This window comes from Equus caballus, chromosome 1 (assembly GCF_041296265.1).
Source record: "Equus caballus isolate H_3958 breed thoroughbred chromosome 1, TB-T2T, whole genome shotgun sequence".
Lineage (NCBI taxonomy): Eukaryota > Metazoa > Chordata > Mammalia > Perissodactyla > Equidae > Equus > Equus caballus.
This window is the reverse complement of record NC_091684.1, coordinates 100,532,634-100,820,991: the sequence shown is the minus strand read 5'-3', so window position 1 is coordinate 100,820,991 and position 288,358 is coordinate 100,532,634. Positions and strand designations below refer to the sequence as shown.

At 45.9% G+C, this 288,358-nt stretch overlaps 6 protein-coding genes, 2 long non-coding RNA genes and 2 pseudogenes across 23 annotated transcripts; 3 read left to right on the top strand and 7 right to left on the bottom strand.

The window, feature by feature from the left end:
• OR2L5IP (olfactory receptor family 2 subfamily L member 5I, pseudogene) lies at window positions 7,820-8,733 on the bottom strand (annotated as a pseudogene).
• On the bottom strand, window positions 33,897-34,799 carry OR2AJ21P (olfactory receptor family 2 subfamily AJ member 21, pseudogene; annotated as a pseudogene).
• SFTPD (surfactant protein D) lies at window positions 105,306-116,747 on the top strand. The gene is made up of 8 exons (XM_001496642.5): window positions 105,306-105,603; window positions 107,940-108,141; window positions 112,722-112,838; window positions 113,110-113,226; window positions 113,536-113,652; window positions 114,038-114,154; window positions 114,769-114,852; window positions 116,258-116,747. The coding sequence occupies exons 2-8, from the start codon at window positions 107,943-107,945 to the stop codon at window positions 116,632-116,634; spliced, it is 1,128 nt and encodes a 375-aa protein (XP_001496692.2). The 5' UTR covers window positions 105,306-105,603; window positions 107,940-107,942; the 3' UTR covers window positions 116,635-116,747.
• A 756-nt stretch (window positions 116,748-117,503) lies between these two features.
• LOC138923925 (uncharacterized) lies at window positions 117,504-120,316 on the top strand. The gene is made up of 2 exons (XR_011438293.1): window positions 117,504-118,088; window positions 118,363-120,316. It is a non-coding gene; the product is annotated as an uncharacterized lncRNA (long non-coding RNA).
• Window positions 120,317-128,834: 8,518 nt separating this feature from the next.
• Window positions 128,835-132,830, bottom strand: MBL1 (mannose binding lectin 1). 2 transcript variants are annotated; one of them, XM_001496624.5, is made up of 5 exons: window positions 132,498-132,830; window positions 131,413-131,605; window positions 130,879-130,995; window positions 129,946-130,020; window positions 128,835-129,291 (listed from the first exon to the last, which is right to left on the bottom strand). In XM_001496624.5, exons 2-5 carry the CDS (start codon window positions 131,594-131,596, stop codon window positions 128,918-128,920), a joined length of 750 nt encoding a protein of 249 aa, XP_001496674.1. In that variant the 5' UTR covers window positions 131,597-131,605; window positions 132,498-132,830; the 3' UTR covers window positions 128,835-128,917. The 2 variants fall into 2 exon arrangements, with proteins under 2 accessions (XP_001496674.1, XP_070122141.1); XM_070266040.1 differs by having other exon boundaries at window positions 132,716-132,823.
• A 5,620-nt stretch (window positions 132,831-138,450) lies between these two features.
• SFTPA1 (surfactant protein A1) lies at window positions 138,451-142,954 on the bottom strand. 5 transcript variants are annotated; one of them, XM_014733441.2, is made up of 6 exons: window positions 142,665-142,819; window positions 142,118-142,210; window positions 141,630-141,824; window positions 141,231-141,350; window positions 140,436-140,513; window positions 138,451-139,942 (listed from the first exon to the last, which is right to left on the bottom strand). In XM_014733441.2, the coding sequence occupies exons 3-6, from the start codon at window positions 141,799-141,801 to the stop codon at window positions 139,566-139,568; spliced, it is 747 nt and encodes a 248-aa protein (XP_014588927.1). In that variant the 5' UTR covers window positions 141,802-141,824; window positions 142,118-142,210; window positions 142,665-142,819; the 3' UTR covers window positions 138,451-139,565.
• A 12,715-nt stretch (window positions 142,955-155,669) lies between these two features.
• Window positions 155,670-163,110, bottom strand: LOC138923921 (uncharacterized). Of its 2 annotated transcripts, XR_011438285.1 has the most exons (4): window positions 162,579-163,110; window positions 161,440-162,151; window positions 156,952-157,030; window positions 155,670-156,752 (listed from the first exon to the last, which is right to left on the bottom strand). It is a non-coding gene; the product is annotated as an uncharacterized lncRNA (long non-coding RNA). The 2 variants fall into 2 exon arrangements; XR_011438286.1 differs by lacking the exons at window positions 161,440-162,151; window positions 162,579-163,110 and adding an exon at window positions 160,006-160,490.
• Window positions 163,111-168,845: 5,735 nt separating this feature from the next.
• On the bottom strand, window positions 168,846-197,135 carry MAT1A (methionine adenosyltransferase 1A). 3 transcript variants are annotated; one of them, XM_070266015.1, is made up of 11 exons: window positions 197,024-197,135; window positions 185,930-186,281; window positions 185,523-185,843; window positions 182,269-182,346; window positions 181,368-181,490; window positions 178,805-178,917; window positions 178,307-178,450; window positions 174,129-174,347; window positions 172,835-173,017; window positions 172,411-172,544; window positions 168,846-171,754 (listed from the first exon to the last, which is right to left on the bottom strand). In XM_070266015.1, exons 3-11 carry the CDS (start codon window positions 185,614-185,616, stop codon window positions 171,652-171,654), a joined length of 1,191 nt encoding a protein of 396 aa, XP_070122116.1. In that variant the 5' UTR covers window positions 185,617-185,843; window positions 185,930-186,281; window positions 197,024-197,135; the 3' UTR covers window positions 168,846-171,651. The 3 variants fall into 3 exon arrangements, with proteins under 3 accessions (XP_070122116.1, XP_001501512.1, XP_070122124.1); XM_001501462.5 differs by lacking the exon at window positions 197,024-197,135 and having other exon boundaries at window positions 185,930-189,795; XM_070266023.1 differs by lacking the exons at window positions 185,930-186,281; window positions 197,024-197,135 and having other exon boundaries at window positions 182,269-183,889; window positions 185,523-185,821.
• A 20,708-nt stretch (window positions 197,136-217,843) lies between these two features.
• Window positions 217,844-240,179, bottom strand: DYDC1 (DPY30 domain containing 1). 8 transcript variants are annotated; one of them, XR_011438282.1, is made up of 8 exons: window positions 240,025-240,179; window positions 237,137-237,299; window positions 236,594-236,695; window positions 224,008-224,100; window positions 220,846-220,902; window positions 220,263-220,367; window positions 218,859-219,060; window positions 217,844-217,925 (listed from the first exon to the last, which is right to left on the bottom strand). XR_011438282.1 is itself a non-coding variant. In XM_001501456.5 (7 exons), exons 2-7 carry the CDS (start codon window positions 237,281-237,283, stop codon window positions 217,896-217,898), a joined length of 534 nt encoding a protein of 177 aa, XP_001501506.1. In that variant the 5' UTR covers window positions 237,284-237,299; window positions 239,907-240,166; the 3' UTR covers window positions 217,844-217,895. The 8 variants fall into 8 exon arrangements, 4 of the variants coding, with proteins under 4 accessions (XP_001501506.1, XP_023504750.1, XP_023504755.1 ...); XR_288915.4 differs by having other exon boundaries at window positions 239,907-240,171; XR_011438279.1 differs by having other exon boundaries at window positions 237,137-237,296; window positions 239,907-240,138.
• A 200-nt stretch (window positions 240,180-240,379) lies between these two features.
• DYDC2 (DPY30 domain containing 2) lies at window positions 240,380-254,545 on the top strand. The gene is given in 6 exon segments (XM_070266006.1): window positions 240,380-240,839; window positions 249,834-250,474; window positions 250,624-250,780; window positions 251,123-251,237; window positions 253,359-253,366; window positions 254,180-254,545. Coding segments are annotated over 4 exon segments (495 nt in total). The 5' UTR covers window positions 240,380-240,839; window positions 249,834-250,474; window positions 250,624-250,633; the 3' UTR covers window positions 254,405-254,545.
• Window positions 254,546-288,358: the final 33,813 nt, after the last annotated feature.

Genomic DNA, 288,358 nt, shown 5'->3' with positions numbered 1-288,358 from the left:
ATTGTGAGGTCTTATCTCAGTTGTCCTGCATCTAAGGCTGGGATGCACATTGTGGCATGGATCACCCACGCAAATCCCCGCTCATCCAGGAAAAGCTTTGTACCTTCAAGATTGCTCCCAGCCAAGAAGTGCCATGGCTAGATGTAGTTTTTTCCTCAACAGAAGTATATGTCTGCCTCTTCCAACCCTGTCAGTGTCGTCCCTCATGGTGGGGGTTATTTTTATCCATTTTCCACAGCTGTCTTAGAAGAAATTGCTCCACAGGTAGTGGTAGATTTGTTGTGTCCATGGGATGAGGTGAGTTCAGAATCCTCCTACATGGCCATCTTCCCAGAATTCCTACTAAAATTTTTATTTCAGTTTTCATGTGTTCCTATCTAGTATATAGATAATACAATTTTTTTATATGTTGAACTATGTGACCTTCCTGGACTCACTAATTAGTACTTGGAGCATTCTTTCAGACTGGTGGAACTTTATAGAGACCATCATGCTATCTGCAAATGGGGACAATGTTATTTCTTTTCTGATCTATATCCCTTTTATTTATTTATTTATTTATTTTGCCTTTTGTACTGGAAAAACTCTAGAACTGTGGGGAATAAGAATTATGAGAACAGACTCCTTGCCTTGTTCTCATTCCTAGGGAGAAAACATTCTGTCTTGGGGTAAAGCAAGATAGATACAAATATTATATCAGTTTTAAGTTTTTATAAATATTGTTTGGTCAAATTTTAGGACATTCCTCTTAGCTTCTACTTTTCAGAAGTCTTTTATTATGAATAGGTGTTAAACTTTGTCAAATCCCTTTTCTGCATAACATGATGTGAACATGTAAAGCTTTTTTTTCATTTTAGCTTTTGAAAATGATAGATAACATTATCTGACTTTCAAATATGAACCAGCTTCGCATGCTTAAATAAGGGTTATGGGGTATAATTATTTGTGTATTTCACCGAACTCTATTTGCTAATATTTTGGTAGGAACTTTTGTGTCTAAATTCACGAGGGCTGTAACCTTCTTTCAGTTTCAGGGGTTCTTGCCCTGCTTATTTGTCGCTCTGTTGTTCAGTGTGCACACATGTAAGGCTGTGATGCTTTCTTGGTGCATTGCACCTTTTATTATTATGTAACACTCCTCTCTGTATCTAGTAAAATTATTTTTGCCCCAAAGTCTACTTTATCTGATATTAATATAGCCACTCAATTTTTTATTAATATTGCATTGTGTATATTTTTCAGATAATTACACTTTCAACCTCTGTATATCATCATTTTTGAATTGAGTTTATTGTAGATGTATATAGTTGGGTTACTTTTTCTTTTCAAATCCACTCTAACAGGCTGTGTGATTTAATTGTTGTGTTTAAACTATTAACTTCAATGCAAGTATTGATAAATTGGGGCATATGTCTGCCATTTTTGTTTGTTGCCTCTGTTTTTTTCTGCTTTCCTGTAGGTTAAATGAACTTATTTTTGAATTCCACTTTAAATTATCTGTAGCGTGTTTGGGTGTATCTTGTTTTATGGATGTTTAGTGGTTTCTCTAGGCATTACATTAGACAAACAAAACTTATCATTGTCTACATGTTAACATTTATAAGTTTGAGTAAAGTGTAGAAAATATACCTCCCTTTAAGTTTCTTTGGCTGTTCTTGTTTATAATGTGTCTTAAGTACGTCCTCTATATACTTTGAGAACTGCATCAGATATGTTATAATTTCTTTTCAACTGTTAAATATAATTTAGAAAACAAGAAATCTTTTCCCCTCATATTTCAAGTTTCCCTCTTTTGTTGCTTTCTTTCTGTTTTAAGAACTATCTTTAGTTATTTGTTTAGGTAAGCCAGCTGGTGATACATTCTCTTAGTTTTTTTCTTAATTCAAGAATGTCTTTATTTCCCCTTTATTGTTTAAGAATGTGTTCTCTGAATATAAAATTCTAGATTGATAATTCTTTTCTACCTACACTAGACAAAGTTGTGCTACACTAGACAAAGTTGTGCTACTTCCTTCTGATTTCCATAGTTTATAGTAAGAAATTCACTGTGATTTGATTTTTTTCTCTCTATATAGTGTCTTTTTTGTTTTTACTTTCTTCAAAATTTTTTCTTTGTCTTTAGTTTTCAGAAATTTGATTATGATGTGTTGTACTGTGGATTTCTCTGGGCTTTTCCTGTTTGGTGATTCCTCAGCTTATTGAATCTTTAGTTGTGTTTTTTTACCAAATTTGAGAAATTCTCAGCCATTCTTTCTTTGATTACTATTTTACTGTTTCAGCCTTTTCTATTTGTACCCTGTTTTGAGGAAGACACTAATAACATTAATATTAGATCTTTTGTTATTGTACTGGAGGTTCTTGAGTCCATATTCATTTGTTTTAAGTTTATTTTCTTCTCTTTTTTAGGTTGGGCAATCTCTATTGTTCTATCTTCATTTTCACTGGTTCTTTCCTTTATCCTTTCCATTTTACTACTTAGCCCTTCCAATATTTATTTTTTTAAATATTGGTGTTATATTTTTTCAGTTCTAAAATTTTTATTTGGTTCTTCTTTCTATGCTTTATTTCTTTACTTAGAAATAAAATTGAAATTAAAAATATATCTTGAGAAAAACAAAAACGGAAACACAACATACCAAAATGTGTGGGTTGCAGCAAAAGCTGTAGCAAAAGGAAAGTTTAAAACTTACAACAACATAAAAAAAAAAAATCCTCAAATAAACAACCTAACATTACACCTCAAGGAACTAGAAAGAGAAGAACAAACTAAGCTCAAAGTTAGCAAAAGGAAAGAAATAACAAAGATTAGAGCAGAAATTAACAAAATAGAAAACAGACAATCAAAAATATGAAGAAAATTAAGAATAGGTTTTTTGAAATAATAAACAAGAATGACAAAAATTTAGCTAGATTAATAAAGAAAAAAAGAGAGGACACGAATAAATAAATTATAAATTAAGAGGGTACATTACAAATTTTACCACAGAAATAGAAAAGACCATAAGAAACTACTATGAAAAGTTCTATGTCAACAAATTGGGCAACATAGAAGAAATTAATAAATTCCTTAGAAATATAAACCTGTCAAGGATAGAATCATAAAGAAATAGGTCTTAACAGACCAATAATGAGTAAGGAGATAGAAGTTGTGCTCTGTTCAGTAACAGAAGTACCGAGTGAGCGGCTACATGCCCTAGCAAACCCAGGTAACACAGTGCTTCTGAAATACCCTTATAGTCTCCAAGAGTGCAGTGGAAAGAGGTTGGGATTGAGAGCTGCATACCTCACCAGGGGACACCACCAAACCAAGCATGGTGTGGGGTCATGGCATTTGGTTTATTCTAAAATGAGAAAAAAGAGTATAGAACTTAAATGAAATCCTGAGCTTTTTAATTTTTTTTAAATTTCTGTATCCAGTTTAGTTGAATTATTCTTAACATCATACAAGTCTTAAATGAATAATAACATTTACTTATTTTGAAAAGGAAACCCCATTCTATGTCCCCAAAATGCAAGATTCTGGTGATAAATATTTTCATAATTTTAGGGGGAAATATCCATGAAAAATTAAAAGAAAAACATTTTCATACAAATGTAGTAGGATATGGATGTGTTTCAGCCTTGATATGTTGTGAGATATCTTTTGTTAATAAATCAAGAGTCAACATGGGAAAGATTTTATTTTTCCCAAAAAATATCATCCAAATTGTATGTAATTACACTCAAAATCGAAAATTTTTTTGGTGAAAATTTTGCAAGCAAATTCTAATAACATATGAAAATGTAATGGGCTAAGAATAACCAAGACATGCTTTGAGGTGCAAATATTTGGAAGGTAGAACGAACACTCAGTAAGGAAGATCTGGGCATGCGAAGAAAAAAATAGCAAGCCATTGATGGTTAACAGTTAATGACCCATGCATTTATCAAATCACCATGTGTACATCTTAAATATATCCAATTTTTATCTGTCAATTAAACCTCAATAAAGCTGGGGGAAAAGATAAATCTAAGTATGACCAACGACCTAGAACTTACACTCCTGGGTCACTTTCAACTGAAATTCTTCCATATAGTCTTCAAAAGACACGTTCAAAAACATTCACAGCAACAGCATTTGTAATGATTAAACCCTCCAATATTCACATATGCCCATTAACAAAAATGCGTAAGTAAATAGAGGATAGTTACCAAATGGAATACTCAGTAGCAAAGTGAATTAATGAACCTCAAAAGCACACATAACTGGAATGAATTTAACAGACATAAGGTGAAGGAAAAGAAGCCAGACACAAAAATTTAAATGACAAAATGAATGTTATCAGAAGTTGTAAAAGGAGTACTTTTGGGGTGATAGATAATGAAAGGGAACACATGGGTAGCTTGTGAGGTACTAGTCATGTCTACTTCCCAGTTAAGTTGCCAGCTGCAGCAGTTTCAATCTGTGAAAATCTATCAAGTGTTTGTATATCATATTTCAATAATAGATTTTTTAAGAAGAGGAAAAAAAAACAGTTAATGGTCCGTGAAGTGATAGTAAAAAAGATGATGACAATCTCATGGTTACTTGTTTCATTAGTAGGAATATTGACATCTATGAAAGCAGAGAGGAAAGATACAACTGTCTTATGTAAATGATCCCTGATCTCAAACTTTAAGAACAGTGAGAAATATGAATTATCCCGTCAAAGAACTTTCCATGAAGAAGGTGGATTATATACTGAAGGTACCGCCAAGTGTATGCCTGATACAGATGTGACTTTTCAAGAACTGCAGCCAATTTATCATGAAGAGCAAATAAGGTTTTAGGTAGGGAGTTGTGCTCTATGATCCTGCAGATGTAGGGATGATCCAGCTGAAGGAGATAATTTCTTACAGTACTAGAAAAAAGTAACATCACCAATATGTATTTTAGTTAGGTAACTCCAAGAGCAATTTCAAGCCAGTCTGGATTTAAAAAGAGAGGAAAGAAACCAAGATTTGTGTTGGAAGAGTACAGGCAGAGTAACACAGTCATCTCCAGATTCTCCTAGCTTCATAAAATGAATGAGAACAGCTGGAATGAGGAAGACGCCATTCCAGAACATGTGAAAGACGCAGGACCTTGAGATGCCAAAGAGAGTGAGAAACATTTCTGCATTGTTGCCACTACTTTAAGTCCATTAATGAATTGTAGAGATGACCTTTCTACACAGCTCAGGGTCACATTAAATCACCAAGCCGTGGAGGCACCAGCGCTTGTGCAATACTTTCACAAACCTCATGGTAGGCTCTCTCTCTCTCTGCTTCCTCTCACTTGTGTCTATCCAAATAGGGTCATAGGAAGTCTTTGTGGCCTAATTGGGGAATGAAAGCCAAATGGTTTCTACTTTTTCCATCTCTTATGTCTATTTCCCCAGATACTGTACCTAAAACAAACTTTTCAGATATTCTTATATATATCTCACTCACAATGACTCATGTAAATAGATAAATGAGGCGCTGTAGAATTCCTGGTTAGGCTTAAAGTATAGAATTCATTTATCATTATTTTTTATCTGAACTCTCTTTCGACATGCATAACGGAGCAAACACTTCAATATCTGTGATAGAACCAAAATGTTCAATTCCCTGCCTGACTTACAGCTGTGGCCAAGACATAATGCCCACAATTTGCATTAGGTCCTCTATTTGCAGGCTTTAATTTGGGAGTGAGTCACTCAAAAAACCAGGGCAAGTGCACAACCTCTAAGGGAACATGGCTGCAGGAGGAACAAATTCACGAGGTTTCTGGAAGAGCCCATCACGTGGTTCTGAGGCTGGAAATGGCATCCAAAAGGGGCAACAGTGGTATCATCACAGGGTCCATTCTCAGGCTGATATAGAACATTCCTTATGTTTGCACAGTCTTCAGACATGACTCACCTCCATTTCTGGAGATTCTATAGTTCCTTCGATCATTTTTAGTATGTTATCAGTTTAAACTGGATAGAATTTATTATTTATTTCCAGTTAAGAACCTTAGCTGATAGTAATATATTCCAAATCTCATTTAATTCAATTGGAAAATCTTGCTGGAAAATACTCTAGTAAAGAGAAGATAAGGACCTGAAGTAAGAAAGTGATTACAGGGATTGAAGAAGAGAGATCCTAAAAATGTTCAATTAGAAAACACTGTGAAAATGTTGATTGATTGATTGATTGCAACGAAAGAACAAAACATTCATGTCAGCTTGCAACTGTCATATTGGCTCACCATTTTGTGTGAAACATGTCTTTGTGTCCCCTACAATGTATGAAATGCTTAGTAAGTATTTGGTCACTGATCTTCAGCAGTAATTGTCTTTTATGTCATATTTTTGTCCTTAATAATAATTTTCAAATTTCTCCAAATTTTAGTGTCATATAGTTAAGCGAGATGAAGTAAATCTTTCATCAGCAAGCAACTATTATCTTTTCCCACATTATTACAACTTTATAATTCAGTTCCCTGTGATGAGACAAATCCACTTAATTTAAATTTGGAGAGTAGCAACTTATAAGCAATTGCCATTCTATAAGTCAAGCTGTTGATAAGTTAGTACTCTAGTAAACACTAAATGCTTAATTAACATGAGTATAAACATATCCAAATTCATATAACCTCTTCAAATCTCTCCCACTGTTGATGAAACATAAATTGTTGTAATCATTATGTAAAACAGCATGGAGTTTCCTCTAAAAATTAAAAATAGAACTACCATACGATACAGCAATCTCACTTCTGGGTATATGTGCAAAGAAAATAAAATCACTATTTCACAGAGGTATCTGCACTCCCACATTCATTGCAGCATTATATACAGCAGCCAAATAGTCAAGGCATGAAAACAACCTAAGTTTCCATTGATGGATGACTGTAGAAGAAAACGTGGTAAATATACACACAATGGAATGTTATCCAGCCTTAGAAAAGAAGGAAATCGTGTCACTGACAACATGGATAAACCTGGAGGACGTTATGCTAAGTGATATTAGCCAGACACAGAAAGACAATTACTGCATGATCTCATTTATATATGGAATACAAAAAAGTGAGACTCTTAGAAGCAGAGTGTAGAATGGCGTTTCCCAGGAGCTGGGGGAGGGGGAAAATGGGAAAATTTTAGTAAAAAGTTACAAAATTTTGCATATGCAGGAGGTCTAATGTACAATAGGGAGGCTATAGTTAAGAGAATTGTATTATATACTTAAACTTTGCTAAGAAAGTTGGTCTTACCTGTTTTTACCAAAAAAAAAGCAACCATGTGAGATGATGGATATGTTAATTAGCTTAATTGTGGTGATGATTTCAAAATGCATTATTATATCAAATCATCACACCATGCATCTTAAAAATATACAAACTTATTTGTCAATTATGCCTCAATAAAGCTTGAAAAGAGTGTAAATTATTATACAAATAAAAAGTTATTATTTTGTTTCCAATTAGATTAGGTCCATCCTAACCACTTATTGGGAGATAAAAAAGTATTATAGAACTGGTATGCTGAATGGTATAATCAGTTTATGCATTTTTCATTTTCATTTATATGTGTTAACAAAAACTTTTTGCCCCTGAGTTAGTGGAAAGTACATTCCCTTTATACTGATGGAAAAAAGGATCACGAAGAAAAAAAAATATATTGCCCTACAATATACAATTATTATGTGAACCCTCCACTTTTTAAATCTACTAGATTAATTTTAGTTCCTTCACTCTAATCATGGAATATTATTTTTTTTTCATGAAGGGACATAGATGAATTGATGTGTAACTGAGGCTTGGGGACTGTTAGATAGTTGGTTACATTTTCACAGAAAGGATTCTATGATTCATTCTTCTCAGAGCCCCCATCACCTCCTTGTTTCTCAGGCTGTAGATAATAGGGTTGAGCATCGGAGTCAGGATGGTGTAGAAGACAGCCAGAAATTTGTCCTCTGTTGGGAGATTGGAGTGACCTCGGGCATAGATAAGTGTAAGCAAAAGGTGCAGAGTAGAAAGTGACCACAGTGAGGTGGGTGCTACAGGTCGAATAGGCCTTCTTCCTCCCTTCTGCTGAGTGCATGCGGTGGACAGCAAGGAGAACCCGGCCATAGGAGTATGCAATGCCAATGAAAGGCAACATGAGGAAGAGGGTGGTGCTCACAAACACTGTGTACTCATAGACCCGGGTGTCTATGCAGGCCAGAATCAGCATGGCTGGGGCATCACAGAAGTGATCGATTACCCTGGAATGGCAGTAAGGGATATGGAGGGCATACGCAGTGTGGGCACAGGAGTTGATAGAACCCATTACCCAAGATCCTGCTATCATGAGCACGCACGCTCTTTTGCTCATATGGATGGGATAGTGGAGAGGAAAGCAGATAGCTACGTAACGGTCATAGGCCATAGAGGCCAATAGTAAGTCTTTTGCCCCTGCTAACGTCAAGAAGAAGAAGCCCACACCCAATGAAGGAGATAGACTTGTTTCCGAGCAAAAAGTTGGAAGCCATTTTGGGGACAATGGTGGAGATGTAGTTCAGGTCCATGAGGGAGAGCTGACTGAGTAGGAAATACATGGGAGTGTGGAGATGGGTGTCCAGGAGGATGAGGAGGATCATGGACAGGTTGCCAAACAGAGCCATTAGGAAAATGAGAACAATGAGAATGAAGAGGAGCAGGCCAACTCTTGATGATGGAAACAACCCCAATAAGATGAAATCAGTGGACGTCTGATTGGAATTTTCCATGGGGCACTCATTTAGTTTTTCCTAAAGACAGACACAACATCGTTAGTATAGCGCAATAAGCGATTTTTAATCCATTATTTTAGTCACACTGTGATTATTCATTAGACATTACAACTCTTAAATGAAGAATAAAATTACCTGTTCTGAAAAAAATCCCAGTTTTTGCCTCATAGATAAAATTTTGATGAGGCGTCTATGGCCAAAATATTTTCTAGAAATCTGTGAATTTGTAAGAATAATATACATCTCTAATGACTTTGTTAGGATATAAATATTTTATTTCCGTACATAATTTCAGGTATCATCAAAGTCAGGCCTTATACCTGAAATGTATGCACAGAAAGTCAACATAAATGCATAAATTATAGACTCACGTTTGAACACATTTTCATGACTCTTTTGGGATGATTTGTTCTTCTATATTTAAGCCCTAATACCTCTGAAACTGCAGAAGCCCATCAGCTCATATTACAGATCTATATCCCCTTTCTGAGGTGTCCTCAAAAAACTTGCCAAATCAAGCTTTTTAGATGTCAAGTATAATTACATCCTTCCTCTTTTCAGCAATCTGCGATGAATTCTTATTGCCAAGTCCCATTTATGCAAAGTCACTCTCCAGTGCCTCCTCACCCAACTTCCCAATGCTTTAGTTAAAGGTAATCCTTTTCCTGAGAATGTATACAGTGATTTCATTGTGGTTTCCATGACTGCCCAGAGAAGCTCTCCCGAAAGAAGACATTTATTCTGTGCATCTGCTTGTCAGCTTCAAGAAACAACATTATCATGGCACACTTTCTTACTCATTCTTTTTTTTCTTTTTGTTTTCACTTGTTTAAAACTCTTTCCATTTCTAGCTAATTGTGGGTGTATAAGCACGTAAATTTATCACCTCTCTGTTGTAAACCGCAACTAACATGGTAACAAAAAATTAATGTTATAATTAATTAATGTTAATTAATGTTATAATTTAAAGAAAGTGGGGAAGAGATCAAAGAGGGGAATCAGGGATAAAAGAGGAATTTTGAGAAGCAGTGAGTCACTTAAATGGAGAAGGGAAACGACATCCTGAGAACCTCCTTAGTGGGGCTGAGTAGGGGAATCTCCCGAAGAGGGAGCACCGTCAGCGAGCAAGCTTAGCGTGTTATGCCCAAAGAGGCTTGAAGCATTTCAGTCTTGTAATATTGCTCTAAGACGAATGGTCATCAGACTTTTGGAGAAGTCTCAAATGAAAGAGGGACGTACATACACACGCATACATACACCACACACACTGAGTTAAAAATGATTGGGAAAAGTACAAGAAAACTTTATTAAAAAATTATATCCAAGGGCCGGCCCAGTGGCACAGCAGTTAAGTTTGCATTTTCCGCTTCTCCGTGGCCCGGGGTTTGCCGGTTCAGATCCTGGGTCCGGACATGGCACCATTTGGCATGCCATGCTGTGATAGGCGTCCCACGTATAAAGTAGAGAAAGATGGGCATGGATGTTAGCTCAGGGCCAGTCTTCCCCAGCAAAAAGAGGAGGATTGGCAGCAGTTAGCTCAGGGCTAATCTTTGTCAAAAAAAAAAAAATTCAGAGAAATATGAGAAGTTGTTAAAACCTCAGTACAAATACCATGTGTAATATAAAAGAAACCACCACATTCCGCTTTGGTGGCCTGGGGTTCACCAGTTTGGATCCCTATTGTGGACCTGCTCATTGCTTGTCAGGCCATGCTGTGGCAGGCATCCCACATATAAAGTAGAGATGGGCACTGATGTTAGCTCAGGGCCAGTCTTCCTCAGCAAAAAGAAGGCAGATGTTAGTTCAAGGCTAATCTTCCTCAAAAAAATAAATAAATAAAAAGAAAGTGCCAGATAAGAATAAAGGACTTCTGGAAATTAGGAATATAGTAATTAATATAATAGATTAAATGAAAGCTTAAAAAGATAAATTGGAGAAAATGGACCAGAAAGAAAACAACAATCAAACAAAAGTTTGAGATTCAGAAAAGATAGAATTAGGTAACTGATGTAAGTTGACCCAACATATAGGCATTCCTAAAAGTGCATATGAGACAATTACAGAGTAAATATCGTGAAAAAACGTTTTCTTAGAACTATTCTATATAAGCTACAATATTCAAATAGCTGACAAAGAACACAGAAATGTAGATGAGAAATAACGTATTAAAGGATCTTTTGGTAAATTCTAAATATTTTCTTGAAAACAATTTCCTGACAGTTCTCAATATCACCTATAAAGATAAAATCCTAAACTGTTCTTGAGAGACATAATAGTAATGTAATCAGAAGAAACATGCAGTAACAGCCAAGAACATAGTATCAGGATTTGTAATAATGGTAGAATTTTTTTAAAGATTTTATTTTTTACTTTTTCTCCCCAAAGCCCCCCAGTACATAGTTGTATATTCTTTGTTGTGGGTCCTTCTAGTTGTGGCATGTGGGACGCTGCCTCAGCGTGGTTTAATGAGCAGTGCCATGTCCGCACCCAGGATTCGAACCAAAGAAACACTGGGCCGCCTGCAGCGGAGCGCGCGAACTTAACCACTCGGCCACGGGGCCAGCCCCAATAATGGTAGATTTTATTATGTTCAATCAATAAGTTCTAGAAAATGCCAGCAAGCCACGTCCCCAGACATAGAGTGGGAGGTAACTATGTTGAGAGCTTGGGAAGAGGGGAACAGGATGAAGATGGTGATGTAGGAGGGGGCAGCCCCTCTTCTATGGTGGCCTGAGTCACAAATCGTGGTCTAGTAATTGGGATTTGGGAATCAAGCTTTAGAAGGTAAGCGTATTGTTTAAAATATCAGGGAAACATAGGGAAAAATTGTAAAATAATTTGAAGTATTTGCCTGTGTCAGGAGGAGTGGATTATGAGACCAACATTTTACCCTGTGGGTTGTTAATGCCATTATTTAAATAAAATATTAAAGTGATGTAGAATTATTTCACAGTTAACAATTTGCATGCACTCAAATTATTGCATATATGAATCTCCAAATAAATTGTAAGAAACTTACAGCCGGGTCTTGGGGACACTTGTGGAACAATTGATTTTTAATTGTTGTCTGGCTGTTGACAACTTGCTGAGGAAAAATGAGGACAGCAATTTTTTAAAATAAATTGGCATTTGGATTCAACATGAGACCAGCATACTAGACTAATACAGGATATAATTTACATTGTTTCAATTATTTGCAAGATTTAAAATGTAATTATTTGTAATTACCAGTGAAATTAACATTGTGAGTACTCCCATTTTATATAGGGCCGAGTCAGACGAAGATTCCATGAGGTAGTTAACATTATCCATTTAATCTTGAGGATAAAGCGCACAGAACAGAAATAATGAATGGCAAATCAGATGTGTTCTTCGATGCCATGCCACGTGACTGTCAACACAGCATCATTTTGACCTTCTATGTTCCTCTGTCCTTATGAGCTAATAACCTGTCCTATAACATCATTTAAAGAAGTATTCGGTCTGAAAGGGAAGCAGCCTCAGCTACTGAATATCTGTTTCAAGGTCTAAAGTAAAGAGATCATTTTTCCTTCTGTAAAAATAAATTAGATTATTTTCCCTTTTATTTTGCTTTTGTCTAATGAAATAGCAATAACTAATTCATTTACAGATCATTTATAAAGATTTTTCACCTGTCTTGATTTTTTTAAATTCCACTAAAACTTATGCATTCCTTGTGAGTTGGAGAAACAAGCATTGAGCCCAGACGAGGTCCGTATGTGGAAGAGAGACAGAAATATCAACTCTTATTGAACACCTCTACTGGGTGAAAGCTGACATGTCACAATTCTTGAGACTACTAGCTCTTGAGGTTCGTATAATCACTGACACTTTATAGACGATGATAAAAGATTCAGAGATTTTAAGTTACTTCCCCTGGTTCTCCTGCTAGTTTAAATGCTAGTTGGACAGATGTAGATATTTGCATATTAACATTTTATTTAAAGAGATATCCTGTCTACCCTTCAAAAATGTTGAGGCAATTCTAAAATGAGTGGTTATCTTTTTAACTGCTCAAAACTAAATAATTAAAATAAGAAAAATTAATGCTATTAAAATGGAAATTCACTGTAGATGAAGGAGGATTGAGAATGTGTATGAAAAATTCCTTTATGCCCAAATAAATTGGTTTAGTGTTTAAATTTTGCTCATTTCAACAACTTCCTCTGTTCTCTCTTTTTGCTGTGGTCACCGTATTCTCCTTGTTACCTGCAACAATCCAATTCTAGCGAGAATGCACATGTCATTCTCAGAGCTTCTAAATGAACTCACACTCATGTCCAGCCTCCAATCCCAAAGGATCTCTCCCTGGAAGACTTTGATTACAAAGAAGCGCCCATATCATCTCCTCTGTAAATCAGGTTGAAAATGTATATATTCAGGATACATTCGGTTCACTCCCGCATCATGAGGAAGACCCTCCAACTGCTGCCAGAGTTTCAAAGTGAATTGCAAATTCCGATCACGTAAATTCAATAGATATTATTTTCCTTGCATAGATGTCTTTTTCCTATGCTTCTATTCAGTTGAAAATAAAAACTGAAAAAAATGCCTCACTTTAGTGATCACATATTTACAGAAGAAATAGATTGTTCAAATATAGTCTCATTATTATAAGGATGAAAAACTGATTCTTATAGATTTGGACTGAATTATTTAAGACTATACTATAAGTGATATGGAGTGATATAGCATACATAAGACCATATCATAAGATCACTACAAGAGAGCTGGTGGTGGATCTGATGGTGTGACCTCTAGAAACTAGACAATGCAGAGTTTTTCTCTGAAGTGGAGATCTTTTTCTATACCATCTTGCTTTTGATCAGAATTAATTTCAAAGAAAGATCTTTCTGGTCATTAAATAAGTCTGGTCACATTTGTTCTGATTATTTGCATAATGAGGCAAAAATGTGGATTTACCAAAGAAAGCTTAAGTTGGCTTTGCTGGGACTTTTATAAGGAATCACTGACTAGACTTTCAAAAGCATCTAATTGTGAGAAAAACCTCTCCATCAGGTTTTACACATATTTGAGTCACTTCCTCTCTTCTCAAGATCTCTGAAATAGTCTAAAGTGTGGAACTTTCCCCAAAGGGAACTTCCTTATTCACCTGTAAGTGAGGAATTCTATAAAATAGGTACCACATCAGTTTCTGAGGAGAACTTTGAACCCATTGGCTCCACAAAATCTACCTTCATTCTTTAAAAGTTTTGGTCATATTTGTATCTGCATATCCATAGATAATACTCATTTTGCATTGTCATCAGTTATCTAGAATTTACAGCATTGCAAAATGACTTTCGGAGATTCTGAATCAGATAACCCAGAAGAATGTCCTCTGGGGTCTAGACAAGCTTAGTTCTCCACAGTATCATTTTCTGGAATCCTATATGAGATTCCACAACCCTTCAAGGGTTTCCACAATAGATTCTAATAAGAAGGGACAGAAATTATATAATTTATATTACTTTAGTTACTTGGGAATTAATATTCTTATTGATTATTTAAGCAATGTGTATTTTAATTGTTTAGAAGGATATAGAGCTTGAGAACCATAATTATTTTAGTTATAAAGAGATCTGGAAAGCAGTATTTGTACACGCACATGTAGGGGAGGAAGACATTTCCTCTTCCCAAATGGGGGTTCGTTTGGCCGGAGAACGAATTAAATTCACATGAGACAGAATAGCAAGAGAAAATTAAACAAAGCTTTATGAGGAACCATGGCCCGGGGCCTTTCTTCCCGAAGGAAGAAAGGGCACCGAAGAAGTGGGGTGCACAGAGTGGTTATATACCCCCAAACAGGGTGTTTCACATGTGATTGAAATGTCCCTCCCACAATAGTCACGAGGCCGCTCTGTCTGCACAGAACTTGATGGAAACGACAGATAGGTCTGCTGTCCCAGTGAGCGCCGCAATTGGTTCTCAGCCTAAAGAAAGATGCTTAATCTTTAAGGAGATGCCAACGTTGGGAGGGGGAGGGAAGTCAGTTACAGGAGGTTACCAGAGAAGCACAATAAAATGCAGATTTTATGTCCTTGCCTTTGGTATTGATTAAGAGTTTTTAGAGAGAGAAAGTCATCTCCTTTCTTCTTCCTGGTACAGAGAGGGAGGCACCTTTTACAGATAGAGATTTACCTTACAAATGTAAATGTGTCCTAAGGAAGGGAGAGTTCCATTCCTCAGAGCCTCCTTCCCTGTCCCAGTTTATCAAAAGCAATCAGCCTCAAATAATCCTGATGCCAAAGAGACATAGCTTGGGGTGGCCAATTCCAGGTCCCCACACACATATTTGTATTCCTCCAAATTATATACCTTCATGAAATTCCTCAATAGTGGATCAGCATTAATAGATAGATGAATCGGAAATTAAGTAAACAGATATTATGAGAGACAAATAGAAAGTGATTGCTAGTGTGTATACTGTGAGCTGGGATTCAGATTGAAGACAGGTGTAATTCTGTTTTATTGCACAAGCGCACTGTGGATAGTTTGCTGTCAAAACTTGATCTAATTCTAGTTCTGTCACTTCCTAGAAGTGTAAACCTGGATTAGTGATTTCACTCTCTGAGCTTGTATCTTGTAAATCAGCAAATCAAAACCACAATGAAATATGATCTCACACCTCTTAGAAAGGCTACTATCAGAAAGACAAAAGACAAGCCTTGGCAAGGATGTGGAGGAAAGGGAACCCTTGTGCACTTTTGGTGGGAATGTAAATTGGTAAAGCCACTACAGAAAACAGTAAGTAAGTTTCTCAAAAACTTAAAAATAGGTCCAACATATGGCCCAGCAGCCCTATTTCTAGGTACATGGCCAAAGGAAATGGAATGTGTGTCCTGAAGAGATACCTGCACTTGTATGATCATTGCAGTCTTATTCACGACAGCTAAAATAAGGAAATAACCTAAGTGCCCGTCAGTGAATAAATGGATAAAGAACATGTGGAATATGTATATTCCACTGGAATGTTATGCAGTCTTAAAAAAAGGAAATTATGCCATTTGCAATAACATAGATGAACCTGGAAAACATTATGCTAAATAAAATTAGCTAGACAAAGACAAACACTGCTTGATCAAACTTGTGTATGTAATCTAAATATTCAAACTTACAGAAGCAGAGAGCAGAATGGCGGTTGTCAGTAGCCGAAAGGAGGAAATAATGGAGAGATTTGGGTCAAAGTCTACAAAGCTTCCATTATGCAAGATGAATAAATTTTAGAGATCTAATATACAGGAATATGAATATAGTGAACAATACTGAATTGTATACTTGAAATTGCTAGGAGTATAAATCTTAAGTGATCTCACCAGCAAAAAAAACAATGGTAACTGTGTAAGTTGATGGATATGTTAATTAGCTTGATTGTGGTGATTATTTCACAATGCGTAAGTATATCAAAACATCAAGTTGTACACCTTAAATATATACAATTTTTATTTGTCAATTGTATCTCAATAAAGCCGGAAAAAAACAAGAGTTATTGCAAGATTGTATGAGGTAATGTATACTGGATTCTTAGAATGTGCCTTTGCTGAAGTCGTCACTGAACGGCAGCTGTGGCATTTACCATCTTTGTCATCACAACTGACAACAACATCAAGAAATTTACCATCACATCCTTCTCGCCCACACACTTGTCCTGCCTAGATTTCTCAGCAATATAGTTCCCAATTGTTTCTACGTACCATTCCCACTTGATTTTCACAAATTACCCTAGATTACTAATACAGATTTTGTTATTATTTCATTGACAGTTTAGTGATATAAGCAGGAATTTACAAAATAAAATGTGGAAGTTAAACACAGAACACAGTACGATAAGGCACAATTTGTGTTAAAAAAACAAAACAATCACACGGCTTAACAACAAAAAAACAAACAACCTGATCAAAAAATGGGCAGAGGACATGAACAGACATTTCTCCAAAGAAGATATGAATATGGCCAATAGACACATGAAAAGATGTTCATCATCGCTAATCATCAGGAAAATGCAAATCAAAACTACACTAAGATATCACCTTACACCTTGTTAGATTGGCAAAAACATCCAAAACCAAGAATGACAAATGTTGGAGAGGTTGTGGAGAAAAAGGAACCCTCATACACTGATGGTGGGAATGCAAAGTGGTACAGCCACTATGGAAAACAGTATGGAGATTTCTCAAAAAGTTAAAAATAGAAATACCCTATGACCCAGCCATCCCATTACTGGGTATCTATCCTAAGAACCTGAAATCAGAAATCCCAAGAGTCCCTTGCACCCCTATGTTCATCGCAGCATTATTTACAATAGCCAAGATGTGGAACCAACCTACATGCCCAGAAACTGATGATTGGATAAAGAAGATATGGTATATATACACAATGGAATACTACTCAGCCATAAAAAAAGACAAAATTGGCCCATTCGCAGCAATGTGGATGGACCTCGAGGGTATTATGTTAAGCGAAATAAGTCAGTCAGAGAAAGACGAACTCTATATGACTCCACTCATAGGTGGAAGTTAATATATTGACAAGGAGATCTGATCAGTGGTTACCAGGGAAAAGGGGGGGTGGGGGGAGGGCACAAAGGGGGAAGTGGTGTACCCACAACATGACTAACAATAATGTACAACTGAACTCTCACAAGGTTGTAATCTATCATAACATTAATTAAAAAAAAAAACAACTGGATAGCCGTAACACATCTACTCTTATGAACACCTGAATTATTTCCAGAAAATGCCCCTTAAATTTAGAAAATACATTATTTCCCCAGATACAGGTAAATTTAGTGATTACTGTTTTACTTTTATTATAAGTTCCATTTTCTATTTTGTATAAAATCTAGACAAGAAATAATTTAATTAGACATAGATTTATAGAAGTTAAAACCGTGCATAAACAATAATAAGTTTCATGTTTACCCTCGGAACCATATAACCACTGTGCTCATTGGCAGAAAAAACCCACAAACATATAAGAAATAGGAAATTCTACCCTCTACAATCATTATTGAGGATTTGTACTCTTATAAGTTAGGTTTGTTTATAGAACTTCACGTGAGCCCACCAAAGTCTACCCCAACATGTCTCCACTCTGCATCTTACAAAGACCCCGGCTCCCTTCCCTCTAGAGAGCACATTTATGAACTAGCTCCAAAACCACTTTCTGCCGTAAAAAGTGCAGCCATTCCTATACAAATTCCATTAAAATCTTCTAATGGGAGGCTTGACAAACTCTTACATAGATTATGTTATTCATTTTCTAAACTGATCACCCTAAATCTGGAGTGATTTTAATCCAGACAGTAAGACACACTGCCGAAAGGATTAATGCGGCAGAATCAGCAGCTTGTGATCCCCTCACAGGCTTGGGTGAAAACGGCTCTGCTCCTGGAGAACAGAAGTCCTGTTCTGTGCGCCATGGTAAAGCGCTCTCCACTTCGCTGCTCTCTTCCCCATCTTCAGACACAATGCCCCTTCCCTTCCTCAATAAATGTGATTTATCTTCCAAATTAAATTGGTTTCTAAAAATGTCTTTGTCCAATTATGGACAAATAAATTCTCCTTACATTTGAAGTTCCATTTGCATTCATATAAAATTTTAGTCTATATTGTCACACAGAAACATTATTATTTTTAAAGTGAGCATGTTGTGTCTTTTAGTATAGACCTTAGTCTTATGCACCTTAAATCCAGGAAAGAAGTTCATAGATAATATCAGCCATTGACTATATTACCAATTTTACTATGTTTATTATTTCACAATAGATTATTAACAGTAAAACAGATTCTTTCCACAATTATATAATGAGTTATCCTTTAAGATCAAGGAGAGCTTCATGTGTTTAAAAAGCGTACAAGTGTTTAAGTCCATTTACTTTTAATTGTGTGTATATATATATGAACACACACATGTATATGTTTTCAACTCACTCTAATCAAATTAACTTTTCTTTTTGAAATTTCCTAGTAAATGAGATGCCTGAATGTATCAATTGCTTATGCTAGTACTTTATAAAAAGCAGTTCTAATTTAATTCTAATAAAACTTCTCTTAAGTACTTGCTGCAGAGTCTTAACTCTTATGTAATAAATAAAACTAAAAATATAATTAGAACTTGTACCTCTTATTATCTCCCCGTTTTACAACATCACCGGATTGGACAGCTGACGGCTGTGCTGCGGTCGTCACAGGAACAAAGGCATTCTTCGGAGCAGGCGTCCTTGAATATTTTCAAAGATTCGTCTCTCATCCCTGCTCTTCACATTTTAAACAACTCCATGAGGGCTCAGCGGCAACCGTGACTCCAGGCCACCGTCGTGTGTTAGTAAGTGTAACGCTTGCTTTTTGTGTGTGGGTTCTCTGGGGAACGTCTGCAGAGACTTGAATAATGTAGATTAAGTCAGTAACTGCTCAGGATGGCCTTAGGCCAAGGTTGGGGAAGGAGTGCTAATTTCTTTAGATGTTTTCACAGATGGTTAAAGCTAATCCATCGGGTAAAGAAACAAATGTATTTATTCAGATTCTTCCAATTTTATTATGTCTCTAAAGTTGTGGAGTCTAATGTTTTACATACTTTTATTCAGTAAGTGAATAAGAATAATGTGTAAGTATAATTTATTTGGCAGTTTGGAATATGTTGGCTAAAAACTTCTTAAAATATCACACACTTGGGCTGGCCCCGTGGCCGAGTGGTTAAGTTCACGCGCTCCGCTGCAGGCGGCCCAGTGTTTCGTTGGTTCGAATCCTGGGCGCGGAAATGGCACTGCTCGTCAGACCATGCTGAGGCAGCGTCCCACATGCCACAACTAGAAGGACCCACAACGAAGAATATACAACTATGTACTGGGGGGCTTTGGGGAGAAAAAGGGAAAAAAATAAAATCTTAAAAAAAAATATCACACACTTTAGGTGTAATCTTTAATTTGTTTTAGATATCATTTATTTTCAAATTGCTCCCATTATGTTGGGAATTACCATTAAATTATAAAGCTTTTTAAAAATTTTAAAATAGATAAAAAGATAGTGTTGCTTTCTTTGATGGGACATTATTCAGACAACATTCAGTAATGCCTATTTTATTGCAGATAATGCCCTAACTGTCCTTAGATTTCCTATGTTGTCCAGTATTTGCATTAAGATATGTTTCTTTCGAGAAAGGGTACTACTAATCTAGTTTAAAGCTTTTTTCCCCTAACTTTTTGTGTGTAAAATATATATAGCAAAATTTACCATTTTAACAATTTTTGTTGGTAGGATTCAGTGACATCAAATGCACTCACAGTTTTGTGCAACTATAACCACCATCCATCTCCAGGATAATTTTATCATCCCAGACTGAAGCTTCTCAGACTATAAGCAACAAATCATTCTTCTCCCCTCCCCATAGTCCTGCTAAATACAACTTTTTCTGTCTCAATGAATTACTTATTCTTTGTACCTCATAAAAGTGTAGTAATACAATATTTGTCCTTTTGCGTCTGTCTTATTTCACTGAGAAAAATGTTTTCAAGGTTTATCCATGTTATGCCATGTATCAGAATTTTATTTATTTTTAAGGTCAAATTATATGCCATTGCATGTATATATCACATTTTGTTCACGCATTCATCCTCTTATTGGCATTTAGATTGTTTCCATCTTCTGGTTATTGTGAATTATGCTATGAATGCTGGTGTACAGATATATATCAAGTTCCTGCTTTCAGTTATTTTTTGTATGTATTTGGAAGCGTAAGTGCTGGATCATATGGGAGTTCTAAGTTAGACTTCCAGAGGAATTATACTGTTTCTCCCAGCAGCTCATCATTTTACAGCCTCATCAGGAATGCACAAAGATTTCAATTTCTCCATACCCTTTCCAACACATTTCTTTTTCTTTTCATTTCCTTTCTTTTTTTTTTCTTAATAATAGCTTTCTTAATGGGGATGAAGGTTTATTTCACTGTGGTTTTGATTTACATTTCCTTAATAACTAGTGATGCCAACCGTATCATCATGTGCTAATCGGCTATTTGTGTATCTTCCTTGCAGTAATGTGTATTCAAATCCTTTACCATTGTTTTAATTTAGTTTTTGTTATTGTTATTGAGTTTTAGGAGTTATTTATACATTCTAGATATTTATCCTTTATAACATATATTTTCTACATTGTGGGTTGTTTCTTCATTTTATTGAAAGTGTTCTTTGACGCACAAAAGTTTTTTTTTTTTATTTTTTTTTTTACTGAGGAAGGTTTGCTCTGAGCTAACATCTGTTGTCAAGCTTCCTCTAATTCTGCTTGAGGAAGAGTGGCCATGGGCTAATATCTGTGCTAATCTTCCTTTATTTTATATGTGGGATACTGCCACAGCACGGATGATGAATGGTATAGGTGTGCACCCAGGACCCTAACCTACAAATCCAGGCTGCGGAAGGGGAGTGCACAAACTTAACCACTACACTGTGGGGCCAGCCCCTGCTTTTCTTTTTAATGTTGATGAAGTCCATTTTTTTAATTTTTTTTGGTTGCTTATGCTTTTCATGTGATATCCAAGAATTAGTTGCTAAACTCAGCGTAAAGAAGAATTTCCTTTATGTTTCTTCCAGGAATTATATAGTTTTAACTTTTATTTTTAGGTTGTTAATCCATTTTGAGTTAGTTTTTGTAAATTGTATAGGTAATGGTTCTACTTTATTCTTTTGCATCTGTATATTCAGTTTTCTTAGCACCATTTGTTGACTATACTGTATTCGTTGAACGGTCTTGACACCCTTGTTGAAAATCATTTGATTATCCATGTGAGAGTTTGTTTCCGGCTTCTATACCTTTTTCAGTTGTTGTCTGTCTTTTTGTAAGTACCATGCTGTTTTGATTACTATAGGTTTATAGTTTTTTTTTTTTTTTTTTTGAGGAAGATCAGCCCTGAGCTAACATCTGCTGCAAATCCTCCTCTTTTTTTGCTGAGGAAGACTGGCCCTGAGCTAACATCCATGCCCATCTTCCTCTATTTCACACATGGGATGCCCGCCACAGCATGGCTTGATGAGCGCTGCTATGTCTGTACCTGGGATCCAAACCCCAGGCCACTGGAGCAGAACGTGGGAACTTAACCACTGCACCACCGGGCTGGCCCCTTATAGTTGGTTTTTGAATCAGGAAGTGTGAGTGTTCCACTTTGTTCTTTTTAAAGATTGTTTTGGTGCTTAAAGTTCCCTTAAGATTCAATATTAATTTTAAAACATTTTTCTATTTCTGCAAAAAAAGTCTTTGGGATTTTGATAGGAATTGTTTTGACTGTAGATAATTTTGGATGTTATTGTCACCTTAAAAATAGTATATTCCAATCCACAAACTTGAAATGTAAAGGACATTTGTTTATGTCTTCTTTAATTCTTTTCAGCAATGTTTTGTAGATTTCAGTGTAAGCCTTTCACCTTCTTGGTTGAGATTTTGTGTGTGTGTGTGAGGAAGAGTGGCCCTGAGCTCACATCTGTTCCAATTGTCCTCTATTTCGTGTGGGATGTTGCCGCAGCAGGGCTTGATGAGTGTTGCTAGGTCCGCGGCCAAGAATCAAACCTGCAAACCCCAGGCCGCTGAAGTGGAGCATGCGAACTTAACCACTACACCACCAGGCTGGCTCCTCTTGGTTGAGATTTTCATCAGTATTTTATTCTTTTTGATGTTGTTGTAGGTGGAATTGTTTTCTTAATTTTCTTTTCACAATATTCATGGTTGGGTAAAGTAACACAAGTGAGTTTTGATGTTTATTTCATATCCTGCAAATTTGCTTATCCTGTTTGTTAGCTCTAACAGTTTTGTTTGTGCATATGCGTATGTGTGTCTGTGTAGTCTTTAGGAATTCCTATGTATAAGATAATGGCATCAATAAACAGAGATAATTTTACTTCTTCCTTTTCAACTTTGATACCTTTTAATTCTTTGGGCTATTCTACTTCTAAGTGTTTAGCTGAAGAAAATGAAAACAATAACATGAAAAGATACATGCACTCCTATGCTTATTACAGCATTATTCACAATAGCAAAGATCTGGAAATAACCTAAGTGTCCATTGATTGACGAACAGATAAAGAAACTATGGTATATATCTACAATGGAATATTATTCAGCCATAAAAAGACTGAATTCTTGCCATTTGTGACAACAAATATAGAATTGAGGGCAGTATGCTAAGCAAAATAAGTCAGACAGAGAAAGACAAATACTGCATGATCTCTCATATATGGAATATATATGTATATATAAACAAGCTCATAGACACAGAGAAGAGATTAGCGGTTGACAGAAGCAGAGGTTGTGGGTTGGGAGAAACAGAAAAAAACTATATTGTAGTAATACAAAAAGATCAGTGAGAACAAAATCAAAGATTAAAACTCAATCTTGGTGCTGGCCCGGTGGCTTAGTGGTTAAGTTCGCACCTTCCGCTTCGGCGGCCCAGGGTTCACCGGTTCTGATCCTGGTGTGGACATGGCACCTCTTGGCAAGCCATGCTGTGGTAGGCATCCCACATATAAAGGAGAGGAAGATGGGCACGGATGTTAGCTCAGGGCCGGTCTTTCTCAGAAAAAAGAGGAGGACGGGCAGTAGTTAGCTCAGGGCTAATCTTCTTTAAAAAAAAAATCAACCTCAAGTGTATAGAAATTTAGAATATGAAAATGTGAGTAGCCAATTTAGAACAGAAAGGGTGAATTATTCAGTAACTTGTATTAAAGTGCTTATTACCTCATTTGGAAGAAAACAAATTAAATTCTTACTTACACAATAAGTTGCAGATATAGTAGAGATCAAAATAAATTTTTAAAAAGAGTAAAGAACGAAAACAATAGCAGTGAACTGTTTATGTATATTTTTAAAAAATTTCTGTCTAGTCTAAATTTTTCATTAAATCATACATCATTAAATGAATAATCACATTTACCCAATCCTAAAATCATACTTCTCACACAGTCCTTACAGATAATGAGCCGTGTAAGAAGAAAACTGAGGAGCCACAGGCCCCCTGTTTCAGCAGAAAGTCTGGAGAACATTGAGACTCTTTGTATCTGATCCCTCTCTTGTGACGTCCTAGTAAAAGTTCTGACAGCTACGCTAGGACCTAAATAGTCACTCGCCTGTCGACTCTCAGCTGTGGCCAGTGTGTACATCTGTAATCTGCACGAGGTTATCTGATCTCAAACTTGAACTTTGGATTGGGTCACTCAAAGGAGCAGTAAATGTGCAAATCCACTAAGGAAAAGGCATAAGAATAATAAATGAGAATTTATTGCGAGAACAATAAATTCACCAAGTTCCAGAGAAGTTCATCATATGGGTCTGGGGCTGTGAACAGTGCCCAGGAGATGCAACAATGATGTCTTCACACGAGTCATTCTCAGGCAGGTCTTGGGAATTGCTTGTGGTTGTGCAGTCTCCAGACCTCACTGGCTAGCACTTCTGAAGATCCCGAAAGTCTCTCTCTTTTTTGAATAAAATACTTTCTGCTTAAATTGGGTTGAATTTATTTCTGTTAAAAAATAAATTTACTTTGGTTAAGAACTTTAGCTAATCATATTCCAAATCACATTTTAATTCAGCTGGAAAATCTTACTAGAAAAGATTAAACGCTTAGCAAGCATTTTGTCATTGATGTTAAGCAGTAAATGTCTTCTTTTTGCTCCAAATTTGAGACATTTTTGTATTATGTGGTAAACATTTCAAGAGCAAGCAACATATTTTAAAAATGTTATTATATTATACATTTATTTTTCATTTTGTTTTTAGTGTAACTGTGATTTTTTTCAGGAAATCCCCAGTTCTCTAAATAAGTAATGAAAGTTTCCTGTTTTGAAAAAGAAATCTCATTCCATTACCAAAAGTCGCAAGACAAGGTGGTAAGCATTTACATCCAAAATCTTTTGTAGAAGATCCATGGAATAATAAAAGGGAAATATCTATACCTACTTGAATGGAATATGGGTGATTGCCTGCCCTTAATAAATTCACATATCAAACACAGCGAATATTTTTATTAAATATACACATAATTCTTGTCTGTACTGAGCACAAACTGAATATCACTTCAAATGAATAAAGGTCTGGCTCATTACATGAATAAATTCACTGATAGACAGAAGATGATTTTTTTCTACAGTCAAGGGCTACTTAACGATGTTTCAGCCAATGATGGCCTGCGTGTGTGATGGTGGTCCCACAAGACTGCACCAGATAACTGAGGCGTGCAGTAGGCTGTACTGTTGGGTTTGTGGAAGTGCACTCTATGACGTTCACACAACGGAAAAATAGCCTAATCATGCATTTCTCAGAATCCTTGCCATTAAGTGCTGCGTGACTTTATTTAAAATTATATTCTTTACTTATCGTTTAAGACATATATGAATAACTGTAACCTTTGTTCTAATGTTGAGAATGTAGATTTTCTTCCTGATGTCACTCTGTCCAATATAGCTAAATAAATCTTCCTGAAAGTCAGTTATCAGGGAGTGACATGGGGTCAGAAAAATATGTTTATTGCTTAATACTGTCAAGTGCAAATTAATAGTGTTGATTTCCAAATTGCTCCGTTATTGTCATTTTCTGCCTTCCAGCTCATGGCTCGCTCTCTAGTAAAGGGCAGACCATCCCCAGATCTCCTGTACGCTGTGTGCGCTGCAGCCCCAGTTACTCTGCTCAGGACCCGCAAGTGTGAGAGTGAAATTCCAAAATGTTTTGAGGCTCTTTCCCTTGCTCATCTTTCTCTATCACCAAATAATATGTTACACTTAACGCTTGTGTTAGTAGAGGTAAAATATTTATCACCCCTTGCTCTGAAATACAACTAAAATAATAGCAACAGAATAAAGATGTTGGCTATCATAAGGTAAAAAAATACATAAAGGAAGAAATAGATGGAAGATTTCAGCACGTTTTAGATGACGAGATTGGAATGGAGAAACAGTTACTCACTTAATAGGGAAAAGGTCTCAACCTCCTAAGAAACAGTCGGGGTGGGAAGCAATTTTATTCCAAATGAAAATCTATGAGTGTGCACACTTTGACATCACGTCACGCCTCATCAGTGGGCTGCCAGCCATTCTGGTTTGCCCAAAATGAAGAGGTTTTTGGGACAAGGGGCTTTCAGTTTTAACGTCAGGAAACTCCTGGACAAGCTTGGGTCAGCTATTACTCTATGACTCATCTAAAATTCTAAAGCCGTAGATTACTGGATTTTTGAGGAAGTCACCATGAAAAGGGAGGAAATTAAAATATACACATAGCAAAAATTGAGAAGAACAAGAGAAAATACACACAGAAAGAATCTTTAAATAAAAATTAACATCTTCAGAGATCTATCATATATTAAATCCACAAAAATAAGAAGTGTTCTTGAAACAAACAAAAAAATGATATAATGAGCTAATACAAATGACCCTTTCAAAAGTCAAGTGCTAAAAAGATACCTCACTTTACGAGAGGCAATAAATGAGAAATAAGGTTGACTCACATTTTAGCCGCACAAAACTTCCTTTAAAGCAGCGATTTAAACATGAGTTCTCTATTCATACTAGGCAGTAGATGATAGAAAATGTATTTGAGTTATTTTATACCCAAATAAAATTGTTTCAGAGCTTAAAGCTTAACATTTCACGTCTTCTCCTTAGAGACGTGCTTCCTCAGGTCTCCCAGTTTTACCGTATTCTCACTGGTTCCCTGCAGGAACCCAAGAGTTCACATCCAGTCCCTGATAGACAGTAGAAGTGAGGCCTCACAATAGCGTCTCCAGATAAACGATGTCTCAGGGACTCCACGTGAAGTGTAAATCATATGCTGCTTTCAGTCAATAAGTGTCCCTGTCTAGAAGGGTGTTTAACAAAGAACACCCATGTGATCTCCGTGGGTCAGGACACCCAAGTGATCTCCATGGGTCAGGACACCCATGTGATCTCCGTGGGTCAGGACACCCATGTGATCTCCGTGGGTCAGGACACCCAAGTGATCTCTGTGGGTCAGGACACCCATGTGATCTCCGTGGGTCAGGACACCCAAGTGATCTCCGTGGGTCAGGACACCCAAGTGATCTCCGTGGGTCAGGACACCCATGTGATCTCCGTGGGTCAGGACACCCACGTGATCTCCGTAAGTCGGGTTGTGGATGTCCGTAGTCCATCCTCCAGTTGCTTCGCAAGTTGGAAAGTGACTCACATATTACATCTCTGTAACAACTTTCCTGGGTAAGTTCATTTTTCTGTCTTTATCTCCAGAAGTTTGGAAGTGATATATTGAAAAGATTTGACTCAATTTTAGAGTTCATTTATTTACTGTTGTTACAGATGTTTAAAATGTACTCTCATTGTTATACAGATAAAAAGCTAGTACTCAAAGATTTACAGTCATTTATTCAAGACCAGACAGTGACCCATGCGTGGCTGGGTCTAGAATCTGTGTTTTCTGACTCACTGTTCGCAGTTCTATCTCCAAGTCAGACTATTTTGAAATTCTACTTCCCTTCTTTTCTGCAGTGACTTTTCAGACCAGCAATAATCATGACCAGAAATTAGCCTATTATGGCAAAGATAAATTTTCTTCAAAAATCATTCATGTTTTAAGAAATCCTTCAGGGACTCTAACCAGGCAAAGCTCACTTACACTAAATATCCTACTTCCCTTATAGTGTCTAGTTCTGCATCTGTGGATGCAATCCTGTGTGAGGTCCCTCTTTCCACTAAAGCTCCACTTAGCCAATCCCAAGATGGGAGAAGCACAGGGAGCTTAACACCATAATACTGTGTATTCCTTAAATGATTCAAGCATCTCATTTAATATTTAAACAAATTATATTTTCAATAACTAGAGGACAACATGATAATTTCTATTTGTGAATATGTTACCATAAAATTCCATAGATCAGAATAAATTAGAATCAAAGTTATACACGCGCATGTGCACACACACACATAGCATGTTATATACACACGTGCACACACAGAGTGTGTTATACATGTGTGCACACAGACCATGTTATATACACAGAACAGAATGTGTTATACACACGCATGTGCACAGAGAGCAGAGCATGTTATACACACATGTGCATGCACAGAATGTGTTATACACACGTGTGCACACACAGAGCATGTTATACACACAGAGAAGAGCATGTTATACACACATGCGCACACACACAGAGCACAGCGTGTTATACACACACATGTGCACACACACAGAGCATGCACTAGAATGAATGCTTCCCTTGTGTCATATCGCAGGGTGGGTTGATGCTGCTACATTTCATAAGTGAATTTTACAGAATTTGACGTCAAACCTTAAATTTATCTCTATTACTGCCACTTATTAGGAATGTGACATTATTTTGATGAATTTAATTCTGTGAGATTGTAGTTTGCAGATTGAAGAGGTGTAAAATATAAAGGAGCAATACATGGTGGGTGCTAACACATCCGACATAGAAGTTGTCAGGTAATGTGATGGTTCTGAATGGGGGTGAATCTGTCCTCTCCCCAGGGGACACTGGGCAGTGTCTGGAGATAGTTTTGATTGTCCTACTGAGTGGTGCTACTGGCTTCCAGCAAATTCTGCTAAATATTCTCCAGTGCACAGGACAGTCACTCACAGAACTGAGATCTGGCCAGAATGTCAATTTTGCCGATATTGAGGAAATCTAAATTAATGGTATCTTTGATCTTCTTCTTTCTATCTTTATCTTCTTCATTTGCATACTCATCATCTGCTAAGATTATACAATGATGAAGTTTTTTCCAATTTTTTTCTTTATATTCCTATTTGAATCTCACAAGAGCAATGCCAGGTTGTGAATTATCATTATGCTGATTTTACTAAAGGTTTAGTGAGCACACAAGGCAAAAGGGCAAGTAAGAGTCAGACACTAAGAAAAAGCCCGAGGGACCATGTCACCCCTTCACCCTCACTAGTAAAACCACACACAGGAAAGAACACACCCCAGGATCTTAATTGAGGACTTGACTCCAGGTTATCTTGATTCCCTGCATAGTCTGTGCATCCCACGTGACTTCAGTTCTCCCGTGAGTGGGCCCTGGACAAGCCCATTTCAGTAGATCTCGGCCTGACCCTGATCTATCTTCCAATTCAGGCATCAAGTCCATACATTAGCTTGGAAGATAAACACCAGGTCGTTGCCTGTGCTTGTCCCCCAGGCACTCGGCCTAACACTGATGTATGAAAGCAGTCAGCACGCCTCCTCTAGTCTAATTCTGAACTCTACTTGCCTTCTAACTGACCAGCTGAATTGCAGCTTCGTTACTTTCCAGATAGTCAACCACACTGGCAAGAGGATAACTTAAAAGGGAAGTAAAATGTGTATCATCATGTGAGTTGCCCAACGTGTGAACATCTCCACTGTGTAGAGTGTCAGTTCCATGGGAAAATGCCACGTCACAAACGTGGTCGCCTCTGCCGTCACCTTCCACTGTGTCAGGGATTCTGCAGCGGCCTCCAGCCACTGTGTACCGTAGTTGAAAAGTCTCCTTTTCCCCTAATCTTGCAGTTCTCTTTCCCTGTGTTGTCCAATGTGTTAAATCCCATTTATTTTTTGTTCTCTCCTTAAATTACACCTTATTACATAAATTTCTTTGGTCAACTCAGGATGAATAAAGTCCTCTGCCATTTGTGGTTCTATTTTTGTTCACCTATACCGTTATTTCAGTATCCATCACCCATTATCCTCACGTTTCAAGTGTCTGTATCTTGTGAACGGGCAGCCTTGAGCACAGGACTGTGCCTGATTCCCCAGAGTTCAGGTAAGAAACTCATGTATAACATTAACCGCTTTCCACTTTTCACCTTCCTTCTAGGGTAGATTATTTGTGATCACAAAAGTTCTTCCCAAAATTGAAGATGACGTATGTTTTAGTCATATACGGAAATCTGTCTTAAAAAAGTTCACAAGTAACCATCTAGTCCTTTGATTTTTATTTTATTTTTTAAAATATGCATGTAGTAATGGACATGGCACCGCTTGGCAAGCCATCCTGTGGTAGGCGTCCCACGTATAAAGTAGAGGAAGATGGGCATGGATGTTAGCTCAGGGCCAGTCTTCCTTAGCAAAAAGAGGAGGATTGATGGCAGATGTTAGCTGAGGGATAATCTTTCTTAAAAAAAAAATGCATGTAGTAATTTTATGCACACTAGAGCCCAATATAATTTTGTTTTTGAAGTCCTCTAGTTAATGAGATGTGGACTTCTCAGTCACTTATTCCAGGGCTTAACAAAGAGCAACTCTTTACTAATTGTCATCAAAGTGTCCCCAAGGCATTTGCATGCTCCTCAATAAAAACACAAGTTAGAATCAGCAGCTCCCTGTCTTTTCAGCTTCTGGGCAGTGCCGTGCGCATCACCTGAGCAAACTTCCAGGAGCGCTTTCTGTAGAAGAGAACGGAACTCGCCCCTCGATGCTGTGCTTGACATTTCAGATGTGTCTGTGCAGACGCATCTGCAACCGTGACTCTAAATTCCTCTACTTGGAGGTTAATTCTAACACTTGTTGTTTTGTTTGTGTTCATTCGGGAATGCCCCCTGAAACCAGGTCAATGGAGAGGGAGTGACTACATGCAGGATAGCCTCAGTCCAGCCAGGAGGGAGGGTCACGAAAACTTCCCACGTGGTTTCAGACTTTCCCTCTGCCAGTTCTTTGGGGAAAAAGCCAATGATTATTATTTATTTGGATTCCAAAAAATCATTTTATTGAAGTTTTATGTATTTCTATATTTTATATACTAATATCCAGTAAGTACATAGTTATAATGTGCCCACACATACTAATTAATTTGCTAGTTTTTATTAAATTGACCAACACATCTAATAAACTAAAATAAATTGATATGCATTTAGAGACATAATTTAACACATACAGAAAATTATATACACATACATATTTATATACTTAATTTTATTAAAGGTATTAAATCATTTTATATGTAAAATTTATTTGGCTGAAATTTTAATCTTTTAATTTTTTCATATTTCACACAATTTGGATAATATACTTTTTAACATTTGAGTAAAAAGATTATACATTTGTAAGGGTTTTTTTCCCCCATCCTGTTGGCAATGCCACGTTATTTATAATAATAAAATAATGTGGATTTCCACAGGTGAAGTATTATTCACTCTGGTTTGTGATATTTTGAAAATTTGCATTAACACAACTTTTACGCGAGACAATAGCTACTTCTTCTCAGAGTTTACATGTCTCCAATAATATAATTAATGGTAAAAGTGGATCCAGTACAAAAATTAAAAAAAAAAAATGTTTAAAATTTCTTGGCAAAGAAAATTATCCCAGTGTCAAAGTTCATTACATTTGCAATCCCAAGTACTGGGACAAAGCATTCTTTTGTGGCAGTTAAGCACTTGGTTTTCCACATAAAAAGTCAACTTTGAAGATGCAGAGCAAATGTTTATTTTGTTTCTTTGGAGGACAAAAAAAGTCTGTGATGAAAGAGCTGTCAAGAAACTTTATTTGACTGATGGAGAGAAGTTAGAAAAAAATTTTAGAAGAAAAGTAAGACAGTTTTAGACTCTGCTTCACAATGACTCCTGAGGGTCCAAACAAAGGTATGAGGAACTACCGTAAGCACCATCCCCTGGAAGGATGTGAGTGTGCAAAACCCAGGAAGCCTGTGGTGTGGCTTCAGAATCCTCCTCGGGGGACCACAGTGAGCAAGACGTGAGGTGGCTGCAGGAGAGTGGGCAGGTCAGACGGCTGTGTGCCCCAGCTACCAGCACAGCCTGGAGCAGGCACAGGGCACAGCAAGGCCTGGGCTGCAGCTCGAGCAGCCAGTGCGTGGAGGATGAGGCGGAGCTTGGAGGGCACTTGGTGCCAGAGAAGGGCAGGGGGAGCCAAGCGAGCAAGTGGGAGGGGATGGCAAGACCCTCCTGCACATCCCCCCCTGCCCCCCCCCCCCCTTGGCCTGTGCTGGGAGATCTGACTACAAGTCACGTGAGGACAAGACAGGGATGCGTCACAGTCAGACTCACGTTCACGGTTAGGATAAATGCACCTCAGGAAGCAGGTGAGAACCGGGGGAAGGGCTCAGAGCGGAACTCAGTTCCCTAAGAGCAGTTATAATCACGAGACCCTCCGCACAGGCTCCTCTTGAATCTTTACTGAGTCCCAAGATAAAAGGGGGAGAAAGGAAAGCAGAGGACTCTTGATTTAGTGGAGTATGACCTTGGACTGACCAAATGTAAGTCTAGTCGTGCTTCAGCGCCTTAAAGTGACAATTTATTGTTTTAATTTTTTCTTTGGTGAATAAAAACAGGATTTCATAAGGTTAGGAGAATTCAATTATAGAAAACTAAACTGGTATTTCAGTATGTGAGTGTGGTGAAATACAGAGAGTAAAATATAAATGAAATCAGAATGAAATTAGGTTGACGGATGCTGTATATAAAGCTATCAAAAACCCTTAGTTGGATAATTTCAAAGATACTGATAAAAAGTCAGTAAAAGCAACTTGAAATATTAGCCAACTGTGATTTCCTTAGACCAAGAGGGTCTTCAATTAAAATGCAGTAAAAAAATTATTGAAGGAATATCTTTAAATATGTCATGTTCCTTTATATTATCATCAGTAAGGTCCAGTGCTAAGAATATATAAATATCCTAGACACCCCATAGATTTGTTCACTCAAAGGGAATAAGTATTTGATAAAGGCAAATATACAGATATATTTTAAATTGAGTGTAATATAAAGAGCTAATTTGAAGGATGTCAGAAGCAATGTGCCTATTACTCACAGGTCACGTCTATCATATCACCTTGTATTGTAAGTCAATATTTTAGGTAGCATAAAATATTAATTATATTGAGTATAAACGTCTTGGAATGGGTGTACATCATTATCAGCAGAAGCAGCACCATATAATCTCATTATTATTGAATCAGTTAAAATTTCTTTCTTTGGTAAATAATTAAAAACTCAGTTCAAATTTGTGTAGTAATCACAGATTGATGTTTCTCTTCCAGATGTAGTATATGGTTTTATTCAGTGGACTGATAATATAAATATCCCTTATTTTTTTCTCTACTTTTACCAGTTTTAGTTTTATTCTAAGCATGGAGACTATGGCAGGAAAAATACGAAAAAAGTCACCAGGCTTCACCTCTGCGATTCACACTGTCTCCAATACGCTATTCAGGCAGCTGTCAGATGGTATAGTTATCAGAATCCTTCCCCAGATAATACCTGACCAAATTGGGTAATATTTTGTTGAATGCATGTTCCTGAAATAATCATGAAAAATAAAACTACTGTTATGCAGCAAATGGTTGGTTCCTACCCCTGGAACTGAGCTCTGGAGCAGTTGAATTACAATTTCCAAATCTCAGTGACTCACAATGTGGGGATATCTGTCGTTGACATCACCTATTAGGTATGAGTCAAGCGCTACTCAGCTCCATGTCTTCATTCCTGTTTCCTGCGTTGCAGACTCACTGGATTCTGCTGAGTCACTGCTGTCTCACTGTCACAGCAAAGGAGAAAGAACAGTAATGGGAGTAGGCAATGGCTCTGAAATCTTCTGTTTGCATGTGGAGTCTTTTACTTTAATTCACACTCCACTTGCCAGTGCAAGTCATACAGTAAGGCTTGCATTAAAAAAAAAGGTGGGAGAGGTGGTTCAAGATGGTGGCTCAGGAAGATCCTGCTCAACCCCTCACACAGAAAAACAAAACCTACAGCTACATATGAAACAACTCCCTCTAAAAAGACCTAAAAACTAGATTAAAAAACTCCTCCACAACAAAGGGTAAAAGGGCCACACCCAGCTGGATAGGAGAGGCAGAGCCCATCCTCAGCACAGCAGCCCAAAATTGGGATGGATCTCAAAATCCAGAGCATCTTCCTGAGGAGCAGGGGGTTTGTGCTCCACATCAGGCACCTGGAACATTGGGACCTGCGCTGGAGAGAGGAACTGTCAAAACATGAGGCTTTGAAAACCACTGGGGCTTATGTCTAGGAGACCCAAAGGGCTGTAGGAAACACATTCTACTACTTAAAGGCTCATCTTAGAGAGATGGAGACTTTGATTTTCTTCTCAGGAGAAACTAATAATGGATTTCTTCTCGCTATTGAATATAGGAAATACAACACACACTTCAAGAATTTTCTACTATTTGTATGTGGAAAGATTTTTTGGAACACATTTATAATTTCCGCCCAAACATCTTTACTCTGAAAGCTGTAGATAATAGGGTTGAGTGTGAGTGTGAGAATGGTATAAAGTCTAGCCAGGTATTTCCCCTGGCCTGGAGGGTGGTATGACTTAGGTGTCATGTAAGTGAAAATAAATGGTCCATAGTACATTTTGACCACAACCATATGGAAAAAACAAGTGAAAAATGACTTTTTCTGTGCCTCAGATGTTTTCATTTGGAGAAGTAAGGAGAACTTGGACATAAGAAGCAAATATTAGGGAGAAAGGGATGAGCAGGAAAACGATGCCGCTTACAAAAACTCTTTGTTGATAGTGTGTTGTGTCCATACAGGAAAATTTCAATATTGCAGGGACTTCACTGAGAAAGTGATCAATAGCTCTTGAGCCACAGAAAAGAGGGTGGAGTGTGTAAGCTGTATGAACTACGGAGCTGACAGTCTTAACAAGCCAGGACCCTCTAGCCATGAGAATGCTGACATAGTCACTCATAAGAACGGGATAGTGGAGTGGGTGACAGATGGTTACATAGCAATCATGGAACGTTGCTGCCAGGAGAAGGCACTCACCATCAAGAGGGTGAGGGATAGACACATCTGGAAGCCAAAACCTGCAAAACAAATAGCTCTGCTACCTGACAGAAAGTTAGAGATCCTTTGAGGAACAATATTGGAAATCTACAGGATATCCATACAAGAGAGATGGCTGAGCAGGCAATACATTGGAGTATGGAGTCATGAGTCCTTGTGGATAAGGAGAATCATGACTGTATTTTCTGTTACAATCATAATAAAAATAATGAATATAAAGGAGAAGAAAAGCAGACTTCGGGGAAAGAAGAGAAAAGTTCCAACAGAATGAAGTCACAGGTGAAAGTGTGATTCTCATGTCTTATCTTGTATTTTCCTGTGTTACCTAAAAAATAAAAATGTAAGGAAATAAGAGCTAATTAGGAAAGGAAGAAAACACAGTGTAAATCTGAAACTCATTTGCACCTCTCCGCAAAATAAAAGAGAGCTAGTGATGCATAGTTTGCCATCAGTCAAGGAACTCTCAACCAGCTTTTGAAAAGGAGTGTTTTAAAAGACGAGTATTTATTTGTTTGAACTTGGTGATGACATTCATAATATTGAGTGGACACTTAGCTCTCTGTATAGTCACAAACTCTTAATTCCATACTCTTTACGCAAGTCCAGTCTTTTCCCAAATATCACCTTCTCCTCCACGTCTACCCCTGAAGACCCTATTTATAATCACAATGTTCCCACCAGCAGCCCCACTTTCCTGATCCTCCTTACTGTGGTCATTTTACTTTTTTTCAAATCACTTTTCACCTTTCAGCTGATTAAATAATAAACATATGAGCTATATTTTTTCTTTATTGTCATCTCACCCTCCGGAAATTAACCTTCACAATGGTAAATCTTTGTTTTGTTCGCTGCAAAAAGTCAAATACTGAGAACAGTGCCCGGCACATAGCAGCTGCTCAATGACATTGGTGAAATACGTGGATAAATGAGTGGGCCATGGAACTCAATTTTTCATGCAATTTTTATTTAGATAATGCTTAAAGAAAATGGAATGCATTGTTTCTAAGTCTTTCTAATGATAATAATAATGCAATGCTGTAACAAAAACTGGCTTAATCTATGTTGGTAATTGGAAAGATCACATATTTTAAGTCTGAAAAAATAAAAATTTTGTTCAGTCAAAATCAATAGTCATTATATATTCTTATATATTTTGAATTATATTTTGAGTTGAATTATATTTTATTAATTCCTTATTGAGAGATCATAAGTGTTAATGATATTGTTTTTACATGGATAGTGGTTAACTGTTAGCTTTATAATTTTTTGTGCAAATTCAGTATGTATGACCTATTCCTCAATATAAATAGAAGCCAAGAGGTTTTTGGATATAAGATTTTTTCAAGGAAAATTTTCGTGTGTAAAATTGAGATTTTGCGTCTTTCTATATGTGCAAAATATTTATCACTAGAAAGAGGCAATCCATGAGTTCAGTCAGATCAGTGAAAAAGTAACTTTTGTTTATTACTATTTTCTACATAGACTGTTTTTAGCTTAGGATAGACTTTTTATTTTAAGGTAATATAGACTGTGGTCATGGAAAAAGAAACAGAATAACATTGGCATGAATCATGTGGGCCATTTCATATTGAGAAAATTTAACGCGAGAAAAGAATAGACAGTAATTGTTTTCTAGGCATATCCGAATGTATTCAAACAATAACTACTTCTGATTAAAATGCACGTGCTAGATTTACACTCATATCAACAAAGGCTTCGTTCATGAATAAGTTATGTGGGTCCCTAAATTAATTTCACCAGGAATCCAACTGGTTTGTGTAAGGAGCCAAATTGTTTGATTTTGTCTATGAAACTACTTCAGATGTAGTAGCTTATTCCAATTAGTGAACCAAACTCTTTTTAGCTGGTTATTATTCAAATGGTCCATTGAGTTCACCCCTGCTTTGAAATCATTTTCTAGCTATAAAGTCATATTCCAAATGTTTCTCTCCTGAAAAAAATAGTCTGATTGTATCATTTACTCAGCGATTGCACTACACTCAATTCATTTTTATCATGATGTATTTATCAAAAATTTCAAAATGTAATATATATCCATTAATTTTTGCAGATCTAGACTGAAAAATATTATTTCACATCAGTTCCAGATCTCTCATTGCACAAATAAATAATACAGAATATTTTTTTAAATTTAGGTTTAACTAGAGGCCTACTGTTTACTAATACTGGTAAGACTACACATTAATAGGTTAAACAATTATTGATATGCTCCTACATTATGTCTTTACATTAAGCTTTAACTGTAAGACAAATAAAAGAGAAAAAACATCAAATCAATTCTTCCTGAAAAATATTTAGTTTAAAAAAATGTTTGTATGAAAGTCCTGTGGAATATTATTTGATTCATGCAGTTATATTTTACATTATATGATAAGACCATTTTTATTTTTTGAACATTTATAAAATACTTGGAATATCAATGACCCGCTTGATAAAATAATTATAAATTCTATTAGAAAATTTTTAAGTATCAGACTTACTGGGTTGGTTACCAACTGATACACAATAATTGAATTTTACTGATAATTCACTGAAATGCAATGGAATTTCACAGGGGAGGCAGAGGTCAAACACTGAATTGCCCTAAATATAGAAGAAATAATGTCATTACTTATTTAAAGGAATTGAAATGGAATGTGGATATAATTGATGTATGATAGACGTTAACTAGTCTAGAAATTCGTATACTATTGACTCAAATAGTTATATTAAGAAAATAGCAATATGCATTAAAACTTCCCTAATGATTTGAAAAGACACAAACAAGAAAATTTAATGCAAATACGCTATCCCAAATATTTTATTTTTTGTCCCATCTGTATACAAAACACTAATCAGACTTGAAATTATATCTGAAATAAATTTCTATCAAATCAGGATTATAACAGTACCTGCCTCATAAGGTTTCTTTGAAGATTAAATGAGACACAAATAACACACATACACATAAACCCACATGCGTACATGCACAGGCACGCACACACACACTCATATAACAGAGCCTGGCGCATAGTACTCAGAAACAGTGATTATTATTGTTTTTAAACTTATTACTGTTTCTACTTTTGCTTTATCAATATATCTTTTATTACTGTGCTATTATTATTTCTTCATGATTTAAATATGCATTTAAGCTATTCTATACTAGAGAGAGAGAGAAAGAGATAATGGGAGAGAAAAAAAGATTCACAATGTGACAGAACACAACTGAGTAAAGTGCATTTAATGAAGTGCATTGGAAGTATAATCGTACTCACTTCCTAGTGAAATAAAATTGGTCCATGAGGCTCTCTGGGGAGTAATCAACTCAGTGTGTTGAATGAGAATGTGTGAGTGGGCTTGTCACCTATGTGCACACACACAGATGTGTGTGAGAGAGCAAAGCACTGCTCCTTATTCTGAAAGAAATCAGCTGAGCTGCTCACAGTTTCATTTTCTGCTAGCCTTTTGATGTTTTCATTAACCACTTTTCGCCCTTCTGACTTTTCAGGGCACTACCTCATATGCAGAAAATTATTGCAGGGTGATCTTACGTCTAGCCTTTGTTGCTTCCACTGTAATTTAAGGCAATCCTGTGATTAGTATCTAACAGTGACATCAAATTCTTTATGTCCGACACTGAACTGTCCAAATGAGTTCCCCCAAACAGGGAATGGCACCACCATGTGCAATTGCCCAAGGTAGAAATCGGAAAATCACCCAGACTCTCTTTATGCCTACTCTTTTCCATCCACAAATCACCATCTCCTGTCTATTCTATCTGTGTCAGTGCCCCTCGTGGATTATTTCCTCTCCGGGGCTGCATACCTTGTGCAGCCACGGCAGCTGTAAAGCATCTATTCTATCCTTCACTTTCAGCTGAGCAGACCTGTATTGGCTCAGCACCACCCACATAAAATCACACACTTCTCAGCCCTCCTTGAAGCTGGTGGAGTGTGGACAATTAAAACAAAAGCGTGGTGGACTGGAGGCACACACTTCTCATTCCTTCATCCTGCTGGCTAGCATCTCTGTGACGGTGGGTGGCCCTGCACTCTTCCTGGAGAAAGCAGACAGAGAGCCATCTCCCGGGATTGTGGAGCAGAAAGCTGTGAGCCGCAGTGTAATGTCTTATTGATCATGACAATGTGGAATTATTAATGAGAAATAGCTCGCTGAAATCATTCAAAACTGATCTGGGATGGGAAAAAGCAGGAAGTTTCCCTGTGATAACTGTTTCCCATCCTTGACATTCTTATTGAATTGTAAATTTTTAGGGTCGTGGACCTAGTATAACTCCAGTATGTTTTATTCAAAATGGTTAGCACTTGATCTTATGAGATGGAAATTCAAAGTTTATAATATTGTAATGATAATTCAAGTAATTCTCTGCCTCCAATTTCTCCCCATGTAAATGCACTTTTTGCTCTATTCTGGATCACCCTTCCTGGAACACAGTTTTGAGCATGCAAATACTCTGCTGGGTTACATTCCATGTATATTCCAGTACAATTACTTTTTTTAAAAAAAATCATAAATTTCTCTATCTTTACTTTCCATTTCCAGTGAAACTGAAGAATCTGTGTTTACAAGACCTTGTCTTCCTTGTGTGTTTGCTCCAACCTATGTTCCTTCTTCCTCATAAACAGTCTTCTCCATTATTTCCTAGGGCTTCGAGGTCTCCCAACATCTAAAATTTCAGTTAAAGTTCTCCCTCTATGGAGAATCTTTTTGTTTTGTACCTGTTTTCCTTTCTTCTCTTTCTTGCTCACAACTGGACAGCTCTGTCAGGACTGTGTTTGACCTACAGCTTCGCTGTCTGTGTTTAGAGTTGCTCTTTGCACTTTGAACATAACCTATGTGTCTCTTCGTGACCTGGACCTGATGTCCAGCCAAGGTCCTTTTCTCTCACCCTATTAAACTTTACCAGTATTACACACCCAGGAAAGGACAATCTTGCTTGGTCCTTTTATCTTTAGGACACTTGGCTCACCGGCACCTCAGATGCTACAAGCATCCTCCTCCTCGATGGTGTCTGGCCATTGCTCACACCACTCAGGGGTCTACTTCAGTGTCACTTTCTCCACAGCGACTGTGAGGTGGGGGGTGATGCCTCAACCAGTCAAATCAAGATATTTGCTTCAAATTAGCTGCAGATTTTCAGGGAGAAGGGGAACAAACAGTTTGGGAGAAGCATGGAGAAATTAGGAGGACACCTACTGCCTTGAAGTCGTGCACAGTGTGGCTTCTCAGAGAGAAAACAGCCACCCTTGGATAAGATGACATGAGGAGCCGTGTCTCCAGGGGAACCCAGAGAAGGCAGTGAAGGGAACACATGGTGGTAGCTTGTGTAGAAGGAAATGGGGGCGCTGAGGCAGACCAGCGTTCTCCAGGTGCAGCACAACGTCCTGCTGCGACAGAGAGGAGGGAGATGGTCCGATCACCATTAGCTGAGCAACGTGAGATTGAGCTTTTGTGGAAGGAAAAAAACCTGCCTTCTCTGACCCCTCCCCCATCATCCCCTTTGTACGTAGCATATTTTGTTTCCACTTTTCAGGACCTGAGAGTACAGTGCTGTTAAGTGTTCTGTGTATGGCGTGTCTCTTACACTGGATAGAAGCTCCAGGGCAGACCACTCGGTGGACCCGACCTGCCGCCAGTGTTGAGAGTCTTCTGGGTGTTTTGCGGAGTCAACTGACAAACCTAATTATTCCACAGACTGTGTATTACAGAGAGGAAGATTTAAAAAGACAGAATTGCTTTATCTTAATGATTCTGCTTATTTTCATTTTTGATAGATTCATGAGTCAATTAAATGATCACCAAAAATTTTGAGTATATAAGGGAATATAGCAAAGACATTCAGCTAATTTGCTTGTTTTTTTATGACAGTTAAGGCTTTTTAAGCATTGTTAAAGATCAGGAGACATTGTAAGTGGTTTGCCTTTATTAGCGTCCTAGAGCCGCTATTTTCTGTGATCATCCAAGACCTGTACGGGGCTCACAGAGATTAGTCAGCATTCCCAAGGTCACCTGGATTCATCAAAGCTTCAAGTCTGGAGTTCTGATTATAGAACTCACATTCTAAGTAAACACCATTTTCCCCATAAGTTTTTACCTATTTCACCCAACATCAGGACTCCATTTGGCACCATCATGCTCTTTAGGAAGAAAAAGGATGGCTATTTCTCATGGGTGTGTGTATTGTGGGGGAAAAGGGTGTCCAGTCCCACCTTTAAAACTGACCTGAATTCTACTTGAGGGTTTCACTTGCTGCTTTAAAGCTAAACATCGTGGAAGTTCACTTCTTCTTTGTCAGATGCATTTTGGACTTGTCAAAACTTTGTCATCTGCACCGCCTCACATCTCTAACATGCCGTCTGTACCCCTAGGAACGGTATGAAACCTCCATTGTAGCCTGAGTATCACTTTCCTGAAGGACCACAAGACCTTCTAACTCATTTCTTTCACTTCACTGCTTCTTGCTGTCCATTACTTCCATCTCCCCTATTGTGGAAGACTGACAGAACTTTAAACCTGTTTAAAAATAAATAGATAATTTAGTAACTGTAGGGTGTTGGGCAAGTTCTTACCTTAGTTTTTGCTATCATTTTATCCATTTTTAAGTATACTGTCAATACAGTGGCATTGAGTATTTCCACATTGCTGTGCAATCATCACCCATATTAATCCCCACACCTCTTTTTATCTTCTCAATCTGAAACTCTACACCCATTAAACAATAACTCCTCATTCTTCCTTCCCCTCAGCCCCTGACAACCACTATTCTATTTTCTGTCTCTATAATTTACTCTAGAAACCTCAGATAAGTGGAATCATACAGTATTTGGGTTTTTTTGTGATCAGCTTATTTCATTTAACATAATGTCCTCAACATTCATCCATGCTGTCACACGTGTCAGAATTTCCTTCCATCTTAAGGCTGAATAGTATTCCTTTGTATGCATATACTACTTTTAATTTATTAATTCATTCCATCTACCGACATTTGTGTTGCTTTCACTCCAGTTGCACATTTAAGTCTCAATTTAATGGGGTTTTGGTAACAGATGCTTATTTTTTAATTTTGATAAGGTAAACAGATATAGCATAAAAACATAGCAATTTGAGGCTAATTTTTGCTTACATTATGCAGGAGAGGCTCACATGTTTTTAGAGAAAAATTATAACTTACATGAATTTCCAGTCTCTAAAATACTTTTTCTTATTTGAAGTTTCTACTTGTAGGTTAAGTATTTTATCAACTATGAAATCATTAGCTTTCATTTTTTAATAGAGATAAGAGATATATCTATCTATTTTCTTTTTAGGTAAAATAAGTGTATAAAAACTATTAGTCATCATGAATAAAACTGACTAGTCAGCAGGCTAATAGTGCTTAGATTATTACATGGAAAGATCAATTAAATGTGTCAATTAAATAAAATATAAAAAATATTTCCCTAATATTTAACTATTTGTTTAATTATAATTCCTATCTATATTGTCATATTACACAAGTGAGATTATTTTCCACTAAGTTTAATGTTTGTACACCTATGCAAAGATGATTCTAAAGGATAATTTCTAGCAAAATTGACCAAGGATACAAAAGGTGGTGGAAATTTAAAATGAGGAATTACCTCGTCTTGCAGATAAAATATCTACAATGACATTAAATGGATGAAAGCTCAACAGTCTCTAGTGGAGGAAAAGGAAAATTTAATACTCTGAAGATTCTGTCAGTACAATGATGATGCTCCAGCAATGGAGTTAGGGACTGAGTGAGCATTTTGCACTGCTTTATCCACCTTGATAGGTGTTCAAGTATGGAGTGGATAGGAAATGTGGGGGCAAAGGGAATGACCACGGGAGAGGTCGGCTCCTCCTGCCAGGTAACCTCATTGAGCCACGTCACGTCCTTGAGAGTGGATTTGCGTCCCCTTCTTTGCAGCTGTGGTTGTATTTGTTCAACAAGCTAGGACACTTTCAGCTCTAGCAGACCCGAGAGGAAAATTCCTTAAAGATTTATATCCTCTTGGAACTGAAGAATGAATTAATTTATCTCTGTAGTTGGGTGATGAATTGAGGATTTTTATTTTCTCTGTTTTACCCAGTAAAGATTGTGTTTCTATGACTTCGAGGGGAAACACTGTCATTGCACAAAGTGCCTTTTCACAGTTAATGAAAGTCTGTATTATATTTCGTATTATAGTGTTACCTTGGGGGAAATAGTCTAAGGAGGTCATTATTTTTTCAGTGTACAGCTCAGTAAAGTTAAACTAAATGCACTAATAATTCCAAATTAAGTTATGTTTCCATCTGCAGACTCAGTCCTTCCATTTCCTAGACCTGAGAATATAAGTCCTGTTGTTTGGAAAGTAAAAATAACTTTCCTGACTTAAGAAATGCCAAAAAAAATCTAATTTTGGTAGGTTTCAATAAATTTTGATATGTTGTATATGTTTAACTCTCATTATCAAGGACATAGCTTTTATATAGTTAAACACAGTGATTTAATTCACCTTCTAAGAATATTGACTATGCATGATACAAAGCAAGTGCAAATATAAATGACAAATTACGTGAATAATTTCCTCCTGCCCACTTACATTGTATCTGGCAATGACACTTACAGCAGGTTGCATTTCTGTGCCAAGCACTTTGCAGTTTCCTGTAGCACAGGGGCACACAGAAGACATCCAGCAAGAGTGACCCGATTAATAAAACTATGGTTTCCTTCAAGTATAAAGTTACAAGGTAGTTTGGAATTTTCCCACAAGGAGCATGCTGGCATGAGGAGTTCAAAACATCTGCTGGTGGGCCCACCTTTAGTTTTAAAGAAATTGTTGATGTGTCCGTGATAAAAGCATCAATCCTGAACTGGGAACTTGGAACTCTATCCAGAAGGGCTTAAGGCACATGGGATGGGAAGCACAAAATTCCCATGTCAGTGGGAGTAGTGAGGAGAGGGGCGGTGCTCCATTATAAAAGAGTGCCCTCTAGTGTCAGCTCAAGCTCTGTAGCCAAGAGCTCTCAAAAGATCTGAGGACTTTGAATTCCCTAGTGTGTCCTTATCTGTGCTGTGGACTGAATTGCATTCCCCAATATTCCTATATCGGGCACCCTAACCCAAAATGAGAAGGGTTTTGAGATAGAGCCTTTCTAGAACTTATGAAGGCTAAATTATGTCATATGGGTAGGGCCTTGATCTATAGGATGAATGCGCTTACAAGGAGAAGAGAGGCCAGAGCTCACAGTCTTGCTCTTCACAGGCGCTGAGGAAACACCACGTGAGGACACAGAGAGAAGCAGCCTTCTGCAAACCAGGAAGAGAGGCCTCACTGGGAACCAAGCTGGCTAGCTCCTTGATTTTAGACTTTCCAGCCTCTGGAACTGTGAGAAAATGAACATCTGTTGTTTAATCCACATTGTCTATGGTATTTTTTAATAGAATCCCAAGGTGACAAATCCACTCTGGTCCACGACCCAAGTTTCTGTGGAGAAGGATTGGTATGCAGTGAGTATGCGTAATTACTGTGGCATTGAGGAACCTTTCTTCCAGGTGATCTGGCCTCTTTTTCACGGGATGAACTCTGGGAATTGAAATTGACTCAAAACACCAAATAAGGAGATGGATTGTGATTGTTTTTCCTGATGGTCCCTGGCATCAGTTTTCCTTTCCCCACGTTTTTATCTTTGTTGGTTCTACAAATGAAGCAATACCCCTGGTGGTAGCACTTATACCTCACTCTAAGGGTGCCGAGGTCCATGCCCATTTTGTAAATTGCGTTCACCTTCCCTCTGAAGTGTTTGTGGCACCACACGGTCCATGTTATTCCTGGATCCTTTCCTTCCCTCTCACAAAAGTGGCTCTGGTTACACAACAGTATCCATCCATAGACCGTGGCCCAAATGGACCTATGAACCAGTCAACGATGCTTTTAGTCTTCTCCAGAGTGCATTCCATAACACTCTGGGCTCCCCTGGGGACCACAATCAGACTGGTCATCCATAACACACCGGTGCCAAGGTGTCCTCTGCTCTTTGCTTTTTGATCCTTTATTCAACTATCGGCCATGGTTGGCCCCACATTGTTATCTTGCCTATCGTATGTCCTTGTGATTGTTAGTTTTATACCTCATTTATAGTACCCAGTTATTTTTTTATTCACATGATGCTGGTTTTTTTTTTTTTTACCAGTTTTATTGAGATATAATTGACATATAATACTGGGTAAGTTTAAGGTATAAAATGTGATAATTTGATAGATGTATATATTTCAAAATGTTTGCCACGATAAAGTTAGTTAACACCTCCTTCCTCTCACATAGTTACCATATCTGTTGTTGTTAGTGCAACTATCAAGTATGCAAGAGAGAAATTTTAACCATGGTCATCATGCTGTACCTTAGATAGATGAAACATATTTCAATCAGTTAATCTTCAGGGCTGCTAAGGTTGTTTGAGAATAATATCTATGAAAAGCTAAAGAGCAAATTTTTTAAAAACAGAAATTAACTCTGTTAACCAACCTGTTTGTTGCTGTGGTTTTTGTTTATGTATATTATGTATATTGTTAAATTTCCTTAAGGGTTTAGGAGCTTACTACAAAATAATTGGCTCACTTACTTTCTTATTTTTCTTTTCAAGGAGTTCATTCACAAATGTTATTGTAGATTTTCTCCATTTATGAGGAATATAATATACCACTCTCACATGGAAAAGTGCAATGAAGAATTGCATCCATAACTACGAAGACCAAAGAGAAAACTAACACTAAGCATGTTTTCAAATATCCAGGTAATGGGGCCACAACTATTTGAGATTAAAACTTGAATGAATACATTGCCTCAATTTTCCTTGACACTTAATTTACATTAACATAGACCAAAAGTAGACAGCAAATTAATTACATTAGAATGTTAATCTTTGCATCACTTCATGAAATTAAATATTTTACATTAATTTTTCAGCAAAATGGAAAAGTTTAACTCAACAAAAAAGGTTTTTTCTTTTAAATAATCTTTATTTCATGGAACTGTTTGAAATTTACAGAAAAATTGAGAAAAGAGTATAAAGACTTCCCATGTACACTGCACCCACTTTCCTTTATTATTCCCATCTTATATTACTTGGTAGGTTTGTTACAATTGATTGACCAATGTCAATATTTTGTTATTAACTAAAGTCCATACTTTATTCATATTTCCTTAGTTTTTAATAGACGTCCTTTTTCTGCTCCAGGATCCCATCCAGGGTACCTCGTTATTTTGAGTTGTAATGTCTCCATAGTGTCCTCTTGGCTGTGACTATTTCTCAAATTTTCCCTGTTTTTGATGACCTTGACATTGTCAAGGAGTATTAATAAAGTATTTTGTAGTACGTTCTTTTATTATAATTTGCCTGATGTTTTTCTCATTGTTGGGCTGTTTTTGGGGCTTTGGGGAGGAAGGTCACATGGGAAATGTCATTCTCATTACATGCTATCAAGGACATCAACATGATTTATCACTACGGATGCTGACCTTGACCATAGGACGGTGCAGTTTTTTGTTAGGTTTTCCCACTGTAAAGTTACTCTCTTTTCCCCTCTTTTTTCACACTGTATTCTTTGGAATAAAGTCACTATGTACAGGCCAAGTTTAAGGAGTGAGGAGTCGCACTCCTCCACGCTGAGGGTGAAGTACGCCTACAGTATTGGAATTCTTCAGCACGAGAAACGTTTTCCTTCTCCCCTCCCATTTATTTGTTTATTAAATCATATGTATATCTAGTATGAACTCTGATGGGAGCTCTTTTAACTGACTCCTGTGTCCCTTTGACCTACGCCAAACAAGGTGGGGTTTGGGGAGAACTGCCTTAATTCCTGGGACTATGAGGTGCTCCAAGTTTATCTGAATATTTCCAGCCACAATCATAGAATCAGCTATTTCTTCTAGGAACTCTGGTTCCTTTCACTAAAGAATGGTGTTCGAAACCAAGGTCTAGACACTGGGTGTGCTTGTTACCACTGTGGGGTGTCGTGGCTTCTAGGCCCTCTCAACTGACAGAGCAAGGAGATAAATGTGTGTACGTAAACTTTCCGACACATGTTTTCATATGTAGCAATGTGTCCACATTTTATGCTAAACATGAGTCTGTAATGATTAGATAACTATCCAGCTCTAACCCACCTGCATCTGTTACCCTGGCTTCTCTGCAAACCTCCAGTCTAGCATCGTGAAACGTGGCTCCCGACACCCACCATTCGTTCACCTTACTGTTCAATCCCATTACTCATTTACAGCAGGTTCAGAATGCTCAGCCTGTGACTCTGTGGGAAACAACTTTATCGCTAGAGCGCAGGACATACAGGCAGCTCCTTTTCAATCCCATTACTCATTTACAGCAGTGTCAGAATGCCCAGCCTATGACACTGTGGGAAACAACTTTATCGCTAGAGTGCAGTACATACAGGCAGGTCCTGTTGCCTTTAGCCTTAGAGACTCCACTCATTTCCAAAGTTACTCAGGTCAGCATCTTACCCTCCATCTCATTCAATGAAGTAACTTCATAAATTTGTAATTCAGTTAGATTATCTTGTCTCAGTCTGCATGTCTTCTTGCATATACCGACATCTTAAATGACTTTTTCAAAAGTTACACACATTAAGGTGCACTCTTTGATCTTTAAAGTTTTGTGGGTTTTTGATAAGTGCATAATGTCATGTTACCATTATCATAAGAGAAGTTCACCACCTTAAAAATTCTCTTATTCCTCACATAATCAACCCATTCCTCCTCCCACTTCACCCCTGGCAATCCCTGATATTTCTAAGTTCTCTATAGATTTCTCCTTTCCCGAATGTCATAAAATTGGAATGATGCAAGATCTAGACTTCTCACAGTGGCTTATTTCGCTTCACAATATGCACTTAAGCTTTGTTTGTGTCTTTAGAGATAATCTATCTTTCCTGTGTGAGTTTTGGGCGGATGGTCAAGGATTTTGTCTGTTCCATCGAAGGCATCGATTTCTGACCTTGCGGCGCTACCTACTGTGCCTTCCTCACCCTTCTAATGTCACGGGACCGGAAGGAGTAACCCCTTTGAACTTTTTACATTGATAATTTGTGACTTGTCTGTTTTTTCCTTCTTGGTTAGTAGGCTAATGGTTTATAATTTTTATAGATCTTTTCAAAAAACCAGTTTGGATTTTGTAGATCATTTTCAATTGCTTTTACACTTTCAATGTCATTGACTCTCCTCTATTTTTTTATTTTCTCCTCCTTGTTTTACACTTATTTTTAAGAATATAATACATTCTTATTAACTACAACCCCACGCTATACATTAGATACCCAGAGATTATTTATCTTATAAATGCAATTTTGTATCACTTGATCAATATCTCCTTATTTCCCCCACTTTCAGACGCTGGTAATCACCACTCTGCTCTCTGTTTGCATGCGTTTGGCATTTTTGGATTCCGCATATAAGAGATATCATACAGTATTTGTCTCACTTATTTTACTTTTCCTAATACACTTAAAGCTCATCTGTGTGGTTGCAAATGACAAGATTTCCTTCTTATCATAGATGAATAATACTCTACTGTGTGTACATGTGTATATACAATGTAAATGCACATATGCAATCATATCTTTCTTATCAATGTTGACAAACACACTTAGGCTGTATCCATATCTTCGCAATTGGGAATCCTGCTGCCTTGAAGACGGGGGTGCAGATGTCCCTGTGAGATCCTTTTTTCACTTCTGTCAGATATTTACCCAGAAGTGGGACTTCTGGATCATATGGCAGTTCTTCAGTTTTTTGAGGAAACTCATGCTGTTTTTCACAGTGGCTACGCCATTTTGCATTCCCATTGACAGTTCACAAAATTCTCTTTTCTCCCTATCTTCACCAACGTTACCGAGCAATGGGCTCATTTTGCTTATTGTGAAACTAGCCAAAAAGTCGGGAGGCAAGTCAATGGAACAGAAAGGGGGCAAGTCAACGGAACAGAAAGGGGGCAAGTCAACGGAACAGAAAGGGGGAAAGTCAATGGAACAGAAAGGGGGCAAGTCAACGGAACAGAAAGGGGGAAAGTCAATGGAACAGAAAGGGGGAAAGTCAATGGAACAGAAAGGGTTTACTCAATTTTGCCAGCACGGATGGAAGATGGTGGACTAACGTCCTCAAAGCCCATCTTCCCAGGATGAAGACTACAGACAGTTGTATGTGGGGAGGATGTGTAGGCACACATAAACCAGTTTTAGAACATGGTTTCTTCAGACATCTGGTCTCTGGGTGGACCTTCAAGATCAGGTCTCAGTTCCTGATCATCTTCTGTTTTTCCTGCCTTGCGATTGGTGTTCCTGTTTTCCCAGAGACTGGACATGCCTCAGAGACTGGTCAAGGCCCTATACTCTGATCTAACTTAAGGATAATAAGAACAAAGGTTAATTCTTATGTGTAACATTCAGATTATTGTTTAACTCATTCTGTTTATGGGAGTGGCACCAACAATCCCCCACCGTCAGTTGTGGTCTAGCCTAATCATATGCTGGTATTGGGAACCGGGTTGTCATTTTCTATCTGGTTACTTCCTGCTGGTTGAAGATGACGTAAGAGGACCATGGAATGGGAAAGAGTCAGCTGTATCTTAAAAAGGGCTGGAGGGCCACCAGGACTCCAAAGAGGAAGTTGTCGAGTCACTGACACAGACATTTTGGAGGTTAATTTAGAAATACACTTAATTCTTAATTTAATTATGAGGAATAATTGTAAACTGATGAGTAGGAAAGTTAGTCCTCTTTTAACTAAGCTTTAGTAAAGATTTAACTCCATTAGGTACCCAAGAAAATAGGTCAGTAAGCTAGTCTCCTGATCCTGGCAAGAATCAGGTTTGATGGTTTAGCATCTGCGGGAGCCAAGTCGCCTGTTCTCTGATTTTATTAATACTGGTTTCCACCTGTGAGGAGGTTTTGATGTATGAACAGCAGGAAGTATTGGCAGTTATATAGATGCCCTCTTGTTCAGCTAAGACATACTCTAAGGCAATTCTATTGTCTAACAGCACCTTTGCCAGAGAGTCAAGAAATGTCTGTAAGTTATCGAGACACCTAGCAGTTTCATTAGCTACGATCATAAGGGTGAGAGACAGATTCCTAAGAACATGTCAGTGGGCAGCAATCCTCACCAAGGGAGCAAGCTATGACCAAAGAAATATGCATCCCCATCTGGTACCCCTCTGAGGAGGTCTCACATTATTCGATATCATAACTTTAAAGAACTGGTCCAATATTTTATTTCATTTGCCACATGAAGAGTAAAAAGAGTTATTAAGGTATCCAGTGTTCACTGTCCTGAATCTGTGACATTCCACAGGCAATTGTCTGCTCATGACACCCCTCAGTGCTACATATATATCCCCAGGGACTGCAGTACATATAGCAGTTTGTTTCGCTAATGCAAATGGTCATTATTTCTCCCCAAGCATTGCCCACGAAATCTATTGAATCATATGTTATAGGTGTAATGACAGGTTGCTAACTGCAAAAGGGCAAGGTTTTTCCTGGTATTGGGGTCACGATGTGTTTTGTTTTGCCTTCATCTAGTCTCAAAGGGAGAGAAAAGCATGGAGGAGTATGTGTCATCTCAGAGGAGAAGCGAGCGATTCTAACACTGTACACAATCCTTGGTTTCTCGGTAGAATCGTGTCTCCAGAAGCCAGGAAAGATGGGGGCCAAAGATCATACACAGAGCATACTAATGGGTACCTGTGGTCATTTACCGAGTGAGGTCTGGAGTGACGAACCCAGCAACTAGTCACCTTGGTATCGGAGGCTAAGGTTTGAGTTATTCTAACAAGCGTATTATCTTGCCATGCCAAACTCATCATTTAGAAAAAGGAGTAGATGCATAAGATAAACATTCTTTTTAAAGACATATTTTAAATTTTCTAAGGGTTCCATTTTCCAGTCAGTGTCAGTGATGGAAGGGTTGCTTTCCTGTGATGTGGGTGCTGGCTTAACCCAGAAATGATGTGCCCACAGTTTGACTCTGGCCAACTTAACAGCAGTGTGCATAGTCAGCAGCACCACATAAGGTCCGGTCCACTTGGCAGATGCTTGGTCCTCGAGTCCTTGTTTCCTCCACATCTTCAGAAGCACCTGGTCGCTGGGTTTGAAGGAGGGGATGGTTATATCTGGAGTGTGCTTCAACTTGGAAGAAGCATTCTTATGTACTCTGGTTAGAACAGAATTAAGTGACTTTAAATATAATTTCATTGGCACTTCTTGAAAACAGTGGGGAGAACAGAGGGCATGGTGGATGCTAGGAATGGTCGACCATATAAAATTTCACAGAGGCTTAACCTAAGCGCATTTCTGGGAGCCACTTGGACCTAGAACAAGGCAAGAGGTAGTACTTTGTCCCATGTCAAGTGCGTTTCCTGGCACATTTTGGCTATGTCCTCTTAATAGGTCCTCTTTAGGGTGTGGTTCATTTTCTGTTTCTCCAAGCAGCACGTCAGTTCTATTGTGTCTTGAGAACCTGGGATGCCTGTTGTGTAACCTTAGATGTGAAAGCCAGCTCACTGTCACTCTGCAGGGTATTCAGTAGTCCAAACCAGGGAATAATGTCTTCTAATAGAGCCCAGACTGCAGCTGAGGCTTCTTCCATCTGGGATGGGAAGGCCTCAACCAATTCTGAAAAGGCCTCTACAAAGACAAGGAGGTATTTAAAATTCCCAGATAGACGTAGCATCCGAGTAAAGTCCAGTCGCCAGTCTCCATGCGGCCATGGGCCCCGGTTTTGGACTCCCACAGGGGCTGGTGCTGGTCCTGGTTTCAGGTTATTCTGAGCAGAGATGGCAGCCCTTTACTACTTGTTCAACGGTCTTTTGCAAATGTGCCCCCATCGGACATTTTTTTAGTCCATTGTACAGTGGCATTTCACCCACAATGAGTGCTTTCATGCACACACTTAAGAATGGGGTATAGTAATTTTTCAAGGATTAAAATCCATGCCTGTTGGTTATATTTCCATCTCAAAGGATGTTCCTGTGAAAATCTCCATTCTTCTGCTCGCTCCACGTCTTTGGGGGAATAAATAGGTCTGATATGTCAATTTGGGGGAGTAGAGAATGGAGAAAAGTCATAATATTTTCTCTGGCTGCCTGGTCTGTAGCTCAGTCTGCCGATCTGTTTCTTCCTGCCCGAGGGGCTTCCCTCTTTTGATGGCCAGGATAGTGCGTAACAGCTGCTTCAGAAGGGCAGTGGACTGCTTCAAGTAACTGTAAAATTTCTGAAGTGAACTTAACATCCTTATTATCTGCAGTGAGGACTCTCCTCTGCTTCCAGATGGCACTGTGGGCATGAACGGTGGTGAAGGCAGAATGGGAATCTGTATAGAAATTCATCCATTTTCCCTTTGATAACAAGGGCAATTGTTAAGGCAATTAGCTGGTTGCCTGATTAAGGCAATTAGTTCTGCTTTTTGAGCGGAAGTGTCAGGTGGCAAGGTCTGAGCCTCCACGGTTTTTTGTAATGTCACAATGGCATAGCCTGCCTTCTGTTTATCTTGATCCATAAATCTGCTTCCATCGATGAAGTGTTCTGTGTCAAGGTCTGCTAGGGGTTTGTCACTAAAATCAGGGCAGCTGGCATAAACCCTGTCAACCACCTGTAGACAGTCACATTCCAGTTGTCATGCTGTTTCATTAGGTGTCAGGGATGCTGAATTTAAAGCAGTGGTCACCTGTAACCTCACATGTGGATTGTCTAGGAGGATGGCTTGATATTTTCCCACCCTACCAGCTGTCAACCAGTGCCCGTCCTTTTGCTCTAGCAAAGTGAGGACCTGGTGTGGCACATACACAGTAGTGGGTTGGACAAGGGTGAGCACTGCCGTGGCTGTCGCTGCCCAGAGGCAGGATGGCTACCTCCTAATGCTCTGTCCCATCAGTCTGGGGTGTTTTGCAAGCGTTGTGTTGGTACTCCTCGGCCGATGCCTTGCCTCTCATGCACATAGAGGCTAAATGGCTTTGCAAGGTCAGGGAGGCCTAAAGCAGGGGCTGATATTAGTTGGGTCTTTATAGTTTTAAAGGCCAAATGTCGTTCCTTAGTCCAGTCCAATGTCTCTGAATCCAACCCTTTTATAGCCACATACAGATGTTTGACAATTAGGCCATTATTTGGAATCCAAATACAGCAGAAACCTGCCATGCCCAGAAATAGCGGAAATTGCCACCTGGCCTTTGGGTGGGGTAAGACAAGCTACAGCCTTCTTCCGATCTGGCAATAACTATCTTTGTCCCTTAGAAATGGCAAAACCCAAATATGTCACCTTCTGTGTACGTATTTGGGCCTTTTTTTTTTTTTTTTTAGAAAATTTGTATCCAGAGTCAGCCAAATAATTAAGAGTTTTTGGTGCTCCTCTTGGCATCTTCCTGCTTGGTCTTCTGTTCCTGGCTGCTGTACACCTTAAAGGCCATATCAGCCAACCTGGAAGCATTCATTCACAGGGCTCCATCTGATGCTGCAATTTCCTCTTGACACCGGGGCGCTCTGCCCTGTGAAAGTCGTGTTCACCACTTGGAGGGTTTCAGGAGCCTCCAGACCTCTGTGTCCCACTGGCATGCTTGATAAATTCTCTCTAGGAGCTCAGAGATCCTCATCAGCTTCTGTTGTATTCCTTGTACCTTGTTTTGACTTTTTTACTTTGGGATCCCATTTTTAAGGCCTGCCAAAATACACCTTTTGTGAAGACTGAGCCTAACTGCCTGCTATGCCATTTGGGTCCCAGGCAAGCTCAGCAGTGGGTACAGCAGTGTTAGCGTCTGGTGCACCATTTGGATCCACCAGATGGGGCCTTTGAGCTTCCCCTTGAGCCTGTCAATAACCATTCATTTTTCTACCCCTGTCAAGAGCATGTCCAAGAGAATGTGTACGTCTACCCAGGATGGATGATCAGTCATAAAAACTGAAGAAAACAACTCAGTCATCTGGGAGGGGTCCTCTAGATAAACTGGATTATCGTTTTTCCAGTGAAACTGTTCAGAAGTGGAAAAGGGAGTATACATCCAAATAAAACCAACTAGGTAGTCCTGTCCATTCACACCAACAGGGAACTGCCACAGGGAAATTGTCCAGCTCCAGAGGTGCCTGCCTGGCCAAACTGTGTACCTTACATCATACAGGAAGGCAAAGTCAACAGGTGACCATTTCCCACATCCACCATTTCCAAAGCAGGGGGAGGTAGGGGAGGGAAGGTGGGAGGTGCTGCCCGCAGCCCCTGCCCTCCGATGGGTTGGTGAAGTGTCTGTAATATTGCAATGTCATCCTGCTTATTGTCACCCCCAGCCCTCTGCACAGAAGAGCCTTTTCCATGTGACCCACTCCTCATTACCAGCACTAGCTCTTTTCCTTCTCTCTTGTCATCCTGATGAAGTAACATAAAGGCCTGAACATACAGCATTTCATCATCTTTTCTCTCCTTCTTACAGAATAATTCCAACTGTAAAACGGTATAGTAATTCAAAGACCTATTTGGGGGTCACTTCTCCCAAGATCCCAGAGAATATTGCAGCCATGCAGTGTTAAAATTAAAAAATATATATTTCTCTTCGACATGTGCTCGTAGTTGTAATTGGCCAACTTAGACAAAAATGGCCCAAAGGACTTTTCTTGGGAATAGATGTAGCCCCTCCATCTCAGAGTTTCCCCGACACATGGACACTTAGACACTCAGACAGGATCCCAAAATCAGAGATAGGATCCCAAACAGAACAGACAGGTGGACCCAACAGATTCTGGGTAGTCCTACAACTACGCCTCTTGTTAATAACTGCCCAACGTAGATGGGGATATCCCTCTGGGATTTCTCCTGCAAGAGACAAGGAGTCTGCAGCAGGCCTGGCTGAGGCAAATTACCCTACATCAGGTGCAGATCCGCTATTCCCACTTCCCGTTTCCATTCCGTCAAAGAAGCGAAGAAGACAGCTAGAGCTTGAAACGGGTGTGGAGGGGCCATGCCCCAGAAGAGAAGTTCCCAGGAAGCTGCTGGGATTTCCCTGGGGTGCTCTCCAAGATCTGCTGGCCACAAGTAGAAAGTGAGTCCTGGTAGAGTCGCCAGAAATTGTTACTGAGCAATGGGCTTGTTCTGCTTGCCGAGAACCTAGCCAAAAAGTCAGGAGGCAAGTCGGTGGAATAGAAGGGGCTTATTCACTTTTTCCAGCAAAGAGCGAAGATGGCAGACCATCGTCCTCAAAGCCCACCTTCCCAGAACAAAGACTTTTTTAAATACATATTTTAAGATTGTTTTTCTATTTCAGTAAAATTGCTCTCAGAATTTTGATATGGATTTCATTGAAACTATAGGAGCCTTAGGTAGCAATATTCATTTTAGAAATATTCATTCTTCTGACCCATGTAAGTGCATTACCTTTCCATTTGATTTTGCTTTCTCAATTTCTTTCCTCAAGGTATTGTTTTCAGTATACGGATCTTCTGTCTCCTTGATTAAATTTATTCCTAGACATTTTATTTTCCATGGGATTGTGAATGGGGTTTTCTTTATATTTCAGATGTTTCATCAGATATATAACTGATTTTTGTGAGCTGATTTTATGTTCTGTCACCTGACTGAATTTGTGGATTATTTCCAACAATTTTTTGCTGAGTCTTTATGGCTTCTTCATAAAATCATACCATCTGCAAAGAACAACAATTTTACTTCTTCCTTTCCAAACTGAATGCCTTTTATTTCTTTGTCTGGGTTAAATGCTTTAGCTAGGACTTCAGCACTATGTTGAACAAGAGCAGAGAGAGTGGGCAACCTTGTCTTGTCCCTGATCTTAGAGGAAAAGCTTTAAAATTTTTACCATTGAGTATAATGTTAGCTGTAGGTTTGTTGTATATGGCTTGATGAGGTGCTTTTCTTCTATATCCAAATTATTGAGGGTTTTTTTAATCATGAAAGGATGTGATATATTATTAAATGCCTTATTTCCATCTATCAAGATGATTATACAATTTTTATCCTTCATTAAATTAATATGAACTAAGACATTTGTTGATTTGAATAGGTTGGCCTATCCTTCATTCCCAGTTAGAAATCACACTTGATCATAACATATGATCCTTTTAATGTGCTGTTGAATTTGGTTTGCCAATATTTTGTTGAAAATTTTTACATCTATATGCACTGGGATAGTGGTCTGTAGTTTTCTTTTCCTGTAGTGTCCTTATCTAAATTAACTATCAGGGTAATATTGGCTTGGTAACGTGAATTTGAGTGTTGATTTCAGTTTGAATTCATTATAGTCGGAGAACATGGTCTGTATGGTTTCAATTCTTTGAGATTTGTTGAATATTTTTTATAGCCCAAGATATTGTCCTTCTTGGTATATGTTCCCTGGGCACTTGGAGAGAATGTGTATTCTGCTGTCATGGGTGGAGGGGTCTATAAATGTTGATTAAATACTGTTGGTTGAGTTTTTCTTTTTTCTTGCTGATATTTATCTAGTTGGTCTATGGATTATTGAGAGAGGGGAATTAAAGTCTGCAACTGTAATTGTGGATGCGTCTTTCTCTTTAAAGTTCAATTAGTTTTAGCTTCACATATTTTGCAACATTGTTGTTTGGTGCCTTTAGAGCAGCTCTGCATTCTTGGTGGGTGACTCATTATTAAACAATATTGTGGTGCTCTGTCTGTATTTAATTTTCTGAGGCAGAGGAAATGCTCTAGTGAATTAGGGCTAGAGAGATGTTACCTCCTCCCAATGTGTTTGTGAAGAAAATGAATAGAAATCTGAAGAGTTTGGACATAAATAGGAAATTGTAAAGATAGTAGAAACATGACTTTAGCTTGGTGTGTGCTTAAAAAGCAGGGGGCTACATTTCTTGAGCAAGTGAGTCCAGGAAGGTGCGTTTTCATCCTCACTTCGAGTTTTGAAAGCAGCCTTTGGATCTGGCTTCAGTCTCCAGCTATTCACGATCGATTCAAAGATCAAGTCCACAATACCCTGGAGGCTTTGCCTATGAGTTTCCCTGGGAGCACTGCAGACATACAGAAATTGGCAGGAAGGGACAATAGGAACCACAAGCAATCACTCAGGAAAGTGGATGAAGCTCTCTCTTTCAGTCCTTTTCACATTTCAATATGTATGGGCATTCATAGCTACCAGTCATCTTTCCTCCTGTTTTACAGAGAAAGTGCAAATTATCTCTGAGCTCCTTAGCTGTCTTCCTTTATCCAGGTCTCCTCACAGCCCTTCAGGAGGTCCCTTTGAAGAGTACATCCCAGAGGTACAGGATGTGTGTAACTTACGATTGTTACAATAAAAATATCATTGAAAACGTAATGTGCCTTCAAGGAAGTGATTGGGTCCCTTCACCTTCTGTCTCATCTTTCCTGCAGTCCTTCACAGATGGGCTGTACCTCCTTTTCCTGTGACAAAGAGGAAAGGAGGTCAGGGTGCCCAGAATGAGTACCTAGCCTCGATCTGCAAAGATACCAGATTGGAATCACTAACATGGACAAGCAATGGAGTTGACCTTTGACTCGGGGTGGCTGATGTGCAAGGCTTCCTCAAGGCTGTAGACATTGAGCACACGTGCCAGCATCCTCCCAGCACACTCTTTATGACCAGGCCATATTCAGCAGAGCTCATATCAACTCCTAGTGCGGATAATATTACGAGGGCCATAAAATCGACCCCTAGACTCTCATCTCTCTCTTTATCTCTAAATCTACCCGTCTCTCTCTCTCTCTCTCAAACATACACACACACACACACACACACACACACACGCAGACCGACTCACACAGTCCTACTAATATGGGCACAGATCCACCTCAAGAGAACGCGAAAACAGACCCAAAGCACTTGGAAGCATAGGGTGAATGGCAGAAGCTATTTCTTTGATTTTTTCATTCTGTTCCCAAAGGGCTCCCTAGTCCGCTCTGAGGTGAGAGATTCTGGGCACAGGAGTTTCATGCCCGTATTTCCAACTCCTAAGTGATTAGACTCTGCCTGTATTGAAACAATTCTGACCTTGGCCGACTGAATGTCCATACACAAACACCTCTCTCTCGCTCTCTCTCTCTCTCTCTCGCTACATCTGCACACACCTCCAGAGGTCTACAGAGTGTCCCTCTCTGTAGGCAGATCTCGTCTTGAAAAGCCCTCCCCAGCTCTCCTCCGCCAGCTTCCCCTCTCTCCATAGCTCTCCACAGACCGATCTACCCTTCCTGTCTGCAGACCCAGGGAAAGACTGTGTTTCCCTGGCTGCACGCGGTGGAATGCAGCTTCTGAAACACGAGCCGGGCCACGGTGGCGCCAGGACAAACGGGACTTGAGCTTTGGCAAGACAGCCCCGTGCAGGATGGCCCTGTTAAGAAGGGGGAGGAAGGCTGTCTCAGGGCGCCCGGAAGCCGTCCCTGGCCTTGTGGGCGGGACTTCCGCTGACCCTTTCGCTAGAGCCGAGAGGCCGGTTTCAGCCCTCTTAGCGTGCAAGGCTGCCCACCCCGAGGAGCCTCAGAGCCCGGGGCTGGGCATCGGAGCCCGCAGTGTCAAGCGATGGCCTGTGCGGAGACGGTCCTGGGCGCTGTCAAGAGGCCCTGGCTGTCGTGCCCGCAGACGGCGGCTGCCGCTCAGGGAAACCACCTGCAGACGAGGCGTCCTGGTGGCAGCGGTGGAGGCGTGGCAGCTGGTGCGGCGGCGGGAGGAGACATCTAGGCGCAGGCTCCAGGGCCCTTTCTCTGCAGAGACATCCGCGCCCAAGCGGAAGAGCCGCCAGGAACCCACAACATGGAGGCATCGCCCTCGAAGCTGCCGTGCCTCATAACTTGAATCTGGGACCCAAATAGCTTTTCGACATCCGCCTGCAACTTGCAGGCTGCCTCTAGCGCTCTTGGCGTCCAAGCATGGGCGCCTCCTAGTGAGCACCTTCATTCCGGGCCAAGAGTTTAAGAAACAAAAATAAATGCATCAATGCATCAATGAATAAATCAAGAAGTAAATAAATAATCTGGAGACACCCTAGCAGGGAGATTGACCCTTTGGCCTCTGGAAGCAGGGCTTAGCTTTTCGACCGTGTAGGGGATTCTAATCTTTTGAGGAAGGCTACTCGGTTACAGCGTCATCCCCCAAAACGTCCTTGCGCCCTTGTGGACTCTCCCTGCCCACATGACACCTTCTGCCTATGGCAGCTCTCGAACAGCATCCGGCTGAAAACCTCGGGGCGACCCCACCTACAGACTGGGAAGGATCCCGTGCTTGCAGAGAGCACTCCTTTGATGGAAACGAAGGGTGTTTCTTCTCTGTCAAGCGGGTGGTCTTTCTGCTACCCACACGTACTCACGCATGCACGAAAACACAAAAGCACACCCCTACCCAGCACGATTTTCAAGTAACTGAAGGCATTTAGTGTCTGTTCGAGGTAGTCCCGTCTTCGCTTGATTCTCTATCAGCTTCTCGTCTTCATCTTAGCACACAGGGTTGAGTTTCACAGGCTCGGGTGACAAAAGCAGACACCAGAGTTGGTTGGTGGCTGGGGAGTTGGTTGGTTGGTTGGGTCCACATTGGGCTTTCTTACAAATTCTCTGGATCTATAGAACACTCCATCCGGAAACAGCAGAAGACACATTCTTCTGAAGTGCACACCGAACATTCTCAAGGATAGAACATCAGCTGGGAAACAAGGCAAGCCTCGAGAAATTGAAGAAGATTGAAATAAGAACAAGCATCTTTTCTGGTCCCAAGGCTAGGAAGATAGAAATTAATTACAGGAAAACAGCTGAGAAGGGGACACAGTTGTGGAGACTAAACGGCATGCTATCAAACAACCAATGGATCATTCCAGAAATTGAAGGAGAAACCCAAAAAATCTGTAGACAAATGAAAAGGAAAACATATCATACCAACTCATCTGGGATGCAGCAAAAGCAGTACTAAGAGGGGAACTCATCACAATACTGGCTCACCTTAGCAAAAAAGAAAAATCCCAAATAAGCTATCTCAAACTACACCTTAAGTGAATTCAACAAAGAAGAACAAACAAAGCCAAAGTCAGCAGGAGGAGAGAAATAATAAAAATTAGAGCGAAAGGACATGCAAGTGAAACACAAAAGGCAATTGAAAACATCGACGAAACAAAGAACGAGTTCTTTGAGAAGATAAACACAATGGACAGACCCCCTAGCTAGACGCACAAAGAAAGAGCAGGAAACCTCAGAAAAATAAAATTAGAAATGAAAGAGCAGAAAGAAGAAGGGATACCACAGAGATACAAAGCACTAGAAGCGAACACTACGAAAAGCTATATGCCAACAATGTGGACAGTCTACAAGAAAAGGACAAATTCATAGACTCTTGCAACCTCCCGGAGCTGGATCCAGAAGAAAGAGATGATCAGAATAGACCAATCACAAGGAACCAGATTCAGACAGTAAGCCAAAGCATACCACCACCCCCCGCCCACCCCCGTCCCCGCAAAGGTAGGAGCCCAGGACCAGACGGCTTCCCTGGAGAATTCTACCCAACTTTCAGGGAGGATTTAATGCCTAGCCCTCTCAAGCTATTCCAAAGAACTAGGGAAGGCGTAATGCTTCCCGACACATTTGATGAGGGCAACCTCACTCTGACACCAAAGCCTGACGAGGACAACACGAAAAAGGAAAAGTGCAGGCCAATATGGCTGATGAGCAGAGATGTAAAAATTCTCAACAAAATATTGGCAACCCGAATACAGCAATACATCCGAAAGGTCATACATCCTGGATCAGTGGGATTTATGCCAGGGATGCAGGGATGGCTCACCATCTGCAAACCAATCAGTGTGGTACACAACCTTAAAGAAATGAGGGATAAAAGCCACATGATCACCTCAGTAGACGCAGGGGAAGCATTTCACAAGACCCAACAGCCATTTAGGATAAAAAGCTAAAAAAAACACAAACTCTTAACAGAATGGGGATAGAGGAAAATCATACTCCGTAGGGAAAAACTGAAAAGCCATCCCCCTGAGAACAGGGAGACAACAAGGATGCCCACTCTCACCACTCTTATCCAACATGGAAATGGAGGTTTTGGCCAGGGCGATTAGGCAAGGGAAAGGAATCAAAGGAATGCAAATAGGGAGTGAAGAAGTGAAATTCTCGCTCTTTGCACATCACATGATTTTATATTTCGAAAACCCTAAGGAATCCATCGGGAAACTGTTAGAGACCCTTTACAACTACAGTAACGTTACGGGGTACAAAATCGACTTACAAAAATCAGTTGCATTTCTAGACTCTAATGATGAACTTACAGGAAGAGAAGTCAAGGATACCATTCCACTCACAGTAGCAACCAAAAGAATAAAATGTCTAGGAATAAATTTAACCAAGGAGGTGAAGGACTTAGACAATGAAAACTATGAGACATTATTGAAAGAAATTGGTGACGACATAAAGGAATGCAAAGAGATTCCATGCACATGGGCTGGAAGAATAAGCCTAGTGAAAATGTCCACAACATGCAAAACAATCTACAGATCCGATGCGGTCCCAGTCAGAATCCCAAAGACATTCTGCATCCAAGTGGAACAAAGAATCCTAAAATTCATATGGGGCCACCAAAGACCCCAAATTGCTAAAGCAACCCTGAGCAAAACAGAACAAAGCTGGAGGCATCCCAATCCCTGACTTCCAAGTGGACTGCAAAGCCCTGGTGATCAAAACGGCACGGTACTGGTACAAAAAGAGGCACACAGATCAAGGGAAGAGAACTGAAAGCCCAGAAATAAAACCACACAGCTACGGGCAGCTAATCTTTGACAGAGACGCCGAGAACGTACAACGGAGAAAAAATCATCTCCTCAGTAAATGGTCTTGGGAGATCTGGACAAGCACTTGCCCAAGAAGGGAAGTAGACCGTTATCTCCCGCCACACCCCCAAATAAACGCAAAGTGGATCAAAGACTTGAAGAGAAGTCCAGAAAACATCGAACTCCTGGAAGAGACTATCGGTAGCACACTCTTTGACGTGGAACTGCAAAGGATCTTCCCAAGTAGCGTGTCTTCTCAGACAAGGGAAACAAAAGAAAAACTAAACAAGTGGGACTTCATCAGACTGAAGAACTTCTGCAAGGCAAAAGAAACTGGCATCAAATCCCAAAGACAACCCACCAACTGGGAGAAAATATTGGCAAATCCCATGTCCGACAAGGGGTTCGCGACAACATGGCTGTGCCGGGAGGGCATTCGGCTAATCGAAATAAGCCAGACTGAGAAAGACAAACACGATACGATTCCACTGGTGTGTGGAGTGGAAACAACCAATGGAGAAAGAGAATAGTTTGGTTACCAGGGGAAGAGGGGTGGGCAAGGGGGAGAAGGGGAGCACCCCTATGGTGATGGACAAGAAAGAATGGACAACTGAAATTTCACAATGATGTAAACTATTATGAACTCAATAAAAAAAACGTTGCGTGGAACTTAGACTCAATTGAAATGCCTGACTGCTAACGTTTTCCCCAATCCCTCATTTCCACCACAACCGTGACATGCGCCTTCAAGGCTCTTGGTTTTTCTCTCCCGTCTTACGTACTGCAAATTGGCACTTTTGGTTTCTAGTTTGTTTAAGTCTTCTAGGGAAGAAACGTCTGTCTTCCACGATGCGAGGTGAGATTCCCATTGGAATTCCCATGTTCTTCGAATTGTCACCCCGCCCTTCCCCCCAAGGGGCTCAGCAGTGCTGTCCTTTCCAGACCACTTGAGTCCCCTGACGAAACCTGACAATAGCCATCAACGGAAGGAGGGACCATCTAGTGAGACTCGGTTTCCCTTCCTTCAAACCAGGAAGGTGTGCTGTCTCAGCCCCACCTTTGAGGTTTTGTCAGCGGACCTTGCGGGAGCACACATTCTATCTGCATGAGGCGGGTGGGCTTCCGCCCGGCCTTCAGTGCAGTTGGGCATGATGCGTGGGTAGATCCCAGATAACGATTCACTTCTCGAATTTTGAGTCGCATTTCTTCACCCGAAAGGAAAAGGAAACACTTGGAGGGTGGCACGAAACGTGTTCCAGGAGACGCTAGGGCAAAGGCGCCAAGTAGGCGAGCAGAGCAAGGCTCTCCACATCGAAATTCCCGGTCATCCCGGAGCACGGGAAACCCAGAGTAATGGAACGCAACCGAGAGCAACGGATTTCTCCGTGGGAAAAGTCGGGAGCCTGAAGTCCAAGTCATGCCGGGAAAACCATTAGGACACTTGGGAAAGTCCCTGGGAGCCTCGGAGCTGGCCCTTAACGGTCAACTTCCACTTGTTGGGTGAGCTTCCTTCCGGGTCATCAATATTTAATGAAGGGCTAGCGGAGGAAGCTATTTAAAGCAATCGGGGCGGGCCATCCTGGGCCTTGAGAAGTCCTGTGTTTCCGGGTCCCGCTCAGTTGGCCAGACGTCTCTGTGGAAGCCAAGTGACTCTCCCCAGATGGATTCGCCCCGCACATCGAGCGGTAAGTTCGCATCTGCATCTCGGCTCTGGGGTCCGATCCCCCAAGTGCCTCGATGCTTTTCCAGGGTGAAGGAAGCTAGGCACGACCAGCCTGGACGCAGGGACCGATGGTGCAGGGCTGAGTTCCAGGGACCACTTGCAGGGCCGGGGGCGGGGGGGGGGGTTGGGAGAGAAGCTGGGACCTTGCTTCCTTGCAGTGAAAATGCCAATCGGTGGCCGTGATTCCCATCCATGCCTCCGCCACCGAAAGTCTTCAGGGTGGCTCTCTGGTGGCAGAGAACGGCACATGAATTACCGAGTATTCCAGGCTTCGTTGAGCAATACGGCTTCCATTCCCATGGACCCCAAGTTGGGTGCTTTGGGAAGGGGGGACTGCTGTTTGCTTAAAGTCTAAAGGAGGGCCCTTTTACGTCCAAGAATATCTGTTGTTTCCGTGGCCTCCCGATTTTCTCTGCGTGTAATTCGATGGAGTATTTGTGAGCTGTTGGTTGAGCCTTTAGATCGTTGACCATCATCCTTTCTAAAAGGCCTGTGGAGACCTCCCTGGTTTCCAACCCACATGGCCTTACGTGCGTCCTTTCGTTCCAAACGGACAGGAATCCCCCCCGACTAGGCCGTTTTTCACACAGCAGAAAGAGAAGGGCTAGGCTTGCACCGCCGGTCTGCATCGGTACGGAAGCCTTCCTAGTCCGTTTTCCCTCTTGTCTCCCACAGGCCCGCATCAGAGAGGATCCCGACGCAGGAGGATTGTTTTGAAGGCGAGTCAGAGGGACGCTCTGCGAGCAGCGTTTCAACAGAACCCTTACCCTGGGATCGCCACCAGAGAACGCCTGGCCCAAGAGATTGACATTCCGGAATGCAGAGTCCAGGTGGGCTTGAGTCTCTCTGTCATTCTCTCCCAGGGTCAAGGGACACACACGATCGGGGCTAAGCCCTCTGCAGGTCAGTCTCTTCGGGCAGCTAGCCTGCTTAGAAGCTTATGGCCTGTAGGTCGTCCCATGGGAAGAATGCCAGAAAACAGCAAACGGGTCTGTGCCTTTGAGCAGCGGTGGAAAACTTGGTTGGTTTGGGGGATTCACTGACGGGGAAGGGACTATCCTGGGTCATTCACCAGAGAGCCCAAAGTTCAGTCCTATGTGGCCCCTCGAGGGCTTTGAAGCCGGGGGGTCAACACGGTCACGAGAGGTTCCGCTTGCTCGCTGCTGTCTGTAGCACAGAATGGGCAGGAGTATGTAGCGTGGAGGACTCTGCTTAAGAGTCCATGGGCGTCTCTAGTTTCGAAAGCCGGTTTTGACGGTGGATTTGGTGCTCCTAAGCGTCTCCAATGGGGGAGGCGCAAGAGACGCTTTAAAGCCCCATCCCGTACTGAAGGGTGTTTCAGTGCGACGGTCGACAGAAAAAGAAAGGTAAGCCGCAGCTCTCCCGTGACCCCAGAGGCAGCTGGAAAGAACACAGTTCCTCTGGGAGAAGGCAGATTCACATCCCCGCCCAACAGGTTAAGGCGGCTGACTGGAGGGAGGCTCTGACATCAGGGTCTTTGCCTTTGCCGCAGCCTCGTAGAAGCCACGGGCTACGGGCTACGCGGACTTGCATTTGAGGGCAGAGCTGGGGAGAAGGCGCATTTCTTTCACTTGACGTCCCCCTCTGGGGGTCCGAGACAGCGCTGACTGAAATCCTCGTCCTGAAGGTGTTAGGAAAGAGCCTAACCTTGCCTGTGGGGACAAGAGAGACATGAAAATGCGGGAGTCAGGCAGGGACCACAGCAAAGATGAGGTGCAAAGGACAGGAGAGAGCAAGCGGGAGAAGAGAGGGAGGGGGGAGAGCAGGTGACAGAGGCAGAGAGACAGAGGAGGGAAGGGGAGATGGACGGGCGGAGAGAGTCAGAGACAGAGACAGAAAGACCGAGAGAGAAAGGGGCCTGGTTCCAGGAAAGAAGCAGGTGGGGAGAGAGCGCCTGTGAGTGAGCCGCCCTGCCTTGGGCAGGGCAAGCCTTGTCCCCTCGATCTGGGGCGTTTCCTTTGGAGAGCAGGTCGGGGAGCAGGGAAGCAAGGATTCTTTCCCCGGGTGGCAGATGGGGCGTTTTCCCACCTTTCGTGCTCTCCTTTGGAGACACAAGCCTTGTCCTTTGGGTCCTAGAGTGCCTGCGAATTGTCAACCTGTCCAGCGTGGGCGGACAGAGATTCCTGGGCTTGCATTTCTTTGTTTGTTTGCTTGCTTGTTTGTTTGTCGTCTTCTGAATCGCTGCCACAGCTCTTTGAAATTGTGTTGACGAGAGTTGGGTAACAAGGGCTCCTTCTCCTGGCACTCAGGTTTGGTTTCAAAACCAACGCAGAAGACATCTAAGGCAGAGCCGGTCGGGCTCGGCGAGCTCCGTGGGAGAAGGGCAATCGCCTGGAGAGGAGCAGCCCCAAGCTCGGGCCGCAGGTGAGTCCTCAGCATCCCAGGGGCAATTCCTGCGAGGATGTCCTGGTCAAGGCAACCTCCCTGCCTAGGAGTGCTAGACGTTTGGCAGAGAGCGCTTGGGAGAAGAACCCATGATCTCTTGTTCTGGCCCCCTCCGTGTTGCCCATAGCGACCCCGGGCCCCTGTTGGGCCGGGGGGCTGTTTCTTGGCCAGCAATGGTTTTGACTGCTGGTCCTGAAACAGCTAGGAGGTGCAGAATCCCCTTCTTCCATCCGCTCGGGGGGGTGGGGGGGCGGGGGGGGCGGGGTTTGACCCAGGGCCAACCCAGCATTGGTCCGGGAGTATCTCAGAGGACTCGCTGGGCGGAGAGGGGGTGAGGGAAAAGTACACAGGTAGAGACGCCTCCACACAGACACACACACACACACACACACACACGCGCGCGCGCGCGCGATTCTGTTTCCCTTCGAATGTGCCATCAGCCTCCAATCTCTCTCTTCTTCCTTTGTCCTCCTCCACAACGCCTCCCAAAAGAAGGCGGAAGAAAGCGGACACACATCACTCCGTGGCAAACCGGGATCCTCCTTGAGAGCTTCCAGAAGGACCGATTTCCTGGCATCGCTACCAGGGAAGAACTGGCCACACAAACGGGCATCCCAGAGGCGAGAATTCAGGTGAGGTCTCCGGGGGTCGCACCCGGCTGGTGCCACGTGGAAAGGGTCTCGATCCCTGCCATGGTGCCGGACCAACGTGGGCTGTGTGGGATTCTCCCCATGACCCAGGGCCAAGACACGGTGTGGAAAGCCCTGGGCCTTGCAAGCGAGGCTCTGCCCAGAGAAAGACCTCCCAAGTCAACCAGGCGGCAGGGCCCAGGCTTGGATTTCGAGGAAAGGAGAGGGCAAAAGAGGTCATGGGCGGCCCGTGACGGGCCCGCCACTCTAGCCAATGTGGGAGCCCCTGCTAGCCAGGTGTCGACAGTTGCCCTGAATTGGCAGCTAGTTTGCAAGGACCAGGTGAAAGGGATAGATGGAATCCCCCTCAGATTAGGCCTCAGGGACATGCCCCTGTCGCTGACAGATCAGCGACAGGGAGAGCCGGAGGCCCTCACGTCTTCTGTGTCTGTGTGTCTCTCTCTCTGGCCCAGGTGTGGTTTCAGAACCGAAGAGCTCGGCACCCAGACCAGAGTGGAAGCGGCCCGGTGAATGCCTTGGCGGAAGGCCCCAGTCCCAGGGCTCCCCTGACTGCCCTCCAGGACCAAGCCAACCTGTCCTCTGTCCCCAGCAGCTCTCCGCATCTGCCTCCCTGGAACCCTCCTGGGCTCTTGCCATCGCCCGCGACAGCCGCTCCTCCACTCTGCCCGGTGTTCTTCGTTCCTTGGGTTCCCTCTGGGGCCTGTGTGGGCCGGCCACCGGAGCCCCTGGTGGTCATGACAGCCCAGCCTGTGCTGGGAAAGGAGAACGTTCACCCTCCTTGGACACTTCTGTGTCCCTGCTCAACCGGGCCGCCTCTGGCAGGCGGTCTCTCAGCGATGCAGCCTCCTCTCCGGCCCACGCCCGGAGGAAAATGCCAGGAGCACGACGGGCACGCTGGCGGGAGGGGGCTGCCCTTCCCACACTCCCCTCAGCCTCACCCTGACCGTCCTCAGCAACAGTGGCAGCACCTGGGTGGGCCAGGAGCCTTCCCCGCTATGCAGCCTTGGGGCGAGTGGCCTCAGGTCCTCCCGGCCCCAGAGGAGCCTCAGGGAAGGGCGGTTCAGCAGTCTGCGCACCCTGACACACACGTGTGGCCATGGGAGGAGCCATCAGCCGGAGAGCCCTCTGCTCAGCCGGGCCCACAGCAGCAGCACTCTGCGCAAACCCCCAGCCTCCTAGATGAGCTGCTCGCAGTCACAGAGCTGCAGGAAAAGGCACAGCCGTTCCTGAACGGGCATCCGCCGGCAGAGGAGCCTCCGGGAACACTGGAAGGTCCCCTCAGCGAGGAGGAATTTCAGGCTCTGCTCGACATGCTGCAAAGCTCACCAGGGCCTCAGATTTAGGGGCAGGAAGGCCTCCTTTCCCAGACCCGCATCCAAGCCTCCTCTGCTGGGGGGCCGAGCCAGCGTGTCGGGGAGGAGGAGGGACGAGGAACACGCATCGTGCTCTGGGGTGAGGCCAAGGCAGAAAGAAGTGTCCTTCCCTCGAGAACCCAAAGGGAGTGCTCCCCTCTGTGCCGTGGTGGCACTCGACTGCCTCAGGGACTGTTGCCGAGATCCACAGGGCCACCGGAGGCTCCATGGGCACCAGACAGGGCACAGCCTCCCTGAAGTCTGAAGGAGCAAAAGCTCTGTCGGGAAAAACGGCACCTCCTCCCTGCCGTCATCCTCTCCTCGGCCATCAGGGACATCCCAGGATGGGAACCCAGTCGAGGCAAGGAGAAGAGTCTAACAAGGACTCATGCACACGTGTTGGCCTTCCAGCAAGACGGCAAGCCCAATATGACCTCGGCATGGCACGTGCTCAGAAAAGGAGAGGGGCTACATTTCTTGAACAAGTGAGTCCAGGAAAATGCGTTTCCATCCTCGCTCCGAGTCTGGAAAGCGGCCCTTGGATCCGACTTCGCTCGCCAGCTATTGACGATGGATTCAAACATCAAGCCCAGAAGACCCTGGAGGCTTTGCCTAGGAGTTTCCTTGGGAGCACCGTAGACGGACAGAAAGTGGCAGGAAAGGGACAGTAGGAACCCCAAGCCATCACTCCGGAAAGTGCATGAGTCTCCCTCTTTCCTTCCTTGTGACATTTGTGTATGTGTGGGCGTTCAGAGCTACCGATCGTCTTCCCTAGTGTTTGACACAGAAAGGCCACCTTCTCCCTGAGCCCCCTGGCGGTCTTCTTTCAGCCGGGTCTCGTCCCGTGCCATCAGGTGCCCCCTTTCAAGAACACATCCTGGGTTTATAGGCTGTATGGAGCGTCCGTTGGGTACAATAAAGATATCTTGGAAAACTCAATGCGCCTTCTTGGTGGTGTTTGGGTCCCTTCGCCTTCTGTCGCATCTTCCCTGCACTTCTTCAGAGATGCGGCATGGCTCCTTTGCCTGTGACAAGGAGGGAAGGTGGTCGGGGTGCCCAGCTAGAGTTCATAGCCTCGATCTACAAAGACACCAGATTCCAATCCGTAAGTTGATCCCGCCACGAACCACTCTCCCTTTGACTCGGGGTGCCTGATGTGCAAGGCTTCCTCAAGGCTGTAGACATTGAGCACACGTGCCAGCATCCTCCCAGCACACTCTTTACGACCAGGCCATATTCAGCAGAGCTCATATCAACTCCTAGTGCGGATAATATTACGAGGGCCATAAAATCGACCCCTAGACTCTCATCTCTCTCTTTATCTCTAAATCTACCCGTCTCTCTCTCTCTCTCTCAAACATACACACACACACACACACACACACACACACGCAGACCGACTCACACAGTCCTACTAATATGGGCACAGATCCACCTCAAGAGAACGCGAAAACAGACCCAAAGCACTTGGAAGCATAGGGTGAATGGCAGAAGCTATTTCCTTGATTTTTTCATTCTGTTCCCAAAGGGCTCCCTAGTCCGCTCTGAGGTGAGAGATTCTGGGCACAGGAGTTTCATGCCCGTATTTCCAACTCCTAAGTGATTAGACTCTGCCTGTATTGAAACAATTCTGACCTTGGCCGACTGAATGTCCATACACAAACACCTCTCTCTCGCTCTCTCTCTCTCTCTCTCTCGCTACATCTGCACCCACCTCCAGAGGTCTACAGAGTGTCCCTCTCTGTAGGTAGATCTCGTCTTGAAAAGCCCTCCCCAGCTCTCCTCCGCCAGCTTCCCCTCTCTCCATAGCTCTCCACAGACCGATCTACCCTTCCTGTCTGCAGACCCAGGGAAAGACTGTGTTTCCCTGGCTGCACGCGGTGGAATGCAGCTTCTGAAACACGAGCCGGGCCACGGTGGCGCCAGGACAAACGGGACTTGAGCTTTGGCAAGACAGCCCCGTGCAGGATGGCCCTGTTAAGAAGGGGGAGGAAGGCTGTCTCAGGGCGCCCGGAAGCCGTCCCTGGCCTTGTGGGCGGGACTTCCGCTGACCCTTTCGCTAGAGCCGAGAGGCCGGTTTCAGCCCTCTTAGCGTGCAAGGCTGCCCACCCCGAGGAGCCTCAGAGCCCGGGGCTGGGCATCGGAGCCCGCAGTGTCAAGCGATGGCCTGTGCGAAGACGGTCCTGGGCGCTGTCAAGAGGCCCTGGCTGCCGTGCCCGCAGACGGCGGCTGCCGCTCAGGGAAACCACCTGCAGACGAGGCGTCCTGGTGGCAGCGGTGGAGGCGTGGCAGCTGGTGCGGCGGCGGGAGGAGACATCTAGGCGCAGGCTCCAGGGCCCTTTCTCTGCAGAGACATCCGCGCCCAAGCGGAAGAGCCGCCAGGAACCCACAACATGGAGGCATCGCCCTCGAAGCTGCCGTGCCTCATAACTTGAATCTGGGACCCAAATAGCTTTTCGACATCCGCCTGCAACTTGCAGGCTGCCTCTAGCGCTCTTGGCGTCCAAGCATGGGCGCCTCCTAGTGAGCACCTTCATTCCGGGCCAAGAGTTTAAGAAACAAAAATAAATGCATCAATGCATCAATGAATAAATCAAGAAGTAAATAAATAATCTGGAGACACCCTAGCAGGGAGATTGACCCTTTGGCCTCTGGAAGCAGGGCTTAGCTTTTCGACCGTGTAGGGGATTCTAATCTTTTGAGGAAGGCTACTCGGTTACAGCGTCATCCCCCAAAACGTCCTTGCGCCCTTGTGGACTCTCCCTGCCCACATGACACCTTCTGCCTATGGCAGCTCTCGAACAGCATCCGGCTGAAAACCTCGGGGCGACCCCACCTACAGACTGGGAAGGATCCCGTGCTTGCAGAGAGCACTCCTTTGATGGAAACGAAGGGTGTTTCTTCTCTGTCAAGCGGGTGGTCTTTCTGCTACCCACACGTACTCACGCATGCACGAAAACACAAAAGCACACCCCTACCCAGCACGATTTTCAAGTAACTGAAGGCATTTAGTGTCTGTTCGAGGTAGTCCCGTCTTCGCTTGATTCTCTATCAGCTTCTCGTCTTCATCTTAGCACACAGGGTTGAGTTTCACAGGCTCGGGTGACAAAAGCAGACACCAGAGTTGGTTGGTGGCTGGGGAGTTGGTTGGTTGGTTGGGTCCACATTGGGCTTTCTTACAAATTCTCTGGATCTATAGAACACTCCATCCGGAAACAGCAGAAGACACATTCTTCTGAAGTGCACACCGAACATTCTCAAGGATAGAACATCAGCTGGGAAACAAGGCAAGCCTCGAGAAATTGAAGAAGATTGAAATAAGAACAAGCATCTTTTCTGGTCCCAAGGCTAGGAAGATAGAAATTAATTACAGGAAAACAGCTGAGAAGGGGACACAGTTGTGGAGACTAAACGGCATGCTATCAAACAACCAATGGATCATTCCAGAAATTGAAGGAGAAACCCAAAAAATCTGTAGACAAATGAAAAGGAAAACATATCATACCAACTCATCTGGGATGCAGCAAAAGCAGTACTAAGAGGGGAACTCATCACAATACTGGCTCACCTTAGCAAAAAAGAAAAATCCCAAATAAGCTATCTCAAACTACACCTTAAGTGAATTCAACAAAGAAGAACAAACAAAGCCAAAGTCAGCAGGAGGAGAGAAATAATAAAAATTAGAGCGAAAGGACATGCAAGTGAAACACAAAAGGCAATTGAAAACATCGACGAAACAAAGAACGAGTTCTTTGAGAAGATAAACACAATGGACAGACCCCCTAGCTAGACGCACAAAGAAAGAGCAGGAAACCTCAGAAAAATAAAATTAGAAATGAAAGAGCAGAAAGAAGAAGGGATACCACAGAGATACAAAGCACTAGAAGCGAACACTACGAAAAGCTATATGCCAACAATGTGGACAGTCTACAAGAAAAGGACAAATTCATAGACTCTTGCAACCTCCCGGAGCTGGATCCAGAAGAAAGAGATGATCAGAATAGACCAATCACAAGGAACCAGATTCAGACAGTAAGCCAAAGCATACCACCACCCCCCGCCCACCCCCGTCCCCGCAAAGGTAGGAGCCCAGGACCAGACGGCTTCCCTGGAGAATTCTACCCAACTTTCAGGGAGGATTTAATGCCTAGCCCTCTCAAGCTATTCCAAAGAACTAGGGAAGGCGTAATGCTTCCCGACACATTTGATGAGGGCAACCTCACTCTGACACCAAAGCCTGACGAGGACAACACGAAAAAGGAAAAGTGCAGGCCAATATGGCTGATGAGCAGAGATGTAAAAATTCTCAACAAAATATTGGCAACCCGAATACAGCAATACATCCGAAAGGTCATACATCCTGGATCAGTGGGATTTATGCCAGGGATGCAGGGATGGCTCACCATCTGCAAACCAATCAGTGTGGTACACAACCTTAAAGAAATGAGGGATAAAAGCCACATGATCACCTCAGTAGACGCAGGGGAAGCATTTCACAAGACCCAACAGCCATTTAGGATAAAAAGCTAAAAAAAACACAAACTCTTAACAGAATGGGGATAGAGGAAAATCATACTCCGTAGGGAAAAACTGAAAAGCCATCCCCCTGAGAACAGGGAGACAACAAGGATGCCCACTCTCACCACTCTTATCCAACATGGAAATGGAGGTTTTGGCCAGGGCGATTAGGCAAGGGAAAGGAATCAAAGGAATGCAAATAGGGAGTGAAGAAGTGAAATTCTCGCTCTTTGCACATCACATGATTTTATATTTCGAAAACCCTAAGGAATCCATCGGGAAACTGTTAGAGACCCTTTACAACTACAGTAACGTTACGGGGTACAAAATCGACTTACAAAAATCAGTTGCATTTCTAGACTCTAATGATGAACTTACAGGAAGAGAAGTCAAGGATACCATTCCACTCACAGTAGCAACCAAAAGAATAAAATGTCTAGGAATAAATTTAACCAAGGAGGTGAAGGACTTAGACAATGAAAACTATGAGACATTATTGAAAGAAATTGGTGACGACATAAAGGAATGCAAAGAGATTCCATGCACATGGGCTGGAAGAATAAGCCTAGTGAAAATGTCCACAACATGCAAAACAATCTACAGATCCGATGCGGTCCCAGTCAGAATCCCAAAGACATTCTGCATCCAAGTGGAACAAAGAATCCTAAAATTCATATGGGGCCACCAAAGACCCCAAATTGCTAAAGCAACCCTGAGCAAAACAGAACAAAGCTGGAGGCATCCCAATCCCTGACTTCCAAGTGGACTGCAAAGCCCTGGTGATCAAAACGGCACGGTACTGGTACAAAAAGAGGCACACAGATCAAGGGAAGAGAACTGAAAGCCCAGAAATAAAACCACACAGCTACGGGCAGCTAATCTTTGACAGAGACGCCGAGAACGTACAACGGAGAAAAAATCATCTCCTCAGTAAATGGTCTTGGGAGATCTGGACAAGCACTTGCCCAAGAAGGGAAGTAGACCGTTATCTCCCGCCACACCCCCAAATAAACGCAAAGTGGATCAAAGACTTGAAGAGAAGTCCAGAAAACATCGAACTCCTGGAAGAGACTATCGGTAGCACACTCTTTGACGTGGAACTGCAAAGGATCTTCCCAAGTAGCGTGTCTTCTCAGACAAGGGAAACAAAAGAAAAACTAAACAAGTGGGACTTCATCAGACTGAAGAACTTCTGCAAGGCAAAAGAAACTGGCATCAAATCCCAAAGACAACCCACCAACTGGGAGAAAATATTGGCAAATCCCATGTCCGACAAGGGGTTCGCGACAACATGGCTGTGCCGGGAGGGCATTCGGCTAATCGAAATAAGCCAGACTGAGAAAGACAAACACGATACGATTCCACTGGTGTGTGGAGTGGAAACAACCAATGGAGAAAGAGAATAGTTTGGTTACCAGGGGAAGAGGGGTGGGCAAGGGGGAGAAGGGGAGCACCCCTATGGTGATGGACAAGAAAGAATGGACAACTGAAATTTCACAATGATGTAAACTATTATGAACTCAATAAAAAAAACGTTGCGTGGAACTTAGACTCAATTGAAATGCCTGACTGCTAACGTTTTCCCCAATCCCTCATTTCCACCACAACCGTGACATGCGCCTTCAAGGCTCTTGGTTTTTCTCTCCCGTCTTACGTACTGCAAATTGGCACTTTTGGTTTCTAGTTTGTTTAAGTCTTCTAGGGAAGAAACGTCTGTCTTCCACGATGCGAGGTGAGATTCCCATTGGAATTCCCATGTTCTTCGAATTGTCACCCCGCCCTTCCCCCCAAGGGGCTCAGCAGTGCTGTCCTTTCCAGACCACTTGAGTCCCCTGACGAAACCTGACAATAGCCATCAACGGAAGGAGGGACCATCTAGTGAGACTCGGTTTCCCTTCCTTCAAACCAGGAAGGTGTGCTGTCTCAGCCCCACCTTTGAGGTTTTGTCAGCGGACCTTGCGGGAGCACACATTCTATCTGCATGAGGCGGGTGGGCTTCCGCCCGGCCTTCAGTGCAGTTGGGCATGATGCGTGGGTAGATCCCAGATAACGATTCACTTCTCGAATTTTGAGTCGCATTTCTTCACCCGAAAGGAAAAGGAAACACTTGGAGGGTGGCACGAAACGTGTTCCAGGAGACGCTAGGGCAAAGGCGCCAAGTAGGCGAGCAGAGCAAGGCTCTCCACATCGAAATTCCCGGTCATCCCGGAGCACGGGAAACCCAGAGTAATGGAACGCAACCGAGAGCAACGGATTTCTCCGTGGGAAAAGTCGGGAGCCTGAAGTCCAAGTCATGCCGGGAAAACCATTAGGACACTTGGGAAAGTCCCTGGGAGCCTCGGAGCTGGCCCTTAACGGTCAACTTCCACTTGTTGGGTGAGCTTCCTTCCGGGTCATCAATATTTAATGAAGGGCTAGCGGAGGAAGCTATTTAAAGCAATCGGGGCGGGCCATCCTGGGCCTTGAGAAGTCCTGTGTTTCCGGGTCCCGCTCAGTTGGCCAGACGTCTCTGTGGAAGCCAAGTGACTCTCCCCAGATGGATTCGCCCCGCACATCGAGCGGTAAGTTCGCATCTGCATCTCGGCTCTGGGGTCCGATCCCCCAAGTGCCTCGATGCTTTTCCAGGGTGAAGGAAGCTAGGCACGACCAGCCTGGACGCAGGGACCGATGGTGCAGGGCTGAGTTCCAGGGACCACTTGCAGGGCCGGGGGCGGGGGGGGGGGTTGGGAGAGAAGCTGGGACCTTGCTTCCTTGCAGTGAAAATGCCAATCGGTGGCCGTGATTCCCATCCATGCCTCCGCCACCGAAAGTCTTCAGGGTGGCTCTCTGGTGGCAGAGAACGGCACATGAATTACCGAGTATTCCAGGCTTCGTTGAGCAATACGGCTTCCATTCCCATGGACCCCAAGTTGGGTGCTTTGGGAAGGGGGGACTGCTGTTTGCTTAAAGTCTAAAGGAGGGCCCTTTTACGTCCAAGAATATCTGTTGTTTCCGTGGCCTCCCGATTTTCTCTGCGTGTAATTCGATGGAGTATTTGTGAGCTGTTGGTTGAGCCTTTAGATCGTTGACCATCATCCTTTCTAAAAGGCCTGTGGAGACCTCCCTGGTTTCCAACCCACATGGCCTTACGTGCGTCCTTTCGTTCCAAACGGACAGGAATCCCCCCCGACTAGGCCGTTTTTCACACAGCAGAAAGAGAAGGGCTAGGCTTGCACCGCCGGTCTGCATCGGTACGGAAGCCTTCCTAGTCCGTTTTCCCTCTTGTCTCCCACAGGCCCGCATCAGAGAGGATCCCGACGCAGGAGGATTGTTTTGAAGGCGAGTCAGAGGGACGCTCTGCGAGCAGCGTTTCAACAGAACCCTTACCCTGGGATCGCCACCAGAGAACGCCTGGCCCAAGAGATTGACATTCCGGAATGCAGAGTCCAGGTGGGCTTGAGTCTCTCTGTCATTCTCTCCCAGGGTCAAGGGACACACACGATCGGGGCTAAGCCCTCTGCAGGTCAGTCTCTTCGGGCAGCTAGCCTGCTTAGAAGCTTATGGCCTGTAGGTCGTCCCATGGGAAGAATGCCAGAAAACAGCAAACGGGTCTGTGCCTTTGAGCAGCGGTGGAAAACTTGGTTGGTTTGGGGGATTCACTGACGGGGAAGGGACTATCCTGGGTCATTCACCAGAGAGCCCAAAGTTCAGTCCTATGTGGCCCCTCGAGGGCTTTGAAGCCGGGGGGTCAACACGGTCACGAGAGGTTCCGCTTGCTCGCTGCTGTCTGTAGCACAGAATGGGCAGGAGTATGTAGCGTGGAGGACTCTGCTTAAGAGTCCATGGGCGTCTCTAGTTTCGAAAGCCGGTTTTGACGGTGGATTTGGTGCTCCTAAGCGTCTCCAATGGGGGAGGCGCAAGAGACGCTTTAAAGCCCCATCCCGTACTGAAGGGTGTTTCAGTGCGACGGTCGACAGAAAAAGAAAGGTAAGCCGCAGCTCTCCCGTGACCCCAGAGGCAGCTGGAAAGAACACAGTTCCTCTGGGAGAAGGCAGATTCACATCCCCGCCCAACAGGTTAAGGCGGCTGACTGGAGGGAGGCTCTGACATCAGGGTCTTTGCCTTTGCCGCAGCCTCGTAGAAGCCACGGGCTACGGGCTACGCGGACTTGCATTTGAGGGCAGAGCTGGGGAGAAGGCGCATTTCTTTCACTTGACGTCCCCCTCTGGGGGTCCGAGACAGCGCTGACTGAAATCCTCGTCCTGAAGGTGTTAGGAAAGAGCCTAACCTTGCCTGTGGGGACAAGAGAGACATGAAAATGCGGGAGTCAGGCAGGGACCACAGCAAAGATGAGGTGCAAAGGACAGGAGAGAGCAAGCGGGAGAAGAGAGGGAGGGGGGAGAGCAGGTGACAGAGGCAGAGAGACAGAGGAGGGAAGGGGAGATGGACGGGCGGAGAGAGTCAGAGACAGAGACAGAAAGACCGAGAGAGAAAGGGGCCTGGTTCCAGGAAAGAAGCAGGTGGGGAGAGAGCGCCTGTGAGTGAGCCGCCCTGCCTTGGGCAGGGCAAGCCTTGTCCCCTCGATCTGGGGCGTTTCCTTTGGAGAGCAGGTCGGGGAGCAGGGAAGCAAGGATTCTTTCCCCGGGTGGCAGATGGGGCGTTTTCCCACCTTTCGTGCTCTCCTTTGGAGACACAAGCCTTGTCCTTTGGGTCCTAGAGTGCCTGCGAATTGTCAACCTGTCCAGCGTGGGCGGACAGAGATTCCTGGGCTTGCATTTCTTTGTTTGTTTGCTTGCTTGTTTGTTTGTCGTCTTCTGAATCGCTGCCACAGCTCTTTGAAATTGTGTTGACGAGAGTTGGGTAACAAGGGCTCCTTCTCCTGGCACTCAGGTTTGGTTTCAAAACCAACGCAGAAGACATCTAAGGCAGAGCCGGTCGGGCTCGGCGAGCTCCGTGGGAGAAGGGCAATCGCCTGGAGAGGAGCAGCCCCAAGCTCGGGCCGCAGGTGAGTCCTCAGCATCCCAGGGGCAATTCCTGCGAGGATGTCCTGGTCAAGGCAACCTCCCTGCCTAGGAGTGCTAGACGTTTGGCAGAGAGCGCTTGGGAGAAGAACCCATGATCTCTTGTTCTGGCCCCCTCCGTGTTGCCCATAGCGACCCCGGGCCCCTGTTGGGCCGGGGGGCTGTTTCTTGGCCAGCAATGGTTTTGACTGCTGGTCCTGAAACAGCTAGGAGGTGCAGAATCCCCTTCTTCCATCCGCTCGGGGGGGTGGGGGGGCGGGGGGGGCGGGGTTTGACCCAGGGCCAACCCAGCATTGGTCCGGGAGTATCTCAGAGGACTCGCTGGGCGGAGAGGGGGTGAGGGAAAAGTACACAGGTAGAGACGCCTCCACACAGACACACACACACACACACACACACACGCGCGCGCGTGCGCGATTCTGTTTCCCTTCGAATGTGCCATCAGCCTCCAATCTCTCTCTTCTTCCTTTGTCCTCCTCCACAACGCCTCCCAAAAGAAGGCGGAAGAAAGCGGACACACATCACTCCGTGGCAAACCGGGATCCTCCTTGAGAGCTTCCAGAAGGACCGATTTCCTGGCATCGCTACCAGGGAAGAACTGGCCACACAAACGGGCATCCCAGAGGCGAGAATTCAGGTGAGGTCTCCGGGGGTCGCACCCGGCTGGTGCCACGTGGAAAGGGTCTCGATCCCTGCCATGGTGCCGGACCAACGTGGGCTGTGTGGGATTCTCCCCATGACCCAGGGCCAAGACACGGTGTGGAAAGCCCTGGGCCTTGCAAGCGAGGCTCTGCCCAGAGAAAGACCTCCCAAGTCAACCAGGCGGCAGGGCCCAGGCTTGGATTTCTAGCCAATGTGGGAGCCCCTGCTAGCCAGGTGTCGACAGTTGCCCTGAATTGGCAGCTAGTTTGCAAGGACCAGGTGAAAGGGATAGATGGAATCCCCCTCAGATTAGGCCTCAGGGACATGCCCCTGTCGCTGACAGATCAGCGACAGGGAGAGCCGGAGGCCCTCACGTCTTCTGTGTCTGTGTGTCTCTCTCTCTGGCCCAGGTGTGGTTTCAGAACCGAAGAGCTCGGCACCCAGACCAGAGTGGAAGCGGCCCGGTGAATGCCTTGGCGGAAGGCCCCAGTCCCAGGGCTCCCCTGACTGCCCTCCAGGACCAAGCCAACCTGTCCTCTGTCCCCAGCAGCTCTCCGCATCTGCCTCCCTGGAACCCTCCTGGGCTCTTGCCATCGCCCGCGACAGCCGCTCCTCCACTCTGCCCGGTGTTCTTCGTTCCTTGGGTTCCCTCTGGGGCCTGTGTGGGCCGGCCACCGGAGCCCCTGGTGGTCATGACAGCCCAGCCTGTGCTGGGAAAGGAGAACGTTCACCCTCCTTGGACACTTCTGTGTCCCTGCTCAACCGGGCCGCCTCTGGCAGGCGGTCTCTCAGCGATGCAGCCTCCTCTCCGGCCCACGCCCGGAGGAAAATGCCAGGAGCACGACGGGCACGCTGGCGGGAGGGGGCTGCCCTTCCCACACTCCCCTCAGCCTCACCCTGACCGTCCTCAGCAACAGTGGCAGCACCTGGGTGGGCCAGGAGCCTTCCCCGCTATGCAGCCTTGGGGCGAGTGGCCTCAGGTCCTCCCGGCCCCAGAGGAGCCTCAGGGAAGGGCGGTTCAGCAGTCTGCGCACCCTGACACACACGTGTGGCCATGGGAGGAGCCATCAGCCGGAGAGCCCTCTGCTCAGCCGGGCCCACAGCAGCAGCACTCTGCGCAAACCCCCAGCCTCCTAGATGAGCTGCTCGCAGTCACAGAGCTGCAGGAAAAGGCACAGCCGTTCCTGAACGGGCATCCGCCGGCAGAGGAGCCTCCGGGAACACTGGAAGGTCCCCTCAGCGAGGAGGAATTTCAGGCTCTGCTCGACATGCTGCAAAGCTCACCAGGGCCTCAGATTTAGGGGCAGGAAGGCCTCCTTTCCCAGACCCGCATCCAAGCCTCCTCTGCTGGGGGGCCGAGCCAGCGTGTCGGGGAGGAGGAGGGACGAGGAACACGCATCGTGCTCTGGGGTGAGGCCAAGGCAGAAAGAAGTGTCCTTCCCTCGAGAACCCAAAGGGAGTGCTCCCCTCTGTGCCGTGGTGGCACTCGACTGCCTCAGGGACTGTTGCCGAGATCCACAGGGCCACCGGAGGCTCCATGGGCACCAGACAGGGCACAGCCTCCCTGAAGTCTGAAGGAGCAAAAGCTCTGTCGGGAAAAACGGCACCTCCTCCCTGCCGTCATCCTCTCCTCGGCCATCAGGGACATCCCAGGATGGGAACCCAGTCGAGGCAAGGAGAAGAGTCTAACAAGGACTCATGCACACGTGTTGGCCTTCCAGCAAGACGGCAAGCCCAATATGACCTCGGCATGGCACGTGCTCAGAAAAGGAGAGGGGCTACATTTCTTGAACAAGTGAGTCCAGGAAAATGCGTTTCCATCCTCGCTCCGAGTCTGGAAAGCGGCCCTTGGATCCGACTTCGCTCGCCAGCTATTGACGATGGATTCAAACATCAAGCCCAGAAGACCCTGGAGGCTTTGCCTAGGAGTTTCCTTGGGAGCACCGTAGACGGACAGAAAGTGGCAGGAAAGGGACAGTAGGAACCCCAAGCCATCACTCCGGAAAGTGCATGAGTCTCCCTCTTTCCTTCCTTGTGACATTTGTGTATGTGTGGGCGTTCAGAGCTACCGATCGTCTTCCCTAGTGTTTGACACAGAAAGGCCACCTTCTCCCTGAGCCCCCTGGCGGTCTTCTTTCAGCCGGGTCTCGTCCCGTGCCATCAGGTGCCCCCTTTCAAGAACACATCCTGGGTTTATAGGCTGTATGGAGCGTCCGTTGGGTACAATAAAGATATCTTGGAAAACTCAATGCGCCTTCTTGGTGGTGTTTGGGTCCCTTCGCCTTCTGTCGCATCTTCCCTGCACTTCTTCAGAGATGCGGCATGGCTCCTTTGCCTGTGACAAGGAGGGAAGGTGGTCGAGGTGCCCAGCTAGAGTTCATAGCCTCGATCTACAAAGACACCAGATTCCAATCCGTAAGTTGATCCCGCCACGAACCACTCTCCTTTTGACTCGGGGTGCCTGATGTGCAAGGCTTCCTCAAGGCTGTAGACATTGAGCACACGTGCCAGCATCCTCCCAGCACACTCTTTACGACCAGGCCATATTCAGCAGAGCTCATATCAACTCCTAGTGCGGATAATATTACGAGGGCCATAAAATCCAACCCTAGACTCTCATCTCTCTCTTTATCTCTAAATCTACCCGTCTATCTCTCTATCTCTCTCTCTCTCTCTCTCAAACATACACACACACACACGCAGACCGACTCACACAGTCCTAGTAATATGGGCACAGATCCACCTCAAGAGAACGCGAAAAGAGACCCAGAGCCCTTGGAAGCATACGGTGAATGCCAGGAGCTCATTTCCTTGATTTTTTCATTCTGTTCCCAGAGGGCTCCCTAGTCCGCTCTGAGGTGAGAGAGTGAGAGATTCTGGACACAGGAGTTTCATGCCCGTATTTCCAACTCCTAAGTGATTAGACTCTGCCTGTATTGAAACAATTCTGACCTTGGCCGACTGAATGTCCATACACAAACCTCTCTCTCTCTCTCTGGCTACATCTGCATCCACCTCCAGAGGTCTACAGAGTGTCCCTCTCTGTAGGCAGATCTCGTCTTGAAAAGCCCTCCCCAGCTCTCCTCCGCCAGCTTCCCCTCTCTCCATAGCTCTCCACAGACCGATCTACCCTTCCTGTCTGCAGATCCCGGGAAAGACTGTGTTTCCCTGGCTGCACGCGGTGGAATGCAGCTTCTGAAACACGAGCCGGGCCACGGTGGCGCCAGGACAAACGGGACTTGAGCTTGGCAAGACAGCCCCGTGCAGGTTGGCCCTGTTAAGAAGGAGGAGGAAGGCTGTCTCAGGGCGCCCGGAAGCCGTCCCTGGCCTCGTGGGCGGGACTTCCGCTGACCCTTTCGCTAGAGCCGAGAGGCCGGTTTCAGCCCTCTTAGCGTGCAAGGCTGCCCACCCCGAGGAGCCTCAGAGCCCGGGGCTGGGCATCGGAGCCCGCAGTGTCAAGCGATGGCCTGTGCGAAGACGGTCCTGGGCGCTGTCAAGAGGCCCTGGCTGCCGTGCCCGCAGACGGCGGCTGCCGCTCAGGGAAACCACCTGCAGACGAGGCGTCCTGGTGGCAGCGGTGGAGGCGTGGCAGCTGGTGCGGCGGCGGGAGGAGACATCTAGGCGCAGGCTCCAGGGCCCTTTCTCTGCAGAGACATCCGCGCCCAAGCGGAAGAGCCGCCAGGAACCCACAACATGGAGGCATCGCCCTCGAAGCTGCCGTGCCTCATAACTTGAATCTGGGACCCAAATAGCTTTTCGACATCCGCCTGCAACTTGCAGGCTGCCTCTAGCGCTCTTGGTGTCCAAGCATGGGCGCCTCCTAGTGAGCACCTTCATTCCGGGCCAAGAGTTTAAGAAACAAAAATAAATGCATCAATGAATAAATCAAGAAGTAAATAAATAATCTGGAGACACCCTAGCAGGGAGATTGACCCTTTGGCCTCTGGAAGCAGGGCTTAGCTTTTCGACAGTGTAGGGGATTCTAATCTTTTGAGGAAGGCTACTCGGTTACAGCGTCATCCCCCAAAACGTCCTTGCGCCCTTGTGGACTCTCCCTGCCCACATGACACCTTCTGCCTATGGCAGCTCTCGAACAGCATCCGGCTGAAAACCTCGGGGCGACCCCACCTACAGACTGGGAAGGATCCCGTGGTTGCAGACAGCACTCCTTTGATGGAAACGAAGGGTGTTTCTTCTCTGTCAAGCGGGCGGTCTTTCTGCTACCCACACGTACACACGCATGCACGAAAACACAAAAGCACACCCCTACCCAGCACGATTTTCAAGTAACTGAAGGCATTTAGTGTCTGTTCGAGGTAGTCCCGTCTTCGCTTGATTCTCTATCAGCTTCTCGTCTTCATCTTAGCACACAGGGTTGAGTTTCACAGGCTCGGGTGACATAAGCAGACACCAGAGTTGGTTGGTGGCTGGGGAGTTGGTTGGTTGGTTGGGTCCACATTGGGCTTTCTTACAAATTCTCTGGATCTATGGAACACTCCATCCGGAAACAGCAGAATACACATTCTTCTGAAGTGCACACCGAACATTCTCAAGGATAGAACATAAGTTGGGAAACAAGGCAAGCCTCGAGAAATTGAAGAAGATTGAAATAAGAACAAGCATCTTTTCTGGTCCCAAGGCCAGGAAGATAGAAATTAATTACAGCAAAACAGCTGAGAAGGGGACAAAGTTGTGGAGACTAAACGGCATGCTATCAAACAACCAATGGATCATTCCAGAAATTAAAGGAGAATTAAAAAAATATCTTTAGACAAATGAAAGGGAAGACATATCATACCAACTCATCTCGATGCAGCAAAAGCAGTACTAAGAGGGGAACTCATCACAATACTGGCTCACCTTAGCAAAAAAGAAAAATCCCAAATAAGCTATCTCAAACTACACCTTAAGTGAATTCAACAAAGAAGAACAAACAAAGGCCAAAGTCAGCAGAAGTAGAGAAATAATAAAAATTAGAGCAAAAAACACATGCAAGTGAAACACAAAAGGCGATCGAAAACATCAACGAAACAAAGAACAAGTTCTTTGAGAAGATAAACACAATGGACAAACCTCTAGCCAGACTTACAAAGAAAGAGAAAGAAACCTCAGAAAAATAAAATTAGAAATGAAAGAGCAGAAAGAAGAAGGGATACCACAGAGATACAAAGGACTAGAAGAGAACACTATGAAAAGCTATATCCCAACAAAATGGACATTCTACAAGAAATGGACAAATTCTTAGACTCTTGCAACCTCCCGGGGCTGGATCCAGAAGAAACAGATGATCAGAATAGACCAATCACAAGGAACCAGATTCAGACAGTAAGACAAAGCATCCCCCCCAAAGGTAGGAGGCCAGGACCAGACAGCTTCCCTGGAGAATTCTACCCAACTTTCAGGGAGGAATTAATGCCTAGCCCTCTCAAGCTACTCCAAAGAATTAGGGAAGGCGGAGTGCTTCCTGACACATTTGATGAGGGCAACCTCACTCTGATACCAAAGCCTGACGAGGACAACACGAAAAAGGAAAAGTGTAGGTCAATATCACTGATGAGCAGAGATGCAAAAATTCTCAACAAAATATTGGCAACCCGAATACAGCATTACATCCAAAATGTCATACATCATGAGGCAGTGGGATTTATGCCAGGGATGCAGAGATGGCACAACATCTGCAAACCAATCAGTGTGGTACACAACGTTAAAGAAACGAGGTATAAAAGCCGCATGATCACCTCTGTAGATGCAGAGAAAGCATTTCACAAGACCCAACAACCATTTATGACAAAAATTTAAAAAAAAAATACTCTTAACAGGATGCGGATAGAAAGAAAATACCTGCCGCTCAGGGAAACCCCCAGTGGAGGAGGCATCCTGCTGGCAGCGGTGGAGGCCTGACAGCTGGTGCAGGGGCGAGAGGAGCCGTTCGGCGAGGCTCAAGGGACTTTTCTTTATAAGGACCCCCGCATCCAACCTTGATAGCTGCTGTGATGCCACAAAGCGTTGCTTCTCTCATTGTTCTCATTGATCTCCCACGCCTGAAAACTATTGTGCTGCATTTCCACGTCTTTAAGAATCCTCCTGGGACTTACGGTTCGGTGCTCTTGCAGTCCTTGTGGCACCCATCTACCTCTCATTTCCACCTTTGTAGTTTTGTCAGCGCTTGTTCTTTTGGCATTATTTCTACTGGAGTAAGCATCTTTACTCATGATTGCCGAAACTGGGAAGCAACCCAGATGTCCTTTAGTTGGATAACTGATAAATAAACTATAATACACCCATGCAGTGAAATATTATTTAGCACTAAAAGGAAAAGGAGCTCTCAAAGTATAAAAAGGCTTGGAGGAAACCAAGTCATATTATGCAGTAATAGAATTCACTCTGAAAAGTCTACAAACTGAATGATTCCAAGTATATGGCTTTCTGGCAAAGGAAAAATTTTGGAGACACAAAAAGAGCAGTGCTTGCTGGGAGTTAGCAGAGAGGGCTGAGTGAATAGGCAGTGTTTGTCCAAGCCCATAGAACGTACAACACCAACAGTGAACCCTAATGTCAACTATGGGCTTTGAGTGACAATGATGTGTCAATGTAGGCCCATCAGTTGTAACAAATGTACCACTCTGGTGTGAAGTGTTGATAGCGGGCAAGGCTGTGCATTTGTAGATGCAGGGGGTAGTTTAGAACTCTCCCACTTTCCACTCAATTTTGTTGTGAACTTAAAACTTCTCTGAAAAACAACATAAAGTCTATAAATAAAAAAGTAGGTAAAAATTTCAAAAATCAATGTTGTTGAAGAGACTCTCTTTTCTCCATTGTATGTTCTTGGCAACTTTGTCAAAGATTATCTGCCTGTAGATGTGTGGTTTTATTTCTCGGCTTTGAGTTCTGTTCCATTGATCTGTGTGTCTGTTTTTGTGGCAGTAGCATGCTGTTTTGATTACTATGGCTTTATAGTACATTTTGAAGTCAGGGATTGTAATGCCTCCAGCTTTGTTCTTTTTTCTTAGGATTGCTTTAGCAATTTGGGGTCTTTGGTTGCCCCATATGAATTTTAGGATTCTTTGTTCTATTTCCATGAAGAATGTCTTTGGGATTCTGATTGGGATTGCATTGAAGCTGTAGATTGCTTTGGGTAGTATGGCTATTTTAAATATGTTTCTTCTTCCAATCTATGTTCATGGAACCTCTTTGCATTTCTTTGTGTCATTATCTATTTCTTTCAATAATGTCCTATAATTTTCATTGTCTAAGTCCTTCACCTCCTTGGTTAAATTTATTCCTAGATGTTGTATTCTTTTTGTTGTGATTGCGAATGGAATTGTCTTCTTGAGTTCTCTTTCTTTTTGTTTGTTATTAGAGTTTGTTATTAGAGTACAAAAATGCAACTGATTTTTGTAAGTTGATTTTGTACCCCTCAAATTTACTGTAGCTGGTAATTATTTCTAATAGTTTGCTAAAGGATTCTTTAGGGTTTTCTATATATAAGATTATGTCATCTGCAAACGGCAAGAATTTCACTTCTTCACTCCCTATTTGGATTCCTTTTATTCTTTCTCTTGCCTAACTGCTCTGGCCAAAACCTCCAGTACTATATTGAATAAGAGTGGTGAGAGTGGGCATCCTTGTCTTCTTTCTGTTATCAGAGAGATGGCTTTCAGGTTTTTCCCATTGAGTATGATGTTGGCTGTGGGTTTGTCATATATGGCCTTTATTATGTTAAGGTAATTTCCTTCTATCCCCATTTTGTAAGAGTTTTTGTTATAAATGCCTGCTGGATCTTGTCAAATGCTTTCTCTGCATCTATTGAGATGATCATGGTTTTTATTCCTCAGTTTGTTGATGTGGTGTATCATATTGATTGATTTGCAGATGTTGAACCATCACTGCATCCCAGGCATAAATCCCACTGACTCATGATGTATGATATTTTTGGTGCATTGCTGTATTTGGGTTGCCAATATTTTGTTGAGGATTTTTGCATCTATGTTCATCAGCTATATTGATCTGTAGTTTTCCTTTTTTGTGTTGTCCTTATCAGGCTTTGGAATCAGAGTGATGTTGGCCTCCTAGAATGTGTCAGGAAGCATTCTGTCTTCCCTAATTTATTGGAGTAGCTTGAGAAGGATAGGTATTCATTCCTCTCTGAATGTTTGGTAGGATTCCCCAGGGAAGCCATCTGGTCCTGGGGTTTTATTCTTTGGGATGCTTTTGATTACCGTTACATTCTCTTTATTTGTGATTGGTCCATTCACTTTCTCTATTTCTTCTTGATTCAGCTTTGGGAGGTTGTAAGAGTTTAAGAATTTATCCATTTCTTGTAGACTGTCCATTTTGTTGGCATATAGTTTTTCGTAGCATTCTCTTATAATCTGTTCTATTTCTGTGGTACCTGTTGTTATTTCTCCTTTCTCATTTCTAATCTTATTTTTCTGAGCTTTCTCTCTTTTTTTCTTTGTAAGTCTGCCTAGGGGTTTGTCCATTTTGTTTATCTTCTCAAAGCACCAGCTCTTTGTTTCATTGATCCTTTCTACTGCTTTTTTTTGTTTCAATAGCATTTATTTCTGCTCTGATTTTTATTATTACTCTCCTTCTCCTGACTTTGGGCTTTGTTTGTTCTTCTTTTTCTAATTCAGTTAGGTGTAATTTGAGATTGCTTATTTCATATTTTTCTTGCTTGTTAAGGTGTGCCTGTATTGTGATGAATTTCCCTCTTAGTGTGGCTTTTGCTGCATCCCATATGAGTTGGTATGGTATGTTTTCATTTTCATTTGTCTCCATATTTTCTGATTTTTCTTTTAATTTCTTCAATCATCCATTGGTTGTGCAATAGCATGTTGTTTAGTCTCCACATCTTTGTCCTTTTCTCAGCTTTTTTCTTCTAATTAATTTCTAGCTTTATAGCATTGTGATCAGAAAAGATGCTTGTTATTGTTTCAATTTTCTTAAATTTATTGAGGTTTGCCTTGTTTCCCAACATATGGTCTATCCTTGAGAATGTTCCATGCACACTTGAGAAGAATGTGTATTCTGCTGTTTTTGAATGGAGTGTTCCATATATGTCTAAGTCCAACTGGTCTAGCTTTTCATTTAATTCCAATGTTTTCTCATCGATTTTCTGTCTGGATGATCTATCCATTGATGTGAGTGGAACGTTAAGGTCTCCTGCTATTATTGTATTATTAACAGCTTCTTTTAGGTTTTTTAATAGTTGCTTTATGTACTTTGGTGCTCCTGTGTTGGCTGCATAGATATTTATGTGTCATTTCTTCTTGATAGAGTGTCCCTTTGGTCATTATATACTGCCCCTCTTTCTCTCTCTCTACCTGTCTTATCATGAAGTCTACTTTGTTTGACATAAGTATTGTGTCCCCCTGCTTTCTTTTGTTTGCCATTAGCTTGGAGTATCATCTTCCATCCCTTCACTCTGAGCCTGTGTTTGTCATTGGAGCTGAGATGTATTTCCTGGAGGCAGCATATTTTTGGGTCTTATTCTTTAATCCATCTTGCCACTTTGTGTCTTTTTATTGCAGAATTCAATCCATTTACAGTTATGGTGATTATTGATATATGAGGGCCTAATGTTGCCATTTTGTCACTCGTTTTCTAGTTCTCCTTCATTTCTTTTGTTTCTCATCCTGTGTATTTTGGTCTACCAGTCAAGTTACGTAGTTTTTTATGTTGTGTTTCTTTGTTTTCTCCTTATTTATTATTTGTGTCTCTGTCCTACTTTTTTGTTTAGTGGTTACCATGAGGGTTGTATTCAAAATCTCATGAATAAGATAGTTGCTTTTTTGATGGCTTCTTATTTCCTTTGACTAAGCCGATTCAGTCTCTTTCCTCTTTCTCTCCTAAGTTGTTTTTCTCACGTCTTATTCCACCATGTGTTATGAGTTTGTGGTTAATATCACAAGATTATCTCTGTTTTTGTTGTTTTCCTTCCCTTTGTCTTTAATGCTATACTTAAGTATTTGTTATCCTGTTCTGATTCTGTCTACATAATTATCTCCTTACTCCATGCTTTGGAACCCCTTTCTCCCTTTTTCTTTTCATGTATGAGGGCCTTCTTGGGATTTCCTGTAGGGGGTGTCTCATGATTACAAACTCCCTTAACTTATGTTTGTCTGGGAAAGTTTTTATTTCTCCATCATATCTGAAGGATATTTTTGCTGGATAGAGTATTCTTGGCTGATAGTTTTTGTCCTTCAAAGATTTGATTATGTCATTCCAGTCTCTGCTAGCCTGTAAGGTTTCTGCAGAGAAATCCACTGAAAGCCTGATAGGGGTTCCTTTGCAGGTTATTTTCTTCTGCCTTGCTGCCCTTAGTAATCTTTCTTTGTCATTCACTTTTTGCCAGTTTCACTACTATATGCCTTGCAGTAGGTCTTCTTACATTGACATATTGAGGAGATCTGGTAGCTTTTATTCCACACGGATTTCCATCTCCTTCCTTAGGTTTTGGAAGTTGTCTGCTATTATTTCTTTGAACAAGCTTTCTGCTCACTTCCCCTTCTCTTCTCCTTCTTAAATGCCTATAATTCTTATGTTGCATTTCCTGATTGAGTTGGCTATTTCTCAGAGACTTTCTTCATTTCTTTTTAGTCTTAGTTCTCTCTCCTCCTCTATCCAGAGCATTTCATCATGTCTATCTTCGATTATGCTGATCCACTTCTCTATGATGCCCACTCGAGTGTTCAGGGAATCCATATTTTGTTTTATCTCTTCCATTGCATCTTTCATCTCTAATATTTCTGATTGATTCTTCTTTATAGTTTGAATCTCTTTTGTGAAGTAGCTCCTGAACTCATTGAATTGTTTCTCTGCATTTTCTTTTACCTCTTTGAGTTTTTTGATGATAGCTAATTTGAATTTATTGTCATTTATATTATATATTCCTGTGTGCTCAGGACTGAGTTCTGGGTACTTGTCGTTTTTTGTCTGGCCTGGAGATCTAATATAATGTTTGATATTGCTAGAAGGAGTGGCTCTGTTTTTTTTTTTTTTTTTTTTGCATCCTTGTGTTATTTGTTCTCAGTTACTGCCTATTGCCACTGGGTGGGGTCAACAGCCACATATTCTGAGTGCTTTGCATTCTGCCAAGATCCCAGGCAGTGGAGTTGGCCCGGGGTGGGTGAGGGGAGGGGTAGTTTCTCCTGTGTGTCCTCGGGGCTTTCTCACTCTTGCTATCTGCTCTCCTGGGGTGTTGGCTTGATGAGGTCACCCCCTTGTGAAAGCTTTCACCCCCATAGAGGTCTTCCCTATAGGCTGCAAGGGCACTAGGGAGTCCTTGATGTTCCCACAAAGGAGCATCCCCTCCCCTGTTCCTTCCCTCTTGGAGGCGTCCCACAGTCCCGGATCCCAGTCTTTAGGGGAGGGAGTGAAGTTTTCTCTTACTCTGTTCCACCTCCTCCAAGGGGGGCTCCAGCCTGTCTTCCCTCCATTGTATGGCTGTGTGGGTCTCTTCAACGTTTTTTGTGTTCTGTTTGGATGTCCTCTGTTGGAGTATCAATGACCTTTTCATTGTATGTTGGAGGAGAGAGATTACTTGCTCTGCCATGATGCTGACATCACCTCCCAATGAGCTGCTTTTTTGTTTGTTTTTAACCATGTTGCAAAAGAATTTTTATGTATGGACATCAAAATTTAAATTTCATACAACTTTATTGTTTCACAAAAGTTATCGTTTTTTTATCTCTATATAGGAAAATTTATTCTTTTTTCATCATTCATCCTTCAACAAATATTCATTGAGCTTGGATGTACGAAGGTGGATGCTGCAGACACAACCCTTGACTCCCAGAGTTGTCACTGCTATGGGACAAAAGTGCAGTGGGAGATAATATAACTAATCCAAAAGAAGTTATGTGATATCAAAAATTTTTAAAAGAGAGAAATGATGTCCAAAATGGGTTAAGTGGGGAACAATATATATTTCTCTTTTGCCCTATTCAAAATCATCCAACTAGATCAGTCAAGAGATAAATATTTTAAAAAAACAACCCACTAATTCTTGCAGTGGTAACATGATATCCAGTTAGTTTCAGACTTGGGTTTGTGCTGAGATCGCATAACTTAACTCATAATGAGTTATTTTCCAGAAAGTTTTTGGCTGAAAAGGGGAAAAAATGCAGCAGAACATCTAATATAACTCCAGACTGTTTCTTAGTGACACAATAATTGAGTATCAATGCCTAAATTTCCTCTGCTCTTCCTATGGAATTTCTTTTTTTAATTAAAAAAACATTTTTTTTTTTGAGGAAGATTAGCCCTGAGCTAACATCTGCCACCAATCGTCCTCTTTTTGCTGAGGAAAATTAGCCCTAAACTAATTTCTGTGCCCATCTTCCTCTATGTTATATGTGGGAAACCTGCCACAGCGTGGCCTGACAGGCAGTGTGTAGGTCCACACCTGGGATCCAAACTGGTGAACCCCAGGCCACTGAAGCAGAAAGTGTGAACTTAACCGCTGTGCCACTGGGCTGGCCCCTAATTTTTTTTTATTCGATACATTTATATGTTGCAAAATTATTACCACCATAGCATTAGTTAACACCTCCATTCCATCAAGTAATTACCATTTCTTTTTTTGTGGTGAAAACATTTAAGATCTGCTCTCTTAGCAATATTCAAGTATATAAAGCAGTATTATTAGCTATATCAAAATGCCATACTTTCGATCCCCAGAACTTCTTAATCTTCTAACAGTAAGCTTATACCCTTTAACGAATATCTCCCCATTTCCCCAAACCCACAACCCCTGATAACCACCACTCCACTGTCTGTTTCTCCAAGTTCAGCTTTTTTAGATTCCACATGTAAGTGATATCATGCAGTATTTGTCTTTCTCCATCTGACTTCTTTACTTACCAGAATGCCCTCAAGGTCCATCTATGTTGTCAAAAATGGCAGAATTCCCTTCTTTCTCATGGCTGAGTAGTATTCCATTGGATATGTGTACATCTTCTTTACCCGTTCATCCATTGACAGACTCTTAGACCACTTCCATATGCTGTCTGTTGTGAATAACGCTGCAGTAACCATGGGAGTGCACATATCTTTTTGATTTTCTATTTTCATTTCCTCTGCATATATGCCCAGAAGTAGAATTGTTGGATCATATGGTAGTTCTATATTTAATTCTTCAAGGAACCTCCACACTGTTTCCGTTGTGTTTGAACCAATTTCTATTCCCACCAACTGTGTACAAGGGTTCCATTTTTTCTGTATCCTCACAACACTTGCTATCTCTTGTCTTCTTGAAGATGGCCATTCTAACACATGTAAGGTGATATTTTATTATGGTTTTGATTTGTGTTTCCCCGATGATTAGTGATATTGAGCATCTCTTCATGTACCTCTTGGATTATGTATGTCTTCTTTGGAAGAATGTCTATTTAATTCCTCTCCCATTTTTTAATTGGATTGTTTGTCTTTTTGTTACTGAGTTGTATGAGTTCTTTACATATTTTGGATATCAGCCTTTTACCCAATATATGAGTTGCAGATATTTTCTCCCATTTCAAAGAAAATTGGAAGAAAGAATTTTTTCATTTTGTTGATTGTTTCTTTTACTGTGCAGAACTTTTCAGTTTGATATGTCCTGTTTATTGATTTTTACTTTTGTTCCTTATATTTTGTTGTTCTATCCAAAAAGTCATTGTCGAGACCAAAGTTAAGGAGCTTCTTCCCTGAAGATTTAGTATGAGGATAAAGCATCTCAATATTTTTTTTATGTTGACTACACGTTGAAATGATATTTTAGATATACTGAGTCAAATAAAATATATGATTAAAGTTAGTTTCACATTTCCTTTTATTATTAGTGTAGCTATTAGAAAATTGAAAGTTACATGTGTAACTTGCATATTTCTATGGAATGATGCAGTACTGGATGGTAGTCGTGGAGCTGCTGAGCCTCTCTCATCTCCTTTGTATTAGATTCATCAACATATACCTCACTTCAATCACACTGCATTCATTAATACAGGAGTCCAGGAGCGTGTGTGTGCATATAGCTACATGTTATACATATTCAGTCACCTCAGATCAATTCTCCAAATCTTTTTCTCTTTCATAATCACTCACAGATTTATATTTAATGTCCATGAATTGTTTTGTATGTATTTTAATTCTTCTGATCCATGAGCGCAGGATATCTTTCTATTTATTAGTGTCTTCTTCAATTTCTTTCATAAGAGTCTTCTTTTTTTAGTACAGCTCTTTCACTTCCTTGGTTGAATTTCACCTAAGTATTTCATTGTTTTGATGATGTTGTGAATGATATTGTTTATTTGCTTTCAGATATTTCATTGTTAGCATATAAAAATGCAACTGATTTCTGTATGTTCATTTTATACCTGTATGTTATTTGTGTATGTTGAACCATTCTTGCACCCCAGGGATAAATCCCACTTGATCCTGGTGTATGACCCTTTTCACGTGTTGTTGAATTTAGTTTGTTAATGTTTTGTTGAGAAGTTTTGCATCAATATTCATCAGGGATATTGGCCTATCGTTTTCTTTTCTTGCAGTCTCTTTATCTACCTTGTGTCTCAGAGAAATGCTGGGCTATTAAAATGAGTTTGGAGTGTTTCCTCCTTTAATTTTTTGGGAGACTTTGAGAAGGATTGGCATTAATTCCTCCTTAAACATTTGATGAAGTCCACCAGTGAAATCGCCTGATCCTGTGCTTTTCTTTGTTGGAGGTTTTGGATTACAGATTCAATCTCTTTACTAGTTATTAGTCTGTTTGAATTTCCTACTTCTTCATATTTAAGTCTTGGTAAGTTGTACATGCCTAGAAATTTACCCATTTCTTCCAGGTCATCCAATTCCTTGGCTTGTAACTGTAGAAGTCTCTTATGATCCTTTGTATTTCTGTAGCATCAGGTATGATGTCTCTTCTTTTATTTCTGATTTTACTGAGTCTTCTCTCTTTTTTATTAGCTAGTCTAGCTAAAGATTTGTCAATTTTGTTTATTTTGAAAAAAGTATCTCAGTTTCTTTGATCTGTTTATTATTTTTTCTGTTCTCTATTTCATTTCTATCTGCTGATAATAAATATTTCCTTCCTTCTGCTAACTTTGGGCTTAGCTTGTTCTTTTTGTAGTTCCTTGAGGTGTAAAGTTAGGTTGTTTATTTCAGATCTTTCCTTTTTCTTAATGTAGGCATGCATTGCTATAAACTTTCCTCTCAAAACTGCTTTAATAGCATCCCATAGGCTTTAGAATGTTATGTTTCCATTTTCATTTGTTTAAAGACATTTTATTATTTTTTTGATTTCTTCTTTGATCTATTGCTTGTGAAAGAGTATTGTTTAATTCAACGTATTTATAGATTTTCCAGTTTTCCTCTGGTTGTTGATTTCTCATTTCGTGCCATTGAGGTCTGAATAGACACTTGGTATGGTTTCAATCTTCTTAAATTTTCTAAGACTTTCTATGTGACCTATCATGTGTCCTGTCCTGGAGGACACTTCATGCACACTTGAAAAGAAAGTGTTCTTCTGCTGTTGGACGGAATGATCTCTATGTCTCTGCTAAGTCTGTTTGTTCTAAAGTATCGTTCGAGTCCGATGTTTCCTTGTTGGTGTTGTGTCTAGATAATCCATCCTTTGCTGAAAGGTAGGAATTAAGTCTATTACTATTATCCTTTTGTGATCTATTTTCCCCTTCACATCTGTTATTATTTGCTTAATATATTTATGTGATCTGATGTTCAGTGCATATATATTTATGATTGTTATAACTTTGTGATGAATTGGTCCCTTTATAATTGTATAATAACCTTATTTGTCCCTTGTTATCGTTTTGACTCAAGTTCTGGTTTTCTCCCTCACCTGCAGGCTCTGAACTGCTTTCTGCAGGTGCTCCCCGTCTGTCAGAGCTCACTCTTGCACTGCCCTCCAGAGCAAGTACAGAAACATCAGCTAAGACTGGGGGACATGTGGGCTTAGCACCTAGTTCACTTGGGGTGGCCAAAGACCAGTTGGGGAGATCTGCAGGTGAGGTTTTCCCAATAACTGTGTTCTTAAGTGTAGCCTTCACATATTAAATTTATTCTATAGAATATAGTATGGAAATGAAAAAGAAGTCTCCTTTTAGTGAGGAAATATGGCAAACATTACTTCAGCCAGGTGATCAGAGTCAACAGCAACAGTGAAAAGTCATGTTGGTATTATGCCCCCTTGAAATGCTATGATGAAAATGGCAGTTTACCTCTGTAGTCTTCCTCCCCAAAAGCAGCAACCTCAGTCTAACCATGAGAAAACATCAGACGAACCCCAGAAAAGGAACATTCTACAAAATACTTGGCCAAAATTTCTCAAAATTGTCAAATGCATCAAAAATAAGGAAAGTCCTTGAAACTTTCGCAATCAAGAAGAGCCTGAGGGGACAAGATACGATTATTAAATTTACTGTTGTGGGATCATGAAACACAAAAATACATTCTGCACAAATCAAGGAAATTGAAAAAAAGTATGAATTATTATTAATAATAAGGTATCAGTATTGGCTCATTAATAATGACGAATGAACCATACAAATGCAAGATGTTAATAATAGAGGAAACTGGCAGAAGGGTATATGAGAATTCTGAACAATTCTTGCAATTTTTTTCTAAATCTAAAGCTGTTTTATAAGGCAAAGTTTATATTCTAACAATGGCATATTATGCATAAGAAAAAAGTAATGTATTGCAGCCCCTTTCAGTAATACAAATACATATACAGAATATTTTTTAAAACAGAAAAATATATAGAGTATGATTCCAAAGTTCAAAAATAGAAATTTAGACAATGTAGTTTGAGGATACAAACATACAAACTAACAAAATGAAAGAACACAAAGTGAACGATTAAAATTAAATTAGGATTGGGCCAGAGCAGTGGTTAAGTGCACACGTTCCCCTTGGGCGGCCCGGGGTTCGCTGGTTTGGATCCCGGGTGTGGACACGGCACCGCACGGCAAGCCATGCTGTGGTAGGTGTCCCACATATAAAGTAGAGGAAGATGGGCACGGATGTTAGCTCAGGGCTGGTCTTCCTCAACAAGAAGAGGAGGATTGACAGTAGTTAGCTCAGGGCTAATCTTCCTTGGGGAAAAAAATTAAATTAAATTAGGATAAAGGTTATATATGACAGAAGAGCAAATAGAATGATACTGATGAGGTGACCAGAAGTAATATCTGAAGTAATGGGTAGTAAGTTTATAGCTATTTATAGTATTATCCACCTTAATACCCAATGTTGATTTTCTGATTTGGATGGCTGAATTCTGGGTATGTAGGAGTTTTATTGTTGACTTTTCAATAGACTGTGCTGGAATCCATGTATTCCATTCAAATTTTGCCAAATGTCTCATAATATGTATGTTTTGGCTTCCTTGTCCAAGTCTAAAGCAGAGATCATGCGTTGCTTTTGGGTGTCATGTCTCTTTAATTTCTTCCTATCTAGAGAGTTTCCTTAGTCTTTATCATTGGCAACCAGAAGAGTGTTAAAGGATACAGACATTTTCTTTAGTAGGACGTCCTTCAACCTAGGTCTGTCTGACGCTCCGCATTCTCAGAATCAGGAAGAAGTTACGTTGTGTTCTTTTCAGTGCATCACATCAGCAGGTACACGGTGTTGACATCGGTGATGTCAATCTGACGTGATCACCTGATCAAGTTAGCGTGTGCCAGATGATGGCACTGCAGATTCATCATTTTATGCTTCGTCATGTATAAGTATTTTATGGAAAAGTACTTTAAGCTAAAACAAAAATTTGTGTCTCATCAAACCTCCACCCGCTCAACTTAGCATCCTGCTGGATAGTTTCTAAATGACGATTTTTCTATTTTTGTGATTCTGTCTACATTTATTAATTGGAATCTTACACCAAGAATGCGCTCTCCCTTCTAAGCTATTTACTTATTTATTTACTCATATCAATATGGACTCACAGCTTCTTATTTTAATCACTGGGTTGTAATCTATTACTATCATTATTTATTTAGAAGTTCATATTGTCCCAAGTTAGACCAGCAGGAACTGTTTCAGATTATGTCCTTTGACATAGTCTGATCAATTTTTGAAGATGTCCTAACTTTCTTGAACAATAAGATTGCTCTTGCTCATCTTACACTTTTCCTGTCCTATTCTCTGGAAATATTCATTATTCAAGAAGCCAACATTCCTCTTAGTGTAGAATAGTATTCAGAAGCCAACATTCCAGTGGCCTTTAGGGACCAATATGGCTACTGGAGTGGTATTGCGTCTAGGACTGTTCAGTGAACAAAGATAGGAAATATATATATAGGCATACATAAATATATGTGCACACATTGATATCTATCAATATTTACTGATACTGACTTTTCCCAAGTATTTTATTAATTTTGATGCCATTGCAAATAGAATTGTTACTAAATTCATTTTCAGATTCCTCATTGCAGTGTATAGAATTAAATTATATTTTGTATAATGTTATGCATAATTATGTATGTATATTGATCTTGTATCTTGCAACATTGCTAAACAAATTTATCAGAGTTTTAATTTCTTAAGATTTTCTCTGTATTAGAACATGCCATCTGCAAACACAGTTTTACTACTTTCTCTCCAATCTTAATGTTTTTCTTGCCTAAATACTTTGAGTAGAACTTCCTGAAAAACATTAAATAGAGGAAGTGAGAGCAGTTATTCAAGTCTTGTTCCTGATGTTAGGGTCAAATATTTCAGTCTCTCAACATTAAGTACGACGCTTCCTGTGAGTTTTTATACATAGCCTTTATCAGGTTGAAGAATTTCCCTTCAATTCCTGCTTTGTTGAATATCTTTTTCATGAAAGAGCATTGGATTTTGTCAAAAACCTTTCTGTCTCTATTGAAATAATCATGCAGTTTTTATACTTTATCTAAAAAATGTTAAATTTATAACAAGTTGAACATATCAAACTTATAACAATCTAGTTTGGATGGAAAATAAGGTAGATATAGTACATAAAAAAACTCCTGCTATACAGACCTGTTTCTAATTTATGTTTTATTGTCAAGTTGTAAGTGAGCAAAAGTGAGGCCATCTTGTTACAGTATATGGCCCAGCCCCTCCTTTGCGTGACTACTCTCGGCTTTGCACGTACTCTAAAAACTTCACATGCTTTCCTGATTTGTGTCCTCCACTTACGTATGTACTCTGCGATAGCTTGACAAATTACACCTTTGTTCTATGGGTTTCTCTCCAGGAACAGGCTGACCACAGGCGGGAAATACACCTACAAGGTGTTGATCACAGCTGAGAGAAGAATGGAACAATGAAAGATGCTGGGGTCCATCACGCCTGAAGGAAACTCCCTCCTTACTGTCCATTTTCCCTATATAATTGCCTCGAGATTCTGTAATCTTTGAAGACGGGTTTTTGAGGCATTAGTCACCCATCTTCCAATTTTCCAGCTCATCTAATTAAACTTCCTTTCTCGATCTCTAAGTCATTTATTAATTGGTTCTGATTGTGATGAGCAGAGCAAGCGCATTGTATCAATCTCCAGCACCCCAGAAGGGACCCTAGCCTCTGCCTGTAGCTGGTCAACTTGGAAGAAGCTTTTTTTCCCCCAGCTGCTGGGCAGCTTTTTATTTTTTTTTCTTTTTCTGCCCCAGGAATTGCCCTTGTGGCTGGCTCCCTTGCTGACTGCCTCTCATGCTTCAGTGATCTGGAAAGGAAGGACCGGATCTCAAGCTGACCAGCTTGCACCTATAACGAGGTGAGTCATCTGGAGGCACCTCCCGGGTACCATATTCCTTTTTCCTGGTCTGGGGGCCTTGGTCAGGCCAAAGTCCATCTGGCTTAGGCACTGCTGTTTAGGGATAAAGGGAGGTACAGACTGCCTAGTATATTATCTGGAAGACTAGTCTCTAGTTTCTCTGTGGTTTGCACACCTGTATGGTCTGTTCTCCTGAGTGTATGTGTCGTTCCACTAGTCTGGGTGCCAGTTTTCCTCTGTGTCAGAATCCCACAGCACACTTCCAGTGCTTGTTATACCATCTGTGAGGATGTGAAGTTTGCGACCTTTTCTGTCAAGTGTCAAACCAGAATTGTGCGCCTCAGTGTGGACACTGCCGTTTGTGTGCCAACCCTTAGGAGGAAGCCGTGAGAGCACGGCCTGACCACCTTTCCCCCTCTGTCTGTCCTGTCCAGTGCCTTCTTTGGTGTCATTGTGTGGAAGTCAGGTTTGGGCTTAAAGTAAGCCAGATTTGGACTTTCTGCAAAATAGAAGATCTAAAAAACTTTCTGCTGGGCACCTGACCCCTACACCAGTGTTGGGAAATGAGATCTTTACTCTGCCTTAGCCTCCACCTCCTGTCTCCTTGGCTTGTTTAGCAAGAACTGTGTGCTCAGGCAGAGTCAGATTTGGATAAGTCCTATAGTTATCTGGGCACCTGGAGTCAAGCCCAGCACCCTTCTCTGGGTCCATTAATTGTCAGACACAAACTTTACCACCATGGGCACTACTCTGTCCATCCAGGGAAGAAAACAAAAGAAAGAGGACTGCAAGGGTGCATGCTGGCCTATTGGGATAATTTCACTTATGAGCCCATGAAAAAGAAAAGCATGATCTTTTACTGTAATGTAGCCTTGCCCCAGTATACACTAGGATCAGGAGGAAAGTGGCCCCCAAATGTGTCACTCAATTGTGGTACTATCTTGCAGCTAGAATCATTTTGCAAGAAGGAAGTAAAGGAAGATGAAATTCCCTATGTTCTAGCTTTTATGTTGCTATATCTGGACCAGGGGAGACAATGGACCAAGGAGGCCCCCAGCTCCTCCTCTCCCTCCACCTTTTCCCAGGCCCACTGCTTGCCCAAGGGGATATGCCAGAAGGATTACCAGGCCTAAGAGAGGGATTCTCTCCTTCTCAAACCTGACAAGGGACAAGATTCAGTCAGAGGACCCTTCCCAGAGCGGGGCAATTTCCACTGCAACAATATCCCAGAAGCATAAAAGGACAAGGGCAACTGTCCAGCTTCGTTTGGATGCACTCTCCTTTCTCTGTCTTAGATCTTTTAATTGGAAAAATAATAACCCCACCCCACGTGGGCAAATATACGTATTTTTTGATATATGACTGAATGCCTTATTCTCCTCCTGGGATAAGACTTTCTGTGTAAAATGAATGCTCAGGTGACTTTTCCTCCAGACCAGCTAGAGGTGCAAGTGCCACCAGCACAACCCCTACAGCTCCAGATGGCCCTGCAGATGTTCAAGCATCACCACCAGGCCCAAGCCACTGGAGATCTTCAAGGAGGTAAGACGGGATGTGTGGGCAGATGGGAAGCCTGGGAAAGCAAAGAATGTCCAGCCAATACACACAGCCTGAAACAATAGCCACTAAAACAGGAAGCTCAGAAGGGCATTCATCCAGTGCTGCAGGTTAATCAGACCTTTCCAGCCACCATATACTACTCCTGTTCTCCCTGTCAAGAAACCCAATTCAGATGAATATCAGTGTGTTCAGGAGCCTTGTGCCATAAGTGAGGTGGTTCAGGACCTGAACCCTGTGGTGCCCAGACCTTACACCTTGCTAGCCAACTTTCTGGGTGAATGCGGCTATTTTTCACTTTGGGAATTAAAGGATGCATTCTTCTGCATACCGTTCACAGAAGAATCACAGAAACTTTTTGCATTTGAATGGCATGACCCAGATACTCAGGCCACTCAACAATATATTTGGAGGGTGCTGTCCTGGGGCTTCAAAAACTCCCCTACACTATTTGGGGAAGCCCTAGCTAAAGCCTTGAGCCACTGACAGCAAGAAGGACTGCTGCTGCAGTATGTGGATGACTTGCTGATAGTGACCAAGTCTGGCCAACACAATAAAGACCTTGAACCATTTGGCTGAATGTGTATTCCTGGCTGGCCTGAGCACCCATAGTACTGCTTGCCGTGAAAGTGGGAACAAGCCTGGGGGTGATGGTAGGAAGAGGCAGTGGCAACCCTTAGCCTGCTCAAGATCACTTTCCCAGTGGTGGGAGACCCTAATGTGTCCCGAAGCCCCAACGAGTGGCCTGGGCTCGGATTCACGAAGGGGACCTGCCCACCAAGCACAATCTACATACACACCCAAACACTCTCACGGCAACACAAGCACCCATAGTCCCCCTCAACTTCCAGCAGGTGGGGTGGGATCAGAAACACAGTTCCCACTTCCCCATAGTGGCAGCAGCTGGAATCTGTAGCCTAACACTACCACAAATGCCCCAGCAAAAGATTAGATCATCAAACACCACGAGAAACTACAGCAACAATTCAGACCAGAAAGAAAATAACAATTCTCCAGAAACCAACCCTGAAGGCACAGAAATTGACAATCTAAATGACAGAGAACTCAAAGTAGCTGTCATAAAAAAAAAAAACCCAATGAGTTACGAGAAAATTCAGACAGTTCAATGAGCTCAGGAATAAAATTAATGATAAGAAGGAATACTTCACAAAAGAAATGGAAACTATTAAAAAAAAACAAGCAGAAATTCTGCATAGGAAGAACATAGTTAATGCAATAAAAATAATCTAGAATCCTTAAAAATAGAGCTGATGTTATGAGGGAAAGAATTAGGGATTTAGAGGATAGAAATATAGAAATGCTACAGGTGGAGGAAGAGAGAGGACTAAGATTTTTACAGAAGGGAGGAATTCTTCAGGAAATATCTGACTCAATTAGAGAAAGCAACGTAAGGATTATAGGTATTCCAGAGGGAGAAGAGCAGGGGAAAGGAGCAGAGAGCTTGTTCTAAGAAATAGTGCTAAGAACTTCTCAAACCTGGGGAAAGAACTGGGTTTACAAATTCATGAAGCTAATAGCATGTGTAATTACCTCAATGCTAAAAGACTTTCTCCAAGGCGTATAATAGTAAAACTGGCAAAAGTCAATGACAAAGAAAAAATATCAAGGGCAAGAGAGCAGAAGAAAACCTATAAAGGAACCTCTATCAGGACTTCAGTGGATTTCTTGGCAGAAACATTAAAGCCTAGGAGAGAATGAAATGACATATTCAAAATACTAAAAGACAAAAACTTTTGGCCAAGAATACTCCATCCATCAAAATTATCCTTCAGAGAAATAAAAGCTTTCCCAGATAAAGAAAGGCTGAGGGACTTCATCACCACCAGACCTCCTCTACAAGAAAGGATTAAAGATATCCTCATACCTGACACAAAAAGGCAAGGGTCTACAAAGCTTTGAGCAAGGAGATAAATAGACAAAATCAGAAAACTGCAGCTCTCTTTCAGAACAGGGAAGCAAATACTCAATTATAACTTAAAAGATAAAGTGAAGGAAAGCATCAAAAGTGACTATAAACACTTCAACTTAGTCACAAACTCACAACACAAAACAGAATAATTTGTGACAACAATAACTCAGAAAGGGAAGAAAATGGGGATGGAACCTGCTTAGGCAAATGGAGATAAGAGGTTATGAGAAATTGGACTATCTCATCTGTGAGACATTTTATACAAACGTCATGGTAACCACTAAACAAGAAACCAGAGCAGAGCCACAATTTGTAACAAAAAAAAAGAGAGAGAGAGAGAGAAAATTGATAAAGCCTCCAAAATAAAATGGCAGTCAGAAATACAAAGCAAGAGAAAAAATGGAAACACAGAACTGGGAAACAAGAGATAAAATGGTAGTATTGAGCCCTCATATATCAATAATCACTCTAAATATAAATGGAGTGAATTCTCCAATCGTAAGACACAGAGTAGCTGCATGGCTTAAAAAACAAAGACCCAGCAGGTTCCGGCCAGGTGGCATAGCTTTAAGTTCTCACACTCCACTCTGGAGGCCTGGAGTTCATGGGTTTGGATCTCGGGCATGGACATACACACACTCATCAGGCCATGCTGTGGCGGTGTCCCACACACAGAGTAGAGGAAGATCGGCACAGAGGAAGATTGGCTCAGGGACAATCTTCCTCACCAAAAAAAGAAAAAATTGATCTAACAATCTGCTGCCTTCAGGAAACAGCTCTCAGCTCTAAAGATAAACATAGGTTCAGAGTGAAGGGATGGAGGATGATACTCCAAGCAAATGGCAAATAAAAGAAAGCAGGTGTTGTTATACTTACATTGGACAAAACAGACTTCAAGATAAAAAAGACAATAAGAGACAATGAAGGGCAGTATATAATGATAAAAGGGACTTTCCACCAAGAAGACATAGCACTTATGAATACATATGCACCTAACACAGGGGCACCAAATCATATAAGACAACTATTAACAGACTTAAAGTGAGAAATTATCAGTGACGTAATAATGGAAGGGGACCTCAACACCCTACTTACATTAATGGATAGGTCATCCAGACAGAAAGTCGAAAAGGAAATAGTGACTTACATGATGCACTTGATCAGATGGACTTAATAGATATAGAGAGATCGTTCCAACCCAAACCAGCAGAACACACATTCTTCTCAAGTGCACATGGAACATTCTCAATGAAAGACCATGTGTTGGGAAACAAGGCAAGCCTCAATAAATTTAAGAAGATTGAAATCATATCAAGCATCTTTTCTGACCACAATGCTATGAAATTAGAAATCAGCTACAAGAAAAAAAGCTGGGAAAGTGACAAATATGTGGAGACTAAACAACATGCTACTGAACAACCACTGGATCAATGAATAAATCAAAGGAGGAATTTAAAAATAGCTGGAGACAAATGATAATGAAAATACAACATACCGACTCTCTTATAGGATGCAGCAAAAGCTGTTCTAAGAGGGAAACTCATAGCAATACAGCCCCACCTCAACAAACAAGAAAAACCTCAAATAACTAATCTTAAAGTACACCTAACAGAACCAGAAAAAGAAGAAACCTCAAGTCAGCAGAAGGAGGGGAATAATAAAAATTAGAGCATAAATAAATGAAATAGAGACTAGAAAAATAAGATAAAGGATACATGAAACTAAGAGCGGGTTCTTTGAGAAGAGAAACAAAATTGACAAACCGTTAGCCAGATTTGCCAAGAAAAAGAGAGAAGGCTCAGATAAATAAAATTAGAAATGAAAGCGGGAAATTACAATGCACAACACAGAGCCTATAGTTCATGATGGTCCATTGTATACTTAAAAATTTGCAAAGAAGGTAGATCTTATGTTATGTGCTCTTACCATAAAAACCTAAAAATTACAAAGTTAGGGGCAGGAGGAAACTTTTGGAGATGATGGATAAGTTTATCACATCGATTGTAGTAACGGTTTCCCAGGTGTGCACTTATCTCCAAACTCATCAGGTTGTTTACATTAAACATGTACAGCTTTTTGTATGTTAATCACACCTCAATTAAGTAGTTTAAAAAAAGGAAACTGACAGTCTCAGTGAAGACACAGGGAAAGAACACAAGAACACAAGTCACAAAAGAAGATAGTAGAGCGACTGAAAATGAAAGTACATGGTCATCTTGGGCTGGAATTGTTGAGAACTCTCTAGGTTGAAGGGATAAGGAATGGATACACCAAGCATGCAATTCAGTGGAATTTACTTCAAGAGAAATAAAAGGGAATGGGTCAGTGTTAATGCAATTGTTGTTGATTTTAGAATAAACAGATTGAAATGTCTCCAAGAAGTCAGGCTGTGGGGCCAGCCAGGTGGCACAGCAATTAAGTTCACCCACTGTGCTTTGGCAGCCCGGGGTTCACAGGTTCAGATCCTGGGCGTAGACCTGGCACCGCTCGTCAAGTCATGCTGTGGCAGCATCTCACATAAAATAGAGGATGATTGGCAGCAGATGTTAGCTCAGGGCCAATCTTCCTCACACACAAAAAAAGGAAGTCAGGCTGGACAAGTTCCCATGATGCCATACGTCTGTTCCTGCTTCCTTCCCCAGTCATTAAACACATAATTAGGGTGTACTGGCTTAGTTCACAATTAGGCAAAGATCTGGAGCAGGTTTCAGGTCTCTAGTCCAGGCCATGAATAGAGACCAGAAGTTCTCCAAGAAAATAGGGTGAGCTTAGAAGTCAGAGGAAAGCATCAAGCCAGAAATAGAGAAGAATCAAGGTCCAAATAGCAGGGAGAGTAAGTGAGAACAACACTGTGGCACCTATGGGGCGAGAATTGAAGTCAGGGTTATGGGCCATGTGTCTGGAGCCCGGAACCAAGCTCTAACAGAAGTCAATGAGGCTAAGGTGGGGACCTAGAACTACTGTCTTGAACGTCTCCTAGGGCCCGAAGTTCCCCTCATGGCCTGGCAGCGATAAGACATCCAATGCGCACACTCAGCTGGGAGTTTCAGCAGTGATGTGGGCAAGAAGCTAGAAAGCCAAATATCAGAGGCCACAGCTTGGCTCTGACGAAAGTGCAGCTAATGAGGTCCACTGGGGGCTGCAGATACTGCCGAGCCTGCAGTGCAGCATCAGTGGCTAGCTCCCAAAGAAACCGGGTGGTCATCCTGGACCTTGTCTTGGGCAGAGAAGGTGCTCCAGTGGTCCTCTGCATGAAAGCTGTTGCGATTACCATTTAAAATCTGATTCTTCTTGTCTGTATTGGCGTAACCAAGGAAAGCGAAGGTTATCACTGAAACATGAGTGTCTGGGTTGGATCTGAAATAAAACTAGACTCTGTTGAATATAGAGTTAGACAAAGGAAACACCATATCTTGTGCTATAGTGGGGGTCCCAGGGCATTGTGAGGGATGTATTTGACAGGCTAGGCGGTGGCACTTAATGGGCTGCCAACAACAAGTACAGGGCTCCTGAAATTAAAGTCACCATAAATAAGGAAAATATAAGACTTGACAAGTAGGCTTTGTGTGGGAGGGGAGAGCAATGGTTTGGCTCAGTCTCCATGCTGACCTAGACCTTTAGGAGGCACATGAACCCCCTAGAATGGAGATGGCTGTGTGTTAATAATGAAAGAGTTCTATCATCGAGGTCCAGGGGACTCCACTATGGGATCCTGCTTCAAAAAATTGCAATATGGGAAACAAGACCTTTCCCTACCAGCTGAGGAAATCTGACATTATAGATCCTGCAATATACGAGGAGATGCCACAAGGAGCATCAAAAGCCAGGAGCAAGTCAGCGCCACCAATGAGGTGGCCAAAGGAGAGAAGTGGAGACCTGAGGCAGCTGGTGTGTGGACCTAGGCAAGGGGTTGATGCAAGAGATAAAGTCATGGGGATCTAGAAGCAAGAGATGCTAGCAACGGCAATAGGGCAGGCAGCTGCCCCACGATCCCTGGTAGGGAGTTTCCTTGTGGGTGGCTGCAACAGTGTGGCAGCAGCTCAGGGGCCCAAACTGGCCACTAGAGCAATGCACAGGCAAACATCAGCTCAGACGGTGGAGAGATGAGAGAAGGAAGTTAAGGGGAGGCCATCCCACAAAAGGCAAGTGGGGCACTTTCCTAGATCCAGAGCAGACAGCAAAAGAGTGACCCTGCCAGGTAGCAGCTCTTCCAGGCATGTCCCCACAGCCTGCAGCCCCTCCACATGCCCCACCCCTGCCCAGATATGCTAAGGAGCTCCCAGCTCTTCCCCAGTATCTGGGCAGCAATATTGAGATGAAGAAGAAGAGAAGTGGGCGTAGCAAGTCCTGGCTCTTGGAAATCTTCAAATACAGGTTTCTTGCGATAGTTGCAAGTCATTGTGCAGCTTGCTGGTCTTCTCTGGACCTTGGATTCCTGGACATCAGCAAAATGCAGACACTGATGATGCCACTTAACTCACAGGGCTGCAGTGAGGTGTGGAGGAGGTCAAGGACTGAGGGCGCTCTACAAACTCTAAGGTGGTATGCGTGTGGTGTTATGAATATCAGTGGCAGGTTTCCAGAGCCAGAGGAGAGTGAGTAAACAGGGAAGAAAATTGCCCCACTTTTTGAAGAGTGTTCTCAGAAGACCAGAGCTGGGAGGCTCAGCTTACAGGGCAGGTATAAATAGCCAGCGCCTACCAAGGAAAGGCTAGTTTGCCTGGAGATCCTGGAACCCTAGAGGACGCAACCGTGAGTACTTCTGTCCTCGCCTCTCATTTTGTTCTCCCAGCGTCTGGTGAATATCTCCCTGCCCATATGGGGAGCTCATCCTCCCGGTGCTGAGGAAGGCAGAGTCTGGGCAGTCGGTCCCGGAGTGTGGGTGTGAGAGGTGGGGTCATAGTGGGGTAATAATTGTGCCTTTCTGCCCCTCGCTCCACTCCTTTTGCTCAGTGGGAGATCTGCCTGCTGGGCTGGGGGAGGGTGGGTGAGTGGGGTGTGACACCTAGCCAGACCCCAGATGCCGTCGTGCAGAAGCCTCAGTGGAAAATGCAGCTCCAGCTTCTCCCTTGGCTCCTCTCCATCTCTGATTCCTTCAGAAACAAGGGTGGTGGCAGAGAAACAGATCAGGCATTCACAGGCCAGGGTTCTAAGTCCATTCTGGCACCAGCTGACTGTGGCACCTGGATAAACACACTCCTCTCTTAGCCTCAAATCTTTACTTAAAAAAAATACTTACTGTGAGGCCGACCTGGTGGCGCAGCGGTTAAGTGTGCATGTTCCACTTTGGTGGCCCGGAGTTCACTGGCTCAGCTCCCCAGTGTGGACGTTGCACCGCTTGGCAAGCCATGCTGTGGTAGGTGTCCCACGTATAAAGTAGAGGAAGATGGGCATGGATGTTAGCTCAGGGCCGGGCTTCCTCAGCAAAAAGAGGAGGATTGGCAGCAGTTAGCTCAGGGCTAATCTTCCTCAAAAAAAATAAATAAATAAACCTACCGGACTAGGTCAATGATTTTCCAACCAATTTTCAGAGGATTCATTTTTTCAATAAAATCTTAGTCTGAAAGCTTGTCATAAACTGAGCACTACATCGGCTGAGGGGGCTGTGGCTCTGCCCTCACCCTCTGTAGTGCCAGCAAGATGCCTCCCCTGAATCCTGGGTCTGAAAAGCTGTGCGTTAGCTTCTCCAAGTCCCCTTCCCACCACAAAGGGCAGCGGTGCCTTCTGCGCCATCCTGAGCCATTGGGCAGAAAGCCTATTGCTGTTCATCCTTCCCCAGATTTGGGTGCAGGGCCCCACAGTGGTGGAAGCTGCAGACCAGGGATGCTGCCCGTGCTCTGTCGTGGTCCTTGATGCTCCTGACTGAGCCTCTGCCACGGCAAGTGCAGTGAAGCGGCAGCTGGCCTGCGAGCCCACCTGGGTGTTTCTAGAGACTCCTAGAATGCCTGAGGAAGTGAGGAATTCAAAATCAAAAGAGGCTAGTGCAAAATAGGGCTCATCCACAGCCCAGAATCGCCAGCAACCAAAGAAGGAGGCAGCTGTCTGGCCAGGAGTTCCTTCCCCTGCCGCCACCGCAGCTGCCTAGTGGCCCCCTTCTCCTTTGCACAGGTCCCTCAGGCTTTGTTCCCAGCCCCTGCAACTCCCACAAGCTCTTTCCATCCTCAACTTAACAGTTTCTCTCTGAGAGAGGAAAAAAGCCCAACATTGGGAGTGACGCAGACTCTGCATCCTCCCTGATCGCCCCTAGTTCCTAAGTCCCTCTCAGACGGTCACTGGATGCCCTCCTAGACGCCTGCTCTTTCCTGCCTCCAGAACCAGGCTCCTGTGCCTGAGTCCATCGCACATGTGCCCTTCCTCCATGAGGCCCCTCTTCCGAGTCCTCTCCAGTGGTCCGGGCAGAGCTCTAGGCATCCCAGGGTCTCTCCAGCTGCTGACTAAATGTGTCTGAGAACTTTCACCTGGGTTCTCTCTGGCACTTTCCTCATGGAGACAGCATCTAGCCCAGGAACGACAAATCACCGGGCAAACACGCAGCCATGCACCATCCTGTGCTCAGAATTCGGGACTCTGGCTCCTTTTCAGACCAGGCCCGCAGACCAGCAGTTCTAGTCCATCCAAGGCAGTGAGTGAGAGGACCAGGTCTGCCTCGTCAGAGCTGAGCCAAACACCTTAATGGTACAGACAGGGAGAAGGAGGTCCAGACAGGGGAAAGGTCCTGCCCAAAGCACTCAGTGGATCCTTCCTGATGTGACACACGGCCTCTGTGCAGAATTCTACATCCTAGCCTCCATGCCAATGGCAGCGTCCAACGGAAAACACAAGAAGGGACGACACGGGGCATCTGAGAATAGGTGGATGTCAACCCACATCAGAGTTCCAGCTGGCTGACTCATGCCCTCCCAGGCCACGCCATATGCTCGCTTTGCCCCTACGCTGCTTTCAGAGTCCTGCTGCTCTTGGTCCCGCATGAGGGGAGGGCAGGTGGGGGAAGTGCTTCTCCTGACTGTCAGGAGCCGGGCCAAACCCTAACCCGCGTCCTAGAACCAAGAGCATGTCCTTTCACTTTCTCTTTCTCTTCATCTGCCCAGGCCATGTTTCTCCTCCCTCTCTCTGTGCTGGTCCTGCTCACACGGCCCTCAAGGTCACTGGGAGCAGAAATGAAGACCTATTCCCAGAGAACAGTGACCAACGCCTGCACCCTGGTCATGTGTAGCCCCATGGAGAGTGGCCTGCCTGGTCGTGATGGACGGGACGGGAGAGAGGGCCCCCGGGGCGAGAAGGGGGATCCAGGTAGAGCTGGGACCATGGGCTTGTGCTGGTGGGAAGCGGTGGGCATTGGAATTGTAACCAACTCAGAAACTCTGGTCATTCTGCTCTGGGAGGCTTGGACACAGGCTTCTTCTCCCCAAGGGGTGGGTTTCCCCCAGACTTTCAGTCTACCTAAAACATCGCTTTACTGGTTGGCAAATGACAGGCTGCCCTGAGCCCCCATGTGCCTCCCGCCCTCACCAGCTGCTCTGACTCCTCCCCTGGAAGATTCTGATTCCTCTCACTCCAAGAATGAGACAATAGTGGGTATTTGGAGCCCACTGACCTCCGCTCCAGCACTTAACAGTTGTTCATTCTGATAAATAGTGCCTGTGCAGGGAGTTAAATATTTTTCATGTTTAATTTAATTAAATTCTGTATGAAGGCAGAGGGTAAGGCTCTGTGGGCCTGTACTCAGACCTGATCCAAAGGACTTGCCCTAAACACGTTACGGAGAGAAGCAAAGGGCGCTCGCGTTTCTTTGTCCATCCTTGTGCTTGGGTGGTCACTTAAGTAATTCATGTAATCCTACCAAAAGTCTCGCAAAGGACATACTCGTCCCACTTGACAGGTAAGAAAATTGTGACGCAGAAAGGCTAAATGACACCCAGTCTGGAAGGTGAAAAGGACCTGGGATCCTGCCTCAGGCAGATGTGTGCGTGACTGCTGGCTCCCCCTCCACAGCAAGGACCTTCCAGAGACAAGCCCCCGGGGTCTCTGAGTCTCGATTTGCTCATCTGTAAATGGGAGTGGTATCCACCACACAGTAACAACAGTCGAGCTAAGGTTTCATTTCTGTTGAGTCTTCAGGATAATGTTGCATCTTCCTGCTGTGCCAATCAGGCAAATTCTCCTGAGGTTTCCGGAGGTCCTGCTTGCTAAGGGAATTATCCGAGAAATACTGCCTCATGGGGAGGATTTATGTTTTATTGTCAAGAAGAGCTGATTCGATGAACCAGCAACAAGGACAGAAGGACCCCTGTGGTGCTGCGCTAGGGCTCGGGAGAGATCAACCGTGGTCTTTATCTTTCTGGAGTTTGCGTTTTGGTTAGGGAGGAAGGAAACTAACGACATTTAAGCTGGAAAGCACAGGCAACATCCCATGGCTTTGTAGAATAGGAGGTAAGCTAGCACATGTCTGTCCCTTCCAGTCAGAAAGGGGCTCCCAACAGCAATGGGCTGGGGCTCGGGGAAGGCCGCCTGGAAGTGGACTCGCGAGAAGGGTGGTATTCAAGGTGCCAGCTCTCTCTCGGATAATCCCGGTTCTCTCTAATTCCCAGAGGTGCCCTGAGTTGAATCCTGGGGGGGCCTTTCCCACAGCTGCGCTCTGAACCCAGGGCATGGAGTGTGGCAGAGACCTCTCTTTCTTGTGCAGATGCCTCACCCCGTGCACTTACTTTCCAAGCCTGGCCTTGGATCAGCGCTTGGAGACAGAACTGTGCACAGCTGCGCCAGCCGACAGGCTTCTAGTCATTGTGCACTTGAGTTCAAGCTCTATGAAGAAGAGATTTGATTTCTTGTCTCTTTCTTTCACTGCTATATCTCAGCATTTAAGACAGTGCCTCCCACGTAGAGAAGCTCAGGGAATACTTGTGGAATGAATGAATGTAAAATGCAAAGACGGGAGGAATTTGAGTGCAGTTAAGACTGGCCACACTGCTAGTCCGTAAAGCTTCACTTCAGGTGGCATGAGCGTGCAGGGCTAGATCCTCAGGGATCCCAGGATGCAAAGTGGGTGCTTTGGGAGGCGTGGGTGCTTGCTGCTGAAGAGAGGGTCCCTCCCCCCACCTCAGTGCTCTCATGGCCTCCACAGTTGGTGCACCAAGGGTGGGCAACCTCCAACGCTCCCTCGCAGGGAGCGGCTTTTTCCCTTGGCCCCTCGCCTTGCTGCCATCCTGGCCAGTGTGGAGCCCAAGAGAGGCTCAACCTGGGGTCGGGGCATCTCTGCTCCTGGCCCACTGCACTGTTGGGTGTGGGACGTGGTGCCCATCCTATAGCCCCTGTACTTCCATTTCATTCCTAGTGAGGATTGCAACTAAAATCAGGGCACAATGCCCCGCACAGACACTCAGCTGCCCGTCTAATGCACCAGTCCCGCACCAACACCACGTTCTCACCCCAGGCAGACCTGGCCCCTCCTGCCCTGGGAGCATCGTTTCCAAGACCAAAATGTCCCCTCTGCTCTACAAGTCTCTCTAAACCCTCCTCGCCCCGGAGTCCCATTTCCTCCTTCAGGACAACAGCGCTGAGTACGTGTGTGTGCAGGGGTCGGGCGCGCTGTGATGGGATGCGGGACATCCCAGGACTTGTCTTCCTCACCCGTTGCCCGTGCCTCACAGTTTAAAATCCTGTCACAGATCCCTTGCAGACCAGACTGGTGCTAACATTTGCACCTTGCCCAGCGCTAAGCATAAAGTTAAGCTCCATAGATGGTTTCTTAATGAACAAATAAATGAAATAATGAGCAAGGGAACAAGTGAGCACCACCTGTGAGGTGTCATTTCTTTTCTTTTCTTTTTGCACATGAATGTTTATAGCAGCTTTGTTCTCAATAACCAAAAGACAGAAAGAGCCCAAATGTCCATCAAGCAAAGAATGGATAAAGAAAATGTGTTCTCTCCGTAGAATGGAATACTGTTCACCCATACAAAGGAATGAAGCACTGAGACACGCTACAAAGTAGCTGAACCACAAGAACATCACTCCACATTTAAAAAGCCAAACACAAAGCGTTGCATGTTGTATGAACACATCCCTACGAAATATCCAGAATAGGTGATGTGGACGGAAAGCAAAATCGTGGTAGCCGGGGCCTGGGAGGAGAGGGGCCAGGGAGTGATGGCTTAATGGGTGTGGGGTTTTCTTTGCAGGCGATGAAAGGTTTTTAAATAAACAGAGGAGATAGTTGCACAACACTGTGAATGTGCTAAATGCCACTGAATTGTATACTTTAAAAAGGTTAATTTTACATTATATGAATTTCACCTCAATAAAAAGGAATAATCAAACTAGCAGAATGGAGTGTAACATTCTTCACTATTGATGGTCATTTGCTCCCTTTCCTCCTTTTGCATAAATCTTGTATAATTTTAGGCTTAGGCAGCCTTTCTTGAGGTAACATGCTTTTTTAAAAACTGATCATTTTTTCAATACAAAAGTAATATGTGATCACTAAAGACAAAAAAGAAGAAAATTAAAATTACCTTAATTGTACCCCTTTGAAGGAACAACTGTTAACACTTGTGTGTACCTCTTTCCTGTGTTTTTTCCACTGTGTATTACCTGTGCACACACCTGACAATGCACGTACATGTTTAGGAAACAGGAGCATATTGAACATAGGGTTTATAGCATACTTTTATCACTTAATGACGCGTTAGATAATAATTTGGCCTGTTGTCTATAGTTTCAAGACCATGTTACATAGCTTTTTAAAAATTGAGATATAGCTGATGTATTAGTTTCAAGTATACAATATAAGGATTCAATATTTGTATACATCGTGAAATGATCACCACAATAAGTCTAGTTAACATCAACCACCACACATAGTTACAAACTTTTTCTTGTGCTGAGAACTTTTAAGATTTACTCTCTCAGCAACTTTCAAATATTCAATACAGTATTATTAGCTATAGTCACCATGCTTTACATTATCTTTTGGCCACTTTTGCCCATTTCCCCCACCCACCACTCTCGCCTCTGACAACCACCAATGTGTTCTCTGTATCTGTAAGTTCAATCTTTTTAGATTCCAGATATAAATGAGGTCATATGGTATTTGTCTTTCTCTGTCTAACTTATTTCACTTAGCATAATGCCCTCAAGGGCCATCTGTGTTGTTGCAAATGACAAGCTTTCCTTCTTTTTTATGGCTGAATAATATTCCATTGTATATATATCTCCCATTTTCTTTATCCATTCATCCCTCACTGGACACTTAGGTTGTCTCCACATCTTGACTATTGTGAATAATGCTGTGATGAACATGGGGGTGCAAATATCTTTTCAGGTGAGTGTTTTCATTTACTTCAGATAAAAATGCCCAGAAGTGGAATCACTGGATCTTATGGTATTTCTATTTTTGATTTTTTGAGAAATCTCCATACTGTTTTCCATAGTGGCTGCACGAGTTTGCACTCCCACCAGCAGTGTATGAGGGTTCCCTTCTCTCCACATCCTCGCCAACACTTGTTATTTCTTGTGGTTCTGATAACAGCCATTCTAACAGGTGTGAGGTGATATCTCACTGTGGTTTTGATTTGCGTTTCCCTGATGATCAGTGTTGGGCATCATTTCTGACGCAAACTTTGGTTCTGGGAAGGGGAGAGCGAGGAGTACATGATCCAGGGGGATGCTGACAGGATGCCTGCTGGGATCCGCCTCCAACTCTGGGAAGCCTGTAAAATGGGGATGTGGACATTCATTTCCCGGGTCACCCCTGGACTGAGAAGTGTGGAGGTGAAACATCTACGCCCTGTAGAACCTGGAAGGAATGCCACCGGCCTGACCCTACAGGTTTACGCAGAGCCAGGTTCATTCTCATTTCTCTGCTGCTGCAGGTCTGCCAGGAGCTGTAGGACGAGCAGGAATGCCTGGACCACCTGGACCAGTTGGGCCCAAAGGGGAGAATGGGTCTGTTGGAGAACCTGGACCCAAAGGAGACGCTGGACCACGTGGTGAGCAGCTGGACATGGAATGCAGATGACTGCAGGAGGTGCTGCTGCCACTAGGACGTGCGGGGAGGCATGCCCAGATCCTATCCCAGGAAGAAGGAAGAGGGTCGTTCTGAAGGTGGCACTGGGTTACTCAGGGAAGACTGGGATGTGGCTGGGCAGCATCCTTAGGATGACGCTGCCTCTCTGACTCCCATTACTGCTCTCATTTTATCACGCGCTCCCGCTTCCAAGAAGACTTAGTGTCATTCACTGGGCTGGTCCTTTTCCCCAGGACTTCCAGGACCTCAAGGTTCTCCAGGTCCAGCTGGAAAAGAGGGTCCCACAGGGAGGCAGGGGAACATGGGACCTCAAGGAAAACCAGGCCCAAAAGGAGAGGCTGGGCCCAAAGGTAGGTGGTTGGCACGTGGGCTCTGTGGGAGGGAAAGAGAGGAAGGACGCTGGCAGAGCATGATGTGCTGGAAGGCATGCTCAGAGCACCAGGAGGCCCAGACCACCGGCACTGGGAAGGCCCGGCCGGCCGCAGCCCTTCCCCCACAGCCTCACCTCGGCAGCACTTCCCTGCTGCCATCCCGGCAATAAGGGGCAGTCTCCCGAGTTCTCTCCCACCTGGAGCTGCGGGTGAAAAGCTCCAGGACTGAGGACGACACACGCTGAACACACTCCCAGCAGCATTTCTCCCAATCTGTTCCTTCCACAGGAGAAGTGGGTGCCCCAGGCATGCAGGGCTCTGCGGGGACAAGAGGCCCCATGGGTCCTAAAGGAGACAGGGGAGCCGCTGGCCAGCCGGGAGCCCCTGGCAGTGCTGGGACAGCAGGTGAGCGATGGAAGGAGCCGGGTCTGGGCTCCGGTTCCCATGCGTCCACTGAAGCTGTTGATGCCCACCCCTCTGCCCCACCCACCCAGTCAGAACTGGCGTTCCTGGCCAACGGGGGCAGTCTACATCCAAGGAGGATACATTGTTGGGCTCTGGGACTGTCTGTATCTGGGGAGAGTGTGGTGTGAGCAACATGGACAGTTTGTCTACAAGGAAGATTGGTTGCTGAGTGATGGGGACAGAGAGGGCACGTGGTTGGGTCCGGGGAACAGGCTGTGTATGGGGAGGGTGTGTGTCTGGGCCGTAGGACACTCCATGTACTGGGAGGGTGAAAACGCTGGGAAATGTGTGCAGAGTTCACCCAACTCCCCTTCTCTGATCCCAGGGTCTGCTGGAGCTGTGGGTCCACAGGGACCTCCAGGTGCCAGGGGCCCCCCAGGACTGATGGGGGAGAGAGGTGTCCCTGGGGACAAAGGAGCAAAGGGAGAGAGTGGGCTTCCAGGTAAGGTAGCCCCCATGGCTCTGGGGGTTGTGGGGGAGAGAGGAGCCCTCTCCACCTCGGGCAGCCCCTTCCCTTGGATGTCCGCCCCGTGACCTACAGTTGGCGGGTGGAAAGCAGGAGAGGTTGGCTGGCTGGGAGGCAGGAGAATTAGGCTCTGGTTTTAAACTCTGTTACTCAGTGGAGGGCAACCCTGGGCGGTTTTTCCATCTGATCATTGGGAAGAGTGTAGCACCCTTCCCAGATCATAGGGTAGCTTTGAGCATCACATAACCCAGTGGTTGAGAAGTACCTGAGGAACGTGTATTCCTGTCCCCTCAAAAAAGGAAGTGCTCTCAGATTCTCAGAGTCTGGAGTTAAAATGTCATCTGGTTCAGTGTCAGCGAGTTGCAGGGGTCTGCTCAGGGGACAATTAGCTCACAGCAGAACCACAGGAAATCCCATGGGCAGCAGGGGCCAGCACTGTGTCAGCAGAGGTGGGCTTCCTGGGGTTCGGTTCAGCAACTTAGCCCCATTCCCAATATGTGCCTGCAAGTGGGCGCCCTGCCCTGAGGCCCAGGCTCTGAGCTGATCGCAGGCTGTGCTGGACAGGCCTTCACTCAGCCTCTCTCCTGCAGATGTCACTGCTCTGAGGCGGCAGGTGGAGGCCTTACAAAGACAGGTACAACAACTCCAGGATGCCTTCTCTCAGTATAAGAAAGGTGAGTCCCTGGACCTGAGCCTGAGCTGCGCACTGAGGAACAGCCACACACGGGGTCTGAGCCTTAACTTGGAGTTGGCTGGGCCTGGGTCTAGGATTGGCTGGCACCTTGTTTAGGGCTGGACCCGGGACCGGGGCAGGGAGTGGGGCTAAGGAGAGGGCTAGGACACAGCAGCGCAGCACCTGCTCCCAGAGCTGGAAGCAGATGCAAAGAACGGGTAGGAGGATGCGGCCCGTGGCCCCAGTTCAGCGATGGTGGGAGCACGGTCAAGGACATAGGCTCCAGAACACCCCCCAGCATCACAGCCACCGTGACCCAAGCCAGATGGATGCCCCGAGCTCAGCACAGTTCTGCAGAGCTTCACTCCTGCCTACCCTGTGCCGGTCCCTCTCACAGACACGGGGACGCCCAACACAGGATGCGTTTCTTACCTCTGTGGGGCCAGGTGTGCAAGTGCCAGAGATGTTGCTGCACAGCCTACGGCAGCAGAGAATTCAGACTGTGTCCCAAGAGCTGGGGCTGAGATGTTGCCCTCGGGGTTCAAGGCCTTGGTGGGGGCCTGACCTTGGTGTGTGGCCACCAAGTGCCTCACCCTAGTTGTGCCCATGGGCATGCAGAGATTCTTCCCTAACCCGGGCATCCTGGAGCCAGAGGCCTCCAGCAGCACACGACTGAGGGCCCTGTGCCCTTGGGAACCTCCACCTCCATCCCCAGCTGCTCCTCCTCCTCCTCCTTGACGTCAGCTTTGAGTTCACATCCTTCAGCAAATCTCATTGATCCAAAAACAGTTTTCTGAAGTTGGGCATGAAGGGGCCTGACTGGGTGAGACACAGGGTTGGCTCCCAAGTCCTCAAGCTCAAGGACTCAAGGATGAGGGGCTCCAGCACTAGGCGTGTCTCCCTCCCTCCACACACGTGTCTGCATACGTAGTCACTCACTCGTGCACACCCCTGCAAGCCAAGGAGGACGTGTGCGTGCACCTGCACACACGTGCACTTCAATACAATCCCTCTCTCCACCCTGTCTTCACACAGAGCACACACGCGTGTACACACACACACGCGCGCACACACAAATCCAGATGGCCCTTAAGTGCTCCTGTGTCCCTTCAGATGGAATCATGGACATGCTCATGTATGTACACGCACACCCACCCAGATGCACGGAACATAAACCCAGTGACAGCACACGAACTCTTGCACTGACCCTGGGTGCGACCTTGAGCGGGGGGAGAAACTGCCCCCCGAGTCCTTGTTGAAGCTCCTCCGAGGAGAAGGGCAATGGGTCAGGGTGCAGCCCGGGCTCCTGATCAGCCCAGTGAGGCTGGGGCACAGCTCTCTCTGGAGCCCTGGAGATTTCCATCCACGAGCCCCTGAGCGCCAGCCAGCCTTCTCTCCTCTTCTAGCTGAGCTCTTCCCCAATGGCCGAAGGGTCGGGGAGAAGATCTTCAAGACGGGAGGCTTTGAGAAATCTTTTGAGGAGGCACAGCAGGTGTGCACACAGGCCGGGGGGCAGCTGGCCTCCCCACGCTCGGCCGCTGAGAACGAGGCCCTGCAGCAGCTGGTGACAGCTCAGAACAAGATCGCCTTCCTGAGCATGACCGACGCCACGACAGAGGGCAAGTTCACCTACCCAACGGGGGAGACCCTGGTCTATTCCAACTGGGCCCCGGGGGAGCCCAACAACAACGGAGAGGCCGAGAACTGCGTGGAGATCTTCACCAATGGCAAGTGGAACGACAAGAACTGCAAGGAGCAGCGCCTTGTGATCTGCGAGTTCTGAGCCACGGGGTGGGGGCGGGGGAGGCGGTGCTGGCCCGGAGCCTGGCCGGTGAGGCAGGGCCCAGGCCCGTGTGCTGCCAACAGGCCAATAAAAGATGACACCTCTGCCGGCCAGGGCGTCTCCACAGAGCTGGGGGAGCAGGCAGGGCTGCTGCTGAACGCCCATCTGGGAATAAAGCACCAACCGGCCGCACACGGTGGGAGCCCTGGCAGAGGAGGGAGGGCCGCGGCTTTCTCAGCTGCAGGGGTAAAATCAGGTTCCCAAGACCTCCCTCCTGCAAAACCCGATGGCTCCTCGTCAGCCCTCCTCCCCCTGCCTCTGAGTCCGCTGACCCCTCTCCCCCCCCCTCCTCTTTTGGCTTCCAGGACACCACTCTGGCTGGCTTTTATCTCATCCTTACAGCTGCTCCTTAGCAGCCTCTTTTGTGGCTCCTCATCCTCCTCTTGGCCACTTAATGGCCAGCGCTGGACCCTCAGCTCTCGGTTCTCTTCTCTCCCTGTGCTCCCTACAGGGTGAGCTCATCTGTCCCATGGCTTCCGGTGCCTTCTGCTTACGGCTCCCCACGTGCACCTCTGTTCAGGACCTCTCCCTGAGCTACAGACTCCTGTAGCCACTGCAAGCTGGAGTACCCAGGGGGCTGGGAGGCCTCAGGGGCTGCCTCCTGCTTCAAGGCCTGAGCCCAGACAGCTGCACAGCATAGCAGGATGACCTGGTGGGAGCATCTGCCCCCACCCCGCGACCCCGACTGCATGGCCTCACCCCCGTCGACTCCTCATCCTCACACAGCCCAGGTCCTCCCTCCATCTGTGTCAGTGTGACTGCCTCCTGGCTCATGGGAGGGAGCACTGTCTGCAAAGTCCTAACTCCCTCTGAAACGTCAGGCACAGATTCATCTCGTGCCCAGGTTCATCCCCAACCCTCCTGTGGCCTGGCAGTTCCAGAAGTTTCCTCCCCTACTCTGCCCCAGAGGTAGTCCAGTCAAATCCTCCTCCTCATTTGACGGATATGGGAACCAAGCACAGAGAGGGAGGGACTTGCACGGGGCCGCAGGCAGCTTCTACAGCTCCTCGGAAAACGGTCATCGGACCTCAAAGCTTATACTTTTGGCCTGTGAATTTTTAGGCCAAAGGCCTCTTTATGTTTAGCTGATTTCATTGACAGACTACGGCTAAGACAATTTAAATGACACCAGTGCTTAAGAAATTGGAATGACACGTGGATGAACCCTCCCCAGACAGGAAACCAAACGCTGTCTCTTTGCTCTCAGGGACCAGGGTGACTGCCCTTTCTGATCCTGCCTGAAGGGGACCCCCAAGACCCACCCCTCTTCCCAACACCCCTGCAGTCATGCCTCAGGGATCAAACAAAAGCCACAGCATGCAGCTCAGGCTCTCTGATAAGATCTTCCTCCTGTTTCTTGGAAAATCTCCATTCCCCGGAAGCTTTTGAAACAGGTCAGTTATACAATAATGAGCAAACAACTTTCCAGAACAGGGGCTGCACCTGGACACGCTCGTTGAGGGAGCTTAGAAAGGCCTTTTTTTTTTTTTACTGCAAATAAGAGACAGTAACTGAATCTTGTTTAAGCCAGAGAGAGGCATTTCTTCCAAGAACAGAGAGTTCTGAGTTGGCTCGAGATGGTCTCGGGGAGCACAGGCAGCGTCGTGCTTCCCCGCTGGCCTCTGTCTCTCTCTGTGCATCCTCACTTTTTCCTCCTTTACCCACCAGCTTCCTCTGCTTGCGAGTGTCTCAACTGCCCAGCATAGGGAATCGTGTGTCACAGAGATTGCCACCCAGAGATCAGAGGCTCTCGCTTGACATCAATTCAAAACTCCTGTGGAAATGAATCTACCTGCCCCACATGTCACCCTCTGGTCCAACCAATTAAACTTGGGGCCTGGGAGGGACCACACTGTACAATACACCCACTGGGACCCAGACAAGGTTGTGCTGGTCTGGGCAGACCCTCTCAACGTGGTCACTATCCGTTCCAATACTTAAGCCAAAGCCTATTTCTTGACAAGAGCGAAGGAAAGAGTGGCAGAACTATGTGACTCAGTAGGGAAAAAAAACCTCCTGCCATGTTGAAGGCTGGGAATGTGGAGAACCCAGACGCCAGGAAGAAGCTTCAGGTCAACCTGCCCCGTGGGCCACAGGAGTCTGGTTTGCTCTTCGGCACAGAGAGCAAGTAAGGAGGTGTCATTTGGCTCTGCAGGCACAGCCTGGGTAAAGGAGAGGACTGGGGCAGCTATTTCAGAAAACGCAGGTCTACGCCATTCTACAGCGTAGGGGCCTCTCCTGTACTGACATTCCTGGGCAGCAGTCAACACAGATCTTAAGCTGTTTCAACCCCACCCCAACCACAGTAGACATGGTTCCTAGTCTAGTGACCTCGGTGCCAGAAGAAGCCAGGACTGTGACTCGTATGTTCTCAGGAGCATTAAGACCCTCGCAATGCCAAGTGACTTCCTGGGAGCAGGCTGGGACCCCTCCTGTCTGGAGGGGAGACGACCACAGCAGTTTCATAAGGAAGCTCCTGCTCAGTTGAATAGGACATTCTCAAGTTGCCTACTGGTTCTCAGCCCTCCTGCCACCAAACCAGCCCACAACCCCTAATGAGCAGCAGTGGAGAGCTCTCTGGGGTTTGCTTCCCTAGGATCCCATCTTTGCCCTGAATTCCCTTATATAGAACATGGACAACCGAGTCACTTAAGTTCAGGGCATTCTCAATGACTCTTACCTTCCGGAGGCCCTTAATTCAACTTCAGTGCCATGCTTGACCTTTCCAAGTCACCTGTCTTAAATACAAGAGCAAAGAAGCCAGGTATCTGGAGATAAAATATTAATTTATATGTCAAATATTTCCCAGGCACTGGATGGACACAGCCGGTCATGCCCTCACAGACGCTGTAGCCCTGTGTGTCCCTAACATCAGAGATAAGCTGTAGAATGGTGCTCCAGCGATGGGCAATCGGGGTGCTCAGCAAGTAGACTTGGAATGAGTGGATGACTATAAAACCTGTGAGCCGGGAGAATAGAGGACAGCCATCTCCTGGTGCGGTCACCAGGACACTCCTTATAATTGTTCAGTCTAATTGTCTGTGACTATTAGGCCTCTGTATGACTAAGAGCTGGTATCTTGTGATCCATTTCACTGTTATTTGCCAACATTTCAATAAGAGAGGCCTGTGACGTGTCACCTCTGGGTGGAAGTGGATGAGGGCCAGTGCACATCTCGGAAATGCCCTCTTGTCCGATGCTATGGTCATCACAGAAGTGTTGGCAGATATAAAGTGGTACGATCCAGTGATCTGGAACCCTGAGTGAAAGTGTGGAAAGCAACGGCCTTTGGGGATCCCCTGGATCCACATAGACCATGAGCGGGAGCTGGGGGTCGTTATACGTGGCCGGTCCCTACTGGGTACCTTGTGAACACTGACACATTTGACCTCTGTTTATTGAAGCAGTGTGGTCTCCCTCAGGCGGCCCAGCTCAGAGGGCTTTGAGCCACAGAGGGACTCACGAGGGCCCCGCCTGAGCAAAATGGCACTTTTCATATTTATTTAGTAAGCAGACAGAACAAATGAAGTGAATAAGTGCAGGAGCTGAGCAAATGAAATCCTTAATTCCTACCTGTAAGTCCTTTGTAGGACTGAATAAAGTGTTTTCAAGATGTTTCCAGGCTCTTGATCTGAGGAAATAGTCACTATGACTCACGCCAGCCCCTCTGCACTCATTAACTCCCTGAGTGCTTCATTCTGGGTGTAAGTGGCTGGGCCAGCCCAGGGCCGAAAGGTCCGATGGCAGCTTCAGGCCGAGAAAACGCCTTTTGTGATCAGAGGAATGGATCCAAGAGAGTGGGAAGAGGCTGAGGGGGATGTGAATTCTCCAAGGACTCAAAGCCGAAAAGAGCTAGTGAGGCTGTGAGGACTTCATCAAATGGTTCCAAAGCTTTCATGAAAAAACAAACACCCAGAATAGCCCGAAAAATTACTTAAAAAAAATATAACAAGAGTGGACTTAATCATCTTTTGTTAAAGGGCTTTATAAAGCTAACACAGGCACAATAGTGTATTATTGACACAGGAAAAGACAAAACAATATAAAAAACCCCACAAAATCCAAAAAGGGTGGGTCCAAGGGTGTATAGATACACACATATATATATATATATCATATATGCATGACAAAAATAGAATACCAATATTGTAGGAAAATAAGGAATTGTTCAATTAATAATGCTGAGTTAAATGGTTAAGCATTTAAAGGAAAAATAAAATCATATTCTTTCAGTAACATATAAAAATCAAAATCAGAAGAAAATATAAGTAACGATTTGTGTAGTCATGGAGGAGGAAAGAGCTATCTAAGAATGACGTCAGAGAAGAAAACCAAAATAATATTATTGATACATCTGACTACACAAAAATCTATAAAACTTCTCTGGCAAAAAGTAAAACACAACATGAAATTAAGATTAAAATGCTGGTTTATGTGCAAAATACATAAGTAAATCAATAAGAAAAAGATGAATACCTAAATAGGAAAAGTGGGATAAGAATGAGAAGACGAAATTCATAAAAAGAGAGATAATGATGGCCAATAGTATTGAAACATGGTAAATTGCACAATCTTAGTAGTCATTAACAAATTCAAACCACAATATGTACCCAAAAATCTATGGGGTAGAGTTAAAGCTATCCTCAGAGGAAAATATACTTTACTTTCATGACTAAAAATCTAGAAAACATAAAAACATGAACTGAAAATACGCTGTGTTCATCTTTTTAAAACAAAATTCAAAAACAACAAGAAGAGACAAAACAAATATAAAAAGTGAAATTAATGAAACATAACATAAATAAAAATAACAGAAATGATAAATTAACCCAGAAACCAGATTTTCTAAAAGACAAATTAAAAAAATATATGCTTGGGACCCAGCACAGTGGTGCAGAGGTAAGTTCGCTTGCTCTGCTTCGGCGGCCCAGGGTTTGCCAGTTCGGATCCCGGTGCGGACATGGCACTGCTTGGTGAGCCACGCTGTGGTAGGCGTCCCACATATAAAGTGGAGGAGGATGGGCATGGATGTTAGCTCAGGGCCAGTCTTCCTCAGCAGAAAGAGGAGGATTGGAGGCAGATGTTAGCTCAGGGCTAATCTTCCTCAAAAAAAAAAATATATATACATATATGGATATGTATCTCCTGATAAATCTATATAAGACAAAACACCAATTTGTAGAGGAGTAGCAATGAGAAAGGCACTGTGACCACAGAAAGAGCTTTCGTGCGCCTTATCCCATCCTTTCAGGCGCCACATCTCCTCTTTCCAGGGGTATCTCCTCCTTCCAGGCGCCATATCCCCCTCCTTCCAGGGCCCCTATCCCCTCCTTCCAGACGTGGTCAGGATTTAGTGAGGGGAGGAAAGACCGAACTTGTGCCCCCTCGGCCCTCCGTGGCCGTTACTCCGTGGCCCGGGTCCGGGTCTACACCTCTGGCCTTGTGGCTCCATGCAGTTCCTGGCTCCCTGGCCAGGGAGGGGAGGGGACCCAGCTCTTTCTCTGTGGATCGGCCATCACCCTGGTGGCTGGTCAAGAATCACTGTGTCACAGTGAGTGGTGTTCACCCTCTCCAACCATCCTCCACCCTCCGTCTCAGACTCCGCGGGTGCTTCCACCTCCAGGCCCCCAGACCCCTTCGCACAGGGAATCCAGAAGAGTGGGCCACCTGATTCCTGCCCTGGAGAGCTCAGGACTCAGACCCTCCATGTAAGGAACGTGGTCACCCAGAAACTGCCCCCAAACGGGCACAGGGAGGAGTCTGCATGGGGGGGCAAGGTGAGCTCTCCGGAGGATGTCCCCAGTGGGGACACGGTCACACGTGCGACTCTGCACATGGTACCTGATCGCGCCTGTGTGGTGGCTGAGGCCATGGTTCCTCCGTGAGCAGGAAGCGGGACAGGTCAGGAGCACTGGGCGGGCAGACAGTGCCTTCCTTCCCACAGCCATCCCGGAGCCCTGGGTGATAACTGTGGGGCGCAGCTGACTTCCAGGGTCTCGTCCAGGCTGAGGAGGGGCAGCTGATGAGCCCTGTCAGCCATGACGTCGGGGAGAAGAGAGGCAGCCGCGTGCTGGTGTTTGCCAGGTCAGCTTGAGGGGCAGCGCTCTGCAGGACCCAACCAGGGGCACGCCCCGAGCCCATGAAGTCACCTCCAGGACCTCGGCAAGAATCCCGGGTCGTCTGTCAGCTGGGCTTCCAGAAGCCCGAGGACAGGACTGCAACAGAGACTGACAGCTGGTGGCACCACAAAGTCATCTCCACCTGAGACCCCGGGGAGATCCCCACGTCCCCTGTACCGGTGCCCTCACAGGTCCTTGGCTAGCCCCTAAAGTTTCCTGAGTTACAGGTCCCCAGCCTCAAATGCCCCTGCTTTTGAGACAATGTGGGGTCACCACAAAAATCCTGAGTAAACACTTAGCGGTGTTCTCCAGAAGAACTGATTCTGAGACAAGCCCAGCTTCTCTCCCTGCTGATGCTGACGGGGGACAAAGCCTTGGGCTGGATTCTTATCGGACTTCAGAAAGGTACCCAGAAAGTCCATGGATGGGAGACCACAGTTACAGGCTCCACAGAGCCGGGCCAGAGCAGCAGGGCTGTCCACAGGGCACGCAGGAAGGAGGGTGGGGGGTGGCACGCGGGTCCTGCCCCGAAGAGTCACAGTCCAAGTTTGGAAAGGAGACGGACATACAGACAAGGAGCAGAGAATTCCGCCAGGACCCAGGGCCTGCAGGACAGTGAGGGCTGCCAGGCCCGGCGTGCTGGAGACCCGTGGTCACCCCGCGGGAGCGTGCGTCTGGCCCTGGCCCTGCAGGGTAGGGGGTTTGGGGAACAGCGTTCCAAGTGGGGGTGAAACGAGTGAAAAGGGGAGCGGAGTAAAGCAAGAGCGTGTGCAGATGCAGACAGGCCTCACCTGGCTGCCCTGTGACCTCTGGTTGCTGCCCAGCCCTGTCTCCAGACCACCAGCAGAGGGCAGCAGGAGGCACAGCTTACCGGGCCACTACATGCAGTTCCCCCTGAAAGCAGGCTGCGCCCAGAGCCACTTTCCAAAATGAGTCTGGCTGCTTCTCTCCTGGGTCCAGCCTGCAGCTGAGCCAGGCCCCAGAGAAGGGAGTTGGGTCACCCATCTTGGGGAGAACTGAGATTCAGTCATTCATTTGTTCATTCGTTTATTCATCCAAGTTATCAAGTGTTTGTGGCTCCTAGGCCTTTTCTAGGCCCTGGGGCTGCACAGGTGAATGAAGCACAGTCTTGAAATAATCACAACAACAAGGAGAACGAACACTTGCATGGCATTCTACTATTATCCCAATTTTGCCATCAAGGGAACTAAAGCACAGAGAGGGCATGTGACTTGCCTGAGGTCACACAGCTGCAAAGTGGTGGATCCAGGGCTTGAATCCAGGCAGTCTGGCTCCAGGGTCCTCTCGATGACGCTGCTACACTGATGTAACTTAAACACATAAATGGCCAAGATGGTTTTAGATGACTGTAATTGCTAGTGAGACAATGAAACAGAGCATTGTAATGGTGTCTGGGGCTGGGCAACCTTAGATCCAGTGTCAGATAAGGACTGGGCGGGTAATGAGGGCATTTGATCCAAGGCCTGGCAGGCAGGATCATATTAGCACCCAGACAATCTCTGTGGAGCCCTAGTTGTCCCTGGGCACAGCTCAGGGCCTCTTGTGGACCAAGCACCCACACAGCTGGCCCAGAAACTCTGGGACCCCCCAGAGCCAATGCTCCCCATTGAAGGGCATGCAGATAGCGGCCTGGCCTCGGGCTGAGGGGAGAGCAGGGCTGAGCCCCTGGCAGCAGGATGCAGAGGACGGTAAGCCCTGGGTCTGCAGGTTTCCTTACGGGCACGCACACACTCACGCGTGCACAGACACACAGACAAATACCCCCAAATCAGTGTACACACAACGCCCCACTCAGAGTCTCACCTGCCCAGGGCCCCCCAGTCCCAGACACTCCCCAGAGGTATCCCAGGTGCAGACCCACCCTGGAAGTCAGGGGAGGCAGAGAGACCCTGGAAACGGGTAGGGAAGGATGTAGGTCGGCAGCTGCTTTTCACTAGCGGGGCGCCAATCGTTGAAGGAGCTTGGGGTCTGACCTACAAGGAATGATGAAGCCCCCGCTCCCTGGCTCCAGGGCTCCCTGCAAAGGTGAGATGAGGCAGGAAGCAGCTGTGGTGACTGGATTTCTTAGGCGATGGTTTCCAAAATGGGGCAAACATCTGGCTCACCGAGGGGCCTCGTGAAGACGACAGATTTCTGAGATTTTTGACTCACTGAGTCCAGAGGGGAGCCAAGATCCTAGGATCTGGCCAAGCTTTCCAGGCAATTCTGCTGTCACTGCTCTGAAGAGCTGCATGAGATGAGATGGTACAGGCACTCTGCTTGCCAGGACAGGGCAGGTTGGACCCGGGGCTGGCGGCGGCTAGCCGAGTCCAAGGCATTTGCTTAGCCAGTTAATGGCTACTTGCATCCCACTTCTTTTGAAAGAAGTGTACCCAGAAAGGTGTTTGAGCAAAACACCTGTGTTTTCCTGGACAAACCACTGGCCCCTAGCTGGAGACACTGTCTCCTCCCCACACACGTTCCCACCAGAGTGGGGAGCCCTCTTCCCAGACAGAACCTGCCAGAGGCCCTCCTCTCCTCCCAGCGCTCCATCAGCCACTCGGGACACTGAGACAACACCACCTTACAAAGGCCACGTCCCGACGCCTCGTGCCCAGGCCCCAGGACGACATTTGATCTCTTCCTGGTTAATGAGAAAAAAAAATCCCCGATTTCTGGCAGGTTCGGAAGCACAGATCAGTTACACAATAACGAACAAACAACCAGGGCAGAGGCTGTCGGCCCTGACGCCCACACCAAGGGGCGAGGCCGGGGTCTGACTGTGCCCCCGGAGCTGGTCGATCCTGGACAGCCACAGAGAAGCGAGGCAGCTGGTCCTGGGAAGGAGGGGGATTCGAGGTAGGTGAATGCTAGGCCTTCAGGGGCACCCCAAGGCCCCGCCCTCTGGTTTGGGCATGGCTAAAAGTGAGCACAGCAGAGCTGGCGGACTCCAGAGAGAGATGGTCCTGCAGGAACAAGGCCCTGCAGACGCAGGATCCGCACGCGGCCAGAGCCGGGCCTTGAATGCCATGGGAGTGGGCAGTTGCTTTCATGCTGGCCCGGGAAGCAAATCACAGTTGGGCTGGCCGTGTCTACACTTCCACAGGAGACTGTTGACTCACAGATGTCATCTGAAGTCAGAGCTGCCGTGCCCAGAGCAAGGCGTATTGGCCATTCTCACCTGCTCGGACGGCCTTTCTGTGGACGTGAGAAATAGGTGTAGGTGCTCAGTCCACGGTTACTTTGGACAAAATTGACAGGTGACAAAAACTGGAAACAGTTCTCAGACCCCACAGCTTTGCTCCTGGAATAGGCCTTGAGGTCTGGGCCAGCGAGTGGCTGTCCATTCATCCAGGTTTTGAAGGGAAAGCCTTCGCAGACCAGTTTACAGGTGGGCAGACTGAGGCCCAGGTTCCACCATGCCGCTCGGTGTGCAGGTCAGGGAACTGTCCTCAAAGGGCAGCCTCCTGCTCCCATATCCTAAACTGCCCACCGGAGAGGCTGTTGTCCCTCCCTCAGCCATAGCTCCGCTCACGGAGACCCAGGCCCTGTGCGTCCCCAGCATGACCCCAGGGTCAGGCCCAGGCTCCACAGAGGCCTGAGCCCCACTCCCCTCCCAGGAATGCTCTGAGGCACGACCTTCCGGTTCTTACTCTGTGCAAAAGGCATCAAAGGAAGGCGCTGCAGGTCGTGTGTGTCTGCCCCGTCTCCAGTCCAAAAGCCAGCCTGGGGAAGGATACGGTGGGGCCTCCTGCTCCACCAGAACCAACTGCAGGGCTCAGGAGGTTGCTCCGTCATCCCCACTCCCGAGGTCCCAGGAGAAGGTGCTGCCCGAGGCCCCTGAGGTCTGCTCTTGCGGCACCTGGCTTCAGTAGGGCCCCTGTGCAAGAGATGCCCTCGGTCATCCAGGGAGCGGGAGAGACCGCCTGCAGAGTCTCCTTGAGTCCATCATTCCCCTCGTGTTCCAGGTCCTGGGAAGCCCGATGGACCGCAGTTTCTACCTTCGGACTCTCGTGAGAACCCTGTTTCTTAGATCAGCTCCTCCTTCTCTTGAGCTGGCTCGCAAGGGGCCCCGCTGCCTGCTGATAAGAACTGAGAAGTGAACACAGTGAGGTGGTTGTCTCCATTTCTAGATCTGGGCAAGAACGGGGGCAAGGGAATACACTGAGAGAAAGGAGCCCGAAAAGACCATCGGTGCTGGGTCAGGGGAAGAAGAAGCCTGACGGGGATGGGAGAATGTGAGCTCGTCCTGGAGATTCCTATCGCATTTCCCTGAATGGGGGGCCATCATTAGCTACTGGGAAGCAATCCATGTGAAGGACACAACTGCGTCTTCTACAGTTGTACAGCTAAAGAGACTGTCCTTCACGCACAGTATAAACAAAGGAGACGCTCATCTCAGGGCGGACCACGATCCCTACCCGTTACATAAAATAGAAAAAATTATATGATAGTTAACGTCTCTGATTTCTCATTTTCGTCCTGGCTATGAGAAAATTTAGATGTAACTTTTGTGCTTGATATGGTCGTTCTCTTGTTCTGGGTCATCCTATGTGTACCTTCTTTCCTTCTAAAAAGTTTCCAGTCTTTCCTTTTTCTATTTGCCACATGGCCTGTGGTTTCCTATGAGCCTCTGAGTTTTAAGAAGCTTCGCCTTCCTTTGGTAGGCAGTCTGGGTTTGAGTTGAAAATAGTGAATTGTTCTGCTCCATATCACAAAAATACTCTTCTCGTTGTCCCCAAGGGCGGTGCCTAAAGAAAAGCCATGCGGGATTGGGAATTCAGTGATGTGACAGTCTAGGTGTGCTAGAGGCCAGGGGCACAGGTCCTGTCACCCTCACCCCGATAGCCCAGAGCCTCAGCATGTCCCGGCCCAACTCTGTCCCTGCCTGGCAGCCCTGCAGAGGGAGCCCCCCTGGGAGAGCTCTGCCCTGTGTGCACTCTCGGTGTCCAACCCGCTCATCCATCCGTAATTCTTCAGTGGACCCTGTCAACAAATACTCAGCAAGCACTTACTGGGTGTGAGGTGCTGTCTCTGGTAGTTCAAATACAAAGGAAAATAAAATGGAAGGCTAATTTTAACAAAGAAATATTTAAGTTAAAGTGGCCCTTGGCCCACTCACGAAATATTTCCCAATCTCATTCTGTGAATGGCATTATTGGAGCTGGAATTCACTCTCCTCCCCCAGTTTGCTGAGGGGATTCTATATAGTCTCGGCCCCCCCTGCCTTGTTATTGCTGAAAAACCTCCACGGCCAGAGCAGGATTGTGGCCAACGGAGCATCATAATCCGGTTCATCAGAATCCGATTCAGGGGAGGATTTATTTGCTGACTAGATGACACCGCGTAATTTGACCCACAGGGTATGAAACTCACCTTTGGGGAGTTTTGCCTCTTGTCTCTATTAATAATGAGCCATTGACCTATAATTGGACGAGGATGTCACAGAAGGAAGGGGATGCTGAACACGGGGGCACTGAGGCTGATGATGCCCTGCGGAGAGGGACCCGGCCTGCCTGCCGATTGCTCCCTCCCATGAGGCCAGTATGTGCCACCATATCAAACTAGTCTCCTGAAAGTATTCAGGAGTAAAAGGATGCCTTTTGTCCTCAAGATCACCCTAGTGACTAGCCCTGGGCTGTGACATGGTTCTGGCCATGGGAAAGAACTTAAGGCAGGAGAGTTTGGCATCAAGTAGTGGCAACTCTTGGAGAAAAAGGAATTGGATCAATCAGAGGCTGAGATCTACTGCCCACGCTGACGCGGATGTGGCCCTGCACTGGTCCTCCAGGGGGCAGCAGTGTCCTCGAGGTAAGAGCAGAGGGTGTAACTGCGCCCTTTCCATGGCTGACTCTGACCCAACGCTGTGCTCTTAGGCAGGACAGACGGCGTCCTTTGCCACGACTGGACCAGAAACCCTCACGCCCCACTGTCAGCCTCTCTCCACTTCTCACCCCACAAGCAAACACATTCCCTTCGTTTTCCTCCCATCCCCGTGAAGGAACGAGCCAACACCAGGTGTGGGAATACTGGCATTGGATTCTCTTTCAGAGCAGCAGAGAGCGCTGCAGGGCCCCGGGGAGGGGGCTGAGGAACCCGCCTCTTCAGGCTGGGAATTCACAGACCGCTGTGAAGGAGGAAGAGCAGGCGATGTCATTCCACAAGCCATCCTGCAGGAGGACCACACAGTCCTCCCCCCAGCTGTGGTTGTTGGGCTCGTTGCTCTTCCAGTTGCTGTAGGCCAGCCTCCCTCCTGTCACATACTCAAACTTCCCTTCAGTACTCTCGTCTGTGATGCCCAGGAAGGCAACGCCATTGGCCACATTCTGGATGGCTTTGTTCTCCTCGGCATTCTTAGGGGTGGCCACGAAGGCCCGGAGCTCGGCACACAGAGCCTTCACTTTGGAAAAAGGCATCTTTTCACCGTTGGTCACATAGAGCTTCGTCCCAGACTTTTTGCCCAAGGAGAAGAATTGCACTGAAATCACAAAGGGTGGGTGAGGTTGGCGTGGCTTGGAGCCCAGCCCAGGACAGCAGGTGAAGAAGCCCTTCTCTGGGAGCTCAGGACTCTGGAAAAGGGCCCATGCTCCACCTCCTCGGATCAGATCCCAGCGAGGAAGTGCTCCTCCACTGCAGAGCAAGTGCCTGGCCGAAAGCCTGGACTCTCCTGGAATCCCAGCCTTGAGACAAATGTCTGTTAAAAACTGTCCCAGTGCAGGTGGACATAGGGAAACGCGCTTGGGCCCCACTGCCCGGCTTGGGCTCCTGGATGAGGGAGAGGCGTGGACAGCCATCTGAGAACATTGGCTGCTGAGAAAGGCGCAGAGATTCTGGAGCTGGCAGACTCCGTGCAACCCTCCTGTGCTGCTTCCTAGCTGTGTGACGTTGAATGAATCACCTGCGCTCCTGGATCTATTTTTTCTCACCTGTAAATAAAATGGGTATAATCCCCCCAAATACGGTTGGTGGGAGGACTGAATGAAACCATGTAATGAGAAAATGCCTGCCTAGCTCAGGCCCTGGTGTATAATGTGTTCAAAAATGCTGGTTCTCTTCTACCCTCCCCCAAACCTACAGCACTATGAAGAAAAAGGAGAGCCAAGAACACACCAGGGGCAGGAAAAAAGCTTACACTTTTTGATGTGGTCCAGTTCTGATTTCAGGGTCCTTAGTTCTTGCTCTAAGTTCGCCAGCTTAGACTCAGCAACTGCAAAGCAATAGGGGGAAGGGTACGTATTTATTGAGAAGACCTAAAGTTGGAGAGCAGAGTATTTTGCAAAAAACAGAAATATATATATATATACATCTTACTAAAAAGTATGCTTATTACAGAAAAATAAGAAAACAAAAAGAAGCAACAGGGAAAAAAACTGTACTCCCACCTTCCCAGATCCACTTTAAGTAACTCTCGTAAACTATAACTCTGGAACTAATGCTAATAATAATAACTTGTAAATTACACCTCTGGATTTTTTTTTCACACACTGCTTAAATATTGCAATTTTATAATTATTTATTATAAAAGGCCCAACTCATTATTCTCCTTTTGTGAAAATTTTTCTTAATCATTCTCTTTCGTTTCTTATTTTAGGCAAGCTTTTTCATGCTTTTATAATTTTGATGGGCTAGTAGATAAATATTAACAAGAGGTGATCGTTTTTCTTTCGTTGTTACTGAAATTACTTTATTTTACTCTGAACCCAGTTGCTGTGATGTTTCCCATCGTCTAGGGATCCCGTGAAGCAGAGCATTTTCAGGCCACTCTGGTGACAATAGACGTGAACCCAACACTCAGAGGACCCGTTTCCTCCTCTGCAGCCTGTGGACCCCGTCGGCTGGAGAGCCAGGCCCGTCTCCTGCAGGGCCTGCTGGGGGCGCCCGGCGGGGTTGGAAGTCTGTGCTCAGGCGCTAGTGGGAACCCTCTGGTCCCGGGAACGCGGAGGAGGAAGGCGGGTGCCGGGTCAGGCAGCAGAGCTGAGCCCCTGCCAGGGAGGCAGCAGGAGAAGGTGCACATGTCACCTGGCCCTCAGGTTCCCAGCACCACGATGCCAGCTAAGCTCCTTACCTGAACTGTCTCCACGATCCCCTTTCTGGCCCTTTGCTCCTGGCGGCCCAGGAACCCCTGTATTTCCCGGAGGTCCCAGCTTCCCTGGAGGGCCCTGCAGGCCTCTGGGCCCTTGTCCTGTTGGAAGACAAAGGAAAGGTGACCCCGTAGCTGTCACTCATTCTCTTTCTCCAAAAGCCCACTACTCAATTCACACTGAGCTCAGGAAACCATCAGTGAATGTGTGATGGCCAAAGAGGGAAGCTGTCCCTGCATCCCCGGGGCAGCCTGCGCCGAGGGCCGGCTCCCTGAGCAGGCAGGACACCCCTCTCCACAGACAAGCACACATTTCCAGTCCCTGGGTGGACATGCGGGATCTGGAGGAGCCGAGAGGCATCTTTCTTCTGGGGAGAACGACCTTTCACAGGAGCGGTTCTGAGTGAGTTGTTGTCCTCCGCAGCGAAGGTGACCCCTCACGCCTCTGTGCTGGACCTTCCCAGGGAAGAGTCTCCCCCTGGGTGGGGTCTTGAGAAGGCAGAGCGGCCCGTCTCGTACCTGGCTCTCCCTTTTCTCCCTTGGCTCCATCTCGCCCGTCTCTGCCCGGGGTGCCGTTGGTGACCGGGATGCCACAGGTGATCACGGAACAGGTCTTCTGGGCATCCTCACAGGCTGTTTTTCCTGAGCCGGACGCTGTCACCACCCACAGAAGAAGGACAGGAAGTGCTGAAAACGGGAACATGGTCCTGACCTTAGAGTGGAGAAAGTCAAGAGAGTGATCTCATCTTGTTTAGCCAGTGTTCGCTACGGCCTCCAGCGTGCCGGGCCTGTGCAGAGCAGCCACACAGAGGGGACTGTCACAGCCCTTGGCTCTGAGTTACCCCCAGGCTGCCAGGGGACAGACCAGGGAAAAGTGTTAGAGTCACATCAGTGCTAGCACAAAGGAAGGGGCGAGAGGAACGTAACAGGGCCATTTTCCCTGGGCCCCCAGTGCCCCGTGCTATGGGTTTAGTGGGCGCATGAGAGCCCACAGGGTCTGGAAACGACAAACCAGCTTTGTTCCTGGTGGCCTGGCACAAAGGCAAAGAGGGTTCATGCCTGGATGATCTTTGGCTCCTCTTTCTCACCTCCCCTCCTTGAGGGCCAAGGGAGCCTCAGTTTCCCCCCTCTTCCCCATCCTGTGGGTCCCAGAGCTACATTCTTTTTTTTTTTTCCTTTGTCTCCCCAAAGCCCCCCGGGACATAGTTGTATGTTCTTCGTTGTGGGTCCTTCTAGTTGTGGCATGTGGGATGCCGCCTCAGCATGGCTTGATGAGCAGTGCCATGTCCGCGCCCAGGATTCGAACCAATGAAACACTGGGCCGCCTGCAGCGGAGCGTGCGAACTTAACCACTCAGTCACGGGGCCAGCCCCCCAGAGCTAGATTCTAACCATAGCAGGTGACGTGAGGCCCCACAAGACCCATTTCAGAGCAGGACCCGGTTTACAAGATCCATTCTCTCATTTCACATAAAAATCTCCTGTTTTAAACTCTGGGCCCCAACTACCCGCAGAACCACAGCTGTTTCCCCAAAAGCCTGTCAATCATCTTGCGTAAAGTCTCTGTTTTGTGACAGGGCTAAAGCAAGCTGCCAGCATACACACCTCACTTCCGTTCTTCCGTTTGCTGAAAAGACCACCCTTCAGTCTGCAGATGGTCAAGTGGATCCAGGAAAGACACAAATGCCCCAGGTCAGAGGAAGAGAGGCCCGGAGTGGGCCTGAGAACACTACCAAGGCCCCTGCCTGGATCTCACCAGGATCAAGTCAAGTGGCCAGACTCTTGGCCCAGGCCCCCACCTCTGTCCTCCAGAAATGACTTACTAGGGCCTCCCCAGGCTCAGAGGCTGTGGCAGGTAAGCTGGTCCTCCAGCCCAGGCCTCTGGCAGATGCCTCAGCAAAGTCAGGCCCAATTAGCCTGCTGACCAGGGACAGTGCTGGACTGGCCTTCAACCCCAGGTTAATGAACAACCATCCTTAGAACTGCTCTATTCTGGGCAGTTCTCCGGGGCTGCTGGCGAGGTCTCCAACACAGCGCTGGCAGCTTTCTGCTTGAACTTCCCTTCTCCTGCCCCCTCCCACACATGCGTCTTTACAGCTCGGCCACCTCTGATCCTCTAGGATCACGGATTCTCAGGATAGTTCCCTCCAGATATTTACTTCTGTAAGAGACACACGTGGACATTCTACCAACAAACACACAGTCATGCACACTCACACACACACACGCAGGGGCACATCCCTCTGTATCAGTCGCTCTGACTAGCTCACCCCTCCTCAGTGTTTAGTTTATTTGGGGGTAGGGGTGGGTGGAGAAGAGATTAAAGGCCTACAACACTGAGTCACCTTGTCACTCATCTCTCATGCGGAACATTTATCCAGTGTCTTCTTTGGGAATGACACAGGACTAGGCATAAGGGGAAGAGGAATTTGTAGATAACTTAAATTCCAAGCTGAGTGTGAACATTTGCACGAGCTGTTCCTGCCCAGAAAACTTCCCTCTGTCCTTGCATAATTGTTTGTGTAATTGTCATTCAGACTTTAGCTTAAGTATTATCTCTGGAGGAAGGGCTTTCCCTAACCCAGGTTAATTTTAAGTAGCTGCTCTATCACGAAATTGCAATCCTCTGTTTCAGTTCTCTGCCTATAATTTATCTCTGTGGAAAGTTCTCTTATCTGTTTGGTTGCATACTTTTTGACCGCCCCACTCCGGTAGAACAGGAACTTCATCAGAACAGGGCTCTTGTTCCCGGTTGTCGTGCTTCACCTAGAAGAGTGCTTGGAAACAGTCAATGGTCAATAAACATTTACAGAATGAATGAGTCCTCCAGCGTCACGCCCTCGGAGCAGCCCTCTCCACCTCTCGCCATCTAGAGCTGCCGACCATGCCCACTTTCCCCGTGTTTTTGCTTTCCTAGGACAGGAGTCATGTTGGATTCCCCTCATCTCCAGAGGTGCAGTGCAGGGCTGGGCATGCAGGAAGGATGCAACGAGAGAGGGAGGAGAGAAGAGAGGCCACAAGCAGGGGAGGACACCAGACCAACCCACGGCTGCTCCACACCTGGGTTCCCAGGAGTGTCCAGCTCTTATCTCCAGAGCCTGATCGAGTGGCCCTTTTCAAGTCCCTGACGTGACCTTTGATTTCAAACTCGCACTCACTCTGTGGAACATTTAGCCTCACCAAACAACTCAAGAGGCCTGCTTTATCCTGGTGGGGAGCGGGGCCAGGCCACTTCCCTTTGGCTCTGCCTGGCGATTGGCGTTTTGGCTTCTCAAGGGTCATCAGCCTTGTGTACTCAAGTCACCATGCCCTGTTCAGCAGCCCTCCCAGGTTCCTGCTATAGAGGAGCCTGCCGGGCACCAAGAGGGGCCATTGCAAAGAAGACCCCTCTCAGAGCTGTGTTTACTGACGGCATTGACACAACTTTGAAGGGCCCATAGGCTCAGAGGGCAAGGAACATTTCAACCCACACAGCAAATGGGCAGACCTCCCAGAAAGGTGCAGATTTGAAACTGAGAGATTTACATAAAACCAGGAACCTACACGTGCTACAGTCTTAGGGGAAGGTGGCTTGGGGAGGAGGGCCGAGGATAAGGCAGGACGAGTGAGAAATGTGCACCATGAGCAAAGGGACAATAAGAAAGCCTTGACTCTGGTGGGGAAAACATCCTCCTTTGAGGACGTGTATTCATGCCTGTCCTCCCATAGACCTCGGGCTTGAATGGAGGCTATTATTATTATGATCTTGCTATGATTATTATTATCAAATTTTGCTATTTACACCAAGATGAAAAATTATTTTTCAAATGTCCCGGCTCATCACAACCTTGTGCATCACGGGGATGTAAAGGCAGTGGGGGACCCCACCCTTAGCCCAGGCTCCTCAGGGCTTCCTCAGGTGGAGACCAGGTAAATTTGAGTTCACCCTATAAAAACTACCAGACACAGTAGGAAATAAGCAGAGTGAAAGCTGACTGACACAGCAAGCCTCAAAAATAGTCTTCCAGGGGCTGTCAAGTCTACACAACAGATAAATGGACTTATTTTTCTTAAAATTGGCATCTGAGCTAACACTTGTTGCCAATCTTCTTCTTCTTTTTTTTCTTCTTCTTCTCCCCAAAACCTCCTGGTAGGTAGTTGTATATTCTAGCTGCAGGTCCTTCTAGTTGTGGCATGTGGGACGCCACCTCAGCATGGCCTGATGAGCGGTGCCATGTCCATGCCCAGGATCCGAACCGGTGAAACCCTGGGCCACCAAAGCAGAGCTCAAGAGCTAACCACTCCGTCACGGGACCAGACCCTAAATGGATATTTTTAAAAAGACAGCATAAATAATGAACAATAACTAAAAATTAAATAATGAAATTAGTGAGCTAGAATAAGGAAATAATTGGAGAGCTAATAATAATATAAAAAACTGGTTCTTTGCAAAAAAAAATAATAAATTTGGCAAATATAACCATAGTAGTTTAGATTATGCTTCCTGACTTTTCACTTCGTCTTATCAAAAAAGTACATATCCACGGCCTTTGCCATGGAACTTTGCAGAGCCTCCCGCTAGAATTTGTGGAGTGAAGCCCCACCCCTTTGAGGTTTGGCCGTGTGACTGTGAGCAGGAAGGGAGCAGCAGCTTTAAACGTGCTTGCAGGTTTAACCCGGTCTCTTCCTGTTTTTTCCAATCATGGGAAGAATGTGTCCCTGGTAGCTGCTAACATCAGAATAGTTAAGTCATGTGGAGCAGACATGAACCCAGCTAGAAGGCTGGAGTAAAACTGGCTATTAAAGTCCAGCCATGTGCTAGTGGTTAACAGCACAGTCTCTGGAATCTGACTTCCTGTATTCATGGCCCAATTCTACCATGAGCTGGCTGCACGACCTTTGGCAAATCACTTTGACCTCTATGTGCCTCAATATTCTTATTTGTAAGTTGGGGATAATAATACCATCTACGTAATAGGGGTAATGAGGATTACGTGCATTAACACAAGTATAGCGCCTGGCACGTAGTCAGTTTAATGAGAGTATCAGCCATTAGACCAAGTGAAGTACATCCCAGGAATGCAAGGATGGTTCAACATCAAGCAATGAATTCACGCGACTCATTAATTTAATATGTAACAAGTTTGAGTCTCAGTGCAGAGATGTACAATCCTGAAATTTGAAGCTCACCTTGTTCTTGAAACTAATGCATGGTCTCAGAATTCTTCATACAGAACCTTCCCAATCACCTGCAGTGCAAACTTTCTAGGTTTAACACACGGTCCAAACAAATCATTACTGTCCTCCAGTTTTGTCGTAAGATCTCAGTTTCATCTCTGGGTCATCACCACCCTGGCCATAGTGTGGTGGCTTCTTGAAGTGAAGCGTGGGCAGAGGCTGATCTCTTATTTCTTAGTGTGTGTGGGGAGGGAGTAAAGAGAATGATGCCGCCAAGGGTGAGCAATACCTGCTCATGGGAGGAACCACGTGTCAACGGGGACTCTGCTGCTTCTCAGCTCATCCAAACTGGTTGTTGGGTGCCTTTGGATGACCATTTACAAATGACAGCTCCTCCCAGGAGCTGGTTTTCAGACAAGGAACTCAGTAAGAGTGTCCAGCTGCATGCTCCCTACCCTCAATGTCACATCAGTGGACAGTTCAACTCATGGTCTCTTGTTCTTCAAATCCTTGTGTTCCAAGGAGCAACCTGATCATGAGTAGGTTTAAACCCCAGCTAGCTTCTGTGACATTAGCATTCACACAGCCCCTGGGAAAATCGATCCAAGTGGTAGAAATCCACATTGCCCCGGAACACCCCTGTTCACAGTTCTATTTTCGCCTTCCTCCACCTCCCCATCCCTCAGCATGATCAGGACCTCTGCTGGTTCAGTGCTGCAGCAATTTTTGAACACGAGAGAATCTCCATTCCTGCCATAGGTGACTGAACCAGAGAAGGCGAAGTAATTAGGGCATTCCTACTTGCAAAGATTAGGAGGATAGGACAGTCCCCTCCACCATGACACAGGGAGATGAGAAGGAGAGATAATTTTCACTATAAGAGTACAGATGCCACCCAACATGGGTCAGGTCCTTTCTCTTCTTTAGTCTTCCTTATACTGACCAAGGGGATGGGAATTACTAAGCCATTCATGTCACGCAGCCCCCTCCTTGGAGGTCCCATGGTGGGGTCCCTGGGGCATTTCTTCAACCTTAAGAGATGAGGTACTTAGAGCCTCTCAGTCTCACCTGTGGGCTCTAGATGTCAGTACCCAGGAATGGGAAATGACCCAACCCACACTTGACATCCCTTTGATGTTAACAGACCAAAGGAAATGCCCCCCAAAAACCATCTGATAAAGTTTGATACACATTCATGATTAAAATGAATCTCAGTAAACGAAGAAAAAGAAAGAACTTCTTTCCCTTGATAAAAGGTGTCCATCAAACCCTAAAAGGGGCAATATTACTATCTCCAACAACATATAGGACTCCTAGCTCTTATAAAATGGTAAGAATTACATACTATAAATATAAATATAAGGAACAGGCAAAATTTCAGCCATTTGCAAATACAATCATATATTTATAAAATAGAAGAGAATCAATTATATTAGAAATATTAGGGGGAAAATGAGAATCCCAAAAGATGGTTAGATATAGGATCAACAAAAAATAAATCAATAGTTTTCTTATGAACTAGGAATAATTGATTTCAAATGTGATAAAAATAATATTGTAAAAATAGCAAATAATACCATAACGTAAGTAAAAATAAACCTAACAAAAAATGAGAAGACGTCAGTTTTCAGAGGTTTAGACTATTCATCTATAAAATTGGAAAATATGCTTTTCCTTCTTGCTTTTTTGAATTTGGGGGAAGACTCAATAATTCATGAGCTAGGCCCTAAGCACATGTGGCAGGGTGACCAGATTAAAAATTAACATTCACGTGACAATGAGAAATATTTCTGCTCATTCCCATCTGGTTTTGTTGGTTTTGATCTAGAAACTCTTCTTGCCCAGGAAAAGAGGTATATGCAATGAGGAGAATGTTCTAAGACGTGAAGGTGGGAAAAGTAGGGGCTCTTCTGGACACGGGATGTGCATTTGTTTGTCTTCTGAAGAAAGTAGGGACATGGTCTGATTCCCACTCAGCTCTGGGGTGTGGAGGCATGGTCTCACTCCACGCAGACCTAAGACTGATGTGGCTTACAAAGGTCTAGGACACAGCCCTGAATACCATCAGCTGAGGGCCATGGAAAACATCCAGGTGGCTGAGTGGGGAAAGGAAGGCATGACATCACCACCCACAAATGGACCATATGGACTTAGATCAGCAGTTATCTTAATGCCAGCCATCAACATTGATGCCCATATGTTCTTCCAGATGTTTTGTGTAGTTCCCCATCTGCCCATACAACCTGAGGATGGAGAGAAGTTTGCCCCTCCCACCCAACAAAGAAAGCCTAGTCTGGGATTGAATTTCCCATTTTTCAGGTAAGTGGGAGCTCAGAGCCAGAGTTAATTTGATTCATAAGCATAAAGAAATGTGATCTCTCTTGAACCAAAGCAATGGAAATTTATGTTAACATATTCATGATTTATTATGCTTAAATCATCTCTGTTCAGCGAGAGGGTGGGGCAGTTATGAGCATGAGCTTCAGGTCCAGGTAGATGGATTTGAATCCAGCCTCTGCCACTTGCTCCATGTAATAAAACAAAACACTTAACATCTCTAAGTTTCAGTCACCTGATATAAAAAATGGGGAAATAATGTTGGTCCCACGACATTGTGTAAAGATTAAATAACATTTTGTAAGATATATTGGAAGTGCTTGTCAAGGTGCTTGGCACATAGTTTGTGCTCAGTAAATAGTCAGTGGTATGGTAAGTGGTGTGGACACCTCACTGAGCTCTGACGTGGTGTGGGGATATGCCCAACAGCAGGAGGTTTCTTGTGTTATGTCTGGGGTGGGGGTGAGGTCTTCCCTAGAGACGTAGGCTGGCTGCTTTTAGCCCAGGGCATTGAGTTGGCACCCCAAGACTCAAGGAATTGGATAATACATGACAACCACTATGGCGGGGTTGGCCTCCCCGGTGCTGGGGCACCACCTGGCACTCTGACCTCATGGAAAGACTGACCAGCTGTGCTCCCAGAGGCCCCAGACTGCCAGAGAATCCCAAATGTGTCCTTAGGTCCACACATTTGGAATTTCCTAGAAGTCCGCCTGTCTCTATTATTATGCTTGACCAGAATTGCTACATCTTGACGAGGCTGAGCATGTGGTGGGCTGCAGAGAAAGAGTAGAGGGGGCCCGGAAGCAGACACCTTCTCTGTGATTTTGGAGGGTCCTTCCATCCCAGGACCTCACTGTCGTTGTCTATAAATGAAGGAACTGGACAAGCAGAGTAAGAAGGAAGTCTCCATCTCTCACCAAAGGGCAAAGCTAGAGTGGCTGCCTAGCATGCAGTGCGAGAAGGGGCTCCAGGGGGAATGGCAGGCTGATTAGTGATCATGGGGGAGGAGTCAGGGCCCATCAGGGTGTGGAAGGGCTAAGAATACCTCCAACTCTAAGAGACACAAATACATTTTGTTGTAAAGGAGTTACAGCATCTCACAGAGCAGGTGGATCCTCAGGAGGGAGGCTGAAAGGCAAGGCAGGGCCCTGTCTATCCCGTGGCCTCTGCATCTGCTCAAAACTCACAGATGGCCAGTCTGTACTGCAGGCAGCTCCTGTCATTCCACTGCCCATCTGTGTACATCTCCACACACTTCTCTTTGCCACGACCCCTGGGCTCCCCTGGGTACCAGTTGGTGTAATTCACAGGGGCCCCATCCAGGTAGTAGAAGTCTCCGGCGGTGGGGCCCTCTTCCAGGCCCAGGTAGGCGTAAGTGTTGTGCTTTGTCACGAGGCTTGCGATGGCCGCATTCTCCTCCAGACTCTTCGGGACGGCAATGCGGCCACCAGCTCTGGCACATGACTCTCTAATGGCATCAAAATCGACCACCTGCCCATTGGTGGAGAAGACCTTCTCTCCAACTGCCAGCACGGACCCCTGCAAACTGAGGGCTGAGAGCAGAGGAACCGGAGTCAAGCCACTGGCCTCCTTGTCTCTGAGTCCCCGTCCCTCACTTGGGCTCTCTACCTTTATGCTGTCGTCAAACTCTTCATCTCTGCCTCTGTCTCTGTCTTCCTCTGTCTCCCTCTTCCAATCCTAGTCTTTCTAAATTCCCCTCTAAGCTCTCATCATTCTATTCATTCATTCATTCATTCATTCATCCATTTAAGCATTACTTATTGACTGTTTATCATGTGCCAGAAACTGTGCAGTTTCCAGAGACTCAACAGAAAGCATCATAGGCAGAGACCTTGCTTCCCCATGTCTACTTCTGTCCCCTCCAGGCCATTCAAGAACCTCAGGAATTGAAAGCAACATTCTTTTCCCCAAGACCTGTGTGTCCACAACTGTTTGTCGAGTTTCTAGGTTCTGGTGTCTGGTGTTGAGGATGAGGGGAACTTATGGCAGAACCCCCACCCTCGAAGGCCCCAGGGGCCCCCTTACCACCCATTAACTGCAGGATTTGATGTCTGATGTCATGGAGTGTAGTTTGGAGCTCCTCATCTGGATAAGCTGGAGGCCCTGAAGAGAGATCCCCACCCAAGATGAGGGGCAAGCCAACAAAGACCCCTCGTGCTGCCAAGTAGGCATTATGCCCCCTGCAAGCCTGTCCACACCCACTGCCCAGGCCCCAAGCTATAAGGGTCCACGACATGGGGGTGTGTTTTCATACAGCAACATGCTTGTCCTTTGTGCAGCCCTGTGTACTCTGAGCCCCCTGCCTGCTCTTCCTTCCTGCCATGTCCTTTAATGGCTCCGTCCACCCACTTTTGCGGGTTTGTGTGGTTTCTGGGCAGGGTCCCCTCTCCCACCCTCCACCAAGGGCAAACGTGCTTCCCTCTGCACTCTCCTGATGGATCTTGACCACTACTCAAAGCTGCGGGGTTTCCCTCTGCGTGTGGGGCTCCCAGTCATACCATCTGCCTGGATCCTTGGTCCACATAACCCCGTACACCCTTCAGAATGCCCCCAGTGCTGTCCCGTTTCCCACACCCGATGCCCTATATCCCCACCAGCAGCTGTGATGCATGAACACTTCCAACGCCCATGAGTCCCCGCCTTGTGGCTCCTACCCAGACCCAGATTTCTCTCCTCCACCTCACACTCGCTGATTTAGGCTGAGCCATATGCCCTTTGGTGGCCTCTGTGGTTTTGTCTGATCCCCATCAGCCCTCCTGTAACTGACCATGTGGGCAGTGTGCCTGTGCCACCACTGCCCACCTGCCCCATCCTGCTCACCTGGAGGGCCCCTCTCGCCAGGCTCTCCCTTGTCTCCACGCTCTCCAGGGGGACCAGGGGGTCCAATCAGCCCATCATGGCCAGGGGAACCTGGCATTCCTCCAGGGGGGCCAATGGGGCCTGCAGAGAGAGGAGGACATGGATATATGGTACCTATCACCCACAACTGGGCTGGAGCTGATGTGATGGGACCCCTGTGATCAGCCAGGCTGACTCACCTGTCCCTCCATGGGCACTCTGAGGATGGACCCTCCAGGGCTGCTCCAGTCTAAGGGCCCCAGGAAACTCCCACCATGTCCCGCCATCTAGCTGACCCTTGGACCCAGCCCTGGACAGACGGACCTTCTGAAAACAGGTCCCTGACCCTCAGCTGAGGCAGGGGGGTCTCCCATCCAGTACCTGGAGGTCCAGGGTCTCCTTTGACACCATCTCTCCCATCTCTGCCAGGCAGGCCAGGGGACCCCGGAATGCCAGGGACGCCAGAGCATGCAGCACAAAATTCCTTCACATCACACTTGGTGCCAGAAACCGCCAGCAAGATGAGGGTGAGGGTCAACGAGCACAGCAACATGGCTCCTGCTCCAGCAGCTCCCCCTGCAGAAAGGAAGGGCCGTTGGCCCATCGGAAGTATTTGCCACGGTCTCCCTTTGCTGTTCTTTGTCCAGATTCAGGCATATGGCAGAGCCTGAGGGCCAGGGCTGGTGCAGACAGGAGCTCTGGGAAGATCCAGACTGTCCCTGGAAACCCCCAGCATCATCTGGTGTCTGACATGGTCTCAGACGCCATCCCTCTGGCTTGAGGCGGTGGGACCTGGGCAGGGAGGAGAAGTAGAGCGAGGAGCTCTGGAGAGTCAGAGGACCTGATTCTGATGGAGTCTCTGCTCGTACCTCACTGTGTGACCGTGGGGAACTCACTTCACCCCTCTTGACTTCAGCCGGAACTTCTAAGCCCTGAGATAACCCCGACTTGTCCCTCCGAAGCTGTTGGGAGGAAAGATGTGGCCGCTCACTACCCCCGTCTGTCCCTCACACCCCCAGCTACCCTCCTTTCAGGTTCTAAGGGGTCATATTCCTGAGGATGAACAGAGACGACCAGGACCCATGGCTTGGCCACCCCAAGGTGGTCACCCACTCTTCCCCTCGCCCCTGCTGGGATGTCCCCTTCTCCTTGGCAGGCTGTTCTCTCCCCCTGGCAGGCCCTGCCTAGTCCCTGGTGGGAAAGGACCTGGTCAAGGAGCACAGCAAAGCACGAGGATACTTGCAATGCCCGCTTCCTGCACCCAAGTTACACCTCCGGGGAGCAACTCCCCGTGGTGCACAGGAAGGTCCCCTCCTTCCCAGCGTGGCCCTCAGTTAACCCTGTGGCTGCTGGGCTGGTTCTCACTGCCTGAAACCCATGTCCCGGGGGACCCCTAGGGGATGGGGCTAAACTCACCCCCACGAACAGAGCCTGGGTGGCACTCAGCCTCCAGGTCAGAGTGGAGAGGTGGACAGCACCATTTATATGGACCTGGGCTCCCAGGCTTCCTCTCCACACAGTTGAGTCTCCTGTCACGAGGGCCTCTACTCCGGGGAGGGCCGGGTCGGAACAGCCATCCTGTTTACACAGCACACTTTCTCACGGGGCACTCAGGCTGGAGGGCCACTTGGGACGCCTGCTGAAGAGAAACTCCAGGTCCACAAGGAGGGAACTTTACCCTGGGCTTGAGGCCCCCCACTCTCGCCCCAGCAGCTTGCCAAGGAGTGAAGGATGAGAGCTCTTACAGGATCCATTGGAGGCACATGGCAAAGGGAACCCTCAAGGCCCCAGTCCTGGCTGACGACACACGCTCAGTCCCAGGATCGCCGTCCCCAAACGCCCTCCAGCAGGAGACAACATACCAGAGCCAGACTCTTTTCCAGGGGAGCAAAGGGGAAGATCAGTGACAAACAAGGGTGTCCCCATGTGCCTCCTTCCTGGGGCCATTCTGGCTCCAGAGGCTCTTTAGCTCTTGGAGGGATCCATGTGATTCCAGGCCCTGCAGAGGCCATGGCTCAAGCTGAGGGTGGCCAGGTCGAGCTGGAATAACTGTCTGTCAGGGGACCAGCCTCACCACTGAGCCACGCAGGCCTCCCAGCTCCTGCTCCTGGAGCCTGCGGCTGAGTCAGTGGGCACGCGGTTCAGAGTCACAGTAAACGCTCTACGTGCTCCTCCTTCCTCTGCCCTACAAGGCTCAGTTGTGGGGAGGCAGGGCAGCGTCTAGGGCCCCAGGAGAGCAGCAGTTTCTGTGGTTGGCCGTGGGTGATGTCTGACAACCTGCAATGGTGATTTCTGTAAGTGTCAGCAAGTCATGTGACGCCCTAATCGATGAGATCCCCTACTCAAGCCACCTGATTAGGAGGGACCTTCTAGCTGCAGGGACGGGAACAATGGGGAACCAGGACCAGAAAAGACTGCCAGGCTCACTTGTAAGTGATTTGAAACATCTTCAGGTCTTCAGGGAGAGCGGGAGCTCAGTCGTGGAGCCCCCTCGCAGGAGCAGGGGCCGGTGGAGCCTGTTGGAGCACTGAGTGCTTTCAGGTTTCCTGCTGCTGCCGGCTGCCTGCCCAGGGTGGGTGTTGGGCCGGCACGGGAGGGGAGCCAGGGCCAGGCCAGGGCTGGGGTTGGTGGGGCAGTCCCACCAAAAGCACCCCAGCTCAGCTTAGGGGACGGACGGTTGTTCTGCAGGCGGAGGAACAGGACAGAAGTCTCCTTGGATTGACTTGAAGGATCTTGGGGGAGGCGGCGGGGGTGTCCAGGGCCACGTGGCTGATGGGGAGGACGTGGATTCAGGAGTCAGACACTCCTGAGCTTCAACTGGAACGGACTTTTCTGCCACTTATTATCCACGTTGCCTTGGTTAGGTTGTACAACTTTGAGCCGTGGTTTTCTTCTTTTAATTATTATCTTGGAGCAATATCAAACTTCCAGAAAAGCCGCAGATTCTCTTCTGAACCTACAAGAGTAGGTTGCCAACATGGCACTCCATCGCTCCACCACTTTAATTTATATTTCATACAAAGATGTTTTCCTACACAGCCACAATGTAGTCATCAAAATCAAGAAATTAACGCTGATTCAGACACTAGTCTTATCAAAAAGTGATATAATATTGTGGGGTATTTTACTTAACCATTTAAGTCACTCGCACAGCTTAATGCCAATATATAAAAAACGAGTCATACAAAATTCTAATAAAACCACTAATCTAGTCAGCTGCCTGGTCTAACCTCTTCTTCATCCTGTGCCCCTCTGCTCTTCCCTCTGCAACCTCTAACAGGAAAGGCTCCGAGTTCACAGAGTTCAGTGGTGATTTTCATGTCTCTCTTTCTTTGATCATGATTTTGCTCTTGTCTGGAGTGTTGTAACTGCCCTTTCTGCCACAAAAAAAAAAAAAAAAAAGAGAAGGAAGAAGAGAGAGAAAGGGAGGGAGAGAGAGAGATGATGATGAAAGAAAAAGAAAGAAATTAGCATTGATACATTAACTCCAAATAACCTTCAGGCCCTATATAAAATTTGCCAAATGCCCCAATAATGTCCATTATGGCAAAAGGATCCAGTTTCGAATCACATGTTCCATTTAGTTGTTACGTCTCTTTAGTTTCCTTGAATCTGAAACAATTCTCAAGTCTCCCTTAACTTTTGTGATCATAATATGATTTTGGAGATGTCAGGGTTAGTTATTGTGAAGACTGTCTCTCCATTTGGGTTTTCCTGATGGAGTGTTTTGTGGTCAGATCCAGATTCGGCAACTCTGGCAGGGATGTCATAGAAACGATGCCTTGTTCTTCCCATCATATCCTCGTGGGTGGCAGACAATTTCAGTTTATCTCAGTTATGGCGACGTTCACTTTGACCATTTGATTGAGATGGTGTGGGCCAGACTTCCCCACCACAAAGTTACCTCTTTCTCTCTTTCTAATGAACGACTCTTTTCGGGAGGTACTCTGGTACTATGTAAAGATCCCATTCCTCCTCAAACTTTCTCTTTATTTCATTGACTCATGAATCAATATGCATTCATGCCCGAGGCACACCAAACACAGGCCAGAAGGAGGAGGATGCGTGAGTCTGTCCACTCAGGATGCAGGTGATAAGGGGGTGTATGACCTGTAGAGAATTTTTAAATGACACTATCTGTAGAGAATTTATTAGCACACGGCACCAGTGACTCTTAATGATGTCATCAATAAAATAATCCTCCCCCAAAAGATCATTTGTCTTTCTTAGTTCTGGCACCTCGTTCCAGGCCAGACCTCGTGAGGACACCCTCTTCACACTGCCGAGGCTCAAGCAGCCCACAGCGCGCCACCTCATTGCAGGCATCTCCCTCCACTCGGTGTCCTCCTCCCAGCGGCAGGACACCCTCCCCAGCAGACACGTCCTCATTCAACGTGACTGAAACCAGAAAGAGAGAAGAGGCGCAAAGTGGAGGTCAGGCACTCGCCCTGAGGACGGCCGCGGACTTCTTGCAGATTTGAGACCTCGATCTTAGCTGCTCAGGAAACTCCTCGCCTCCCCCCCTCCAGCTGCCCCGGGGTCCAGCTGAGTAAGGAGTCTGCACGTGGCTACCTGGAGCTCTCTCTGTTTGGATCATCACAACAACTCTACGAGGTATACAGACAGTAAATCCTCTCTTGAGAATGAAGTCAGCTGAGGCTGGGAGAGGTTGCGTGAATTGGCTGGGTCACCCGCACAGGATTGCTACCCAGGTCTCCTCCAATCCACTTTAAATCTCTACCATAATATCCCCAGTCACCCTGCATTCTACTCGTACCTAAAGGCAAAGAGAGAAGCAAGTTCACTTACTAATTACATATAGTTCAAGGTCGAATGTCAGGGAGCCAGGAGGCAGCTCAACACGTGAAGGGAAAGAGAATTAATACCATTATTCCCCGATGCGATCAACACATTGAATACATGTTTGCATATTATACACACACACATGACATTGGTGCCTCCCCAATAAATGTCATCTTGTTAAAAAGCAATACTTAATAAATAAATCTATTTCTATTGCCTAAAAATGACAATTTGTTTAAAAATTTACATTACTTGATTTTCTTTTAATTTTTACCAACACAGCCTTCTCATATTTCTCTCTGCCCTTAGGATTTGCAATACCATCCTGTGTGTCTTCCAGTCTCCAGACAAGCACATCATATTTTAGGCTTTTTTTTTTTACCTTTGTTGAAATATAATTGACAGATAACATTGCATAAGTTTGAAGTGTAAATGTGTTGAGTTGATACACTTATATATTGTGAACTGATTGCCTCAGTACAGTTGGTTAGCACCTCCATAACCTCACATAACTACCATTTCTTTTCTGTTGTGAAAACATTTAAGATCTACTCTCTTAGCAATTTTCAAGTACATAATGCAGTGTTGTTAACTAGAGTCACCATGCTGTGCATTAGGTCCCCAGAACTTATTTATCTTATAACTGGAAGTTTGTACCATTTGACCAACAGCTCCCTATTTTCCCCACTCCCCAGCCTCTGCTAACCACCACTCTACTCTATTTCTAGAGTTCTGGTTTTTGAGATTCCGCATATAAGTGAGATCACACACTGTTTGTTTCTCTGTCTTATTTCACTGAGCATAATCCTTCCAACCACATTGTTGCAAATGGCAGGATTTCCTTTTTTCTTATGGCTGAATGATATTTCTTTGTGTGTGTGTGTGTATATATATATATACACCACATCTTCTTCATCTATTCACCCATAGACAGACACTTAGGTTGTTTCCATATCTGGGCTATCATGAATAATGTTGTGACGAACATGGGAGCGTAGACACCTGTTTGGGATCCTGCTGTCATTTCCTTTGGTTGTACACCCAGAGGCCGAATTGCTGGATCATATCGTAGTTCTATTTTTATTTTTTTGAGAGAACTCCATACGGTTTTCCAAAGTGGCTGCACCAATTGACATTCCCACCAACAGTGCACAAAGATTCCCTTTTCTCCACATCCTCACCAACACTTGTCATTTCTTGTCTTTTTGATGAAGCCATTCTAACAGTGTGAGGTGATCTCTCATTGTGACTTTGATTTGCACCAAACTGATGTTAGTGATGTTGAGTGTCGCTTCATGTCCCTGTTGGCCATTTGCATGCATTCTTTGGAAAACTGTCTGTCAGTTCTTCCTCTGCTCAGTTTTTGATCAAAGTGTTGGATTTTTTGTTATTGAGTTGTATGAGTTCCTTATATATTTTTAATATTAACCTCTTATCAGATACACAATTTGACACTATTTTCTCCCATTCAGCAGGTTGCCTTCTCATTTTGATGATTTTCTTTTGCTCTGCATGAAGCTTATTAGCACCACTTGTTAATTTTTGCTTTTGTTGCTTTGTAGTTTAATTTAATATCAGCCAGTGTGATATGTCCAGCTTTGTTTTTCTTTCTCAGGGTTTCTTTGGCTATTGGGGTCTTTTGTGGTACCACACAAATATTAGGATTTTTTTTCCTATTTCTGTGAAAGACGCCATTGGAATTTGGATAAGGGTTGCATTGAATCTGTAGATTGCTGTGGGTAGTATGGACATTTTAGCAATATTAATTCTTCCCATCCATAAACACAGGATATCTTTCCGTTTATGGTGTCACCTTCAATTATTGCATCAAAGTCTCATAGTTTTCTGTGTACAGACCTTTCAGCTCCTTGGTTGAATTTATCCCTGGGTATTTTATTCTTTTTGATGCAATTGTAAATGGGATTGTTTTCTTTATTCTTTATTCCTCTTTCTGATAGTTCGTTATTGGTGTATAGAAATGCAACAGATTTTTGTCTATCGATTCTGTATCCTGCAGCTTCACTGAATTTTTCTATTAGTTGTCACAGTTTTTTGGTGAGGTCTTTAGGGTTTTCTGTATTTAATATCACGTCATCTGCAAATAGTGACAGTTTTACAGAAAGGATGCCCTTTCTTCCTTTTTCTTGCCTAATTGCTCTGGCTGGGACTTCCAATACTGTTTTGAATAAGAGCGGTGAGAGGGGGCATCCTTGTCTTTTTCCTGATCTCGGAGGAAAAACCGTCGGCTTTTCCTCGTTGAGTGTGCTGTCAGCTGTGGGCTTGTCCTATATGGCCTTTACTATGTTGAGGTACATTTCCTCTATACCCACTTTGTTGAGAATTTTTACATAAATGGATGTTGAATTCTTGGAATTTTGATGGGAATTGTGTTAAATCTGTATATCAATTTGGGGACAAATGACAGATTTGGCTTTTCCAATCCATGAACACAGGATGTCTCTCCGTTTATTTGGATCATCTTTGGTTCCTCTCATGATCACTGTGTAGTTTTCAGCATGTGTATATGCTTTTGTTACACCTAAATATTTCATTTTTAAAGTGATCGTAAGTGGTATTGTATTTTTTATTTGTTGTTCATGTGTTCATTGCTATTATAAGGAAATACAATCGATTTTCAATGTTATCTTTTATCCTCTGATCTGGCCAAACTCACTTAGTTCCAGGAATTTTTGTAAACTCTTTGGCATTTTCTACATAAAGGATCATGTCTTTTGCAAATGGGAGCAGTTTTATTTCTTCCTTTCCAATCTGCATGCTTCTTATTTCCTTTTCTTACATTGTGGCACTGGCTGGAACTTCCCACACCATATTGAATGTGAGTACTGGAAACAGACGTTACAGGGAAAGCATTCAGTCCTTCACCATTAAATATATTTGTAAGTGGAGAGTTTTTGTTTTTGTTTTCGTTTTTTTTGAGGAAGATTAGCCCTGAACTGCTGCCAATCCTCCTCTTTTTGCTGAGGAAGACTGGCCCCGAGCTAACATCCGTGCCCATCCTCCTCTCCTTTCTAGGTGGGACGCCTGCCACAGCGTGGCTCGCCAAGCCGTGTCAGGTCCGAGCCCGGGATCCGGACCGGCGAACCCCGGGCTGCTGAGAACCAGAACATGCGAACTTAACTGCTGCGCCACCTGTCTGGCCCCAGTGGAGGGTTTTTTTAGATGCTCTAAATCAAGTTTAAGAAATTCCCCTCAATTTCTATTTCTCTGAGAGTTTTTATAGTGAATGAAAGTTGAATTTTTTCAAGTAATTTTTCCATATTATTGATATTATTATGTAATTTTTCTTCTTAGCTTGTTAATATGGTGGATTACATTGATTGATTTTTAAATATTGAAGCAGGCTTGCATCCCTGGAATAAAACCTAAGGTTGTCAAGGGTTTTTGTGTATAAGGAATATTTGTCTGTAGGTTTCTTATTTTTGTATGCTTTCGGTAACAGGATAATACTAACACTAGTTTCACAAAATGTGCTCTTTACTCTTTTATTTTTTGGAAGAGATTGTGTACAATTGGTCTAATTCTTCTTTCAATGTTTGGTAGAATTGTCCAATGAAACCATCTAAGCTTGGAAATTTCTTTTTGGGAGTTTTACAATCAAGAATTGAATTTCTTTCCATTATAAGGCTATTCAAATTAGCTATTTCACATTTGGCAATTGTGGTAGCATATGTTTTTCAAGAATTGGTCTATTTCGCTACAGTGTCAAATTTTCATGTATAGAATTGTTTATAGTATTCCCTTATCGTTGTTTTGACATCTGCAAGGTCTGTAGTGACATCCTCCATTTCATTCCCGATGCTGGTAATTTTTCCAGCTTCATTTAGTACACCTGACAATTAAAAATTATAACTAATTAAAGTATACAACCTGAGGATTTGATATACATCTATATTGTGAAATAATCACCAAAATCAGGTTAAACATATCCATCACCTCACATAGTTACCTGCTTTTGTGATGGGAGCCCTTAAGATCTACCCTCTTAGCAAATGGCAAGTGGACGATGCCGTATTGTTAACTGAAGTCACATTGCTGTACGTTGGAGCTCCAGAACTTATTCGTCGTACATAATTGAAACTTTGCACCCTTGGCCAACGTCTCCCCATTTCTCCCTCGCCCCAGCCCCTGGCAACCACCTCCCACTCCCTGCTTCCTAAGTTTGACTTCTTTCGGCTCCATGTGTGAGTGAGATGGTGTGGTATTCGTCTTTCTGCGCTGGCTTGTTCACTCAGCGTCACGTCCACGGCCTCTTCACCCGCCTCTGGTTCTCAGTTTCCCAGTCTGTACACAGGCCCTCATTTCTCCCTGCGCGGAGCCCCATGGAGCTCAGGTTCGGTTCGTAAGATGACTCTCTCCTTCCCACCGGCTCCACCAATCCAGCCAGGAGCCAGTGGGGTTTCTTCTAGAACTGTCAGCTCTGCTGGAGAAAGTCTTCCAAAATCTCCTCAGAGCTACAGCTTTACCTCCTCAGAGACACCACACTTTGGCTTTTGCTCACTCACTCATATCCATTCATTCTATAAACATAGGTAGAGCATGAGGTACTTAGTCTGTTTAGGTCCCTGCCCTGGGGTTTCGGTGGGGCCAGCGGCGGGCATAAGATGTTTTCTGAGCCTGGAGTTGTGTGGGGGTGCGGCAGATATATTCTGGGCTTGGCTTCTGTGAGTGTGCAGAGTGTGTGGGTCTTGGGGGGCACAGGCAGCTGTCCACGTGTCGCGGGGTGAGTGTGTGTGAATCGGAGCGGAGAGTCCAGGGTGCCCGACCTCCACAGCATCCCAGGCAGATCTCAGAAGGAAAGTCCTGGCACCTCATTAATCTTCAGGATAATTCTCCTGCAGAGCCTTTTGGATCAAAGATCTGTCATTTTCCTTTTAACAATAACATTTATTAGATTTTTTCATACCAAAAAGTACAAATAAGACCACAAGACTGGCTGCCAATCCTCCTGTGCAAAAACGGTCTTCCGAGGGGCTCTCCTATGAAGATCTCTTCTTTTCTGCTTTGGCCAGACAGCACCGCCCGAGCCCCAGAGATGGAGATGGAGAACAGGAGTACCCGGGCAGGAGCAAAGATGCTGGAAGGGGAGGGAGGCGAGGACCCGTGGGGGACTCAGGCGGGGAGGCCAGAGCGGAGCATGGCGCTGCCGAGGCTTCCTCCTCTCCATTCCCGGCACGGAGCTGCAAAGGCGGCTCCCAAGAAGGGTCTGCGAACTTCCTCCTTTGCTTTGGATTTTTACTCTCATTTTCAGCTATTTCTTCTCTCTCAGTTAGAAAAGAAAAAAGCTGCCCTGTATCAGTTCTTGGGTTTATGTAAATCCCTCTCATTTTGTGAGTGTAAGTATCTACTATTTCTTTTCCTCTACTTGTCTTGAGTTTTTACTTCCATTTCTCACCCTTGGAGTTGGATATTCAATTCACTTTCACCCTTTCATTTTTGATTTGTGGGGTAATAAATGGCGTATAAATTTTCAACAGATTTTCTATGCAGAAATTGCATTGTTAGCATTTTGTAATAGCACAAAGTTTCTGTTTTGGTGGCTGTTTTGGTCCTTCAATTTTTGTTATTTTTCTAATTTTACTGAAATGTGATTCCAAAAGAAGTGATCTGTGTTCTTTGTACTTCTTGAATACTTTTGAGCTTCTCTTTGTAGTCCAAAATTGTGAATTTTGGGAAGTGTTACCAGGTCACTGTTCTCAGGGTGTAGATATGAATTTGTGTCCGTTGGTTCCGCCTCTCACACCTTGGCCTGGCCCCTGCCCAGACGGATGACCTGCAAAGTCCCCTGGCCTCCTGGACCCTCCTTTCCAGCGGCCCAGGCACGGAGTCCCTGGAGCCGTGACCCAACCTTTCACCCGCCATGGAGCTTTTGGAATTTAGCTCTTCTTGCCCCAGGTCAGCAGGGGGAAAGAGCTGCCCTTCTCGATGGAGGGTCTTCCTGAGCCAAGCTCCTGGGTCCTGCCTGCAGCCTGACCCCTGGGTTCCAGAGGGGCTGAGGCCAGAAGTCCAGCAGTGTCTGGGCACGTATGGAAAAACCTGTAGAGGGTGGCGGGTGATAGGAACGGTGGGTGTGGGCTGTGCCATCTAGAGCCTGGGCGCTCTGCCGGAAGGTAGGTGCTCAGAGCCCCCAGTTCTGCACTGGCTGGGTGACCAGGGGGCAGCTCCTGGGTCCTGGTTACCTGGCTGGCAGAGGCTCCATCCTGGGTTGGGTTTACGGTGCTCACCTGGCCAGGTGCTTTAACACAGTTAGGGCTTGGGGGAGGGGAAACATCTCTTGTGGGAGCCCAGAGCCTGTCGTGCCTGAGAACAGACGTGGGTGTGGAGGGGCCCAGGGCTCGGAAACCTTCCTCGGCACTGCCGCCTGAGAGGCTCAGGGGTCCGCAGACACCAGGTGGTGGGACTTCCCTTCTCTGCTCCAAGATGCCCCAGTGCCTTGGAAGGTTCCCAGGAAGGAGCTCCTGGTTCCAATCCAAGCTGCTCCCCAGATTTTTGTTCCTTCCTCTGGATCCAGCGGGCCCTTCACTCGAGCTCAGTGCCAGCACTGCGGCCTCTCCTCCAGGGAGCCTGCGCTGACTCCATGGCAGGGGGAGGGGCCCTGAGACTCCGCTGTTGGCAGCAGCAGCCTCTGAGTCAGTACTACCTTGGCCTGGTGCTCAGGCTGGAGTCTGTGGTTGCTGTGGCTCCCTCCGTGGGCCCCCTGCCCCTTCGAGAAGCAGGGTCCTGTGGATTCTATTCCACCTGGGCTGACACCCTCAGCCCTGACCCCCGTTTCTACTGCCCCTGCCTCCATTTGGGTCACGCCTCTGATTGTGCCAGTGCCCTTCCCAGAATCCTCCATGACCCCTGGTACTAAGGGGTCACACCTCCTTCCCGCGTTCCTCTCGCTGCCCCATTCAGCGCCCACTGCCGCCCAGCTGGCCTGCCCTGCGCCCTCCCCTCCAGACCTGTGTGCAGGCTGCTTCCTCCACCTGGAAGGCCCCTTTTGCCATCACTCATACCAAATCCTTCCTGAAAGTTAAGCCCAGCTCATGTCTTTCCCTCAGAGGAGTCCTCACTGATGCTACGGGGCCCTCAGAGCCGCATGGGCATCTGCTTTCTCCGAGGCCTCTGTTCCCACCGCCACGGTCACTCACACCCACCTCACATCTCTGCACGCACACCTGTGGACAGGGCCTCTGGGCCAGTCCCCTGTGGTCCTTCCGGCTCAGGGCCCAGAGCTGGACCCCAGCAGGAGTGCAGAGAACAAGGGTGCAGAAGGCACCTCTGCCTCCTCCATCCAGTCTTGGACCCGGGATCAGATGCACCCTGACTCTCCTGGAGTGATTCCCTCTATCTTATCTGCTAGGAAGCCTTCAGTGAGAGACGGTGAGGCAGGAGTGGCATGAAGGGTTGAAGTAACAAGCCTTCGTGAACACAGCACAATTTTGTTTTTTCCATGATGGAAACAGGAAACTCAAGAGAGAATATTTGAATTCAGGCCTGACCTTTTCATATTTTTCTCTTGGAAAGATCACACTGCCTGGGGCACCACAGAGGGCCCTGAAGGGACTGCCCAGGGCAGCTGTAATTGTCTACCAGTCCAGGTGAGACCCAAACAATGAGCCATGGACAATAGTAATTGATTCTTCCTCAATTATCTGCACTAGTGGTGATCCAATAATGGCAGCTTTGCCAGATTCAAAAAATAAAAATACAGGACACTCACTTAATTTGAGTTTCTGATATACAACAAATAATTTTTTAATGTGAGCATATTACATGCAATATGTGGGACATACTTATACTAAAAATCTACTATTTTTTACCTGAAGTTCAAACATAGTTGAGCATCCTATATTTTGCCTGGCAACCCAACCTGTTGGATTATGGACAACCAGAGGCTTCCAGGGAGGCAGGAGACACTGCCCATGGCTTGCTGTTGGGTTACAATGTTTAGTTTGGGACCACAGCCTCAGACTTGACGATTTTGGGCTCAGAGATGGGATGCAAAGTCGCTCCCGAGCTCTGTGTGGCTGGTGAGCAGGGGCTCTGAAGCATGGGGTGTGTGGCTGGCATTTAAAATGAGACCCAGCTCTCCCCGAATCCAGCAGGGGACATCCAGGAGCCAGGGCAAGAATGCTCAGGGTTTGCTTGACGTGGATCCACCGTGGCTGCCCTGCCTCCCCCTGGACTGGAGCCTGTCTCCTGGGGTCTTCGTGGGGAAGTTTCCATGAACAAATGGGAAGGGCAGCAAAGGAGGATACAGTGGAACGGAGCAAAGGAAGCACCACGTGAGGCCGGGGTGTCGGGCCAGCCTTCCCGAGTGCGAGTGTCCGTCAAAGCAGGGGTGCTGACTACGGGCAGCGGCTCTAGCTGCCCCTTTCTCTGGCACAGTGGGCTCCAGGACACACATAGCCTGGGGAGGAGGCGCCCAGCCGGGCTCAGGCTCTGGTGGCTGATTACACAAGGCTGCCTGGTGGAGGCAAAGCTGAGCGCCGTCCGTGGGATGGGACAGGCAGACGGCAGGCACAGGACAGGGTTCGCAGCAACAGGCTGGGGTCCTGCCTCCAGTTGCCTCCCCAGGAAGAAACAGGGTGGGCCGCACCTGGAGCCCAGCCCGAGGGACTTGGAGAAACCATCTGCCTCTGTCGCTGTGGCAGGAAAGCACTTTCCACTGACAGCAGCACCGTCCTGGGCTCAGCCTCAGCCACCTCCGGACCACGGCAGTGGTCTTCATAACCCAGCATGCCCATTAGCACCTGCTCTGAACCTCACAGCTGTTCCCCTGGGGAAACTCCAGGCTCGGCACAACAAGGGGTTCTTTTCTCCCTGCCTCATGGAACAGCCAGCCTCTGATCCGGCTGATTCCACCCGTGTCCACGCTGGACTTGCAGGGACCATTCCCACGACGATCTCTCAGTCCTACCTCCACTTACTTTCATCCACAGCTTCCACTGTCCTCAGGGAAGGTCTGAGTCCAGAGCCTGATACAGACGAGCCCCCGGCTCTCTCTGGAGCTCGGTGCCCAGCGCCATCAAGTCTGCTATGTGGGTTCCACAGAACTCCCTAGAGAGCTTGCTCTTCCTGGTCCTATGGCCTGGACATGTTCTGTTCCTCTGTGTGCAACGCCTCCTGGATTGAACTAGCCTCCGATTACAGCAATAATATGGGGATACATTCTTCCCAGACTTTGGAGAACATTTCGGAAGGCATCAAAGCCTCTACTGGCAAAGGCCTGTAATGCTTGTCCCCTGTGTTCTGAGATGTTGGAGTGATATCTCCTTAGGCTGAGATTTGGGACCCTTGGCTATGGTCTGGGTTTCATTTTCTAAAAGACCCGAATGTCTGAGAAGAGAAGAAGGTTTCTGGTGCCTTCGGCTTAAAGCGGCTCAAGAATGGGGCAGAGAAGGGGGTCAGCACCCTTACCCTGCCCCCTCACAGCATTGTGAAGGGCAGCTGGACCACAGCCTGGGGTTCCTGACCTCAGCAAGCATGCCGTTCCCATCCTGGGCTGAGACGTCCCTCAACAGGCAGACAGTGAGACCCACTGGTGAGCAGCACTGTTAGAAACAAGACACAAGCCGCATAAATAATTAAAGTTTTCGGGTATCCACATTAAAGTAAAATTTTAAAAACAGGTGAAATTTGTTTTAATGATATTTAACCCAACATCTTCAAAATATTATCATTTTAGCAAATAATCAGTATAAAAGCATCACTAGTTACATATTTTTCAGTCATCTTTTTCTTACTAGATTTTCAGAATCTGGTGTGTATCTTACACGTGTAGCTCATCTCAATTTGGATGCTGCATCTTGAGAGCTCACAGGGCACAGGTGGCTGGTGGCTACAGCACCAAACAGCACATGTCCACCGGGCAGGCCTCGGCACAGCTTGTTTTGGCCACTTGAGAAGAGGCTAAATGTCCTGAGAAGAAGCTAACACGAAGGGACCCATTTCGGGAAGGGCGTCAGGAAAGGAGTCCTCAGAACAGGGGGCATTTCCGCTGAGACCTGCAGGATGAGGGGAGGGCCACCTGCAGAGAGCATGCGAGCATCGCTGGTGAAAAGAGCGACGTGTGCAAAGGCCCTAGGACAAGACAAGCTTGGCCTGACCGGGAAACAAAGGAAGGCCAAGGAGGCTGGAATGCAGTGGGTGATGGGGAGAGGAACCCAGAATGAGGGCGGAGATGGGCCCTGGCCAAGCATATGGGGCCATGGATTTATTCTGGGAAAAAAAACCAAAAAACTGAATTTATTGCATCAGCTATGAGAGTAATCAGATTTACACTTATTTTTAATTGCCCTCCTCCTACCCAGACCGCCAATGACCTCAGTGATGAATCCAATGGGCAGGGGCCAGGCCTCCCATCCTGGACCATCAGTGTCATTTCACATCTGGCCTCATGCCCTTCTACTCATCCCGGAGACGGTCCTCACTTCACCCCAGGGCGCCAGCCTCTCCCTGCTCCTCTGTCCTCTGGCCACTCCCTTGTCGTCTCCTGGTCTCCTTTGCTGGTCCTCCCTCACCTCCAAGGCTCTTAATACTGGAGAGCCCCAAGATGCAGTCTGAGGCGCCCTCTGCCTCTCTGAGACCTGAGGTGGAGCATCTCCCAGTGCACAGACTTTCCTCTCGCCGCTACCGGCCTCCTCTCCAATGAGGGTCTTGGCATCTTGAGTCCATCTCAGCAGAGCCCGCCGTTCCCTCGTGAGGAGAAGAGGGAAAGAAAGAATCAGGGAGGGAGACAAACAGCCCACCCGGCTGCCACCCAGATGTTCACAGTGGCGAGTCCAAGGCCTGGCCAGGAGGCACCTTCGCTGCTGCCACCCTCCCGAGCCCACCAGCTGGCAAGGACAGGGTGCTCAGCATCTCCCTGGCTGCTCCAGCCAAGCCTTCAACTCACATCTCAAGGCCCTTCTTCAAAGGAAATCATCAACTGAGGAATGGTCATCTCTTCTTTGCTGTACTCATAGTTCAAGGATCTGTGTGAGAGAGCCAAGCGGGGCAGACAGATTTCAAGAAGGCTTGACCAGTTCCACAATTTCATTCCAAAACCCGGCCCAGCCCTGTGCCACCCGACCTCCTTGACCGGGTGGACTTCATGCACTCATGCGTTCAGCCTTCACCAGCGTCTCTCCAGCACCTGCCTGGCACCAGCCTGGGGTGGAAACACAGTGAGGAAGGGACGGCATCTGTACTGATCCTAACTCGGGATCTGCTGAAGCCGCCCCGTGGGGTGTTACTGCTGCTTTCCAGTCTCCTTACCCCGGCGCGGGGGGCGCTGAGCTGTGACGCCCTGACCGGGAGGAGCTGGCTATGAACAAAGGCAGACTCCAGCCTCAAATATGCACTCAGCTAAACCAACTTTGAATAAAATAACAACAATATTCTCTTTAATGTTCTCTCTTGTTTTGGAAAAATGTAGTTATTTTTCATTAAAAAAAAAGGTCTCTTTATGTTAAAATAAATAAATAACTGGTACTGGGTTCAAAATAAATAAATAAAATAAAATAAGACAACTTTGACCAAAAACATCTTGGTTTTCTGGGGGTGGTGTTTGTACAGAACTTATGAATATGAATATACATATAAAAAACTGACTTTGTGCTTGCACATGGCCAAGGTCAGAGGGAATTCACCCCCCGGAAACCTAGTGCAGCTTCCACCCGCTGCTGGAGCTGGGACTCTAACTCCAGCCTGCAGGTCCGTGCCGCCCCCCGAGACCAGAGGGCACGCACGGGGCCGTGGACACCACAGGCCCAGAGGGCCTTTCGGAGAGGGCAGGGCCTTGATGAGTGTAACCATGGCAGACGACCCTGCAGGGACACTGGCCACTAGCCACGTCTGCTGCCACCCCAAAGCCTCGTCCCGGCCACCCAGCAGCGCTGCCCCTGGGGCTGGACCCCTGCACGGCTCTGTCTGCCCAGGGCCTGCAGGCTTGCAGGACAAACCGGGAACCCGGAGGAGACAGTACCCGGCACCCGGCCTGGTCCAAGGAGCCACCAGGGTGCAGAAGGAGGAGCAGAGCGCTGCCACGTGAAGTGCGGGAGAGGAACCTGAGCACAGGTGTTTGGGATAAACAGGAAGCAGGGAGGCAGCAGTGGACTAACCCGCAGAGACCCACAGGGATGCGAGCACATACCCCGACCCAGAGCGAGCCCAGCAGAGAGCCCTTCCACACACACTTGAAGTCCTGCCCCAGAGGCCAGGGGGCGTCGGCTGGGTGGGGAGAGACACGTGAGGAGGAGTAGAGGGGAGGGAGACTCAGGCTGGCCCATATCACAAAAGGCCAGGGGGTGGCAGGACACAGTGTCCATGTCGACACAAACTCTGCTGCTTGTCCCTCAGACTCTTGTGTCCTGGCGGCATCCTCTGCCAGGAAGTCCCCCGAGTCCGGCTGTGCCCCCGAGGCCCTGCTCACCGCGGTGGGAGACGGAGCCTCGAGCACCGCCTTCAGCGTCCTTGATCAAGAATTCCTGTTCTCTTCTGATGTCTACCCAGCAGACAGAACTTTGTGAGGCATCCCTGTCACCTGTGGTTTCCTGAGGGTCCGTCTCTTATTGGAGAAACAACAGCAAAGACAGAGAGGCAGGGGACAGACAAAGGGAGCAATAACCCGCATTTAGTGCATTTTTACTCTTTATTGTCCAATAGGAGACCCCCTCGAGGGCTTTCCAGGATGTCACAGGGAAGCCGAGCCCACAGGACACCAGGGCACTGGAGCACCCCAGGGAGGAGGGTGAGGAAGAAGCATGCCTAGAGAGGAGCCTCAGAGCCAGCTCTGCCCTGAGCTGTGAGAGCGAGAGGGTGTGGAGGAGGAGGGAGAGGAGGAGGTGGGGAGGACGGAGGGCAGAACCAAGGCCTGTCTCAGGCCAACACGCCAACAAGGAGCAAGGGGAATTTGAAGTTAAAAACCCAATACTGTTCACACAGTACCCAGAAAAGTGAAACACCTAGATAGAAATCAAACAAAATATCTACAAGAACTCCAAGAGGAAAACGACAGAACTCTGACGAACGAAATTGAGGAAGAGCTGAACAAATGGAGAGATGTTTCACCTTCATGGACAGGGAAACTCAATATTGTCAAGATGTCAGCGCCTCCCAACTTGAGCTATAGATGCAACGGAACCCAAACAAAATCCCAGTACGTTGTTCTGCGGACATCGGCAGATGGATGTTTGCGTGGAGAAGCACAAGACAAGAGCAGACAACCCAGTAAGGAAGGAGAAGAACAGGGTTGAGGACCAGTGCCGCCTGGCTTCGAGACTTACAAAGGCCACAGTGATCAAGAATGTGACCACAGGAGTGGGTGAGAGACCCTGGACCCCCTCGCCTCACCCTCACATAAGGAACTCACCTCCCTAACCCTGAGAAAGTGAGGACAGTCCCAAGACAGTTCCACCTTGCCCCCACTTCAGATCCTCCATCCTGCCCACTTCAGTGCCCACCTATGCTCATTCCCCTTCCGCCTGGGTCCCAGGCCCTCTCTGTTCCTCAAGGACGGCTCTCTGGCTGTTGTCCCCTTTCTCTCCATCAATGTGCCCATCTCTATTTGGTCGTTCACCGCAGGGGGCTAACACACCCTCATTCTTCTCCTCTGAACAGAAAGTTTCCCCAGCCCAGCCCAGCCCAGCCTCAGCTTTTAGGTACCCCAAGCAGACTCCGACTCCCGGGGGGACCTCTCTGTGAGCCTGTGGCAGAGACAACACCACATGCACAGCACATGGGATCTTCCTCCTGGGCACACAGAGCACAGAGGACTGCGGCCTCCCTCGTGCGTGGGGTCGAGTTCCTGCCACCGAGGGCTGGGATCCCCGTCTAGAGAGGGAAATTGCAGGAGCAAGGCCAGACGCTCACCCCACAGAGTCGCCCTCACTGAGGGAGTCATTTGCATGTCACGAGCATGTCTGTTGTCTGTGCTGCTCTGTCTAGGGGGGGTGTGGTGAGCACGTACGTATTATATTGACTCTGTGGGCTTGTCCACGTGTGTCTCCCTGTGTCAATGCAGGAGAGTCTGAAGGTGCATCCCCTCCGTGTTGTCAGGGGGCCAGTTCCCTAGAGAGGCAACTAGCCCTGGAGAGGGGGAGCCCCCTGGCTAGACTGTGGTCCTTAGGACCTCCTCGGAGCGCCCCCGCTGGCAGCAATAGAGAGTGCACCTGCAGGCCCGCTGTGGTCAGGCGGACGGGTCAACCCCGGACAAGGGATCCGAGAGCCCCCAGAAGCGAGAGGCCGGGCCGCCAGGGCCAGGCCGGTATCTTCAAGCCGAGGGTCCTGGGAGGCTGCACTCGAGGACCGGTTTCCAAGCTTGCAGTCCTCTCCCAACAAGACGCGTATTTTAGACTCAGAAACAGCTCTTCCTGGCCCAGCAGAGCCTGACAAGGGCCACAACGGCTGCCCACCCCACAGGCGCAGCCGCCCCTCCCGTCTCCGGTCCCGTGCACCGGCCATCATCATCGCACCCGGCTGCGGCGAAGGCGCGCAGAGAGCATGCGCACAGGGACCCCAGCGTGCTCGGCCGGGACTCTGTCCCAGCTGACCGTGGTCACCCCACAGTGGTGCGGTCTGCACACCTGAAAATGGGCGTAAGGCAGCGACCAGCAGGCAGATACTGGTTGCCAGCGCTGCGTGGGACCGCATCCCTGTGCATCATCCTTTCCCCCGAGGAAGGTCCTCCCCTAGCGAAGGAGAAAGAGGGGGTGCCCCTCGGGACAAGAAGGGGCACAGGCACACCGAGGCCCTGAGAAATCCGGTCAGACTGACACATGAGCATTTGCCTCAAGGGAACTGTCCTGTTCCAGAGAGGGAACGTTGGGGACGAGGCTGTGCCCTTGCAGGGGCTCTGAATGGCTTCCTGCACCTGCTGTGAGGGATAGGGGTCCGCGAGTCCTGAGACTTGGCATCCCCCTGGAGCTCACAAGAGGGAGCCCCTCGTCTGTCCCACACGGAATGTGTGGTCAGCTCTGCCCTCCGGTGGCTGCATGGAAGACTGCAGCCAGCTGCGGGATGCGCAGACCAGCGTCCTCATCTGCCTCCCGTGCATTCACCCCAGGTTCACGGAGGCTGCTGTGTCTCCGCTGTCGTGACAGGACGGGGCGCAGAGTCAATGCTCTGACCCCCAGGCCGCATCCGTGAGAGCTCTCCCGGCTCCCACATGACCCAGTCTGACACAGAGTCTTCAGCTCGTGTGCCTCCCTTTGTGGGCTCTTCTGCCTAATTGCCTGGACCCCAGAGAAGGCTAGTGTGAACCATGGGCCATCCCTGAGCACCTGCTAGGTACCAGCACTAGCCGCACCCCTGCATCTACCGTATCCCCCCAGGGCTCCCTGGCAGGCAGGGTCCATCTTCACTCCCTTGTAACAGAGGAGGAAACTGAGGCACCATGACTTACCAGAGGTGGCAGGCCCCAGCTTCTAGAGCCTGGTTCAAACCTTCTTCCCGTTGACCTCAGAGCACCTTAGGCTGGTTTCCCTGAAGACCCCAGGGCATTCTCTGCCAGCAACACCCACAGCCACGGATCAGACTCTGCACAGGCTCCACCTGGACTATCACTCTGCAATGGGGACCTCACCCAAGCCTCAGGTCCCAGGACTGCGTACCATAGTGCCCAGCCTTACTCTTTGCCCGTAATCCACATCCAGCCCTGGGTGTGCTTGATCAGCTCAGCCAGGCTGCTGGGCACAGCAACTCACACCCAGACTCCCAGCCCCAAGGCGGCAGACACCTCAGGCTGCCCTAAGGCCCTCAGCTTGTGCATTCTGCAGATGGTGGTGACTTCGGGGCAGGCTCCTCACTCTAGATGAAAAGACTGAGGACCCCAATGGCCCAGATGCCCTGGAGAGAGGGAGCAGAGCCAAGAATCCCAGGCTGTGCCCGCCTTCTGCTGCCTGAGCAGCTGAGCGTCGTCCAGCCCTGGCCAGGGCCCAGACCACAAGGAGCCCCCTGGCCCTCACTCCACACGCCTGTGCTCGGTGCAGTCAGCAGGGCCCAGCCACTGTCACTCAGCCACTGTTCTCCATCATTGAGGAGCAAAGAGCCTCAGCCCAGAGAAGTGTTGATGCTTCTAACGTCCTGGTGGCTCACTGCTCCCAGATGACAGCATGCTGTTTAAGGAACAGTGAACCGTGTCACCAAACTAAATTTAACTCACATCTTCTAGCGACTTTAATATAATGAGACTAATTTAAATATACACTATTTACTAAATATTATCCAGCGGTTTATTTATAATACTGAGAAAAAGTAAAACATTCATGTCAAAAGAGTATTTCAAACCAAAAACAAATACAACGGATGAAAAGACCCGTTTGAACGAAAGCGCGTGATGGCACGGGTCCGGTGCTCGGGCCCAGCGGGGACGCGGGTTCCGCGAAGCTGGGAGCCGACGCGTTTCCATCTTCTGGGCGAGGGTGTCCGGGAAATAAGAAGGAAGGCGACCTTCCGTGGGACGCCAGCTCAGGGGTCCCCCAGCTTCCCGGAGGAAGTGGCGGCAGAAGCCTCGTCCTGCGCGCGCTCCGCGTTTGGACTCACCTGGAACAGGGAGAGCGCACGGGGCCAAGGGCCGAGCGCGGGGCGCACTGTCTGCAACGCCCGACGCGCGGGGGCCAGGGCCGGACGCTCCCGTTTAACCGCTGCTTCCGCGGTTCCCGTCTCCGTCCGCACCTCCTGTCTGGAGAAGATGTGGCTTCTCTCAGCCCCCGACTCTCAACCACCGACCGCGAGCTTTCGGTTCAAGGGACAGACTGGCCCTGGGAAGAAGAAAGCGTTCTGCCCAGCTTTTCCTCAAGATGCTTGAATCGCCTTCGGCAGCTCCGGATCCTGTTCCAATACGTGCAGGACACCAGGCACTTGCGGGCGTTTGTCCTCTATGCCAGGGCAGAACTCGATGACAGCTTCCCGTGCTTCTGGAACTCGTGCTGAGCGGCTCCTGGCATGGTCCGCACCTCTCTGTGCAGGAGGTCTTTCTCTCACTGGAGGAACAAGTCCATCAAAAACGGGAGAACTGTTATCGCGACCCCCCCACCCGGGACGCCCTCCACCGTCTCCCACCAGGCTCGGTCTCGCACCGTCGAGTTCTCTGCAGGACGCCCTGTAGCGCCCCCTGGATTCATCCCGGGCTGATGAAGAGCCCCGGGCCACCACGGCCCGCCGGCCAAGGGCATTGGGGAGACTACGGCTGCGCCCAGAGGCGAGCCTGCGCCTGGCAGCTGGGTCCCACTGTGAGCACAGAGGGCGGGAGGGCAGCGCCCATGAAGGCACAGGACGGCGCCTCTACTGAGACGTCGCCTCTGCGGCCCCGTGGACCCACCGGTCCACACTGTTCCCTCTGCCGGGACAGCCCTTCTAGCCACCGCCGTGTGGTGCACACTCACACACATATGACCACGGGCGCCTCGTCGTGTCCCCCGCGTCCAAGGCAGAGTGTCCGCTCTTCCACGATGTCCCCTGAGGCAGGCAGGCAGGAAGAGAGGGAGCGAGGGAGAGGCCCGAAGGATTCACACGTCCGCGTTCTCCTCTCTTATAGGTTGCTTTCTAAGGAAAGCTTAAAATTCCTGTCCGCAGGAATGTCTGAATTATATAATTTAAAATATAAATATATATATATATCATTTTAAATATTTAACAAATTGAAGTAAATGCAAATCTATACCCTGGTAACATCAGGTGCCCACATAACATTTCTCAAAATTCACCATTTTGGACTATAATGTGTCAACAAAAATAATCCAGAACCAATCTATCCATGAAAATTGAGGTGAGTTTATTCTGAGCTAAAATGTGAGGACTGTGGCCTGGGCCCTTTCTTCCCAAAGGAAGAAAGGGCACCCGAGAAGTGGGGTGTACAGAGTGCTTCTAGACCCCCAGGGAGGACGCTTCACATAGGATCGAAAGGTCCCTTTGACGATAGTCACGAGATTGCTCTGTTGGCACAGGGATCGATGGACACAGCTGGGTGGCAGGTCTGTTGTCTCGGCCTAGGTGGTCACAGGTGAGCTGGATGGTCAAAGGTGAGCGCAGCCATCTGTTCCTAGCCTAAGGAAAGATGCTTCTCCTTAAGGAAAGGCCAATGTGCGGGGAAGTTGCACCTTTCTCTTAAGGGCATTTGTTCTTGCCATAGGAAATGTTTAAAGTGGATCTACGATGCGATGCGTGCTCAACGGCCACGTCAGGCCCTTTTGACAGGAAAAACACTGTCAGGCCGAATTAGGCTGACACCAAATGGCCTCCTCATAGACTCCAATAGATCCTATTGCTTGCCATTTGTTTGTCAAATGAAAACCTGAAATTTTTTTGAAAAGTACAAATAACAGACATTATTTTCTGTAATTGCCTGTCAGTTCAACTAGAAACAAGGGGAAAAGCTGAAGGAAAAACAACATGTGGAAATTCTGGAACTCCTCCTTGAGCAGGTTTTGGATCTAGAAGCCGCAAGAACCAGCATGTGGCTCAGAAAGTTACGACTGGGAAACGAAACACAAGGGAAGCAGAGAAACAGCATGAGATCCACACAAATTGAAATCTCTTAGAACTCAGAAACTCTGAGTGCTTTGATGCCTAAATCCAAAAGCTACTTACGAGATGATATTGTAGGGGAGGAAGACATTTCCTCTACCCTCTCTGGGTTCATTTGGCCAGAGAATGAATTAAATTCACATGAGACAGAATAACAGGAGAAAATTAAACAGAGCTTTATAGCATGTATACATGAGAGAGGCTCAGGCAAGCTGAGCAACTCGCCAAAATGGCTGAAGCCCCCACCTTAAATATCATCTTCAGCTCAAGACAAAGGAGGATGTTGTGGGTCGGGCAAGTCAGTTACAGGAGGTTACCAGACAAGCACAATAAACAGGAATAAGATTATTATGCAGATTTAAGTCCTTGCATTCTGCATTGATAAGAGTTTCTAGAGATAAGGTCATCCCCCCTTCTTCCTGGTACAGAGAGGGAGACACCTATACAGACAGAGATTTCCTTTACAATGTAAATGTCTCTTAACAAAGGGTAAGTAAATTCTACTTTTCAGTTGCTTTCCTGTCTGCAGTTTATTAAAAGTAACCAGCCCCAAATAATCCTCATGCCAAAGAGACATCTCTTGGGGTGGCCAATTCCAGGCCCCCACAATATCGTGTTTTTTCAAGGGAGAATGTTCAGAGCTGCCCTCAGAGCTTGGAGCAGGGAGGGGCTGGCAGCCCTGGAGGGAGTGAGGTGAGGGGGAAGCCTGGCTGGAGTCTGGCCCCCGAGGCTGTCTTAGGGGGTCCTCAGCCCAAGGAGGAGAACAGAACAGCCCACCCAGCCTTTCGTCACCTACGAATATCAAGAGGCCTCCGCCCCACCCCGTCCAGCCTCTGTCAAGAGGAGGGGGGTGGGCACAGGGACTGTGGTCAGGAGCCCTGGAGGTGGAGTGGGGACAGACCTTGGGGAGGAGCTGGGGCCCCCTACTCTGCCAAGAGGGGCCTCCTGGAAGCCTGGGCAGAGCCTGGAGCCCAGGGCTGCCTCTCCTGCTGGAGAACACACACAGCTCAGAACTAAAGGAGATGCTGGGCCCCAGGATCCTCACACCTCGGGGAGCAGCCCCTCCAGAACAGCAGCCCACGTCAGCTGCTGGGGCCGTGATCCAACCGCTTCCCCCCATGAAACGGAGGGGACTCACACCAGCCACACCCATGGTTCCCTCCTGCCTGGGACAGGGTCGGCCTTTACTGAGTGGGGCCTTCAGAAGTGAGCCCACCTGCCTGAGCCTCAGCTTCCCCTCTGTAACTTGGGGATGGAAACAGTCCTCTTAGGTTCCACGATCACCTTGGCTATTGCAGCCTTAGCATGTGAAGGACAGGGCTCCTCCCAGCCCATGTCCCAGGGTCTTCCTGTGGGGGCTCGGCAAACACCCCAGGGGGAGTCCCTCAACCTCGGCTACAGGAGGGAGCCCTGCTCTCAGGGGGCCAAGACCAGACGGGGCTTCCCGAGAGCCCTTCCCAAGTTGACCCGTCCAGCTCACACTGGCCTTTCCCCGCTGTCCCCCTCAGGCCAGGACAGAGCGCTCCCGCCGTGGCGTGATGGCACCTCTGACCCAAGGGTCAGACCAGGCAAGAACAAAGAGCCAAAGTCCCCTCCAGAAAGTCTGCGCCAAACCACACGAGCCGCGTTTGGAAACGCCCATTTCCCAACACCTTCACCAGCCCTGGGTTTTACCACTCCTATCTTTTTTTTTTTAGCCATCTGTTTGCCAAAATAGAATATTGCATTTTTTAAAAGTGTTTATTTCTTGAAACACGTGTGATTGAGCAACTTCGTTTCTCGTGGTTTTTTTCCATTTCTTTCATTACATCTGTTTGTTCCTGTCCTTACACTTTGTCCATTTACTTCTAGGGTTTTGCTGTTTTCTTATTGATCTGTGGTTCGTTAAATTGGACATTGCAAATATTTTCCATTCTGTTACTTATCTTTTACCTTTATGTTTTTTCCCTAATGCACAAAAATTTCATTTTTATGAAATCAGATTTGGCGAGTTATTGCCCTTCTGACTTTTGAGTTTCACATTGTCCCACAAGAGTGACGTCAAACGGATCTGACACAACCTCCCATGTTGTAGGGGCGTCCAATGCCACCTCCAATGCGGATTTCTGGGGCTGTAGACTGTCCTGTTCCCTCTAGTTGGTTTTTCCTTCCCATTGAATTATTTATCTACCCTCGTTTTTCTGCATCTGGAGCTGACATGGACTGAACTCAGAACACAGCCCCTTTCTTTATTTCTCCACAACTCTCTCTGAGGATGTCATGGTAAGAAGGCAAGAGACCCCACAGCCCAGGGCCCACGTGTCTGTCACACTTTTGTTTCCGTCTTTACTGAGAGATAATTGACATGTAACATTGTGTAAGTTTAAGGTGTACAACATGCTGATTTGATACACTTACAGGTTGCAAAATGATCACCACCACAGCCTTATCTGACACCCCCATCACATCACATCACATCACATCACGTCATGTTATTACCATTTCTCTCTTGTGGTGAGAACGTTTCAGATCTACTCTCTTAGCAACTTTCAAGTACACGATGCAGTATTATTAGCTATAATCACCATGCTCTACAATAGATCCCCAGAACTCACTCATCTTTTGTGTTTGTGTGTGTGAGGAAGATTGTCACTGAGCTCACATCTGTGCCCATCTTCCTCCGTTTTATGTGGGATGCCGCCACAGTGTGTCTTGACGAGGAGTGCCAGGTCAGGGCCCAGGATCCTGACCTGCAAACCCCAGGCCAGCGAAGCACAGCCTGTGAACTTAACTACGCCACCGGACTGGCCCCAGAGTTTATCATCTTCTAACTGGAAGTTTGTACCATTTGACCAACATCTCTCCAACCCACCCCCCACCCAGCCCCTGGTAACCACCACTCTCCTCTCTGCTTCTATGAATTTGGCTTTTTTAGATTCCATATAAAGTGATATTATTCTACAGTATTTGTCTTTCTCTGTCTGACTTGTTTCACTTAGCATAATGCCTTCAAGTTTCATTCAACTTGTTGCAAATGGCAGGATTTCCTTCTTCCTCATGGCTGAATAATATTCCATTGTGCATGTACACACCACATCTTCTTCATCCAGTGACCCATCGACACATTGTGTCACAGCTGCTGCTGACACTGTGCCTGGGTCACGCCCACTCCGTGGAATGTGTCACAGGCAAAAGTTTCTTCTACAGTTTCCACCGCAAGCCTTCCACCCCAACCAATGCATGCTGAGCCGCCAACTCTCTCCCAAAGTCTCCTCCCACCCCATTCCTCCACCCACCACCAACTCCCAAGTACCCTTCAGACCACGCTCCCACCTGCCCATCCTCCTGGGTGCCTCCTCATCTGGTGTCACCTTCCTCTGTTTGTCACCTCGTTATCATACCACGCTCGCTTCTAGTATTGAAACACTGAACTGCCGAGTGATCACTGAGTAACCCCTCATGGTCACAGTGCTATGCTCTGAACAAGTGCTCTAAAAACCCCACAAATCTCTGTTGAATAGTTGTAATTTACCTCTCTGGGCACCTGAGCCTGGCACAGAGCCTGGCAGGGGGCGAGCAGAATCCTCATCTCTCACAGAACCTCTTTGTTAAGGGGAGTCAGGGGCAGGGCAGACGGACACGCCTGGACTTCATTCTACACCTGCACCTACTCTGTGCCAAGCCTGCCCCGGAGCCAGGCAAGAAATGGCAGAGAAAGCAGACAAGGTAAGACCTCAACAATTCTGGGTCCTGAGGGGGCAACAAGCATAAACAAGCAAGTAGGGACATCCATGAAGAATTGCAGCCTTAGACAGCCCAGGGCCAGATAAAGACGGTGATGGGCACAACTGATGGAGGATGTGTGGGAGTGTCTTTCTGGAGGGTGATGTGTAAACTGAGACTGGAAGTATCAGAGGAACCACCCAGCGAGAGGAGGGAGGGTGGGTGTGGAAGGAGTCGTGAGGGGGATGGGCCCCAAGGAAGTTAGACAAGGAAATACGTATTTACACACTGTGTGAAACACTGAACAAGAAACTAAAAAGGGAAGGGAGTAGAAATGGGGGGGTTATCAAGGAAGGGGCTTTTCAGAAACACAGAAATTTCATCTGAAACCTACAGGATGCCTGTAGCATCCACTCAAAGACAGGAGAAGAGTGTCACAGAAAGAATGGCATGTGCAAAGGTCCTGAGGCAGGAATGAGCTGGCCTGTTTGGGGAAGCCAAAGAGGCTGGGGAGTCTGGAGTCAGGTGGGGAACGGAATCCAGACAGGGACCGAACAGGCACATGAGACAGTGACAGCTTAGTCCCGCACCTTGAACTTTATTCAGAATGTACTAGAGGTACTAATGGATGACAGTTGGGGGTGGGGCACACGGCCATATTTACATTTTCTTAACGACTCTCCTTTTCCCAGGTCACCAACAACCTCCACACGGCTGACCACACTGGACACTCCGAGGCCTCACATCATCTAGCTCATGGGTGACCCTCCCAATCCTAGCAACAGTCTCCACTTGGCTCCCCTCTCCTGGCTTTCCTCCTACCCCCGGCCGCTCCCTGCATCTTGCTTGCTCTTCCACATTTCCAGCACATCTGACACTCGAGGTGTCATGGTTCAGAAGTTGCTTCTCCTTCTGGCTTTCACTCATTATGTGGCCTTTTCTGCCCACAAAGCCCATTCTTTCACCACCTTCCATCACAGGCAAGTGTTCCAACGTTCCCTGTGTGTCATTTTGTTCGTATGTGTTCTTACAAAATGTGCATTATTTTCTAGGAAAAGTCTTTCATTGCACAGCCAGGGTCGTGGCTTCTCCAGGCACAGATCCTGTCTCTGCCTGCAGGGGACAGCACAGGTCCCACCCCACCTGCTCCAGCTCTCAGGACTGCCTCTTGGGGGCCATGGCAGGGACACTGTCTAACCAAAACCAGTGTGAGTCATCCCCCTAAATGTGCGACAGGGACACGCACACCCATTTAAAGGTTTGGCTCATCTCCCTGCAGACCAAACCCCTCACTCGCTCACTTCGCTTGACTTCAGTCACTCATTCGGCCATTCTGCCAACACCACCGGACGCCCACCTTGTGCCAGTCTTACTGTAGAAAATAGGAGGACGGGGCGGGAGAAGGGAATACAGACGAGGATGAAGGGGAGCATGCTGGTGATGGAGAGGGGACACCTGGAGAGTGGGCCACTCGCCAGCCAGGTGCCCCCGTCACAGCCCTGACCGTCCAGGGGCCTCAGGTTCCCCGCCTGCAATGTGGGTTTCCCAGGAGTGTCTGCCTCGGAGGAGCACGGTGCGGAATAAACACGTTAACGCAGCGACTCAGCACAGCACTGGGGAGGAGCCCCCCACAGATAGAGCGACTCAGCACAGCACTGGGGAGGAGCCCCCCACAGACGGACAGGGTGACTCAGCACAGCACCAGTGGAGGAGCCCACAAGGACAGATGGCCCAGGCGGGCACCGAGGAGAGGACCGAGGAGAGGACGCACTTTGCCGCGAGACGGGGAAGCAGGCAGTGCCACCTGGAGGGGAGGCTTCTGGGTTTGTGGACAAAGACAGCATAGGGCACTTGCTCCTTGGGTTTTTATTCACTGTCCCTGCGGGAGCTGTCAATAAAGGTTCTAGCCTCATATAAACAATGTTGGCAAAAAAAGATGCTGTTTTTTAGGGGGTGGGGGAAAGTATAAAACCCTTAATTTTCACTTCAAACCTGCCTGAGCAGGAGGAGCACGGCCCTGTGCCTCCGTCTGCTGAGAGGGAGGGGACCTGGGGGAGGCACGCTGGGACATTATGGTGACGGTGATGTGGGTGCTTGCCCCCCAGAGCAGCTTTCCCGTGATGGAGAGCCAGCCCGGAGGCGCGATGCAGGGGGGTCTGAGGGCTCATCCATGTGTTCCCATGGCGCTCGGACCGCAGCGGAGGGAGCAGGCCAAAGAGAGAGAAAGCCTTGAAGACTTGCAGCCCCTTCTTTAAGGAGCGGGCTGCCCATGCCAGGACAAGCTGCTTCTCCAGCTCCGGGAAGCCCAGAGGGGACAGGACTCGACTTGGACCACTGACCCCGGAAGTCCAGAAGTCCAAGCCCCACGTGGCCCTGAGTGGTCAGGGGCCAGGATTCTATGGCTGCTCCTCGATCCCAAACTCCAGCCTGGTCCCAGAGGCCAGGACGCCCCGCCCACCCTGAACCCACTTCTGAAAACGAGGAGGCAAATGCAACAGTCTTTGGTTCTGTGCTGACTCTGCAGACCCCTGCCCAGGGCTCGCCGGGGGCAGCCTCGGCTCTTGGGGCAGAGGCCACAGCCTCGCCTCAGTCTGCCTCCTCAGGGCTTGCTTCTGGCATGAGATGGAGGGGGGGAACTGCTGAGGCAAAGCTCCTGGACTCCTATCTAGGTTCTGACACAGGCGGCAGTGGGACCTTGTGCAAGTTGCCTAGATGACCTGTGCCTCAGTTTCCCCATTCATAAATGGGATTATGCAAGGTGCTCCCCATTGTGTTGCAGTGAAGAAGAAATGGGATCAGGTTAGCTCAGCCCCTACAGGTGGAGACGCTTGGGCGACGTGGGCCCTGTTCTGCTCCCCATGGAGCCCAGCCCGGGCAGGCCTGTGTGATGCCTGGGCTCAGGTGCTGGCCGCAGACTCAAGGGCAGGCCCAGCACACCCAGGCCCACACGGGGCCTCCAGACGTTTGAGGTGCAGTGGCCAGGGCACACGCAGGGGCGGAGGGAGCTGGTCAGGGTCAGGCTGTGGGGGGAGGCGAGTGGGGGATGTACTCCTGACAGGGGTGGTTCCCTAAGTGAACATCGCCTGGGTCTGAGGGAGAGGCCGGGGACCTCGTGACTATCCTCATGAGGGGACCTGGCCCTGGCACAGGAGGCCCCTGCCTCATGCCATTCAGGCGACGACAGGGGATGGCTCGATCAGAGGCAGCTGGCTTTGCCGGGGAGGGGACCCGGGAGGAGGAAGCACAGGGAGGGGGCAAGACAGAGGGGAAGCGTGCCCGGCGGGCGGTGAGTGGCCCAGGGGCTGGGAGATCTGGGAGTCGGGACCCTGGAGAAGAGGATGCTGCCGCCCTGGGCCTCCGCCGTGAGGCCGGCCCAGCTGCACAGCCTCTAAAACACAAGCTTCTTGGGAACTTCCCAGGGGAACTCGCTCCTCCCAAAGTGGCCGTAGCAGGCGGTCTTCTGGTAGATGGGCCTCTTCAAGTCCAAGTCCCTGCCCGGCCAGCAGAGGGAAGGGTCAGCTCAGGGGCAGGCAGAGGCCCTCGCTCTATTTCCAGCAGGGGAGTAGGTAACAGGCCAAGGCATCTTGGCGAGTGTCCCCACCCTCAGGGCAGTTCCCCACGTGTTTCCTGCCTTCGAGGCACCACGTCTTATGAGGCGGCTGCCAGTGGCCCCAGGAAACAGGCCCCAAGGTTCAGGGATGGCCCAACCCACAGACACACCTGGGAGTCAGGGTCTGAACCCCGGCCTCGCTGCCCCATTCTCTCGGCTCCTCCACCCGGCCCAGCCCGGCATCCACACAAGGCCAGGCTCAGAGCAGGGGGGCAGCAGGGGCAAGGGAGATGGGACTAGACTGGCCCACTCGGCTCTCAGCCATTCTGCCTTACAGTTGTCTTCCTGAGACCCCCCCTCCTGTTCAAAGGTGGCCCACCCACCCGTGTCGGTATCTGCCGGCCAGCAGGGACCCTGGAGGCCCCTCAACCCGAGCACCAGACGTGCTGCGTTTGGGGTGTGCTCTGCACAGGGCGAGAGCTGGAAGACCCCTCCTCCCGGGGAGTGGGAAATCCTCCTTTCCGACACCCGCCCCCGCAGAGCTGAGCCTGGGGGAGGGAGGAGGCGGCCTCCGCACTGCAGCGGCTGCACTTGTACCTGACGATGACGCCAGGCCTGAGATCGAAGTTCTTGTTCACCACATCCAGCAGCTCCCTCTCTGTCTTCTCGGAGGTTCCGTAGGTGAAGATGGAGATGGACAGCGGCTCAGCCACGCTAATGGCGTAGGAGACCTTCCGGAAGAGACCAGGGTCGGGATGGAAGCCTCAGTGCAGGTGTCCGGCCCTCACAGAGACCTCAGCGTTGGCGGGAAGGGGCAGCTGGAACCAGACGTCTGTTGCCCGCACGGCCCCCACCTCGGCTGCCTAGAGTCCTGCCCGCCCTGAAGACGCTCGTCTCCCCCTCCCCATTCACAGGAGACTGGCCGCAGTGCCCGACCCGACACACAGAGAGGCTCGTCCTTTGACAGAGCATGTGGCCTTCCCGCCAGGCCCGCGTGTCCAGTGCAGGCTGGGCGACGCACCTGCACCAGCACTCTCCGGCACAGCCCCGCCTTCACCAGGGACTTGGCCACCCAGCGGGCAGCGTAGGCCGCAGAGCGGTCCACCTTGGTGTAGTCCTTCCCGGAGAAGGCCCCGCCACCGTGCGCACCCCAGCCGCCGTAGGTGTCCACGATGATTTTACGGCCGGTGACGCCCGCGTCGCCCTGCGGAGGAGAGGAGGGACAGAGCGGGAGGTGGCAGCCCGAGCCCCAGGCGGCTGGGAGGAGGGGCAGCCGAAGCTCTGTGGCCGCTGGACCAGCACTCGGAGAGGGGGCTGGACACTGCCTGCGGGCGTTTCTCTGAGAGCCGGGTAACGAGACAGCCAGAAACCCTGCGCTCGGACCCCAGGTCAGTCCCCACCACTTACCAAAGGCGGGAGACCTGTCGGAGCCTCATGAGAAGGTGGCAGCTGGGCTCACAGCCAGCTCCTCGTGCCTTGGTTTCCTGAGTTGGTCATGAAGGAGAAATCCCACCGCAGGAGGGGACTGGGCCGTAACAAGTGCCCCCGGCTGTGGCCTGGCTGGTACCGTGCAGCAGATGCCACACGGCCCGTTTCCTCAGGGGTCTGCTCTGTGCACCACCCGTCAATAAAGATGGGGGGGGGGGCGCTCTGTGTTAAATGATTGGAGGAAAGTGCGTGTCATCTCCCCTCTTAGAGACACACAGTCCACACCAGCATGAGCTTGGAGAAGTCCTGTAGGAAAACCAGCTTCACCGTTCTCTAGGCCCGTGTTTCTGCACTACATGTGGACACAGGACCCGCCACGGGGGCTCCGCTTCGTGGCAACACCCTGATGGCCGAGGCCCTGGGTAGCTTCAGCAGCCTCTGGGAGGCCCCGCCCACCCCTCATCCTCACTCCCGAGGGGCAGGGGGCGGAGCAGCGGGGGTCCCCTCCTGCAGCACTGCACACCTTGGGGCCCAGGAGTGCGTAGGGTGCCCTGCGGCAGGGAACCAATAGACGGCACCGGGAAGGCCAGTCGCCTGCAGAGCTGAGCTGGCACCTGCGCAGGAGCAGCTGCAGCCGGGCAGGCACCAGGTGTTTGGAGTGGGAGGGCCAGGCAGCACGACATGGAGACTCCCAGGCACACGTCCCCGGCTCCTCACACACTGAGGACACACAGCGGGCCCAGCAGGGAGCGAGCCCACTGCACGTTCTGCCCACGCCCAGGCCCGGCTGGTCACACACAGCTTCCTCCTGCAGCCCTTGTGCTTGGCGAGGTGAGCCACCTAGCAACACAGGTGCGTCAAGACCTCACCCAGAGACGAGGGCATACCTGGGGACCTCCGATGACGAACCGCCCGCTGGGCTGCAGGTGGTAGATGGTATCCCCGTCCAGGTACTTGGCCGGCACCACGGCCCTGATCACCTGCTCCTTCAGGGCCCTGCGCATGTCCTCCAGCGTGATGTCTTCGTCATGCTGCACAGAGATGACGATGGTGTGGACGCGCACGGGGATGACGGCGCCCTTGTCCTGCACGTACTCGACGGTCACCTGTCAGTCAGAAGGGCAGGGCACACAGCGTGAGGCCCCGTCCCGAGCTGAGGACACACTGCTGCTGGCACAGGTACCCGGGAGGCAGCAGGGCTCCCAGGGGCCACAGGCCCTCCAGCCTCAACGGACCTTCAGGACATTTAATCTCACACACTGTGGCGTTGGGATGACTGGGAATCAAGCACAAGCTGTTCCCACCTGTGACCACAGTTGGTGCCACTCATGGCCTCAGGTTCTAGAGTTTCCACTCCATGACCCACTAGACTCCCCTCCCTCCATCTCAGAGGGTTCTGGGTGATGACAAATGTCCCTCTGGCCAGAGCCCTCTCTGGACCCTCTGTGGCCTGGGGCCAAGGCACGCGGGCTCCTACCGAGGAACCCAGGAGTCCACGGCCACACGCCAGCCACCCAGCCCCAAGCGGAGGAGCTCTGGAGGCACAGGGGCCAGCAGACGTGCCCGCCGTGGGGACAGGATGGGAGGGGCGCGGGCCATGGAGACAGGGAGCCGCATGTCTGCACTGCCAGCCCCAGGCGTTTGGGGAAAAGCAAGGGAACACAGAGAGCACAAGGGAAAGGCAGCCGCCTCAGTGCCCTTGCGGGCCAGGCACAGGGACGTACCTCACACCCACCGCCACCATGAGGGTCACTTCTGGGTCCATTCTATGCATTATCAATTGATATTTAGGCCAGATAGGCAGTATCATCTCCATTTTACAAATGAGAAAACAGGCCCGTGAGAAGTGGAACAAGGTGACTGAAGCCACACGCCAGCCAGCGAGAAGCCAAAGAGCAGAGCCCGGCTCCACCTGGCCTGGAAGCTTGTGTCGCCCCACAGCCGCACAGACAGCACCGTCTCCCCATCTCCACCAACACACCATGAGCACAGGAGCCAGTGTTGCAGCCTGGCCTGATGGCACCAAAGGCGGCGGGTGCCATGGGCTTGCAGAGTGAGGGGAGGAGACGGTGAGGATGGCGGATGAGGCTGGAGAAGAAACTGGCACTGATGGTACACACCAGATGCCAGAAGCCACGCCAGAAGCTGAGGCGCCATCACTGGGCCCACTGTAAAGATGCTGTGATCAAGATCACACAGCCAGCAAAGCTGGACTCGGACCTACAGCCGTGTGGCCTGGTAGCCGGGGCACTGCCCAGCAGGCTGTCACTCAAGACCCTGAGGGATGTGCTGGAACCACAAGCCCACTGCTACCCAAAGCACATGGACCCACAAAAGCAGTGCCCGGAGGGACCACGGGGGTGGGGGCCTGCAGAAGTGTAGCTAGGCCAGCTGGCCAGCAGGCACAGGACTGCTCCACACCCTCGGCCTGGACAGGACCACAGGGCAGCACACGGCACCTCCCCGGGGCTACACCTGCAGCCCCCAGAGAGCCCTCAAACACTGGCCCGGTATAGAGCTCTGATCATGTGTCCTGCCTGGTCTGAAGAGCAATGGGTGGGCCCAGAGGAAGGAGGAGAAAGAGCCTGTCCAAAGGGTGTGATCCTGGGGAGGCGGGTAGATGCGCACTGACATCTGTGAACTGAGACAACCACAAGCGCTGACTGCACACACGGGGCCTGTGAGAGGGCACTGGAGAGACGCAGAGGGGTCCCAGGGGGCGAGGCCCTGTGCCAGCTCCAGGACCACGTCTGCTGCATCCAGCCTCAGGGCAAGGCCACACCCTAGGGAGCCCCTGCGGCCGGTCTCCACTGCCCCCCTGCCGGATCCCCCACTCTGAGCCAACGCCCAGCAGCATCCTTGGATGACCACAGAACTGGGGAAGAGCAGAGGGCCCCAGGCACCACTCTCATCTCATCACGTCAGCAAGACATGGGGAAAATACTCCATGGAAAACACAACTCTGACCAGGGTCAGAAATAGCACCTGGGTGGCCACTCAGTTCTCAGTATCAGCAGCAAGAATTTGTTCAGGTGGAAAGATCCATCCTGTTCACGGTCAGCACTCCAGTTAGACAGTGAAAACCCTTCCCCGACAGGCACAGAGGAGGCCTGGAGACTGCTCCTGGCACAGTGCTCCCCATGGTGGGGCGGCCTCACCCAGGGGGCCGTGGGGAGCTGTCAGCACACCCACACCTGCACCCCATCCTCGCCAGCCCAGGCCCGCCTGTGTAGGGGAGCGAGGCAGACTTTGGCATCCAAAGTAGCATTTTCAAGAGAATTCGGTTTATCTCTGCAGGAAGGGAAACCCAGCTGGCTGTGGTGGAGACCCGGAGACCGCGCATCACGAACACAGCGAAGGAGGCCCAGCCACGGCAGCCACCGACAGGTGGGGCCTCAGGTCCTCGCTCTCACACAGGTGGCTCCACTCCCTTCCTCCCGGCCCTGCTCCAGGATTCCCTTTCTGTGACACTCCACCCTGCTTCTCCTCACAGCACAGCTCCGGAATGGGATGGGGCAGTGGTGCCAACAGCACGTGCCCCTTTCTTTCTGTGCCATCGTCATCTCTGTACTTTAGCTGTCATGCTCCACAACCTCAAAGCACACCCGGGGATGCCGGCAGTTCACCTCCCCGTGGGGGTCATATGGACGACGCGGGCGTCCCGAGGCCACAGCGGCCTCCCTGCCCCAGCCTCTGCCCTGTGCTGCCTCATAGCTGGTGAGGAAGAGGCGTCTCTGTGCACGCGGACTAAGGGAACAGAGACGCAGGCACCATGAGAGCTAGAAACCCTGCCGCCAAATGCCAAGCACCGCAGCGAGAGCAGCCCGAGGCTGCCAGGGAAACCAGCGGGGGGGGCGGGCACGCGGCGGCCCAGGGATGCACAGGATTCTGAGGGAGGCGAGGGGTGGGAGTGGAGCACAGGGGACAAGCACCAAGAAACAAGGCAAACTGAGTGAAACAGCAGGGTTAACACAGATGGGGAGGGGGGCCGAGGACGGTAAAGCGGGAAAACCAAGCAAGGCTTTGAAAGCCAGAACAACAAGTAGGATGTCGCCCCACGGAAGTGGACAGACGTAGAAGGTGCTGAGCAGACGTGAGGATATTAAAAGTGAAGCTCACGGGGAATGAACTGCAGTTTCCCGGCAGGGAGACCCTTGGGAGGGCGCAGCGCCGACCCCGGCCAGCTGGCCTGGGGAACGGGCTGGAGCGTGTGCTCTGCAGGAAGCAAGACGGAGGGGTGGGGTGGGGTTCCTCAGCTGAGTGGTCTCCGAGCACATCTGTTTGCGGGGCGAATGGGAAATGGGGCTGGTGGAAGATGCCGGAGATCTGAGTGCGTGGAGGGGAACCCTGGATCCACAGCGAGGGCAGGAGAGACAGAGTGAAGGAGAAGTGTGGAGAACCCACGGAAGGGTGGGAAGGGTGCCGGGAGGGGAGCCGGGAGGGGAGCCAGGAAGGCATCTGGAGCAGAGGGGTGGTCAGGGCAAAACAGGGCGGGGAGGGGAGGGCAAACCAGGGCCCTGGGAGAGGAGCACCCCCCACCCCGGGCGCCTGTGACACCTGCATCACCATCACCTTCAAGTACAGACTTAGGATCTAAGTGGGGCGGGAGCGGAGAGGTCAAGGCCCGTGGGCACGGAGGGTCAGAAACAGCAAAGGTAAAGCCCTTTTATGAGAAACATGGAGAAAGGGCCAGAGAGAGGTGCTGACGGGACCGTTCACGGCATGTTCAGGCTTTGCTCGAGGCGGGACTGTCTGCGGACAGGTAGCAACACCCTCTGACGCGGTTAAGCAGCAGGTGGTGCCGAGCGAGGGTCACATAACAGAGGCAACACACGCCAAGAAAGCAGAAACATCTAGAACTGTTCTTTCCAGATTTTTTAAATTCCTCGTAATAAAATGTAGGGGGGAGAAAACACCTATTTCATTAAATAGTTCTTTTCACAATCAACAGTTGTCTGAGCGCCCGGACTGAACATCTGCTCCTCTCGAGGACGAGGATGGGCAGGATGCGGGGGTGCTCGCCATGCGCGTCCGGAGCCCCGCAGAGGCGGCACAGGAGGCCCACCTGAGTCTTGGAGTCCGGCCTCAGCCAGGGCAGCACCCCGGCACGCCTCAGCTCGGCCATGCGGGCGTTGAGCCTGTGCGCGAGCACGATGGTGAGGGGCATGCACTCCTCAGTCTCGTCCGTGGCATAGCCAAACATCAAGCCCTGCGCAGGGAGAGAGCGACAGCACTGCACCCACTGCAGACCCTGCGGCCACGGCCGACACTCAGCGGTACCCTGGCCCGGGGCCTCACGCATGTGGCATCTGCACGGGGCACTTGCAGGGGGCAGACTGGGGCCCAGCCCTAACGCTCTGGGACAGGGAGACAGGCCCACGCCCCCAAGTCACTGCCCGGAAGCGGAGGTGTCCCGCCCTCTCCAGGCACACAGCTCCCCGCCAGGACGTGGGGTCCATCCCACGTAGTATTACGCCTTTACGCATGCACTTCCCCGGCTAGCGCCTCGGCACAAGGCAGAGTCAGGGCACAGACAACGACTGCATGCCCAGTGCCTAGGGACCTGGTCTCCAGCACCGACGTCCTCTTCATTTCTGTCCAGATGGACACACTGGGCGATGTCCGGGGACTGCTGCTCCAGTGCCACCAGCACATTGCAGGTCTTGAAGTCGAAGCCTAGGCACAGAGGAGGCAGGCCTGAGGGCGCGTCGAGGAGGCTGTGAGCTCCCCACGCGGGCAGGCACCGAGGCGGGGGGCGGGTTGGGGGGGTCTCCCGCGAGCCGGGATCAGTGTGGCCAGGGGCCAAGGCCCGCAGCGGGAAGGCCCCTATCTCCCCGCGCTGTTCTGTGGAGCTCGCCAGCCAAAGAGAAGCTTCTGCAGCGCATCTTTCTGTGTTCAGTTCTCCCTCCGTCAAGAGTCTGCATCCTGCACAGAACCGCAGCGACAGCCACGCTGCTCTGAGCCAAGGGCAGGCAGGCGCCGCACGGCCCTGCCCTCGCTGCTCCCGGGGGCCCTCCCAGGACCCAGGCCGAAGTCGGGGTGAGGGGTGGACATCAAGGGCCCTTCCAGCACCGCCCCCAGCGCCCAGGCGTGAGCGCACACCAAGAATTCACAGCCTGAACGAAGAGTGCACAGCGACGACCCAGAGGTTCCTGGAGTCGAGCCCTCGGATCCCGAGCTGTGCGCAGGGCCTGCAGCAAGACGGAAAAGCGCCCCTCTGGAGGCCGAGGCCCGTCTGCCCATTCCCAAAGCCCCGGTACAGAGGGAGGCTGGTGCTCCCCAGCCGGGTGCAGGGAACCCCGGGGACCCATGAGGGGCCACGGCGCACAGACCAAGCTCTGCCGGTCCTCACAGCCCCCCCGGACTCAGCTGCCGGGATGTGTGAATGAGGAGCTACAACACGCAGGGGCCCAGCACCGGGTCACGTATTAGTGACAGCAGACTGTCCCCTCCTCCCAGTCTCTGCCCTCCACAGGCCGCCAGACAGGCTTACAAACACACAAATCCAGACCAACCTACTGTCGCTGCACACGCTTCAGTGGGGACCTACCGCCAAACCGGCCAAACAGAAGCTCCTCAGCCCACAGCCCTCCCACCCCGCTCCAGCCCACGGGCTGGGCTCAGCCGTAAACGGGGCGTTTCCACTTTCCCACCTCCTTGAGGCCCGACGGCCGCGGACACTCCTTCCTTCCCGCACGCCCAAACCCACGAGCTCTGGGAAATGTCCGGCCCTGGCACAGCCCCTCATTGCCGCTCTGCCGTGGACACCGTGGGCAGTGCCCCCAGCCCAGGAGCACGGGCCACCTCGTCCTTGCAGCCTCCTGTTCCCACCGAATGGCTCTGAACGCATGAATCTGAACAGCCTGTAGCGAGCAGCGGAAGACTCGCCAGTTTTGCACTAAACATTGCATTTCACCTAATCACTCTCTAAATAATCTTCGCAGCACTGAAAACCAGTCCAGGGCTCCGAGTGATGTGGAAACCTTGTTTAGGGGACTATGGGTAGGGGAGCAGGGCTTGGAAAGGCAGCGAGCCTGGCAACCCCCCAGCAAAGAGCAGCGAGGAGCTGTGAGCCCCTGGCCGCTGGGCGCCGGGAGCAGGCCCACCGACAGGCCGGGCACCCGGCGGCCAAGCAGGGGGGCCCCTGTACTGGCTGGGAGAGCTCCCCGTGCTCACTGGCTCTCTTCCCAGTGACTCTGGATACACCCCTGAAACTTCCATGTGCTCCAGGGAGTCCTCTAGGGGAGCCCGCAGTTCCACGTGTCTGTGCCTCACACAGCACGTGCCTCTCTCACCCATGAAGCTACAAGGCATCCTCCCAGCCTGCCTGGACCCACAAAGGTGCCACACGTCTCCCCAAACACCCGGTAAGTGGGACGTCAGCATACACAGGCCCTCGGCATCCAGCCTTCATGCCACGTCCTTCGAGACACCCCCTGGCTGGGCCCATTGCTGGCCTGCCCATCTTAGACGTTGGAATCTGCTTTGGGCCCTCAGTCCTTCGTGGCTCTCAGCCCCTCTTCCTCCATCCCCGCCAGGATCTGAGCCCCTTCCCGGGGCATTACGCCCCCACACTCTTGGTGCTGGAGCCTGCCTGGGCCAGCCTTCACCTGCCATCAGCATCCTTCATCTGTAACGGGAAGCAGCCTAGTTTAGCAGAAAGCACAGGCGTTCGCAGCAGGGCAGCCGCTTACTGACTGTGTCACCTTACACCAACGATTCCATCTCTAAGCCTCATTCCCCAGCTGCACAAGGGCAGCCGAGCTCCTCAAACGTTAAGGCAGACGACACAAACAGGAGGCCGGCCCCAGGGCCTGGCAAAGAATGCGGGCCCCAGAGGGCACCTGCCACTCAGCGCTGCTTCCTCTTCCAAAGGCCCAGGAAGTCAGGACCTTGACCAGGACTAAAGTCAACACCCAACTATCATGGGCTGGCTCGGCTGAGCACCGTCACCTGGGCTGCCACCCTGCTGCCAGAGAGTGTGACCCCTGGACCCTGACCGGCTGGGCTGGCATGCTTCTCTCTGGTGGTATGTGCACCTCCCAAGGACAGGGCGCCCTGCTCTGACTCAGCATCAGGGCCTGGCAGGGACCGGCGCGTCCTTCAGGCCCGGGGCCCCGCCTCACCCTTGGCAGAGTCGTCGTAGCCGATGTGCTTGATGGTGTCCCTCACCACCCGCTGGTAGTCCACCGCGGCCATGGAGGTGATCTCCCCACACAGCAGCACCATGCCCGTCTTGCACACCGTCTCTGCAGGGAGAAACATGGTGGCTGCGTGCCAGGGGGCCAGACCTCTCACGGGGACAAGGAGGAGGCCGGCACGGAGCCTCACAGGGGACAAGCTCCAAAAAGAAGAGGTTAAGGCTAATGGAAGGAGGAAACCCCAGCACGCCTGCCAGCCATTCAGCGCTGCTGGGGGAGCCACGCCTCGCAAAGAATCTTCACGCTGAGCTTCCACACCAGGCTCTCGCTGCCTCTGTGATCCTGAACAACCTATTTAGCCTGTTTCCCCAGCTGTTGGATGAAGATAAGAAGACTGCTGTGTGGACTGAAGCGAGACCACGCAGTCTGCAGTCATCAGGAAGAATGCGGTCAACACGCGTGAGGCCTCTCCCACCCCTTGTTGCCGACGCCACTTGGGCTTTAGGGAGTGGGACCCTGAGCGAGGATGGCGCTAGGCCGGCCTGCCCCCCAGCTGTCCACGAAGACCTCAGCAAAGTCTCCCCCAGAGGGACATGGGACCCTGTGTGCTGAATGCACTGGAGAGGGAAGGACCCGTCTACATGGTGCTGAGACAGCAAGGAGACGGGGCTGGGGCTCTACACCAGGCAGTGCTGCCCTGTGACCCTGGCCAAGGCCCGATTCGGCTGCGCCCATGACCCCTTCAGTGTAGTGCAAGGGCTGACCTGACCCCCTCTGTCCCCAGGCCCTGGAGGCCATGCCTCTGCCGGGCCCCAGGCCTCAGTACAGGCAGAGGTTCACGCCCAGCCCCCCGAGGCTCCAGCGGGAAGGTTGGGGTGCGTCTTACCGCAGGCCACCTTGGCGTCGGGGTCTTGCTTGAGGTGGGCGTCCAGCACCGCGTCACTGATCTGGTCGCAGATCTTATCTGCACACGAACGAGCAGGCGTGAGTTACAGACACAGCGGGTGTAACACACTGAAATGTTAAATAGCTAGATGCTTCATCAGTGTACATAGCAAATCCACCGAAGAGGACACTTTTTTTAAATATGAGAGATTAGAAAATTTTGACACTTTTATTTCTGTCTAATTTTAGATGATGCATATTATATAAACTCACAGAATTCCCTAAAAAAGAAATATATTCCCAAACCAGTTCTGACTCTAAAGCAATTCACACGCATGTACACAGAAAACACGCACATTGTACTAACAAGTCTCTCATTGCTCAGCGTATTTCCTTCAATCCTAACATCTAGAAAAGTCCCAATAACATCAGTGACTCTAGGTGCCGAGGTGTAAATCAGATGGACAAACGTTCACGCTGTGCCGCAGGGTCCACGAGATGCACGCCGTGTGCTGGCAGCACGCCCAATGCCGCAGCCCCATGGGAAGGACTCTGCAGGAGACCTCAGGGCGGCAGTGCTGTTCCACAGGACATTTCCGTTGCTGCTCTCAGACCCTCCCCGGGGCCAGGTGTTCAAAGAGCTGTCTGACCCCTCAGTCTCAGGGGGGGCGACAGAACTGCACAGGAGCTGCCATCTGACCTCACTCGTCCACTGCTCGCCTTCAAGACTGTGCCTGGTGGAGCGTGCAGACCACCGAGTGCACAAACACACTCTGGCTCTTTCACGTGAACTGTGAACTGTCAGTGGCCACAAATTCAGAAATAAAAGTGCTCTATTGACACATACCAGAACACCCACAGAGGCTGCTCTTAATAAATCAATAAGCTTTTTCCACCTTTATTGAGATATAACTGTTATACAAAAAATCTGCATATAATTAATACATACAATTTGCTGAGTTTGGACATATGTCTACACTCCTGTTACTATTACCACAATCAAAGTAATCCTCATATCCATCACCTCCAAGTGTCCTTGTATCCCTCTTGTTTTTTTTTAAGTTTTTAAGTTAAGAAAGCAGACCCAGAATCAAGCAGTTCTGCTCTCAAAAGTGCATATTAAGTTCTGTAATGAAAAACGTCCGTTAATCTGCCATTCAAGGTGAATTCTTTCATCTTCTCTTCCGAAACCGCTACTAAACCTACGTTTGTGCTTGCGACCTGGCCTCCTGCCGAGGGCAGGTCCCAGCTGTGAATCCACGTCTGTCTGAGTTGTGCCCTGCACACCCACCAACAATGGCCTCCTGCTGCTCACGCACCGGCTCTGGGCCAGCCCGTCAGGATTCCCAGGACACGCCGACACAGGCGACTCTGCTCATTTCACAGACAGGGGCACGTGCTCCCAGTGCACACAGTGGGGTGGGATGAGGGGTGCTAGGAGCAAAGCTGGGGTGGAGCAGGGGTATGAGATCGCCCCACAGCCCAAGATCACGCCCGTGTCTTCAGGCTTTCAAACTTTCTGTCACTGTCACTGAGGAGCCTTAAGACAGCCAACAGCTGGTCTTCTCGGAAGTTGAAAAAGAAGCATTAATTTCATCTTTCTGGTGGACAGGAATCCAGCACTGGAACGACAAGCAGCACATCACCAAGCCTTAGAGGAAAATGAGTGGGGGGTGGGACGGGCTGCGGGGCTGCCCAGCAGTGGACACGGCCACCGGCTGACTGGCTGGGATCTTCCCCTCCCTCCGCTGAGCACATTGCTGTGTGTGTGATGGGACCACTGGCCGCAGCGTGCGGAAGCACCCACTGCCTCCAGGTGGAGCAAATCCTACATATGTGCCTTCTGCCAAACGACATACAGTCGTCACAAGCCAGGGAGCTGTCCAGAACGTGGCAGACACAGCAGTGCCTCTGAGATTACAAGCACAGTAAACCGAGCAACTTTGTAAAGTTGCTCACAGCAAAAGAGGGCATTTGCATCCTGTTGAGCTAAGTCACGTGCAAAACCCAGTTTAGGCCCAGGTTTCTCAGCAGCAGCACCACTGACATTGGGGCCTGAAAAATTCTTTGTTGTGGGGGCTGGCCCTGTGCATTCAGGACGTTTAGAAGCACACCCGTCCTCGATCCACTGACGGCCGGTCTCACATCCGCTCCCCACACGGTTGTGACAACCAAGGAGGTTTCCAGACATTACGAGATGCCCTTGGGATCCTTGAGAATCGCCCGCAGCTGAGAATCGCTGGCTAAAGCAGGTGGAAGGAGTAGCACTGACACGTCTAAAGCTAAGTGACAAGGTACGAGAGTTAAGTCTCTGAGAGAGAACAAGGATGAGGAAGATGGAAAACAGTAGACTTGGTCATAAGTTACCAAAAACTTCAAACATTCAAATGAATTTTGAAAAAGCGGCAAAGCACATAAATCAGTGTGTCTGGCCCCCAGGGCTCTCCCGGGACAGTGGGTCTCACAGCGTGGTTCCCACACCAGCAGCATCAGCATCTCCTGGGAATTTACTAAAAATGCAAATTCTTGAGCGTCACCCAAGACCTGCTGCCTCAGAAACTCCGGGGATGGGGCCCGCTGGGCGATGCTGGCGCTCCTGCAGTGGGAGAACTCTGTCCCAGGGGCTCTGATGTGTTTTGCTGTCGCGACAGCAGCTCTCTTGGTTCCCCATTTCTCAAGTCCACCTTCCGTTCAGGGACCAAAACACTGCTTTCCATTCCTTCCACGTCAGGAGGTGGCTGCCCTCCCCTCATACGATGCGTCTGAGACTTCCAGGACCAGAGACCTATCTCCAGGCCCACTGGAATGCGCCACGGCCCTTTCTAACCCGCACGCGCTTCACATGCAGAACTTAGTGACCCACGGTCTGCAGGAAACGCTCTCTGCCGACGTGAGCTGCTCACTGACAAGTTAAAGCTTCACTCAAAAAAAAATATATATATATACACACATAAAGTTTATATCTGACGGTACTTTCTACGTGTGACATGTCTAGCCGACCAGTGTGTGTTCTCTGCTGTGGCCCTGCGTGACGAGACGCAGGTGGTGGGCAGCGGCATGGAGCCCTGGCGTCACTCACTTACAGTTTATCATTTGCATATTGAGTGACTGTTTTACAAAACTACAAATCAATAGAATAGAAAGCACTTCATATTGTTCCTCCAGAGACCCCTTCTAATAACTAACAAGTTGTTTTCAGGACCTCCAGGAAACGGACCCCTCGACAGGCTGCCGTGGGTCCCGGCGCCTACTCACCTGGGTGCCCCTCTCCTACAGACTCCGATGTGAACATGAAGGCCCCTTCCTCACTCAGAGAGTGGTCGCACAAGCCGTCCACCGGTCCGTTCATCTTCTCACAATTCTCCACTCGCTTCTTCAAGGCAACAGTCTTAATGCTGTGACTTTGCCTGACTTTTTTTCTTTAGACCCAACAGGCTTGCCTCTGGCACAGCCCCTGGATCACCGCCGCCCAACTGCGTGCAAGCACGCGGGGAAAGCGAGGATGGGCAGGAGGGAGGGGCCAAACAGGGATGTGTCACTCCCTCCGACTGGTCAGAGCTCGCTCCTGAGTGACTCCTATATATGGGAAAGTGAAAGTGCCTGAATAACCATGTGAGAAAGTTGGAGGAGTCCATTTCTGGGGAGGAGGGGGGTCCTCTTACCTTGAGGAATTTCGGTCCTTAGTCTGATTTCCCAAGGCCTGAGCTTCTGGTCGACGTGTGGGGAGGAAGGCTGTGTAGATTCTGCAGAATGAAGCTCCTCGTGGACGCGCTTCAGCTCTGCAGCTAACCTCCACATTTCTCCAAGGCCAACACCCCACGCGGGGGGTGAGGGGCCGTGGCTTCTCAGGAACACTAACAGGCAGGACTCTTTCCCAGAGATATGGTTCAGGCTGAGATTGCAACACCAGCGGCCTTCGCTGGCGGGGCCCACGCCTCCCCCACGCCTGGTCAGGATCTGGCGCGTCCCCCTCCACCTTCTTGGAGCAAGAGCAGCACCTGTGTTCTGAGGCAGCTGGGATATTACACAACGGACTCATTTTAGAGGAAAAGCTTTTGAGTCCACACTTTTCTGCTAATAGAGACCAGCTTCTCCAGGATGCCGGCAGTCACGTTAACAAGCAAGACAGTAAAAATGTATCTGGACAGGTGACGAAGAACAACGTTCTCAAGAGACAGACTCCTTACAGGGAAATTATCAGAGTCCACTGTCCCAAAGCTTCCAGATGATCAATTAAAAATCTAGATATTCAGTCCTGTCGACCTGATGGACATCCTGCTCACAGGACTCTGTGTTATCTTTGCTTTGACCAAGAAGAGAAGTAGACAGGATTATGTCTTCAACCAACTCACGCTCTGAATGACAGCATCTCTCACTTCTTTCTCTCCCACCCTCTGACTTAGCTGCATCCTCAGGCCCAAGGAACAAGAGGGAACCGAGATCACAGGGAACGAGAACAGGTGGAGGAACTGGTTCCCACTGGATGCAATAAAGAGCAATCAACCAAAACCTCGTGCAGCAAAGACGGGGCTGTGGGGAGCAGAAGGCAGGACGCAGCAGCCCCCTGAGGATGCTAGGCACCAGATGCCTGCGATATAGACACATAAACATAAATATATACTTAAATATGTATTAAATATATTTAATAACATGTTAGATGAATACTTTCTGGTGCTCCAAATCTTGCATTTTTTCATTTTCTCAGCAGTGGCAGCACTGTCCCTCCAGGGAATTAAAACTATGTCAAAGTGACATTTTACATACACATATTTAATCAGACACATTTAACAAAGAGTGAGCTGTCGAGCTCAGGCACAAGACTGTGAAAGCTCAGAGAAGAAAAGGGCACCGGGAAGGGATGAAAAAGGAGGAATCAAATAAGGACTTTAGACGACACAGCCTCATCCTTGTCAGCACACAGGAATCCTCCTGTTTGCACTTAAAACATTTCAACATCGCTGTCCCTTTGTCAATTTCTTCTGGGTACACTGGCTTCAAACCTGGAGGCAAAGTGAGCTAATGTTTAATGGGAACTGCGGCCCTAGGGTGCCCTAGCAGTCAGACCCGTAGCCATTATGTTCTGAACTTGCTTTGAGAGAAGACGAAGTTAAGTATCGAGTACTCATCAAGGTTCCCTGAGTAGCAAGAAGTCAGGACACAAAGCGGCCTCATGCCCTTTGAACCCGAAATGAACTGCAGCATCCCGGGCGGTGTGGGGGGGGTGGGCACTGGAGGGGAAGGGGTGTCCTTGCAGAGCAGTGGCACCTTCAGAAACAGATGCAGGAGGCTCCTGCAGCCAGGACACAAAAGCAGAGTGAGGGAAGGATCGGGAGGCAGCGGGTCAGGACCCTCTCGGGCATGAGTCTCACATGACATCCCTGCCAGACACTAGCCACTCCATTCTCCCAGCAGATCATGTCCCCAGGGAGTGCCAGGCACGGTGGCTGGGAGCAGGCTTCGGGGCTGGAGCCCGCTGGGTCCGGCCTGCTCTGCCCCAGGGCAGGCTTCCTGCTCGCTCATCTGTAAAGCAGGTTAGTAACCACCCACCGCACAGCGTGGTGGGAACTGAGTCGGATCCTGCAGGAGTGTGAGTACTGAGCACAGTGCTGGCACGCGGGGAATGTAAGGCACACGACGTAACGCTGTCTTAGTAAGAATTCTCCACACGTGCACAGGATTTTTTTTCTGAACAAACATAGGTCATCAGATACGCATAACTTGCTTCTTGCTTTTTTCCCCACAATATCCTATGGTCCTCTTTTCACATCTCTACGTGTGGACAGACCCCACTTCTCAGTACTGAACAGCATCCCATGAGAAGGGTACACCACGAGCCCCTGAAGCAGTCGCTCCCCGGCGGCTGCATGTCTTCGACTGTCCACCTTCGCCAGCTGTCTCACGTCACTAAGACGCTGCAGGGAAGACGCCCTTTCACTGGGGGCTTGTGAACAAGGGTCCGGCAATGCCGGATGAGCCAAAGATGCCCCTTCGTAATAAGTTTACCAGTTAGATGAAAGAAGAGCGCCTCAGCCAAGAGTGGAAGCAGCTCTTCAGCCTGCCCCTTCAGAGAGGACCGGCAGATCCCGGCAGAGGCCGACTGCTCAGCTGAACCCACAGGACAGCGTAGCCCAAATTTGCCATCATAAACTCAGTTAATGCCCCCTTTACGCACAGACTGTCCCATTCTCCCTCACACGTGAACTGTCCTAGTGCCCCCCCAAACCCCACTGACCACCCAAGTCCAGTTCCACGTGTCCAAGGCCCCCAGCTGGTCCACTTCCGACCTGCAACCTGCAACTCAATCTTCACTGACATGACTCTGAAGAAACTTGGCTCTGGAGATAAGTGTCCTTCCAGCCAGGTTTGCCCCTGATGAATCTCTCATGGGAGGTACCAGACGGAGGACTACGTTTCCACCCAGCAGCATGTGTGAGCCACAGCGACCAGTTTCACGAAGGGGCTCCGAGGGACCTGACCACAGGAAACGCCACGAGGCAGCTGAGCTGGTGGACAGCTGTGCCCGGTGGCGGTGCCACAGGCAGAGGAAAGGGCGGGTCTGATGGCCTGAAACTCTGGATGCACAACTGGAGTGTCATCCGCCTCTTAAAGGCTGCTTAAGTGCAAGCATTTCTACACGGTGGTGAGAAGTTCCCCTCACTTAAGTGGCATAATGACCAGACAAGATGTTTTCAAGAAGATTTATTTCTTTTGCCCTCATTAATTTAACCGAAGCACAAACTTTTCCCACAAGAGTAATCCTGGAACATAAATATCTTATTTCTGAAAGAAAGATAAGATCAATTCAGACTGTACAGTTTTTAAGTTTTAGGTAATTTCAGCAATTCATGACCTTCATTCAGTAAAAAGTCCAAGCTATTCAGAAAGGAAGAAAGAACTGTAGAAAGACTTCAGGGGAAAAGCAGAACATGAGCTGAACCCCAAAGGAATCACAGGATTTCAAAGGCAGCATGGAGGAAGGGGGAGGACAAGCCAGGAAGCCACAGCGTCATCGGAGCCGTTGCAGAGCAGCAGGGCTCGGCAGGAAGTATCCCACAGACAGCAAGACAGCGGGAGTTTCCATGTGATGGGAAAACACAAGCTAGATGGGAGGAAGAGGATTCCAAAATCTGAGAGAAGCATTAAAACTCCTGCCTTGATTCAGGGTCGACCTGAATAGGAACAGGCGCGGCTCGGACACGTTCACAGAACACAACGCAAATCCATTCACGCACTGTCGTCTTTCACAGCTCTTCTTATTGGAATCATCCCTTCCCCTAAACACACATACCCCCCAACTGCTACCGGGGCTTGAAACCTGGAGAGGTTATTTCAATTTCTGGTCCCTTAACATCCGTGTCAAGCTTCCCACATCCATCATCAGCTCCTTCTCAGTGGTGCCATGGAATTCTCCCTCCCAGTCCACGTCCACAGATCGCCAACTCTGCCCCCCTCCTTCTCGTCTCACGCTTGAGTTAGGCAGTGGCTGGGCCCCCCTCCCACAACGCGCCCTCCAGAGCTTGGGACCACGCTGCACACCGACAGTTCCTTAAGGCTGCCTGCTGACTGGTACCCAGAAAAATGACCCATCTCCTATGCTAACTAAGCCTCTGTTAAGGGATGCAAACAAAATATTTACACAGTGAAAGGTAAACCCATCTCCAGAAATACTCCTACTCTGGAATACCGTTCAGCTGCCAGAACATTGACACCGTCACACACGGAGACATGAACCACCTGCAGCAATATAACAGTCCGTGAAAAGGGGTCAAAATATAATGTACAACACAACACGCTTTTATAAAGATAAAAACAAGGTTTTTAAAAGACATTTGAAAAATCCAGCACTCTTTCATGGTGAAAACACTCAACAAACTAGGACAAGAAGGGGACTTCCTCCGTAGGATAAAGGGCATTTATGAAAAACCCACAGCAAACATCATCCTCGATGGAGAACAGCTGAATGCTTTCCCCTCCGATCAGGAACAAGACAAGGATGCCCACTTTCACCACGTCTAGTCAACATTGTCCTGGAAGTTCTAGCCAAAGCAAATGGGCAAGAAAAAGAAACAAAAGGTACCAAAATTGGAGATGAAGAAGTAAAACTATCTCTATTTGCAGACAGCACGATCTTATAGATATAAAATCCCAAGGAATCCACATGCAAAAAAACCCACCAAAACTATTAGAGCTTATAAACTAATTCAGCAAAGTTTCAGGATACATAATAAACACACAAAAATCGATTGTATTTCTATACACTAGCAACAAACAACATGAAAAGGAAATGATGAAAACAATTCCATTTACAATAGCAACAAAAAGAATAAAATACTTAGTAAAAATTTAACTAAGGAGGTTCAAGACTTATATGCTGGAAACTACAAAGACTTTCTAAGAGAAATTAAAGAAAACCTAAGCAAATGGAAAGATGTCCCATATTCATGGATTGGAAGACAATACCGTTAAAATGGCGATACTAGCAAAAGCAATCTACAGATTCAATGCAATCTCTATCAAAATCCCAGTGGCCTCTTTGGCAGAAATGTAAAAGCTTATCCTAAAATTAACATGGAATTGCAAAGGACCTTAAATAGCCAAACACTCTGGATAAAGAAAAACAAAGTTGGAAGACTCACACTTCCCAATTGCAAATCTTACTACGAAGCCACAGTAATCAAAATAGTATATGGTACTGACATATGAACAGACACACAGACCAACAGGATAGAACTGAGAGCCCAGAAATAAACCCAAATGTCTATGGTCAACTGACTTTCAACAAGGGTGCCAGAACCATTCAATTGTGAAAAAACAGTTTCTTCAACAAACAGTGCTGGGACAACTGGATATCCAGCTGCAAAAGAATAAACTTGAATCTCTGCCTCATGCCAGATACAAAAATTAACTCAAAGTGGATCAAAGACCTAAACATAAGAGCTAAAACTCTTAGAAGAAAATACAGGAGTAAACCTTCATGACCTTGGATTTGTCAATCAATTCTTATGATACCAAAAGTACAAGCAACCAAAGAAAAAATAGATTAATTACACTTTATCAAAACTACAAACCTTTGTGTTTCACAGGACACTATCAAGAAAGGGAAAAGATGACCTAGAGAATGGGAGAGAATATTTGCAAATCATATGTTTATAAGGGTCTGGTATCCAGAATATATATACAACTCTTATACCTCAACAACAGAAAGGAAGGAATAAAGGGAGGGAGGGAGAGAAAAAGAGGGAGACAAAGAGAGAGACAAAGGGTGGGGGGGAAGAAGGAAGACAGAAAGATGGGCAAAGGACTTGAATGGACATTTCTCCAAGGAAGGCATACAAGTACATGAGGGACACTCAATGTCATTTGTCATGAGGGAAATGCAAATCCAAACCATAATAAGATACTACTTCATACCCGTGAAAATGGCTACAATAGAAGAAAAGGAAAATAACAAGTGCTAATGAGGATGTAGAGAAGCCAGAAGCCTCACATATTACTGGTGGGCATATAAAATGTTGAAGCCACCATGGAACACAGCTTGGCAGTCCTTCAATAAGTTAAATATAGAATTACCACATGACCCAGTAATTCTACTCCTAGTTATATACCAAACATGCATTCAAACAAAACCTTGTACATGATTGTTTACAGCAGCACTACTCACAACAGCCAAAAGGTGGAAACGACCCAAACACCCATCAACAGATGACTAGATAAACAAAATATCTAAACACTGGAATACTACTCAGCCATAAAAAGGAATGAAGAGCTGACACACGCTATAGCATGGATGCACTTCAAAAACCATCATGCTCAGTGAAATAAACCAGACCCAGGAGGACACGTGTCACACGATTCCACGTGTACGAAATGCTGTTGCAGCCAAATCCACAGAGAGAGAAGGCAGGTCAGTGTTGCCAGGGGCAAAGGGGAGCCGAGAATGTTGTTTAAGGGGTACAGGGTCTTGAGGGAAGTGACAAAAATGTTTTGGAACTGAGGTGACAGTTGCACAATATTGTCTATGGACCAAAAAGTCACTGAAATATACACTTTAAAATGGTTAACTTTATATTGTGAGAATTTTACCTCAATAAAAAAGGAAAGGAAGAAATGAGCACGGATTCAGGATTCTGTTAGTTTAGTGGATGAGACAGGAAGGGAAAGGGCCTATTATTAGATGAAGGTTATTGTCAAGAATCAACTTATGTGGGATGTGGTGGGTATTTCATTTGCCACCATTATCCCATAATGAGTGCTTATTGATCACATTACCATTTCAGACAGACAGACAACCAAAAGTGAGTCATGCAAGGACCAATGAACAGTGTCTAATGAAACAAGAATTATCATTCATCAATTTCTATGTAGTTGAGGTTGAGGTACAAATCAAAGGGTTTTGTTTTGTTTTGTTTTTTTGGTGAGGAAGATTGGCCCTGAACATCTGTTGCCAATCTTCCTCTTTTTTTTCCTTCCCAAAGCCCCAGTGCATAGTTGTATATACTAGTTGTAGGTCCTTCTAGTTCTGCTAGGTGGGACACCACCTCAGCATGGCCTGATAGGTGGTGCCATGTCCATGCCCATGCCCAGGATCTGAACCTGTGAACCCTGGGCTGCCAAAGCAGAGCTCGCGAATTTAACCACTGGGTCACAGGGCCGGTCCCCAAAGACATTTTTTTAAATCATCTGGCTCCATAAAGGTCCAAGGGGCCAAGGAGGCCTGGAGGCACGTGAGAAGTGGCCCTGTGCTTCACTCAACACTGCAGCCACAGCGCTAGCTCTGGGCCTACCCTGCTGTGGGTGGGGAGAAGGAAAGGGTGGTGCGAGTGGGGACTCACACTTCTGGAGAGTCATCCAGCCCAGGCGGACTGGCGGAAGGGTCAAGGGTAACCTTCCAAACCGGAAAGCAACACCATACCCCAAAACCTCTAGGCTTCCTGAGGCTGGTCTTCCGTACAGAAATAATAGCAAAATGTTTCATATTAAACCGTGCTGTGACCCTCCAATTATGACACCCAATCGTATTAGGAGTCTTTTTAAAAATAACATTTCTTTGGTTTTATTCTGGTGTGACTTACGGTGACAGTGGAAAAAATTTAGAAAATACAGAAAAGAAAAATAATATACTCTGGTCCTTCTCTTCACAGATTCATAAGCATAATTAATACGTCGGTGTGTTTTCTCTTAAAGGAAACACATCCATATGTCTATATAGGTACAGTCTCCTGTATGTATTACTTAGATGAAAATATAAACGTTAATTAAACACGCAGAGTTTCTGTTCCAGGTGAGAGGGAATGAGCAAGTGAGCATCTTGCCTCCTGTCTCTCGCATTGAAGGCAGCCACAAAATTTGAGGACTCTGGAAGGTAAACAGTCGAAGGCAAACGGGGAGAGAACACCAGAAGTCAAGGAGCGCTGAAAAGGCAGCGAGTTCCCATTTTTCCCTCTGCGTCCCCTGGCCTGGACCCCAGGGGCAGGAGCTCGGCGGTGGGCACTGGGGCACAGAGGAGGATCCAGGGGAGACCCCCTTGTTCCGACTCAAGAGCAGGAATGGGGATTCCAAACACCTGGAGAAAGTGGACGGAAATCCTCTCTGTTTCTTTTCCTTCTTTCCATTCTCTCAAGCCCCAGCCTCCAGGCAATTCCGTGGTGACAAAATTGGCAGCGGGGCTGCAGGCACCTAAAATTCTGGGTGGGGGGCACTTTCTCTCAGATCCGAAGAGCTGTGATCTCAAGAAAGTGGAGCCAAGCTTGTTACTTTTCTTCTCCATGTGTCCCCCGCCACTTTGCCTCACAGGCGGGCACAGCCATGGAAAGTGCACGGCAGAGTCGGGTAATGGAACCTAGCTTTCTGGATGAAGGACCAAAAAGGGGAGACCTAGAGCGGGAAAAAAACTGGGAAGATCAGAGAGAAGAGCTCAAGACGGAGATCCCATAACATTGTACACACTATGTAAGATGTTAAACTACGGGACACAGCAACTCTGCACTATCTTGGTAACAGTTCTGTAAATCTAAAGCTGCTCTAATTCTTCTTTAGAAACGAAATCTTTACCTTGTCTCGTTCATCCCTGTGGTCCCTCACCTCACTCACTGAACTACAGCCTGAGCGCACTGTGCCCCGGGCGCCGCTCCAGCTTCTGGAGACACAGACAGCACACAGAACGCAGCACGACTCTTGCCATCAAGGAGCTCACTGTGCAGCGGAAAACGAAACAAACACCAAGAGGCTGTCAAGCCATAAGAAGGAAGAAGTCTCTACTTTCAAATTAAAAATGATCTTCTTGAGTCTTCATTATAGAAAAAATCTTTGAGAACTTGAAAACACAAAGGCATAAAGATACATGCACCCCTGTGTTCACTGCAGCATTATTCACAATAGCCAAGACGTGGAAGCAACCTGGGTGGATGAATAGATAAAGAAGATGTGGTATATACACACAATGCAATATTACTCAGCCATAAGAAATGATGAAATCCGGCCATTTGTGACAACATGGATGGACGTTGAGGGTGTTATGCTGAGTGAAATAAGTCAGAGAGAGAAAGTCAAATACCGTATGATCTCACTCATAAGTAGAAGATAAAAGCAACAACAAACAGACACATAGAGACAGACATTGGACTGGTGGTGACCAGAGGGAAAGAGGTGGGTGAAAGGGGTGATTAGGCACATGTGTGTGGTGATGGATGGTAATTAGTCTCTGGGTGGCGAATATGATGAAACCTCTGCAGAAATCAAAATATAATGATATACATCTGAAATTTATATAATGTTATAAACCAATGTTACCGCAATAAAAAAAAATAGAGATTTTAAAGGTAAAAATTAATTAATTAATTAATTTAAAAAAAAAATCTTCGAGAAGCGAAAGGCCTAGGCTGAAGGCCGTACCATCTAGCAGTCTGACAACAAGGAGCAGGATTTCCAAAGAGGAGAAAGGCAGCTCTGGAGCCAAACCCGGCAAACCCCAGCAGGAGGCCAGCCTCCCGCCCAGGAACAGTCACATCGAGGCCTAACCAGAGGGCCTGGTGAGCTGTCGGCTCTCTGCGAGCCACACGTGCACTGGGGGCAAGATGTGGAAAGGAAGCGACATGCCCCAGGGGGTCCAGTCTCGGTAGGCACTGTGCAGGCAGGAACGGCAGATGGGCAGTGCGACCGGGGCAGGCTCCCCACCAGCTGCACAGGGACCCCCGCATCCACCCATCCTCCCATTCTCACCCTGCAGCCACTCATTCTCTGAACGTGAATTAAACACCTACTACACGCCAGGAATAGGGAGGCCCCCACAGTAGGGACAAACGCAGGTGTGCAGGTGACACTGGGAGGAAACGTCCTGGGCCACGGGAAGGACATTCACTGAGGATCGCAAGCTGGAGAGAGCAGGAAACTTCACGACGTTTTGGGCTCAGTGAGGCTGGGGGATGGCAGGACAGAGGACAGGAGGGGGTGGCAGAGGGCAGAGCACAAGGGGCTCCGGGGGTCCCACAAGGAGCGTAGACATTTTCCTGATGGTGAAGAGAAGCCAAGGAAGGGTCTCAAGGAACAGGAGTGTGTGGGTGGGGCACACGATCAGACACAGACTTTGACAGAAACCCCGTGTGGCTGCTGCTGTTGCTGCGGAGAGGCTGGACGAGACCGAGCTGCCCGGAGGCGGGCAGCGCACACGGCGCATCAGAAAGGAGAGCGGGGTTCAAGACCTTCATCTGCAGAAAGCTTGTAGAGGAGCAGGGGGACTCAGGCATGACTTCCAAGCGCCTGGCCTGGGTGAACACACATGTAACAACAATAAACACAGCCACCATGTGTTCCCAGGATGAGCCAGGCGCTGTCAGGAGGCCGCTCCCCGTGACCCATTCCAGCCTCCCGCTCTGCAAACACTAGTGTTGGCCTTTATGTGCACTGCCTGGGCCTCCTTCCACGTAAAGATCTTGCTCAACAGGTCAGGATACGTTAAATAAGCATCCAAAAGGTTTAAAGTTCACCTTTTCAAGTAAATACAAAAGTGATCTCATACGCTGCTAAGTAAAGCAGTTTCCATGAGGATTTTTATAAACATGTAGTTCTGTATTAAATAAGCAATATTCTGAAGGTCGCTGTTATCACTAAATAAAGAGTACTCATTTTCCGTAAGCAAGCACAGGCCCCAGGGCAAACACCCCACTCAAGTAAAAAGGGAGCCAACCTGGGCGTGTTTAACATCAGCCAGTAAATTCAGAGGCAAGAGCAGGACGCTGGGTGGGATGGAGGAACAGTATGTGACCGGCCAGTTGATCTCCCAACACAGGGTGACCTCGCTGGAGCGGGGGAAGGGGGAGGGCCACACAGGCCGGTGGTCATCAGACGGGGAGTCTGAGATCGTGAGCGTTGCTGTGGCACGCTCCACCCAGCTAATGGCAGCTCTGCAGGAGAACCACTTTTCATACGTTTAAAGTAGAAAAAACACTGAGTCACATCGATGAATCAATTCCTAGGAATCAAGATGAGCGTTAAATACACTGTCCAGGGTTTCGAGGAATTAGCCATCACCTCTCAACTCCAAACCCCCTCGCTCAGAGGAAGGCGGGCGTACTCAGACAGCCGTGAGCATCCCCGAAGACCGCGTGCACAGACGCAGCCTCCACCCTGAAATCAAACCGTCACGGCCATGGCCAGTCGGCAGAAATCAGTTTTATTCTAAAAACTGAGATTATCTCAACTGACCTTATTAAATATATAGAAATTTAAAATATCATGCCCTTCCCTCTACGTCAACTCACCAAAAATTCAACAGCATAGGTGAGAAATCTGGGAAGTGTACCGACCGACAGAGACCCCTGAACTCCGTCCACACGCTACCGACCGGCTCAAGCCATTGACCTAAGGTTTCACAACACAGCCAAAGGCTACGGCAGCAACAGAGTCGAGTCACCTTGTTCCCAGAATACAATTTCTTCACTAAACAAATCCCCATCCCAAACAACTGAACAGGAACTTAGAGGCAAAAATCGTAGAGAAAGAAAATTACAGACATGAAGTCATCTGGCTTTAGTTTTCTCTCGATATTTTGTCTTTCCTTTATTCACCCTAGAAAATATTTTTATATAAATGAATAGTGTTGGGGTCTAAATATTTTCAATGAAGTAAGAAGTGAAAATAATTATTTAGGTAATTTAGGCCACACTGACCCTCCCATCTAAGCTTTTATTCCAAAAATAAACCAAATTTGGTCAGAAGGGTTTCACATTTGGAAATGTCTATACGGTCGTCCCATTCGGGGGTTAGAAAGTTGCTTTTACCGCCTGTGTGGAAGCGGCCCCCGCCCCTCCTGCCTGTGACGCTCGTTCTCCATCGTCGTGAAGCTGTATGACGGCCCTGTGGTCGGCAGGGCGCTCCTGCAAGTGCGGGCTCGCCCAGCCCTCACGGCGCCTCTGAGGCAGCGGGACTGTCCCCACCACACAGGGGGAAGCTGAGGCCCAGGCAGACCCGGTGATGCTTTTTGGGTCTCACAAGTGGTAAGTAAGTGACGCACCTCTCGAACTCAGCTCCTGCAGCTCCAAGAACTCCCTCCCCTCCCCACCCGGTGCTGCCTACTAAAACTGCTTCCATTTTCTCCTAATTCAAGATGATAAAAAGTAACTACCCGCAAGTTACGGCTACTTATTTATCTGCTGCCAGCTACTCTGATGCGTCCTGCTACCAGATCTTAGAGAAAAGCCTTTCCCAGCTTCGTCTGCAGAAAGCTTGCCATCGAGCACTCCAGGCTACACTGAAGGGCTCTTGGACAACGAAGCGAGCGCACCTCTAATCCCGCTGCTCAGTGCGACCTGCGTGCACTGGCTCTGGAGCCAGCAGGACCACTCGTGTGCAGGACCACGTCCAGGGATGCTCAGACTCCTTGAAGGAGAGGGTGATGCTGCGCGCAGACTGCGCCCACCACCCACCACCCGCTGACCACCCACCACTCCCTGACCACCCACCGCTTCCCCCACCTTCCTTAGAATGGCTGCTCCGCCCCAAACTCCTCCAGACTTGCAAGTGTCTATCAAACGCCTTTTCCTTCCTCTCCAGTCCCTTCTCCACCACACACGCCTTCTTAGTGTTCCTTGGGCCCCGGTTGTTCAGCGTGGGCCCTGAACTAGCAGCCTTAGCATCACTTGTCCACTTGCCAGAAATGCAGAATCTGGGGCTCCACCCTAGACTCAGGAATTAGAATCTACACTTTAAGAAAATCCCCCAGTGATTTATAAGAAATTAAAATTTGAGAAGCACTAGTCTAACAGGACCCACAAAGCAAGTGAACTTCCTCCTGTCTGGTTGCCCCCACCCCATGTTGCCCTCGGGTACCACTTCTTCAGGCTCCCTGAAGCTGTGTGGCCAAGTTCCAACTCTCCAGGACCAGCCACTGCTCACCCATCCCCCAGTGCTTCCAACTCAGCCAAGTTTCCTGGTTACAAGACAGCTTGGGCTACTTCACACTAAAGTATGAACAGCTAATATCCCCTACGCACAGGAGGCTCTGATGAAATGGGACTGAGAACACACGGCACTGTGTTCCAAAAAAGTTCCAAAGTCAGAAAAATCTGGGTTTGCATCTCAGCTCTCCCAATGATAAGCTGTGCGAATCTCAGAAATTTAAATAACTCTCTGAACTTCCTTTTCTGCCTCTGGAAAATGGGGATGCGATCTGCCTTACAAGGAGGGTAGAGACACCACAAAGCATCCTGCACACCAGGCCTGGTGCACGCTAAGTGCTCTCTCTTCCTTTTGAAAAAATGAGCCATAACGTCAGAGATAACGGAATTTCAAAACAGTGTTAATGCAAACAAATATTGAACTGGTGTTGCTCCAGCCGGCGTGGCCACCCGGGAGACATTTTGGAGGAGGTAAGCATCTCTCGTGACTTTAAAATCACTTCGGCCAAGCACCGTCAGCCCAGCTCCGCCAGAAGTCCGTCACCGCGCACCCCCAACCTGGGGACTGCCCCTGCGCCCGCTGGCACTCTAGAGTCCACTGACCCGAAGGCTCTTTCTTCCTTCTCCTTGAAGAAGGTGTTTAATCACCATGTTAAAAGGCCAAAAATATCAGCAGTGGTGGAAGTAGGTTGAGGTGGTTAAACTGCAACAGGTTCATTTTCAGCACTTAAAATACCATTTCAGCAACATTACCAAAGCACAAGTTATGAACTAGAGTTGCTTTTATTATTCAGTATGACTGGTAAAATTACGTCTTACCTGATTTTTACATTGTCAGCTTGATTACTGACTATACTTGAAGAAAATTAACGTGAACAATCTCAATTAAAACACATGAAAATAATTTTTAAAGATAATCCTTAAATCAGACTGGATATCATAAGTTTTTCAGAATTAATAATGTTTCATTAATTTCTTAAACAAAGAGACAAAAAAAGCACAAAACGTGAATGGCCAAAAAAGCTATATTTAAGTGAAATAAGACTTAACATTTTGGCAAAAAACAAACACCATAAACCAAGTTAAAAGTCAACCCACCACCTGAGAGATTTCCCAACACAGATAATCGACAGAGAAAGTCAATAAGAAAAGGCAAACAAATCAATAAAGAAAATAAACAAATAGTTTGAACACGCGGTTCTTGGAAGAGCGAAGCCACTGCCCAATAAACACGAACAGACTTGTAACCGCACCAACAATTGGGGAAAATGCAAATTAAACAACAAAGAAGGCACCACATCACAGCCTGCGATGGGCAAACAGGCTCAAGCGTGCCATTACCAGGGGCCGGGATGGAAATGACACAGCAGGAGCCGCCCACCTTGCGGGCAGGAGGCTCTAGGAAACTCCACGACCACTTTGGAAAGTGGCTCAGCATCACCCAGCAGAGGGGGAACGGCCCCAGGAACGCACAGGTGGCTTCCTCACCCCAGAGCAGCTGCACCTGCCAGCCTGTGAGACACGCGTGGCCTCCGCCAGAGCCAGGCCGCCTTACGGGGTGCGTGTTAGGAAGGCTGCTGGCTGATTTGGGTGCCTGCTCAAGTCTCAGACCAGCACCCCAGAGGAGCTCTCACACTGGTTCTCACCTGTTTCAACAGGACACTGTGCCAGAACACTAGGGGTGTGGTCCTTGGTAGGTTTGGCTAGGAAGGCGGTCGGACAGACCTTGGTTCGCTAGGACAGAGTGTCACTGAGTCACGGGACAGGGCACAGGTAATCAGCTCTCAAATGTACACCTTCCCACAAAGAGATGCATACAAGGATGCGCGTATGAAAATAAAGCATCTAAAGCAGTCAAAACAGCTGCCGGCAGAAGAACGGGTACAATGGTACCTTACACAGCAGATAAAATAAATAAAGTAGGTACACGTGGATGAGCAGGGATAAATCTTGAAAATATAATGCTGAACGAGAAAAAGCAAGTTGCAGAATGACAACATGATACCATTCAACATTAAGTTAAATTCTCACCAAAAAAATCAATGTCACCCTTGGATAAATAAATAAGTGTTTGCATGAAAACATCAAGGATGTAGACCTGAGAAGTACATCTCCTGACCTCGAGATAAGGTTGTCTGTGGGCAAGAAATGAGAGGCATGCGATGGAGGAGCACAAAGAGAACAGCACCGGGGAGATTCTGTTTTTTTAAAAAGCTGTCAAACACATGGTAAAAAGTTGATATTTGCTAAGTCTGGGTTGGGGTAAAAGATACTGCTATGTTATACCGTGGACTCGCGCGTATTTGGAGTATTTCATAAAAATAAGGTCAAAATTTAAAAGTAGCGTTTCATTATACTTTTGAATATTAGAAACTCCTACTTCTGTACAAAAAGAAATCTTCCAAAGCCACAGCCTCAAGAGGTAGGGCTTTTAAAACCAAATCTTTGTGACATCTAGCGGTAGCAGAAATAGTTACAATTTAATACACAATTAGAAACAAACTTGATTCAAGGCATTATTAACATCAGAATTCTTGTTTTAATTAAATCTCCACAAAATGTTAAAAGCCTGTGCTTTTGTTTTTATTTGTGTTTCAGTGATCCATAGTGAATATTTTTAACGGAGGTGACACGGGAATAAGGTTATTACCCTGTATACATTAATTATGTGGCTCAGCCACTGGGCTCCTGAAAACTGCATTATGATGTCAGTTCTAGTGTCCCCCGTACAGCGGCCCCCTCTCCCCAGACCCTGGGTCAGTGAGAACAGCAGGAAGAGGCTCGGAGCTCCTCCTGCACCCCAGCCACACACCCAGCGGGCCAGACGTCGCTGCCTGCCCAGACCTGCGCCCCTGTGTCAACTCTAAACCCTCCAACAGACCCACGTTGGTCCAGGTCCCAGGCTCCTCCTACGTCCTTCACATCCATGCAGTCAGCTCCCAAGTCCACCTGTGAACGTGTCACACCCATCCCTTGTTTTCCTTACATCCCCCACCAACTGTGAATGACTCGAGGGCAGCAACCACAGCTTGTACACGTGTTCCCCACGAGAACCTAGTCCAGTTCTTGGCATGCAGTAGGTACACAATAAATGTTCACTGAATGAATTTCCACTGCCACAGCCCAGTTTCAGACCTTTACTACCTGAAGCCTAGACTATGACAATAGCATCCGAAGCCAAAACTATGCTAAATGCCACCATTTTAAGCATCTTCAAACATCTCTTTGCAACATAACATCATTTTCTCACCCCACATTCCCAATAAATTTTTTCAACGTACAATTGCCATTTCCACCCCATCGTCAGGAGATACTGTCTAAACTTCTTCGCGTGGAACTTTGCATGCTTCACGATCTGGTCCTGATCGACCTTCCTGAGCTTCCCTCTCAGCACATCCCCGCTCGGATCTGCTCTTCAAGCATCCTGCAAGCATCCCACCTTCGTTCCTCTGCTCACGTTTCTCCTCCTCCCCACCCACAGTCACTTCTGCATCTTTGCTCTTTGCCTTCTGTTTTGTTTGGCCGTGTCACTTCCATGAAGCTCTAGGTGATGTCTGTCCGTGTAAAAAGTCAATACACTAACTACCCAGCTGGTCCTCTGGAGTCTGCATCATTACTCACCTTCTCGCCTGCGCCCTTGCTCACCATCTGGGAGAGTCTTCTCAGCGGCACTGACCACTCTCACACCAGCGTGTGCACGCAGAAGCCAACTAAGGCCTCAGAGAGGAGCCAACTAAGAGAGATTTGTTGAAATGAGGAAAATTAGATAAAAGGAGGAAGGCCACTGATTGCAATTGGGACAAACCCTTATAATCTTTCACCTGGAGGTGGCTGGCATGTGATTCTGAATAATGTGTGAGACAAGCTGATCTTCCATATTTTGACAAGGAACTGGAGACAGAGACACTAGGAAAGTGACTATCTCAGAAGCCTGTCACCTGTGGCTTCAGAGCTTGAGAGAAAGAGGAGCGAGTACTAGGCTCAGTATACTGGACTAGAAGTATAACAGCCACAGAAGGTCAAGGATGACCCACACTGTGAACCAGGCACCCAGACAACAAGGAAGCCGTCTATGATACTCAAGAGGCGAGGAGAGGAGAAAGCTTCTAGAAAGTAAAGTCAATTCTCTTTTAGACTTGCTACTTGTTAATGCTCTTGGTCTGCCCCAATACATCCAGTAGTCAAATACGTCAGGGGAACTGGGCTGCAAGGCCAGCTCCAACACCCCTTGGCTGGACAACTATGAATCGTCTTTCATTTCTCCATACCTCCAACTCCTAGTGGAGCCGTTGTCACTACACGCGCTCAGTGTTAGTCCCCTTCTCTCACCAACTTCATGCCTGACCCCTTCGCACCCAGTCACAAGCCCCTTCTGTCTTGCCCCGGTCCTTACAGTGTGTGTTTAGCTGGACAGCAGGCATTGGCCCTGCTCCTGATTTCCAGTCAAGCTCCTTGGTAGGACCACAGCTCCTCCCAAACACTGACTGCCTGGCTGGGCCAGATCCTTGCGAAGTCCCCTCCCCTGAGCCATGCCCTTCACGGTCTCCTCTCCTGCCCTGACCTCCCCCTCCCACCATCGCTCTGCTCCTGGCGGGGAATCTGCTTTGAACAAGGCCATTCACACCTGCCCTAGAGCCACGGTGCTGTCACCTAGCTGATGGTGAGCACGGGAGCCACACACTCCAGGGTGCTCTCACGTGGCTCTAGACCTCCATGGCCCTGTGACAGTCCGCCCATCCTCAGTTCCTGGGCACCTCCACTGCTCACCAACCCTGTTCTCCCTTTGAGTTTGTTGCAGGCTATTGGGGAATATGACTTAAGCACTCTGATGAGGTCTCTACCTACCTAGCACAGTGCCCAGCAAGTACTAGCAGTAGGTAGTAACAACCTCACTACTCAGTGAGTACTTACTAAGTGCTGGACGGTGCTATAAAAGCTTCACACGAATTACGTCATTTAATCTTCACAACTACCCTACGAAGTAGGCACTGTGACGTTACTTATTACACTGATGAGGAAACTGAGGCAGAGCAGGCATTCATGAAGTGTTTTTAGGGTGAATAAACTTCAAGTGGGCCCACAGAGTCATCTCATCCATTCCCCCGGCAGGTATCTTCAAGTTCACCCTCATTCAACATCTGACCAACCTCTGCCCTTCCCTCCTTCTCTACCAAGAGAATCAGAGGTGTGTGTTGCAGACTCTGCGATGCCCTACCACCCCAAATGCCCATCCTCTTCACTCGAAATCTCTCCTTTATCTTCCCCCTCCTGTAAGAGAGAAGAAAGTCATTCCCAAAGTGCTTTCCTCCCCTGCGACTTTGTTCCACGCCCAGTTCTTCCGGAACCTTGCTCTACCCAGCCCGAGCCACGCCCTCCGTCTCTACTTCTCAACTCGCCAACTTTCCTACCACCAAAACACAAGCAAAACCTCACTTCTCCCCACAAAGAGAACCCGTCTCCACCTTGCTCCATCCTCAGATCACTCTCTCTTCACCACCAAATTGCTACAAAGAATAGCTTTACCATCTCTTTCCTTTATTTACCAAAATTCACGCTCTTAACCACACGACCTGAATTTCACCTCCACGTCCTTAATGAAAACCTTAAAAAGTCCTCACAGGCCATCACAGGGCTTCCTGCGCACACTCCCACGTCTCAAGTCCAGACCTTTGAGCCCAACGTCCAGATCTCCCATGACCTGGCTCCTGACAGCCCCTCTAACCCTCCGCTTGGCTAGTCTCCTTCACATCCCCCGGGTTACACACGTTCCAAACTTACCTCTTCTTGACGGTCCTTTGAAAAGCTCTCCCTTTCATGAAGCTTGCTCAAACCACACCTTCCTCTACATCCTTAGCTCCTGTTTGTACAGTTAATAGTTCTTCATATACACTGCCTCATATGTGCACACAAGTTACACTTTTCAATGACACAGAAACTCTGTACAGGGAAAATCACACCTTAATCTTATTTCCCACAGTAAGTAGCAGGGCCAGGACCAGAGCAAGGCAAATAGCACCAGGGAGCAAATCTAAGAGACATTCATTCCAGGTTCATGTAAGAGAAAAGTCAGTACTTAAATTTTGCACCTCGTTTGCCTCACCCTGGCCCAGCCCCGGTAACTAGCGATGTCCCTTTGACACAGATCGGCAATGAATGAATCTATAAACCAATGAATCAATACGATGACGGCAGGATCTGTACTTGGGGTGACGATCACTTCTCTTTGTTGGAGATGAGACTGGAGCTAAGAGGCACACAACGCGGTCACAGTCAGGGAGGCAGGCGGGGAAGCCTGCTGAGGGGCCTCCAGGAACATACGCAACAACGTCCCAGAAGACACTTCCCGCTTCTTCCACGAGATGCGGTCATGTCTGCATAGGACATTGGAACTATTTACTGCAGCCACACTAGGAACGACTCAGGAGCAACCTGAGTTGAAACCAGCAGAGGAGAAAGAGCCAGGAGATGGGAGCTGGAGCCCTGACCCGTCGTGGGTGCGCCCTGCCCTTCTCTGCACTTCTCACAGAGACAGCAGCTCATTTGATCCACTGAGCCAGTTGACTCAGAGTTTCAGTTATTTCAGCCAAAGTAAGACCGAGATAGTGTCATCTCCCAGGACAGAGTGGTATGGCAGAGGAGGAAGCCAGGCTATTTCTGCACCCTCTTCTCTTGCTTCTGTCAAGAGAAGGATGAGTGGGTCTGGGGCAACGGCTGCAATTCATCCTGGCCTGCAGGCTCCTGCTCCTGCACGTCCCAGGAATCAGAACTGACCACAGCCCCTCCATGCTTCCGTCTCCTATATGAGGAGAAGATCGGACCAGGCTTTCCATCTGCCATAGGGAGAACTGAAGATCTCCAAGCTTTTCTCAAGATGCCAGAAGGAACAGGACACTCCATTTTGGCCAAAGTGCACTCCCTGATGTGGTTTTCACATTTGTAAAGTTGATTCTATGACTCCCATTTGGCCCCTCTGCCTGCTTCCAAATAGGATGAGAGATGTAAGTCACTATGCACCTCCAAAAGCCCCAAAATTCTTCTCAGAAGTAATGGCATTAAAGCTCATTAAATTAGGAGAGTTGAGTACAGCAAACGAAGAGTTTCCATGAGAAAGTCTGTAGCAGTCGATCTTTCGCTTCACGCCGAGATGGTCTAATGGGGACAGCACTTACCCTCACACGTGAAACGACTAAAAACTAGGGCAAAATGCGTGAAACAACAGTTGTCAAGGCAGTGAACATATGGCAACGAAGTCCAGTAGCCTGTGAGAAATGGGAGACCAAGAGCTCCCCACGGCTGCCCGGGATACTGCCCTCAGAGTGTGGCTAAGCTACCGAGCAGGGAGGAGAATGTATGCAAAGACAGGGGGTCTCCTTGCACTAGGGAGAAGGAGCTGAGACTCAAGGGGTGTCTGCAGATGGTGCCCTTTGAGCCTCAGCTGTAATAAACGCATGTGTGTGAGGAAATGACATGAAGCTAAGAACCCTCTGAAAGGATTAGAGGGTATGCCCGTGGCTCAAACAGAGCCAGGAATAATTTCTCTTCCTGTCAATCACACCTCAATAAAGTAGTTGAAAAAACACGATAAAATAATTTATTTTCCCACAACCAAAGTGAAAATCCTCCTAATTCACAGCACTGGGTAGTGGACTCAGGGAGTGTTGCCTGAATAGCAGGGCTAAGCTAGCCTTAGACTAAAGGCTCCGCTGGCCACCTAACAAAACTTCTTAAAAGCAAGACCAGAAAGGATCAAACTATTTCCAAATAACTTAATTTTACCTAGGAACAAAGCTCAAAAATATTTATAGGAGTAAAAATATCCAGCACTCAAGAAGGCAAAATTCACATCTAATCAAAAATTACTAGGCATAGAAAGAAGGAGAGAAAAACTAATGACGTGTAATGAGAAAAAAGCTCAATCAATCAAAACTGCCCCAGAAATAAAGCAATGATAAAATTAGCAGACAAAGACGTTAACACAGTAATTCTAATTGTCTTCCACATGTTTTAGATGCTAGAGGAAAGAATGGACAGGTCAACTACAGGATGGATGATATAAAAAAAGCAGCAAATCAATACAAATGCTAACAATACCAAATAGAATTAACAGAAGATTAGACATCAGAGAAAACAAGTAAGTCTACTTGAAGAGACAGCAATAGAAACTTCTAAAAATGAAACAGAGAGAAAAAAAGACAAAAAAAAAGGAACTAAGCATCAGTGAGCTCAGTTCACTCAATGGAGAGAAGATAGAGTGAAAAAGTACTTGAAGAAATAATGACTAAAATGTTTTTCAAATTTAGTAAAAATCTATGAGTCAAGAAACTCAACAAACCTCAGGCATAAGAGACTGAAGGAAACCATACCAAGGTACATTGTAATCAAATTGCTCAAAATCAATGATAAAAAGAAAATATCAAAATCAGACAGAGGAAAACAGACATATTACATAGGAACAGTTAAGGATGACATTAGATTTCTTATCAAAAACAGTGCAAATGGGGCGCTGGCCCAGTGGTGTAGTGATTAAGTTCATGCGCTCCACTTTGGTGGCCTGGGTTTGAGCATTTGGATCCTGGGCACAGACCTACATACCACTCGTCAAGCCCTGCTGTGGCAGCATCCCACATAAAATAGAGGAAGATTGGTATAGATGCTAGTTCAGTGACAATCTTCCTCAAGCAAAAAGGGGAAGACTGGCAACAGAGGTTAGCTCAGGGTCAATCTTCTTCACCAAAAAGTAAAAAGTAAATGAGAAGACAGCAAAAAATCATCTAAACTAAAAAAAATTTGAGGAAATAACGGCCCCAAACTTCCCAAATTTGATGGAACACATTAATCTACACATCCAAGAAGCTCAATGAACCACAAGTGAAATAAACTCAAAGAGATGCAGACTGAGACAAATCATAATCAGTCTATCCAAAGACAAAGAGTGAATCTTGAGAGCAAGACAGAAGTAGCTCACCACATACAAGGGATCCTTAACGAGATTAATGTCCAAGTCCTCATCAGAAGCCTTGGAAGCTAGAAGGCAGTGGGATGACATATTCAAAGTGCTGGATGAAAACACTGATAATAATTCTATATCCAGAAAAACTATGCTTCAAAAATGGACGAGACATTAAGATATCCTGGATAAATAAAACCGACAGAATTCATCACTAGCAGGCCTGCCCTGCAAGAAATGCTAAAGAGAATTCTTCAAGCTCAAATGAAAGGATGCTAGACAGTAACTCGAATTCACATGAAGAGATAAAGAGCATTCATAAACATAATTATGTAGATAAATACAAAAGACTATATAAATGTATTTTTCTTAACGTTTTTTCTCCTATATGATTTAAGAGCAACAATTATAAATCTGTGTTGATGGGCATATAAATTAGGAGATGTGATTTGTATGACAATAATAGCACAAAAGAGGAGGGAGGAAATAGAGCTACATGGCAGCAAAGTTTGTGTAAACAAGTGAAATTGAGCTGGTATTAATCTAAACTGTACTCTTACATATTAACACGTTATTTGGAAAGGAAAGTCTCTTCAATAAACGCTGTGGGGAAAGCTGGACAGCCATGTGCAGAAGAATGAAACTGGACCCCTCACTTAAACTACTCACAAAATTAACTCAAAATGGATTAGACGCGAACGTAAGACCTGAAACCATAAAACGTCTTGAAGAAAACATAGGTGGCTCTTTGACAACAGTCTTGGTGATGATTTTTTTTGGATTTGACATCAAAAGCAAAGGCAAAAAATGCAAAAATAAACGAGTAGAACTAAATCAAGCTAAAAAGCTTCTGCACAGGGAAAGAAGGCAACAAAATAAAAAGGCTTTCTACTAACTGGGAGAAAATATTTCCAAATCACACATCTGATAGGAGTTAATATCCAAAATACATAAAGAACACATACAACTCAACAGCAAAAAAACACATAATCTGATTTAAAAATGGGAGGGTATCTGAGTAGATATCTTCCCAAAGAAGATATATAGATGTCTAACAGGTATATGAAAAGCTGCTCAAGGGGCCGACCTGGTGGCAAATGGTTAAGTCTGCATGCTCTGCTTCAGTGGTCCTGGGCTTGCTGGTTTGGATCTCAGGTGCAGACTTGCACACCACTTATCAACCACACTGTGGCAGGCATCCCACATATAAAGTAGAGGAAGATGGGCACAGATGTTAGCTCAGAGCCAATCTTCCTCAGCAAAAAGAGGAGGATTGGCAGCAGATGTTAGCTCAGGACTAACCTTCCTAAAAAAAGTCTACTTAACATCACTAATAATCAGGGAAATGCAAATCAAAATGACAATAAGATATCACCTTATATCTGTTAGAATGGCTATTATCAAAAACACAAGAAATAACAAGTGTTGGTGAGGATATGGGGAAAAGGGAACCCTCATGCACTGTTGGTGGGAATGTAAATTGGTGTAGCCACTATGAAAAACAGTATAGAGGTTCCTCAAATGATTAAAAATAGAACTACCACATGATCCAGCTATTCCACTACTGGGTATTTATCCAAAGAAAATGAACACACTAACTCAAGAAGATATATGCACCCCCATATTCATTGCAGCATTATTTACAATAGCCAAGACACGGAAGCAACCTAAGTGTCCACTGATGCATAAATGGACAAAGAAAATGTCATATATATACATAGAATATTATTCAATCATAAAAATGAAGGAAATCTTGCCATTTGCGACAACATGATGGACCTTGAGGATATTATGCTAAGTGAAATAAGTCAGACAGAGAAAGACAAATACTATACGAGCTCATTTATATGGAGGATCTTAAAAAACAAAACAAAACAAAAAGGAGCTCATAGCTACAGAGAACAGATTGGTGGTTGTCAGAGGCGGGGGATGGGGAGTGGCAAAATGGGTAAAGGAGGTCAAAAGGTACAAACGTCTAGTTAGAAAATAAGTAAGTCATGGGGATGCAATACACAGCATGGTGACTCTAGTTAATAACACTGTATTGTATATTTGAAAGTCGCTAAGAGAGCAAATGGTAAATGTTTTCATCAGAAGAAAAAAAATTCATAACTATGTATGGTGACAGATGTTAACTAGACTTATTGTGGTGATCATTTTGCAATATATACAAATATTGAATCATTATGTTATACACCTGAAACTAATATAATGTTATATGTGAATTATACCTCAATAAAATAATTAACACTACTTGTAATCTCTAAGAAAATCACAAAAAAATACAGTAAAAAGAAACAACAGCAGAATTAAAACAGTACACTAAAATATTTATTTAACACAAACGAAGACTGATGGAGGAATAAAGGAACAAAAAGACATAAGACATAGAAAAAATAACAAAACAGCAGGTGTAAATCCTAACTTGTCAGTAATTATATTAAATATAAATGGATTAAATATCAAGTCAAAAGTTATAGATTGGCAGAATGAATGGCAAACTGTCATTTACACTTTGTATTCAAAGACAGAAGTAGGCTGAAAGTAAGAGGATGGAGACAGATACATCATGAACAGAATAATCAGAGTAGAGCTATATTAGTTATATCAAAATCACAGGAAATAGACTTTAAGACAAAAATTATTGTTAGAGCCAAAGAAGGACATTTTATAATGATAAAAAGATCAATCCATCAAGAAAACATAACAATTATAAACATACGTGCACTCAACAATAGAGACCCAAAAACTCACAAAGCAAAAACAGACAGAATTAAAGGGAGAAACAGACAATAAGACAACAAGTGTTGGAAACTTCTATTTTATTTTCAAAAATAGAACTAGACAGAGAATCACAAAGAAAATAGAGGACTTGCGTAACACCAGACCTACAAATCTATGGAACGTTGCACCCAACAAGAGCAGAACACAGATTATCCTTGAGGGCACACAGAACCTTCTCTCTCAACAGACCATATGCTAGGCCATACAACAACTCTCAATACTTTAAATTTCTGAAATAATGCAAAGTACATTATGATAGAATAAAACTAGAAATCAGTAACAAAGGGAAACTTGGGAAATTCACAAATATAAGGAAATTAAACAATACATTTGTAAATAACCAATGGGTCAAAAAAGAAAAGAGGAATTAGAAAATACTTTCAGATAAATGGGAATGAAAACTTCGTATACCAAAACTAACGAGATGCAACGAAAGGAGTGCTGAGAGGGAACCTCATGGCTGCACATGCACGGTGTCAGTCCATTCAAGCTTCTATAACAGAAATATCGTAGACTGGGTGCGTAAACAACAAACATTTATTTCTCACAGTTCTGGCGGCTGAGAAGTCCAATGTCAAGGCACTGGTAGATTCAGTGTCTGGGGAGGACCTGCTTCCTAGCTCAGAGACGGCTGTCTTCTTGCCGAATCCTCACCCAGGAGAGGGGGTGAGGGAGCTCTCTGGGGTCTCTTTTCTAAGGCACTAATCCCACGCATGAGGGCTCCACCCTCATGACCTGATCCCTCCCAAACCCTCACCTCCAAACACCGTCACGTGGGGAGTAGGTTTCAACACGTGAATCTGAGGGGGTGGGGTGTGCACAGCAGTCAGTCCACAGCAAGCATTAATCAAAAGGGTGAGCTCAAATCCATAATTTAATTTTCCTCCTAAGTAAACAAGTAAAAGAGGAGCAAAATGAACCCAAAGCAAACGGGAGGAAGAAAATAATAAAGATTACAGCAGAAATGAATAAAATAAAGAATAGGAAAAAATAGTCAAAAATCAACAAAAGAAATAAATCAAAGTTATTACTCTGAAAAGATGAACAAATTTGACAAACTTTTAGCTAGACTGGCCAAGAAAACAAGAAAGAAGATCCAAACTACTAAAATCAAGAATGAAAGAAGCGATAACACAACTGAACTGACACAGATGTGAGAGACCACAAGGGACCACCAACAGCTGCGTGCCGACGGCGCCCACGAGACAATCCAGACGGAAAGGACACAAACTACACACCGACTGAGGAGAAACAGAAACCCTGCCAGGGAAGAGGATGAAGTAGGAACAAAAAGTTTCCAGCAAATAAAAGTCAAAGCCTAGACGGCTTCTTGGGTGAAAGCCACCAAATATTTAAAGAATAATTAACATTAATCCTTCATAAAATCTTCTAAAAACAAGACACAAAGGACTACTTCCCAACTTATTCTATGAAACCGGCATCACCCCAATACCAAAGCCAGACAAAGACATCACAAGAAAACTACAGACCAACATCTGTTTTGATTATAGATGCAAATATCCCCCACAAATTACTAGCAAATTGACTCCAGAAACATATAAAAAGGATCACAGCATGATAAAAACACTTAACAAACCATGAATACGATGGAACTTCCCCAACTGGATAGAAAACATCTATGAAATACACACAGTAACGTCAGACAAAATGGACAGCTTTTTCCCTAAGATCAGGGACAAGACAAGGAGCCTGGTCTCGACACTTCTATTCAACATCACACTGGAAGTTCTAGCCAGATCAAGTAGGGGGGAGAAAAAAGAAATCAAAAGTTATCCAAATTGAAAAGGAAGAACTAAAATTACGAGATATGATCCTGTGTATAGAAAATTCTAAGGAATTCGTAAAAAGAAAAAACTATTAGAGCTAATGAATGAATTCAACAAAGTTGCAGCATGTAAGATCAACAAAAACCAGCTGTATTTAAATATACAAGCAACGAACAGTGTAAAAAGGAAATTAAGACAACAATTTCATTTATAATAGCATAAAAATTACTTAGGAATAAACTTAACTAAGGAGGAGCAAGACTTGTCCACTGAAAACTACAAAACACGGTTGACAGAAATGAAGAAAACCTAAATAAATGGAAAACATCGCGTGCTCATGGATTACAAGACAATATTGTTAAGACGGCGAGACGCCCCAAAGCCATCTAAAGGGTCAATGAAATCCCCATCAAAATCCCAAAGTCCTCTTCTTGCAGAAATGAAAAAGCCAATCCTAAAATTCATATGTAATTGCACAGGGGCCCTAAGAGTCAAAATGACACTGTAAAAGAACAACAAAGTCAGACGACTCACACTTCCCAATTTCAGAATTTACTGCAAAGCTGCAGCAGTCAAAACAGTGTGGTACTGGCAGAAGGATAGTAACACAGACCAACTGAACAGAACCGAGAGTTCAGAAATAAACCTATACGTCTACGGTTAACCGGTCTTCAACACAGCGCCAGGGCCACTCAACGGAGAAAGAGCAGACTCTCCCACAAACAGTGCAGGGATAGCCGGACAGGCACATGCAAAGGACAAAGTTGGACCCTTACCTCAAATCACATATAAAAATTAACTCTAAATGGATCAAAGACCTAAATAAGAGCTAAAACTATAAAACTCGTACAGGAAACCGTAAGTGTAAATATTTATGACCTTGGGTTTGGCAATAATTTCTTAGATATGACAGCAAAAGTACAAGCAACAAAAGAAAAAAATAGAGAAACTGGTCTTCATCAAAATGAAAAACACTTGGGATCAAAAGACACCATCAAGAGAGTGAAATAGATCACAGAATGGGAGAAAATATTTTCAAATCATGTGAATGGTAAGGGCCCAGTATTCAAAATATAAAGAATTCTTACAACTAAACAACAAAAAAGACAAACAACCAAGTTTAAAAATAGGCAAAGGACTTGAACGGACATTTCTCTAAAGAAACACAAATGGCCAACAGGCACATGAAAAGATGCCTAATGTCATTAGTCATTAGGAAATGCAAATCAAACCACAAGGACATACTACTTCACACCCATTAGGATAGCCACATATATACGAAAAAAAGAAAATGGAAAATATCAAGTGTGGATGAGGATGTGGAGAAACTGGAGCACTCATATCTTGTTGGTAGGAATGTAAGATGGTGGAGGAGCCGTGGAAAATAGCTTGGTGGTTCCTCAAAAGCTCAACACAGAATTACCATGTGACCCAGTCCTGGGCATACACCCAAAAGAACTGAAAACATATGCCCACATAAAACTTTGTACACTCGTGTTCACAGCAGCATTATCCATAGTAGCCAAAGGGTGGAAACAACTCAAGGGCCCATGAACTGATGGACGAATGTGGTATATCAGAACAGTGAAATAACATTCAGCAACAAAACAGGACTGAAGCACGGACACATGCGACAACTTAGATGAACTCTGAAAGCATTATGGCAAGTGAGAGAAGCCGGGCCATATATTATGATTCCATTTATCTGAAATTTCCAGAACAGGCAAATTCATAGACAGAGATCTGATCAGTGGTTCCCAGGGGCTGGGAGGAGGGGAAAGTGGGGAGTGACTGCTTAAAGGATATGAAATTTCCATTTGGGGCGAGAAACGAGTTCTGGAACTAAATAGCAGTGATGGTTGCACAACATCATGTCTGTGCCTAATGACACTGAATTGTACACTTCAAAATGGTTAAAATGGTAAATTTTATGTTATGTGTATTTTACCACAATAAAAAATAAAATACACAAATACTTTAAAAGTCTAATACTCTTTGAGCATTGATCTATACAAATATAACTGTTTCAGATCTTTCTTTAAATTTTTGCTTTCAATTTTCTTGTCCCTATCCAGAGTCAGTATAGTGAAGGGGAAGAAAATACTGCCTTCGGGGCTCAGCAAAGGCTCCCTCCCAGGCAGGTCTGCTGCTAGGCTGGTATGCAGCCCCACCAACTGTATGAAAAGAGGCCAATTCTCCCTGAGCCTCAGTTTCTTCATCTGTAGATGAGAGAATAACATCAATTATTCAGGGTCATGAATATTGACAGTAACACTGACATAAGAAATAAAGGAGCTGCCACTCACCAAAGTTATGACAATAAAAAAGAAACAATTGTAACGGACTGAAAAACACTTAACAATGAAATACCATGAGTCCATAATGACAATCAATTGAAAGAGAGCCAGAAAAACAATCGCCACTGTTCACAGCTACTTTTGAAACGCCTTACTTTTTTTTTTTTTTTTTAAAGATTTTATTTTTTTCCTTTTTCTCCCCAAAGCCCCCCGGTACATAGTTGTATATTCTTCGTTGTGGGTTCTTCTAGTTGTGGCATGTGGGACGCTGCCTCAGCGTGGTCTGATGAGCAGTGCCATGTCCGCGCCCAGGATTCGAACTAACGAAACACTGGGCCACCTGCAGCGGAGCGCGCGAACTTAACCACTCGGCCACGGGGCCAGCCCCTGAAACTCCTTACTTTTAAAATTGATCATTGAGGGAAAAGAATTAAACACTCATCTTGTTTTTCCAGGAGGAATTATATTTTGGGGTGATCCAACAATTCCCAATGATGATGAAAAGCTTTTCAGAGGAATGTTAGACACAAAAGTAAAAGGAATACAGACTTAAAATGCATTTCACAAACTCCAACGCAAATTTTAATGTGGGTAAGAATCAGCAACTGGTATTAAAACAATTAGAATTGGACGGTCATACTGTAAAACCAGCAAATTATTTTGTAGTTGCAAGAGGGGCCAGAATCTTAGAAGACATCAACCATCATCACCTTAACCCAATGGTTAACCTTAACTCTACTAGTGGTGGGCCAGACATCGTGCCTGCTGGTGTGCTACAGAGAAACTAGATCAGTGGTTGCCTAGGTTTAGGAAGAGAGAGGGTTGGGGTTGGGGGTGACAGCTAAAGGGCGCAGTTTCTTCTTGGGGTGATGAAAATGTTCTAAAACTGATTGTGGTGACGGTTGCACAACTCTCTGAATGTACTAAAAACCAATGAACTGTAAACTTTAAATGGGTGAATGGTTTAGTCATGTCCATTCTCTCTCAATAAAGCTGTTACCCCCAAAAAATCATGTGTGGCTATATCCAGGACAAGTCAGCTTCAACACAAACAAAATAAAGAATACATCATCTATAGAAAAGAAAAGGGGATTTGAGAAAAATTAGGTACTCCAAAATATTAAACACAAAGAATATAGAATCTAAATAAAAAAACATATTAGAGAAAAATAAGGTAGTCAACAATATCTTCTTCCTCCATTTTAGCTGAAAATAAACATTTACATAGTATCACAAATGTGCGCACAGTGAACACAAAAGTGACAGCAGTGAAAAACGTTGAGAAATTATAGCTCCAGCCCTATAACACTGAACTACCAAAATTTTAATCAAAGTGTCGTGGTGTTTTTACTGCTGTATCTCAGAAGGTAGCATAGAACTTCAGCCTTGACTTTGGCTGAATAGTTAAGATTAATGCTCGGTCATTTGAGATCCAGCCAAATGTGCATTTACTGCACCTGTATTCTGATGGTCTATCTCACCTTTTTTTAACAATTACTTTGTTGAGGTCACACTGGTTTAAAACATTGTGCAAATTTCACGTGTACATTTATATTTCAGCTTCCGCATAGACTGCATTGTGTTCACCACCAACAGTCTGGTTTCCATCTGTCACCGACCACACGTGCCCCTTTGCCCTCCCCCAGCCCCTTCCCCTCTGGAACCACTGATCTGTTCTCCTCATCCACGTGTTTATCTTTCACGTACGTATATCTCGCCTTTTGCAGTGAGAAAATCTAGTCTAGTGACATGTTTGGACCCTTTATCTTTCTCTCTTCTTTCTCCCATTTCCTCCTCCTCTTCTGTTACCCCTGCTTACCAAGAGACCAGGTCAGCGAGAAAATCGAGAATACTTCAGCCAAGCCCAGGATGTCATCTAGCAGCAGAAAGTCCGCCAGAACAGGGGACATCCCCACCCAGTCACTGGCTGGGCCTAAGAGAAGGCTGGCCGCCACTGGCAAGAAGCTCTAAGGCCTAAGCACAGACTCGGTGTGGCTGTGGGCCCGCAGACTACAGCCTCGCCCCAGGCCCCGCGGGCCATGGGCACCTGCTCCACCTGCGAGTCGCCTCCCTGTGGGGACAGGAGCCGCGCCCCTGTACCAGCCCACCCGCCTGCACCCTGATCACCTGCTGAGTCTTCGTGAGGCTCTCTCCCCAGAGGCTGATCCTGTTTCCTCTCCTTTTTCACCCCATTCTACCTCTTCCCTCCCATGCCCAGCTCTGATGGGAGCTCTTCAAACAGGACTACCCCCTGCCCCAGGACCATAGCGCCTCACCCTGCCCTCTGGGCCTGCCCTTCTGCCCCAGCCCTCTGTGATGGCACCGCACAGACTGAGGCTGAGTCCCGGAGGGACACTCGTGCCTGGGTGAGTGAATGCAGGTCACCCATGCTGGGCGCCCAGGGCCTGGCAGCCTGACTAACACACGTCACGTCTCCAGGGCACCTAGGACTTCTTACCCAAAAATGCACACGATGCTGATGTGACAAGATAACACTGCTTTTTAATGAAACCAGTATCTTTCGCATTTTTTCCCCTTTTTCTCTTTCCATTTAAGTAACTAGGCTGTTGTGTTCTCATGGCCACAGAAAGGTACATTATAACCAAACCAGAACTTTCTTTTTTACAAGGAGCCTCTTCCCGGCATTTACGTTTCTCTGCCTAGACCCTTCCTTCAGGAACAGAAAGGACTCATAACACAGACTGAGACTTGGAAGAATTTTATAAAGGAAGCCAACCTCTCCCTAAAACTCAAAAGATAGACCGGAAACTTCCACGACGCCAAACACACAGTCAGGGTCCACAGACGACACAGCGCCTACTCAAGGCAACATGTGCCCAGCTTACTTCCAGGGAGCTCTTCCCTCCAACGGCAGCCCAGTACTTCTGCCCCTTGGTTGTTCCGGAAGAAATGATGCTTCTCCGTACCCAGGAGCTCTGTATCCTTCCCCACCCCAGTCCCATCACAGGCATGGACTATAAGCACTTCCCAGCAAACGGGAGACCTTTGAGTTCTCTCCCAGGAGGAAACGCCACGTCTAAGCCATGTTGAAAATGCCTGAGCCAACACAGCGGCAGCCTCTTCCACTCCTCAAGGACCAGTGACCTTCACCTCGGGTAGCCTCTTTCTCATGTAGATACACGTGCTTTTCAGCTCATCTCCCATTTGCCCCTTTGGGTTACTTTGGGAAACCCTCCCTTTCCTGCTCTCTCAATAGAATCACATGAATAACCAGTTGCCTTGGGGAACCCAAAACAATATTTTAAGCTAATTTTAGGCCACCCTTGAATCCCATTTATGAAGCTGTCTTTAAAGGAAAAAAAAGAGGAGTTCAACTTTGGAAGAAAAAAATACAACCGGGAACCGTGTATTTTGAAACTCGAAACAGGCAGAACAATTTATTGCTCTTAAGTTGGTTGATCCTACAAATCTTGGTCAATGTTTAATGCAACCTAAAAGCAAAATAAAAAGTAAATATGCTTTAATACAACAAGCCAAAGAAAATAGAGTTTAGGTAATTTCTATCTGACTATGTATATAAAACTTTTTGATAGTTTCAAATTATTTCAAATAAAATCCAAATTCAATATAATAACCATTGTGTTCTCAACGTATTTATTAACCCATCCTTTCTTCTACTTCCCTTGCTATACTCTTATTGTCATCCTTGTCTTTCTTGCAAGGGTCGTCTTCCTGTGCCCACCCCTTAAATGTTGGAATTTCTAATGGTTTCACCCTGAGCCCGCTCCTTCACATTCTGCAAGCTCTCCCAGGTACCCACTCACTCTCCTAGCTTCACTTAGTACAGATGCCGGCGAATGCTGCATTCCCATATCCTGCTGGGAGCTCTCTCCTGCCTTCCAGACCTGTATGATACAGTCACTGGTCTTCAGCCATTTTCACCTGCATATCTCAGAGTCACCTGAAACTCAACATGGGCTCAACTGAGGCCATCATTTTCACAAAACCAACTTCCTCTTCCTATGTTCAACAAATGATAAAGCTCAAAAAATGGTAAAGAGTCCAGTTGTCCAAGGCAGAAATCAGGGCATCATCCCAACTTCTTTCTCCCCCTTATCCTCCCAGCCAATATGGAATCCACTCCACTGTCCCCAGCTCTGCTGTCTGCACCCTGGTCCGTGGGCTGGTCATCTTGCATCGGGATGACTGTAAGAACCTCCCAAGTGGTCTTCTGTTTCCACTCCTGTCTATGCAAATCCTCTCTCCACCTTCTAAAAACACACGTCTAACCCTTACACAACCCTTCCAATGACTCCCACCAAAGTCCAAAATCCCTGACACGGCATACAGAGCCCAGGGTGATCTGGCCTCTAACCCCTCGCCAGCTTCAAATCACACCATTCTCCCAGCTCCACACAACCTACCAGAATACTCGACCATTTCACATCCTCCAAAGCATCTTGCTTTCTCCATCCGCTGGGTTTATCTCAGGCTGATTCCTTAAAACTCATTTCCTCCAGAAGACTCGTCCAGGCTTGGTCAGGTTTCCCTGCTCTGGTCCATTGGTTCCACGGCCCCCAAAGGGCAGGAACCACTCTGTTTTGTTCACTGGAACTTTCCAGCTCCCTGCATAGCACCAAAACACAGCAGACACTTAATAAAAATTTACCCACTGACTGATTATGATGAGCACCAAGTCTTTCCAGTTCCACTTTCCAAACAGCTCTTAAAAACACCATTTACTGCTTCAGGCCACCAGTGTCATCTCTCTCTAGATTACTATGATGGCCTGCTAACAGGTCTCCTCAAAGCTATTACCCATTCTCTTCACTCGCTGTAGCCAGGTGGCCGTTCTCATCACATCGGCCTCCACTGCCTTGAGGCACAAACTGGACATCTGAGCACAAATCACAAGCCCTGTTGTGAGCCAGCCCCCCTCTCTCTCCCGCCTCCCCTCTAGTTCCTCCTGGCCTCACACTCTCCAGATATGTTCTCCTCCCGCTGGGTCTTCACACGTTCTCCTCACCCCATCACTGAGGGTGATGCCTGCCCTGACCAGGGTCCTCAGCTGGGTGCTGTCCCACCTGGTCAGTGCACAAGGCGAGTAAACGTACCACCTGCAGACAGCCCCAGTCCACACCTGCTGACCTGCCTCAACCATCAGTAGCTCCTCTCTCACTTCAAAGGATGCCGGTTTGCACACTAAGTTACCTGTCACTCTATCAGTGACTAATAACTGCTTGTCCAATTGTCTGTTTCTCCCCTAGACAAGGTCAAAAACTGTTTTATTCACAACAGGACTGGGCACCGTACCTGGCACATACAAAACACTGTGTGTTTATGAAACAAACAAATGGACTTACATCCTGTCAAAGCAGACACTTCCACTGGGATATTTATTTTTCCAGGGTTCACTTCTGAGAACCAAAATGTTGGCCCCAAAAACTTAATTTAAAGATTATATATTTTGCCAAATGATTTCAAATATATGTTTTGAAGACATTTTGAAATTTTCAAAGCCTAACTTCAATGTATATGGATCACCCTCTGCACAGGAGGGCAGGCTGCTATCTCAACATCAGCTCCCAGCTACTTCCCATCCGCTCTGCGCATTTGTACGGGGCCAGACAGGCACCCACCCTCACCCGGGGCCAGCAGCACACGTGCACCAAAGGGCAGGAGGTCACTGAGGGATCCAGTCCGCACCCAGGAGCTGGTTTTCTTTCTTTGAAGCAAAAGGCCCAGTTGTCAACCAAACCCCAGCTCATCCGCGCTAGGGTTTCCAACATGACAAACTGGTCTTTCACCACTTTCCCAAAGACACTCACGTCGGACAGCATCGGCTCATCGAGCTCCTCCACTCTGCTCAGGTTGGGCGCGCCGTATCGATCACTGATTTCAGCGAGCGTCTTGCCTGAGTCTGCTGCTGCGTCCTACAGTCGTAAAGCCAGTTTTACTTTTAAATGACTTCAAAGATAATATATTAGTTTTCTTTCCATTTTGATAAGAAATTTCTGAATTATAACATCAAAATTCAACACTGTTAATTAATGGAATGAACCAATACTCATTAATGACCAAAGAATTCTAGAAATAAACACTAAGACTTATTAAAAAAGTACATTCAAAAATTTACAATATACCACTGTAAGTAATCGTGTGGTCAATATCTCACAATATTCTAGTTTTTGAAAAGACAAGGGCAAACTGAATGTCCAATTTTTATCCATTTTGAGATTTTCCTTTAAAGTGCATCATATTTGTGAGTTGTCATTACTAGCATACATACTTGGACTATCAGCTTCGATAATCTTCTTACTAACAATTTAGCTATTAACATATCAGAATTAACCTTGACATTCCAGGACACTCACTCCTTCCACATAACACAGAATAACTTCTCCTTCTCACCTCTGAATGTGAAGTATCTTCGCTCTTAGCCATACTGTCCATATCCAGTCTCGCCTCCTGTAATACATAAAAATGAAGAAAAACACTTGGAATACTCTTTTAATCTTGATTCTATGTTTAATTTTCAAGCATTTCTCTTTTCACACAATGCTAGGATCCATTTAACAGCAAAAACGTTGTCCTCTTAAGCAGTGATCCAAATACACTCAATACACAACTGCAGACCAGTCTCACTTAATACTTTATACCAACAGCAGATGGCTGTGCTTTGCTTATAATTACATACAACTTTTTAAAAAAATGAAAGGGGCTGAAACATTAAACCTGAAGCCAAATTATTAGCAAACGTGAAAAGTGACCAAAAATTTTAGTAAATTCTTAAAATAAGAGAGTTTAAAGAGAACCCGCAGTTAAGTAGAATTTTACACATAATAAGAAAGAAGAAAATATTTCTGAAAGAATGAATCTGGCCCAAGTCCCTATCCGATGGGTGAACCGTCTCTCTAGGACCTGAGCAGTGCCCTCGAGACCTCTGAGCACACGGGCGGCCTCGTTCTGAGTGTGAAATCATTCTTCTAACCAAGCCACACCTTGCCATGGCCTCTCTCTCCTCATTGTAAGGCAGCGGGGCACCTAGCTGACCATGAGCTGATTCATCTGGCTGCTCGTGACCATATACAGGGCTGCGGTAATTACAGGGGACATAGATGAATATGGTCACCCCGATTACACGGGACACACATGGCACTGTTTCTCAAGACCATTCCATTCTCCTGAGAATGTCTTCTCTCACCACCACGTGGCTGCAGTGGGAACCGCGTTCCTCAGCCACGTGCAGCAAACTGGGTCATAGTGAGAGACTGGAACTAACGGCCAGAGAAGAGCAGAGGTGACAGCCCTGGTGGCACTGGATTCTCTTGCTCCCAAAGGTCTGGAAGGCCCGACTGTACCAGAGTCCTTCACGGTTTAGTTTCTCAAACCCAGGATCCTTCCAATAAACTTCCCTTCACAAATGATAGTTTAAGTCGTGTCTCTGCAGCCACAAGAAGGTCAGGGTGGAAGGAGACGAATGGCCTCGCCTCTGTGCAACGTGTGAGGCATGGGTCATGGGTCCTCTGCAGGAGAGGTGAGGCGTGATAAGCCAGGAGGAATACAGATGACTAAGTTATTGTGGCTTTGGTCCCACAGTCCGCTGATCCTGCAGATAGTGAACAACATGGGTGTGACCCTCTGAAGCCATGAAACAGAGTCCAACTCCTCCTACAAACCACAGACTTTCTAGCAGTCAAACAGAGCTCTCAGGGCATCTTGATAAAAAATACTTTCAATTCTCGTATCATTTAGACACTGTCTTCTTAATGCATTCTGGGTTTTCTTCTTTCATTTTAGATTCTGAATATTAACTGAAGAGAAAGGGGGTATGCATTTATATGTGTGTGTGCATGCACATGTATATCCATGCATCTGACTGCACTCTGAGATGATGTCAGTAACACTATGTACAGGGCTTTGGCTTTATCCTTTTAAAATCTCATCTTTTTGATGTTCAACATCACTAATTATCAGAGAAATGCAAATCAGAACTACAAAGAGCTATCACCTCATGCCCGTCAGAAGGGCTATTATTAATGAGACAGGAAACAAGTGTTGGAGAGGATGTGGAGAGAAGGGAACCCTTGTACACTGCTGGGGGGAACCCTCCCACCAGTTTACACAAACTGGTGCAGCCACTATGGAAAGCAATATGGAGCATCCTCAGAAAATTAAGAATAGATCTCCCATATGATCCAGCTATTCCACTGCTGGGTATTTATCCAAAGAGCAAGAAGACACAAAGACATAGAGATACATGCAGCCCTAGGTTCATGGCAGCATTATACACACTAGCCAAGATTTGGAAGCAACCTAGGTGCCCATCAAGGGACGAATGGATAAAGAAGATGTGGTATTTATACACGATGGAATATTACTCAGCCATAAGAAAGATGAAATCCTGCCATTTGTGACAACATGGATGGACCTTGAGGGTGTCATGCTGAGTGAAATAAGTCAGAGAGAGAAAGTCAAATACTGCATGATCTCACTTATAAATAGAAGATAAAAACAACAACAAACAAACTCATAGAGACAGAGATTAGATTGCTGGTTACAAAGGGGAAGGGGCGGGAGGAGGAGGAAAGCGGTGACTGGGCACATGTGTGTGGTGACGGATGGTAATTAGTCTTTGGGTGGTGAACATGATGTAGTCTACGCAGAAATTGAAAGATAATGATGTACACCCGAAATTTATATGATGTGATAAACCAACATTATATCAATTAAAAAAAAAGAAAAAACAATCTCATCTTTTTTATTCAATTCACCCTTCCAAATTTGTTTAATTGCTTTAAATAATGAAGCTCTCTTCTAAGCTATTAGTAAGCACATTCTGTGAAACCTGCTTCTGTTTTAAATTTTAACTATGGAATAAATGGGGGAGTAACATTTGAGTGATAGATACCAGCTCCAAGCACACAACCTGTAACATCCAGGTAAACAGTATAAGTCAGTCACTCAAAAGTTTAGTCTACATGAAGCAAATTTCTGGATACAAGGAAACACTGGTCAGACTAGAGGCTTGACATGAAGTACACAGACACAGTCAATGGAGATGGACTTTTTCGATATAAGTTACCAAATAATTTATTTAATGAAAGACATGAAAATACATACAAAAACGTGTGTAAAATGTAAATTATTGTTGATAATACATCTAACATAAAGAAAAAAGACATACTGCTGTCTCAGAGATCAGAATACTCCCAATATAATAAAAAACTTAACCTTCAACATCAGCTACCTTAATTAGGAACAACTATCTCTTGACTAAAATGTTGACAATGTTACTATTCGAGAACTCGACTGCTCACAAAGCAGTTTCACATACACGATCTTACCTGATCCTTACAACCCAGTGAGATGTTGCTAATAATATGACACTGTTATCCCTATTTTCAAAAAGGTAAACTGAGACTAGAAAGGTTTGAAGACTTGGTTAAGTCACACAGCTAATGCGTGGCAGGTCTTCAGACTATGAATCGCACGTGACAACAGCCAGAAGAAACAGTTCGAGGATTCTAAGAGGTTTTAAATAAAACAGACATTTAAAAAACTTCAAATTACCTTTTCCAATTGTTCTTGAGCTCTCTGCAGTTCCTCTGTTCTCTGTGTCTCTTTTTCCTGCATTTCCAACTCCAGCTGGAATGCCAGCTGTTGCTGAACATTCAGAAAGAAATAAGCCGTATTAGAGTCAGCTCAACGGCAAGGAGTTAACTCTATCACTCTGAAATGTCCCAGGACAATTAAGCCTATGCCCACCTAAGTTTCAGAAACTTACACAAATAAATGGGCACTAACACCCAATACTTTAGGTTTTACAAATATTTCCTGAAGTCCAAATAAAAAAGGAAACTTCCTTAATCGCTAATTTTAGAAAAGCACCGTTTATAAAATCAAGTTATTTTCTCTGTTTGTCTTGAAGCTGTAAATGAGATTGCCTTAATTTTTTCAGATACGATCTCTTTAAGCATAGATAGGTCTTCAAATAGGCAAACCTTGGTTGTAGAACAGTAGATGAGAAAATCTTAAGTATATTATCTGAAACTATAGACAATCAACAACATATTTGGTCCCAACTCAACATATATGCCACGCTAGAACAGAGGCCAGCAAACTAAATTCTGTGGGCCAAATCTGACCCAACTTCTGTTTGCGTACAGCTCACGAGCTAAAAACGGTTTTTATACATTTTTTAATGCCTGACAAATATCAAAAGAATAATGATATTTCATGACACATGAAAATCATATGAAATTCAAATCTCAATGTCTATAAACAAAAGTTTTATGGAAACATTGCCACGCTCAGTCCCTTCCTTGTTGTCTATGACTGATTTCCCACAATAGCACAGCTGCAACGGAGACCACAGGCGGTGCTCTCATCTCACCACAGATGACAGTGACGCCACTGTCACTCAACAGCATTAGGAGCCCTGGGATCACCATACTGCAACAGTTTTTCATCAGTTCATACTCATCATGTCAAAACGAGAAAAGAAGTGGATTTTGAATATTGTCCTTTTGGAGTATGCATTACTTTATTATCAAATTAATCATTTATCATGCGATGACACTGTACTAAAAGAATGCAATGAATATCAACATCACCAGATTAAGCATTCATCACAACACTCTTAACTCACATGAAACCAAAGGTCAAAGATTTTAGAAAACTTAAAACAGACTTACTTCATCAGAGCAGAATTTCTTCACAAAAATTAAAAACGAAAATGAGGCTACAATGTAATTAAGTTTCCAAGTGGCCCATTTTCAGCCAAGCAAGGAAATACACTTATCAATGGTGATTTAACTGAAATATGTTTGATTTCAGTGTCCAGGAAAAAATAAACCAGTTTAAGATTATTAGCCTTTTGGCAAGAACAGTTGCTCACATAGTTGATGATACTGGGAGCGACATCGATAGTCAACTGAAAAGAGGCAAATGATTTTGAGTAGTTTTCCCCGACTCTCGATGGGCAGGCAAAGCTCCCAAGTCTGCTCAGTTGTTGTCATTTACGCAAGGAGTCGATACTGAGTTTGAAGTGAGTGAAAAATCAGCTCCTATGAATAGTCTTCTTGGGATAAATATAGGGAAGAGTATTTTCGAAGAAGTTGAGAAACATTAACTCAGCACAACCAGAAGTGAACCCTGCTGAGATGTGCTACAGCCAACGGCGATAAAAACGTGTGCAACAGAAAAAGGACAGTTTAGTTGGACAAATTTACAAAGCTTGAGAAAATACAGTGTATAAAGGCTACAAGTATTCATTGTATTATTCAATAGCAGCTACTGTGCAGAAAATATTTGAAGTTATCACGTGTTATCGAGCCAGTGGTGTCAACAGCGTCCCTCATACACTCTCAGGAACTTATCAGTTCTGTGGATTTCTGTCAGAAACAGAAGCTGAACATATATCCTGACTTGCCCTACCACACAGCAGTTCCACGGCTTCACAGTGGTAACGGTCATGTTTTATTGTGAATTTTTGAGCTCAGAGCCAAGACTGAAACTTTTCTAAATGAGAAGAACCATTCTCGACCACTATTATCCAACATAAATGGCTTTGGAAATTAGCTGTTGCTGCAGACTTAATAATGTTTTTTAATCAATACACCCTAAAATCATTAGGCAAAACAGCACTTACATGTAAAACTTAAACTGCAAAAAAGTTATTTCGACAACAATTCAGGTTGTTTGAATCAAAATGTCAAGCTGCACTGTACACTTCCAGTGCCATCAAAAAACTGAAACATGAAACTAGATGTCCATCCCACACAAAGTGGCAGTGGATGTATTTTCAAAGCTCAAACTATTGTTCAATCTATTGTATTGAATGTTTTTAGGCCTTGCTGTAAGAGCAGAGGAAATTTCCATATTTCAAAACCCATTTAACTGTGTAATTGAGAAGCATTCACCAACTCTCTTTTGGAAGTGATTATCTACAAGGTAATGACACCCTAAAAGGCACACATCAAGAGAAAAGTCTAACAGAATTCTGAAGATGCCTTCCAAAAGATGAATATGCTCAAGTGAAATCATATGCACATGGACTGGTATCAATCTTTGGCAGGACCTATCTGTGTAAAAAGATATTTTCAAAGATGAAGTACGTAAAATCTCATTACAGATCAGCACTAACAGATAAACATTTTCAATTAATAGTGATGATAAAGAACATTAACTTTGAACTCCAACTAAATGAAATGTTATCTTTAAAACTAGAATTTGGGGTCCGCCAGGTGGCACAGTGGTTAAGTTTTAGCACTCCACATCCGCGGCCTGGGTTCACCAGTTTGGATCCTGGACGCAGACCTACACACCAGCCATAGGGCCTCGCTGTGGTGGCGTGCCACACAGAAGAGCTAGAAGCACTTAACGAGGATGCACAAATATGTACTGGGGCTTTGGGGAGGAAAAACAGGAGGACTGGCAACAGGTGTTAGCTCAGAGACAATCTTCCTCACCAAAAAGCATTAAAAAAGAAAAAAGAAAGAGGGAAGATCCAAGATGGCGCCATGAGTAGTCCTCTTTGTCTCTCCCCCTTCGAGTCTACAATTATTTGGACACTCATTGCTTAACAAAGGATATCCAGATAGCATCTCAGGACGTCTGAGAGACCCACACGACTATACATTGGAAGGCAGACGGACTTCCCTCCTGGAGGAGGTGGAGATAGGTGAAAACTCTCCGAGCCCGACCGAACAGCCTAGTACCTGCAAGCGGCTTTCTTCCAGCGGATGCCCCCAGAAGATCAACACACACCTAGGGCAGGAGCAAGCACACACCAGAGGAGCGACGGTGGAAACAGGTGACCAGAACCCTACCTAAACCCCCCGCAATTACTCCTAAATGCAGAGGGAAACTCTAGAGTTACACACCTGAGCCCGCAGGGAGAGTCTCGTGTCGCCATTGGCGGGGAGATCCTGCCTGGTGTCCACGGTGCCCGGAGGGTCCCAGAGAGAATCACAGAGGGTACGGTGGGCCCCCGGCTGCCACTGCCTGCACTGTGGGGCAAGGGATTGCCGGAGATCTTGGAGAGGACTGGGGCTGGGTGAAGCTCCAGAGGCCAGCTCCACAGCCCAGGGGGGAAGCTCCAGAGTTCCGCCTGGGCAGCAGACAAAACTCTCTGTCTGCCATTAGCAGAGGGCCACGCCCAGCATTCACAACTCCGCGAAAGTCCCGGAGAGAATCCCAGAGGGCGCGGCGAACCCCAGCTGCCGTTGCCCGCCCTGTGGGGCAAGGGATTGCCGGAGATCTCGGAGAGGACTGGGGCAGGGTGGAGCTCCAGAGGCCAGCTCCGCAGCCCAGGGGGGAAGCTCCAGAGTTCCGCCCGGGCAGCAGACAAAACTCTCTGTCTGCCATTAGCGGAGGGGCCACACCCAGCATCCACAACACTGGGAGGGTCCCGGAGAGGAGAATATCAGGCAGGGCAGCAGCTGACCAGCTACCACTGAAATCAGGATCTCCGGCTATCCCCCAGACAGGGCAAAGGGCTCCCCAAGTTCCTGGGGAACAGGACTGGGGCTGGCTGGAGTTCCAGCGACCCGGCTCCGTAGCCTAGGGGGAAACCCTACAGGCTCACAGCAGCCTCAGCGAAAGCCTCTGCACAGCACTAGTAGAGAGCACCCATCCGGCAGCCACAAGGCTGGAAGACCCCGGGACAAAAGTAGCATAGTTAGGTGAGCTAACCACAGACTGTAGAAGATGCCCATAGCTCTGCTGCGACCCATAGTGGACAAGTGAGATTTTGTAGGTGCTGACAGTGACAGAGCGGCAAATATAAGTGATCCTACCCCTAGCCGCTGGAAAAGCCCATAACACCGTTGCAGACCCCAAGGAGGGAGCACGTCTAGGTGGGCTGCAACAGTAGGCACCAGCAGCCTGAAGCCCCCCCGTGACGGCCCCCATGGCAGAAGAGGGAATCCAAAGGACCACTGTGACTACGAGGAGGGGCCCAGGCCCAGTTAGCAACTGTGGATAGGGTTCCTGGTTGGTGCAGTATAAACAGCTGCTCCCCCACCACAGCAGCAGAAACAAGCGGAAGGAGCAACTAAACTCTATCTCTATGCAGAGGCATAAATCTACAACATTAAGCAATGTGAAAAAATACATTAAATCTCCAGAACAGAAGGAAAATAACAAATACACAGAAAACAATCCCAAAGAAAATGAAATATATAACCTAAATGACGATGACTTCAAAACAGCCATCGTTAAAATACTCAATGAGTTAAGAGAGAATTCAGATAGACAACTCAACGAGTTCAGGAGCTATGTCACAAAAGAGTTTGATACAATAAAGAAGAACCAAACAGAAATACTGGAAATGAAGAACACAATAGAGGAGATTAAGAAAAATCTAGATGCACTGAACAGTAGGGCCGATAATATGGAGGAAAGAATTAGCAATTTGGAAGATGGGAATATAGAAATGCTGCAGGCAGAGGAGGAGAGAGAAGTAAGACTAAAAAGGAATGAAGAACCTCTCCGAGAACTATCAGACACAATTAGGAGATGCAACGTAAGGATTATAGGTATACCAGAGGGAGAAGAGAAGGAGAAAGGGGCAGAAAGCCTCTTCAAAGAAATAATGGCTGAGAACTTCCCAAATCTGGTGAGAGAGATGGATCTTCAGGTGACAGAAGCCAATAGATCTCCAAACTTTATCAATGCAAGAAGACCAACCCCACGGCATATAGTAGTGAAGCTAGCAAAAGTCAACGACAAGGAGAAAATACTAAGGACAGCCAGGCAAAAGAAACTAACCTACAAAGGAACCCCCATCAGGCTATCAGCAGATTTCTCAGCAGAAACTTTACAGGCTAGAAGAGAGTGGAATGATATATTCAAAAATATGAAGGACAAAAACCTGCAGCCGAGAATTCTCTACCCAGTGAAAATATCCTTCAAATACGATGGAGAAATAAAAACTTTCCCAGATAAACAAAAATTAAGGGAGTTCATTGCCACAAAACCTCCTCTTCAGGAAATCCTCAGGAAAACCCTCATTCCTGAAAAATCCAAAAAAGGAAAGGGGCTACAAAACCAAGAGCAGAGGAGATAAGTAGAAGGACAAGAACAGAGAGTAGCAGCTCTACATCAGAACAGATTAAACCATGGGACGAGAAACAAAGGAAATTGAAGAAAACCGGAAAACAAGACATAAAATGGTAGTGGTAGGCCCCCACATCTCAATAATCACTCTAAATGTAAATGGATTGAACTCCCCAATCAAAAGACACAGAGTGGCAGGATGGATCAAAGAACAAGACCCAACAATATGCCACCTCCAGGAAACACACCTCAGCCCCAAAGACAAACACAGACTCAGAGTGAAGGGATGGAGAACAATACTCCAAGCTAATAATGAACAAAAGAAAGCAGATGTCGCTATACTAATATCAGACAAGGTAGACTTCAAAGCAAAATAGATAAAGAAAGACAAAGAAGGACAGTATATAATGATAAAAGGGACTCTCCACCAAGAAGATATAACACTTATAAATATATATGCACCCAACATGTGAGCACCAAAATTTGTAAAGCAACTCTTAACAGAACTAAAAGAAGACATCAACAACAATACAATAATAGTAGGGGACCTCAACACACCATTAACACCAATGGACAGAACATCCAGACAGAAAATCAACAAGGAAATAATAGAATTAAATGAAAAATTAGACCAGATGGACTTAATAGACATATATAGAACACTTCATCCAAAAACAGCAGGTTACACATTCTTCTCAAGTGCACATGGAACATTCTCAAGGATTGACCATATTTTGGGAAACAAAGCAAACATCAATAAATACAAGAGAGTTGAAATAATATCAAGCATCTTTTCTGATCATAATGCTATGAAACTAGAAATCAACTACAAGAAAAAAGCAGAGAAAGGTGCAAAAATGTGGAGACTAAACACGCTTCTGAACAAACAATGGATCATTGAAGAAATTAAAGAAGAAATCAAATATTATCTGGAGACAAATGAAAATGAGAACATGACATACCAAATCATTTGGGATGCAGCAAAAGCAGTCCTAAGAGGGAAATTCATCGCAATACAGGCTCACCTCACTAAACAAGAAAAAGCTCACATAAGCAACCTGAAACGACACCTAACAGAACTAGAAAAAGAAGAACAAACAAAGCCCAGAGTCAGTAGAAGGAGGGAAATAATAAAAATAAGAGCAGAAATAAATGATATTGAAACAAAAAAGACAGTAGAAAGGATCAATGAAACAAAGAGTTGGTTCTTCGAAAAAATTAACAAAATCGACAAACCTTTAGCCAGACTCACCAAGAAAAGAAGAGAGAAATCTCAAATAAATAAAATTAGGAATGAGAGAGGAGAAATCACAACAGATACCAATGAAATACAAGGCATCATAAGAGAATACTATGAAAAACTATATGCCAACAAATTGAACAACCTGGAAGAAATGGACAACTTCCTAGACTCCTACAACCTCCCCAAACTGAATCAGGAAGAAATAGAGAATCGGAATAGGCCAATCAGAAGTAAGGAAATGGAAATGGTAATCAAAAACCTCCCCAAAAATAAGAGTCCAGGACCAGACGGCTTCTCTGGAGAATTCTACCAAACATTCAAAGAAGACTTAATACCTATTCTTCTCAAACTATTCCAGAAAATTGAGGAAGATGGAGTACTCCCTAACACATTCTATGAAGCCAACATCACTCTGATCCCCAAACCTGACAAGGACAACACAAAGAAGGAGAACTACAGGCCAATATCACTGATGAACATAGATACAAAAATCCTCAACAAAATTCTGGCAAACCGAATACAGCAATACATCAAAAAGATTATACACCATGATCAAGTGGGATTTATACCAGGGACACAGGGATGGTTCAACATCCGCAAGTCAATCAACGTGATACACTACATCAACAAAATGAAAAACAAAAACCACATGATCATCTCAATAGATGCAGAGAAAGCATTTGACAAGATCCAACACCCATTTATGATAAAAACCCTCAATAAAATGGGTATAGAAGGAAAGTACCTCAACATAATAAAGGCCATATATGACAGACCCACAGCCAACATCATACTCAACGGACAAAAACTGAAAGCCATCCCTCTGAGGACAGGAACAAGACAAGGGTGCCCACTTTCACCACTCCTATTCAACATAGTACTGGAGGTGTTGGCCAGAGCAATTCGGCAGGAAAAAGAAATAAAAGGAATCCAAATAGGTAATGAAGAAGTAAAACTCTCGCTGTTTGCAGACGACATGATCTTATATATAGAAAACCCCAAAGAATCCATAGAAAAACTATTAGAAATAATCAACAACTACAGCAAAGTAGCAGGGTGTAAAATCAACATACATAAATCAGTAGCATTTCTATACACTAACAATGAACTAACAGAAAAAGAACTCAAGAACTCAATCCCATTCACAATCACAATGAAAAGAATAAAATACCTTGGGATAAACTTAACCAAGGAAGTGAAGGATCTATACAATGAAAACTACAAGACTTTCTTGAAAGAAATTGACGATGACATAAAGAGATGGAAAGACATTCCATGCACATGGATTGGAAGAATAAACATAGTTAAAATGTCCATACTACCTAAAGCAATCCACAGATTCAATGCACTCCCAATCAGAATCCCAAGAACATTCTTCACAGAAATTGAACAAAGAATCCTAAAATTCATATGGGGCAACAAAAGACCCCGAATTGCTAAAGCAATCCTGAGCAAGAAAAACAAAGCCGGCGGAATCACAATCCCCGATTTCAAAACATACTACAAAGCTACAGTGATCAAAACAGCATGGTACTGGTACAAAAACAGGTCCACAGATCAATGGAACAGAATTGAAAGCCCAGAGATAAAACCACACATCTATGGACAGCTAATCTTTGACAAGGGAGCAGAGGGCCTACAATGGAGAAAAGAAAGTCTCTTCAACAAATGGTGCTGGGAAAACTGGACAGCCACATGCAAAAGATTGAAAATTGACCATTCTTTTTCACCACACACCAAAATAAACTCAAAATGGATCAAAGACCTAAAGATTAGGCCTGAGACAATAAGTCTTTTGGAAGAGAATATAGGCAGTACACTCTTTGACATCAGTTTCAAAAGAATCTTTTCCGACACTATAACTCCTCAGTTGAGGGAAACAATAGAAAGAATAAACAAATGGGACTTCATCAGACTAAAGAGCTTCTTCAAGGCAAGGGAAAACAGGATTGAAACAAAAAAACAGCTCACTAATTGGGAAAAAACATTTACAAGCCACTTATCCGACAAGGGGTTAATCTCCATAATATACAAAGAACTCACACTGCTTAACAACAAAAAAACAAACAACCCGATCAAAAAATGGGCAGAGGACATGAACAGACATTTCTCAAAAGAAGATTTAAATATGGCCAATAGACACATGAAAAGATGTTCATCATCGCTAATCATCAGGGAAATGCAAATCAAAACTACACTAAGATATCACCTTACACCCGTTAGATTGGCAAAAACATCCAAAACCAAGAGCGACAAATGTTGGAGAGGTTGTGGAGAAAAAGGAACCCTCATACACTGTTGGTGGGAATGCAAACTGGTACAGCCACTATGGAAAACAGTATGGAGATTTCTCAAAAAGTTAAAAATAGAAATACCCTATGACCCAGCCATCCCATTACTGGGTATCTATCCTAAGAACCTGAAATCAGAAATCCCAAGAGTCCCTTGCACCCCTATGTTCATCGCAGCATTATTTACAATAGCCAAGATGTGGAACCAACCTACATGCCCAGAAACTGATGATTGGATAAAGAAGATATGGTATATATACACAATGGAATACTACTCAGCCATAAAAAAGACAAAACTGGCCCATTCGCAGCAACGTGGATGGACCTCGAGGGTATTATGTTAAGTGAAATAAGCCAGTCAGAGAAAGACGAACTCTATATGACTCCACTCATAGGTGGAAGTTAATATATTGACAAGGAGATCTGATCGGTGGTTACCAGGGAAAAGGGGGGGTGGGGAGAGGGCACAAAGGGGGAAGTAGTGTACCCACAGCATGACTAACAATAATGTACAACTGAAACCTCACAAGGTTGTAATCTATCATAACATTAATTAAAAAAAAAAGAAAAAAGAAAGAAAGAAAGAAAGAAATTTCACTTAAAAAAAAAAAAAACCCCAGGGGCCGGACCCGTGGCCAAGTGGTTAAGTTTGTGCACTCTGCTTCGGCAGCCCAGGGTTTCGCCTGTTTGAATCCTGGGCATGGACGTGGCACTGCTCGTCAAGCCATGTTGAGGTGGCATCCCACATGCCACAACTAGAAGGACCCACAACTAAAAATACACAACTATGTACCAGGGCACTTTGAGAGAAAAAGGAAACATAAAATCTTTAAAAAAAAAAAAAAAAAAACCCTAGAATTTATTTCCTCATTAATAAGCCTGTATTTAAAAAAATCGTATTCACATGTTATTACCTTTTTTTATTTCATCAATAAGACATTTCTGGAAATTTGTTTTCTCTCTTGCTATATCTACATAATAAACCATAATACCTACATAAGATCCTCAGTTTCACCTCTTGGCCTGCAAATCATAAACCATCTACCTCTCCAGAGAGAGTTTGCCAGCCTGAGCTAGAAAATACTTTCTCACCATCAGTCCAGCTCCATTCCATAAACAGGCTAACGAGCTCACTCCATTAAGAGCATCTTAAAACTACATTTTTTAAAATGCATTTTTAAAATAATACATTTTTACATATAAAGAGATAATAAACAGTGATTAATATTTAGTCTTAAAGAGTTGTTAAAGGTAATTTCTTGGTATTCCTGTATAATTCTCAGCAAGATAAGAGCGATGGGGCAGGTAGCTGAAACACAGGAACACATCCTTCAACCGACTTTCAGACGTTGGCAGAGGAAGTGAAACAACTCTAATGTCTCAACAATAATGAAAGAACAGTCGCTAAATATCAACCACGCTGGTCAACATACTCAGTTTCTTAACATTTTCAGGAAATTTTCAAAACCCAATTCCTTTCTCCACACATGAGTAAAACCATTTGAAAGATATTCAAACAAATACAAAACAAAAAAGCTTTTTCTTCAAAAATAAGCTCAAGTAGAAAATGGCAGTAAAAATGCTTCCCTGTCCACAAGGACCTGGGCTGGCTAGAGGGCACCTGAAGTCTCAAGGAATTTCAAGTCAGCAGTCCCGACCTCAAGGACACCTGCTCCGGCAACCACCAGGGAGGCGAGCAGTGTCTGACCCTCCAGCTCACTTGACTCGAGGGGCACGGAAAGGCCTCTCGGTTGCTCTTCATCTCACCCTCTCTCTCTCTTAAGCTCTTCTCTGTTGGTCTACCTCTCCACGTGTCCCTTCTCTCATCTATTTCTGCCCCCCAAGCCACTTCTTTACTGGCCATAAAATCTCTGCAGAATATTACTGTATCTTCCACTCCCAATGCAATACTTAGGGTCTGATGCACAGTGGATTGCTTCATACGGTCTACATGACACAGCTGGAGAGATGTTTGATTTCCAGTATTGTCAGATTTTATCTAAGTAAGGTACAATGGACGAGCCAAAGACAGTTCAGCATCTCCACATTTGTGACGCCATCATCTTGGGGAAGGAGAATTGCTGAAAAGTTCTTATTCTGATAGACAGGGGACAGATACCAGCTACAGGAGCTGTAAGAGGAAGGGCAGCTCTTCACTCAGAGCTGGGACCACCCTGGCAGACACTTGCCCATTTGGATGATCATTTGACATCGAACTCAGCACTCTGCAACTTCCCAGAAGAATAAGCCAAATGACTCAACAAGGAAGACTCAGAAGCAGTCAAGTTTTCAACAGCACATCCATCTAAGGCGCCTAGAATGTTCTACCCCAGAATCAAGGATGGGAGATTGGGCAGAGATGCTATTTGCCATGTCTGTATTTTCCTTTTTATCCACACACCCCAATAACAGGCTTCTTTCCCGTTTTAAATATGTAGACTCGAGTTGAGACTCTAGAGTTAAGTACTATATGGTAGAACTAGAGGGGTGACTGAAATTTAGTTCAGACGCTCTCCATAAATTAACCGAGTCCAGAAGCCACTCTGGAACGTCCCCCATCTTGTTTATACTCCATGCCGTATCCCTTCAAGCACTCTCTTACCAACACATTCGCCTCCCCAGTGCTGCTACCCCAAACCTACTGCCGTCAAAGGTCTGCCTCTTCCACATCTGCGCTCAGATATCTAGGCTTAAGTGGAGAAAAATCACGTAATCAACAAAGCCCAACCAAACAGCAACATTTTAAATGCTGGGTCTCCAGCCACACCAGGTACTCAGTGCTACTAAGAAATTCGAAGTTTCCCTGGCCAGTTCTCTCTGCCACGGTCGGAAGCCACCACTTCACACCTTCACCACCCTCCCCACACCTGCCAGCCCACCACCTCATTCTTGGAAGACAATCATGGTCCCCACTTCATAAAGAAGAAACAAGTCACGCAGAAACTGCTTTCAACTGTGTGCCACAAAACCTATACACCTACACGTACCTACCCTAGCCTCTCCTCTTTCCTTGAATCAAAGAAGTGACCTTTGACCTTCCTAACCTATGTTCCAGACTCAATTTCCCTTTGTCTCTGTGGAAAGCTGACTTTAAAAATCATCTCCCTCTATTTCTTAGCATCGACTACTCTCCCCCACTTCCACTGTGTTTCTTAAAGAAAAAAAAAACTCGCTCCCTGAAAACTTCCTTGAAAGCATCACCCACACTCCCCATCTCCCCTGCTCTGCCCCACCCCACCCACACCAGCCATGGTCGCCAGTGGCCTTGAAGGGGCCCTGTGCAGTCCTGTCCTCACCCAACCAGCGACAGGCTGGGCTCATCACTCAGGTCTCACTGAGAGGCTCTCCCCCTCAGCTCAGAGGAAGGCACACTCCCTGGGTTTTCCTCCTACCTCACTGCTGCTGCTTCTCCAGCGAAGACGGACACAAATGTGAAGAGGAAAACCTAAGAAAGCTACAGCCAAGTAACCCAAGATGGGGAGTTTTTCAGCTCTTGGGTTGCATCACACAGAGGTTGATGATGCTAATTCCAGTCACCGCTGAACTCTCTTACTCATCTCACCTGCTGAAACAGGAGCTCCTCTGCTCTAAGCCTCTCCATCATTTCCTGCTCCATCAGGGCGTGCTGTCTCTCTCGTGCCAAGTCAGCCATTTCCTGTTGTCTCTAGGATTGTTTAGAAACAATATCACATGACTAATTAGAGACAAAACAATTTTGAAAGCATCTTAATTACCAACAATAGGGAAAGGGCTAAGTAAATTATAGTCTATCCACTTGGAAACTATATAATGATTTGGGGAAATGTGTGTTTTATTCGAACAAGAAACACAAAATTAAAATTATCCATTGAATATGATCACAATTATATAAAAATATCTACAGACAAATGTACAGATAAAAAGACTAGAAGAAAACACCTAAAAATCTAAATAGAGGTCTTCTTTGGGTATTGTTTTCTTCTTCTACTTTTTCATGTTCAAGTTTTAGTATAATAAACATACTATTTTTATAACAGAAAGAAATAATATTGAACTTTTTAAAAAGCAGACAAACTGGACCAATTATTGTACTCTTCTAACTTTCTGAAAGAAGACCCACGCTTACCAGCTGCTCCATGGTCACGTTCTCCTTATACTTGTAGATCCACAACGCTAAATACTCTATTGGGTCCACGGGGCGGACTCTCGCCACCTCTGCAAGACCTTGAGTTAGACACGCCCCAAGGTGCTTCTGAAGATACATTGACTCCATCTCGGACTCCTCACTTCTAAAGACAAGCATCTTTGCATTAATGCAGGAAATTTTCAATTAAGGCACAATAAAAGTACGGTCCGGGGAGGCCAAAAAGTGTTACATCCTGTCACCAGCCACGGGCACCTCCCATCAGGGACGGCACAAGCACGCTGGCCCCAGGAAACTTCTAACAGTTTCTAAAAAGGCTCCACAGAAGCCACTCCAACCAAAATAGTTTCAAAATCTTGAAGGCCCCTCCAGTCCAGGAGTGAGGAAAGGGCAACTGCCATTGTTGACTGCAAGATGACCACGTGCCAAACAACACTTCTCTCTCAATCCTCACAACACATCTGAGAGGTGGGCGTCATTATCCCCACTGTCAGCTGAGGAGGCCCAGCACGAAGAGCATAAGGGGACAGTCCAGGACCACACAGTGGCACCTGGCGGAGGCAGGAGTCACACCCAACTCTTGATTCCAGGGTGGTTACCTTAATGACTACTAAGATGCTGCTCCCAAGCCAGGAGAGTCATTTTAGAAAGCATCACAAAGGTCCACCTCAAAAAAAAAAAAAAAGGCCTTGAATCTCCAAGGCCGAAGAATAAAAAAATTCAAGCTTCCGAGAACAGCACATGAGGCTCCTCACACTCCGTCTCACCTCGGGGCATCTCTTCTGCCTCCAACATCCAGGCCTCTAACTACACAGAACATCCTGCCATCGGCTGCTCACATTTCACACTTGTCGATCGCCACACTTGCCACACGAAGACCCCACCCAACCTCTCGGCTCGGCTCGGGAAATATCTCCCCACCTGCAAGATGCAGATCTCTCATTCCCCAAGCTTTCTCAGACGACACAGAAAGTTCCTCCTTCCCCAGGCAGTTCACACAGCACTTGTCACACTGCCTGAGGACTGCCTGTATGCACGTGTCTGTCCTTCCAGAGACCAGCTCCTCCAGCCCCTGGAGGAGTGTTTTCGTCATAAGGGTGACACAGCTGGCTCTTTGTGGTGGCAAGGGAATGAGCTTCTCCCCTCTCCCAGGAATGTCCCAGTCTGTTCAGTTATGAAGATGCTCAAGAATAATCTTAGGCCAGATTTTTTTAAAAAAGAAGAAAGAAACGTAGCAAGCACTCCATCTCAGGTGCTTTGAAAGAAGTGACCACCCTCAGATGACTCTATGGAATCCGGACTCCTCTGAGAATCTAACAAAACACAATCATTATTTAACAGATCACACTCAGTGCTTCTGTATGTCAGGCATGAGCAATTACAGGGGATAGAATGCCAGCATGTCTACACCCGTCCCTGGACAAACGGACCTAACATGCTGCACAAAATTTCAGCAACAATGACCTCCTGAGGTTCATCCGTGGACCCCAATACAATGGGGTCTCTCTCATACAACGGTAGCGACAGTACAAGATGGTATAACTCCTTTGGAGGGAAATTTGGCAATATCTAGAAAATTACATATGTACTTACTCTTTGACCCATCAATCTCATTTCTGGGGTCCTATCTTGAAAAAATATAAAATGATATACGCAAACGGTTATTTTGCACCATTATTTAGAAAAACCAAAATGGAAGCCCATCCAAATGCTCATCATTAGGGGACTGACGAGATACAGCAACACAATGGATTATTGGGCAAGTGTAAACCAGAACGAGGAGGATCTCTAAAACAGGGGGTGGTCTCTAGGATACAGCATGATGTGGAAAAAGCCAGGTGCAGAAATTGTATATGGATGCCACCTTCTGTGCTAGCAACAGCTGCGGCAAAAGGAATGTGTCTGTGTGTATACACAAATGTAGTCATAAAAACTAAACATCTAAAAATTGAACAGTGGAGCAAATGAACCTAATTCCCTATCAGGTCGGCCTTGGTGTCCTCACTACACGGTGGAAAGAATTCTACAACTGAGTTTGCAACGCAGCATCCTCACTGTACTTCTTCACCGGGATATACTATAAAGACAAAAATAACTCCGCTGACACCTCAATGTCATCTAAAGGGGAGTGACATAAAAAGGCAACAGCCTCCTGCAGCTACTCCACAGAGCAACGGGTAATACGGAGGAAGCGGGAAGCCTCTGGCCCAGGACTAGGGCCCCATCCAGGGCCCATCTCAGATCCATGGGCGCTGCATGCCACTCTCAGCAGGACCCCGGCGAGGCTCTTTACCTCACCTGGCGTGTTTCCTGTCCATGAAATGGCAATAACACTCACCTTGCAAGATTGTTGTAAGGAATGGTGTTTGTCACACACACCAACAGGCATCTTAGCTAAACATCAGGGAGCCTCTTCCCAGAGAAACAACCCTGGAGAAGTTGTCAAGAGAAATAGAGGTCCCTGGCCGGTGCCTGGGAGAAAGCTGGCCAGCCGAGTGGCAAAGGAGAGGATCTGGGTAGGGCTGCCAGATTTAGCAAATAAAAATACAAGATGCTCAGTTAAGCTCGAATTTCAGATAAACAACGAATGATTTGTATTATACTATACTCATACTATAAAGCACAAGGATTCAAGTTTAACTGGGCGTCCCGTATTTATCTGGCAACCCTCGACTCGGGGCGGTAGGGTTCCTTTTTCTATCCCGGGTCCCCGAGGGTTGTCCCGCCCTCAACCAGGCGCGGCGCCACGCACCCTCGAGGAGGCGGCGGCGGAGGCGGAGGCAGCAGCGGAGGAGAAGGCAGCGGAGGAGGAGGCAGCGGAGGAGGAGGAGCCGAGGGCGCACCCGCGGAGCCGCCGGCGCTGAACTGACCCCGCTAGACTCGGGAGCGTCGCCCGCGCCCCGCACGGTCCGCGAGGGCCAACGTCCGAAACCGCCTCTGCAGCCGCAGCCCAGCCGAGCACCGAGCCCCTTCTCCCCGACTGCGCCTGCGTTGAGGCGCGTGCCCGCCCCCGACTCGTGGGCCGCGTCCCGTCGCTAGGCAACGAGCGCGCGCAGCCCCGGGGCCAGAGACGCAGGCCCAGTGAGGAGGGGCGCGCGCCGGTGAGCGGAGGGCGCTAGGGAGGGGGCCCGGGGGAGAAAGCGCTGCAGAGAGGAGGGGCGCGCAGGTGGCGAGAGGGGGTCCGGCGGAGAGTACGCCGCAGAGAGGAGGAGGCGCGCGGGAGGTGTGGAAGGGGCGCGGCACAGAGGAGGGAGCAAGATCGTGAGTGAGCAGAGAAGTGCAGCCTAGAGGCTGTTAGGACAGCGCGCCCGAAAAGACGATTTGATGGGGCAGTTAGGCCGGTGCGCCCTGGGAAGGATAAAGGGGCGGCTGGCTCTCGGGGTGGGAGAAGGGCGGGACGCCCCGACAGCCCCGGGCCGGAAGAGGCTGTTTGCTGCAAGCCCGATAGCCGAGTGTTTTCACTAGCCGGCACCTTTGCACTGCACTTGCGGGCGACCTCCGCGTGGTCCCTTTCAGAAGCAGCTCGGGCGCCCTGTCTCCAGGAAGCCCTCCCACCTCCCCCAGGCCTGAGCCCTTGCAGCCTTCTCTGCCGTCGTCGTTTGTGCACGGTGCTCCACTAGCGTTTCCCGTGTTCTGTTTGCATTTATGTGCGGCGCGGTGCCGGGCAGGAGAAGCCTCGCTGAACGTGAGTTGAAGTGGTAAGCGCCAGGGTGGGCGCGCACAGATCGGAAGGGACTGGGAAGTGGGGCGGCTTCCTGGGAATGCAGAGTAGGGGACTCCAGCCTCCGGGGAGGGTGGTTCTACAGTGATAGAGGCACAGTGGGTCTGTAAGTGAGTCACCTGGGGATTTTGTGAAAATGCAAACTGAATCTGTAGGTCTGGGGTGGGACCTGAGGATCTTCAACAGGCCCCCAGGTGATGCAGTGCTGCTGATCCGCGGACCACACTTTGAGTAGGAGGGGTGTGGAAGGTTGTTTATCCAGGTGCGTCCATTCATGTGGGCCACAGAGTGCCAGAAGCAGACATCACGTACCCCATCCCCACCCTCCACCATTAATCCTAAACTCGGTAGCTTTAAACACGCATTTATTCTCTTACAGTTTTTCAAGTCAGAAATCCAAAATGAGTCTTACAGGGACAAAACCAGAATGCAGGAGGGCTGATTCCTTCTGGAGCCTCTGGGGAGAGTCCACTTCCTGGCTTTTCCAGCTTCTAGAGGCTGCCACACTCCTTGGCTGGTGGCCCTGAATCACGTCACCTTTTCTCCCTCTTCTGTCATCACATCTCCCTCTTCTCTGTCTGCCTTTACTGTGTCCCTCTTACAAAGACCCTTGTGATCGCCTGCGTTGTTCCTACCTGCATAGTCCAGATGACCTCCTCAAGTCACATCTGCAAAGTCCCTTTTGCCATATAAAGTGACATTTCATAGGTTCCAGGTACACGGACATAGACACCTTTGGGAGCCCTTATTCAGCCCCACTACACTGTATTTCCTAAGAAAAAGGGCATTTTCGTGCTTACGCATATTACAATTACCAAAACCAGGGAATTCCACCTTGATACAATCCTATTATGTGATCTACAATTCACAGTCAGTTTCCCCAACAACGTCCTTTCTAGAATTCTTCTTTCTGGTCCAGATCCAACCAGCATCCTGTGCTGGGTGCAGTTGTTAAGCCTGTTTAGGCTCCCTTGACCGGAACGCTGCCTCATCTTTCTTTGTCTTTCGTGACCTTGACATTTTTAAGAGCACAGGCCAGCTGCAGACTGTCTCTCCGTTTCGCTTGATGTTTCCTCAGTTAGATTCAAGTTTTGCATTTGGGGCAGGAATCCGCAGAAATGTCCATGTCCCACTGAGTGCATCCCCTCGGGAGACAGGTGATGTCACTTTGTCCCTTTATGAGTGACATTTACTCTGACCACTTGGTTAAGGCTGTGAGGCCAGGTTTCACCCCTGTGAAGCTTCTGTGTTTCCTTTTGGGATTACAGTAGTTGCCCCCTTCTCTGCGGTTCCACTTTGCGTGGTGTCAGTTGTCCATAGTCAACCAGGGTCCAAAATTATTAAATGGAAAATTCCAGAAATAAGCAGTTCATAAGTTTTAAATTGTCTGCTTGTTCTGAGCAGCATGATGACTCATCCCTTTGTCCGCATCTGCACGCTGTATAGCTACCCGCCCGTCATCACTGAGTGGCCGTCTCTGTTGCCATATGGACTGCCGCAGTGTCTCAGTGCTTGTGTTTGAGTCACCTTTATTTCACTTAATAATGGCCCCGAAGCACAAGAATAGTCATGATGACAATTCGGATATGCCAAAGAGAAGCCATAAAGTGCTTCCTTTAAGTGAAAATGAGAAAGTTCTCAACTTAATAAGGAAAGACCAAAAAATTGTATGCCGGAGACACTAAGATCTATGGTGACTTTTATTACAATATCTTGTTATAATTGTTCTATGTTACTATTAGTTGTGGTAGTTAACCTCTTACTGTATCTAATTTATAAATTAAACTTTATCATAGGTATGTATACATAGGGAAAAACATAGCATTTTTTTTTAGTATTTTTTTTTATTGAGTTATTGATAGGTTACAATCTTGTGAAATTTCAATTGTACATTAATGTTTGTCAGTCATGTTGTAGGTGCACCACTTCACACTTTGTGCCCACCCCCCACCCCACCTTTCCCCTGGTATCCACTAAACTGTTCTTGGTCCATAGTTTTAAATTCCTCATATGAGTAGAGTCATACACAGATTATCTTTCTCTTGCTGGCTTATTTCACTTAACATAATTCTCTCAAGGTCCATCCATGTTATTGCAAATGGAATGATTTTGTTTTGTTTTACAGCTGAGTAGTATTCCATTGTATATATGTACCACATCTTCTTTATCCATTCGTCTGTTGATGGGCACTTAGGTTGCTTCCACATCTTGGCTATTGTAAACAGTGCTGCAATAAACATTGGGGTGCACAGGACTTTTGGGATTGCTGACTTCAGGCTCTTTGGATAAATACCCAGTAGTGGGATGGCTGGATCGTATGGTAGTTCTATTTTTAGTTTTTTGAGGAATCTCCATACTGTTTTCCATAGTGGCTGCACCAGTTTGCATTCCCACCAGCAGTGTATGAGGGTTCCTTTTTCTCCGCAACCTCTCCAACATTTGTTGCTATTAGTTTTAGATATTTTTGTCATTCTAACGGGTGTAAGGTGATATCTTAGTGTAGTTTTGATTTGCATTTCCCTGATGATCAGCGATGATGAGCATCTTTTCATGTGCCTATTGGCCATCAGTATATCTTCTTTGGAGAAATGTCTGTTCATGTCTCCAGCCCATTTTTTGATTGGGTTGTTTGATGTTTTGTGATTGAGTTGCGAGAGTTCTTTATATATTAAGGATATTAAGCCTTTGTCAGATATATGACTTGCAAATATTTTTTCCCAGTTAGTGGGTTGTTTTTTTGTTTCAATACTGTTTTCATTTGCCTTGAAGAAGCTCTTTAATCTGATGAAGTCCCATTTGTTTATTCTTTCTATTGTTTCCCTTCTCTGAGAAGGCATGGTGTCCGAAAAGATCCTTTTAATACTGATGTCAAAGAGTGTACTGCCTACGTTTTCTTCCAGAAGCCTTATGGTTTCAGGTCTCACCTTTAGGTCTTTGATCCATTTTGAGTTTATTTTGGTGAATGGTGAAAAAGAATGGTCAATTTTCATTCTTTTACATGTGGCTTTCCAGTTTTCCCAGCACCATTTGTTGAAAAGACTTTCTTTTCTCCATTGTATGCCCTCAGCTCCTTTGTCAAAGATAAGCTGTCCATAGATGTGTGGTTTTATTTCTGGGCTTTCAATTTTGTTCCATTGATCTGTGCACCTGTTTTTGTACCAGTACCATGCTGTTTTGATTACTGTAGCTTTGTAGTATGTTTTGAAGTCAGGGATTGTGATGCCCTCCCGTTTTGTTCTTTTTTCTCAGGATTGCTTTAGCAATTCGGGGTCTTTTGTTGCCCCATATGAATTTTAGGATTCTTTGTTCTAATTCTGTAAAGAATGTCATTGGGATTCTGATTGGGATGGCATTGAATCTGTAGATTGCTTTAGGTAGAATGGACATTTTAACTATGTTTATTCTTCCAATCCATGTACATGGAGTGTCTTTCCATCTCCTTATGTCGTCATCCAATTCGCTCAGAAAGGCCTTGTAATTTTCATTATATAGGTCCTTCACTTCCTTAGTTAAATTTACCCCAAGATATTTTATTCTTTTTGTTGTGATTGTGAATGGTATTGTATTCTTGAGTTCTTTTTCTGTTGGTTCATTACTGGAGTATAGAAATGCTACTGATTTATGCAAATTGATTTTATACCCTGCCACTTTGCTGTAGTTGTTGATTACATCTAACAGTTTTCCAATGGATTCTTTGGGGTTTTCTATATATAAGATCATGTTGTCTGCAAACAGCGAGAGTTTCACTTCTTCCCTCCCTATTTGGATTCCTTTTATTCCTTTTTCTTGCCTGATTGCTCTGGCCAGGACCTCCAGTACTATGTTAAATAAGAGTGGTGATAGAGGGCATCCTTGTCTTGTTCCTGTTTTCAGGGGGATGGGGTTCAGTTTTTGCCCATTGAGTATGATGTTGGCTATGGGTTTGTCATATATGGCCTTTATTATGTTGAGGTAGTTTCCTTCTATGCCCATTTTGTTCAGAGTTTTTATCATAAATGGCTGTTGGATCTTGTCAAATGCCTTCTCTGCATCTATTGAGATGATCATGTGGTTTTTATTCCTCAGTTTGTTGATGTGGTGTATCACGTTGATTGATTTGCGGATGTTGAACCATCCCTGTGTATGATTCTTTTGATGAATTGCTGAATTCTGGTTGCCAAAATTTTGTTGAGAATTTTTGCATCTATGTTCATCAGTGATATTGGCCTGTAGTTCTCTTTTTTCGTGGTGTCCTTGTCAGGTTTTGGTATCAGTGTGATGTTGGCCTCATAGAATGTGTTAGGAAGTGTTCCATCTTCCCTAATTTTTTGGAATAGCTTGAAAAGGATAGGTATTAAATCCTCTCTGAAAGTTTGGTAGAATTCCCCAGGAAAGCCATCTGGTCCTGGGGTTTTCTTCTTTGGGATGTTTTTGATTGCTGTTTCAATCTCTTTCCTTGTGATTGGTCTGGTCAAATTGTCTGCCTCTTCTTGAGTGAGCTTTGGGAGATTGTAGGAGTCCAGGAATTTATCCATTTCCTCTAGGTTATCCATTCTGTTGGCATATAGTTTTTTGTAGTATTCTCTTATAATCTGTTGTATTTCTGCAGAATCTGTTGTTATTTCTCCTCGCTCATTTCTGATTTTGTTTATTTGAGCTTTCTCCCTTTTTTTCTTTGTAAGTCTGGCTAGTGGTTTGTCAATTTTATTTATCTTCTCAAAAAACCAGCTCTTTGTCTCATTGATCCTTTCTACTGCCTTTTTCGTTTCAATAGTATTTATTTCTGCTCTGATTTTTATTATTTCTCTCCTTCTGCTGACTTTGGGCTTCATTTGTTCTTTTTTCTCTAGTTCAGTTAGGTGTGCTTTAAGGTTGCTTATTTGGGATTTTTCTTGTTTGTTAAGATGTGCCTGTATTGCGATGAATTTTCCTCTTAATACAGCTTTTGCTGTATCCCATATGAGTTGGTATGGCATGCTATCATTTTCATTTGTTTCCAGGTATTTTTTTATTTCTTCTTTAATTTCTTCAATGATCCATTGCTTGTTCAGTAGTGTGTTGTTTAGTCTCCACATCTTTGTGCCTTTCTCAGCTTTTTTCTTGTAATTAATTTCTAGCCTTATAGCACTATGATCTGAGAAGATGCTTGTTATTATTTCAATTTTTTTTAAATTTGTAGAGGCTTGCCTTGTTTCCCAACATATGGTCTATCCTAGAGAATGTTCCATGTGCACTTGAGAAGAATGTGTATTCAGCTCCTTCAGGGTGGAGTGATCTATATATGTCTATTAAGTCCAATTGTTTTAGTTTTTCATTCAGCTCCACTATTTCCTTGTTGATTTTCTGTCTGGATGATCTGTCCATTGATGTGAGTGGGGTGTTGAGGTCCCCTACTATTATTGTGTTGTTTTTAACATCTTCCTTTAGGTCTGCTAATAGTTGCTTTATGAATCTTGGTGCTTCTGTGTTGGGTGCATAGATATTTATAAGCGTTATTTCTTCTTGATGAAGTGTCCCTTTGATCATTATATATTGTCCCTCTGTGTCACTCTTTACCTATCTTATTTTGAAATCCACTTGGTCTGATATGAGAATTGCAACACCTGCCTTTTTTTCCTTGCTATTTGCTTGAAGTATTGTCCTCCACCCCTTCACCCTGAGTCTGTGTTTGTCCTTGGGGTTGAGGTGTGTTTCCTGGAGGCAACAAATTGTTGGATCTTGTTCTTTAATCCATTTTGCCACTCTGTGTCTTTTTATTGGAGAGTTCAATCCGTTCACATTGAGAGTGATTATTGATGCATGTGGACTTAATGCTGTCAATCTGTCGCTCATTATCTTGTTTTCCTGTGTTTCTTTTCCTGTGTGCTTTAGACTACCCACTTAATACTGCAATTTCTTATGCTGGGTTTCTTAGATTTTTCCTAATCTATGAGTTGTGACTCTGTTCTGTACTTTATTTTAGTGTCAGCCTTGAAGTTTGTATTTAGAATCTCGTGTATAATATAGTCTATTCTCTGGTGGTCTCTTACTTACTCGACCAATACTGATGTAGACCCTTTGCTCTTCCCCTCCTAAATAATTATTTTCATGTTTTATTCCAACTCGTCTTACTAATTTGTAGTTAGAGTGCTAAGATCGTCCTTGTTTTGGTAGTTTCCTTATTTTTACCCTAATGCTATAGTTGAATATTTGCTATCCTGTTCTGGTTCTATCCATCGGTCTCCCTAGTCTGTGGATTGTGCCCCCTTTCTCCCTTTTTTCTTTTTTCAAGTATGAGAGCCTTCTTGAGGATTTCTTGTAATGGAGGGCTTTTAGTTACAAATTCCCTTAACTTTTGTTTGTCTGGAAAAGATTTAATTTCTTCCTCATATCTGAAGGAAATTCTTGCTGGATAGAGTATTCTTGGCTGAAGATTTTTATCCTTTAAAGCTTTGAATATGTCACTCCATTCTCTCCTAGCTTGTAGGGTTTCTGTAGAGAAATCCGCTGACAGTCTGATAGGGGCTCCTTTATAGGTTATTCTCTTTTTTTTTCTTACTTCCCTGAGTTTTCTTTCCTTATCATTCCTATTTGCCAACTTTACTATTATGTGCCTTGCGGTGGGTCTTTTTACATTGACAAATCTAGGAGATCTAAAACCCTCCTCTACACACATTTCTCCGTTGATCCCTAGATTTGGGAAGTTCTCTTCAATAATTTTGTTAACCACAGTTTCTGCTCCATTTTCCTTTTCCATATTCTCGGGAATTCCTATGATCCTTATGTTCTTACTCCTCATTGAATCCATTATCTCTCGGAGATTTTCCTCATTTTTTTTAATGCTTAGTTCTCTTTCTTCCTCTGGCGCCATTCAGCCTGTCTGTCCTCGATTATGCTGATTTGCTCCTCTAGGTTGTCTACACGGGCATTCAGGGAATCCGTATTCTGTTTTATCTGGTCCATTGTGTTTTTCATCTCAAGTAATTCTGTTTGATTCTTCTTTATGATTTCAATCTCTTTTGTGAAGTAACTCCAGAACTCGGCTTGTTTCTCTATCTTTCTCTCTACCTCATTGAGTTTTTTGATTATAGCTGCTCTGAATTCATTATCACTTAGTTTACCTAATTCCAAGTCCTCAGGACTTAATTCTGTGTTTTTATTGTTTTCCTTCTGGTCTGGGGCTTTTATAAATTGCTGGATGGTAGAGGAGCGGTTTTTTCTCATGGTGGCAGAATTCAGTTGCAGTTACAGCCTGTCGCCACTAGATGGGGGTCGAGAGCGGCATGTTAGCTCTCCGCCTTCGGGGCAAGATGGCTGCGCCCACTGGCTTTGTTAGGGGGGAGGGGCTGTTACTCACACGCACCGTCTGGGTTCAGATCAGTTCTGTTCTCTGGTCTCCCAAGGCCCTTGATTCATAGGGTCCCCGCGGACGGAAGCTTTCCCCCCATCAGCGGGTCTCCACTGAATCAGCGGCAGGAGTCCTGGATGATCCCCCGTCACGCGGCCCCTCCCCAGCTCCTTCCCGACCCGCGCCGCAGCGATCACAGACTCTAGGGGAGGGAGCGATGTTCTCTCCTACCCTTCCAGCGCCTCCGAAGGTGTAAGCAAGGTTATGATCTCCACCTTCTTGGTATTGTAGGTCTCTAGGGAGCTGGCATTATGTTTATTCTCTGAAATTCAGTTCTTCCAATCTTTTGTTGTATTTTGGAGGGGAGAGAATCCCGGGTCAGCTCACCCCACCATTTTGCTCCGCCTATAATTCAAAAACATAGTATTTTTAGGATTCGGTACTATCCTCGGTGTTGGCATCCACTGGAGTCTTGGAACATCTCCCCCGTGGAGAAGGGGGAACCACTGCAATACATAATTTGTGGGGAGAAACTTTGACACTATATAAATATCCTGTTCTTTGTCAAATAGTCACCAAGTTCTAGCACTCATTGGTGACTGGTTTGATTCAGTTATACTGTGATTGTTACAAACTGGTGATTTTTTTTAAACTCCATTATTCTTCACTCGTCTCTTAGTTGACATTCTATTTTAAGAAAGAACTTGCCTTCTCTTCCATTCGCTTATTCGTTCTTACATGGACTCGTGGATTCTTATTTTATTCAGTCAGTTGTCATCCATTACAGGCATTATTTATTTTGAAGGTCAGATTGCCCAGACTCAGCTAGGAGCAGCCGCCTTCGAGCCGTCTCCTGTGTCCCCAACCATTTTATTTTTCAGCATCTTCTTACTTTCTGGGACAACAAAATGTTCCAGGCTTATTGGACTTTTCCTGCCCCAACCTTGGAAGTAGCCACGTCTCCAGGGAGCCCTGATTCCTCTTGAGTAGGGAAGGCTGCTGGAAGCGAGTTCTCTGTGCGCCGGGTGCCCCTTGCCCCTCAGGTGTTTTTGCTCTTGGAACTTTGCGGTGGAAAGAGCTGGGAAGTTTTTTTTTCTGTATTCGCATCTATCTGTCTTTTCTCCCTTAAACTGAAAACTGCATCCAGAAAATGCTAAGACTAGATCTGAGCCTTTATTATTCACTTTATTATTAGCTCTTTTGAAGTTAAAACATGTCAACTTTGGGAATGTGGAGTTGTTCAGGAACAGTCTGGTGCTGGGCCATCTGACATCACAATCTTCCACTGCCTTCGCGAATATTTATTTTTTTTTAAGATTTAAGACTTTTTTTTCCTTTTTCTCCCCAAAACCCCCCAGTACATAGTTGTGTGTTCTTAGTTGTGGGTCTTTCTTGTTGTGGCATGTGGGATGCTGCCTCAGCGTGGCTTGATGGGCAGTGCCATGTCCGCGCCCAGGATTCGAACCAACGAAACACTGGGCTACCTGCAGCGGAGCACGTGAGCTTAACCACTCGGCCATGGGGTCAGCCCCAAGCCTTGGCTAATATTTATTAAACACTTACTCGGTGGCAGGCTGAGTGTTACGTGTGTTTATCATCTTTTTTAATCTTCATGGTTATGAGATACATACTTTTCTTGCTCTGTTCCGCAGATGAGAAAACCGAGGCTCAGAGAAACTGAGTGACTTGCTGAAGATCACACAGCTAGTAGATGGCAGACCCGGACCCGGAACTTGGTCTGTCTGATCCTGGGGTCTACGTGCACACTGCTGCCCCCACTGCCTCTCCTTTCTTACGGTCCAGCTGGGGCTGTGTTGCCTCCAGCTCTTAAAATCTGATTAACGGTAAATCCAGGCACGTGGACCCAACCTAAAGTAGTTTCTTGCTTAAGCCATAGAGAGGAGAACGTGGTAGCGGTACCAGCAGAGCCCCGGCCGGCAGCAGCCGCAGTGGCACCATTTCCCTCCCTCCCCTCCCCAGGCCTCCCAGCCGTCCCCTGTGAAACGCAGAGGACTGCCTCATCTATGTCATAGGCGACTGGGGTTCCACCCTCACAATGGCATAGCTCACAGCTTGCTAGGTGCTCAGAGCCCCTCTCGGGACCTCCTGCCTGCTGGTATTTCCACCCTCCTCTAGGGTAGAAGTGTGTGGGTAGGTGGAGGCCTCAGCCACCCTTTACCACCAATGTTTCAAGCTGTTCTGAGGCCTGATGACCCCCAGGACCTGTCCTCTCACCTAGTACAGCTGAAGAGCTTCAGAAAAAAGTCTGTTTAAACATACGAGCTATTCGCAGGTATGTGTTTATTGGTTCTTTTGGGAAGGGTGGGATCCAGAAGCATCTCATATTTATCCTGAAATGAATCTGAGTTGGTTAGAACCTGTCTATTTTTTAAATCAGGTTAAGTTTGTAAAACAGCGTGACTGTGTTTTGATGTCCCCCAGGCCCACAAGGATGGAAACCAACTACCTGAAGAGGTGCCTCGGAGACTGCCTGGCCCAGGCACTTGCCGAGGTGGCAAAGGTTCGGCCCAGCGACCCCATAGAGTACCTGGCACACTGGCTTTATCATTACAGGAAAACCGCTAAGGCCAGAGAAGAGGTGTGTCTGTGCGCGGGTCAGCCTAGGGAGCGCTTTCCAGCTTTCCCAGAGTGACTTGAAATCCAAGGCGGGATTCCAGAGCCGGCCCGTAGAGTTTCCTGGTTTATTCCACTTGTGAGGCTTGCTTAGGTCCAGATATCCCAGAGGGCCGGGAGGCTGGGGGCTGAAGAGGGCATCCCACTGAGAGGAATTGTGGACTTGGTGGGTTTGGAGCTCCAGTAGGCTGACGCTAGTTACAGGAGCGAAGTCAGGAGGTGGAAGGGCCCGGGCCCTGAGGTCTGTCCCAGTGAGGGATGAGCTTCCCAGGGGCTGACCTGATTCCACTGGGTCCCATCACCCCAGGAGAGGCAGGAGGAGATCCAGCTGAAGGCAGAATGTGGTAATAGCCTCAGAGAAACAGAAGTAACGGAAATGCTAACGCAAGAAGAGTGTCAGATTCCACAGAGGGGTGAAAAGTATATGAGGTAGGGGAGGAACTCAGCCCTGGGCACACGCGCCGCGTGATGGGCCCTAGGACATGCCTGAGTCAGCCGGCTGCAGAGTGGAGTGCAGGGGGCTCTGGTGGCCTACTTTTTCCTCCATATTTATGTGTTTGTGTGTAAACTGATCTTATTCACAGTCCTTGTCAATGAAAAAAGAAAATGTTTAAAGGCCATTCCATTTTAGATTTTAGGAAATACCATAGATGCTAATGATTAACAAAATCCAATTTTTTTTAAATCTAATATGTCACTTGGATCAAATATATTTTCATAGATGATCCTTTGAGCTCTTTTCAAAATTATTCAATATTTTTCAGAAACCGAATATGGTTATCAGTATATACTTCAGGTATATTATTTTATTTGTTGTATATTATGTAAGTATTTTATTTACTATATACTATTTATGTATGTATCAAGCCACAGAGGCCTGCTGTGTGGTACTGTGATAGTGGTCGTGAATTATTCAATTGGAAAGAACTGTGTATTCATTAGTGTGACAAACATATCTTTTATCTCCCGCAATTTTTGCTACAATCTTCTGAAAAACGTCTCATGTCTCATTTTGTGCTTTCTATGAAGTACGTGCTACCCGGATAGGGAATTCACTTGTTGGGCTTGTTGTCTGACATCTTTTTGACTATCACTATACCCTGTGCATTAAGATTTTTAATGCAGTCTTGCCCAATTCACCAGCTTTTGCTAGTTTCCACAGCCAACTTTGGTGAAGACATGAAAATATTAAGCTTATGTACATATATACTAATATCCTCAGCTTTCTTCATAATTAATAGATTTGTCTTTTGAGTCTGGATGTTTTATAAGTAAATCTAAAGAAAGAGAGTTTCATACCGCTGTTTGACAGTAATCTAAAGGAACTCCCCTCAGGAATAATTCATTCTTTGCACAGTTGTTGGAGATGGTAGAGGCGAGCTCATTAAGCAGAAGTTGTCATAGCTCGCTACCCACTCGTCCTTTTCTAACACCTGCTTCACTGTTAGTGGAAATTAAATATATAAGGCAGGGAGAGACTCCCAAACCTCCACCCTGATTTATGGTGCCTTTATTAAAGAAAGTTCTGCTCACATCGGTGTTTTGAATTGTCCTTTTGTACTGCACTCAGGTTTTATCCCCGGCAGCAGTATTCCTTAGCAGGACTCAGATGGGTAGAAGGCGTGCTATTCTTCTTCCCAGTGTGAGACAAAGGCAGTTGTAAGGGAAGATGGGAAACCGGAGCCAGCATGATACCTGGACCCTGTGCAAGTTCTCAGTTTTAGGAAAGAGTTCACATGCACGTTGTGGTGATGGAAATTGATTCCCTTTGTTATAAGGAAATAAAGAGAACCCAACAGTGACCTAAAACAAAGCTGAATTTGTTGCTGACCTGCCAGGGGAGAGCCGCGTCATTCAAGAGCACGCCGCTCTCCTAGCACAGATTGAAAGGGCTGGGTGAGGGCAAAGAGGTGGGGGTACATCCAATAAGACGCAGTCCTAAGTTCCGATTTCTTGTCGGCTACAGGTGAATTGCAGACTAGCCCTTGCTATTGGTCACTGCCAGACTCGTTCCACTAGTGCTGTAAACCCTGCTCTCGAATGGGGTTGCATAAGATCTCACCAAGGCTGCTGATTCAGCTGATGGGCTCGCATGCGCAATCCCAGAGCTTTGCAAGATTTTCTGTAATATTTTAAAGCCATCCTTGCTTGCTTAAACCTTAGAAAGTCTTTGAATGCACCCAGATTGAATACTACTGGTCCAGTGGATGTGTCAAAAGAGGAGTAGAAAGAGAGCACTGTGTGTGGCAGAGAGCATATCCAGTTATAGGAAGCAAAAGAGATTCACGGAGCAGGTGGCGGTTGAGTCAGACCCAGAAGAAAGCTAACAAAAGGTGCCCTGGTGTTGGTTTCTCGTCGTTGAGCAGAGGCAGCTTTGACTAAGGAAACCATAGTTCAGTTTCTAAGTCTGAAAGCAATCCCTCTGTTTACAAAGATCAGAGCCGTACAGAAATGCATTTTTACAGAATCGATACATAGATCTGCTGCATAGACTCGAAACACTTTGAAGGTAGAAGGGTCTTGGAGACCGTGTGGACATGTACGTCACAGGGTGCTCTCAGTGCCCCACGGGGTCCACTGTAGAATGGACTTTGGGACTTGAGGGCAAAGATGGCAATAGAGGTGACCAACAGAGCTTAAGCGCCAAAGATTCCAACCTCCACTGGGACTGCGATTCCACAGATATCAGACTGCTTGGTATCATCTCATAGGTCCCTGAGGCTGTCTTCATTTTTTGTCTTTTTTCCTCTGTGCTTCAGTCTGGGTAATTTCTATCACTCTGTCGTCAAGTTTACTGAGCCTGTCTCCTGCACTGTCCAATGTCTTATTTAGGGATTCAGTTTATTTTTTCATTTCAAATATTGTACCTTTCAATTCTACAATTTCTATCTGGTTCCTTTCTGTAATTTCCATTATTCTCTGCTGATCTGCCCTGTCTTTTCACTCACTATGTCCATTTTTCTTCTTTAAACTGTTAAAAATATTTATAATAGCTATTTTAAGTCCTCGTCTGCCAATTTCATCATCTTTGTCATTTTGGGGTCTCTTTGTATTAAATACTTTTCTCCAGATTATGGTTTACATTTTCCTACTTCTTCATGTCTGGTAATTACTATTTATGTGCTGAACATTATAGATGATGCTTCGTAAGAATCTAGGTTCTGTTGTTTTTCTAAGGCGTTGAGTTTTGTTCTGGCAGACAGTTACGTTCTTGGCGCATCATCTCCATCCTATCAGGTTTTTGTTTTATGCTTTACTACAGCGGATCTGTTTCAGTTCTGTTCTTAGTCTTGGGCGTGAAAATGGCAATATCGTGTCCTTCTCGAGTGTGTTTTAGTCTCTGCTAATGACTTTTTCTGTTTAGTCCCTGATTTCTGTGGCTAGTCCCACAAAGAAGACCGTCTTCCTGCAGGAGAGCACAAAGCCCCTTGCGAAGGAGGCCTTGAAGCAGGCATCCCTGCCGGGCGCTTCCAGGGTGGTTCCGGGAGAGCCTCAGCAGACTTCAGAGCCATCTGGCTAGACTGACTGGAACGTCCAAACTCCACGAGAGACAAATTACGAGGCTTTTGAGGATGAAGTTGCTCCCTAATGTATTCTGGCTCCAAGTCTCCCTCGTAGGTTATCGAAAGATGGATGATTCTAATAATGCTTCTCTCAAAGCCGCAAACTGAGATGCAGCCGCTATAAGGGTTCCCACCTGGAGATGGTAACTGTGTGGATTACAGCAAGATTTGAGAGGAAAGAGGTTTCTGCAGGGGCTCACCGGCCCAAGTTCAGCTGATAGAGGCATGAAGACTCCTTAATCATGTGAAGATTTGGACTAGTTATACGATAAGATAAACTAATAATAAGGATTTAAAATAAGTAACCAAATGGATGAGACTTTTTCCTCTTGTTTTATCATTTTTTTTGGAGACCAGACCATGAAAACACATCCAGCTCATGTGTTCACGTCTTGACTTTAGCTAAACTTTGCACTCAGACCCTCCACAGTGTTCACACACGTCCTGGCGTGGACCTGTGTCACTGACAACAGCTGTTTTCAAACAGCTCCAGTGACAGTAAAACTCAAAGGTTTGAATTTTTTTTTCAATTATTCTCTATCTATATTCATTTAGATATCATCTGTATGCTGATGGCTTCAGATTTATATCTTTAATCAAGATTCCCTTGAGTGAGGGAGGGGCAAAATGGTTGAAGGGGGTCAAAAGGTACAAACTTCCAGTTATAAAATAAATAAATCACTATCGTTAATGATACCGTATTGCATATTTGAAAGTTGCTAAGAGTAAATCTTAAAAGTTCTCATCAGAAGAAAAAAAATTCTGTATGTATGGTGACAGATGTTAACTAGACTTATTGTGGTGATCATTTCGCAATATATACAAATATCAAATCATGATGTTGTACACCTGAAACTATGTCAATTATACCTCAGTAAAAAAGATTCCCTTGAACTTGACTGTCTGATTGACATCTGTATTTGGTTGACCAATGGGTATCTCAAACTTAGTTTATCCAAATGGAATCCCTGATCTTCCCTCCATTCTGCTATTTGCTCAGGTCAAAACTCTTGGTGTCGTCCTCAACTCCACTTTCTTTCTGGTCACCCTCCATCTGGTCTGTTGGGTTTCTATTTAAAATAAAGCCAGAATTCAACCACTTGGATGCCCAAGCCACACTCATATTTTGCCTAGATTGTTACGCTAGCCTGTTGACTGGTCTCCCTTTGTCTACCCTTGGCCATCTTGAGTCTGTCCTCAACACGAAAGCCAGGATGATCTTGGTGAAACGTAAGTCAGATCATGTCTAATGAGCAGCCTCCTGTCCCAGTCACAGAAACGTTCAAGGCCCTTGCTATGACCTACCAGATCTGTAAGACCTGATTCCCCATCGCCTTTCTACTCTCCGTTTGTTCTCTCCATTCCAGCCACACTGACCCCTTTTGTTCTTCAAACATGCCAGGCATGGTCCCACCTCAGAACTTTTGCTTTCTCTTCTCTCTGCTTGGAATTCTTCCGTCTCCCCACACCCCTTGATTTCTGCAGATTCTCTCTTCCCTCAGGTCTTTGCTCAAAAGTTGCCTTTTCAGTGAACCCTTTTCTGGCCATCCTATCTATACTTCCTATATCTATATATATCTATATATATACATCCTATGTGTATGCCACCCACATTTCATACTTTCTTCCATCAGTGTCCCTCAGTAGAATGTGAGCTCCCTGAAGGCAGAGATTTTATCTGTTTACTTTGGTACCTTGGTTTAGTTTCGCACCTAAAATGGTGCCCAGCACACAAGAAGTATGCAATAAATATTTGCCAAATAAGTGAATGAATGAATTGAACTCTTACAAGGGCTGGCAATTCATAGCAGACATGTGAAAATGGCAAGCTGCCCGGTTTTGATTGGCACAAGGATGAGTTTGCAGTTCCGCACGCTGACCCCTTCCTCCAGTCCAGGACTGGCCACACGATATGCAGGGCCCAGGACAAAATGAAAATGTGGGCTTCCTTGTTCAAAATTATGTTTTTCATTATGATGATAGCAGAGCATTAAATAAGTGTGCTGCCCTTCCAAATGCAGGCCCTGTGCAGCTGCACAGGACACACACTCATGAGGCCATCCGTGCTCCTGCCAGAGCTGCTGCCACATGGAGTATCTACTGGGGCCTTGTCTTCCCCAACCATAAGGTCAGAACTTAGGACAGGCAACTCAAAGCTCAAACCACTACAGACTCAAGCGTGGGTGCGGTCTCCCCTGGCCTTCCACAGCACACACACATCATCCAAGGCGGCCACAGGCAGGCCTACACGTGCCAAGCTTAAGGAAAATGCTCAGAACTTTGGAAGCCACTGCTCCTGCGGTGTCCCTTCTTTGTCTCATGGGTGTGAGTGGCTAACACAGGTCAGAGGTGGGAGTGGGCTTTCCTCAGAGACCCCCAGAGTGAAAGGAGTCCCAGCCACCATTCATGGACATTATGGTCTGAACAGGCTGCTGTAGGCCAGCCTAGTAACCTAACATCATTCAGAATGGTGTTTCTACAGAAAACGCTTTCTTGTTGCAGGACAAGAGAGGTGGAGCATATTATAGACAATGATTCCTTTTAATGTTGGGCATCGCCTGAGTAGAGTTTCAGAGTCTCTCCATTTAGCCAATACATGCTATGTAAGAAATAATTCAAAAGTAAAGTCAGAGAATTTGGTCACTAAATAGGATGAAGAGGGTGGAGGCAGGGGAAATCCAAGATGGTGGCGAAATTTCTTGTTTGAGTGACATGGGTGGATGGTGGTGGCTTTTCTTGCAGTAAAGACACAGGAGGAAGGACAGGTGTGGTCATTGCTAAGGATTTAGTGCCAGTAAAAGGGACTGACATGAAGGCGCCACAAGGGAGGGCAGTCCTGAGCCACTGGCCCTTCCTTTGAGCCCCAAGAAAGTCCAAAGGCCCCAGCCCAGCCCTGGCTTTTCCGCAAGATGCCAGAGAAGGGGGTGAGATTTGCTCTCCATCATCTGAAGGGGCTTCAGAAGGTCTGAAATTCAACCCTGAAAATGGCAGTGTTCATTTCCAAGTTCAACTGTGTTAAATATTTGACATCCTGTGGGAGGTACTCTTGGATATTAGAAGATAATAACGTAATGCTTAGCTTGTAAAACCATCATTTCATTTATCTTCCAGAAGCAAATTTACCTTTGCAGCTATGGTTTAAAACCAATACTAAAATGGATATACACTGCCTGGTCGTTGGACAAGGCCACCTCGGGATTAGAATGCTATTACAAATGTTCCTTAAAGTGATTTTCAATCTCTGCCTCCCATGAGAGAGCAGGCCCCCTGTGGGACTGGCAATCACTGTCAGGGGCCAGCGTCCACTCCTCCAGTCCACAAGGATCCAGGGACATTCTCAGTCCACCCAGGACGTAGAAGAGACCCAAGAACTTAGAATCCCTTCTTACTTTCTAATGATGCTTCAGCTGAAAATGTGTAACATCATAAACATCATGTCTTCTTTAAAATTATAAAATTGGATTTGAGATATGAAAGGGACGTGGAAACCCAACAGTGTGGTAATATCAGTGAAAATGTGGGCTGTTTTAAAGTACATCTAAAAATCACATTAATGCTGTGCTCTCCTCTTCCGTTTTTCGGAGTGATCTGGGCACAAGCTCATTTGGCTAGTGCGTAGTGTTGATGAGTTCAGCCAAGTCAAGTAAATTCTTGTGTGGGACAAACACCAGTTGACTCAGTGGGGATCTGAGATAGCATAGAGGATGAGCACGGAAACTTCATCATCAAAGGGCCATCGAGTGATGGGGGAAAAGTCAACTGAGAGCCATCAAGGTAAAATCATCTTAATTTTGTGTTTTGATAAATAGAAAAAATGGAAGAAAATGCCTAAATCATTTGCAGTAGTGATTGATAACAGAGGTGAACAGAATCAAGTGATGGCTCTTTCAGACGACCCCTCCCATCCCTGGGGAAAATCCTGCCGTGATGACCTGCAGTCACTGACACACTTTAACCAGTTCCTCTGGAATGGCAGGACAGAGAAAGGATTAAGGATCCTATGCTCTACAATTGAACATAGAAGGTGGAATGTATTAGTTTTCTATTGCCGTGTAACAAATTACCACAAACTAGTAGCTTAAAACAGCACCCATTTACTGTTCTGTAGGTCAGAAGTCCAGGCATGACTCAACCAGGTTCTCTGCTCGCGGGCTCACGCGCTCACAGGCCGCAGGCAGGGTGCTGGCCGGGGCCACAGTCTCATCAGAGGCTCAAGGTTCTTTTTCAAGCTCATTGGTTGTTAGCAGAATTCACTTCCTGCCTCTGCGGAAGCCTGGTGTTTCCCCAAGCCCCTACCTTCCCAGCAGCTCGCCCGCCCAGAATTCTTCCGGCCTCCAACTGCTGCTCCCAGATCATTACTTGCCACCTCATTTTTAGCTGCTTCCCTTGAAACACAGGCCATCCCATGAAATAACTCTCCACCTCTGATGACTCTTAATATTAACGCAGTTGTATTTGCTTACATGCTTTATTAACTTTTTAAATTTGGACTGCTGTATTGCTATAGTTATTACGTAATTGTCCAAAGGTCTTTGAGAAAGTGGAGTTCAAAACTAAAACTGTGCATGATAAATGACACTAGTGCCCATGCAGATGAAGGGTGAAAGAAGAGTGTTAGGCTGAAATGCAGTCACTTGTATTTTTCTAAGGTTTCCTTTCACGGCTTCTATCCACTCACTGTACGGATCCCATTGGAGGACCCTGTGAGGGAAAGGTCTGTTTAACTTCTTGGCTATTGTCTTATTCTATCCCGTGCTCAGATGTACAACCCCACGGCCGGGTTTTGGTCTCTCAGTCTTGTTCTCCACTAAATGGAAGCAGCTCTCTTTAGAAAGAAGGTTCCTTCCAGGTGCAGGAGAGCAGAAGATGAATCTGAGACATCGTGTCACAGGTCAACAATGCTTTCAGAGGCCCCTGGGTGAGAAGGCACCCTGGAAAGAGAGGCTACTGGTGACCCCATGGTGACACTGGAGCTCAATAAAAATCAGTGAATATAATTAATCAGAACTGTCTGAGCCTGTGTCATGCTGACACTCAGAAAGAATAAACCGTAAATACTGGAGCAGCACTTCTCCAGCTTCAATGTGTACGCAAATCACCCAGGGGGCTTGTTAAATGGCTGGCTGACCCCGGCCCACTGGCTCTGGGATGGGCCCAGAGTTGCTGCATTTCTAACATGCAGACTCTCCTTGGTATCCAAGCTGCTAATCCAAAGACCACACTTTGAAGAGCACAGTGCTACAGCAGTTTCTCAACCTTAGCACTGTTGACATTTTGGATATCCTTTGTTGTGGTGAACTGTCCACATGTTGTAAGATGGTTAGCAGCGTCTGTGGCCTCTACTCACTAGATACAGTAGAACACACACACACACAGTCGTAACAACCAAAAATGTCTCCAGACCTTACCAAGATCCCCTGGGGGTAGGGTGACCAACTGTCCCAACTTACCTGGGACTGGGGGGTTTCCAGGATACAGACTTTCAGAGCTAAAATCAGGAAAGTCCTGGGCACACTAAGACCACTGGTCACCCTACCTAAGGGACAAACTAGCTTGCATTTGAGAACCACTGCAAATCTTCTAACATGGGTTAATTAGTAGCCATGTTCTTTTATTTAAAAATGGTGGTGTGCCGCCCCCGTGGCCGAGTGGTTAAGATCGTGCACTCTGCTTCAGCGGCCTGGGGTGTTGCTGGTTTGGATCCTGGGCACAGACATGGCACCGCTCATCAGGCCATGCTGAGGTGGCGTCCCACATAGCAGAACCAGAAGGACTCACAACTAGATTATACAACTATGTGCTGGGGGGATTTGGGGAGAAGAAAAAGAAAAAGAAAAAAGATGGGCAGCAGGTGTTAGCTCAGGTGCCAATCTTTAAATAAATAAATAAAAATGGTGGAGTGGGGTTGGGAGGAACAAACTGCTGGGAAAGAAATGTGAAATACTGTGATGCGTATAATTGATTCCTCACTGACTTCAGAGTGTTACTGTAGCAACGGAAATGTGATTTGTTTTGTTTTCTACCTGAGATGTAAGAACATTTTATTTTAAAAAAATAAGTTGAAAAGAGATTAGACCTACTGCATTACTGGTTAAAAAGTATGAAATCTTAGGTCAGGGATGGGTTATAGGAACAGACTTCAGTCATGGATTATAAGAATAGGGCCTCAGGCCTGGACGTACCAGGGAGGGTGCGGTGGCCGCACACCAAGAGGGTGTGAAAGATTAGTTACTTTCATGATGAGGCATTCAGGGAAGAACAGGAGAGCTTCCCAAGCGGGTTTGGAAATGGCTGAGAGAGCAAGGAAAGGAGACCGGCTTGGGGTTTGTGTTGTGGCTGTGGGTGGGCCCAGGTAGGAGCTACTGTCCCCAGGAAGGGGCTGGCATGGTTTGAAACTGCCGCCGTGCCAAAGCTGGGAGCAGCTGAGCTTTCCAGCTTGCCTGGATGTGGGGCACCAGGGGAAGAGGGAGAGTAGAAGCCTCAGATGTGTCAGCAATCAAACATCGAAACACAGAGTCAGGTTCCATTACAGAGGAGAAACGTGGGAAACTTGGAGTGGCCTGGACCAGCTCAGTCTTCAGTACATCGCTCCAGGTGTGTGCTGAGGTCTCCACTTCCAACTGGCACCTGGTGGGAAGACTTTCCAGAGTGGCTGGAAAAAGCCAGGGGACCCAAAACCCCACAAGCAGAAGCAAAGGGAGCTTTGCAGAGGGCCCAGGGGGACCCCTGGCCGATGAGGTGGTGTCTGCAGCGCCCCATGGGAAAGCGAAGTTCGGGATGCTTGTCCTCTCCCTGGGAGCTGTCGTCTCTGGGATGTCACAATCCATGTGAGGTGAGTGGTAACCTTTCCTTCTTTAAGGGACTCCAGACTTTTACCTTTGTCCCATTATTTGGCCCCACTGTTTGATCATACCACAGAGCAGTGATAATTGGGTCAATCCCTACTAACGTTCTTTACACTGTTTCCAGGGTGGGCTTTGTGGCTGTTGCTGTTTTATTCCTAAAATATTGTTACAATGAACTTTCTTGCACCTGTATCCTAGCAAATCTCCGCTGATATATCTATGAATTTACTAGTGAAAAGATTTTTGCATTTTGTGAGCAAAAGAGATGAACAGATATTTCACCAAAGATTATACAGATGTCAAGTAAGCACATGAAAATATGCTCAGCATTAGGCATTAGGGAAATGCAAATTAAAATCACAATGATACATCACTACATGCCTGTCAGAATGACTAAAGGTGAAAAAACAACACCATCAAATGCCGGCAAGGATGAGGAGAAACTGGATCACTCATACTTTGCTGGTGGGAACGTGAAATGGTACAGTTACTCTGGAAAATAGTTTGGCAGTTTCTTATAAAACTAAACATGCAATTGCCACACAACTCATTAATTGTACACTTGAGCACTTATCCTAGAGAAATTAAAACTTATGTTCACACACATGTGTTCACACACATTGGGGAAGGAAGTCTCCTATAAATAGGCAATAAAGAGGATTCTTATGGTGATGTAACAGTTTCATATTTTGATTGTGATGGTGGATACAGAAACCTACACATCTGAAATAAATTGCTTAGAGTTAAACACACACACGTACACAAGTAAGCGCAAGTAAACAGGAGAAACTGAATCAGATTGGTGGACAGTATCAATGTCAATATCACAGTTGTTCTAGAGTTGTTGCCATTTGGAGAAACTAGGTACAGGGACGCCTCTGAGCGGGTGGGAGATGGGAGGATGGGAGGTGGCCGCTGTCAGCTCCTGTCCTGACCTGGCTTCATTCGAGCTGTGCCTGATGGGCGCGCAGGTCTGGAAGCCGCTCGCCTCTCTTCGTGGTGAGCGAATGGAAGCATCCGTGTCCTGCAGCACGGTCCACCGTCTGCCGGGGACGCTGCATCCAGGCCTGTCTGCAGGGCCATGTCTTGGGTGGCTGGCAGGTTCTCTTGCTCGCCCCATGGAAATTTTTGGAACCTGATGTTGGTGCCGAGGTGTAAATCAGATGGGCAAACTGGTGCAGCCGCTATGGAAAACAGTATGAGATTTCTCAAAAAATTAAAAATAGAATTATCATATGACCCAGCCATCCCACTACTGGCTATTTATCCAAGGAACATGAGATCAACAATTCAAAGAGACTTATGCACCCCTCTGTTCATTGCAGCATTGTTCACAATAGCCAAGACATAGAAAAAACCCAAGTGTCCATCAACTGATGAATGGATAAAGATACATATGTAATAGAATACTACTCAACCATAAAAAAGACAAAATCGTCCCATTTGCAACAACATGGATGGACCTTGAGGGTATTATGTTAAGCAAAATAAGCCAGACAGAGAAAGACAAACACCATATGATTTCGCTCATATGCAGAAGATGATAAACAAACACAAGGACAAAGAGAATGTATTCATAGTTACCAGAGGGGAAGGGGGGGTAGGGGTGGGCATAAGGGGTAAAGGGGCACATTTATATGGCCATGGACAAATAATAATGTACAACTGAAATTTCACAATCTTATAAACTATTATGACCTCAGTAAAAAAAAGAAAGAAAGGAACAGAGTTAAAAAGCATTATCTTAGTTTTCGATGATAATATCTGACTTATGTTGGGTGTTTAATACGTGCCAGGCACTGTGCTAAGTGCTTAATAACAATATGTCGTTTAATTCTCCCAACACTCCATGAGTGGGCACTTTAACAATCCCTGTGTTATGGATGAGGAAACAACTAAGGGTCAGAGGCTAATTGCCGGCCCAAGGTCAGAGGGTCAGGGGGCAGTACTCAGGTCTGTCTGTCAGGAGCGCACATACTTGACTGCCCGGCTGTGCTGCAGAACACGGTCTGATTAAGGAATCTTCATCCTTTGTCCATGGACATTTTGTTCCAAGTCAACTACAGTCTTTTTCTTACCTCTTAGATGAAATTAAATCTTTAAAGAGCTTTCAAATGATCATTGTTATCCAGAAGCATTTAAGCTCACTCATGCATATTTTATCGCCTTGATTATCAGCCCAAACCAACCGATGCTCTAAGCATTTACGGTCACAAACAGGATGCTTTACAAGTTCACGTCAGATCATTTAGAGACACTGTTGTAACCACATAAGTGAGAAGGTCCATAAATTACGGTTCTTCCCAGTGACGGAGTAATAGTCCAGTGAAAGCATTCTTTTGAATAATTAGTACTGAGTGATATCATTCTACGTAAAAATTTTAAATATTTTTCAAAGGTTGAATAATATCCTATGGGAAATAAATCCCCCTTTTCAATCTTTAGAAAGGGAACAAGAAGAATGATCTTTGGGGAGCAAATACAAAAACTGTGATGTCACAACCAGGTATTTTCAGATGCGAGAATGAAATGGCTAAATCAACTAAAAATGTGGCTAGAAGAAGATGCTTGTCAGCCAGGAAAGACTGGTGAGTGGTTTTCCTGGTAGGATTAAAATTTACCGTTTGTATGAAGACAATTCAGTGTCTGAGCCAGCAATTCCTCAGAGACGGCTCACGGCTGAGTCATGTTGCACGTCTCATGCTAGTCGAGGAAGGCTCTCTGGGTCTTTCTGCTTTCATGTTTGAGTTCTATCAAGAAGAAATTCACAAAACAAAAAGTAAGAGACTTCCTTCAACAAAAGGCAAGTCCAAATGTCACAGAGGGCAGAGTCCCCGGAGGTGCCCCCAGGAAGGAGACCTTCGGAAGCCCTGGTCAGAGTCATGCTGATGCTAGATTGGGTTTCTTGTGTCTACCATCGCCTAGAGTCAAGATCAAAAGATACCTATTCCAAAGAAATTATTAGAAAAGAAAAAATTCTTCAGTTGCTGTTGTCAAAAAGGATGACCTTCAGGAATAAAATGACAGGATCCAAAGATACCATTGTCTGAAAATACCACACTTGTAGATAAGTTTAGCCAAAGTGAAACGGAATAATCAAAAATATTAGGAGAAACACAGTTCACAGATAGGGCTTGTTGGTGCAAAAATTGCTCCACAAGAGGTGCCAGAAAAGAAAACACCCACACATCATGCCAAGAAGGGAGAAAATGATGAGGAATCATTGCCCCTAAGATGAAACCTGTGGCTATTTTCAGCCAGGCTACAATTATCCACCCCCCACCCCCACAAACACACAAAGTCACCACTGAGGACATATTCCAGGACCGTCATGGGCCAGAATGAAGAACCTCCAGACCATTTGTCTGCAGAAACTAAGCATGTAGATGACACTAGCTGAGGAGAGACCTTAAAAGCACCCATGAATAATGGCCAATAGAAAGCAATTTAGTGAGAAAAGTTAGCCAGGAAGAAATTCCTCAATATTCATCACTGTCACCATCAGTGCATGAAATCAGTGTTTACGAGACTCCTCAAAAATCAGCTGCAGAAAAAAAGAAATTCCCTGAATAAAATTAGCTACAAAGTAAGCATCCCGGGAGGGTCCCTTGGAGGCCTGAGATCCCTGGATGAAGATATTCAAGATGAGGCCCTTCAAAAAGCAATGTTTCAAAATATATATATATTTAGCTCATTAAAAAAAATAAAAGATGATTGAGGCACATTTTCTCAAGTGACATCAATGGATATCTTACCAACAGACACATGTGACTGGGCTGCAATTCCCCAAGCTGCTCTTTCAGCGGGGTACCATGTCAAAAAGAGTTTGACCAAGACAAGATTCCTCACAGGTCTATTCAGGAGCATTTGAGTCAAACTGACAGAGAAATCCCGAGCAAAATTCCTCCCAAATTCTGGTCTGGAAAGGAGACTTTCCAGTTCTACACTTAGAACACAAATACTGGAAAAAAACAAAATGGCCTTAGAAGGAGAAGTTCCCACCAGTTGGATGGACCAAAACAGAAGATGCTCGGAAAATTCATACAGAAAAATACTGCCCAAAGATCAAAATGTTTGGACCAAAATCTCAGAAGAAGCTGACTCTGAAGAAAGGTTTGTTGACTCAATGAGAAATGATAAAATTAAGCAAATCTTGAAATCAGGAGGAATTAAACCAATGTAGAAGGGCAAGCCCCAGGGCAGAGTTTCTTAGGATTACTCTTCAGGAGTAGCCAGGCCTACCAAACAGATTCTGCAAAGTAATATTCCTGGGAACAAGCCTTGAGGCACATTCGTATCCAGACCCAGATGCCTTCAAAACAAAAGATCTAAAGAATCATCATTGTCATGGGTAAAGCTACTAAATAAAGAAGCCTAAAAGAAAGAACAAATTTCTCAGCAAATGTCACCACAAATAACAGTGTATGAGTCTAGTCAAATACTGCCATCTAGAGATAAAAAGAAGATTCATCAGGATAGAAATCTTCCAAGCAATTCTATAGGAGAGGAACAAGCAACCAGGGCAACGCTCCACAGCAAATGCTGTAAGAAAATCTATGGGGAGGACCCAGATCAGTGAAGCTCCCTGGCAAATGCTACCCAAAGGAGGAAAATCTTTAGGGAAAGAGAGCCAAGACAAAACGAATTAGGGACGAGGAGTATTTGGAGCAAGGCTGAGCTGACACTGAGCTCCCCACCGCCATCTGCTGGAGCCCATGAGAAGAAGTGTCCTGCATTTCTCCCCTGCAGAATCTACCTCTCCCGAGGGAGCGTCCATGATCTCAATTCATCTCTTCAGGAAAAACAGATCACCACGGTGAAGTAAGCCCAGGCCAGTATCCCCACAGATGTCGTCTTGTAGCAGGAGCTCTGTGGTCGGTGTCAGCCAGGCTAAAGCTTGAGAGGACGTCTTCCTTCAGTATTCTATCACTCATCCTAGCCACGAAGGCGTGAAGATTTTCTCCACTTCAAGTTTAGTTTACTTACCTTTAGTGCTTCAAAAATAATCTTTTCAAAAGTTTTCACATGCTATAACTCTAGTTTAAGATTAACAAAGACGATACGACTCGGCAGACAAAAATTAAGGTCATGGCATCCAGGGATGAGGTCAGTGAGGGTGACGTATACCCGAACAATGGTTCCCAAAGACTTTCTTTAAAAAGGAACGAAGTTTCCAAAGTATTTCCTCCTTCAGAGACAAGTTGGCAGCTGAGAGGGGATATTGGCCAATTGCATCTCCAGGAGAGGTGGCTGTGGGAGGGGAAGCCAGTGAACAGACACCACTGAGAAGAGATGAAGAATCCCACCACGCTTCTCAAGTAAGTTCCATCACAAGAGACAACTTCCTGGGAGCTGTTAACCAAAGCTGAGTGGCTCCTGATGGCCTCCAGTCAAGGTCAAATTCCTTCCTGAGAGGGGTTATTTTATAAGTAACTATAATTTTTCCACAACGGTTAAGTGGTATTCCCTAGACATGAGTGATGATGGTGAAATTATCTAAGAAGCTATTTCTCAACAGATTATCAACCAAAAATATAACAAAATGTCAGGTCTGGAGAAGCGTGAAATACTTGAGATACTCAAGGAGAAAAAGCACATGTTCACATGGGCACCTGATGGATAAATGAGAGTGTAGCCCCTTAGCTCAGTGGAGAATGGAGACAAAACAAAAGTAAAGAATCGATAATAAGACTGGTCAGTTTCTTCTTGGTTTCCCCCTCAAGTGAGTTGTCATTTAATTGGACATCCAGCGGCATGACATAATGGTTAAGGGCATGAATCCCGCCTCGGTGAGACCTGGGTGCAAGTCCATGAGCGGGTCACTCGACCTCTCCGCGCCCCAGATGCGTGCCTCCCCCAAAGTTGACACCAATGAGCTTTACTGTGTGAAGTTGTTTTGGGATTCCCACAAGGCGATATGTATAAATGCTCAATAAGTGGTAGCTGTTTGCCGTGTTTCCCCAGGTCAATACCGGCCTTCGGAAACTGTTAGATTGAGTGATTGCCCATATTATAGCGGTCTTATTCCACCTGCTAGTGCAGCTAATTCTCTAGATTACCTTTGTCGTTGCTGATGGATATTTCCTGTGAGCCCACGCAGGACGCAGGCAGTGTCTGTCCCCCTCCATGAACGTGCTCCCCAGCCTCTGCTCTCTGAGGAGTGGTTTGACGTGCCCACCACCGAGCAGTCCCTGCTCCCTCCCACCTCACAGCCCTGCTGTAGCTCGGCTCACCCTTGGAGGGCTGGAGCGTCACCTTGCTCCCCAGGGGCAGAGCCCTGAGGCTACGTACGAGGCATTCTGGTAGAAGTAGAGAAAAGAACCTCTTGCCACTTTGTGCCACCCGTTTTCACTTGGCCTTGAAAGCAGGTGGTCGCTGCCCCGTCTCCAAGAATTCTCTTTGGAAAGACATCTTTCAGCTCCTGTCTGCAGCCCCTCTGCTCCCACAAAGGAAGGAGGTGTGAGAAAGGGCTTTTTAATTTATCAAGATGTATAAAGATACATGTACAAAGTTGTTCATCGAAATACGTCTATAATAATGAAAAACCCAAAGCAATCAGAATGTCCACCAACAGAGGGAGTGTGGTTCGGCTAAACGAGCATATCATCTCGGTATGTCTATGTGTATTAATGTGTATTAATGTGTGTTTGTGTGTGTGAGTGTGTGAGATGGAGAGAGAGAGAGGTGGGAGAGAGAAGACGGATTTGAAAGGATGCTTTAAAAACGTCAAGTTCTTCTACCTTATTCCAAAACTATTTTATTAGACTCAGAATTTGTATGACTGACAAGAAAGCTCTCCTTTCGGTGTTTCTTTTCTGCAGCCAAAGAAATGCTCTTCCAACACCCAAAGAAAGGGAGAAAGGAGGAAAAGACCAGACAGGATGGGAGCCCACTGAGCCCGGCCTTGACTGCCACCCCCGCCACAGGGGGCAGACTCAGAGACAAGGGGCAGGTGTGCAAGAGAGGGGCCCCGGGTTTCCTGATTCTCCAAGTCCTTCCTGCCTGCCCTCCCCCTAAGGGCTTTGTTTTAAGTCCCCGGCAGCAGGCCTCCAGAATCTTGTGGGCTTCTCGCCCAGGATCCAATCTGCTTGGCCTCTAACCTCTTCGGAAAACAAAGATATGAGCATTTCCTGAACAACCTCACAGACCGAAAACACACCCACAGAGACTGACAACAATTTTGAGAGCGGATTACAGAAAGGGTACTTAGAGTCGGTATTTAATGTCCTGTGTATTTCAGATAGATAGGTAGATAGAGCAAAAGGCGTTCCTGGAACTCATCATGGAAACGTTCCAATACGACTATTATGCAGCCATTAGGAGCAATAATGTAGAAAGATTACGTGTTGACATAGCAAATGTATTATCTCAGAGCATGTGTGTCTGTGTGTGTGTGTGTGTCTATGCATAAAGAAATATATAGAAAGACGGTCATTCGAGTGATGGAATACTGCTGAATTTTTATTTCGTTATACTTTTCTGTATCATTTAAACGTCTCTGTAACGATCATGAATCCTTTACAAAATTAAAAAGAAATGAATCTATTTTTTCATTTTGGAGAAATAACATTTATTTTTTAATATGAAAATTTATCCATATGAGTCCGAGCAGCTCAACATCTTTATTTTAAACAACTTGAAAGGCACCTGCGTAGTTTGGGCTCTCACTGTGACTGCTAGAGGGCACACTGCATCCCCGGTCCTCGGGTCTCAGCAGGACTCTCCTGCGCCAGCCTGGAGGATGGGATGGGAGTGAAGCGAACGCTTCTGGTTACTTTCTCCACCAGTCCTTGCTCCAGCGGGAAAACTGACTCTCTGGTGTAGAGACGGCTGGGTCCCTCTTCCCTGCCACACTAACGACATTGAACGTCCCCCTGTCTGGTTTTCCCCCTTGGTCTCTGGGACCTGTCGGGACGTGTCAGAGCTCAGCAGGTCTCATTCCGTTTCAGCTTCTCCACCTGCGATTTGGTGGGAAAGTCAGACTCACGGAGGGAGATCCGTGACACTGCCACGTTCTCCAGTCTAGCTGGTTACCTCTCTACACATAATCCTAAATAATCTATTCCTCCGCTGGAATGCAAGAAGAACCAACCGAGATGACTCTTTTGTCACGACACTGACCCTCAGATGATTATTATAACTGCCTCTGTAAGTGCTGTTATCCGTTGCTCACGGCTGTTATTGGGATCAGTAGTACAACCACCACTAGCCCCTAACTCTCCCCTACCAGGCACAGTCCCTCAGGTAGCTCGTGCTCCAGAAGGCAGTCTCCACGTCCTCCCTCCGTGAGCATCCATCTCCACCGTCCACTCCCCTGTGATGCTTCAGTGAGTTAATTCCCATGAGGCACAGAGCAGGGCGCCTGGGATAGGAAATCCCGCAGAACGTCCCCGCCTGCTGCCCTTGGTGGTGGTGGTGGTTGTTACCCTAGACCCATGTGATTCTAAACCTGCAGTTTGTGGATGCCCCCCGTTCCCCACCATCTCCACCATTTCTTTCCGTTAACACAAAGCCCCACACTGTGATTCCTCTCACAGCCACGTGGTGTCACCAGCACTTCACCGTCGTTCGTCTGAAATGGCTGATTAACCATTACCAGAGGCCTTTCCTGGGGACTCTGATGGGGACCACGTGGCTGCTCACGCAAAGGGCGAGGCCACACAGAGAGATCCTTCCACAACTGCAGAAGGTTTCCTTTTCGTGTTTGTTTTCATGCAAGTTTACTTAGCCCTTAATTTTGTGTAAAATACTCCTGCATTAGCCTCCCTATTTCTCATTAATTGTGCTAAGAACATACGTGTAGACCAAGGGACAGCTTGAAAACAATAATCTGTTGTTTACTGAGCACCTGTCATGAGCAGGCACTGTCCTCCAGCCTCAGTGAGCTGAGGCCAACTATGAAGGTGAAGCTAGAGAAACAGCAGAGGCCACAGGGCAGATCAGATCATCTTGTCCAGGCCAGGAGCTCGGCAACTTGGCAGCCTCAACCTGGGTCTGGACGTGACAGCCCCCAAATGGACAACCCACATCGACATGCTGGGCCAGGCTGTCTGGGGGAAGCCCAAGGCTAGCATGACTGATTTCAAGTGTGAGATGGAAATTTTGCAAATGCAGTGTTGTGTCTATGTGTGTTTCTCTTGGCCATCCACACATCTGAAAAGAGATTTTCACATACTGAGGTATGTGGAGTAACTGTTTGGGTTCAACACTAATTCGGCTTGAACTAAAGGAGCCTGACTTATGGACTATCGAACATACATCGTCTATCTGCTTTAACCATTAAAGAATGAATTCTCTTAAGATGAGCATGCAGACTTCCCCTCCTATACCCTATTGGTAACGCTGAACAAATTTTGGGTTTTTTTTTAGGAAGATTAGCCCTGAGCTAACTACTGCCAATCCTCCTCTTTTTGCTGAGGAAGACTGGTCCTAGCTAACATCCATGCCCATCCTCCTCTACTTTATATGTGGGATGCCTACCACAACGTGGTGTTTGCCAAGCGGTGCCATGTCCACACCCAGAATCCAGGCTGGCCAACCCCAGGCCACCGAAGCAGAACGTGTGAACTTAACCACTGTGCCACCAGGCCAGCTCCCGAACAAATTGTTTAACAGCAACATGAGACAGTGGAAACTCATTCAGCTCCGAAGAGAAGGGACACCAGCTCCTCCAGCTGTAAGGCAACTGAGAACCTAGTGGGGGTGTCTGGGGTTGAGCCTCAAGACACACAGTGGTCCCACAGGGAATTCCATCGTGATCATTCACTTTAAGTAATCGACACCTCGTCCAGGGACACACACGAGGATTTGTTGTCCATGAGCCCCAGGGTAGTTTTAGGCTGCCAGCAGGAGAAACCAGCAAACATGAGAGTGTTCACGATCTTTTTAGGGAGTAACACTCACAAGCAGCACACTTGTGACCCACTACGCAGTCCTTAGAAATTATTCAGACTTTATAGTAAAACAAAACTAAAAGAAAATGGGAAGTCACTCTTCTAAAAGCTAACCAGTCCTAGAACAGGCAACTTCCTCCTGGAACTCTGACTGGTTCGTGTACAGTATGTATGAAGCGGATATTTGCGAGTCCCTAACAGAATGGGGATGAGTGTAAATGATCCGATCTTTGGATCAAGATGACCTGGGATAATTAAAGTTACAGTGGCCACTTTGGGGCTCCTTTGAGCCTGCATTGGCCAGAAGAAGGAACATTCCAATTAGATAAGATCATTTAAGAAGTGCACTTAATAGTCATGGCTGCCTTGGAAGGAGGGCCCAACACGAGCCCCTCCAAGGGTTAACGAGACTCTGAGAGATTTTCTGGGAAATGCCTACCCTTAAACATCAAGCGGAAACTCAAATTAAAAAATTACAGCTGCTGTTTAACACTGTCAGGAATAGTTACTGTTTGTCCTGGCTGAAACTTGACAAGGTATCTGAAAGGATTTAGTAACTTATGATCAGAAATTTCACCAAATTGGAAGCTGATATTTAAAGCCTGATAGGAATTTTTTTAGGCCGTCTTCCCTGAATTAAGATAAAGCTGTGTACCAGAGGGAAAGAAGCAAATTAAGGATAATGTAATTGGATGGGTGTAACTTTGATAAGTAACTAACCTCTCTGTTTATCTCAAAAGCTTGCGACCTCTCCGGGAGCTATTATCCAGACCATGCCAGATTCCTAAGACTGAAAGAAAAAAAGGGAGGGAGAGAAGTTTCTGGAGATGCAGACTGCTATGAAAGCACTCTTGCCGAAAAAGATAAGGGAAATTTTAAAGACAGAGGCTATAAAATCTTCATTGCATCTGTCTGTGTGTTTATGTGTGTCTATGTACATGTTATATATGTGATTTTTCTACCTCTGGATGGTACAATTTCTAAAGGAGCTCTATTTAATTGGCTTAAAGCAAGCACTCATATATACATAATAGAAACCCACCCACATGCCTTTCAAGTTAACATGATATAGGATGATCTTTGGTAAATGAAATCTTATTTAAGTTTGTTGGTTTGATTGAAGTAATCATGTCTTCAAACTTATCAGCACTAGATATGATGCAGACATACAGGCTTCATTCTACTTGGGTTTATTAGTCAAATATACTCATGTTATTTCTGTTACAAAATTTGTCAGCAAAATAATAGCTTAGAATGATAGCTGATTTTGTCTAATGTCCCATGAAGTTTTTGTAGGCAGTCTAAACATAATTATTAGAAACAAACTAAATAGATTTGAAAGCATAAAAGTTTTGGGTGAAATTTCAGCAATAATTAAGTATTATGGTGTATGTACTTAAAATAACTTCAAAACATTTCAGTGACTTGGAACCTTAGAGTTTTGTTAAATTAAGTTAAATGATAGAAATTGAGTGCGTATCTAGGTCATTTCCATATAAGATAAAATATTATACATTAATTACTAAACATAGATTTATTTACTTTTGGCTTTTTATAAATAATTTTATTTTTGTGTTTTTTTGTCTTTGTTTTTTAAAGATTGGCCCTGAGCTAACATCTGTTGCCAATCTTTTATTTCCTTCTTCTCCCAAAAGCCCCCCAGTACATAGATGTATAGTCTAGTTGTAGGTCCTTCCAGTTCTTCTATGTGGGATGACGCCTCAGCATGGCTTGATGAATGGGGCTAGGACCTGCCCAGGATCTGAAATGGCAAAACCCTGGGCCACTGAAGTGGAGCACATGAAATTAACAACTCGGCCATGGGGCTGGCCCCTACCTTTGGCTTCTTACGGACGAACTAGGAAAATAATTGGATATATTAATAAATATGTTTTGTGCCATGCTGAGAAATTTTATGAGGAAGCACAAGTTTCTAGAAAGTATTTGTGGGTCTGCCACTTCACAAGATGCTAATAAAAAAAATTGAAAAACATCTCTGTATACAAGGAAAGTAAGATGTATGTTTGGAGGTTTTTGTTTGTTTTGTTAAGAAAGGCAAAGTTGTCCTGAAGTGCTAGGAAAGAGGAAAAGCATAGTACAAAATCTGAATGTAAAAAGAAAATCATCGAAGGCTCATGAAAAAGGAAGCTTAAGAAAAGAGTTTTATGCATGGTCAAGCTGGCTAAGGTTGGAATAAATTTAATTAACTAAATGAGTTCTAATATCAAAAGAGAGCTGGTGCAAAATTAGAATTTGATATTCTTTCTCTTAAAAAGACAGTTTCCTGGGACTTCTTGGGGAATTGGTTCCCTCTTCCTATAATGACAGAGATATCAAACTAATTAGGTTTCTTGGGTGTGTTAAATTCCTTGGGAAGCATTGTCAAGTAAATGATGATACACATTCTTAGGTTATATTGTGTAGATAAATATTCCTCATTATCTTAATCCTCCTACTACCTTGATCACAGCACCACAGGAGGGAAATGACCACGAGGGCACTTTATTATCTATTTTATTATTTATTTACAGATGGGTCCTCCTTACAAGGTAAGCAGGGGTATTACCAGTCTGGATATCCTGTCCAGCCTTGAGAATGTCCACTGCTCTCTGTGGACCCTGATAACCCAGTGAAAGATTTCCCTCTGCAGGCTCAAGAAATCACCATGGAGAGATGGTGTCAAGATGGTGGTGGAGGCGGACTCTGAACTCACCTCCTCCCACAGACACAACCAATATACAACTACTCTTGGAACAATTACCCCTAAGAGAGAACTGAAAACTGGATAAAAAGAACCCTGGCAACAAGGGACAGTGCTGACTGAGGTGGAAGAGGCAGAAATTCAATTCTGGAGAGAAAAAAGCCACCTTTGTGAGCCATGGAGCTTCACAGCTGGCCAGGAGCAATCTTAAGGTTTGCAGCCTTCCCTGAAGGAGCAGGGGATCTGAGCAGGGGCACGTTTCCACAATAAGCAACTTTTGGACCAAGAACAACTGAGATGAGGGCCACAATATCTGGCTTTGCTGTCTATTAACTACAGCAGGGAATACCCCCAGAAAAGCTATTGGACATAAGGGGGAAAAAAGCCAGCTCTTAAAGGGCCCACATACAAATTCACCCATTTCAGAAAGAAACCTAAACTCACCAGAAAGAAAGGTGCACAGTCCTTTGGTGAAAAGAGACTCACCTGGTAGGTCCTGGTGCATGTCAGTGAGAAGTGAGACCTCCCCAGTGACTGAGACATTGGGGGCAGCCATTATTGTGACCTAGAACAGGTGTACTGACACAGACGTTGGCAGATGCCATTGGAGTTCTTCCCCTGGCCTCTTAGCCCAGGGGTCTGCCCTGTCCACTAGAGCACCAATGTAATCCAGCTCAGCCAAGGCAGGCAGCCCATTCTAGGGACTGGCCCCACCCAACAGCAAGCCCTTGGGCAATGTGTGCGCCCACATAGGTGAGGGCCTAGAACCTCTGCAACCAGGGCGTGGGTCTGCACTGGTGGGGCAGGGTATGTGTGAGGGGCAGGCCTATATTGGTGGAGTGCTTAGGGCCTCTGCAGTGGTGTGACAGGGTCTACTTCAGTGGGTCAGGATGCATGCACAGGGCAGGACTGTGTTGACAGTGTGTGTGGCCCTGTGGGTGGTGGGGTCTGTCAGCTGCAGAAGACATGAGCTTCTTAAACAGCCACATAGGGGATCAGCTCCACCTTCCAAAATCTGAAAAAATTGGGTGATCCGTGGCTGGGGCTGGCCCCACTCAGCTGCACTCCTGAGAGAGCTGACAACAGCCTTGCAGGCCAGAGGCCCACAGCAATGGTAAGCCCCTGAACCTAGCAACCAGCGACACTGGGGACCTACTCACTTAATAGAAAAACTGCAACAGGAATGTGCTATTAGACCTTGAGAGCAACTGTGCTGGGGCTCCTCCTCCCAATAAAGTGACTGAAGGGTCCATAACAGCCACACACAGGTGAGCATTATAACCAGCTGGGCAGGGGGACAGCCTTGCCTCCCTGGGTACCTACAGTAAGAGCAATCCTGCCACAACAGAAGAACACATGTAGCCCACAGAGGGGACACTCCTGAAACATTTGGAACTGATGACAAGAGGGAAGCACACTGCTGGGCCTCATAAGTCATCTCTTACCTAAGGCCACCTCTCCAAGATCAGGAGATACAGCCTACTTATCTAAAGATTAGATATAAGCACAGAGAAAGACAAATGAGGAGGCAAAGGAATATGTTCCAAGCAAGGGAACTGGACAAAACCCTGGAAAAATAACTAAATGAAGCAGAAATAAACCATCTACCTGACAAAGAGTTCAAACAAAAAGTCATAAGGATGCTCACTGATCTTGGGAGAAGAATGGAGGAACTCAGTGAGAACAAAAAATTGGAAAACATAAAAAAGAACCAGTGAGAAATGAAGAATATAGTACTGGAAAGGAAAACTTCACTAGAGGGACTCAATAGCAGAGTAGATGATACAGAAGAACGGATCAGCAAGCTGGACAAAAGACTAGAGGAAATCACCCAAGGTGAAGACATAGAAGAAAAAAGAATTAAAAAGAATGAGAATGATCTAAGGGACCTCTGGGACAACACCAAGCACACTAACATCCATGTTATAGGTGTCCCACAAGAAGACAGAGAGAAAGGGGCAGAGAATCTATTTGAAGAAATAGTAGCTGAAAACTTTCCTAACCTAAGGAAGGAAACAGACATCCAGGTATAGGAAACACAGAGAGCTCCAAACAAGATAAACCCAAAGAGGCCCACACCAAGACACAGTATAATTAAAAGGGAAGACGTAACCATAATGAGAGAATCCTAAAAGCTGCAAGAAAAGGCAACAAGTTACAGAAAAAGGAAACCCCATAAAGTTATCATCTGACTTCTCAGCAGAAACCTTACAGGCTAGAAGGAAGTGGCATGATATATTTAAAGTGCTGAAAGGGAAAAGCTTACACCCAAGAATACTTTACACAGCAAGATTATCATTCAGAATGGAAGGAGAGATAGACTTTCCCAGACAAGCAAAAACTAAAGAAGTTTATTACCAAGAAACCAGCTTTACAAGAAATGCTAAGGGCACTTATTTGAGGTGAAAAGAGAAGACCACAAGTAGGGATAAGAATCATCAGCAAAAAATCATCAGCAAAAAAAAAAAAAGCAATAAAATCATGGGTAAAGGCAAAAATACACTAAAGGTAGCAGATCAACCACCTATGAAGCTAATATGAAGGTCAAAAGACAAAACTACTAAATTTAACTATTTCAATGATAAGAGTGTAACAGATACACATACACAAAAAAAGACGTTAGATATGATATCAAAAACATAAAATGTAGGGGGAGGGGAGTAAAAGAGTAGAGCTTTTGGAAAGAGGTCAAACTAAAGAGAACATCAACTTAATATAGGTTGCTATATAAGTAGGTTATTATATATGAACCTCATGGTAATCACAAACTGGAAAACTATAGAATACGCTGGAAATTAAGAGAAAGGGACACAAAGATAATACTAAAGAAACCCATCAAACCACAAGGGAAGAGAGAAAGAAAAGAAAAAAGGAAAGAGAAGAATTACTAAAACATCAGAAAAAAGGTAACAAAATGGCAATAAGTACATACTTATCAATAGCGACTTTAAAAGTGAATGGACTGTGGCTGGCCCTGTGGCCAAGTAGTTAAGTTCGTGCACTCCGCTGCTGGCGGCCCAGTGTTTCGTTGGTTCGAATCCTGGGCACGGACACAGCACTGCTCATCAAACCACGCTGAGGCAGCGTCCCACATGCCACAACTAGAGGGACCTACAACGAAGAATATACAACTATGTACTGGGGGGCTTTGGAGAGAAAAAGGAAAAAAATAAAATCTTTAAAAAAAAAAAACCAATCATATAAAAAAAAATGTGCCTATTTCAAAAAAAAAAGGTGAATGGACTGTATGCTCCAATCAAAAGGCACAGTGTGACCAATTGGATAAAAAACAAGACCCATATATGTGCTGCATACAAGAGACACACTTCAGACCTAAAGACACTCACAAACTAAAAGTGAAGGGATGGAAAAAGATACTCCATGCAAATGGCAATGAAAAGAAAGCTGGGGTAGCAGTACTTATATCAGACAAAAGAGACTTTAAAAAAAAAACTGTAACAAGAGACAAAGAAGGGCACTACATAATGATAAAAGGAGCAACCCAACAAGATGATATAACACTTGTAACTATCTATGCACCCAGCATAGGAGCACCTAAATATGTGAAGCAATTATTAACAGACATAAGAGGAGAAATAGACATAACACAATAATAGTAGGGGACTTTAACACTCCACTTACACCAATGGACAGATTATCCAATCAGAAGATCAATAAGGAAACACTGGCCTTAAAGGACACATTTCACCAGATAGACTTAGTGGATATATACAGAACATTCCATACAAAAACCACAGAATACACATTCTTTTCAAATGCACATGGAACATTCTCCAGGATTGATCACATATTAGGCCACAAAACAAGTCTCAATACATTTAAGAAGATTGAAATAATACCAATCATCTTTTCTGACCACCAAGGTATGAAACTAGAAATCAACTACAGGAAGAAAATCAGAAAAGCCACAAAAATGTGAAGATTGAACAAAATGCTACTGAACAATGATTGGGTCAATGAAGAAATCAAAGGAGAAATCAAAAGATACCTGGAGACAAATGAAAATGAAAATACGGCAAGCCAAAATCTGTGGGATACAGAAAAAGTGGCTCTAAGAGGGAAGTTTATAGCAATTCAGGCCTACCTCAACAAAGAAGAAAAATCCAAAATAAACAATCTAAGAGTGCACCTAAAGGAAATGGAAGAAGAACAAATGAAATCCAAAATCAATAGAAGGAAGAAAATAATAAAAATAAGAGCAGAAATAAATGAAATAGAGACTACAAAACAATAGAAAAAAATCAATGAAACTAAGATCTGATTCTTTGAAAAGATAAACACAATTAGCAAACCTTTAGCTAGACTCACCAAGAAAAAAAGGGCGAAGGCTCAAATAAATAAAATCAGAAATGAAAGAGGAGAAATTACAACAGACACCTCAGAAATGCAGAATATTATAAGAGAATACTATGAAAAGCTATATACCAATAAACTGGATAATCTAGAAGACATGGATAAATTCTTAGAATTATACAACCTTCCACAACCTAATCAAGAAGAAATAGACAATCTGAATAGAGCAATCACCAGTAAGGAGATTGAAACAGTAATCAAAAACCTCCAAAAAGGTAAAAGTCCAGGACCAGACAGCTTCTCTGGTAAAGTCTACCAAACATTCAAAGAAGACTTAAATACCTATCCTTCTCAAACTCTTCCAAAAAACCAAAGAGGAGGGGAAGCTTCCTAACTCATTCTACAAAGCCAACATTATCCTGATACCAAAACCAGGCAAGGACAACACATAAAAGGAAAATTATACACTGATATCACTGATGAACATCAATGCAAAAATCCTCAACAAAATACTAGCAAATCAAACACAACAATACATTAAAAAGATCATACACCATGATCAAGTGGGATTTATTCCAGGGTTGCAGAGACGGTTCAACATCTGCATATCAATCAATGTGATACACCACATTAACAAAATGAGGAATACAAATCACATGATCATCTCGATAGATTCAGAGAAGGCTCTTGACAAGATATACAATCCATTTATGATAACAACTCTGAATAAAATGGGTATAGAAGGAAAGTACCTCAACATAATAAAGGTCATATTTGACAAGCCCACAGCCAATTTCATTCTCTATGGAGAAAAACTGAAAGCTATCCCTTTAAGAACAGGAACCAGACAAAGATGCCCACTTTCACCACTCTTATTTAATGTAGTATTGGAAGTCCTAGCCAGAGTAATGAGGAAAGAAAAAGAAATAAAACATATCCAAATTGGAAAGGAAGAGGTGAAACTGTCACTATTTGCAGATGACACAATTTTATATATAGAAAACTCTAAAGAATCCACCAAAACACTTTTAGAAATAATAAATGAATACGGTAAAGTTGCAGGACGCAAAATCAGCATTAAAAAATCTGTTGCATTTCTATACACTAACAATGAAGTAGCAGACAGACAAATTAAGAATACAATCCCATTTACAATAGCAACAAAAAGAATAAAATATCTAGGAATAAACTTAACCAAAGAGGTGAAAGATCTGTACACTGAAAACTATAAGACATTGTTGAAAGAAATTGAAGAAACAAACAAATGGAAAGATATTTCATGCTCTCGAACTGGAAGAATTAACATACTTAAAATGTCCATACTTCCTAAAGCAATCTACAGATTCAATGCAATCCTTATCAAAGTTCCAAAGACATTTTTCACAGAAATAGAACAAAGAATCCTAAAATCTATATGGAACAAAAAAGACCCCACAGGAATCCTGAGAAAAAAGAACAAAGTTTGAGGTATCACACTCCCTGATTTCAAAATGTACTACAAAGCTAGAGTGATCCAAACAGTATGGGACTGGCACAGAAACAGACACACAGATCAATGGAACAGAATTGAGAGCCTGGAAATAAACCCACACATCTATGGACAGCTGGTATTCGACAAAGGAGCCAAGAGCATACAATGGAGAAAGTAAAGTCTCTTCAATAAATGGTGTTGGGAAAACTGGACAGCCACATGCAAAAGAATGAAAGTAGACCATTATCTTACACCATATACAAAAATTAACTCAAAATGGATTAAAGACGTGTATGTAAGACCTGAAACCATGACACTTCTACAAGAAAACAGGCAGTACACTCTTTGACACCAGTCTTAGCAGCATAGTTTTAAGTACGGTTTCTGACTGAGCAAGGGAAACAGCAGAAAAAATGAACAAATGGGACTACATCAAACTAAAATCTGCACAGTAAAGGAAACCATCAACAAAATGAAAACACAACCTAACAATTGGGAGAAGATATTTGCAAACCACCTATCTGATACGGGGTTAATACCCAAAATATACAAAGAATTCATACATCTCAACAACAAAAAAACTAACAATCCAATTAAAAAATAGCAAAAGATCTGAACAGAGATTTCTCCAAAGAAGATATACAAATGGCCAACAGGCACATGATAAGATGTTCAGCATTATTAACCATCAGGAGAATGAAAATCAAAACTACAATGAGATATCACCTCACTCTGGTCAGAAGGGCTATAATTAACAAGACAGGAAACAAGTGCTGGAGAGGATGTGGAGAGAAGGGAACCCTCATACACTGCTGGTGGGAGTGCAAACTGGTGCAGCCACTATGGAAAACAGTATGGAGATTCCTCAGACAATTAATGATAGATCTACCATATGATCCAGCTATTTCCCTGCTGGGTATTTATCCAAAGAACTTGAAAACACAAATGCATAAAGATACATGCATCCACATGTTCATGGCAGCATTATTCACAATAGCCAAGACTTGGAAGCAACCTAGGTGCCCATCAAAGGATGAATGGATAAAGAAGATGTGGTATATATACACAATGGAATACTACTCAGCCATAAAAAAGGATGAAATCTGGCCATTTGTGACAACATGAATGGACCATGAGCTTATTACGCTAAGCAAAATAAGTCAGAAGGAGAAAGTCAAATACCGTATGATCTCACTTATAAGTAGAAGATAAAATCAACAACAAAGACATAGAGACAGAGATTGGACTGGTGGTTACCAGAAGGGAAGGGGGGAGGGAGGGGAGTGAAAGGGGTGATTAGGCACATGTGTGTGGTGATGGATTTTAATTAGTCTTTGGGTTGTGAACATGATGTAATCTACACTAAAATCAAAATATAATGATGTACACTCAAAATTCATATAATGTTATTAGCCAGTGTTATTGCAATAAAAATAAATAAATCAAAAACAAAATAAAAAATAAAACATTAATTAAATTCCTAAAAAAAAAAAATCACCATGGAAGAAGAGAAACAACTATGGCAACAGAAAGGGGGAATTATTTGATACCACCATGAAGATGTGGTTCAGGCTTGATAACCAATTATAGTGCCTGTTGGAGCACAATTACCACTTCTCCAGCATATGCATCAATTAACCCCCTGGGTACATGAAAAAAATGATTTTATGGGGAAAACAATATTTTTGGAAATTTCTCCCACATTGGTTCATAAAGCATACGCTCATTATACTGTATGTACGAAATATAATCCTGGGAAAACACTTCATGAGTTGCAAGGTCACTTTCCCCTTCCTAAGGGACCCTTTGATGTATAGCAATTGAACTTTGTTCAAGTGCCATCATCTCAAGGAGGTAACTGTCTTAGTAATTATCTGTGTGTTCTCATATTGGGTTGAGGCCTTTCCTTGCAGAAGAGTGATGGCTCTAGCAGTAGGTAAATTATTGGAAAGGATAATTCCTGTTTGGGGAATTCCTACTAGTTATTCAGTGAAGCTGGGAAATCATTCCACCAGGCAAATAATTAAATCTATTTGTGACATTTGGCCAATAATGCAACATTTTAACTAATAGCACAATCAAAACTCAATTGGCAAAACTTTCAGAAGCATTTAGTCTCTCGTGACCAAACGCCTTTCCACTAGTACTCCTCAATCTTAGATCTACACCTTTTGGTAAACATCAGCTGTCTCCTCTTGAAATAATAACAGATGACCTTGCAACTAGATGAGGAAATGTATGAACCAGCTTTTCCTAAGGGAGGTATGTTATGTTGTTGTCAGCGGCTCATTGAAGAAATGAAATGTTGGTAGCTGCTTCCTTTCACAGAGAGCTCCCAGGGGACAAAGACCTTAAGGATCATGGACTACAACCTGCAGATTTTGCTTATTGGAACAGGCGTCAAAGAAAAGATTCTCTGCAGCCCCACTGGAAAGAACCATAACAGGTACTTTTAACCAATCCATGAGCTGCAAAATTAAAGGACACAGACTCACAGATTCACATTTCTCATTAAAAAAGGCTCCTCCACCTGAGTGGATTTCCACTCCTGTTTCTGACACCTGACTTCAACTGACCAAGACGAATGCCTCTAAACCTGGATGAGAAGATGGCCTCCGTTGTAGATAGCTGTCCCAAGACTCCAGACCAGGCCTGTATTCCCAACCTTACATCTCCTCATTCAGACCCTGTAATGCTTAAACCATATAGCCATTTTATAATTGTTCTATTTAAGGTTTTCAGAATACTATCCTACTTAAAGAAAGTGATTGATTTGGAACAAACTGGTCTTGAAGGCCAGTCATCTCTTGCGTGGCTCCCAGTGGAACTCACTGGTTATGCAGAAGAAACCTCTGGCCTGGACTACTGCCCAAATGGCTAGGAGGCTGCACCCTGGGCTTCCCTTGGATGTAGGAAAGGATTGGCCCTGAGCTAACATCTGTTGCCAATCTTCCTCTCCTTAAGACCAGATGGATTCGTTCGGTATTCCACTGGTATGACCGCCTGGTGGCTATGTTTGTTCCTTCTTTGGGATTGGAAGATGCCACATCACATATAGGAACCCTGACTAAATTTGCTCAACAAGCCCTTAATGATAGTCAAGCAGGAAAAGCCTTATGAAGCCATTCTACATCCAGTCTTGATTTGTTTGGTTGGCCCCCTTCAGGTATTGGTTCCCTTTTTTGATGCGAATTGAAGTTCCTATTTCTATTACTCCTTGGAATTCTTTTATTAGTCGTAACATTTAAACTCATTACTATTTTCTTTACTCGGTGTCGTCAGATTGGCATACAGGCTGGAGCAAGGATTACTCAGTGACTTGAGATGGTCAATCAATCTCACAGCACTCTGTGAATTTCCTTTTCTGATTAAGACTATGCCTAAGAACTCATTTTTAAGCTAACAATTTCAAGTATTGAATTATCTGTTCTATAATTGTTGGCAACAATGTAACCATAGGAAGTCATGTAAAAGCACATGTAAATATTTACCTGATAATCTAAAAATAATTTACAATTTACTTAACCCCACTTAATGTTTCCCCACTTAACATATACTTCTATGCTTGTCCACTGTATCTGATTATTTCCCCCCAACATGGATAACTGGGCAAATCAATGAAATAAAAGCTTAGCACCAAGGGGCATGATGGACCCAGGGCAGTCAGCAACCATTCCAGCACCAGGAGACAATATTTCGATCATCAGTGCTTTCTTTTGGAAGATTATTGATCAAAAGGAGAGAATGACAAGAGATTTTCATATACTGAGGTATGTAGGGTAAATATTTGGATTCAAAACCGGTTTGGCTTGAACTAAAGAAGTCTGATTTATGGCCTATCAAACATACATTATATATCTGCTTAACCATTAAAGAATGAACTCTCTCAAGATGAGAACGCAAACTTCCCCTCCTATGCCCTATCGGTAACATGGTAACACCCGGATTAGTCCCTTTCCCGACATCAGGGTCATGTTGACCTGCGAATTTACAACTGAATACCTCTTTGAAACTCTGATGAATACGTATCCTGGGTGTGTTGAATGTATGTTCTTCTTCTAAGAAGATATAAGACTGTACTGAAAGCCACACTTCTCCCGAACACCTTCTAAGGCCTTCCCGGCGTATAATCCTCATTCTGGCACAAGTACAGCTTGCCTTCCATCTCTTATCTACAGAATGGTTGTTGGTTGTTTTGTGTTGACGTGTCTATCCAATTTTGTGGAGGTGAATTATAACCCCAGCTCTATCTTTCTTGCTCTGTGATCTTGGCCAAGTCACTTCGCCTCTCTAAGCCTCCAATTCTCCTTTCGAAGAGGATAGGAATGTTTTCTGTGCAGAACTGCTGTGAGGATTATCTGAGATAATGTATGAGAAGCACTTAGCATCGGGCCCGACAGATCAGGAGCAGATAGTAGTTGGTAGTTATTGTCTTCACTATTATAACCATTAAGTACCGAGCAGGAGCCACATACCAGGCTTGGCTCTGCCCAAGACAGAGAAATTGGTCCAACATAATCTTTGCCCTGAGGAGCTTCTAATCCAATATGGGAGCAAGTCATACAGCAAATAATAATCACTCAAGGCTGACGGGAATGTGCCGAGAGAGGAAGCACAAGTCCTACGAGAGTCCAGGGCAGAAGTTGCTGTGAAGGTGGGAAAGGAGAAATAGCCTGCACCTGAGGATCCAGACACAGGCTGGGGATGGAGAGACAGAGATCAGGCCCGTAGACCCGAGATGGCGCAGAGGGAAGCCAACCCCACCAGCTCCTGGGTGAGTCAGAACACACCTTGCAGCCTGCCAAGAGGCCCACGCAAATCCTCCAGAACGCCTCCTTCTTCTCCAGCGCTTGTGGTAGCTGACGAGCTGGGCCATAAAGGCACCTTCCTGACGTCTGACAGACCTTCTGTGAAGAGAAGAACTGTGAGATCTGCTCAGACAACTGTGTAAGGTGCCCGGAGAAAGACTAAGCACCTTTCTCAGTCCTGGAGCCTCCTGGAGCCGCCCCTGACATAGGAAGGGTTAATAATCACTGGAAAAAGCTTGCCAACAAACTGTGCCCCAGAGGTGAGAAGGCCGGTTAGCCAATGACTGGTAAGACCCCCTGGGGGGGCAACCTAAGCCAGGAGGCGGCCGCCCGGGGGACACAGATGGAGAAACGATATCGATATTGGGAGCAAGAGGGACCATTGCCTAAGAGACCTTGCCTGCTCTGAGATAAAAATATAGGAGCACAGCAACAACATGATAATATCAAAACAGAGGCCAAGGGAGGGCTCCTTGAGAAATCACTAAGAATTCTTGGCATTCGCTAATTACTTCTTCCAGAACACCTGTGTATGTTTACCAGCTGTAGGCTATGTATATATTGAAACGCTGGTTATAATAAACTCAGAGTGGCCATCAGCCCTCTCCGCATCTATCCTGATGTGTACATTGGATTGCGACACCGACACCTCCTGCATTCCTTGGCCACCCCTGAGATCACATTCAGCAAGACCTGTCTGTAGCATAGTGACAAATAAAAATGGCAAGTAATAGGATATATTGGAATATATGAGGAAGCCATTTGGTGTAAACCTAATTCGGCCTGACCTTGTCTTTCCAAAAGGGCCTGACCGAGGCCGTTGAGCACGCATTGTATATCTGCTTTAGAGATTCCCTATGGCAAGAGCAAAGGCCCTTGAGATAAAGGTACAACTTCCCTCCCCCTCCCAACATTGGCATCTCCTTAAGGATTAAGGATCTTTCCTTAGGCTAGAAACTGATTGCTGCGCTCACCTGTGACCGCCCAGCTCAAGATAATAGACTTGCTTCCTGCTACACCCACCAAGATAGCAGACTCACTACCTGCTGTGTCCATCAAGCGGTGTGCCGACAGGGCAATCTTGTGACTATTGTGGGAGGGACATTTCAATCATATGTGAAACACCCTCTTTGAGGGTATATAACCACCCTGTGTAACCCAATTCTTTGGAGTGCTCTGTTCCTTTGTGGAAAGACTCTCCCCGTTTATAATCCTAAGATTTAAGCTCAGAGTAAACTCACCCAAATTTTCATTTATAGATTGGTTATGGATTATTTTCGTCAACAATAGTTTCTTCACAGCTATGTTATAGCCCAGAGCTATATGGATCAACCTTAAGTGCAGATACTTTCCTGTGGGGAAGATCAGTGAAGGCTTCAAGAAGGGAGTGGCATCGACCTGGGCCTCTGTGGGATGTGGGGGAGATGCTCTAGGAAGGGAGAAGAGTGAAGTCAGACAGAGGCAGAGGTTCGAATGCAGAGACCGTGTCTAGATCTGGTAAATGACCCTATTCTGCTGGAGCAGAGGGCACCTGTGCTATTGACAATAGCTCCAGTTTCTGAGGTCCTGGGTTCTGGGCTAAGGTCTGGAATGCATTATCTCATCAAATGCTCACCCATTAGAACACTGTTTTCTCTGTTTTCTTTAGGAAAGGTTTAGCGAGATAAGTGACCAAGGTTACAGAGATAAAGCTTGTTAAAGCTGGAATTCAACCCTGACCCCCAGTCCACACTCAAGTCATTGTGCAACATTAGCTTCCAACGAGATATGATTGGAAAATACGTTCGGGTGGGGACAGAGAGGGCACTGAATACCTAGCAAAGAGCATTGCATTCAGTGACACTAAAGCTGTGCAGTGAAAGCATTTTGGAGGCTTCCAAGCTTGCCATGGCGTCTCCTCAGGCCCGAGCAGAAAGGTGCATGCAGACCCAAGCTAAAAAACAACCTAACTTGGAGGCCAGAGAAACCCTGATTTGAGATAGGGCCATGTATGCTGGGAGTGTGACTCTAGACCCAGGGCACAGCAGAGATCTCCCAGGTGCAGGCTGTGGCCACTCTGCCATTCTCCAGCAACGCTCTGGGCTTCAGTCAGCTTCAGGACCAGAGGTGGCATTTGACTTGTTTCCATATGTCAGTGCAAAATAACAAACAACCATTCTGTAGATAAGAGAGATAGGGTCAGCTGTACTTGTGCCAGAGTGAGGGTTATAACCCGGGAAGGCCTTTTCCAGAAGGGAAGAAAGCGTTCCAGAGAAGCATGGCTTTTGGTACAGTCTTAAATCTCCTTAGAACAAAGAACATACATTAAGCATGCCCAGGATACATATTCATCAGAGATTCAAAGAGGTCTTCAGTTGCAAATTCTCAGGTCAACACCACCCTGATGTCAGGAAAGGGACTAAGCCAGGTCTTACCGATAGGGCGTAGGAGGGGAAGTCTGCATTCTTATCCAGAGAGAGTTCATTCTTTAATGGTTAACGCAGATGTACAATGTATGTTTGATGGGTCATAAGTCAGGTTTCTTTAGTTCAATCCGAATCAGTTTTGAACCCGAATAGTTACCCCACATACCTCAATAGGTGAAAATCTCTTGTCACAGTTATATATATTTATGCCCAGCGAAAATGAGCAGCCCAGGAGGCTATGAGAAGGAGGAGAGTGAGGCTAATGAGAATTTAGTGCCTCACGGGGCCTCTCCCCACTGCCCTGGCTTTTCTTGGGAGCACCGTAGGGCCTTGGACTCCTCCATTCCCCAATGGAGGAGGAGGGGAAACTCAACTCATAGAGGAAAGTTTCAATGGATCAGCCAGGTTTCACTACAGAGGATTTTGTGATTAGTAATTTAAGCCACTTCTGCACCCCAACCAGCAGGCACACCTATGCTTAAAAATTAATCATCTAACGCACGCCCACCACCCCACTGAGTCATTGTGTTACCGCCCAGGGGGGGTCATCTGCTCGCTGCAAGACACCCCAATAGCAAGGAGGCAAGATGGTAGGTAGGAAAGGAATTTATTACAGCTTGCTAGCAAGAGGGAAGATGACGGGCTCGTGTGCGAAAGAACCACTTTACAGAACAAAGACTACAGGCCAGTTATACAAGGGGCTGGTCTCTGGGTGGGGGCTCCATCTGATCTCTGGGTGGGGGCAGCCATCTGGTGACAGTTCCTGATAGTCCTTTGTTTTACTAGATATGCATCAGAGCCCAGAGCAATGCTCTATACTCTGATCTTTCAGTTGTCGTTGGTGATGGCTGTCAGCATAGGCTCTCTGCCCGGGGGTCATCACATTCCTAAGGAACTCAGAAGAACCTAAGTTATCAACTTATAGCAGCTGGGAAGGGCCATAAAATCTACAGAGCCTGTCTGGGTTGGTTAATCAGAGGTCATTCAAAGTTACAATATGGTTTCTTTTCTACAGCATGGCTTCCCTTATGTCAGCCTTGTGTTGGTTCAGCATCAGGGCTTGAAAAGCATCCAGTGGTGAGTCGGGTCACCTTGAATAAATAAACAACGATCTTGGGTGGATCTCTGTGCCATCTGTAAAATAGGAGGACAGACCCGGTGATCCTGAAGAGCGTTCAGAGTTTGTTTTATTAGGTTTTTTATTTTCTATTGTGGTAAAAAAAAATGCATAACATAAAATTTACCATCTTAACTACTTTTGAGTGTACAGTTCAATGGTGTTAAGTACACTCGCATTGTTGCACAACAGATCTCCAGAGATTTTCCGTCTCCCAAAACTGAAACTGCAAACCCATGAATGAACAGCTCCCCATGGGCACCGCCTGCCCCATGGTAACCTCCACTTCACTTTCTGTTTCTGTGAGTTTGACTCCTTTAGATGCCGCGTAGAAGTGGAATCTTACGGCATTTGTCTTTTCGTGACTGGCTTATTTCACTGAGTATAATGTTTTCAAGGTTCATCCACCTTGTAGCATGACAGGCT

Bases quoted from the DNA above. Each gene is read 5' to 3' on its own strand.
- SFTPD (XM_001496642.5), top strand. From the start codon at position 107,943: ATGTTTCTCCTCCCTCTCTCTGTGCTGGTCCTGCTCACACGGCCCTCA. The intron at 112,839-113,109 runs GTGAGCAGCTGG...CCTTTTCCCCAG, and splicing joins AGGAGACGCTGGACCACGTG to GACTTCCAGGACCTCAAGGT. The intron at 113,653-114,037 runs GTGAGCGATGGA...CTCTGATCCCAG, and splicing joins TGGCAGTGCTGGGACAGCAG to GGTCTGCTGGAGCTGTGGGT.
- MBL1 (XM_001496624.5), bottom strand. From the start codon at position 131,596: ATGTTCCCGTTTTCAGCACTTCCTGTCCTTCTTCTGTGGGTGGTGACA. The intron at 130,996-131,412 runs GTACGAGACGGG...GTCTTCCAACAG, and splicing joins GGGAGAAAAGGGAGAGCCAG to GACAAGGGCCCAGAGGCCTG. The intron at 130,021-130,878 runs GTAAGGAGCTTA...ATTGCTTTGCAG, and splicing joins GGATCGTGGAGACAGTTCAG to TTGCTGAGTCTAAGCTGGCG.
- SFTPA1 (XM_014733440.2), bottom strand. From the start codon at position 141,852: ATGGGCCAACGGCCCTTCCTTTCTGCAGGGGGAGCTGCTGGAGCAGGA. The intron at 141,351-141,629 runs GTACTGGATGGG...CTCTCTCTGCAG, and splicing joins AGGAGACCCTGGACCTCCAG to GCCCCATTGGCCCCCCTGGA. The intron at 140,514-141,230 runs GTGAGCAGGATG...ATCTCTCTTCAG, and splicing joins TGGCGAGAGGGGCCCTCCAG to GGCCTCCAGCTTATCCAGAT.
- MAT1A (XM_070266015.1), bottom strand. From the start codon at position 185,616: ATGAACGGACCGGTGGACGGCTTGTGCGACCACTCTCTGAGTGAGGAA. The intron at 174,348-178,306 runs GTGGGCCTCCTG...TCTGACTGACAG, and splicing joins GGCCGGACTCCAAGACTCAG to GTGACCGTCGAGTACGTGCA. The intron at 172,545-172,834 runs GTGCGTCGCCCA...CTCTTCCGGAAG, and splicing joins GCCGGAGAGTGCTGGTGCAG to GTCTCCTACGCCATTAGCGT.
- DYDC1 (XM_001501456.5), bottom strand. From the start codon at position 237,283: ATGGAGTCAATGTATCTTCAGAAGCACCTTGGGGCGTGTCTAACTCAA. The intron at 236,696-237,136 runs GTAAGCGTGGGT...AAACAATCCTAG, and splicing joins ACGTGACCATGGAGCAGCTG to AGACAACAGGAAATGGCTGA. The intron at 220,368-220,845 runs GTGAGAAGGAGA...TTACGACTGTAG, and splicing joins AAGATACTTCACATTCAGAG to GACGCAGCAGCAGACTCAGG.